Source organism: Globicephala melas, chromosome 4, assembly GCF_963455315.2.
Source record: "Globicephala melas chromosome 4, mGloMel1.2, whole genome shotgun sequence".
Lineage (NCBI taxonomy): Eukaryota > Metazoa > Chordata > Mammalia > Artiodactyla > Delphinidae > Globicephala > Globicephala melas.
Genome location: NC_083317.1, coordinates 55,216,655 through 55,505,012, shown reverse-complemented (window position 1 = coordinate 55,505,012; position 288,358 = coordinate 55,216,655). Strand labels below are relative to the sequence as shown.

At 36.4% G+C, this 288,358-nt stretch overlaps 3 protein-coding genes across 7 annotated transcripts; 1 reads left to right on the top strand and 2 right to left on the bottom strand.

The window, feature by feature from the left end:
* Nucleotides 1-15,370: 15,370 nt before the first annotated feature.
* Nucleotides 15,371-46,815, bottom strand: TRAT1 (T cell receptor associated transmembrane adaptor 1). Its single transcript, XM_060297503.1, has 6 exons — nt 46,713-46,815; nt 38,467-38,577; nt 30,723-30,759; nt 24,465-24,526; nt 22,281-22,369; nt 15,371-16,426 (listed from the first exon to the last, which is right to left on the bottom strand). The coding sequence occupies exons 1-6, from the start codon at nt 46,813-46,815 to the stop codon at nt 16,172-16,174; spliced, it is 657 nt and encodes a 218-aa protein (XP_060153486.1). The 3' UTR covers nt 15,371-16,171.
* An 87,364-nt stretch (nt 46,816-134,179) lies between these two features.
* DZIP3 (DAZ interacting zinc finger protein 3) lies at nt 134,180-255,459 on the bottom strand. 5 transcript variants are annotated; one of them, XM_030836732.2, is made up of 32 exons: nt 255,156-255,459; nt 242,402-242,503; nt 238,737-238,806; nt 235,202-235,357; nt 229,249-229,365; nt 218,018-218,098; nt 216,679-216,803; nt 213,924-214,038; nt 208,218-208,337; nt 206,741-206,842; nt 205,079-205,171; nt 204,243-204,295; nt 195,896-195,972; nt 193,611-194,228; nt 191,712-191,744; nt 190,487-190,656; nt 189,664-189,708; nt 174,112-174,137; nt 166,143-166,308; nt 164,548-164,643; nt 164,272-164,399; nt 158,135-158,203; nt 155,600-155,696; nt 153,619-153,722; nt 152,068-152,155; nt 150,395-150,496; nt 143,686-143,811; nt 141,499-141,638; nt 138,313-138,433; nt 137,671-137,817; nt 137,485-137,586; nt 134,180-135,920 (listed from the first exon to the last, which is right to left on the bottom strand). In XM_030836732.2, the coding sequence occupies exons 2-32, from the start codon at nt 242,431-242,433 to the stop codon at nt 135,810-135,812; spliced, it is 3,630 nt and encodes a 1,209-aa protein (XP_030692592.1). In that variant the 5' UTR covers nt 242,434-242,503; nt 255,156-255,459; the 3' UTR covers nt 134,180-135,809. The 5 variants fall into 5 exon arrangements, 4 of the variants coding, with proteins under 4 accessions (XP_030692592.1, XP_060154028.1, XP_030692595.1 ...); XM_060298045.1 differs by having other exon boundaries at nt 189,664-189,711; nt 190,493-190,656; XM_030836735.2 differs by having other exon boundaries at nt 193,611-193,772.
* Nucleotides 255,460-255,661: 202 nt separating this feature from the next.
* On the top strand, nt 255,662-284,080 carry CIP2A (cellular inhibitor of PP2A). The gene is made up of 21 exons (XM_030836737.2): nt 255,662-255,777; nt 260,594-260,741; nt 261,549-261,661; nt 262,507-262,601; nt 263,127-263,223; nt 264,445-264,567; nt 264,725-264,870; nt 265,253-265,328; nt 267,608-267,826; nt 269,330-269,489; nt 270,785-270,926; nt 272,005-272,104; nt 273,607-273,725; nt 275,892-276,087; nt 276,646-276,720; nt 276,815-276,925; nt 278,258-278,454; nt 280,484-280,597; nt 280,849-280,931; nt 281,672-281,811; nt 282,872-284,080. Exons 1-21 carry the CDS (start codon nt 255,676-255,678, stop codon nt 283,040-283,042), a joined length of 2,727 nt encoding a protein of 908 aa, XP_030692597.1. The 5' UTR covers nt 255,662-255,675; the 3' UTR covers nt 283,043-284,080.
* The last annotated feature ends 4,278 nt before the right edge of the window (nt 284,081-288,358 follow it).

Genomic DNA, 288,358 nt, shown 5'->3' with positions numbered 1-288,358 from the left:
AAACATTTATTTACTTTTCACTCAATACCAATTGACTTTGAAAGGAGAGTCAAAGAGTTTGACTTTTGTTGGTGACACATAGGCAGGTGCTATTAAGCAAAATGCACATACAGATAGCTTAGCCTTTTCAGCCCTCCTACCTTATAGATCGTTCCTCTATAATTGAGTATGCTTTAATTTCCCTGATTAGAGTACAACACTACCCAAATTGAAAGGAGGTACATTAAATAGTAGCATGTCTGAGCTAGATGAATTATCTGCTGATGAGATTAGAATGACAAGTGATTACCATGCTTTTTTCATCTTCATTTGCCCAATTATCTTTACTTGTTTAATTATCCTGGATAGAAAGTGAGGCCAATAAAATGTTGAAGACAGAAATTTGTATCACTTTTGTACAGCTTTATACTGATAAACAGCCGCCAAATAAAATAATCAGGACACAACAACGTCAACGTTTAAAAAGTCAATTTTATTATATTGCTTTGTTAATATTTAGTGCACTTACTGTCAGAGCCATCTGAGGCAAGGTGAATCTGAGCAATTATTAAACAAAAGCCTTGAAAGAAGTTGTGCTCCATATTTTTGCTGTTCCCCCGTTTCTCTGGCTGTAGTGCTGTGACTTATTTCTGCAAGAGAAACCCTGTTCATTTGGGTTGGTGTTTGAGTAGATCAGTCTCTGGAACAGGAAAAGTTACATTGCTTTTATTGTGTAAATCAAATTAATTCTGCACTTGTTATGATTGTATGAAATTCAATCCTGAGTGTGTTTTTGGAGGCACCTCCGCTTCCCTAGAGGGAATCTTTCATGTTGCCTGAACATAAGGTCCCTGTTACCATTTTTGCTCCTGCTGCATGTTGCTGTTGACCTGTTTCTCACAGGAGTCCTCCCCCTGTTCTGCCCCAGAAACCTTTAACACCGCTCCCAATATGTCTGTGATTCAAACCCTGCTTCCATGGACATTTCACAGCCAACACCAAATATGGGGTCCCAAGAGTAAGGCACATATATCTGCCCTTTGAAGATACCCCCTAAACACCATCATCTCCCCCATGCTTGCAAAAGCCCTCTATCTTGTTCTCCTTCTCTCTCTCTCCTCCCCTCCTTACTTCCCTCCTTCCTCTCCCCGTCCCCTCTTTTTTGGTGTGCTCTCACGTCCCAGCACCAACTTCTCTCCCCAACTTTATTCTCCTTCAAAAGTATTTTGGCTATTCTTGGCCCTCTACATTTCTATATAAATTTTAGAATCAGCCTCTAACTTTCATGAAAAAGCCTATTGGAATTTGGATGGAAATGCATTGAATCTATACATATATTTAGGAAGAAATGATATCTTTACAACTTTGACTCTTGTGATCCACAAACATGGCATTTCTCTCCATTTATTTAAACAAACTTTAATGTCTTCCATTTAAATTTTCATATCTCTGCTATATTTACATAAAGGCACTGTTTAATTAATTAATTAATTTATAAGTTGTAACTATTTTAGGCTGTATTCTGTTACTGGTATGTAAAAATGCAATTGCTTTTGGTTCGATTTTTTTTTTATGCCTAGCATTCTTATAAACTCTCTAATTCTAATATTTCTGTAACTTAGGAATTTTTTAAAGTTTATAATATAATCTGTTATTATAGTTCTGGTTTTTTAATTTATTTTTTCTTATCATGCCAAAAAGAATCCCACAGAATCATGTTGAATAGGAGCAATAATAGTAGGCATCTTTATCTGACTCCTGATTTTCTAGACTAAATGTCCTGAGAGGTTTTTTTTTTGTTTTTTAATGAATAAATGTTGCATTTTCTTCATATATTGAGACCTTTAATGTGGTAAAGCGCTATCTTTTGTCAAGCTGTTTTTAATAAATTGCAGGGTTTGTTTTGCTAATTTTTTATTTAGAATTTTTTGTATCTATATTCTTAAGTGGGGTGGACGTATACCATTGTTATCTGTTTCTGCTATCAAGATTATCATAACCTCATAAAATAGATTAAGGACTATTTTCTCTTTTTCTGTTCTCTGGGTGAGAAGTCACACTCCCAACCTTTTCCATGTTCACCTCATTTCTTGATTTTTTTGTGTGTATATTGATTTTTCTTTATACAAATAAAAGTAAATGCAAGTATATGTATATTCTTATTCCTCCACCCCTGACTTTCTTATGCAAAAGACAGCATACATTATACACTGTTACAGACTGTGCTTTTAAAAAAATTTTAATCCATATCCTGAGAGCTTTTCACATTAATGCACAGTATGTCTTCATTCTTCTTTATAGCTGCATAGTATTCCATTTAGTGACTTTACCAGAATTCATTTAACAAGATTCCTATTGCTTTGCTGTTGCAAATAATGCTGCAGTAAATGCTGTGTAAAAATATCATTTCAAATATATCCTAATGTATCCATAGAATGAATTCTTTAAAATGGGAATGCTGTGTCAGAGAGCAAATGGATTTGTAATTTTTATAAGTATTGCCAAATTGCCCTCGATTGTGCACTGTATTGTATTCTTTACCAGCAGAGTAGGAGAGTACCTGTGTTCAGTAGGAAGACTGTAAACTATTGAGTCAACTTCTGTAACAGTTATAGAACATTTTAGTTTTTCTGTCTTTTCTTTAGTGCTGGTAATTTGTATTTTCCTAGGAATTTATGCATTTTATCTAAATGTCTATCCATTTTTGCATATATACATTTGGTAACAATATAATTATCTTTCTTAATATTTTTCTGTATTTGTGGACATGAGCCCCTTTTCATTCCTAAGACTGTGTACTAATGGCTTCTCCCTGTTCTTAATCCATCTAACTAGGCAGGGTTTCTCAACTTTGACATTTGGGGTCAGATGATTCTGTTATTGGGGGCTGCCCTGTGCTTTGCAGGAGTTTTAGCATCTACCCACTACATGCCAGTAGCACTCCCCACCCCAGGTTGTATTTCCAATCACACTTTGTTGTCAGACACTGACAAGAGTGTCCTCTGGGAAAGGTTGTGAGAGGGGAGAGCAAAATTGCTCTCAGTCGCAGACCACTGATCTAGAAGTTTGAAAGTATTATGCCTTATCAAAGAATAAACTTTGGCTTTGTTAATTCTGTTTTTTTCCTTTTTCTAATTAAATGCTGCTCTTACCTTTGTTTATTTCTCTATTTAGACTTATTGATGTTTATTTTTATTTCCAGCTTTTTACAGTTGATATTTAATGCTTCAGTTTTCACCTTATTTTTTTTCTAACATGAGCATTTAAGACTATGCATTTTCTTCTAAGTATCACTTAAAAACAACCCACAAGTAGGTGGAATTAGAGTTTAGTTTTAACTTTCATTATTCTTTTATCTATGGTCTATTTAAAAATGTTTTTATAATTTCCAAATTTATGATTTTTTTACTTATTTTTTTAAAAATCAATTTCTATCTTAATTGTCAAAGAACGTGTCTGTGTAATTCTGCTTCTTTGATGTATATTGAGGCTTAGTTTATGGCTTAGAATGTGGTCAATAATTTTCATAAATGTTCCATGTGTTCCTGAAAAGAATGTCTAGTTACTGAATATAGTTTTCTATACAAGTCCATTGTCTCAGTTCTTCTCAAACATTTTCATATCATGTCTTACTAGGGTAAATGAATGAGGTTACTTGAGGTCAGATGAGACTGATCTGTGAGGCTCAAGACACCAACTGTCTGCACTCCCTAGGACAGAGGGAATCAAGTTCTGGGCCAACTTGTAACCCTTTCACAGTATAACAGTTTGCCAGAACATAGCAGCTTATACGTTTTGCATTGGGTCAATATTAACTATATTTTCTGCATCTTCCAAATCCTTATTGATTTCTTTGTGTATTAATCCATAAATTACAGAGAAAGTTGTGTTTAAGTTGATGTGGCTCAGGGCAGGCCATGACAAAATACGCCAAAGTGACATATTGATTATTTTAAAGTTATTGAAGAAACAGCCAGTGCCAGAAGGACCCTCTGACCCTCCTTTGTCCCCCTGAAAGCAGGAAATAAATCTCCCATATGAAAGGTAGCTTCCCTGCACCAGGAGGTAAAGAGACATCCTTATCACCAGAGATAGGGAATTAGGGCTGAGAAGGCTGTGTAAACAAATTCTGCTTAGATTCTTCACTAATTAGTACTCAGACCTAAGCTTCTTTGTCTTGTCAGTTCTTCACAAATTTATTGTCTCTTTGTCTAAAAGGTATAAAAGCTTCCTGCTTTGGTCCCTTCTCTGAGTTTCAGGTTTTTGGGGACCCCATACATACAAAACTAAATTGGTTTTTCTTCCGTTAATCTGTCTTATTTTAATTTAATTATTATACCAGCCAGAAGAACCAGTAAGGGTAGAGGAAAAATTTCCTCCTTAACAAAGTCTCTTATTTTTATACTTTCTCCTTTTAGTTCTGTAAATTTTGGCTTTAGATATGATATTAGGTACATACAAATTAGCATCACTATATATCCTTAGTAAATGTTAACTTTATGAATTGCAATGATCCTCTCTATTATTGCTTTCTGTTTTCATGTCTATTTTGCCTAACATCATTATAGCTATGTCAGCTTTCTTTTGTTACTTGCTTATTATATCTTTTTTCATCTTTTTAATTTTTTGTATCCTTATGTTTTAGATATATTACTTGTAGGCTGCCTATAGGTGGATTATTCCTCCATTTTCAAATATTTGTGACATGTTATTCCTGATAAGTTAGTAGACAATCTCCTTGTTAAAATAAGAAAAATTGCAGTTATTGGCTTTAAGTTGTTCAATCATGATTGTCAGAGAACTGGAAAATGCCAGTGATTATTTCCTGTTATGACTTACTAGTACAACAAGTATTTATATTGTTTAAAAACACTGAGATGACAGTTACAATAATACTACCGGTTCAGGTAAGATAACTAATCAGAACTGCAAGTTTCTTTTGGTTGTTATTACAGGGCATGGCAACAATCTCTAAAGTCTTCAAAGTCTTACAAGAATCTTTTCTTCAAATGCTGCTTCCAAGGACAAATTTATATTAATAGAACAGTACAATTTGGTAATGGTTATGAATATTCACAAAATCTCCTTTTTGCGCAAGAGACGAGATTGATGTGAATGTTCTCAATTTAATACCTTATCAAATCAGAACTTCTGAATTTGTTTTATGATGCAGAAAGCTCTCTATCTCTGTAGCTTAAGGAAAGAGGGGACATTTCTTTTAGACTCCTCTTGTTAATTGTGAAGACTGGTACTTTTTTTTAAGACGAGGCTTTGTAAACCTCATTACTTAGCATAAAAAATAAAAAGCAGGCTTGCGACCTCATTTTTATTTGCAGAAATGGACTAAGAGATGAATGGGATTTTACTTATTAACAGTGAAAGAAGGTGTATGTAGCATTAATCTTCCACATTCTGATACTGCAAATGAAGTATGTGTTATTCCTCATTGAATGCGAAGGATGCAAGAATGGCAAAATTGACAAAAAGATGTCAACAGACCCAGGCAAAGGTTTTCTTTTTTTTTTTTGCGGTACGTGGGCCTCTCACTGTTGTGGCCTCTCCCGTTGCGAAGCACAGGCTCCGGACGCGCAGGCTCAGCGGCCATGGCTCACGGGCCCAGCCGCTCCGCGGCATGTGGGTTCTTCCCGGACCGGGGTACGAACCCGTGCCCCCTGCATCGGCAGGCGGACTCTCCACCACTGCGCCACCAGGGAAGCCCCAAAGGTATTCCATTTTTAAGGTAATCAAAGGTTTAAAAACTTACAGAGCAGGGGACACTGCGTCACTCCAGGTTAGAGGAAAAAGGAAACTTGCTTGCCTAAGTGCTCTACAACAAAAGGCTGCACACCTGCCTCCTGGTTAGAATCTGATCTCACTTCTCTATTGCTTTCCTCTGACCTATATCAGGGTCGAACTCTGCAGCCCACTTAATTTACATCTTTGCTGGAACCTTGTCTTCCAGGGCCAGATGGGCTGACTGAATTAGGTCAAACTGATAACAATTTTGTAATTAAAAGTACAGCAAGTGTTATTGTCCCTAACAATTTGATAGCAAGATTTAGAGTGACAAACTAGTTGTTTAATATTTATTTAAAATATCTTGCCAAATAGTTTCTTTTCAGTGATCTCTTAAGGCACAATTTTATTCTTTTGATTGTATTTCCTCTGAACTTGTAAATAATCAATAACGGTATGCAAATTTAGTTTTCAAAATCATATATAAAACAGTCTAAATTAAAAGGAAAAAAGTCTAAATTTTAATGTAGAGGAAACAAGTTTATGCATATGTGAGGAATTTCAATATGTATTTATCTTCCTGAAAACTGGCTTTTCTTTAATCTCTAAGATTATTCTGACTGGTATGGAACAGATACTGTGCATGGATATGTACCAATGGATCTCATTCTGCCAACCCCCCGCACCCCAAACAACACTATTTTAGCACTCCTTATTACCTGCTGGAGAAAAGTTAGCTAAAGAATGAAACCAAGATATTTGTGGATGCATTACTTAGATGAGGCCCACCTGGAAGTAACAGAAACATCAAAATAGCAATGGCTTAAATAAAACAGAAATTTCTCTCTCACATTAAAGAAGCTGGATATAGTTGGTCCAAGATTGGAATGATGTTGCATGTGTTAGGGGCTTAGGCTCTTCCTGTTGTTTCTCTGCCATCTTTAGCCTGTGGCTTCCATCCTGTGATCTAACATGGCTGCTCAAATTCAGCCATCACATCTTGTTTTTTTTTTTAATTGAAGTATAGTTGATTTATAATATTGTGTTAGTTTCTGGTATACAGTAAAGTGATTCAGTTTTATATATATATATATATATATATATACTTTTTATATTCTTTTCCATTATGGTTTATTACAGGGTGTTGAATATAGTTCACTGTACTATATGGTAGGACCTTGTTGTTTCTCTATTTTATATATAGTAGTTTGTATCTGCTAATCCCAAACGCCTAATTATCCCTCCCCCACTTCATTTCCCCTTTGGTAACCGTAAGTTTTTCTATGTCTGTGATTATGTTTCTGTTTTGTAAATAAGTTTATTTGTATCATATTATAGATTCCACATATAAATGATATCATGTGGTGTATGTCTTTCTCTTTCTGATTTACTTCACTTAGTATGATAATCTCTAGGTCCATCTATGTTGCTGCAAATGGCATTATTTCATTCCTTTTATGGCTGAGTAGTATTCCATTGTCTATGTATACCACATTTTCTTTATCCATTCATCTGTTGATGAACACTTAAGTTGCTTCCTTATCTTGGCAATTATAAATAATGCTGCTATGAACGTTGGGGTGCATGTACTTTTTCAAATTAGAGTTTTCTCCAGATATGTGCCCAAGAGTGGGATTGTTGAATCATATGTTAGCTGTCTCATCTTTATTCCAGCTAGAGAAAAAGACTACCTAAGTAGGCCACACCCAGCTTCAGGGGGGAAAGTTGTTCCAGCAGCTATGCACCCAGCATCAATTGCACAGGACAAAGTTAAACAGGCAAGGAAGACTGTATTCAAGACTGTTGCAATAGAAGGGGGAGACTGAACTCAACTCCACTGAAACAAAGGACTGGAAAAATTTTAGGAGCTGGGGTGCGGGTACACTTAGGCCACCTGTTTGCTAATTGGCCTTACCCAAAGGAAATGTAAATTTTCTCCTATCTCCATGACAGAAGGTAGTTTTACAACTTGGAGCAAGGTACCCACTAGAGTTAGGCGTCTACCCTCCCAAGGAGACTGAGAAATAAGGGCACCATCATCCTTGATGTTTACATTTCAAAGAAGTGGTTCCCAGGACCCTGAGAAAGACATCCCCTGGGTCCTCAAACTGCCAAGAGGCTCCTAAGGAAATTTATATACATTTCAAAGGGGACAAAGAAGTAATTTGTAATTACAAGTACTTTAAATTGAATACTCCAGGAGAAGGGAGGTCGGGGACTTATAGTCAGGAAGAGATCTGTCTAAAATTTTTCAAGCTGGGGAAATATTAAGCCCTGCTTGGTCACCAGTTAAAAAATCAAGTTTCTATACTGAGAAAGAATAAATGGGAGAATAAAAGTTGGAGAACTACTGACAGTTTGCTCCTGCTGGCTCAATAGTTTTCTCTCTCTGTTCTTTGAAGAAAGACTACAAAAACACAATAATGCTTAATTCAAAAATTAATCTTTCTATTGGTAGAATTTCAGCTACTACTATTGCTTGTGTGGTAAAGGCCAGTAGATAAGACTCTTATAGCCTGCTGAATTTCTTCCACCGCCAGGGTTGTATACTTCCCGAGAGTCAGCGGTGTTTATCTCTAAACTTGCTAGCTATACTTGTTATCGTAATTACATAAGATAATTATTATGTGTCCTAATGAAATGTGGGTGTGGATAGAACTTTCTGTACGATAATTAAGTTACTATTTTGCCAAGAAAAAAAAATGTTACTTGCTTAAAAATTGCTGCCAAATTAGATGTGGGTAAAGTTCCCATAAAAGTCTTGGAAGAAAAGGTCTAGAGGGATTCTGCACTTACATTTCATCACAAATGTTTTTAAGTTCTAAGTTCACTTTAAAGAAACTAAAACTGGGACTATAGACAGTGTTTTATGGGCAGTGAGAATTATACAAGATGGCATGGAACCCCTATCATAGGCTTTCTTAAGAAAGGGTCTTGCCCTACATCAAAAGTTTAATAAGAAGTATTTATACATTTTAAGTTAAAATGCTAATGGTACCTTTTTATTCCTCAACATTGGACCAGTTTTTAAAATTAATCTACAAACTACTGTCTCAATCAAGTTAGATGAAAATAAAACCAAACCAAATATCTACTAACTCTCAAGGTTGGTGACGGGTACTGATTTGTTAAGAGAGTTCTTTATTATATCAAAGGCAGCCGAAGACAGTACTCATTGAAACTCTTATTCTATTCTTTCCATTTTGATTAAAATAAAATGTTCTCTGATTCTAAATGAGATAACGTTCAACTCTGTGTTCAAAATTAGACAAAATTGAGCACAAAACAAGGTTTTAGCTTTAACATTGGGATTTTTTTTGCAAGTTTGTTTTGGATTTTGTCTTTTATGGGAGTGAACTTGACTTAGCATCCGAAGTCACCGAAGCAATGACATCTATTTCTTTCCCCTAAAATTGGGATACAAGACTGATAAAGAAGTGCCTAGGTATTTAAAGGCAAGTGGCATTAATAAAATACTAGCTTGTAAAAAAACACTTTAATATGAACATTTTGTGGTAGAAGTCTTGGTGTTTATTGAAAGCTACAGACTGTCAGTTAAGTGGACTTATATTTAGATTCGTCCTAAACTAGAGAGGTTCTTAGTATTGTGAAAACTACCATAAATTTAATTATTTTTCAACATTTTTAAGAAATACTATTTTTTCAATTTGTTTTAGTTAGCTTCTTTTGATTTTAAATACTAGAAATAGAGAGAGATCATTATGATTAAATAGGTAGGGTGTAAGGACAATCCAGAACTAGGGCCCAAGGTGCTTTTAACCAACTGAAGGTATCAGCTTCTTAACAGATCCAGCTCTGGACTTGGACTGCTTGTTCAAATCCTGAATCTATAACTTATTTGTGCAGTATTGGGCAAGTTAATCTTTATCAGTCTTGGTTTTCTCATCTGTAAGATTATGATTATAATAGCATCCATCTTTTAGGGTGTTACATAATTAAATTATGTATGCAGGTAAGCACTTAGACCAGTATCTTGCACTTAGTAAGTTCTTAATAAATAATAGTTGTTATACTGATTTTCTAATTAATCTGACCACTTATAGAGTCTTGAATTCCATTCTCTACCAACTATCTCCTTGTGTTTACTCTTAGTTTCTGTCCCCTTGCAATTGTGCCTTGTTTCCCAAGGCCCCAGTTCTGTTTAATAGCATCCTTTTGGCTCAGCCCCCACTGATAACTGTCCAATCTATAGATTGGTTTAGAGGATGCACTGTGTTGCCATGATGTCTTAGGTGGTAGAAGCTGTGAGTAGGTAAGGCAGCTTCTTCAGAAGAGGTTAAAGGAACAGCAAGCATCATTACTAGAGCATCTGTCAAATTTGTATTCTTTCTTGTTATCTTCTCTAAATTTTGTTTAGAGTCTTAATATAAATTATCAATTCTGTTTATCAAGTGAAGGCAAAACCTCAGAGAGATTTAAGCATATTTCAAAACTAATCATCCTGCCTTTACTCTTCTAGAAATAAGTCCTTTAATACCAAAGGAAAATGAGTTATTGTTCCTATTCTTGAGATTTAAGTTGAACTTTTTGGGACCTTAAGATATTTTCAGTGAATATCTTAAGACTTTGGAATTCATCTGTTTTTCTAGTCAAAAATGTTCTCTATATTTTCTTCTGTACATTTTCTTTTTCAGTTGAAATGTGAAAGTTTATAATGATACTCATCCTGGGACATAATCTCTGAGAGCTGTCATAGGTGAAGTATATATATATTTTTAATGATTGCATGATGATCAGTAATTCATAGCTTATTAATTAACATTTCAAAGAGTCCTGATTAGGTTATAGAATTACACAAAATTACACTAAAAATATATTGTAAAATTACACTAAAGTGAAATGAGGTGCTTGGGGTTCTGCTTCTCATCAAGATAGAATAACATCTTGGATTTATCCTCTCACTTGAATATATTCCCTCCCACTTTAAACAACTAAAATCCAGACAACGTATATAAGACAATGATACTCAAGACTTTGAACATCAGGCAATGAAGAAAAATGATCCCTGAAAGATGGGAAATAAATGAGGTGAACCCTACTATTGCCCTATCTTATTGCCTGGAGAAAGTTTTCAGGCCCTAGAGCAGGTAGAGGGAGTGTAAGTATTGACCACTGATCTGAACTGAGGAGATGAAGCTGCAGGTCAAGAGAAACCAAGAAGGCAGAGTACTGAATAGGAAAAAGCTGCATATAGAAAGAACTCTGGAGCTGTGTAAAGAGTCCGCACTGAGGATTCAGCTGAATACTGATCAGTGCATGCATGTAAGAAAACTAGCAAAGCTTGGGGAAAGACCTAGAAAAAAGAGTAGAGAAAACAGTGCCTATGGCTCACAAAAGGCTGGGAATAGTACTTGTTTTCAACAGCTGGGGTGAAAAACCTCATAATTCAGAGGGTCAGAATAGCTTTTTACCTAAGTTAAATTCAGCCTATTACTGAGGCAAGACCCTACTCTGGTCCTGCTTAACAAAGTTTAAAAAGCAAGACTCTAAAGGATCAATTTGTGTCCAAGTAACTTGACCATTCCCAGAACAAAACTCAAGAATATCATAGGATTACAAAAATATCTATCAGCAAACAAAGTAAAATTCACAGTATTTTCTGCCTAATGAAAAATTACCAAGAATTTTTGAAAGTAGGAAAATACAACCCAGAATGAGAAAAATCAATCAGTTGAAACTCTGAATGACAGATGATAGAATTAGATAAAAACATTAAAACAGTTGTTATAACTGTATTCAATATGTACAAGAAGTTAGAAGATTAAACATGTTTGATAGAGACATGAAAGATGCAAGAAGAAAATACCCAAACTGAATTTATAGAGATAAAAACTAAATTGTCTGAGATTAAAAATATCTCTCAGGGATTATTGACAGACATTTTAGAATTAGTGACCTTGAAGACACAGCAAGAGAAATTATCCAAAATAAAACACAGAAAAAAAAAAAGACTGAAATAAACATAAGTAAAATGTGGGATAATTTGCAAGTAGTTGAAGAACCTGGAAATGGGGAATGGGATAAAAAATATATTTAAAAAAATATTGCATATTGTTTAAAACCAGTGATAAAAAAAATCTTAAAACAATCAATCAGAGAAGAATAAGAACACAGAGGGACAAAGACAAGTATGACACCAGATTTTTCTTCAGAAACAATGCAACTAAGAAATCCATAGAACAGTATCTTTAAATCGCTGAAAGAAACATAGTCAACTCAACCTTGAAATTTTTTACCCAATGAAAATATCTTTCAAAAATGAAGGCAGATAAAGACTTTCTCAGATACATAAATGCTGAGGGAATTCATCACCAGCAGGCTTGAAAAATAAATGTTAAAGGAAGTCCTTTAAGCTGAAGAATACTGATACTAGATGGAAGTCTGGATCTATACAAAGCATTGAGGGGTTTTAGAAATGTTAACTACAGGGCTAAACATGAAGACTTTTTTTTTTTATTATTTAAGCCTTTTAAAAAGATAATTGGGGCTTCCCTGGTGGCGCAGTGGTTGAGAGTCCGCCTGCCGATGCAGGGGACACGGATTCGTGCCCGGGTCCGGGAAGATCCCACATGCCGCGGAGCAGCTGGGCCCGTGAGCCATGGCCGCTGAGCCTGCGCGTCCGGAGCCTGTGCTTCGCAACGGGAGAGGCCACAACAGTGAGAGGCCCGCGTACCGCGTAAAAAAAAAAAAAAAGATAATTGGCCTTTTAAAGTAAAAAGTAATAACAATGCATAAAATGTATAAAACCCGGAGCACAAAGGTCAGAGGAGGGAAGTAAAAGTTCACTGTTTTAAGATTTAAAGAGGTATTCTATCATTTGAATGTAGACTGTAATGAGTTAGAGATGTTTATTAATAACTCTAAGACATTACTAAAATAACACAACATAGATTTGTAACTAATTATCCAACAATGAAGATAAAATGGAATCATAAAAAAAATACTTATGTAATCTAGGAGAAGTCATAAAAAGAGGAAAAAATAAAGAACAGATGGGACAAATAAAAAACAGATATCAAGAGTGTTGCTTTTAACCCAACCATATCAATAATTGCATTAAATGAAAATAGGTTAAACACCCCAATTAAATGAGAGATTTTCAGACTGGATTTTTTAAAAAAGTAAAACTATATGTTGCCTACAAAAAATGCATTTTAACTATAAAAATGTAACTAGGTTGAAAAAGGATATAAAAAGATATTTCATGCTAACATTAATCAAAAGCTAGAATAACAATATTAATATTAGACAAAGTAGATTTCAGAGAAAACAATACTACCAAGGATAAAGAGGGTCATTTCATAGTGTTAAAGATTAAATTCATCAAAAAAATAGTGCATTTGAACATGTGTGCCCCTAATAATAGAGCTTCAAAAAACATGAAGCAACAACTGACAGAATAGTATGGAGAAATAGGCAAATGTACAGTTATAGTCAGAGATTTCAACATTCCCCTCTCAATAATTGATAGAACAAGTAGGCAAAATCAGTGAGGATATAGAAGACTTGAAAAGCTCTATCAACCAAATTGGCCTAATTGACATTTATAGAACACTCTACCAACAACAATAGAATATACATCTTTTTTTTCAAGTGTACACCATCGTCCATCAAGATAGACTATATTCTGACAATAAAGAAAGGCTCAATAAATATAAAAAGATTCAAGTCATATGTTCTATGACCACAATAGAATTAAATTAGAAGTCAACAACAGAAAGAGATCTGGAAAATCCTCAAATATTTGGAAACTATACATTTATAAATAACCCATGGGTCAAAGAAGAAATCAAAAGGGAAATTGAAAGTGCTTGAAATGAATGAATATGAAAGCACATATCAAAATTTATGGGATGCAGCTAAAGCAAAACAATATTTTTAAAAAGGGAAATTTATGAGACTAAATCCCTATTTTAGACAAGAAAAGTTTTATATTAATGACCTCAGTTTCCACCTTAAAATGCTAAAAAAAGAACAAATGAAACACAAAATAGGCAGAAGAAAGGATATAATATAGATCAGAGGGTAAATCAATGAAACAGAAAATGTAAAAACAATAGAAAAATTATGTGAACAATAACTTGTTCTTCAGGAAATCAATAAAATTGATAAATCTCTAGATGGGGAAAAAAGAAGAAAATTATCAGTATCAGAGAGAAATGAAATCACTACCAATTCTACAGATATTAAAAGAATAATATGAGAATATTTTGAACAACTTTATGCCAATAAATTTAACAACTTAGATGAGAGGGACAAATTCCTCAAAAGACACAAATTTACAAAGTTCACTCAACAAGAAATAGGTAACTTGAAAAGCCTTATATCTATTAAAGAATTTAAATTTGTAGCTAAAAACCTTCCTGACTAATGGGCATCAGATATATCTGGTACAAAAAACTTTAAAATATTTTGGAATTCAAATGATATAAACCAGAGGCAAAAAATTCAAATATTTCCAGGTGCCAGGTAAATAATGTAAGTGAATGATGTGGAATAATTACAGGAAAAAACAACTGCCAAAAATACAATCTAACTTTATTTTTACTGAACCATGGTATATATAGAAATGCAACAACATAAACATATATGATAGCAGAGATTTTATTTTAAATTAAACATAAAAACTTAAAGTCAATATGTAATTATTAACTTTATTTGTTGTGGGTTTTTCTTGGCTTTTCTCTGGAATCAGAAACCTGATTCCTTCTGCGCTTAAATATTAGTATTTTTGTCTTTCCTATGGCATTGTGGACAACTTAAAATATTTTACTTTGTCATCAGCATTTAATTTTCTACAGATTCATAATGGAAAATAATTATTGACAGAAGTAGGCACTTCCAAATATGGATAGAATTCTTCCACAAAATGTGCTCTTCCTTCTTCTCTTTACTTGGGTGGCTTCTTCTCATTGTTCAGTTCTCAGAATTAAAATTTCTTCTTCAGAGATGCCCTCTCTCCATTATCTCTTTCTTCTGTTTTCTTAATAGTATTTTTCTTACTAGTAGCTACACTTTTCTTTGTTAACCTGTTACTCATCTTTTCTCCTAGCCTGTAGTTCAACGGGTGCAGAGTCTCAGTTTCCCTCATCATTGTATAACTTAGTACATAAACTGCCTTAGGAGTTCCACAAACAATTGAAGAAAGCGTGACTAAGCTCTGGTCAGAGGGCAGGACTGATAGCCATCATGTACAATTTTCTTGGTCAGTGATGATTTGAGACCGAATTAAACGCCTACTCCAAATGGAGGGAGATAGAAAGTTTTTTTTTTTTAATTTTTTTTGGAGGGCAATTTAAGAGCACTTATGAGTTTAAATAGGACACACACTTTGACCGAACTCTTGGTCTTTCAGAAATATATTCTGTAGAGACTTACAGAATGCACACCTTCTAAAGCAGCAAATCTTTCCCTAGACATTTAGCCTCAAGGAGAAGTCAGACAAGTACCAACTATGCGCTGAGATGCATTCTCATTACAATGTTATTTGTAAAAGCAAAAAACCAGAGATTGGAAATGAGCTAAATGTACTTCAAAATTATTTAAATGAGTTTTGGTATAATCAATGAAATGCTATGCAGGCATTAAAATTATAACTGTAGTTAGTTACAGTTAAAAATGACAGTGGAAATAAATCTATAATATATTATTGTTAAGTGAAAAAAGTTTAAATAATATGTATAAAATAATCATTCCCCTTTTTTCTTTTTTGGTTAAAAAAACAACTAATGGTCATATATGTGGGTATATATATGGTCATGCCCAGACAAACATCTAGAATATATAGAAAGTTGATCACAGTAATTATCTCTGGCTAGTAGAATATCTAAATTCTTTTTGATACTGTTTATTGTTACAAGGAATATGCATTAATTTTATAATAATTTTTAGAAGTAATAAAGATATTTCCATTTTTGAAAAGTATTTCTTAAGATTATCCCTCTTCTCTTAGAAATAAGTTTTAATGTCTCCCATGCCTTTCAGTCAGAAATTTCTTCCAACTATGGGATGTTTCACATTGATGAGAAACGAGAACTGTTTAAAAAAAAAACATTGACTTTTATTTCTCTTTCAACATGATCCAGAACATATTTATGCTTAAAACCTTTTTTTTTGGTTTATTTCGCTGAGTATTAATAATTGTTTTGAAGTTATGATTTTGTTATCAGGATCAATTTGCAAACTTGATTTCGTTTACATTTGACTACATCAGTATTTTTTAAGTGAATTCAAATAACTAATTTAAATAACTAATTTGTATGGTATTCCATTTGCTGTGTATAACATAAGCTCTGTATAAAAGGTAAGCCACCATCGCACCAACAGACAATCAGCTCATCACCCTGACAAATCATGTTGTGTCATATGGGGTCTTCATTTCTTTAACAACAACTTCCAGTAAGAGCTGGGTCACTGAGCTAGATCCATAGTCCAGCTAGTTTACAGTTTCTTTCTGTGCACGGATCAATCCAAACAGCCTGATGGGATCATCATGAATGTTTTCCTCTATTGCCTGGCTTTCTGGTGGGAAACTGTCCACCAAAGTGGCCTTAGAAAGGTTGATATCCATTGCATGTACCTGCCCATCTTCATCCTTGTCTGACAAATAAGTTTTCTGTTTCTTGTGCTTTCTGCGCTTCCCCTCACAGCTGTGATCTAGTGAGGCATAGAACATCTTTACTTCAGTTTCCTAGAAAGAAAGGTATATTAATTCTTCATTGTTAGCCATTCTTTAACTTTGATAACCTCTGGGTATTTCTAAGGCCTATAAAAAACACACAGCTTGTTTTCTGGGCTTCAGCTACCTTATTTGCCAAATTTGTCAATTAGGATGATAAGACTGTGGGGAGGAAAATGCTTAAGTGAACTTTTTGTGTGTATAGTTTTATTTCTTTTTATACTCAAAATATACATGAACCTTTTAGATGGATTTTTACCTGCCTCTCCCCCTGCCTTCACCTCAGGGAGTGCCTGCCCTATGTTCTGCCTATCAAGTAACAATACTGATTTGTTAAACTGGGAACAAAGCATGACAGGAAGGAATTTAACCAATCAAAAATCTGCTTTACATATGTTTAATACCTGGTCATTTGATGGTACCCGCAAAACTCCCAAATTTTTCTACATTTTTGAGACTCAGACGTATAACGTTAGGGACTTCCCTGGTGACACAGTGGTTAAGAATCCTCCTGCCAATGCAGGGGACACGGGTTCGATCCCTGGTCCAGAAAGATCCCACATGCCGCAGAGTAACTAAGCCCGTGTGCCACAACTACTGAGCCTGTGCTCTAGAGTCCGCATGCCACAGCTACTGAGCCCATGTGCCACAACTACTGAAGCCCCCATGCCTAGAGCCTGTGCTCCGCAATAAGGGAAGCCACTGCAATGAGAAGCCCGTGCACTGCAACAAAGAGTAGCCCCCACTCGCCATAAGTGGAGAAAGCCCACGTACAGCAACAAAGACCCAACACAGCAATAAATAAATATTAAAATCGGGTAAAAAAAAAAAGAACTATATGTGTTTGCTACATTATAAAAAAAAAAGTATAAGGTTAACTGTCCATTTATATGACTGGCATTTGGCAAGATTTGCATTTCCCATTTTTTCCTTTTTTTCCTTTTCTTTACTTCCTTCTTGCCTACCTGTCCCCAGATCCTGTTTGAGCTCCTTTAGGTTGGTCTTGGAGACACTCATTTGCATCCAAGAAAGCCTGGTAGTCCTCTCTGGCCTAGAGCTGCGTCAGTACTAGAATAAGAAGGGCAGGAGACTAGAGAAGCTTGGGGAAAGCAATAGGCCTGAAGACAAGACCTTGAATTTGGTGTTTGAAAGTTTAGGATTGAATTCCAGCTCTGTAATATACTGGGCATGGGACCTTGGGCAGTTTTTATTTGTTTGTTTGTTTTAACTATTTTGAGCCTCTTGCTATAAAATGAGAGTACCTGTCTTACAACATTATTAGCAAATAGAGATAATATACAGTTGACCCTTGAACAACATGGGGGTTAGGGATGCCAACCCCTTGAGCAGGTAAAAATTCACATATAATTTTACAGTCAGCCCCTCCATTTCCGTAGTTCCGCATCCACAAATTCAACTAACCCCTCACCGTGTAGCACTGTAGTATGCATCTGGTGAAAACAATCAGCGTTTAAGCAGCCCTGCGCGATTCAAACCTGGTTTTTCAAGGTTATCAGAGCTGTAGGCTAAATTATCAGAGTTGTAGGCTAAAACTTTAGGACAGCTATTGAATAAACCAAAATATTCTGTATTAAGGATTCAGAGTAAACCAAAGGTATATCAATTTGTGGAGTCTAGGGTAAAGAAGCAACATTTGGATTAACAAAACCCCTATGCATGGATAAGCTTCTCCCTGTAGGCGCTTGTTTTCATGCTAAAAGTTAAATGTCTTAAATCTTCTCTACCAGGCAGGGGGATGGCTCTATTTACAACCTCTCTTGTATGTTTGTCTGACTTTTTATTTGTAAAATAATCATTTCTGGAAAATTGTATAGAAGATAGGTAACTTGTATCTTTGCTTGAGTCTCTACACTCTGCCAGTTAGCCCATATACTGTCTTCAAGTTATCTTCCTAAGGCATAACTTCAATATTTTACCATTCTGTCTCAAAAATTTTAGCCTAGAATCTGAATTTTATAGCATGGCATTCAAGGTTTTCTATGCTTATACTTCCACACTTTCTATTTTGATTCCCAGTACTCGCCTACATAAACTCTCTATTTCAAGCAAACTGGACATTTCACTGCTTCCTGAATACACCTCATGCTTTTCAGACCTGCTTTGCCTTTGACTAGATAGATAGAGAAGATGTCAGTGAAGTTAGAAAAATAACCAAAAGGCACTCGGTAATACAAAGGGGTGGATATCTTTTTTGACTGTCCAGCACTTTGTTCTATTCTCTTTCTTTGATAAATTCTCCATTTTCCTTTAGGAAATTTCCCTCTTCTATCTGGTCCTGGAGAGCCTATCAATCACAATACTGTACTCCAAGCTTAGCACAGGATTAAGCATGCAACCCAGGCTGGAACCAATTACACTACCCATCCTCCTGCCAACAGAAGTTGACCCAAGGGTGGACATGTGACTTCAGTAGAGCCAATTACATGGCATCTTTGGGATTGAGGTACAGATGTAGAAATAGAAAAGATATCTTTTTCTGGATTTGGGAGGAAGAAAATCTGAGTCTCCAGTGGCTTTCCCAGCCTCAATGGAAGAGTCTGTTGGTAATAGAAGAGAATGAAGTCAGTAACAGAGAAGCAGGGTGAAGAAATGGAGAGAGCTCTCATATTCAGTCATTTCAAAAACAAAAGACACCCTTTCATCTCCCAGTTACATGAGCCAGTGATTTCCCTTTTATGCTAAAGTGGTTTGAATTGGGTTTTTGCACTTATAACTGAAAGCAAGTAATGTATGTCTGGTCAACAACTGGTCTGCTTTATCAAGTCCTGCAAGTTCAAAGAACAAGAGTCCTGAGAAGGGACCACAATGTGTACGTGTAATAGTCATTTGTGACTTCCAGAGTGTTGTTTTACTTGAATAGATGCATGGAAAATATAGACAGGGAAAAAAGAATTTGTATCTATGAAGAGAAGTGGAAACCATGGAAGAAAGTAAAAACCAGTTTAGGAATTAGAGAGAAAAACAGGTTGAAGTAGAGCTTTGTTGTTTTATTTGTTTTTAAATATTGCAGGGATTTGTGTATTTTGGTAGGTCAATAGTAATTCATTTAAAGAAAGAAATGGAGACAAATTAAATAATTGAATGTGCAAGATCTTGAAGGAAATAGGAGAAATACTCAAGAGTACAAGTAGGAGTATTGGCTTTGGAAAGAGGAGAGGTTGCTTCTGACGTAGGAGGGAAAGGAGGGATAGGTGAGAGGTTTTAACAGGAGGATAAGAGAAGAGAAACAAGTTCACACCTGCATCCTTCAAATTTTTTTAAGACATGGGAACTCTCATGAACTCATTTTATCGTTAGGTTTCCTGATCATCTCTTCCTAGTTAATAGTAGACTTAGATACTGAAATTACAACTTCTGAACTGTACACATCATTTTCAAAGGACAAGAAGCTTATTCCCTTTTCCAACAAACACTTTATCCATCAGGCTTTATTGCATTATATTATAGATTCGTTATGCTTTTGTAATTGACCAAAGTAACTATGTATCATAGTAGCTAACTGGGTAGTGTTTTTTGCGTTTGTTTTTGTTTTGTTTTTTTTTGTGGTATGCGGGCCTCTCAGTGTTGTGGCCTCTCCCGTTGTGGAGCACAGGCTCTGGACGCGCAGGCTCAGTGGCCATGGCTCACGGGCCCAGCCACTCCACGGCATGTGGGATCTTCCCGGACCGGGACACGAACCTGTGTCGCCTGCATCGGCAGGCGGACTCTCAACCACTGCGCCACCAGGGAAGCCCTGGGTAGTGTTTTTGATGATAATGGTCATTCTAATAAAATGGAATTGATCAAATATGAAGAGATGACTTCTGGGTGGGATAAACTGGGAGATTGGGATTGACATATACACACTACTATATGTAAAATAGATAACTAATAAGAACCTACTGTATAGCACAGGGAACTCTACACAATACTCTGTAATGACCTATCTGGGAATAGAATCTGAAAAAGAGTGGATATATGTATATGTATAACTGATTTACTTTGCTGAACACCTGAAACTAACACAACATTGTAAATCAACTATACTCCAATAAAAATTAATTTAAAAAACCAAAGAGATTACTTCTAATTTTTGAAATTGGGCTTCCCTGGTGGCGCAGTGGTTCGGAGTCCGCCTGCCAATGCAGGGGACAGAGGTTCGTGCCCCGGTGGGAAGATCCCACGTGCCGCAGAGCGGCTGGGCCCGTGAGCCATGGCCTCTGAACCTGCGTGTCCGGAGCCTGTGCTCCACAACAGGAGAGGCCACAACAGTGAGAGGCCCGCATACCGCAAAAAAAAAAAAGAAAGAAAAGAAATAATTTTTGAAATTAAATTTGTCAGAAGGGTGAAATAGAATGAAGACTAATCTACTTAGAAGTGTCTTTAAATATATAATTTATAAAGTAGCAGACTTTGAAAGATATTTTAAGGCTTTGCACAATTTCCAGTTGAGTAAAAACCAGACGCAGCCCAAATAAAGCTGGCCTGTTTAATTTACATGTTTTAAACAGCAACTTCTACTCAGAATTCTCAGTTCTTTCATAACTAAGGTCCTGTGAATCTCTGCATTTCAGGTGGTGTAGTTACATTTTAACCTTCTTGACAGGTTTTCTCTTTATTATCATGAATATTACCATGAATTTTGCAGATCATATTATAACATGCAGTTTTTCATATATTTTATCTAAAAAATACATTTACAATTAATTGAACATCACATGACAGATTTGCCCATGAGAGGACGACCTTACATTTTGCTTAAACCTCACCGCATCTTGGTTTCTTAATAAAAATTTCAAGAATTTGATTTTTTAGGAGATTCATACAAAGAAAAAGAGAAATTCTATCTTAATGGGAGGTTTCCACGTTCTGACCCATCTTTGGGAGGAGAGTGTTTTCTATTAGGCAGGACTAAGTTTGGATTCTGTCTCCCCACTTAGTTTCTGAGTCTCTAGGTTAAGTTTTTCATCTTTTGCAAGCCTCTGTCAAATGGGAATACCCGTGCTGTCTCCCTACAGGAATCTAAAAAGATATGCCTGTAAAGCACATAATACAAGCCTGACATGTAAAAACTGCACAGGAAATGCTGGCCCTATGACTGTTTCTAGGGAATAGCACAAGAGCACATAATAAAAGGGACGAGATCGGGAGAAGAAAGAACCATCAAAACTGATATTTATAACATTTCAGCCTCACGTATGCTAAGCATCGTGAATGGCAGTGCTATGTCTGAGGATGCTGAACTGATTGTGGTAGTAAAAAGATAAACTACCCATTTCTTCCTGGGTTTTTCTGTTTCTACTTAGGCTTTAGTCCTGCCTATCTCCACACAAGCCACGTGTAAATCTCCTGTCATAAGACCATAGCTATAGGACTTGTATTAAATTTACACTCATTTTTTTAAAAATAAAACAGAAGTATGGTCTTTTATAGTTGGTTAATTTATCTTTTCACTAAAGGTCTCTTTCTCCCCATCTGCCATAGATTCCCGACATCTAGGTCTTCTGAGAATTCTGCCTGTGTCACCTTTTATATTTATTTCTATGATACATGTAATTTTTTTTCGCTCTGAAAGGAAAAGCTTAACTAATACTTTAGGAAGAGAATCCACTTTTCCCTTGAAATCTACTGCCTTTGTAGTTGTACGTAATTTTGACTCTTTAAGTGTAGCTCTGAGTACTATTTATTTGCCTTTGAGCTTTTCATTAGAGCTCAGGCTCCAGATTTGACACCGATTCAGAATGCAAAATTTCTAACAGGCTGCTTCTGATGTTTATCAGAATGTGCTGCTTTTATGCTCTTGAAACGTGCAGCTGTGCTATGACCTAGGCTGAACTTGGCCCTTGATACGGAAAACAAGACTTACCTGTGAAGGTGGGGCGTCTTCTTGCAGTTTGTTCACAGATCTCTCTGGCCGGGCTTTCATTTGTTCATAGTAGTTTTCATCCACTGGTTCTTGGGAGTGGAAAAGAGATTTACAATGGAAAAATAAAAAATGCTGGCATGAATAAAAATACATGGCCCAAACAACATTTAGCTATAAATGTGAAACCTTCAGGGATCATTTGACTAGGCTTTTTTGTGAAGAAACCAAGAGGTAAGGAAGCACAAACTGCTCTGCAGATCAGACTGTGGAGAAGTCTGTTGCCCTGCAGCATTAACAGTTAGACAAAAGAAGGTCACTTGGGATAAGGACTAGATCATATTAATTTTTTTATACCATTGTAGGACATGACAATCTCAACTTAAACTGCCATTTAGATGTTATTGAGATCCCACAAGTTAAAGGATTGTCTGTGTTCTCTTTAAACGTGATTACAAATGGTGCAGACGGCATAAAGCACAGAGCACGTATATTGATGATTACGATTTGGTAATTTTTTCCATAAGTAAAGACATTTTACTAAGAGGCCTTCTTAACCTTACATACCATTTTTGAAAAAGAGGGTTTAGATTATGTTTGTCGTCCCATAAATCAGTGACAGGACAGTTCAGCCAGGCTGTTTTGAGGGCCTGGGGTGTATAATGCTGGTACTAAGTACTTGGGGGTTTTTGTACCATGTCCACCAGCCAGCAGACCTGCACTTATTTCATCCTGTGGGGATGCTTACTGAATCATCCGTACCTTTCTTTCCCCAGATACTCCTATTTAAAAGGGAGAAGAAGGAGAGTTAATGACTTGTAGGATGGCAAGTAACCTGGCAGAGATGTGGATTGCACCAGTTTGACCCCATAGATAAAAATATATGTTTACTATAATACAAGGTACTTCAAAATCATTCAACCCTTTCTGAAAAGCAATGCAGAGAACTGGCCCATAGGGTGATGTTTCTCAAAGCATGGGTCATGGAAATCATGCATTAGAATCACCTGGAAGGCTTGTTAAATAGCAGGTTCCTGAGCTTTATCATGGAACTACTAAATCAGAACCTGTAGGAGTGACACCTGTGCTCATTAGACATGGAGACTGCAGATATGGTGGGCTTTGAGCCACCAGAATACATAAGAAATTAAGTCCTCAGGTATTACAGGTGGGCACCAAAATTCTGCAAGGGGAAATGGGAAGGAAAATTATTTTTAATAGTCTATTCCTGCAAAATAGTTTCTGATTCCTCAGAGTGCAGAGCTTAGAGGACACTTTACAATGGGGGGAAAGACAAAAATTAAATAAATTCTTGACTCCTATAAAATTCTCGTGTGTGTAACATTAGGAGATTCCTGTTTTGATATGTAGAGATTCAGATAAATTTAGCCCATTACTGGAAATCTCTGTGTTTGAGACTCAGAGATCAACAGGAATTAACCCCCAAGTCTCCTATCATGAATTAAGTGAACTTCTTACAGGGCAAGGATAGCGTTAAATGCTAGCGTTACTCTCAACAGCTTCTCTCATCAGAGCGCTGGAATTAGATCACAGCTGTTTGTTCTGAGGCATTTAGGGGCATTTTATTTTTGGGGTGGTTGGGATATTTCAAGTAATAAGGGATGCTGGGAACTGAAGAGTACTTGTTACAAAAGAACAAAAAAATGTATAACCCACTCAGTGATGGTTTGGCGCTTCTCTTTCCCTGCTTGTCATCAGTGTAAACCTAGGTTCTCTACTTTAAAAGAAGCAGTTAAAACAAGAGAAACCAGAGAATGTGTTCTTTGTTCCAAATTATTCACTGTAGATTTGCTTTTATACACAGAGCGTAAAGCACTGTTTTCCTGGGTCATTTACTGTTCTAGAAATAACTTTATTTCATAGAATTCTGTGTGTGTCAAAATTCATGGTAATAGAGTCTTCCGGTATTCTCATTACTACTAGAGTAAAATAAAGAGAATATAGAAAAACAGGATGTTGATTTACACTGAATGTTGCAATATGATTTATGAAATGCAGCTTTGGAAATATATGCTAAATGATATGCTAAAAATACTGAATTTATGGTTACCATTGGAACATTTAAACGTGACTGTGACAAAAAATAAGCTACCTCAAATTCTTTGTGGAATTAAGTGAGGTAATTGATTTATAAATAAATTTAATTTCTGGAAAAATAAAACTTACCTGGGACCACATTATCTAAGTTACCATAAATTGGTGTGTCTTCAAGGTCATACTCATTTTCCCTATAATAAGAAAATAATTTGCCTTGTTAGAATCTACTTTACACATAGTTCAAAACTAATCTCTCAGCTAAATTCAATATTGGGTAAATTATTGCATGCTCTTATTCAGCCTTGACCAGCCAAGGTAGATAGGCAAGTAAGTCAGTAAATGCAAGTGTGTATGTGTATGTGTGTATGAATTTGAAAAGATGTGTTTTGGACCCTCTTTGGGGGAACAAAAATAGCAAATACTTATTTAGCACTTGTTGTGTGACAGATACTACTTGAAGTGCATTATATATATTCATTCATTTAATTCTCACAACAATTCGACCAGATAGGCACTACAGCGTTCCCACTTTAGGGATAAGGAATCTGAGGCACAGATTGGTTATATAATTTGCTGAAGGTCACAAGACTAGTAAATGGCAGAGCTGGGATTAGAACCTAGATTATCTGTGCTCTAATCTATACATTGTACTTCCTGTTTATTTGCCAAGAATATCACTCTGAACATACCCCTAACACTGTTTACTAAATAAATATTAATTGACAGTGATGATTAAAAAATAAGAGGCCAGAGAAATATCGTAGACTCAGCTTGGCAGATGCAATAAAATGATTGATCACCTATTACATCCAAATACTGTGCTGTTTTACATGCATTATATCAAAAACCAAGGGAAATTCTGCAGAAATATTATTATTTTCCACTTTACAGGTAAGTCTGAGATTCAGATAGATTAAAGTATTTTCCCTAACCTTATGTGTAATATCAGCAATAAATAACAATTGTGAAAGCTTTTCTTTATGCCAATGCTCATTCAACCCTCAGGACAACCCTAGGATATGCATTTTTTAAAAGCCCCATTGTGCACATAAGGAATTTGCAAGCTAGAGAGGTAAACTGTCAAAAGACACATAGTAACTGTCAGTGCTAGAATTGTAATGCAAGTCTGGTGCTAAAGCTCTGAATACTATTTGCTCTTGATGTTTGATTAACTTTCCTTATAACCTCATCTGAATTAGGATTACAGTAGGCAACCTACCATTGTCACCAAACAGTGACAATGGCCCTGGTGACCAGCTTTCACAATAGCAGGTTGGGGACAGAAGAACATTTCAGGCAGTGAGAGTGGCATTTCATAAAACAGCAGCAAATGTTTTAACTTTGAGATTACATATCACTGAGAGCTGGAGGGAATAGCATCAAAGGAAAAAGAACTCTCATCTCAAGGCAGAACACCTATATTACTCCCATGCTTCTGAAAGAAGACAGTATATGTAAATAGTACGTAGGTATCGTTAAAAAAAGAACAGATCAAATGATACCTGTATGAAATGATTTGAAGATCCAGATCCTGGCATGTATTTCGCTTATCTGATAACAAAGAAACTCATCCATAACCTTTCTTTCCATTGGTAATTCACTACAGCTTAATATTGGGATATGGAATAGTCCCTGCTCATGGTTTTTCTCTGGCTATACAGAGAATATAATAGCAAAAGGTGAAGAATTTTTAATAAGACAATCCATCCGTTTTTCCTAGCCCACACAGATAGCAGATACAACCTGCAAATGATAAATCATGTCCAAAAAATGAACATCATTTCATTCTCTATGAATGAAAATAAGACGTGATTTATAATGCAGTGCCTTGTGTCTACAGGCAGGTCTCAAATGATTAATCATTGCAAATAAACTATTATAAAGAAGCAGTTGCCTAACCAACAAATTAAAATGTATGTCTTTACTTGGCAATGCCAAATAGCTCCAGCCTATTGCAAATATCTAATAAACTTCAAGCACAAATGTTTGGCAGTGTTTTATGTTGAAGATTGATTACTATTTAAAATATATTAATAAATATGCCCAGAGACTAGCGCACCTCTGAGTTTTGGTCCAGATCAGATTCTCCACTGTTCTCAACATGTCTGAAATGATCTTCTAACTAATCAGCACATTTACTGACATTCCAAGATTTAAAATAATATTAATTGCATCTTTTACTAGGGTTCAAATTTTCTACTTTCATATAAATTTTCTCTAGTCTCTATTTTTAAAGTTTGTATTTATATTTTATTATTATTTTATTGTGAAGTGCTTTAAAGAAAATGCCTCAAATACTTTATTATCTAAGTAGATTAAATAAGTAATTTCAATTTTTAAAAAATCATTACTTCTGCATGGGTGATTTTGGACATAAATTCTCTGAATTTCAGTTTCCTTATTTATGAACAAGGATATTAAATTATTTAATCCCTATTGTTCTTTTCAGCTCCCAAATTCTATGACATAAATGTAGGGTTCCAATATCCAAATAAAAATGAAAGATTTCTGTAAAACTAAATAAAACTATTTTAAGGGGCTGGGAAGTTGTAAGATTGATAAAAAAGAGTAAGCTTAGGGTCTATCAGAAGTTGTTTTTGCTAAGTGTTAACCTGATTTGCTTAGTAGACATTTCTTTGAATAGGCAGGTATATGTTTCGGCTTCACCAGTGTTTAAACGTTACTGAAAGCCATGAGAGAGGATGAAATTACTAATGGAATAAGTGTAGATAGAGAAGAGGCTCACTAGACTGAGCCCTGGGCACTCTCTTGTCGAAGGTTCAGGAACCAGCAAAGGAGAAGAAACTGCTACTAATTGAGGAGGAAAACCAAAAAGGGGGTGGCCCAGAGTCTGGAGAAGCAAGTGTCTCAAGAAGTAGAGTGTCAATGTGTCAAATGCTACAGATGGACCACGTATAATGAGACTAAGATTTGCCATGTAGATTTCATTGGTGATCTTGACAAAAGCTGAGTCAGTGGATTATTGAAGACAGAAGATTGAATAGAGTAGGTTCAAGAAAGAAGAGAAGAGGAAGAAAAGTCAGCAAATATGGACAGAATGTAGATGGCACTTCCAAGTTTTGCTATGAAGGGTGCAGAGCAATGGAGAGGTAACTATAGGCAATCTAATATCAAGGGAACTTTTCTTTTCTTTTTTTTCAAAAAGATGTCAGACAGTACTGTCTGTTTATATACTGCTGGGAATGAGACAAAAAGGAAAGAAAAGCAATAATGAAGGAGGAGAGAAAAGGCAAAGTTGTTGCAACAATGTGTTCCTGAGTATATGCTCATTAAATTTTTACTTTCTCTGGCAGGGACTGTGCCATGGGTGTAGGTTTCTTGAATTTGGGGTGAGTGGATATCAAAGATAGACCCTTGGTCCAGGAGAAAAGTGTAAACCCCAGCAATTTTTGTATAACTAGGGTTAGTATGGCTAGGATTAGCTAAGAACCAGTAGTATTTCCTATGAGGGGGGAAGTTAATGGACTCTCAGGCAATGATCTCTAACATTAAATTTTTATTCTCTTGATCAGTGTTCATATGTCCTTCTAATGATGTCTACTTTTTTGTAAAGTCAGTCAAACACAGGAGCTTATATTGCCAGTGCTTTGGAGCCCTTGAAAAGAAGAGTCTTTGTCAAAGTTTGGGGGAAAGGAGACTGGAAAGATCTGCCAGCATGAAGAATTCTAAACAAGATGGGGAAAGAAAACTAGAGCAGTGACACAGAGCTAGGGGTGCCCAAGAGGCAACCAAGAATAAGGTTTTTGGAACCTATAAGCACATTCTGGAGGATTCCCCAAAATACTTAGGTTAGGGACTGGACTTCTTGCATTCGCACAGGGTTGGAGCTTGGATTATGGTTACTTGCACATTAAAACAAATAAACAGAAGGCTTGAAAACATGGAGATACTTTGGTTCCAAGTGTGGCAGTGGTCACAGTGAGGGTCTCATCTGCATATCTACCTGGAAGTCTGAGGCACCAGGGAAGGCTACCCAGGAGTTCTATTGTCATCAGGATACTCAACCCTGGGAACAGGTGGGGATTTGTCCTAAGTCCTTGAGAGAGACTCTGAACACTGAGGAGCTATAATAAGCTTAGTGTAAATCTGAACTGCTTTCCTAAATTAAGGGGTAAATATAATTCAAACGGGTGGGAATTTTCTTAGACCTTAATTTTCACCTAATAAAGCATTCAGCCTTTTTTTTTTTTTAAATCAGTCAGCTACCCTTGTAAGTACAGTATTATATTATAATCCATACTTTTCAGATGATAAAATTCCACTTCAGCAATGCTCATTTTCCCAAGATTACAAACCTGGTAATTGCAAGAGTGATTAACATCCAGAACTGTTTGTACCTCAAACCGATGATATTCTCACTGCATTATCCTCTTAACACAGATCAAAAGACAAGAATTGTGTAGAATTACGTTTAAAGGACAAATAAAGTGGCCCAGGGGTAAATACCAGGAAGTGTATATTTAACTTTCTATTAGATATAGACGCTTTGCTGTCTTTAAAGTGATCATGTTCCTGACTTACTAATGTAGGAAGGCAGGGATTTGGGGAAGCAGGAAGATAAGACCAGAGAAGCAAATTTCTTTCCCCTCCAGCATAGCTTCCCGCCTAAACCAATGCTGAGTAGGATCAGGGGGGCAGTGCAGCAGGGAACCCAGTGTGAGGGAAGCTTGCCTCCCTTCTACCCAGCTTTGAACCATCTAAGGACTGAGGAAGCATCCACAATTCTAGCCCTACCTAAGAAAGATAGCCCTTATTTCCACCTGCTGTTTTAATGTTTAGTTCTTAATGTCTGGAGATAGTTCATTCGTTTTTTTCTGAAGCCTCCATGCTCTCCTATAAAGGTGACTTTGGCTCCCAAACTACATAATCAGAGAAATAGACAATCTGTGAAGTACATACATAAGCTTGTGAATTAATATGCCAGCCTCTTTATAATAGATACAATCTGCATTGTATATTCAAATTTTGCCTAAATGGAGATTTATTATAGTAGATAACAGATTATTAAATCCTTGAGGGAAGGATCGCATCTTTTCATCTTTGTAGCTCTGTTGTCTAAACAAATGCTTATTTGTTGAATGAATATTTATTGGAGGAACAAATGTTATAAAAGAACAAGCCTCCTTTCTGAATTTTCCCTGCAGCTAAGAGCCTGCTTGCTTTGAGATGAGTGTTTTACCAATTTTTCTTTCTGATTCTTCCCATCCTAATCCAAAAACCACCAACCCAGTCTTTGGTAGAACGATAGTATCACAAGACTTTCTATCACACTGCATCTTAACTGCCTTTCAAATGACAAGAATCAAATCAATCGTCAGATTAACTTCTACATGGTTATGTAGGATTCTTTTTGTCATATTTTTTGTTGTAACCAAATCAGCAAATCACTCTTGAAATGAACTAATGACTTAAATTATCTCATGTTATAGAATCCAATGTTAAAAACAGTCATAAAATATAGATTGTCTTTTTTGTGTGGGTCTGCCTGTAGCCCAGATCTGAATCTTCCAGAGATATTTCCACACGGAGAAGAATTGTTTTTTAAAAAAGGACATTTTAGAGGCCAATAAAAAGCTTGCAGTCTTACCCTGTACAGTGAGAAAGCTTTGTGTTTTTGAAAGACCTTTTCAGCCTTTCAGTTTACCATTTCAAAAAGGTCTTGAAGAATCCTCTAGGAAATTTTCTATATTTAGATTTTTTTAATCCTAAAAGAGAAATTTCCAATCTAATGATACATTTGGGTCAGAATATATTGTCCAAGAAAATGAAACTTCTTTACTATGCTTTATATTATAAACCTTCTTTAAAAAAAGTTTTATACTACACAGATTTGTCTGCAACGTTCTTAATAAGTATAAGCAATTAAGTTATGTTATATCTATAACTGCATATTATTTTAGAGTTATTTATTGGCAATACCCTTAAAAATGGCGCAGCACAAATCATCCTTGTTTATGTAGGTGTGCATGCATATCTTAAATTGTATCAATATTGCCAGATTTCTTACTACCTTGAATTCTTAAGAGCCACACAATTCTATATTTAATTAGACTACATTTTTACAACCTGAACTGAATCCTAATCTAGGATATCTTCTTCCAAAATTAATGAGGATTCTGTAGATAACAGGTTAGAGTTTCATTTTGTCCTTCATCCAGCTCTCTCACTGACTCAGGATGAGTAAGTAACTAGGGCAGACAATAATATTATAACTATTATTCTTCAGGTGGAAATAAAAGTAATTAAAACTCACTTTTTATTTTAACCCAAGTGAAACATTCCTGAGCCAAACCTATAAGCAATATAACGTTAGTTATTTCTCCTTATTCCTTGGGAATCATAGTCTATGACTCATATTCTACATACCTGGGAAAGTAGTCATCGGAGTACGTGTATGTTTTATCTGAAAGATATTCAAAATAGACAAATTAAAAGAAATTTTGACGTACATGTCTTAAACCTTCTAGAGCATGCTCTGAGGGGAGCTTAGCCTCAATGCCAGTTAACATCTTTAATCAAGCCACTTGACCACCACTGTTTGAACTAGGGATAAGGATATTCTCTGATTCGGGCCAATCAGGTTCTCTCTTGGTAATCTGGAATGAAAACATGGTGCAGCTTGGCAGTAATGCAGAGCCCAGCTGTGTGGCCATTTCATGCAGGGAAACACCAAGTGGAGTACACTGGAAACCTGTCCCTGCCTTTTCTGTGGTTCCAGCCTGTTGTGGGGCCTGGCTGTACTCTCTGCCTTCAGGTTCTACAAAACACCTCTGCTTCCTTCTGACAGATTTCCCTATTTGCCCTTGCTGGTTTGGTTAGGCTTTTCTTCCTTATCAAGAAAAAAAAAAAAAAAGTCCCTAGAAGACACTTCTATTTATTTACTTATTTATCTAATCTTGGAGTGCCCATTATCATTTCTTGCTATGTGACAACAACATCATAAAAATAATGTTCAGGAAGTTCCTCTGGTTATGATTACATTTCACCCACATGGTAAAAATAGAGAGGTAAGGAGAGATAAGGGTTCTGGGGAGAAGAAATCCAGAAAAGGTTGGCAACACAGTCTCTAAAAGTAATCAAAACAGTAGAATGGCTTTTAAGGGAAACAGTATGCTGGTCTGCAAAAACCAGACTGACCGGAGATTTGATGTAAGATTGTAAAATCATGAAAAAAGTAGGGGTCAAATCTCAAAGTATCCACTGTTGAACCTTGGAGGTGGTGGTTCAAAGGCAAATGAAAGGAAGTATTTGTACTTCAAATCAAATATGTGTATTCAAAATTGGAAAAAAATAGTTTCAAGAAATTTTTAGAGAGGCAATAGGGAAAGTTAAGAGAAATTCAGAGTTCAGTTTTAATAATTAAGGTCAAAATTATGAAGCAGTGTGTATTACTGGTTTCTCAATAAATTTTCTTTGAACTGAATAGTTGTATATAATATGATATTTATTATATTTTGATTGCATTTTATTAAACCTGGCATTAAATAAAAACCAAAATCTTGCAAAAGCTATCATATGAAAGTAAAGCCCAGTATTATCTAAGTCTCTGACAGTGACTCAGAGACAATAGCAATCAAATGGTGATCTTTCCGTTTTAACATTTGGAAAACACTGTGTGTTGGTAAGAAACTAACAAAAATGTTTCCCAATAATTGAGCAAGTCACCAAACAACTACAAAGACTATTTTTAGTTAGATTTATGTGTGACAAAGTTGTGATTCTCCAGAGAGGTCATTAACTCTTAGAGAAACATTATTAAATAATGTTTCAAACAAATTATTAAAATCACCACATTGGAGGACGAAATGGATATGTCATGTGTCAATGTGTTTGGAAGAATTCTGTAAAGGACCAAATGCGGGAAGTTTTTGCAAAGCACAAACATGAAGCAGCTATGGGACCGAAAGTGATGAATCCCATTTGGGATCTGTCAGAAATATGTTTCTTCTAGCCCACAGTAAATGTCTTACCATGGACTGCATCTAAAAGATGCAGCTGTTTTCAACTACCTTCGGACTAGTTTTGTGAGTATGAATGCAACATGGATGTGGGGAGAAGCCTAGAGAAGTCTACTGTTGCACAGTAGCCACAAGTTAATGGAAGCCCAGCAAAATCAGAAAGCTTGAGAAATGTAAAACATATCAATAAGCATAGGAATAAAAATTAGTTAATATAGATTAGAAAATTGTTAACTGGCAAATATAAAGTATGTATTGATTTCTTTTTATATGAAGTACATGTTTATACTCAGGTCATTAATTATTATTCAAATTTGTCTGGAATTAAAGTGCATACACAAGAATTTAGCCCACCTGTAGCCTGAGGTATCATGGAACAAATTCAGGGTTAGGAATCAGAAGACACTGGATTTGGGTACCAGCTCTTCAATGCATTTCATTGCAAATGAACATGAAAATCATTGCAAAACTGATTCTTAGTTTATCAATAAAATAGTGTTAATAATGCCTATATCATGGAGTAGATGTGGAAGATAAATGAAATAATTTATGTAAAAACATTTTAGAAAATGACAAAGTTGGTTATCAATATTATATTTCTAAATCCATATCCTGCAGCAAGCCACGTTTAATTGTGCTGATTTGAATTACGAAGTTTCTTCATTAAATGGATTAGCTGAAAAGTAGTTGATATAATTTAAATGCTATTTGAAAGATAAAAAAATTATAAGTAAAGCTTGATTTGAAATGAAATAATCAAACCTCACCTTTTGCAAGAAGATTTTCACCAATTGAGTAGTAAATTCAAAGAAAAGATAAAAACAAACAAAAAATAATGACAGTACTTAAATAGAATAAAAAAAACTAGATATGGAGTAAAAATGTTTCTCCAAACAGACCAATAGTTCTTAAAGATAATGTGGATTTTCCATTTGGAGGTGCTTAGAGTATGAATGATGGTGCCTGGAAAATACACTGCTGTAATATGTAAAAGGATAGTTCTATAGAAGGAAAAGGAAAATGTAGTTCGATGTATTAGCAGCAGAGAAAAGCAAATAAATAAATAAATACTTAAAAGATTTAGACCAAAAAGCTTTGTGTGAAAAAGGAAAGAGAAACAACTATATAAAGGCTACAATATAATAATGCGATGCTTAGGTGGAATGAAAGGGAACTAAAACAATGTGAAGAAGGAGAAAAGAAGTAATGGGTAAAGGATATTACACATCAAAACCAACTGTATTGAAGAAGCCCCCTGAAAGGGAACCTTAAAAGTTTGAGGTCACCACATCACACTACTCTTAAAATTTAAATGTATAATCTGGAGTGGGACAGTCAGTACTTGCGTGGTTTTAGTTTTACAATACTTACCATAAGAAGTGTGATAGAATATGATCTCTTTCAATAGAGGTATAGCAGTCAAAGGTTTAGAGGTTACGGCAAAGGAGAAAGGTCTGCAAGCTCAGGCTCCCGAAAAGAGCTTGCTCTGTCCTCAGGCCTTATAGGTTTATTTAAAAGTAACTGGCATGATTTAAAACCTACTTAAACATTTCAGTTATATTTCATAAAATCAAACACAGTTTTTATTTTATTATAAAGCAGTTATGTTTGCAAGACTCTGTGTGAGAAAAGCTGGGTGAGTTTTCATAATCCTCTCTTGTGATTCAGATATAAACACTGTGGTCAGGTTCATGGTTGAAAGGGTGTGAGCTAACATTTTCTTTTATGTTTCCCCTTTATAGTGTTCACTCTTCCATGTGCGATACATAACAACAAGAAACAAGAACACATGGTTTGAACTCCATAATACAAATTTTGTGATACATTTTTAATGTGAAATATGTGGCATAATTTTCTAGCAAATAGGAGATACACTGATAGGACTTTGATGTATGAGCAAACCATGCAGTTCTTCATCCTTCTCAAAACCGAGAGGAAAGCTTAGATAATATTTTGGGGACTTAAAGGAAGAAAAAGTGAATGCATTCCTATCAGGAAAAGAAATAAATATAATCCTAGTAAAGAACAGATTTGGACAAAGAATCACATACAAATGAAAGATTTATTTGGGGGGAAGGAGGACTCCATTTCAAAGCTTCTACCTAGCCCTGCTACAGAAAACATCAAGGAGTGGCTTATCTTGTCTATCTGATTGAATGTGTAGATACTGCACTGTTGCTGGGATAGAGATTTTCTTTTTTCAGCTATTTAATACACCTGCAAAACTTACTCACTAACTGTTTGCCAAGGTGGAGTCATATCTTGCAAGTTTCTTAGCCACAAAGAATAGCACAAAGATGTAGAAATAAAAAGCTACATAAGGCCAGATGCAGGGGCATTGTGTACACAGACCAAGGGGCAGAAAAACTGGCTAATATGATGCAATCTCTTCTAGTCTGTCTGTCCAGGAGAAACAAAACAGTGAGGAGTCTTCAGCAGGACTGAAAAGGAGTCAAACAGTTTGCAGAGCTAATCCCAAATCCACTTGGAATCTCTGGGTGAGCAAGAAAGACAGTGCTGTTTGCTTATATGAGGTAGAAAGGATGGGTCATTAGTAATACTTGAGTGGTTGGGAATGGACTGCAGAGAGAAAAAGGGAGATGGGATAAGAACAAAGGGCCTTATCTGGCAACAACAAACACTGTTCCAAGGCTAATCTTAAATTTGCACGTCTATAAAGTGCAAGACCCAGGGTAATGTGCTCCGCCTAAGGAGTAAAGATCGAGTGAAGTCTCAGTCTTTTTTTGTTTTTTTTCTGGATCCATGAGCTTGGGGGTGAGCCTACCCATGACCCAACCCAAGTCCCGGTGGTGGAAGTGGGTGGTACCATAATTCCTAGCAGATTGCAGGTCTAGGGTATTCAGGGTGGGGTGGGGTGTGGGGGAAAGAGGGTGTCCTAAAAGGATGGGAAGGTGCACATGAGGGTATGAGATAACACTCCATCCCTATACTTGACCCAGTGCTGAAAATTGTGACTCCCCTGCTGGACACTTCATCCTGCCTGGAGTAGTCAGACAGAGTCTGTGGGACCTGGCTCAGACCTGGGTAAGGGCGTAGTGTCTTTGGCTGGTGGGAGTGATGGCGCAGTGCAGCAGTGAGGGGCCTGAGCATCAGGGGGCTGTGGTGGAGACTGGAGCACTCTGGCATGTCTCCACTCCCCTCTCTCTAGGTGTCTTTTTCTCCCCCTCCCACTGGCGTCTCTGTCTTTTTCACCATCCTTAGAAAGGGAGAGGCAGGGCTCTGCTGCAGGGCAATCCACTGGGCTCATATGCATCTGTAGGGCATAAGATCACCATGAAGGAGTCGGTGAGGGTACAGAAAAGGGATGTGTTCGAGAAGTCTTTAGCTCTTTACTGCTCAGATAAATTAATTGGAGACAGACTAATATTTAGAACCAACTCCATGGAAGCCTACAGAAAACTCTCTAAAATGAACCTGTATGTTCAAAGACTTGAACACAACCGTTATCACTAAAACTCAGGTTATCGTACAGACATGTTAAATAATAAAGAGACGGGGGCAGGAAATGGGATGAGAGCTGGAGAGGGCTTAGAGAGTTTAAGGATGGTGGGAGGGGTGAAAAAGCCAGAGAAACTAATGTTCACTGAAATAACAGACATTAAAATTAAATGAAGCCATAGTAAACCTCTAACAAACATTTGTGGAAGGAGTGAAAGAAGGAAGCACCCGGGCCACCAGGAACAGTGACGTGGGCTGTACCCTGTCCAGGACCCACCTACTAAATCCTCAGCCCTGTGCTAAGGTATCTGCATACTTCTCACAAGAACTCCATGGTCTAGATAGTATTTTCCACATTTTGTAGATAAGGAATCTGAGAGTCAGAGAAGTTACGTTCCTCAGACAAGTTCTCCCAGGTAGATATTGAAAACAGAGTTCTAGTACAGGTCAGCTTGACTTCAAAAGCCGTGATTTTAAAAACAATTGAGGGAACTGAAATTGATTTTTAAAAGTACATCAATAAATGTCATTCACAATTTCCTGTTTTTTTTTAAGCGTTCTTTCCCACTCTGTTGATTTTAGGCAATAGAGTCACGTATAGCATGCCTGGGTTTGTACAATTAGAAAGAAGAAGAAAAAAAATCTGCCTTTGTAAAAAAAGAAAAGCCCACTTTTTTTTAGTTAGGCAACTGTCTTTTAACAGTGGTCAACTAATCATCACAAGCAAATAACTCCCCCCAAAAGTTTGTATGGTAGCAAAACGGTATGAATATGGGTAAATAAATTCCAATACACAAACAACCAAAAATGAGAATTGGAAAACCTATTCACCTTGTGTTGTAATAGACTGGTACAGCCAAATAGTTCTGGGCAGAAGTAATAGGTCAGTAAAATTAGACCAGCCCTGGTCTTGATCACATTGATAAAAAGTGATTCTAAACATACATATTCCCTACAATTCAGTGCAATCATAGGGCTGAAAAAAAGGACTATTTAGGTTGAAAGTAAATAGGTCAAATTTGCTAAATAAAATTTAAGTTAAACAGTTGGGTTTACATTAAACACATAAAACCGCTTGTTCCCTGGCCCCATACACATCTCCAGAGGATTTCGGCCGGAATCAAGCAAGAGTGAAGTACTGGCTCAGATAAATTCTTGTCCTGGTTCCCACCTTAAATTATTTCATCTCTTACAGCTCTCAGTTCACCTTTTACTAATTCAGGTGACAATATTATCTGCATTCATAAAATACTTCCATAAAATAATTGAAATGTAGTCATCTTAAGCTATTATACAAAGAAAAGTGCTACTCTTAGCTCTCTTCTTTCTATAAAGGAAGGAAACTTTTTAGAAAATGTCTGATGGGTTATCTTGCACTGACATATAAAGTTTGTTAGTCTGAAAAATATTTGAAAATAAAAAATAACTACTGAAATCATTGCTAATGAAAATGTGTTGCTTACCTGGAATTTCATCTTTGGCATAGAAATGATATAATAGAGAGCCTAAACGAGTGTTGGGTTTCTGGCTGAGGACGTTTGGTCAACAGTGTAAAAGTAGCATGTGCTGGTGGAAACTGTTTTAAACAGATAATTAGAAAAACTGAGCACTTATCCTTGATTTTGGTATTGAATAGATGTGAGACCTCAGCCATGTCACTTCATTTGCTAGTGACTCTCATCTTTGTTTTTCAAATCTGTATGACAATAATGCCTTCTTCATACCTTACATTAGCATTATCAACACTTAAGACACTCTTAAGCGGATCAAGGACTCTCTCTGGAATCTGACCATTGTTCTAATTTAGCTTCATGTGCTTTTACTTGGACACATGTACTTAACTTAGTTTTGTTCACTTTGCTTTATTTATTTTCATCTGTTTAAAGAAAATGTATTTACCTTTTCTTTTCTATTTGTTTACCACTTAAATGTCCTGCCCCCAAGAGTTTTTTGGTTCTAGAATATTAAGAGCACTCCAAGAAATAGCTGAACTTTCATTCCTCCATTCACCCGTCATTGTGTTCAGCATACATACCTATGTTGAGTGCCTACAGTGTGCAAACATTGTGCCACTTGATGCGCACCACACTAATTCAATCATGGCACAAGAGGGTGAAAGCCACGTGGTTAATACTTCTGCCCAGCTTAATGGAAAGAAAAGCTGTCGGTGGCAGATCCTAGACTCTGGGAGTGTTTGATAAAAAGCCCGTGGTTCAGTCTATTGCTTTTCCAGTTCCCTTCTGATCCCAACCAAGCCTGCTGCACTCTAGAGGCCGACCGTTGCTGAGAAGTTTGAATAGACTCGTGTGGAACCTTAAAGACCTAGTCTTCACTCTTCTCATCACACACCAGAAAGAACCTTTACAGATGCTCCAGAATAGGCTACAATTTCATGAGTTGTTCAACTGGAGGAGGAAGATGGAAAAATACATTTTCCCAGGATAATCCCTTCCTACGCTGTACCCTCTAGTAGAGATAAAGCTAAAATTGGGAGTCTGTTTACATTTCTAACATGATTACATGTTTAAATTAAGAGAGCCCTCAGCGTGAAAAAAAAGTACCAGATAGATTTTCTACAGATAAAAATATCTTACTGAATAACATTTCATAAAATCATCTTATTCTGTAGGTTTTCCAGTGACTCAGTATCCACTCAAGCAGGTTTCATATGGCTATTTCTGAAAGTGTCTTACCTTGTCGCTGCTTTTCCACATAGTGGGAAATGTTGAAGATAAGCGATATAGTCAGAGCTAAACCCAAGAAGGCTAGAATTGCCCAGACATAAAACTGGCATTCAGAGTTTTCTGTGAACAGAAGAAAACACACGCTTAGTATAGTAGCTGCGTACTCATTTGTTTTGAGCTAGGTATTCCCACAATTAAAACCACTGTGTTTATTCACAACAAAGGACAAATCTCTGTCAAGAAATTAGTTAGCATTGACAAAGGCTTTTTACAGATTTCAAAATGGGTATTCAAATTCCCGCCTGGGTAAAAGGAAGCAAGTGTCCCACATTCTTAGTAAAGATGAAATGGAAGACATTTTTAGTCTAGCTACTAAGATTTGACAAATAGTGACAGGTTATAAAAACTTTGGTTCAAAATTAAGAACTTCCATATTATGCAGAGTCATAATAGGCTATACTTTTCCCGTTTCTTTAATCCTTTGTCTGTAGTCATATTGATTCCATGCTTTCATTATTATGGAGAATCACTTATCACTTTCTACTAATCCCAGTACTGTAAGGACACTGTGTGTTGGGATAAAACAATAATACTGGAATAATAGTAACCCAGTTTTGTCAAGACTGGCCATAAGGAGTTTTCTCATACTATTTAGAGCTCCATGAGCAGATAATGGAGGGTTGATTCTGCTCTTCCCCTCTGCGAAGGCCTCTTTTTTCATTCCTGAGCTGTAAAGGGGGTTTTGTGGGATATTGCCTGTCAGTTGCCCTTGATTATCTATGGCAATCTTTACACATACATGAGTGACTACTAAGATAATTAGCCTAATTACAAATATATTTGTAAATATATTATAAAATATGAGATATAGTTACATACATATATAAAATTTGGCTAATTATCTTAGTAGTCATGTACCCATGTGAATACTGACCCCAGAAAAATAACTTGTGATTGTATAATACTATATATTTATGTATTCAGTCAGTATCTCTTCTGTGCCAGGAACTATGCTCTATATTAGGGAATCAAAGGTAAAGAAAACAGAATCTTTGCCCTCAAGGAACTCTGTTTAGTTGGGGATGTGAATATGTGAGCATATAATTAGAAATGCAATGTGAAAATAGCTACAACAGAGATTATGTTCCTTCATAGTCCCAACTCTCTCTCTGTGGCTGCCTAGAACATTTTAAGCCCTTTCAAAGAAATCCAAATACGCTAAACATAATAAGCAGAAGAGGCAAAATCTTTAATAGGAGGGAAATTAGCTTTACTTCCCTATAGCCTGTCTTTAAACCATCAAATAAAGACTCCCTAAATCCAGATGTTCTTTGTGTTGCTCTATTTTACTTATTTTCTGAATCTCAGATTTGACGTTTGAGTTGTTAATTTTCTTTGAATTATTAACATTGCAGTGGTTGTTGAACTGCCCTCTATGTATTTGAGTTGCTTTATTTATTTTTTGGCATCATTTATTTTTAAATGAGCATAGTTAGGCATAGTGGTGATTAAATATATAAAATATATATTTATTTATGATATAGATGTACATATACATATATGCATATAATTTGCATATCACTTATTCATCTATACATTGCTTTTGTTTGAACTAGTTTGTGTCTCTTTTAACACCTGTCTACTAATGTCTGCTACCTCCTTAATTTTGTACCATGTGGTTAGATGTTCAAAATACTATATGCTCCACAGAGAATAGGACCATTTCTGCCTTCTACTCTGCTGTGCCAGACATATACTACAGGATTTATAAAAATTTTTCAAGAATTAATAAATGGGAAAAGTTAACTGATAATGGTAGTGAAATGAGTGGTTTTATTTTCTTTCAGGGAATTTTTATATTTCATAAAGTATTAGAAAACTGAGAAGACTTGAGCAGTCTTTTATCTTCTGCAATAGAGCTACCAATTAATTTGGCTAAAAACACTAACATTTGGAGGTGCCTAATTCATTCATCATGAACATAATCCCATAAATACTTATAGAATTCTATAATATAATAAACTATTTAAAATATATTAAAAATTCTAGTTATATGATACTGCACATATTTTTAGATTTGATTTTTAAGTCTAATTGTTTATTTAAAAAACAAGTGCCTGCTGAGTATAAATTTTAAAAATTCCAACCATCAAATATAGAATAACACTTAAGGTCCTCTATTAAAACATAAATGGGACACTAATATTACACTTATTAGCCTTTTTAGAAAAACTTACCACTGTGTTTGGGGGATTTTTACCATGTTAGTATGTTATTTTTAGTGGTTGCATAGAATTTCATAGTGTTACTGTAATATAATTTATATACCCAATTCTCTAAGATGGACATTCTGATTTTTAAAACATTTTTCTTACAAACAATAATGCAAGAAACTCCATTGGATAGACATTTTCCATGTATGTGGACTTATCTGGAGAAAGTTTCCTGGGAGTAAAATTGCTGGGTTAAAGCAAATTTTTAAGGCAAACTTTCAGAGCTCGATTGTTCCCCACCTCCTGTTGATAATAACCCCTTTCAGGTGGTTGATTTAACTATCATGGTGAACAATCGGGCCAGCAAGCTGTCTCACTTGCCAGATGGGTCTCAGTTTCCCTCTTTGCTGTCACAGTATAGGGTTATTAATTTCTGATTTCTGTTATTAAAGTAATGATTAAATTAATGATTCTATTATTAAAGAGTTTTCTTCTTTTCTTTTCCTTGTGTATGTCCCTTAAGGACCCACAGTCTAGATACAGTTCTAAGTTCATTGACATTTTAAAGCAATTTGAGTGCACACACTATATTTTCTATTGTGGTATGTTACAACTATCATTTTAGGTTATTCACTCAGCCAAATGTAGACTCTCATCACTCACCCTCTACAGTCAGTGTTTGGTGACACTGAAATAAATGAACTTTAATTGCTACAAAGAGGCCAGACTTATTATACACATCATGTATGTTCAAAGTTAAAAACAATTAGTAAACTCAGATAAGCAAAACAAAAAGATAAGAATCAACTCTAATCCTACTATCAAGAGACAATCCCTGTGAACACCTTGGTTAATACAATTCCAAACTTATTATTATTTTCTGAGTAGAAGTTGTTATGGTCGGAGGCATAGGATTTAGTTATACTGACTATACTGTTATTTACATTTCCCCTGATAATTTTATAGCATGAGTCTTTTCCTATAAGCAAAATATTCTTCCATTTCTTTTAGCTGCTGTCTATTCCACTGTATGGATTTTCCATTATTTATTTATTTGTTTGTTTGTTTATTTATTTATTGCGGTACGTGGGCCTCTCACTGTTGTGGCCTCTCCCGTTGTGGGGCACAGGCTCCGGATGTGCAGGGTCAGTGGCCATGGCTCACAGGCCCAGCCGCTCCGCAGCATGTGGGATCTTCCCGGACCGGGGCACGAACCCGTGTCGCCTGCATCAGCAGGCGGACCCTCAACCACTGTGCCACCAGGGAAGCCCCCATAATTTATTTAATCAATCCCTTATCGTTAGACATTTAAGTTGCTTCTAATTTTTAGTTATATAAGAAATCTTGTGATGACTAGCTTTAGCTAAAACTATACACCCAACCTTAATTTTTTTTAAGGTAAAAATTCCTGAAGGTGAATTGCTGGATCAAAGGACATGCACATCTCAAAGAATTTTGGTGTCTTGAAGGCCAGTATTTTAAAACACAATACTAAGCAGACCCTGCTCAGGTCAATTTGGCCTCTGTTCCTATTAGTTCAGTTGGCCCTGACTTTATGTTGATGGCTCTTTCCATTAATCCTTGCTCCATCAACCACCACTCTTAACCCAGCTACTATCTTTACACACACGATCCCCATACACTCTTCTCCTCCATGGTTTCTGGAGAAAGTTGTCCCTTTGTTTTTTCTTTGGAGCCTGTGACATAGGTCCTTCAGGAGAAGGTACCTGCTCCTATCTCCTCCCTAAACATAGAGGATGTAACACTTTTCTTTCCTTACCATAAGTAATTTCCACAAAATGTTACTTTAAGTTTCCTGCCTGTCTTTTAGGACTTACCTACTATATCCACCCAATAATATACCATGCTTCAATCATTCTGAAGCACTTGCAATTTTCAGTAGATACCATACTTACCATTTCATGCCTTTATGTCTGTATATTTGCCCCTTTTCCTGAAATACTTTCCCCCTTGGCCATCTGACAAACTCCTAGTCATCCTTCAAAAGTACCTTCTTTCTGAAGCACTCACTCACTAGACTGTTAGCTACCCAAAGGACAGAAAGAATGATTTATTGATCTTTATCTTCATTCTTTAATTTTCTCATTGTACCTATTGTTATGGGTATTCGTTAAGACATATAATGAAATTTGTAGAATAGCATTTCTTACTAATAGATGCTCAATAAATGGTAGCTATTGTTATTATTATTATCTTACTCCCACTATTATTTTGGCAACCTATTCAGCACAAAGTAGGTGCTCACTAAACATGTGCCAACTAAGTAAATGAAGAGTGGATGAAGAAGGATAAATGTAATAACCAGGTCCAACAGAAAGGTTCTGATCAAGTATGACATCTAGACACATCCACAACCCAGGAAAAGACCAAGTGAAGATTCTGCTACATTTGTCTCTAGTACTATTGAGAAAGGACCTATCTATCTCCCAGCGGCTGGGAAACAGATCGCTGTGAGAAGAGTGCTCACTGTAGCTTTGGTGAAACTACTCATCAACCACAACCTAATTCTCTCTGCCCAGAATTTATATTGCCAAAAAAATCTAATGATTATTATTTGTTTCCTAGGAAACTTGATACAAGGAAGTTGGAGCTAACAGCTAGCTACCTGATTAGATTTATAGGGGTGGTGACAACTATAAAGGTAAAATTTTATTTTCTTGTTTAGAAAATCAGTCTTTGGGAAGTTTGATTAGTGTCATTAAAATCTCCAGAAAAAGAAATTTAGAAAATAACACTAGCTGAGCTCTGTTGCAACTCTAGGATGTATATGCTTGCATAAAACTCAGATGCTTGCATAAAACATAAGAGTCAGGGTGAGTAGAAACAATCTCTTCACAGACCACATAATAATTTTGAGAAGCATGAAATGGGGATGTGCTTCCATTCTCTTTTCTTCAGCCTTTACCTTAAAGACCTAATATGTTTGTTTTTACGTATTCAATGCACACTCTTCTACTATGAGAACAGAAAAATGGATGTTTTCCTGTATGCTCTCAACATGGTTCTACCTGCATGAACCAAGAGTAACCTCATGAACTTGTTGTTTTGTCTAGCCATTGTCAGAGAGAGAATGACTGAAGATTAAGTACTGCACTTAAAACTCAAATTATTGTTTTTGGCAGATGTTCTTTATTATTTCTTTTTATTTTCAGCCTGGAAATTATATACCATAATATAAAGTAGCATAGTATAAGTTATCTAAGAACACAACACATTGACCAAAAAGCTGCACTGCTTAAAATTAAGAATCTGATGGATGTTTGGATAACTTACCTTTAGCCAAATTGGGTGACTTGTAACCTTGCTTTAGAAATAGTCCAGTCTAGAATTATTGCATCAAATCCCCATGACATATTTTAGGAATTTGTTCATTCATTTATACACATGCTTAAGGGTACAAAACTGATTTTGGGAGGAGATTTTTGACCCTCCCTGTAGGTTTTCCCTGGATCAACCTCTAAATGGTGGCTTCGATGATTTCTGTACTGGGACATGCGCCAGTTATGTTCCCAAGATTTCTTAAGAGAATATCAAACTTGCTTCCATCTCAGCTGATGACCTGCCTAAAATAGCAACAGAGAACTAAACTTCAGGTTGTAGCCAGAAAATAAAAATTAACTCTCTGTCGCTCTTTTGTTCTCTTCCATTTCTACATTTTCTGTCTTTGTTATCAGAGCAAAATAAAACTCATTTTACGAAAAAGAACCAACTGTATGAGACTTGCTGTTGAATTTATTAATTATAGAGATGCTATGGACTAGAAGATATTGCTTAATACATCACTTGGTATCAGGTATAAGAAGCTGAGGATCTCCTCAAGAACAAGTACATTTTTACTCTTATAATCCATGTGAATATTGTCACTGGTCATCTGTCTGGCCTTGTGTATCATCTGACACACACTCTATCTTAACTAAATCTCTAGGAATTATATGCTACTCATGTTTGTGGACTAATCGTACACCTTGCTCCTTATTTTCTCTTTGTGTTGATTTATTTGGTTGTCCTTTATACTGTTCTGTGTACTTTTAATACCACTCTTTCTGAGGGAAGGGTAAGAGAGCAAATAAATACATAGAAAATTATAACAAATCTCTAGAATTTATTACCCTTGGGAGAACTAGTAAAATCAATCTCCTTCGTACTTAGTTTTTTTCCATTTCTCACAGCATCTAGTATTTAGTATATACTGTGGTTTGGGTAAATAAAATATAGCACAGTATAAAAAGGTGTACTTCAGGGCTTCCCTGGTGGTCCAGTGGTTAAGAATCCACCTTCCAATGCAGGGGGCGCCGGTTCAATCCCTGGTCAAGGAGCTAAGTTCCCACATGCGGTGGGACAGCTAAGCCTGTGCACCGCAACTACTGAGCCTGCACACTCTAGAGCCCTTGCACCACAACTAAAGAGAAACCCGTGTGCTACAATGAAAGATCTCTCGTGCCGCAGTGAAGATCCCGCATGCCACAACTAAGACCTGACACGGCCAAATAAATAAATAAATATTAAAAAATAAAAAGGTATACTTCAAGGCAGTAAGCAGAAAGCCCTAATTTCATTTAAAAAATTACACTAATTCTAGCTAGAAATTATCCTATCATTCGCAAAAATTATATTTCAATTAGAAATTTTCCTTTCTCCTTTTTAATTAAAGGGTGCACTGAAAAGTTGTATTAGTCCATTAATTGCTACAAGAAGACAATTTTTCTCTCAGCTACAAAGAAATAACCAAACCAATCTCACAAGACTACACTTACACTAAAGGCTTTAGGTAAGTCCTAACAATTTTCATGAAATATGTCAGCAACTCCAAGGTAAGAACATGGACTACACCGCACAGTCCTTTAGGGCTGGGTTTTGTCTTTGCTGTAACAGTAAATTTGTTTTACATAATCAATTGGAGGCCTTTTAAAACACAGGCTGAATTCTAACGTGGGGGGTTGGTTTAGCATGGTCTCCAGTGTTCCTCTCTTTTTAGGAGTCTGTGATTCCTTTCTAACCCTTCTGCTTTCCAAGATATTTTTCTTTTGTAATGTGATCTGAGTTACAAATAGGAAGATTTTCATTTAGAAGCTTTGTATTTCATCACATTCTTGGTATCTTTCATAATTTGTTGATTGACAACAATAAATGCCCCCATCTTGATAAACGAAACAAAACACACAGAGATAAGAAGATATTGAATAGCTAAATGATGGAGACTTTCAACTTGAATGGTAGATTTGTGTAAATGTTCACATACACACACTCACACACATACTTTGTACCTCCCCTTACCCAGTTACTCTAGCCCCATGTGGGTATCTATTCAATACAGACAGTCCCTCTTATAATAGTGCATGTGCAAAGTACCTAAAAATTCTTGCCTGACAAATGCTATCTTTAGTATCATTATTCATTAATTGCAATTACTTTCATTTACGTAGCTTTTATCAATTTAAAAAGAACTCCTACACAATTTTAATTTAACTATTTGTACTGTTAAAAAGCCAAAAGCATCAGGAAGTTGTTAGTGAGGCAATGACAGCTAGGAAAACCATGATTTCAGTTTCTAAACAGCTTTCAACTACCAGGGGCTAATAGTAGTAGGTTTAATTATAAGACCTCTGACTCATTTAAAGCCAAAAGTTCTTGGCAGGTGCTGTCTTTGGAATTCACAATTACATGTACTCTGGAAGGAAACCCAGCTAAGCAAATGTAATGTCTTTCTGCTGGCAGGTTTGATTCATACAGGAGCCTTTTCTTAAACAATTAACAATAGAAAAGCAATACATATAATGCCTTAACTATTTCTCCTTCAGAGGATCTGTAACTGAGACAAGTGTGTGAGTTTATAGTATATAGGATATGGCTTCCCTTGATGGTTTCTCTTTCTTGGCTTGTAAACTCTCTCAGAGCAGTGACCATCTCTTCTTTGCATTCCATGAATGTATATATTTATTTTAGGCACCCTAGAAGGTTCAACATGAAAGTTCTGATATTACAATCCCCATGGATTCTACTCATAAAATGAATGTTTCCTACTGTGGTGATCGATTGGTGTCAAACTAGGCACATGCTTGATGACTCTTTGATGTGGCCTGTTGTCACTGTCCACACAGCCTCTGCCACCACTGTCCATCCCCATCATCCCATCAGTAAAAGGCATTAGAGTCATGGACTAATCACTGGAAGAGATTCTCAAATCTAGTCCCAGGCTTTCAAGTAAATAAGATACTGTTTTTTTTTGTTTTTTGGGTTTTTTTTTGCAGTACGCGGGCCTCTCACTGCTGTGGCCTCTCCCGTTGAGGAGCACAGGCTGCGGATGCGCAGGCTCAGCGGCCATGGCTCACGGGCCCAGCCACTCCGCAGCATGTGGGATCTTCCCGGACCGGGGCACGAACCTGTGTCCCCTGCATCAGCAGGCAGACTCTCAACCATTGTGCCACCAGGGAAGCCCTAAGATACTGTTTTTAATGCAAAATTTGAAAACTGCCAAATTTAAATGTGTCTATTGTGAATAGAAGGTTATTTGGGAAGTGAATGATATATGTCAGGGAGGGGCCATGATGGGGAGAGGGACAATGGCGATATGAAGCTTTGGAACATCTGTTTTCAAACAGTATAGGGAAAGAGGAGTGTAGTCACTTACTAGCTGTGTGACTTTCTGCAAAACACTGACCCTCACACTAAGCCAGCTGTAAAACTGGAGTTCAGATCCCCACCTGTGTGACGTGAAGGTCCCCTCTTTCTAGTACATCACGATTCCTCTTAAACAATACTTGCTGAATTTAATGGAGGAAAGTGGACATACAGGAGTGAGATGGAGGGTAGATTTTAAGACAGTATGTTATGATTCCTCCAGTACTAGACTCTGTCTCTTTCATAATTAAACTTGGAATTGGTAAACTTGGGAAATCCTATTGGGACCGAAGTGCTGCCAAATTCCCTGCTGTAGACAAACCTCTCTTTATCTGTATGTAGCTGCTCCATTTTGTGTATGTACTTATTGTTTCCTATTGGAGAAGCACCTTGGTAAGAGCCTCTGAAGATGGCATGGGTGTGTGGAAACTTTCATCCAACAAAATACTGTAACTACTATGTTTCTTTAATGTTTTAAGAAGGCCTGTTAATTTTTTCCCTCTTCTTTTTAATTCAGGAATGCTGAATAAGTTAAATGAAAAAAAATGCCTGGAAAAGGGTCCAGTATTTATTTATGTATTATTAACTAGCAATTTGTGGATATTTATTTCTTACAGCTGTGACCTTTAAGTGGCAAACATTCCTGGGTCAAGTTTTCTTGAAATCGCCTGTCAAATGTTACCTAAATTAAATGATGAAACACTGTCTTTGACTTATTTTTAATTTAAAGAACATCTGAGTTTAAAAGATGATTCATAAATCAGTCCTATCTAGTCTCTAAAAGACAGGCTTTCATTGTTCTCAAAAGGTGAGTGAGGCTCACGGGAAGAGAAAAGTGAGAAAAGACAATGAAAATCCTTTTTTTGAAAAACAGCGAGGTGTAACTAAATTGTGAATCATTGTTTAAATTAATGGTAGCCCAAAGGAGTTGTTTTTGTCTTTGATTTAGCTAATATTGATTTTATGTGAATGCAGAAACACAGTAGAAAGTAGGATGCTGGCACATTTATTGATGCAGTGACTACAAGGCATATAGGTGGGAGAAAAGGAAAGACTTGGGTTTTTCTTTTCATACGTTGTTTTACTCAACTAGGAATAATCTCACTTTTCCATTGTGTTCACACTTATTTTCTTTTTTACTTCACCTATCTAATGTAAAAAATACTATAATCTGAGTCTCTCCTTTCACATTAAGGATTTTTGGTTTTTGGTTTTGTTTCTTGGCTTTTAAGATCTATGAGGCTTTAATGGCAAATACTGTATACATTTTATCTCTTCTGTGGAACCGTAGGTCTTAACTGACAATGGAGGAGCTCCTGTATAGCACCTGAAGGGATCTAAACATAAACTATGAAATACTGTGAAGGAAATTTTATCATCCCTTCCAAATTTAAAATTAATTAATGAGAAATAGTTGAACATCATATTCACTGCCTTCGGCCTTCCCACCCTTGCCAAGTTCCCCATGACTATCATCTCATAGCAATTGTTCATAGTATTGCTAAGTCCATTTCTTGCAGGGCACTAGCAAAACTGGAACAATTGTTTTTTTTCTTTGCTAATATATGTACCTGGAAAAGATAAAGAGAATTGTGAAAACCATACATCAGTTTATGTTCCCTGTGTGATTAATCCAATCAATCAGTTTTAAAATCCATGGAACAAAACACTGGGAAACAAATTCACAGGAATTAAAATATCTATTATCTTTATAAATGGCTTATACATATTGATATTAAAAATACTGTTAGCACAATTATAAGCAAAAATGTAATTAGACAATTCACAAATGACAGAATTATAAAGTTTAAAAACCCATGCAAAAATTTTCATCCTCATTATAATCAAAGTAAAACATATTAAACAATGGGTTAAACATGTTGTGCTTATCAAATTAGTAAAGATTTTTTAAAATGAGACCAGCTTGTTAAGGAGAAACACTCTAGGATGAGAGTGAATTGGCATCAGCCTTGGAAAAGCAATTTGGCAATAAGGAGACTTAAAATGTTCATAACTTCTTATTCAGTAATTCTATGTCTAGAAATCTTTCCTAAGAAAATAACCCTTAATATAGAAAAAGCTATAGAGCTGTTCATCTTTCTGTCATTTAAAATATAAAAAGACTGTATACAACATTAATGTCTAACAATAAACAACTAAGTAAACTATAACACAAAAGATGTCACTTTGTGCATTTATGTAAAACAACTAAGCAGAAGTTATCATAAAAATGGAGATGGTTATGTTAGTGAAAAAAGCTGAACATATGATTTTATTTACATTATTATTTCAGTTATGAAGAGCAAACCATGAAGATATATAGAAGCAAAAGTTGGAAGGAAATACAACATAATATCTTATTTTTCTAAGGTGATGAAAACTATGTAAATTTTTTTTCATATATATTTCACAGTTCTCCCACTTTATATAATAAGCATGTCTTCTCTTATTACAAAAAGATGCTTATTAAGGAAGTTAAAAGTACGTAAAAGAATAAAGGAGGAATGATAGATGATAGTCAATGTGGAGCAGACATTCGGCTAATCAATGTGGATTCAACTCTCATAATCCATTCCACAGGTGATGGAATTTTCACTGGTCTTTGCAAATTGTCATCTCTCTGAAAGTTGATGATTGAATTGATTTCTGGGAAGATAATATAGCGCCTAAAATCCAAGGAATTAGAACGTTGTTACTCCTAACCAGCTTTATTTTTTTTAACTTTATATTTTATATTGGAGTATAGTTGATTAACAATGTTGTGTTAGTTTCAGGTGTACAACAAGGTGATTCAGGTATATATGTCTCTATTCTTTTTCAAAATATTTTCCTGATGAGGTTGTTACATAATATTGAGCAGAGTCCCCTGTGCTATACAGTAGGTCCTTGTTGGTTATCCATTTTAAATATAGCAGTGTGTACATGTTAATCCCAGAATGTTGTTACTCCTAACCTGCTTTAGAACTAAACTAAACTAAAGAGGAATATGCATGGTCAACGAAAGTTCCTTTAAAATTAAGTACTTTAAATGGCGTGATTATCAAGGAACAATTACTGAATAGCTACAACCAGCTTTATATTATAAAACACTGTCCAACTTTTTAAGAGAAAGTAGTCAATTTATGCTTATTAATATATTTCAAAATATGTCCTAATTGTGGTAAAAGTTATCCCACATTTAAAAAATAATTCTGTAAAGTAATTTACTTTCCAAACCTTAAGTGTCTTTTTGCTAGAGGCTTGGAAATTATTATGTAAATTCTTAGGCATAGGAATTGAACACAAGAATTTAAAATGCCACTTACCTGGCATGCTTCTTTTCTCAGAAAAATCCTTCTGTAGCCATAGGCAAATGTATGGATTAAAAATGCTCCCACAAACTTTTTTCTAAGTAATGTTGCTCTGTTATGTTAGAAGCAGTGTGGCAGTAAACCTTGTCTTATCTGTACCTCAGTTTTTTCTCTCTTCTGTTTCTTAAAATCTTTTGTGTGTACTTTGTTCAGTTACAAACAGGAAATGTGGTGATGGAGGCTTCTAGAGTTTTGATCTGAAACCAGTAAGCTGTTAAATTTTTTGTGAAACGTGAGAAGAAAAATCCCACAGGCCTCTGTACTCTGCTATTTGAATTTTTATCAGTACCTAAATCTAATTTTAAAACATATAATAAGTCAAGGTATAAATTAGACTAGGAGGGATTCCCCATGTCTCTGGAGAGAATCTGTGGATCTCCTCCCAAGTGAGGTCACATGAAAGCAAAATAAAATATACTAAACTGAGGAGGAAACAGTAAGAAGCCCCCAGGCATGCTCAGCTGTTGATTGTGTTTTCTTTGAGGCATGTCAGAGGAAAGAGAATTAACACTTTTGAACACTTACTGTCTATCAGGTACCTTCTGTACATTATCCCACGAGGAGATAGGATGCCTGCCTTTCCCCCCTCCCCAATCCTTGCTCCAGCCAATGTGAGTCCCTCTGTCCAATCTCGGGTCACGTGGTGACAAGCTCCAGGTCTCTCCCACCCCCGAGTCTCAATATCAGAAGTTCTTAAATGTTAGTGTGCATAAGTATGTTATTTGGCATTCGTTTAATATGCATATTCCTGCGCCCTACTGAATTAGAATATCTGGAGTGGAAATCTGCATTTTCACAATTACCCTTGCTTATTTTAATATAGGTGTTGTGGACAATTTTCTGAGAAACTCACATATATTTTATAGTGAGTAGCATTTTATTTCTAGCCTCAGTTGGATAAAAAATTGTCTTGGTCATATCTATGTATACAGTTTGTATGTATACCTGTTACATACTATGTGCTTATGAATATTTGCTTATGTAACTTCACCAGTTTTCTTTAATTATAGAAGAATGACAAGTCTGAATCCAGTTTATTACAAAAAGAGATGTACTCAAAACTTTAAGAACTCAAACTCTAAAGGAAACTTAAAAATGAGAGTTTTTTTTTTTTTTTTTTTTTACGGTACGCGGGCCTCTCACCGTTGTGTCTTCTCCTGTTGCGGAGCACAGGCTCTGGATGCGCAGGCTCAGCGGCCATGGCTCACGGGCCCAGCCGCTCCGCGGCATGTGGGATCTTCCCGGACCGGGGCACGAACCCGCGTCCCCTGCATCGGTAGGCGGACTCTCAACCACTGCGCCACCAGGGAAGCCCAAAATGAGAGTTTTGATGCACAGACTCAGAGCAAAGATACTAGGTGGCTTGCTCTAGCTGATTTCTCTAAGATTCCTGAGGGCAGGCAGAGCACTGATCTCATCCATCATTAACACTCCAGTGTCTAGAATAATGCCTGGCACATTGTGAGTTTCAATAAATATTCTCACAATGATCGAATAAATAAAAGAATGTTAGTTTTCTGCTTTCTCCCTGCTCCATCATAGAAAACAACTCCCTAGTAAATAAAATACAGTGCTTCTCTATTCCTTGGACAGAGTTAAACTAAACACTAACAGATTTTTCCACTTTGATCACTTTCCCCCAAAATAGTTCTTGTGAATCATTGAATCAGAATCCATAAAACTGAAAGAGACCATGAGATTCCCTAGTCTAATCTTCTAAAAAAGCAATTTCAAAATATGTTTCCTAGAACACATTTAGTTCTAGGTCTTTAAGAAACTCTTGGAAAAAAAATACTCCTTCAGAAAATATATTTGGAAAAGTATATTATTTTCACCTCTGTGGTTGCATATTAGTATATTAAAGGCTTAGATAAGTCCTACAAAAAAGGAAACCTGAGAAACTTTCTTACCAGAGCTTTTTCTAAATCTGTTTGTTCAGAGAACTTTTTGTTCAGCTTCCATCTGTTAGCAGGGTGGCAGGTTGTATGAAGCAGGCCTGGATGCCCACAGACCAAGAGCACAAGGGAACAGAAATCTCAGGTTCATTTAGAGACCAGAACACAACAGAGAATCAAAAGGATCCATCCAAGAATTAGATAGAACTCAAGAATGGAGACTGTCGAAGAGCTGACTCCCAGACTTCCAGGGAGGTTTGGACACTTGACACATCAGTTCAAGAGGAGAGGGCCCAGCTGTGTGGTAGTCATGAGGGGTTAACCTTTGGTCCTAAAACAGGATGACTGGCAAGAAGGGTAGAAGCCTCAGGCTCAAAAGGGAACTGCATAGATTACCCAAGCAGGACCTTAGCACAGGGGCAAAGTAGATTCCCATTTTTATCAACTGGGGCATGCAGAGGACATGGGAGAGAGAAAGAGTCTCAAGACTGGAAACTGAGGTGCAGGCATCCCCTTGTTAGAATGAGAACAGTGCAGAGGATGGGAAAGGAAGGTATGAGGATGCCCTCATCTTGGCTGATTCATAAAGCACAATTCTAGAAACAATAAGTGAGTTCAGTAGTTGGCTTTGGATGCAGAGAAGGTCAGACTCAGCAATAATGACTCAGGTAAAAATGTAGGAATTCTGTGGTTTAGCTCAAGAAGTGTAACTCTCAAGACAGCCCAACAGGGAGAGAGACAAACAGAACCCACTAGTGGGACAATCCCTGAGGATGGCCAAGGTTTGCCTGTCTCAAGTCTGCAGCCTCACACACACAAGTCTGCAGAGATCTGGAGAAGACAAGAGCAGAGGAGACAGGCAGGGACCAAGGAAGGGTATAACCCCCCACTTTGGGTCAATAAGGCAGTCCGTGGTATGTGTTGAGTAATTACCTAATGGCTTAGAAGGGTTAATGTACATGATTACACATAATGTGCACGATTGGTATCTCTAAAATAGTCAAACTTAGGTTGATAAATCTGAACCTCTTCACAATTTCTAATAATTATAATGTTCTTGAAAAGTGATCTGCATTACAGTGTTCCCCATGCCATAGATTTATACACTCAGGAGATAGAACAAGATTGTCCAGGGTCACAGAGAAAGTTCATGTCTGTGCATTAGATAGCTCCACAGATGTTTGAAATTTGCCAGGGGAAAAAGTGATAGCTTTTCATTAAATATAGATGGCTGAACACATGAAGACGTTATCAGAATATAAAAACACCTACGGATATATGTTCGTTATGGAATATATTAGTGAGTGCATTCAGAGATTTGAATGATGCCTTCAGGAGTCATGTTCAAATAAAAAATAAACATGAGGCTTCTGTAGTGCTTTTTCATGAGAGGGGTCATCGTAATGAAGTTTAGAAGATAGCTAGACTAAACAGAAACCTCCTGAGAAAACTGAAGAAATTAGAAATGTTGTAGGAAATTTGAGGGAAAGGTATGTGGTTTTGATGGGCACCTGTCAAGAAATGAGGATTTTAAGGCCAACAAAATTGACGTTTTGTTGCCAAAAGAAACTAGAAAGCGTTATCAAAATGGCAGCCACCATTCAGAGCTTCCACACTCAGAAAAATGCGTCACAGAGTATAAAAAGAGGCCCAGTTTCCAACCTCTTTTTTATGGTTATCTATTAGCTTTCTAATTAATCTTTATCACCATAGTGTATTTATTTATATCTGTATATACACACAGATATACAGACACACACACATAAATTTTAAGTCTAAGGAATTCCAAAGTAGTAAGAGTAGGCAGGGGATTACCTGGGACTTCGACATTACATTTTATATATTTATCTATTGTTTAAACTTATTTACAGTAACTTGTACTACTTTTATAGTTGGAATAAAGAACGCTTTCTTATTTTAAAGACTCTTGAAAATACCTTTATTTTATAGAAACAGAATTTATCTCTCTCGGTGATTTTTTTCTTTATTCTGGTAAATCATTCTTTGGTAAGACTGAAGCTAGTACAAAGTAAGCAAACAACTTTATGAAAGACGAGAGGGAAGGGGCCTCTGTGCTTCTAATTATGCTGTTTTAAAATGTGAAATTATTCAGAATTAATTATAGTGTTACAGTTGCATCTAATCAGACTATATTGATGATTCGTATTTTCATCGAGTTTACACTATAAGATCCTCCAGAAAACGTAATTATCCAGACAGAAAAGAAAAAAGTTAAAAGCAATAGAACACTGCATGGATTTGGCATAAGATTTGGCATAAGATTCTCAGATCTTTTTATTACGTTTATTATAGCCAAATAGAACCAGAATTATTAGAAAATCAAACACTGAAATAAAAGAGTGGATAACAAAAATTCAGAAATAAGAGAGAAATAGCTAATAGCAGATACAGTCTATTTTCCTACATGTAAAATGCTTAAGCATACAAATTTTCTGGAAGAAAACAATTTGCTCTATTACACAGATTTCTATGTGATGCCCTAGAGGCAGTGTTATTAGCAAAGTTAAAGCATTCTGAGAAATTTTGTTCTTATTTGAAACACAACTGGCTCAAACAAAGTAAAACCAGTTTATTTATCATAAGACTTATAGTTTTAGTGAGCTAATATGCAATTTATCTTCTCAAGAGGAGGATTTATTATGCAGCATTTCCAAAAATTATCACATAAAAGAAGAATTCCCTTATTTTTTTCAAAGCATTTTGTAGAACTACTGTTCTGAGGTATGTATTTTAGCAACTTTTTCTTCTTGTTGAACAGGCTCTTACCTTCTGGCCTCCTTCCACATTTGGGGCCTGGATTACTTGAGGGGCACCACAGAGAATATCAACTTTACCACCTTTATAAGAATTTCCATCTTGAGATGTTTTGCTTGAGATTATAAAGGAATTAGCCCTTAAAATTCAAATGCCCTAGGACAGGTAACAAAATTAGCATCCTTAGAATATCTTAGACAGTGATACTTGTTCTAGTGGATCCTCCTTCAGGTGAGATATACATTAGATTAAATTTTGAACAAAATAAGATATTTGGGGCTAGGACCTTTCTAGGAGAAGGTAAGCTCTAGTTGGAGGACCCTAGGATGAGGAACATAGAGTAGAAGTGGAAACAGGAACACCAAGAAGTGATGCACAGTCAGGATCCTGGCTAGAAACAGGTGCACCTGTCAAAAGGAATGAGGTGCAGGCAGGGCTAATGGAAAGAACAGGAGATGATGAAGCACTTGCCACTTAACAACAGGGGGAGCCCATGACAACTCCTAGGCTTAAAGGTATTAGAGAAGTATCAGTTACTGGAACCCAGTGAGATATATAGCTGTAAGAAAGGACTGCCTGGCAGGAACTATGGCTTTCAGTTAAAAACCCCCCTCACCCCCCAAAAAACCCAGCCATTTCCAGTTATGACCAGGCAAAGAGGGATTTGTGGGAAAACATCCCAATTTTGTTCTCTGCCCTCCAATCTCAATCTCCCACTCATTTTCTTCATTGGTCAAACCCAGCCAAGTCAAAGGGAAAGGCAGCCTTCAGGATACAGTCTGTAGAAGTCAGCCTCACATGATCTAAGAAAGGTGAAGAACAGAGAATGGGTCTGGAGAGATAAATATGTAAGTAAGGGGTGCTGAGAATGAATTTAATTTTAAATAGATACTATCTGTCCTGCCAGACATGGACTTTATAATTTTGTAAGTAGACTTATTCTCCTGAGCACAGAAGAGTAAATAAGGGCAATCAATTTTGAAATTTTTAACTAGATTCATCAAGACAATTTTATTGACCCTATAATAATACCTGAGATGTCCTAAATGATAAGTTGGTTCTGCCACAGGAAAACTAAGGATAAAATTTATCCAGAGGTTGTATTAAAATGATGGAAGGAGTATATAATAAAGGAAACTATGTGTGAAAAGTTCCCAGAGTTTAAGAAAAATAAAAAATTTTAAAGTGAAAAGACTCAAAGGTGGCCAGAGGGGAGAGAGAACAGTAAAGCCAATGTGGCAAGGGCTTCACATTTGAGAAGTTTAAATGAAAATTATATGAGACTAGCCTGTATTATTCTTGCAGTTGTTTTGTGAAGTCTGAAATAATGCCAAATGTAAAAAGGAATAAATATATGTGAATTACTTAGAACAGTATCTGCTATATGTGAAATAGTAAGTATAGGTGTTGATGCTGTCAGTATAACCTGATAACAAAATAAGATAAAGACACTACAAGAAAAGAAAATGACAGAAAAGTTATTCCTCATAAACATACACGGGAAAATTCTTAACAAAATTTTAGCAAGACTAATCCAGCAACATATTAAAAGGATAATATATCATGACTGAGTGGGATTTACACCAGGAACAAAAGATGGTTTAAGCTTAGAAAATCAATCAATATAAATCATCAGGTTAATGACTAAAAAACCTCAAAAAACAAAAACAACCATGTGATCATTTCAGTAGAGGCAGAAAAACTATTTGACAAAATCTCAACGTGCATTCCTGTCTAAAACAATAAAACTCTCAGGAAACTAAAAATAGAAGGGAACTTCCTCAACATAATTAAGAGTACTTGAAAAAAGCCTATAACTTACATCATTCTTAATATTAAGGATGTCATCCTTGTCAATTACTGAAGGTTTTCCCTCTAATATAGACATATGGCAAGGATATATACTCTCACCACTTTAATTCAACATTGAACTAGAAGTTCTAGCCCAAGCAATAAGCAAAAGAAATCAAATGCATCTGGACTGGAAAGCAAGAAGTAAAGGAAGAGGTCTCATAGATGACATGATTCTGTGGAAGCTACAAAAAACGATCCGCTAGGATTAATTAGCAAGTGTAGCAGGGTTTCATAATATAAGATTAATGTATAAAATTTTATATTAGCAACAAAAAATCAGAAATTAATATTAAAATAGGAACAGAAATTAGATCAGTAGGTTTGAGGGGCTAGAGGTTGGAAGAGAGATTGACTGAAAAAGGACAAAAGGGAACTCTCTTGGGAAAAATTAAAAACAGTCTATTTTTACTCTGTGTAAAATTATACTTTAGTAAGACTAACTTTAAAAACTTGGAGATAGGAAAGAGAGAAAAAAGAATCTATGTGTCCATGTTGATAAGTAAATAAACAAAGCAATGGATGAATAAATAAAAAGGGAAAATTGTTTCTTGAAATAGAGTGGAAGGAATAATGGAGTTAGAACATCCACCATCTATCAACTTAATAACTGATTCAGAAAAAATAGTAGGTGCGAAGCTAGTAAGTTAATGATCAATGAGCAAAGTGATATTTACCTATTTTAAAATTACAAACTTTGACCAAAAAGTCTACAAATTACTTATTAATTTAAAAGGAAAATATTAATCTCTTGGTAGAGAAACCTAGCAGATATAATCTTAACTAAGTATCAATGTTAATGTTATCAATAATGAAACAACTAAAGTCATGTATCTCCTGATATGGTACACCAAGATAGTCTTGAGAACTGGCTGCAACTTTGAAGGTGTTCTCCACACACATACCTCAATTGGCAACATCTGAGGAAGGCTTAGATAATTCAGCCCAAATCACTGGCTGACCACTAAACCATGCAGACAGAGAGGTCCCCAAAAAAAGAAATACTTAAACAAAATGACCAGATACATTGTCAGCTTCAGAAGAAGATATCCTGTGGTTTAAGTCCAGGCAAGTTACTAAAACAAAGAAAAACAATAGAAAACCACAAAACACTGAGCCTTAGAAACATAAAACAGAATGCACAGGTGCTACAATTTTATCTAAAATTCACACAATCATTACAAGACATGCTAAGAAACAGAAGAGTGTGACCCATATTCAGGGAAAACAAAGCAGTCAGTAAAAATTGACTCTTGAAAACCCAGATGAAGTACCCAAATGGAAATTCTAAATTTGAAAGTTATAGTAAATGAAATAAAAAATTCACTAGGGAGACTCAGTAGCAGATTTGAAATAGCAAAAGTCAGTGAATTAGAAGATAGATCAATAGTAATTGTCTAATCCAAAGAACAAAAATAAAAGCGATTTAAAAAAAAGAAATAGTCTCAAAGATCTGTAGAACAATTTCAAGAATATATGTATTGGGAGTCACGAAAGGAGAGGCGATATGGAAGTAGAAAATTATTTTAAAATATAACGGCTATAAACGTCCCATTTTAGTGAAAAACATTTATTTCCAGACCCAATGAACACCAAGAAGCTCATTGAGCACCAGGCTGATACACAAACAAAAGAAAACACAACTAGACACATTATATTCAAATTCTTGAAATCCAAAGAAGAGAAAATCTTGAATGCAGGAGGAGAAACACAACTCGTATAAAAGGGGACTAGAATGTGATTAATAGTTAACTTCTCCTAAGAAACAATAGAGGCCACAAGAAGGAGAAATGATATAATCAAAGGCTGAAAGAAAGAAAAAAAAAAGCAACCTAGAATTCTGTAGCCTAGTATAATTAGCCTTAAAAAAAAAAGCAGAATAAAGATATTTCCAGATAAACAAAAATTGATAGAATTCACTGCTAGGATACCTGACAAAACAAGGGAAGTCCTTCAGGCTGAAGGAAATGACACCAGATAATAATTCAGATCCATAGGAAAAAATGGAGGTCACCAGAAATATGTGAGTAAATAAGAACTATATGCATGTATGTATAATTTTTTTCTTTTCCTTCCTTAATTTCCTTAAAATTAGAAGATTGTTTAAAGTCATAATTCTAACACTATTATTAGATTTACAATATATATGAAGGTTTTATACATATGTCAATAATACAGAAGAATAAGGAGAAATGACATAGGGCTTTACTAGTATGCTATATTTTAATGAAATTATGTCAGTGCTAACTTGAATTGTGAAAGTTAAAAATGAATATTTTGAACCCTAGAGCAACTAAAAACAACACAAAATCTCAAAGAATACAGCTAAAATGATCAATGAGGGAATTAAAATGGTATCAGAAAAGGTTTTGTTTAACACAAAAGACAGTAATGGAGCAATAGAAGAACAAAAAAAAAATGAGATATGAAGAAAACAAGCAAAATAGTGGATATAAATCCAACTATATCAATAATTACGTTAAATATGAGTGAGCTGAACACTCCACTCAAAGGCAGAGGTAAAGGGATTAAAAAAAAAAACCCAAAACACCAAGATCTTACTCTGTTTACAAAAGAAATATGTAAAATTCAAAGATACAAATAGGTGAGGGTAAAATTATGGGAAAAAAATGCATGTATACAGTAATGATAACAGAGTTAGAGTGGCTACATTAATATGAGGTGAAATAGACCTCAAGACAAAGAATATTACTAGAGATCATTTTGTTGGTAACATTTCATAATGATAAAAGGGTCAATACATCAGAAAGATATAATTACAAATGTATATGCTCGTAACAAGAGAGCCCCAAAGATAAATGAAGCAAAAACTGACAGAATTTAAGGAGAAATAGAAAATACAATAGCCAGAGTTGGGGACTTAGCAACTCCTGTCTCCGTAATTGATAGAAATGGAGAGAAAATTAGTAAGGACATAGAAGCCTTGAACATTGTAAAAAGGATCCAACTGACATTTTATTTTATATCTTTAAGTTTTATTTATTTATTTAAATTATTTTTTATTGGAGTATAGTTGCTTCACAATGTCATGTTAGCTTCCACTACACAGCAAAATGAATCAGCCATACATATACATATATCCCCTCCCTTTTGGATTTCCCTCCCATTTAGGATACCACAGTGCATTAAGTAAAGTTCCCTGTGCTATACAGTATGTTCCCCTCAGTTGTCTATTTTATACATAGTATCAATGATTGACATTTAAGGAGTATTTGCCACATAGCAATGGCAAAATACACATTATTTATAGGCACAGATGGAACAATCTTCAGGATAAACTCTATGCTAGTCCATAAAGCAAGTCTCAAAAAAATTAAAAGGATTGAAATAATACAAAATACTTTTCATTATTACAGAATTAAATCAGAAATCAATAATAGAAAGATATTTGGGAAATCCCCAAATTTTTGAAAAATAATGACGGACTTCTAAATAACTGATGGTCAAAGAAGAACTCATAAGAGAAATTGCAAAATACTTTAAACTTAATGAAAATAAAGGCACAACATATCCAAATTTATAGGCTGTAGCTAAAGCAAAGCTTAGGAGGAAATATTGATCATAAAATGCTTACATAATTAAAGAAGAAATGTCTAAATCAATAATCTTATCTTCTACTTTGACAAGCAAGAGGGAAGAAATCAAACTTAAAGTAGAAAGAAGAAAATAAAGATCAGAGCAGAAATCAATGGACTAGCAACTGAAAAATAATAAAGAATAGCAATGGAATCAAAAGCTTGTTCTTTGTAAAGATTAATAAAATTGATAAGCATAACTATAGATCCTATAGGAACTAAAAGAATTGTAAGGAAACATGAACGACTTTAAGCCTATAAATTTAACTCTTAGATGAAATGGATAAATTCCTAGAAAGACACAAAGTACCAAAAACTGACTTGAGAAATAATAGAAAATCTGGATAGACCTATGCAAAATAAGGTTATAATTAAATTAATAATTTAAAATGATGGAAGAGGGAGAATGCAGGGAAGGAGAGTTTACTTTATGAAATTCTATAGTATTTGAATCTTTTACAATGAGAACGGAGTTCTGAATTATCTGTGTGATAATAGAAATGTCTGTTTCAGGACTTCCCTGGCAGTCCAGTGGTTGAGACTTCATCTTCCAATGCGGGGGGTACAGGTTCAATCCCTGGTCAGGGAGCTAAGATCCCACATGCCTCGGGGCCAAAAAACCAAAACATAAAAACAGAAGCAATATTGTAACAAATTCAATAAAGACTTTAAAAATGGTCCACATCAAAATTAAAAAAATTTTTTTTTTAAATGTCTGTTTCTGCCAGTTGTAGTTATTTAGAGTTCAGCTTAACAATTAAACTCATAGGACACATTAGAATTCACCCAGCACCAGTTGTTATTTAGTTTTAAGAAGGCAAACAGGAAATAGCGCACACAACAACAAAGCTGTGGTCTTGGACCTCACAGGCATAGCTTGCAATGTGCCTGCCATGCTGTTTATAGAACACACGTGGTCATAGAAATGAAAACATGCAGCTCTCATAGCTCAGGGAATCATCAGCTCTGGGGACCCTGAAGCTTTTGGTCCTTGTCATGTTGTTCTCTCAGGTGTATGCAATTAGCCCCAAGTCTCTGCAGCTGCATCTCATAAATATCAGTTAATCATCACTCAGTCTCAATGATGAGGTATGTTTTGGTCCTTTAGTCCTTGGCCAGATCCTCTTTTAGTATAGAACTGCTATAGTTCTCTTCCTAAAAATTCTTTCAGTTAATATTACAAGGAAGAATGAACATGGATCAAATCCTCAGACTTTCCTAAGACTAAAACAAAGGTCAAAGAAACAGCTGTTAACCCCCTTTAAAAGTCTGGACAGACATCACTCAAAGATTAATAACAGGTATGTGTTAATATTACAGGTAATTTTTTCTTTCTTAGTTAAACTTTCACCTGTTTCTGTAATTTTACAATGAGTATTAATTAATTCAGAAAAATAAAGGTGTTTTCCAAAATTTATAAACAAAATCAAGTGTTTGCTCAATTGGGAAAATGAATAGTTGGTACAGATGGCAAAAATTCTCACACTTGCCAATGTTGGAGCCAGAAAGAATTTCAGTGCCATGTGGCAGCCTTAAAAATTACATTTTAACTTTAATAACTCTAATTAAAAAAAAATACTTCGAGCTTCCAAACAAACTTCAAGACTAAAATAGAGAAAGGAACATGTTTTGAGTATATCCGATTTCTATTTTTGTAGCAGGTTGGGTTCTCGGGAAGGAGACTCTGAGATAGACATTAGCTCGTAGGTTTACTAGGAGTGCAATTGGGATCAGGTGAACCTGTGGAAGACAAGCATGTAAAGCAGGACTGGGCAGAGGGAAGAGTCAGGCTGCAATGCAGTCTCAACAGAAGGTTCAGCAAAGCCCCAGCTCTGAAAATAGGATGACCTTTCAGAGCTGTTCTGAGTGTGGCAGGGCGGGGAGAGGTCAATGAAGGGAAAGAGGAGGGGTGGGGCCCTTGCAGGCCCATGTTGATAAAAACCGCCTTGGGGCTTCCCTGGTGGCGCAGTGGTTGAAAGTCCGCCTGCCCATGCAGGGGACACGGGTTCGTGCCCCGGTCCGGGAAGATCCCACATGCCACGGAGCGGCTGGGCCCGTGAGCCATGGCCGCTGAGGCTGCGCGTCCGGAGCCTGTGCTCCGCCACGGGAGAGGCCACAACAGTGAGAAGCCCGCGTACCGCAAAAAAAAAGACCGCCTTGAAGGGGGTACGTCCTTGGTAAGTCGACTCTTCACTTGGAGGGATGCCTAAAGGGAGCTGATAGCTTGAGGCCTGTTTTCCTTCCGACAACCCTACCAGCAGCTGGGTAATCAGTCCTTTATTGCTAAAGGGGAATCTGGGCAGTATGTTACGATGTTCACCACAATTAGTAAAGGACAAATGAATTATGCTAAATTTGTCTGGTAATACAGTCTGTGTAGCAGACACTATTAGTTGCCTAGGCAAGATCCAGCTTCTCCTTGGTCTAATTTGAAGCATGACGTGCCCAAGCCAGGTGAAATAACATGAATGTCTAAACCAATTATGAGAATCCTGTTCTGGGCTTCCCAGAGCCTCCACCTACCTTCCCACCCTCTGCAACAGTTATATGTGTTCAAGGAACCTGATGGTAATAAGATAATGAGACTCAAGGAAATATCTGCTATAGGAATTCTGAAAAATATTTTGTTTCCTTTGTTAAAGAGGAACAGATGAAGCTGATATCCTCTTACCTCTTCCTAATTCCCTCTTCCTTTTCTTGTACACAGCTGTGGTACTTGCAGCTGCAGAAGTTAATTTGCAACTGAGAGGAAAAGAAAGGTCGAGAGAATTTTTAAGAGTTTGTTTTGACTTGTGAGCCACTGAATAGAGCCACAAACCTACCTCTTGGTTTCTTGCTTCTTAAGGAAAATAACCCCTAATTATTTAAGCAGCTAAAATTGGATATTCTGCCACTGACAGAAAGCATATTGCAAACTGACCCTAGTTATAAGATAGGATGATGATTCTATTGAAAATATATAGTCGATAGATGTAATGTGTGTATGCGTGTGTGTTTATCAAATTGTGATATGTTTTCAATAAGATATGTTTGCAATAAGTTTGAAAACAAATACTGTATCATCATTCTGGGATTTCACACTGCATATTAGCATGAATGGTATTATTTACATTAAGATGTTCTACCAAAGATAAACCTACTTCAGCAAAGTTATGCTTCTTAAACATATTTGACCAAAAAGTACCTTTTGAAACTTCACCTACTAATATGGAATGGATTGGAAAACATTATTTAGTATGTGTTCTGATCTATGGTTCATTAACTTGTTCCCTATATCTATGACTATTTTCTGAAGCAGTATTCCTAGGAGCATCCAGCTGAAGTTGAATTAAGTAAAAGCAATAAAATGTGGTCACATTTTTTCTTATGCTTATGACTTTATTACTCAAGCAAGCAAACTAGCTCTGAAAACTTGACATGCTGAACCATGTTCTAGGATGTGGTTAAAGTCCCAAAGAGAAACACATGTAGCAGCACATTTACAGGTCACAACTAATCTGCAAACTTTGTTTGCTGGTCACAATTAGCATCCTGTGTCTCTACAATTGTTATTTTTATCTGCCTGCAATCAGCCCCCTTTCACTGCTGTGCCGGCTTGCTCATTGATGGTGCAGAAACAGAGACACGAAGTGGAGGCATGAAGCTTCCTACTTCTGGAGAAGGAGTTTGCCCTCTATTTTGAGACAGGAAGTAATGATTGTGGCCACTTTAACAAAAGTCCTGAGTTGAGTTTGCTCATGTAACTTCACAACCCGGCACATATATATATATATATATATATATATATATATATATTACACACATACATATGTGTATGTATATCTCATGATCTACAGAAGGGCTTTGGTACACTCCCTCCAAAGCCATTCTAGTGTGAATGACTGGATACTGGCCTTGCTTCTCTCTTTGACCTGCTTCAGAAATGGCCCATTTTCCCTTGTAGTTATTCAGGCATTGTTCTGAAGGAAGAACTTTCTGAAACTGAACTTTTGATTCCTTCTCCATCTTCCACGTTTTGATAACAGCACTATCATCACCCAGAAATGTAATTCAACTCAGAAACCTAGAACTCATCCTTGCTGTCTTGACATGTCTCTCACTCTCACATCCAATCCATTTTCATGTCCTGATTTGACTATTAATTAATGCACACCATCTCTTTGCTGCCCCCTGGAGGCCAGTCACCTCCATCTCTTGCCCAGACTACTGCAAAGCACCTCCCTACTTCTACACTGATGGCTTTTATGACCTATTCCCTACACAGCATCTAGAATAATATTTTAAAAACTAAATTAGACCAAGTCACTCCCTTGCTTAGTGGGAGCTTTCCATGGCTTTACATTGCACTACGAATAAAATTCCAACTTCTTACTATGCCCTCAGCCCCATGGTCTGGATCCTGCAGTTTTCCAATTTCAACACGTAACACTATTTTGCTCTATAGTCTAGAGCACGGCAAACTATAGCCCATGGGCCAAATCCACCCATAACCTGTTTTTGCAAATAACGTTTTACTGGAACACAGCTACTCTCACATCCACGGCTACTTTTGAGCTGTAAAGCAGAGTTGACTTTTAACAGAGCATATGGGCTGAAAAGCCTAAAATATTTACTGTCAGACCCTTTAGAGAAAAAGTGTGCCAGCTCTTCCTCTAGAGTGTCACTAGCTTCCTTTCCCCCCCTTGATTAAGATAAACTTTTCATTACCTCCAGTCTTTGTATTCATCCTCCCCTCTGCTTGGAGAGGGTAAAATGTTTCTTTACAAACCTTCTTCCATCTTCTCCTCAATGACTCACCTCAAACTGAAATATTCAGAACAGCCTTCCTTTATAACTCTGACTAAAGTAGGGCACCCATCTCCCCAGGTGCACTCTACACTATCATATCCTGTTTCCTGCATTACACATTAAAAAAGAAATTATTTTGCTTGTTTTGGTTTATGGTCTACTTTGCTCCCCAAGGCTCTAAGCTCCAGGAAGTCAGGTCCTGTGTCTGTCTTCCTCAGCATTGTTTCCCCACTACCTAGAAAGTGACTGCACAAGGTAAGTGCTCAGCAAATATCTGTTGATTTTTAAAAAGTAACTACTATAGCTAGCTTTCCTACATGGCATTCAGTCATTTAATTTCACATCTAATATGAATTTCCCACAAAGAATACAGCTTTTCGTCTCTCTTCAAATGCATGAGAGGATAACAACAAACGCTGTGACTGCAGCTCCTAGAGGTCATCTAGTTGCTCTTTGTATTTATTCATGCATTCATTCATTCAACAAATATAGATTGATACCATCTCTGGGACGTGTGGGGCAAGACACGATTGGATAAACTTGTCCGTTGAGCAGAAGCATGACTTTCGTTATCTTAATATGACTAAGAAATTTTGAAAATCAAAGGGACACCTTCTGAGATTTCCCCAATGCACTACCTTACTCATCCAGAACCAGTGCCTCAGAGACTCAGCAAGAATTTTTGTTAACCCCAGGACAAGAACAGTCAGCACTGATCTTAAAAGCCCCAGCAGAAACTGCTCTGTAGAACTCAGCACGGTTAGATGAGGCTAAAGCATTCTGTAAGTGGGTGTAAAGTTACTGGTGTTTCTTCCAGTGGTTGTGAGTCTGGTGAGCTATGGAGAGGGGGGAGCAGGTTGGGATGGAGGACTCTTTTGGAGCTCAGTGATATTGGGCTTAGATCTGGCTCTGTGTAGGAGGGCTTTGGACAATGCTGTCACTGGGTATTTGTGGAGTTATCCTAGCTGACAGCTAAGAGTAGGGTGGAGAAAAGTATAATTTTCCTACCTTGCACCTATGACAATTGTTCCATCTACTACTGCAAATCATTTAATCGCTTCTCTTCGGCCATGGCCACATCTTGCAGGGTCTTACCTTATTTATCTTTGCAACTCTCAAAGTGTCCAACTCAGAGACTTTCACATAGAATTCTCTTAAATATTTGCTAAATTAAATAGCAAGCACACTTTGAGAGAAGGGATTTTCCCTATGATTTCATCTGCAATGAATGCACCAAAAGCACTTGCAAGGTTTTTTTTTTTTTTTTTTTTTTTACTTCAGTAAGGTTGGTGTTCTATGCTACTAAACCCACAGTTGGCTAATATAATCAGTTTCTGAATCTTTCTGTCAACTGTACATACAGATAAATGTGCAATGGCAGTGTTAAAAGATATTAGGGCTTTCTGGTGTTATAAGATAAAGCTGCCTGGCAATTGTCATCTTGTTTGGAAATGGCAAATGATGCGTTTCAGAATGATTAGCAAGCTGTGATCTCATTAACCTTCCCTTGAAGTCAGTTTAACTATGAGCTGCAAGATGGATTGATTTCCTGTGGGAAACCCCCACTCTGCTCCTAACCCTCCCCTTCCCACCACAAAGTCTTAACTGGCATCATTTTATCATTTTCAAGGAATCTCTGCAGAGTTACTAAATAATAATAATAAAGTGATTATTTTTAAGCATCTACATTTCTAGACAAAAAGGGGAGAAGAAAGAGCATATAAGTGTTATATATACAGTTGCTATTTGTTTAGTCTTATTGAAGTACTTTGCATACATTGGTACAAACCCTTTCAATTTTAGCCTGTTCTCACTATGGAGAGAATTAAGTTTTTCAAAAAGGCTCTTCTGCCTATTTTCATTTTCATACTTGAGAGTCTTCCCTTGCTAAATTATTCCAGTAAATATTCATATATATTTTTCCTGTGTGCCACTATCCTTCTTATATCAGTGAGACTTTGTATTAGAAATATCAAAACAAATTGCTAGCAATCCATGTTTATACAAAAAGCTCAATATTGCCCTGTTGTTAATAAAAGCAAAACTGTTTGGGTGGAAGAGATCACAGCACAGGGATATCACTTTGCTCAGAAATCCAGGTCTTCATGTGATACCAAAAAGCTGCCAGATTAAAGTCCTTAAAACCATCCAGACAAAATAAAAGGCTAATCAATCATTTTGAGAATTGTGGCCAAGGATAAATATTGGAATTTCACAGCTCTTTCACGAACTTCCATGTATTTGAACAACACTGAATTAATTATGACCAAAAGAAAAATGAAAAAATAATTTTAGTCAGGTAAGGAAATACATTTAATGTTTTATAATAAAAGAATAGTACTATTAGCTCAATGTAAAACGAACTATCCTGTGGTGGAGAAGAAATCAACACTGTTTCCCCCTACAGGTAAAACACACAAACTCATTGTCCAGCAAAACCCGATGAGGCAGAGATCCAATTTATTTACTGAGTCTCCTGGTATTTTAAAAATCTGGATTTGTAGGAAAGGGTAAATACAGAAGTTGTTTTTAAAGGACTACAAGCTATATTATGCAACTTCTTAAGGCAGAGACTATTTCTTATGCATTTTTGTGATTCTCCATGATGCCTAAACCAGTTACACAAACGTAGGAGGTGCTCAGTGTTTATTTACCAACAGAATGGAATTAGTGCTAAATCAAACTGGTAAACCTAGACAGGCCTAAACTATAGAATGACTTAACCATACTGTACTTAAATATTGTGAAAAACTTCATTTTGTCATGTACTTAAACATTTTTTCTCTCTTCTGAAATTCAAATGCATATAAATGGATAAATTAGTAGCAGTTCTTAATGAACAATAAGCAGATTTTATAGAAGACTAGCTTTTATTTTTATAAATTTATTTATTTATTTATTTATTTTTGGCTGTGTTGCATCTTCATTGCTGTGTGTGGGCTTTCTGTAGTTGTGGCGAGCTGGGGCTACTCTTTATTATGGTGCACGGGCTTCTCATTGCTGTGGCTTCTCTTTGTCGCGGAGCACAGGCTCTAGGTGCGTGGGCTTCAGTAGTTGTGACACATGGGCTCTGGAGTGCAGGCTCAGTAGTTGTGGCACACGGGCTTAGTTGCTCCACGGCATGTGGGATCTTCCTGGACCAGGGCTCGAACCTGTGTCCCCTGCATTGGCAGGTGGATTCTTAACCACTGAACCACCAGGGAAGTCCCGAAGACTAGTTTTTGAATTATTTATTCTATTAGCCTAACGCATGGTTCCCGTTTATCATTTAGAGTAAGCTAAAGAGATGCTGTGATCTTTAAGATGCACTTTTCAGAGCAGCTTCTTTTTTTAATCCAAAGATATTTTATATTTAACTGTTTTGCTTTGTTTTTCATTCAAATAATTTATTATCCACCTTTTAAATAAATTTTTAATTTTAGAACACTTTTAGATTTACAGATTTATAATAAAGATAGCACAGAGAGTTCCCATATGCCCCACACTCAGTTTCCCCTATTAACAGCACACATTACACTGGGTACATTTATCACAATTAATGATGGTGTATTTTTCTCTATCCTTTGACTTTTAACCTATCAGTGTCTTTATATTTAAAATGATTTCTTGTAAACCACAAATAATTGGGTATTTTTAATCTACCCTGACAGTCTCTGTCTTTTAATTAATGAATTTAAACCATTCAAATTTAGAACGATTATTGATATATTTGGATTAATAACCAGCTTTGGAACTGTTTTCTATTAATTGCCAGAGGCTTCTATTTCTGTCTTCTCTGCTTTGATCTTTTATAAGATTCTAGTTTCTCTCCTCTCCTGGCATGTCAATTATACTTTATAAAAACATATTTACTGTTTGTCCTAGAGTTTGCAATATTTATTTTTAACTAAGTCTACCTTCAATAAGACTATTCCACTTCATGTGTAGTGCAGGAAATTTCTAACAGAATACTCCTCTTCATCCCTTGTGACATTGCTGTCATTCATTCATTTATCTATAATGTTATAATCACCCAATACATCATTACTATTATGACTCTCAATAGTTATTTTTTAGATCAATTAAATTTTAAAAAAAATTTTATTTTACTTACATTTAGTCCTTCTCTAAAATATGTTCTTTCTTTATGTAGATCCAAGTTTCTGACCTATATCATTTTCCTTTCAACTAAAAAAAGTCTTAATATTCCTTGCACAGTAGGTCTGCTGGTGATGAATTCACCCCATTTTAATTTGTCTGAGAAAGGCTTCATTCCTCCTTCACTTTTGAAGGATAATTTCACTACATACAGAATTCCAGGTTGATGATTTTTTTGCTTTCTACATTTTAAATATTTCATTACACTTTCTTCTGGCTTGCCTCTTTTCTGACAACAAGTCTGCTGTAATTCTCAGCCTTGTTTTTCTATAGGTAGGGTTTTTTTGCTTGTTTTTTCCCTCTTGGATTCTTTCAAGATTTTCCCGTTGTCTATGGTTCTATGCAGTTTGACAGTGATCTATCCAGGTGTACTTTTTTGATACATATTATGCTTTGTATTCTCTGGGTTTCCTGGATTTGTGGCTTGGTATTGTCATACTTTTTGAAAGTTCTCAGTGACATTATTTCAAATATTTCTATTATTCTTTTCTCTCTTTCCTCTCCTTCAGGTATTTCAATTACATATATGTTACACTGTAAAAAAATTGTCTTAGAGTTCTTTTTTTGTTTGTTTTTTGGTTTGTTTGTTTTACATCTTTATTGGAGTATAATTGCTTTACAGTGGTGTTAGTTTCTGCTTTATAACAAAGTGAATCAGTTATACATATACATATGTTCCCATATCTCTTCCCTCTTGCATCTCCCTCCCTCCCACCCTCCCTATCCCACCCCTCCAGGCGGTCACAAAGCTCCGAGCCAATATCCCTGTGCCATGCGGCTGCTTCCCACTAGCTATCTACCTTACATTTGGTAGTGTATATATGTCCATGCCTCTCTCTCGCTTTTTCACAGCTTACCCTTCCCCCTCCCCATATCCTCAAGTCCATTCTCTAGTAGGTCTGTGTCTTTTTTCCTGTCTTACCCCTAGGTTCTTCATGACATTTTTTTTTCTTAAATTCCATGTATATGTGTTAGCATACAGTATTTGTCTTCCTCTTTCTGACTTACTTCACTCTGTATGACAGACTCTAGGTCTATACACCTCATTACAAATAGCTCAATTTTGTTTCTTTTTATGGCTGAGTAATATTCCATTGTATATATGTGCCACATCTTCTTTATCCATTCATCCGATGATGGACACTTAGGTTGTTTCCATCTCCGGGCTATTAGAGCTGCAATGAACATTTTGGTACATGACTCTTTTTGAATTATGGTTTTCTCAGGGTATATGCCCAGTAGTGGGATTGCTGGGTCATATGGTAGTTCTATTTGTAGTTTTTTAAGGAACCTCCATACTGTTCTCCATAGTGGCTGTACCAATTCACATTCCCACCAGCAGTGCAAGAGTGTTCCCTTTTCTCCACACCCTCTCCAGCATTTATTGTTTGTAGATTTTTTGATGATGGCCATTCTGACTAGTGTGAGGTGATACCTCATTGTAGTTTTGATTTGCATTTCTCTAATGATTAGTGATGTTGAGCATTCTTTCCTGTGTTTGTTGGCAATCTGTATATCTTCTTTGCAGAAATGTCTATTTAGGTCTTCTGCCCATTTTTGGACTGGGTTGTCTGTTTTTTTAATATTGAGCTGCATGAGCTGCTTGTAAATTTTGGAGATTAATCCTTTGTCAGTTGCTTCATTTGCAAATATTTTCTACCATTCTGAGGGTTGTCTTTTGGTCTTGTTTATGGTTTCCTTTGCTGTGCAAAAGCTTTTAAGTTTTATTAGTTCTCATTTGTTTATTTTTGGTTTTATTTCCATTTCTCTAGGAGGTGGGTCAAAAAGGATCTTGCTGTGATTTATGTCATAGAGTGTTCTGCCTACGTTTTCCTCTAAGAGTTTGATAGTTTCTGACCTTACATTTAAGTCTTTAATCCATTTTGGGTTTATTTTTGTGTATGGTGTTAGGGAGTGATCTAATCTCATACTTTTACATGTACCTGTCCAGTTTTCCCAGCACCACTTATTGAAGAGGCTGTCCTTTCTCCACTGTACATTCCTGCCTCCTTTATCAAAGATAAGGTGACCATATGTGCATGGGTTTATCTCTGGGCTTTCTATCCTGTTCCATTGATCTATTTTTCTGATTTTGTGCCAGTACCATACTGTCTTGATTACTGTAGCTTTGTAGTATAGTCTAAAGTCAGGGAGCCTGATTCCTCCAGCTCCGTTTTTCATTCTCAAGATTGCTTTGGCTATTCGGGGTCTTTTGTGTTTCCATACAAATTGTGAAATTTTTTGTTCTAGTTCTGTGAAAAATGCCAGTGATAGTTTGATAGGCATTGCATTGAATCTGTAGATTGCTTTGGGTAGTAGAATCATTTCACAATGTTGATTCTTCCAATTCAAGAATATGGTATATCTCTCCATCTATCTGTGTCATCTTTAATTTCTTTCATCAGTGTCTTATAATTGTCTGCATATAGGTCTTTTATCTCCTTAGGTAGGTTTATTCCTAGATATTTTATTCTTTTTGTTGCAATGGTAAATGGGAGTGTTTTCTTGATTTCACTTTCAGATTTTTCATCATTAATGTATAGGAATGCCAGAGATTTCTGTGCATTAATTGTGTGTCCTGCTACTTTACCAAATTCATTGATTAGCTCTAGTAGTTTTCTGGTAGCATCTTTAGGATTCTCTATGTATAGTATCATGTCACCTGCAAACAGTGACAGCTTTACTTCTTCTTTTCCGATTTGGATTCCTTTTATTTCCTTTTCTTCTCTGTTTGCTGTGGCTAAAACTTCCAAAACTATGTTGGATAAGAGTGTTGGGAGTGGGCAGCCTTGTCTTGTTCCTGATCTTAGTGGAAATGCTTTCAGTTTTTCACCGTTGAGGACGATGTTGGCTGTGGGTTTGTCATATATGGCCTTTATTATGTTGAGGAAAGTTCCCTCTATGCCTACTTTCTGCAGGGTTTTTATCATAAATGGGTGTTGAATTTTGTCAAAAGCTTTCTCTGCATCTGTTGAGATGATCATATGGTTTTTCTCCTTCAGTTGTTAATATGGTGTATCACGTTGATTGATTTGTGTATATTGAAGAATCCTTGCATTCCTGGAATAAACCCCACTTGATCATGGTGTATGATCCTTTTAGTGTGCTGTTCGATTCTGTTTGCTAATATTTTGTTGAGGATTTTTGCTTCTATGTTCATCAGTGATATTGGCCTGTAGTTTTCTTTCTTTGTGACATCCTTGTCTGGTTTTGGTATCAAGGTGATGGTGGCCTCATAGAATGAGTTTGGGAGTGTTCCTCCCTCTGCTATATTTTGGAAGAGTTTGAGAAGGATAGGTGTTAGCTCTTCTCTAAATGTTTGATAGTATTCGCCTGTGAAGCCATCTGGTCCTGGGCTTTTGTTTGTTGGAAGATTTTAAATCACAGTTTCAATTTCAGTACTTGTGAATGGTCTGTTCATATTTTCTATTTCTTCCTGATTCAGTCTTGGCAGGTTGTGCATTTCTAAGAATTTGTCCATTTTATTGGCATAGAGTTGCTTGTAGTAATCTCTCATGATCTTTTGTATTTTGTATTTCTGCAGTGTCAGACCCTTCCTATGTCCAATAAAGGAATCTCCAATTTCTCTCTCTCTCCCCCTCTCTCTCTCCCCCCCTCTCTCTCTCCCCCCCTCCCCCCTTCTCTCTCCCCCCCTCCCCCTCTCTCTCTCCCCCTCCTTCACCCCGGGTCAGAGATGCATTGCAAGTCACAGCCCCCACCCCCCAACCCCGTTTCTTGCTGCCTCCCTATTTACTTTCCTGGGGCCTTTCCCCTACTAAAATCCTGGTGAGTTTAATCCCATGTTGGCATCTGCAGCTCAGAGGACTCAAAATACCACAAAAGTGTTTTACTGTTTTTCAAATATGTAAGGATAACGATAGAATAAACACAAACTCTTAAAGGTATCACTAAATTCCTAAGCAGTTTTTGTTATTATGTATTACTCTTTATATCTCACATGTCTGCACTTCTTTCAACCCTCCTGCTGTCACCCTCCTCCAGAGTTCACCATCTTTCCCCAAGGTTACTCATCCTCCTAAGGGTCTCCCTGAAAGTGCCCTTGTTCCCCTCTAAGCCGTTCTCCACGTGGTACCCAGGGAATGCTTCCTAAATGCGGATATTTAGCAAACAGAATCTTGCCTAATTCTTTTCATGAATGAGCAGGACCTGACAGGCTAAAAACATCATGCAATTCTATTCTTTCTCCCATGGACTTTCAGACCTGCATTTCTGTGCCGACTTTCTCCCTGTCAGGATGAAATCTCAAGCAGATCCTGTACCTTTTGTGAGTACTCTAGAAAGAATCAAATAGGCCCTTTGCTCTGGCATGTAAAATCCAGTTCCATCAAATGGTTTTCTAACCAGCTGAGTTACATCTGGGTGAGTTTTCCCTCCTACCCCAGTTTGGCCTGTACCAGTTTGGAAACCTCTTTGTGGCAGGGGCTGCTTCTTTGCATTTAGCTTTCCACCCCAGGCTAAGTTCTGCTCATCTTCAAGTCACATAAATGTCATTTCCACAGGGGAGATTCCTCTCTTCTTTTTCATCCTAACCCTTAACAAGTTGTGAATATACAGTTATTTCTGTGAATCACTGTGTAATAGTTAATGTGGTTTTTTGGGGGGTTTTTTGTTTGTTTTTTCCGGTACGCGAGCCTGTCACTGTTGTGGCCTCTCCCGTTGCGGAGCACAGGCTCCAGACGCGCAGGCTCAGCGGCCATGGCTCACGGGTCCAGCCGCTCCACGGCATGTGGGATCTTCCCGGACCCAGGCACGAACCCGTGTCCCCTGCATCGGCAGGCGGACCCTCAACCACTGCGCCACCAGGGAAGCCCCAATAGTTAATGTTTTTATCCCTCACTAGACTATAATATCTATGAAGGCAGAGACTGTGTTTATTTTTTTGGCAGCCCAAATCCCGCATCCTTAATAGCCTCTCAATAAAATATTTGTTTTGATAAATGAATATGAAAAAATTTTCTTACTGGATACTGGAGAGTATGACAACTATCATGGAAGTGTAAGGGATGTTTAAAAGGGGTCCTTTAAAAAAAATTGTTTCAAAACCCTCTTCTGGTTCCCTACAATGGTGACACTAAGGTCAGCATGGGTTTTTATACATTATTTCTCCACCGAGAGCAGGCTCAAGCGTGTGATTTGGAGGAAGGATTTGGGGAGCAAAACTATAGCATGAAACAGAAGCAGCATCAGAAATGTCAGATAGAATTCTGTTTCTCAAGTACTAGTCTTTTGTTTAAATAATGAACTGTTCCTCAGGAGAAAACTCAGAGGAAAGGATAATATGTGTCCCATGTACTCCACCCAATGCTTTGTGAAGAAAATGGAAAACAAGAACCAAGAAATGCAAACCTGAAGCGAGCATTTTCCTTTGGGATAAGTTAAGTGGTGGGAAAGAAAGCTCTGGATGGGATTGTCTTCCCTTATTTGGACTCCAGACCCACAAGGTGCTTCAAGAGGAGATGGAAATCTGGATTTGAATGTGAAATACCCTGGGGTTAAATGTGAACTAGTTTAATTTTTTTCAAAATATTGTGCATGGGCTTCCCTGGTGGTGCAGTGGTTTAGAGTCCGCCTGCCGATGTGGGGTACACGGGTTCGTGCCCCGGTCCGGGAAGATCCCACATGCCGCGGAGCAGCTGGGCCCATGAGCCATGGCCGCTGAGCCTGTGCGTCCGGAGCCTGTGCTCTGCAATGGGAGAGGCCACAACAGTGAGAGGCCCGCGTACCGCAAAAAAAAAATATTTTAGAATATACTTGTTTATATCTAAAAACATATTGCAGGGGTTTTGATTTTCCTCATGAATATAGATGCAAAAATAAAAGTTAGCGAGTAGCTTGATTATGGACACAGTTACACCTCTGAGGTAGAAGCGGATTTCAAAGGGGATTATGGGAGACAGAGATTATGGGCAATATCCCTTCTTCTCTCCTACTCATAGCTCAATCCCTCTGCCCCAGCAAAGAGGACCTCATGTTTCAGTGTCACGAACTCAGGCAAACTGTCTTTCTGCCCTGCAGGTGAGTAACTATGGGGAAGAATGGCAGGTATGATGCTCCATGCCCTCCCCTGTCTACCTCCCAGCACCTACACCTCCCCCCATCTCACATTTGTATTATCCTGGGGCTGAGTCATAATTCTTGGTTCCCAGAGATCCCTTCCCATTCTCATTTCCTTTAAGGATTCTACTGAGCGATTCTGGGCTTCTGCCTCTTCCCTTCCCACCTTCCTTTCATGGCTGTATATACCAGCCCTTCCTCTCTTCAGTAGTCCTGTTACAGTCAGGCCACTATCACTCCCCCTGTCCTTCATCTCCCTTTCCCTGTTCTCCTGTGTTGGTTGTTAAGGGACAGCACAGAGTTAAATTTATCATGCCCCTAAGAAAATGGAAATGCCCAGGTCCCTCACTTTCACTGGTCTCTTCCATGGCCCTATGTCTAAATTTGTTTTAGTAGTTTTTGTATATTTTTTCCTAAAGAAGACCTTCAAAATTGAATTCATTTTAGACCCCATAAAACCTAGATCTACCTCTGGGGTGCATATGGATGAAAAGTGATTATGAGTGGACCTCTTCCATCTCAAAATCAAAGGGATCTGATGTCTATGTCTCATGTGCTCATGCAGGGTCGGTTGTCACTGGCTGTGCTTGTGGCTACGGCTGTGGCTCCTGGGATGTCGGGGGGGAAACCACATGCCACTATCAGTGCAACCCAGTAGATTGGACCACTGCCTGCTGCTGCCGCCTGACCTGAGAGGGAGGAGAATGAAAACCTACTTGTGACTGTAATGAAACCATGATCCCAAATAGGAAACCTGACTCAAACTGTCCCTTTTATTTGTTCACAACTCTGCTTCTTGGGTAACAAAAACAATTTTTGCATTTTTCTGTGTTTATATTTTTGATATTATCATCCATGGCCTGGGACTCCTCTAGCCAGAAAATGTTTCCCACATCCCAGTTATGCCATCTCAGGAAAGATTAGGAAAAATATGTGCAGAATGGGACAAACTGAGATAGGCACTCCAGCCCCTAGGTCCCTCAGTATTTAACAAAAGGATAATGACTCTATGCCAAACACTTTGCTTGGACTGGAGGTACAGAGAGACGAAGTAACACACATGTCCTTACGAAGCCCACCAACTAGAATGGTGGCCAGACAGACTTTCCAACAAGTAGGCAGGCAAGAGCAGCTTTGAAAGAATCAACTTCTACATATATACAATGGAATATTACTCAGCCATAAAAAAGAATGAAATAATGCCATTTGCAACAACATGTATGGACCTAGAGATTATCATACTAAGTGAAGTAAGGCAGACAGAGAAAGACAAATATCTTATGAGATCACTTATATGTGGAATCTAAAAAATTGATACAAATGAACATATTTCCAAAACAGAAACAGACACACAGACATAGAAAACAAACTTATGCTTACCAAACCGAAAGCAGGGGTTGGGGGAGGATAAATTAGGAGTTTGGGATTAACATATACACACTATTATATATAAAATAGATAATCAACAAGGACTCACTGTATAGCACAGGGAACTCTACTCAATAATCTGTAATTATGTGTATGGGAAAAGAATCTGAAAAAGAATATATATATATATATATATACATAATTAGAATAAATATAGAATAAAAGAATAAAGTTCTAGATTTTTGGCTTGCATGTGTACTCTTTCCTAGACTTATGTGCCAGAGATCTTTTTGATCAAGGTCCCAATTTGCCCTTGTTTTCTCCCCTGGAACAAAAGAGAAACCCAGCCCTTCCCTGTCATTGAGCCTTACCTTGGTTCATCGCCCTGGGGTATAAACATTTGCAGAATGCCAAGGGGAGGATTCAAAATATTGGCACCAATGTTGAGTGATCCAATGACTGGGTAACAAGTCCTTTATAAGTTGAGAAGCTTCCAGTTCGTGATGTAATGTTGAAGGAGGGCAAAACCCAGTTATCAACTGGTAGACCATCAAAAATAATTTTAATAATAAATTACAGTGTGATTTTTAACAAATAACTCAAAAGGAAGTAAAACAAATTGAATAACATTACTACAATAAAAGTTTTCCCTTCCTGTCTGCTTAACTATGAGAGGTAGATATCTCAAAGCTTATAACTATGAAAAGGAAAACTAGGAAAATAATTGGTTCTAAATTTATCTCTTTCTAGGATTATTCATTCATGGGTATTTAAACTACTTGGGAACAAAAGCAGCTCCATCTCTCTCATTTAAGAAATACTTTTCCAAAAGGTACCATTTCTGTTTATTAATTACTTATCAAAATTTGTTATAAGTGCTTTGTTCAGTAGGGTACTATTAATCATTGTAATAACTTAATACTCTTATTTGTGATAACTATAGTGAGTCTTTAAAAATATGAAATAAATCATGTCACTTTCCTGTTCAAAGTACATATTCTAATGACTTCTGATTACATGTAAAATAAAATCCGAAGTATTTATCATGGCCAAGAAAACCCTGCATCTACTCACTGGTTATAGCTCCGACCTCATTTCTGATCCTTGCTCACTTTGCCCAGGCCACATCTGCGTTCTTGGTGTTCCTGTGAGTTCTAGCCACCCTCCCACCTCATAGCCTTCCTACTCTGTGTCCCCCAGAGAGACACAAGGTCAATCCTTAATATTTTTCAGAGATGTCTTCCCAGCGGGCTCTGCCTCTTGTCCTGTTTTATTTTGTTTTGTTTTCCCGTAATGCTTCTCAGTTCTGACATCATAGTATGTATTTATCTCTTAATATATTAGTTATCTCCCCCCGTGGAACATGTGATCCAGGAAAGAAGAGCGCTCATTTAATTTGCATATCGAGTGCTTAGAATAGTGCCTGGTCCATGGAAGTGCTATAATGAACAAATGGATTCGTCCACTACCAAGTCCAAGTCTGAGTCAGCTCCTTCTCTTAGTTTCCATTCCTCTTCCTTCACCTCAACCTTGGTCACTGAGGGACAGATGTTATTTTAACTAGTCCATGGATCCCATTTTCAAGTTGCCTGTAGGAGATGTAGCTATACATCAGAAGACCCCTCTTTGAAAGAAAAGGGCCAAAGAGTGAAGATGGAGGCCAGAGAGGTTGGCAACAGCAGAAGCAGAAGTTGGATTTTGTAGCTCTGGCTGACATAGTTCATTGCACACTTAGTGGCCAGTTTCCCCTTTCTCAGTGTTAACAGCATCTTGATTTCATTCCGGGTAGTCATGTGCCCAGTCCCCCAAAATAAATTATGACTTAAGCCAATAGTGGAGTTCCTGCTCCTCTTAGCCAAATATTCTCTTTCTTACACACCCTTACATGGGTGGAGTTGTGGCCTGTGACCCAAATCAGGCTGAGAAAACAAAGAACTCTGCTTGGGCCTTCTGGAAAAGAGTTTCCTTCCTGAATTAAAACAACCAGAGATTCAAAATTATCCATGATCCTTGTTGCTTTGGTCGTGGTGTGAGGATGTGAGGTCTGGCGCTGTGACCCTGGAGCTAGTCAGTCATGTGACCTTTGAGGGAAAATTGCAAGGATTGTGAAGCAGAAGGAGGGAAAGAATCTGAGGCTGTAATCATGTTATTCAGCCACTGAAAAAACTCTAGAATCCTCAAAATCTCATTTCTTCATAACTAAATACCCAATGTTCTTATGTATTCATTTAACAGATACTTACTGAGTTCTGCTGTGCAACAGGTACTGGCATACATTGGTGGTGAAAATAGACAAAGATTTCTGCCTTCATGGAGCCTTCATTCTAATTCTAAGCCTCTTCCAGCTGGGACTTTATTACTTCCCTGCAGACAGAATTAGCCAAGGGCAATGTACTGATATCTGAGCAGATGGCAACCAGGACCCCGAGACCACACCTTTCCTACCTCTCCCTGTTGAAGGAGTGAACAAAAGAGCTATAACGAAAGATGTTAAGAAACTTGGCAATTCTTGGCAAGGTAGCTGTCAGGCTTGTAGAGCTGTCAAAAAGAAAGGAGAGGGGAGAGAGAGAAAGGTGGGGAGATCTCCCTAGGCAGAGAAACAGAGCAAAGGCAGCTGCTACCACTCCAGACACACTGGAGATTGTTTCAAGCTTTTTCTCAAAGCGTGAACCTCCCAGCTACCTTAGGTCCCAAGTTCTGCCGTGTTTGTTGTTGGCGGGGAGGAAAAGCCCTCACAACAAGCCACTAGGGTATGAAACGTCCCTGCCCCTCCAAGCTCTGCCTAGACAGCCCTTTCCCAGACCTGGCTGGGGGAGTCTGAGGCATAGCTCTCTTCCTTGATATCCCCGCCTCTCAGGAGGGCTGCAAAAGGATCCAGGCCTCCCCAGCACTGCAGCTTCCCTTTCTCTGCTCCCATGAGCACCTATTCCTTCTTTCTCTTCTTCCCCTCCCCTCTGGACCCATGAATTATTTTTCATCTTCTCTCCATTTCTCCCTTGACCACAGGACGCTGCCTTCCTATAGGATGAACCCATTTCTCACTTCCTTTTTCTCTTCCCCCTTCTCCAGCTGATGCCCTTAGGGGCTGCTCAGTGCTCCTTAGATTTTGCTATGGATGGAAAAATAAGGCATCTCTCAGTGCCCTGGATAGCTGATATTGGAGAGGTTGATGGGGGGGGGGCACTTATATTCTTCATGCTCAATCTTGCTACTAGACCCCACCCCATTTCCCAACCATCTCCAGATGGCAACCTCTAACTGGAAGATTCATCCCAAAGTCCCTGCCCTCTCTATGCTCACGGGTTCTTAGAGCTGCTGCTGATACAGTGATGAACAATATAACTGATGCTGTTGAGCATTTACTGTGTGCTAAGCCCTGTTAGGTGTTCTATTATTATTTTATTAACTCCTCAGTACAAGTCTATGAAGTAAGCACTGTCTTTTCCATTTTACAGAAGCGGAAGCTGGGGCTTAGAAAAGTTATATAATTTGCCCAACAGCACACAGTTATTTAGTGACCTGATCCTGGACAGAGTGGCTCCTTTGTCTGAACAGAAAGGCGATACGGGATTTGGGGAAGAGGGCTGGCCACTTTGGCCCCTGTCTTAGCTCTTCATCCCTCCTACAGAGTGTCAGCCCTCAGGTTATACCAGATCTCCCAACGAGCATCACTAATGAAAGTAATGCGTCCTCTTGTACCTCACGTAAATAGTCATATGAGTATGAAGGCGCTTGCTCACCCCATACGCGTTCTCATGCACCTGGGTTCAGGCTGTCAATTCATCACAGTAAAGCAGGTTGTCCCTAACTACTTCCCCCTTCCAGAAGGAAGGAGATAAGAATAATTGGGAGGAGGACTTCACTCAAAATCTAAGGCCTCTCTATGACAATCTCTAGGTCTATCCACATCTCTACAAATACAGAGTTAAGTAAGTCAGAAAGAGAAAAACAAATATTGTATATTAATGCATATATGTGGAAAATGAAAAAATTGGTATAGACGATCTTATTTACAAAGCAGAAATAGAGACACAGACGTGAAGAGCAAAAGTATGGATACCAAGTGGGAAATGGGAGGGTGGGATGAATTGGGAGATTGGGATTAACATACATACACTATTGATACTTTGTATAAAATAGATAACAAATGAGAACCTACTGTATAGCACAGGGAACTCTACTCAGTGCTCTGTGGTGACCTAAATGGGAAGGAAATCCAAAAAAGAGGGGAGATATATATATATATATATATATATACACACATACATACACACACATAGCTGATTCACTTTGCTGTACAGTAGAAACTAACACAACATTGTAAAGCAGCTATACTCCAGTAAAAATTAAAAAAGAAAAAATCTAAAGCCTCTGGTTTTCTCTCCCCCACCCGATGCCACGCAGGGTACATTGTCACCAGATGCTCATGTGGCTATGCTTGTGGCTCCTGGGATGGCCAAGGGGAAAGCCACATGCCATCGGCACTGTCACTGCAATTCTGTAGGGTGGACCAGCCTTTGCCACCTAATCTAAGTAAAGGAGGTAGAGATCTCAGTCTGGGGATCATGTAAGCAATAAAAACATGGCCCCAACCAGAAAGCCTCCACCCCTCTTATTCAAATCATGACTTCTCAACTCAAGTCCCCTCTGCCTGTGACCCTCTGTTTCTCAGATAGTAAAGGTAGCCTATGTGTCTCTCTGTGCTTGTGTCTTTGATGTTACTAGCCCCTCACCTGGGTCTTCTCTATCTATAGGATGTCTCCCCTACCCCAACTTCTCCAATGTGTTCTGGGATGGGGGAGCCTATGAAGAGTATCAGAAGAACTGAAATTAACATCCCACCCTCACCACCGTCATCTCATTCTTCAACAAACATTGAGCAACCCTGTTCCAGGCTCTGTTCCCGGCACTAGAGATATAGAGAAGTAAACCACACACATTCCCTAAAGGTGCACACCGTTTAGAACATTCCTTAGACTTCACGACAAGTAGGCTTTGCCTCTGCTCCTGGGTAGTCTAGCTATCACTCCCCCAATCACCACACACTGTTTTAAAATATGGATTTTATTAATATTTAGTATGTCAAGGCCAGTATCCCAGGAGTTGGCTGCCACTGAAGATAGTTTGTTATACTCATAGATCTCAAAATAAAGAGGCATGCCATGCCATGCCGTGGGAGGTCACACAGGGAAGAACTTGGGTCATTCAGGAGGCACAGGGAGTGGGAGGGGGATGGGCAAGAGCCTTTATTGTGGTTTCCATGGGGAGGAACAGGTGAGGCAGAGTAAACAGGTGTGGGACTAACTAGTCTGAGTAGTTTCAGCAGCCTCAGAGGCACAGGGGCCATCCTAAATATCTGCTACCTGACCTTGTGATGATTATGGCAGGTGGATAGTGGGGTCTCCTGAGTGTGGGACCCCAATAAAGGAGGTAAATGAGGTTATGGGCTCAATTGTTTGCTTTGAATATGAACTCACAGGAGAGTTGTTTGCGATCTCTAGAATTTAGCTAACCTGGGGAAGGGCAGTCCCTCCTGGGTCAGCAAGTCCCCAAGAGGTCAAAGCATCAGGAAATAAAAGGCATGGATAATACACACACTTTACAGGTGGTCTGTTTTCCTGCCATTCCCTCTAGGAAAGGGTCCTGACATGTAACTCCTTTTTAGACTACTGCAATGCTCCAGCCTGAGAATTCCTATATAATGCCTCAGATCCTTCCTAATGTGCTAGAATTTCTATGTCACAAGCTCAGGGAGACATTCGTCATATTGTGAGCAATTTTTGCAGTACAAGCAGTGGGCAGCTGGGCAGAATGTAGGTACCAGCTGAATCCCAGATCCTCTGAGCAGAGTTCAGCGCTTAAGTCTCACTCACTCTCAGGTTCAGGCTGTCTGAGCGCACTCACTGTGCAATTCCCCTTCCATGGGATTTGAGCAATTTGTCTGTTAGTTATGGGTGTGGAGTTGGGCCCTCTACTGATATCAGAAGAGAACCCCTGAGTTATATTAGTCTATGGATCAATGCTGTGAAACACTCAGGAAAAGAGCAGGAAAAGTCTTTTGTCTTTGGAGAAGCCAAATCAGAGAGAAAGTGGCATGTGCCAAAGGCAGCTGCTGATTCTTCCCATAGCTTTCTGGGGTCTCCAGGGCCAGTCCCCGAAGCAGGGCCTCTCTAGAGAATCATGAGGCAAGAGTGGGACATCAACTGACAATGTTCACAGCTTCCCCAAACCATAGGGAGAAATCTTCACTCTACTGCTCTGGGATCCAGCAGAAATGAGCCTGTCCCTGACTCTAACATGCGGTGACCACCCAGCCCCCACCCCCTTGAAATCTGCAAGGATTTGTCCCTGGCTGACTGGTTCTCAACGTCTCTGGTAAGCAAGATAAATCATCCAGTGTTATAGAATCATATAGCCCAGCACAGTCCTCATCAATTCTACACTAGGCACTTAATACACGACTGCTAGTTACTGGATGTATGGGCAAAAAGACAAAGATGAAATCGGGACCAATATCCAGTGTTCCTATTCTCTTCCACATGGGTCCAGAACGGAATACTCTCACAGTTCTGGGTTTGCTTTTTCTCCAATCGGGAATGGCTTAACACCATTTAATGTGTAACGATTCAGATCATAGTTCATTGACTAGGTACCATCTTTCCCTTCCTCAGAAGAACCAGGAAGTATGATTGGTGTTCAGATATTCATTCTAACGGTAGGGTGGTAACACCAATGGAGCGGACGTGGTGTGGGATCAAAGTCAGATTTTATGTGCTGCTCCCTTCTCTCCTCCTTACCTGTAGCCCCACTATAACCATTACAGCAAAGCTCTTGATCCTCACACTTTTTTCCTTTGAAGTTTGTTACTCTTTTAGACAAGAGTTGGCTTACGTATGTTGAAGATGTCTTTGAAAAATATACATTTAAGACAAATATCTTAAATACTCTGTACTACTGGCCTTATCAAGTAGCCCAACACAAAATTCTCTTTATTCATGATACTGTGTAAGCCAGAACATACTAATTTTTTCCTGAACTTTTGCCTTTGGAAGAGAAAAATGGTAGCAATATTCTACAAGGAAAAAACTCTGCAAACAAGGATGATAACAGCTTTAATTTTACTACCCAAATTTTTAAACTATCATGATCACAAAGAGAATAGGAAATTTTTCATAAATCTATACATTGTTCAGTGATCTTTGATAATTTATTATTCATGAGATGAGATTGGGGAGGTAGAACATTCAAGACAGGAAACAGAAAAAGAAAATTATAGAAAAAGAAAATTAAAGTCAAAAATGTGTGTGCACGCGTGTGTACATTTAGTTCTCTATAATTTTTATTTAAATGCTGAATACACCCCATATAAGCCTCACATGTTGCTCTTTGGATACCTAGAATAACATAATTCACACTCTTTTTTTTTAATCAATAAATTTTATTTTTTAGAGCACTTTTATGTTCATAGCAAAATTAGGAAGAAATTACAGAGTTCCCATATACCCCCTGTCCTCACACACATTAAATCCTCTTCTATTGACATCCCTTCACCACACTGGTACATTTGTTACAATCAATGAACCTGCACTGACGCATTATCACTCAGAGTTCATAGTCTACATTATTGATGTTGTAGTCAATGAGTTTTGAAAAATGTAAAATGACATGTATCCAGGATCGTAGTATACAGAATAGTTTCACTGCTCTAAAAATCCCCTGTGCTCTGCCTATTTATCCCTCCCTCCCCCAACCCTTGGGAACCACTGATCTTTTTACTGTCTCTATAGTTTTGCCTATTACAGAGTGTCATATAGTTGGAATCATACAGTATGTTGCCTTTCTATATTGGCTTCTTTCGCTTAGTAATAGGCACTTAAGGTTTCTCCATGTCTTTTCATGGCTTCATAACTCACTGCTTTTCAGCACTAATTAATATTCCATTGTCTGGATGTACCACAGTTTATTTATCCAGCATCTTGGAACATCTTGGCTGCTTCCAAGTTTTGGAAATTATAAATAAAGCTACTATAAACGTCCATGTGTGGGTTTTTATATGTACATATATTTTCAGCTCCTCTGGCTAAGTACCAAGGAGCATAATTGCTGGGTAGTAAGGTAAAGTATATTTAATTTTGTAAGAAACCACCAAACTGTCTTCCAAAGTAGCTGTACTACTTTGCATTCCCATCGGCAACGAATGAGAGCTCCTGTTGCTCCACATCCTCACCGGCATTTAGTGTTGTCAGTGTTATGGATTTTGGCCTATCTAATAGATGTGCAGTGATTGTTTTAATTGTGTTGTTTTAATTGTCAATGCCTTAATGACATGTGATGTGGAACATCTTTTCATATGCTTCCTTGCCATCTGTATATCTTCTTTGGTGAGATGTCTGTTTGTTTCTTCGGCTCCCTTTTTAATTGGATTGTTCACTTTCTTATTGTTTAGTTTTAAGGGTTTTTTGGTATATTTTGGATAATAATCATTTATCAAATATATATTTTGCAAATATTTTCTCCCAGCCTGTGGTTTGTCTTCTCATTCTCTTGACATCATCTTTCACAGAGCAGAAGTTTTTAATTTTAATAAAATCCAGCTTAATAATTATTTATTTCATGGACTGAGTCTTCGGTGTTGTATCTAAAAAGTCATCACCATACCCAAGGTCATTCAGGTTTTCTCCCATGTTGTCTTTTAGGAATTTTATAGGGTTGCATCTTACATTTAGGTCTGTGATCCATTTTGAGTTAAATTTTGTGAAAAGTGTAAAGACTGTGTCTAGATTCATTATTTTGCATGTGGATGTCCAGTTATCCCACAGTTTGTTGAAAATACTATTTTTTCTCCAATGTGTTGTCTTTACTCCTTTGTCAAAAATCAGTTAACTATATTTATGTGGGTCTATTTGGAGGGTCTCTATTCTGTTCTATTGACCTATTTTCCTATTCTTTTGCAAATACCACACTGTCTTGATTACTATAGTTTTATGGTAAGTGTTGAACTGAGTGGTGTCAGTCCTCTGGCTTTGTTCTCCTTCAATATTAATTTGGCTATTCTGGGCCTTTTGCATCTCCATATAAACTTTAAAATCAGTTCATTGATATTCACAAAACTACTTGCTGATATTTTGATTGGGATTGTGTTAAATCTATAGATCAAGTTGATAACTCTCATCTTAACAATATTGAGTCTTCCTATTCATGAACATGGAGTATCTCTCAATTTATTTAGTTTTTCTTTAATATCTTTCATCAGTTTTGCAGTTTTCCTTATATAGATCTTTGTGATGGACTGAACGTTTATGTCCCCCCAAATTCATATGTTGAAACCCTACCCCTCAAAATGATGGTATTAGGAGGTAGGGCTTTGATGAGGTAATTAGATGAGGTCATGAAGGTGAAACTCTCATGAATGGGATTAGGACCCTTATAAGAGTCATAAAAAGAAAAATTTGCTTCCTATGTCTGCTTTCCACCATGTGAGGATACAAGGAGCAGTTGGCAGTCTATAACCTAGAAGATGGCTTTCATCAGAACCCAAACATTCTGGCACCCCGATGTTGGACTTCCAGCCTCTAAAACTATAAGTACTTAATGTCTGTTATTTAGAAACTGCCCAGTCTATGGTAGTTTGTTATAGCAGCCCAAACAAACTATGACAATTCTTGTGCATATTTTGTTTATACCTAAGAATTTAAAATTTTTGTATGCTAATGTAAATAGCATTGGGTTTTTAATTTCAGTGCTGGTATATGGGAAAGTGACTGACTTTTGTATGTTAATTTTGTATCCTGCAACCTTGCTATAATCATTTATAAGTTCCAGGAATATTTTGTGGGCTCGTTCAGCTATTCTATGTAAATGATCATGTCATCTACAGACAAAAACTATTTTATTTCTTCTTTCCCAGTAGGTATACATTTTATTCCCTCTTCTTGTCTTATTTCATATGCTAGGACTTTCAGCACAGTGTTGAAAAACCAGTGTTGAGAGAGGACATCCTTACCTTGTTCCTGATTTTTGCAGGAAAGTTTTGCATTTCTCACCATTAAGTATGATGTTATCTGTAGATTTTTTTAGTAGATGTTCTTTATGAAGTTGAGGAAGCTCCCCTATATCCTAGTTTTGCTGAGAGTTTTTGTCATGAGAAGGTGTTAGATTTTGTCAAATACTTTTTTCTGAAGCTAATGATCTGATCATGTGATTTTTCTTCTTTAGCTTGTTGATTTTAGTTGATTTTTGAGTCTTGAACTACTTTGCATACCTGAAATAAATCCCAGTTGGTCGTAGTATGTAATTGTTTTTATACATTGTTAGATTTGATTTGCTAATATTTTGTTGAGGATTTTTGCCCCACCCTCTTTTTACACTAGAACAGTGGTTCTCAACTTGGAATTCGGAAATATCTGGAGACCTTTTTGGTTGTCACAACTTGTGGAGAAAGGATGATATTGTCATCTAGTGAGTATAGGACACAGATGCTGGGAAACACCCTGCAATGCACAGGAGAGGCCCCACAACAATTATCCCACACAAAATGTCAGCAGTGCCAAGAATAAGAAACCCTGTGCTAGAACGTGTGCTTCTATTATCAGGTACATGGACCTATTTCTCACTCAAAGGGAACACTGAAGATGGGTCTTAGCAAAAGTGAAAAATACTAGTCTTCTAGATACCTCTACTTTAAGCTAAAATATATGTATGTCCACTCCCTAATTCCCAAGAGGGCTGCTTGTAACCTAGATCAATGCATAATAGTAATAGAGGATCTCAGCTTTCTCAATAGCTGATCTTAACACTTCTTCCTCTCATACTAGCAATTAAAACCACATTTCTCACACAGGCTCAAACCGACCAATGTTAAGTATCTGGAAGATATTTTAAATGACAGGTTTCTAGTTCTACAGAAACCGTAAAAATGACCTTAAGAGACAAAAAGATTTCAGCTACCAGTGTATCATGTGTTTGAGATCCACATGCCATCTGCTTCCATTTACTTGTGTGCTCTCTGAGTTTCAAAAGCCAGAGCTTCTGCACATTTGTGCAGTAGAAACATAATGTGGACCATTTTGGAAGACATTGGTAATCTAGTAAGCCATCATCAGTCACTTGTCTTTAGCATCTCATACACTAATTTTGAGGTATTAAGTGTTATTTTAGTTAGATAAATTTTCTCTTACTTAAGTGAGAGGGATCATTATTTTTCTTTTTGTCAAATCCCATACAGATGGAATGTCAAACCACATGATCTATAAGGGAAAAAATTATGTTAGTATTAAGACTTGGACCTAAGCCCTTAGTGAATGGAGTGAAGATAGAAGAGAAGAGCACTGATTATGAATAGAAACTCCTTTAAGGCCCTAAATAGACTGAAAAGACAACAAGGAAACAGTTCTTTGACTCCACAGTGACAGTACTTGTCTGAGCAATAATCACTATTTGGATAGTTTGTGATGTAATTTGAGAGATTCTAAGAAAGCTCCTTTTCTTCAAATGTCCTTTCTGCTTCAAATACTATCACGTGATTGATTTGAGGAGTGAAGGTGATGAGAAATCTTTGAGCTTTCTAGTTAAAAACACACACCCACAGCATTGGTCCCACTTTGAGCCTTACCAACCAGTGTCATTTGTATAATGGGAGGGACAGTAGAAACTAAGGTAGGAAAATTACCAAGGCAAAGTTTACACCATTTACTTTGGAGTCAAGTCCTAGAGCTCAGCCTTGGAGGGGGAAGGAGAAGGGAGAAAACAAAGAGTTTCCTCTGCTAGTCAGATCTACCTGGGAAAGGACACCAGAGCTCAGGGGTAAGTGGTAGAAATGGTAAGGGTGTGAGGATGTGTTTGTGGGGGTGTCAGGAGAGAAGGGCTGAGAAGGGAAGGATGAGAAGCTGAAGACTGCCTGAGATGGATGTGATTAGATGAAAAATGGTAGGTTTCCTCCCACTGCAGTCTGAGGGTTGGTTTGCAAGAAAAACCATTAGAGTGAGGCTGTTTCATTAATTATGGAAAACCCTGAGAGAAAAAATTTGTGAAGCCCTCACTGGCATATGGTTGGCAGGATTAGGACAGACAAGCCACAGGGTTCACAAGGGAGAGGCTCAGTGTACCATTTAATTATACGCTTATCTTATATAAGCACCTAACGCAAGAGATTTATGGTAAATAAGATAAGCACGGGTTGTGTGGGTCACTCGCGGCATCTAGTTCTGAGTAACCCGCTAATTGTTATTGATTGTGTAAAATTTCACACACCTTGGTAAACTACATTGGGTGTGGCCTCTCTAAATAGAATCACTATCCCTAAGAGTAGAGCCCTTAAGTCCTAATATTCATAATAATAGCTATTTTAATTGTATAAAACACACATATAATTTATGAAGACATTAAAAGGATTTACTGATATAACATTTTTTGAGTTGTTTAATCAATACATTTTGCTCTCAGTAATAATAGCTAGTTCTTAGTTTTCCCATAGTTTCCCCAGCCATTGAATTAATGGAGTCATCTCTTAGATTTGAGTCTGAAAGCTGACTTCTTTGAATCCCTAGGGAGAAAATAACGTTTAAGATACGGGTTTTCGGGCTTCCCAGGTGGCGCAGTGGTTGAGAGTCTGCCTGCTGATGCAGGAGATACAGGTTCGTGCCCCGGTCTGGGAGGATCCCACATGCCGTGGAGCGGCTGGGCCCGTGAGCCATGGCCGCTGAGCCTGCGCGTCCGGAGCCTGTGCTCCGCAACGGGAGAGGCCACAGCACTGAGAGGGCCGCGTACCAAAAAAAAAAATAATAATAAAAGTCAGGGAGACATCAATATGATTTCACAATAATGCAGTAAATGCTGGGTGGAAGGGGTGCCCCAGGTACAATGGCTGCCCCATTAGCAACATCTAACTCAGCTTGATTTAACCACCTGAAAGATGTTGTGAAGATGAGAAACAATTTAAGTAAAGTGACTGGTATAAAGTCTCTCACATAGTAGGTAGGCTCTCAATTAGCAGGAACACTATTTTCTCATCAATTGTGTGGACTTGGGGGGACATGGGCCCAGGTCTCAGATGATGATTGAAGATGGAACTTACGCTTCCACTTTCAGTGCCTCTATTACTCTTTTAAAATGTTTTTCAAAATATTTGTAAAAGATTTTCCATTTATTGATGAAAACGTAGACTGTGCCTCTTGTTTCAAAAAAATGAGAGCCTTTGCCTCTTCTTGGACATTTTGGTTTTTTTTTTTTTCTTGCCATGAGATTATAGACAGGCAAATGAGAAGAAACCACCATTTGCCTTAGTGACCTAGAACTAACCATTTTCCTTTGTGTTTTTTCTTATGTTTCTCTGCTCAGAATCACTACCCAAAACTGCTTTATAGCCAATGTGAGGATTAAAAAGTGAACACCTAAATGGTAAGAAAAAGCATGAACATGAGATAGTTGCATAATCTATGCCTGTCTCCTCATCTGTAAAATGGGCATAATAATAATACACACCTCATAAGGATATTGAAAGAGTTAAATAGATACTATATATAAAACATTACATAAATATTAGCTTTCATTGTCTATGTAATCAAATACATTTAAAATGTAATTTTCCAAAGTACTAATTTAGGACCTCGTATATATTAAATGCTCTAGATTATTATTTATCTTGCAAAAGGTATCATTTCTTCTCTGCTATTGACATTAATCTTTTCTTTCTTGTCTGCACCAAATCATCACTTTTTCTACTACAAACAGTAGTGAATCTGGCAGAATAAGGCCTTCATCAAAAGCAAGGAGACCAAACAAGGAGATGAGGAACTGTACCAGGGATCTGTCCATTTATCATTCTGGAAAAGATAAAGAAGACATTTCTGAAGCATTAACTTATGAGCCTAGAATTCTAAATTACATCATCTATAAATCTAAGCTCCTCTTAAGTGATACTTATACCTGAGTTTGAGAGCTGAAGAATAATGGTGTTTATCTGCTAGGGCTCTGTGGATGGCAGAGATCCCAGAATTAACACTGATAATCAAGACTGCTGAAGAAGCACTGACCACTCTAAATCAATTCCAGGTGTTTTATCTGGTGACAATCTCTGTCTTATAATTCAAACAGGCAGTGAGAGTGCCATCGATGGGTAATTCTCTGGTCATAGTTTGTTTTGCTGGCTTTGGGTGGTTTTAAGGGCGTGGGGGGCGGTATTTCTTTTTCTCCCCTCAGGAAGAGCAGTTGTGATTAGCAGGAGTGACTACAGAATGGAAAAATACATGCCTTGACGGTAGGCTTCTGGCCTCTAGTAATTAAGAGCAAATTAAAAATAACATTTTCATTTATCAGATTGACCAAATGAAAAGAATAAGATTATTTGGTGCTAATGTGGATGTGTAAGGAAATAGGAACTCTCACATACTGCTATTAGGAGTGGAGCTGATTTTGCTGTTTCCAGAATAACAATTTGGCAATTTTAAAAAGTTCTTTAAAAGGGAAATGTTCTTTAAACCAGCAGTCTCATTTCTAGAAATTTCTCCTGAGGAAACAATTGGACAAGAGCCCCCCAAAATATGACATCGTTCTGTAACACTATCTAAAATAGTGGAAAATATAAACCTAAATAGCCATTAATAGATTAGTTAAATGAATTAAAACCATACAAAAATGGAATACCACACAGAAACTAAAAATAAAGATCAACATTAAATTGTTTAAAAACCAACCTGGGTGTCTCTGGGTGATGAAATTTGGGGTGATTATAGATTCGTTTTCTTTATCAATTTTTGAAATTTTCTAGCAATCAGCTGTGATCAATCGTTGATCTAACCCCTGAAAGAGTCGTTGTGAGGATGAGAAACAATTTAAGTCAGGTGACTGGTATAAAGCCTCCCTCATGGTAGGCTCTCAATTAGCAGGAGCTATTATTATCTTCTCATCAATTAGGTGGACTTGTGGGCACACAGGCCCAGGTCTCAAGAGATGACTGAAGATGGAAATTATGCTTCCACTTTCAGTGCCTCTATTTCTCTTTTAAAACATTTTTCAAAATATTTGTAGAAGATATTCCATTTATTGATGAAAACTTAAATGGCCTTAAATGTGACTCTTGTTTCAAAGGAAATGAGAGCTCTGCCTCTTCTTGAACTTTTCTTTTCTACAATGGGGTTATAGACAGGCAAATAAGAGGAAGCTACCAAATGGTAGTTTAGTGACCTAGAACTAACTATTTTCCTTTGTGTTTTTTCTTATGTTTCTCTGCTCAGAATCACTATCAAAAAGTCCTCTATAGCCAATGTGAGGATTACAAAGCAAACATCTAAATGTTAGGAAAAAGTATGGTATTTGAAACTTATTTCCCTTCATCTTAGAATGTTTATTAAGAAAGTTAAGAAACCACAAGTTTCTATGTGATGTGTGAATCACATTCTAGAAACGTGTAATCTTTCGATAAAAATGGATTCTAGTGATATTTAACAAGGCCGATAGGTCACAGGACACCAGTTTCCTGAGCTGAGCTTATTCAATAATGTGAAGGCAAATTAAACAGGAGTATTATCTTGGTACTCATTAAGAATCATTACGAAGGGTTGACTGTCTCTTGATTACTTAAGTTTTCAAAGAATTGGATTCCTCCCTACGTTGCTGACTCTTTCCTTCTTTGATTCTGTTACCTCCCTTCCTTTCTCCCAGCATCTTCTAGCCTCCTGCTAACCTGTCTTGCACTTGAGCCTGCTTCTTTCTCTGCCATTCACATGCACAGGCTTCAGGTAAGGACTGCAGTGGGAATTAACCATCGGTCGTTCTTCTCACGTGCAGCAGTCTCAGGCCTTCTCTCTGGAGTCTAAAAATAGTCTACTATTGATATTTTCTTTCTACATAAGTAAAACTTTGATCATTAAAAAAAAGAACTACAGTCAAGCAAAAAAAGTGAAAATGAAAAGTATCTGTAATCTACTCACCCAGAAAACCACTGTTATAGTTCAGAACATATCTTTCCAGTGTTTCGCTATGCGTCCAAAAGAATTTTTTTACAAAAATTGGATCATAGTCTTATACAGTTTTCTAACCCGAGTGCCTTTTCCCTTAATCATTATACAAATCTCTCCATGTCATCCAAAATTCTAGGACACCTTTTTCCATTTCAATTTAACAAACGTTTCTTTTAAACCATATACAACCCTGTGTTACCTGATAGGGACCAGAGGCGAATCAGACAAAGACAGCTTTGCTTGCAAACACAAAATAAGCACAAACCAGGTGAGTGTAGGGAGAGGGTGGACAGGGTGTTATAGTAATAAATGCCAGGAGATTAAAGTTTGACCAGAGGCTGGGGAAGGGTTTCTGAAAAAGTGCCTGTACCTCATAATCTGAATGCAGGTGTTCCAGTGTATAGTTGGACCTATAGACTATCCACTCATATTTGAGGCCTCTTCACCTGGCTAGGTCTACCAGGTATTCATATCTATTTTAAAATTATGCTTCATAAGTCCTGTTAGCCATCTGTGTGTAGATAGTCTTGCTTCTTTGCCTCTGTCAATCAAGAGGGTATATGCTTATCTAACAGGTGTCTTCTAGGCCACTGGCCTATGATTAAAAAAGGAATAACACAGAAAAAAAAGTAACTGAGGATTTCTTCAGTCTGGCCTTAACTTCAGAACTGCCTGCTGAATGCACTGCAGGCACACTGCCTAGGTTCAAACTCCAGCTCTACAAGAGGCACTGGGGAAAGTTTCTTTCCCTCTCTAGGCTTCTTTCCTTACCAGTAAAATGGGGGTAATTATTGCACTTCATAAATATGTCATGGGTATCAAGTTAGAAAATTCATGTGATGTCTGGCTTAAATTTAGCATTATTGTTATTATTATTATTAATTATTCATTCATTTAGCTGAAATGGCAGGAAGAGAGAGGAATGGAAGGCTGGTAACTCATAAATTCTACAAATTCCTAAGTGACTCCAGATTGCTCCTATCAATGCTAGACCATGGTACCACCGACACCACCACCTGACAGGCATGGGGCCACTCTCCTGCCAGAATCCAGACCATTTCACTACCTGAAGTTTTTCCATCTGACGAGGAACACTCAGGATAAAAGCACCAAATATCCTTGACATTAAGGAAGCCCCAGAATCCTTTCCCAAACCAATTCTTTCACTATATATCCTATTTGTCCCCTCCCTCTTCTTCCAAAAGAATCCAGACCCACGATCTCTTTTTTCCATTTCTGCTGTGTTGGGGGGTGGGCATCCTGTTTACATCATATATTTTCTCTGACAAAGTTTAGAAGTCTAATGCCCCTGCTCTTTTCTGTCTACTAAATATCCACCTTTGATTTTATATTTAGAGAACGGATGGAATGAGGGAAAGAGTGATTTGTAATATCCAATTCAGGATAACATTCTGGATATGAAATTATATAGGAAGTCCCTAATCAAATATTTGAGTTGACAAATCTCTTACCTCTTTAAAAGGGAAAGAATATATTTCTAACTGTAATCATTGGAGTAAATGTTTTTCTGCTTCGATATGGAGACTTGGGAAAGCAGAAGAGTAGTTTATAAAGAAAGTATTTTCTTGAGCAGTGGACAGCATATGGAACTTAGAGTGTGGAGAACGGTCTCCTGATTACTGGTTGTGTGACCATTTTTGAGGCTAGGATCCCGATTTCTGGGTCTTGGAGACTTGATCATCAAAAATGATCTCAAAATGCATCAAATAATACCTGCCAGTATCATAGAAACATCGTGAGGCGCATAATATTTGTAAAAGTCACTTAAAATGTTGAAAGTTTTGCAAAAGTTAATTATTATTATTATTTTTTCAATGAGCTGCCTCTTTCTTAGGTATAACATCTTAAGAAGTCCATGGAGGAGATAAGTGTTGGGGAGGGAAAACGTTTTCCTCTACCCTTTCTGGGTTCTTCTGGCTGGTCTAAGAATTAAATCGACATGAGACAGATTAACAGGAAAATATCAAATTTAGTTATGTATGTACGGGGGCCTTATAAGAAAAATGAGACCCTGGGACAAGTTAGGCAATTGAGGCTTAATATGCCATCTGAGAGAAGAAGGGAGTAGGGTATTGGGACTTCAAAGGCGAGGAAGGAAATTCACATGGGGATGGAAAAACAAATGTTTGGTAACAAATGTTTGCTGGGCCCTGCAGAGACAATGGGACACAGGGAGGACTCTGGGTTCTAGGCTCTGCTGAACTCCCTGTACCACACGTAGCCCATATTGTTTGTAGGTATCTCTGGGGATAGTGCTCCTCCTGGGCCAGGCTCTTTGTCTAAATTCTTTTAGGTAGTTAAAAGGGGGGGGGGGGTAAAAGAAAGAAGTTCTCGAGTCTTCTGTTTCTTAAAAAATAATCAGCCTAAAATAATCTTCATGCCAAAGAGACATATTTTGAGATGGCAAATTTTGCTCCCCTATGTAAGCCTCCTTCCAACAAATTTCACAAATATTTAGGAAAGCAAATGTATTCCTTTCAAATTCATTTCATGTATTTCTGTTGCCAATTATTTCTAGGAAGTTTATTTAGTTACAAGTTTATTTCACACAAGTAGCTAAGAATATTGCAGATATTTGACTTCACCCATCAGTTAAAGAGAGGTTTTTTTTGACCTTTCACATTTTAGCATTAGCACTTCTGACGTCAGTTCCCTACAGATTCAAGGCTGGGCACAGGAGGCACATGGCAGGTGCAACTGCAGAGAGCTAAAGTCTGGTCTAAGCAAAGCTGGTATCACGGTGACGATTCACTTCCGCTGACCTGTAGGTGCTGCTTCTGCTTTGTGACAACATTGTAGTGGAGCTGGAGGAATGTGGGCTTTTGAGTTAGAGTTATGGCTCCTATGAGTCTTTCAAATTTAGTTTCCTTATCTTTAAGATGTAGATGGTAATTCCTACCTTGCAGCATGTTTGAGGACTAAATAAGGTGAAGAATAGTAAGTTCTGTAAGAATCCTGGAACTTAGCGATAAAAAAATAAAAGAATGCTTCCTTTCTTCTTCCTCCTCCACCTCTGGCTGATGCTCTGGTGTCTCCAGCTGAGTCCCCGGCCACCTTGCTGCAGCACAGTGAGGGTCAAATTGGCACCAAGCTCAGTTTGCTGCATGTCCCCTCCTAGGAAGGACCCTGAATTACAAGACGATTTCCTAGTACGGTGCTAATTGCTTTGTCGTATGGTATGTAGAAAAATGAATTCAAATCTGTGTCTTATTGAATGCCTGCTCATTGAACATGCACCTATTTATCACATGATGGCAGTGACAATTTTTCCCAGAAAGAAATGTTTCTGATTTACATATGTGTGGCTGATACATGAAGTGGGTTTTATAAATCACTATGTTATCACCGCCAAAAAATGCCCTCTAGCTATATTAAAAAGAGTCCATGACAAGGAGCCTACTATCAACTTGAATGGAAAGGCCATAAAACCCTCAGTTCATCTGACATAAAGCTGATGTATTATGTGATAATGCTTCAGGTAGAACCCGGGACCCCATTCATCACACAGGCTGCTCCTCGGCTAGGTTCTGAGCTGTGTGTTAATGAAATGGTCACACTCGACTCATGCTACAGATTGCACTTCCCAATCAGCACTGGAAACCTACACACCAGAAAATGTTCCCATTGAAAAGACATTTCATTCAGTAATGAACTTTCCTGGCAGAAATTTACATCAGGATAGAGGTCACACTGCCTCTTGGGGATACAGTGTCCTCAAGTGTAAAAGGTTGACTCGATCCATGGTTTGCAGTAAGAGAAGCACAGCTTTAAAAGATCTCTAGGTGATTCTGATGCTCAGCCAGAGTTAAACCTTTCTTCTGTGTCATTCGAGGAATAACAGCGTCAGCATCTGCTGGGAGCTTATTAGAAATGCAGAATTTCAAACCTACAGTATAAGAATCTGAATTTTAACAAGATCTCCAGCGATTCAGCGGACATTAGAATTTGAGTAGCATTAGAACAGTGTTTCACAAGCATAGCCCCATATTAACATTGCTTGGGAAGCTTTTAAATATCCCAATGCCCAGCTGCATGACAGGCTCAAATCAGAACCCCTAGGTAGAACCCAGGCATCATTTATTTTGCTGTTTTTTTTTTTTTAACCTCCCCAGGAGATTCTAATATGTAGCACACTTGAGAGTCACTAGCGTAGAACCTCATTTACAGTTTACACGTGAGACTTCAGCTGGAGTCACGAAAGCACGTGATAACAGGAATGCGCAGAATCACCGGCTTAGGAGGGGTTTCAAACAACAGCAGAAAGGAGAGGTATTCCTTATGCACTCCTCCTTTGGCCAGGAATCGTCTCATCCTTTCATATATGACTTCAAGACAACCCTGTCAGGTAGGAATTGTTAAATATTTTTGAAATGAGAAAATTGCGGTTCAGAGAGGTAAAGTGATTTGCCCAAGGTTATGTAGTTAGAGAACAGTGTTCATCGCACTCTGAAGCTCATGTTCTGTTCTATTACCTTCCCCATCCCAGGTACCATTGTGCCTCTCCTGCTGTGCCTCCCAGAGTAGATTAGATTTTTTAAGTGGGAGCATTTTCAGGATTGATAGGTAGAAATAGGGTGATTGCCAATTCCAGGGTTATCAGAATGGAATGTGAGGAAAGATCCAAACTTGAAGCTTCCTGGGGATAAAATCAATAGAAAACTAGAGGAGCTCAGATCTGCCCAGCTGGGTGGTCTGGATTGAGACTTTGTCTTATTGTCTTTTAACTCCAGTTGACTAAGGCAACCTCCTCAGGAAGTAATGACCATACTACTATGTGAAATTCAGTACTCACTTAAAAAAAAAAAACAGCTTAATTGAGATATAATTGACATACAATAAACTGCACATATTTAAAGCATACAGTTTGATAAGTATTGGTATATACATGCACCCATGAAACTGTCACCACAATAATGATCATATCTGCCATCCCCTAAATTTTTCTTTGTGCTACTTTGTAATACCTCCTTCCCGTTCCTCCATGCTCCCAGGTAGCTAATGATCTGCTCTCTGTCAATATATATAAGTTTTATGGGGAATTCCCTGGCGGTCCAGTGGTTAAGACCCCACGCTTCCATTGCAGGGAGCATGGGTTCGATCCCTGGTTGGGGAACTAATATCCCACATGCCGCCTAATGAGGCCAAAAAAAACAGATGTTTTCATTTTCTTTTTTTTTTTGAATTTTTGAATTTTATTTTATTTATTTTTTTATACAGCAGGTTCTTATTATCCATTTTATACATATTAGTGTATATATGTCAATCCCAATCTTTCTAGAATTTTACACAAATGGAATCATATATATTACATTTTTGTCTGGCTTCTTTCAATAAGTAGAATTATTCTGAGATTATCCAAATTGTTGTATGCATCAAAGATTTGTTCTTTTTATTGTTTATCCATTTAGGTGGTAAGGGGTTGTGATATAATAAGAAATATACATTTGGTCTTTGTCTCTAGGTCCTGACGCAGAGCTCCTAAAACCCTTGGAATTGTCTGAGTGATAAGTTGCTCAGCATGCTAATGAGATGACTCTTGGCCGAGGGGTCCCTTGATAGCTTTAGGATGGGGGCTGGTCACCAGAAAGCCTGAGACATGTGGGAACTTTCAGTGTCCCAACCCCATTCCTTCAGGGATGGGAGAGGGACTGGAGATTGAAGTACTCACCAATAACCAGTGATTTAATCAATTATACCTACATTAAACCCCTTAAGTGACAGGTTCCTAGAGCTGCCCAGTTAGTGAACACACCAAGGTGCTAGGAGGGTACCACACCTAGAGAGGGGCATAGAAGCTCCGTGCTCCTCCCCCATACCTTGTGGTATTCATCTCTTCCATCTAGCTGTTCCTGAGTTGTATTTCTTATTATAAACAGGTAATAATTTTAAGGAAAGAGCTTTCCAGAGTCCTGTGAGCCATTCTAGCAAATTATTGACCCTGAGGAAGGGGTCATGGAAACCCCCAATTTACAGCCAGTCAGTCAGAAATATGGGAGTCCAGGGACTTGTGATTGGCATCTGAAGTTGGTGCAGTCTTGTGGGTCTGAGCCCTTAATCTGTGAGGTCTGTGCTGACTCTACGTAGTTAGTGTCAGAACCAAACTGAATTGGTAGGACACCCAGTTGGTGTCCAGAGCACTGGAACACTGATTGTTGGTGTGGAAAAACCCCACACATTTGGCGTCAGAAGTGTTGTGAGTAAAACTAGCTCAGAGGGGCGTTTGGGTTATTTTCAGTTTAAGCTCTATTCACAAATAGAGCTTCTGTGAACATTAAGGTACAAGACTTTGTATGGACATATGCTTTCATTTCTCTGGATAAATACCTAGGAGTGAAATGTCTGGGTCATGTAGAGGTGTTTGTTAAACTTTGTATGAAAATTTCAAACTGTTTTCCAAAGTGACATTTTATATTCCTGAAAGCATCATATGAGAATTCCATATGTTCCACATACTTACCAACACTTGGTATATTCAATCTTTTTAATTTTAGATATTCTCATAAATGTATAGTGGCATGTCATTGTGGTTTTAATTTGCATTTTCCTAATGACAAATGATATTGAGCATCTTTTTGTATATTCATTTGAAGTGTGTGTGTATCTGTTCTATTTTTTTGCCCATTTTTTATGGACTTGTTTGTGTTTCTATTATTGCACTTTGAAAGTTCTCTATATGTACTGGATGAATGTAACTTATGAGATTTGAAAATATTTTTGCCAGTCTATGGCTTGCCTTTCTATTCTCTTAACAACATCTTTTGAAGAGTAGTTCTTACTTTCAGATGAAGTCTAATTTATCAGTTTCTCCTTTTGTGGATTGCCATTTTGGTGTTTATGTAAGAACTCTTTGCCTAACCCAAGGACACAAAAAAAATCTCTTCTATATTTTTTTCTAGAACTTTTACAGTCTAAAATATTACACTGAGATCTATGATCCAATGCAAGGTGCAAGGTATGGTTCAAAGCTTATTTTTTTATTTGAGTATTTAATTATTCCAGTACCATTTGTCGAAAGCACTAGTGTTTTCCACTGAATTGCCTTTAACTTTTGGTAAAAACCAGTTGTCCATATATGTAAGGCTAGACTCTATTCTGTTCCCATTGATATATTTTTCTACCTTGACATACTACCTCACTGTCTTGATTACTATAGCTTTAAAATTAATGTAGAATTCAGGTAGTGAAAGTTCTTCACCTTTGTTCTTCTTCAGTGTTGTTTTGCCTATGCTAGGTCCTTTGAATTTCCAAATCAAATTTACAATCAGCTTGTAAATTTCTACCAAAAAAAAGTCAGTTTGGATTTTTATTGAGATTCTGTTGAATTTATAGATCAACTTGGGAAGAATTGAGACCTTAACAATATTGAGTGTTCCAATCCATGAAGATGGTAGTTCTCTTCATATACTTAGGTCATCTGTGTACAAAAAGGGTTTTACTTCTACCTTTCCAAGCTGAATGCCTTTCACTTTTTTTTTTTTTTTTTGCTTTATGTCACTGCCTAGAACATTCAATACAATTTTGAATAGAAGTTGTGACAGCAGACATCCTTGCCTTTTCCAGAAAATGGAAAAGCAGTTAGTCTTTCACTACTTGGTGTTAACTGTAGGGTTTTTTAATTGATGGTCTTCATCCGATTCGGTAAATTTTCTTCTACTCCTAATTGTTGAATATTTTTATCAAGAATGAATGTTGGCTTATGTCAAATGCTTTTTCTGCATTAAGATGATCATATGGCTTTTCTTCTTATCTATTAATATGATGATTACACTGATTTAAAAATGCAAACTCATCATTGCATTCCTGGGGTAAACCCCATTTGGTAATGATGCATTACTTTTTTTATATACTGTTACATTACATTTTTTTAAATGCTGTTAACTTTTGTATCCATGTTCATGAGGGACATTGGTCTATAATTTTCTTTTCTTGAAGCGTATTTATTGGGTTTGGTAACAGAATAATTCTGGTCTCATAGGATAGATTCAGAAGGATTCATTCTTTAATTTTCTGGAAGAGTTTGTGTATAGGTGATTTTATTCTTCCTTAAATATTTGATAGAATTCCCAAGTGAAGTCAGATGGGCCTGAAGTTCTCTTGGTAGAAAAAATTATAACTATAAATTTAATTTTTAAAAATAAATATAGGGCTATTTAGGTTATATATTTTTTTTAAGTTTTGGTTGTTTGTGTCATTCAAACAATGTGTCCATTTCATCTAAGTTGTTGAATTTATTAGTATAAACTTGTTCCTAGTATTCTCTTATTATTGGTTAATATCTGTAGAAACTATAGTGATATCAGCTCTTTCATTCCTGATATTGTCAATCTATGTCTTCTCTCTTTATTTTTCTGATCACTCTGCTAGAGGTTTATCAATTTTATTGGTCTCTCAAAGAAATAAATTCTAGTTTTATTGATTTTACTCTATTGTTTGTGTTTTCCTTATCATTAATTTCCACTGTAATCTTTTTAAAATTGAAGTATAGTTGATTTACAATATTGTGTTAATTTAAGGTATACAGCATACTGATTCAGTATTTTTGCAGATTATACTCCATTATAGATTATTAAAAGATAATGGGTATAATTTCCTGTGCTATACAGTATACATTGTTGCCTACTTTTTTTTTTTAACATCTTTATTGGAGTATAATTGCTTTACAATGGTATGTTAGTTTCTGCTTTATAACAAAGTGAATCAGTTATACATATACATATGGTCCCATATCTCTTCTCTCTTGCATCTCCCTCCCTCCCACCCTCCCCATCCCACCCCACTAGGTGGTCACAAAGCACCGAGCTGATCTCCCTGTGCTATGAGGCTGCTTCCCACTAGCTATCTATTTTGTTTGGTAGTGTATATATGTCCATGCCACTCTCTCACTTTGTCACAGCTTACACTTTCCCCTCCCCATATGCGCAAGTCCATTATCTAGTAGGTCTGTGTCTTTATTCCCATCTTGCCCCTAGGTTCTTCATGACTTTTTTTTTTTCTTAGATTCCATTTATATGTGTTAGCATACGGTATTTGTTTTTCTCTTTCTGACTTACTTCACTCTGTATGACAGACTCTAGGTCCATCCACCTCACTACAGATAACTCAATTTCGTTTCTTTTTATCTCTGAGTAATATTCCATTGTATATATGTGCCACATCTTCTTTATCCTCATGGACACTTAGGTTCCTTCCATGTCCAGGCGATTGTAACTAGAGCTGCAATGAACATTGTGGTACATGACTCTTTTTGAATTATGGTTTTCTCAGGGTATATGCCCAGTAGTGGGATTGCTGGGTCATATGGTAGTTCTATTTCTAGTTTTTTAAGGAACCTCCATACTGTTCTCCATAGTGGCTGTATCAATTTACATTCCCACCAACAGTGCAAGAGTGTTCCCTTTTCTCCACACCCTCTCCAGCATTTATTGTTTCTAGATTTTTTTGATGATGGCCATTCTGACCGTTGTGAGATGATATCTCATTGTAGTTTTTTTTTTTTTTTTTTTTTGCGGTACGCGGGCCTGTCACTGCTGTGGCCCCTACCGCCGTGGAGCACAGGCTCCGGACGCGCAGGCCAAGCGGCCATGGCTCACGGGTCCAGCCGCTGTGCGGCATGCAGGATCCTCCCAGACCGGGGCACGAACCTGTGTCACCTGCATCGGCAGGCGGACCCCCAACCACTGCGCCACCAGGGAAGCCCTCATTGTAGTTTTGATTTGCATTTCTCTAATGATTAATGATGTTGAGCATTCTTTCATGTGTTTGTTGGCAATCTGTATATCTTCTTTGGAGAAATGTCTATTTAGGTCTTCTTCCTATTTTTGGATTGGGCTGTTTGTTTTTTTTTGATATTGAGCTGCATGAGCTGCTTGTAAATTTTGGAGATTAACCCTTTGTCAGTTGCTTCATTTGCAAATATTTTCTCCCATTCTGAGGGCTGTCTTTTGGTCTTATTTATGGTTTCCTTTGCTGTGCAAAAGCTTTGAAGTTTCATTAGGTCCCATTTGTTTATTTTTGTTTTAATTTCCATTTCTCTAGGAGGTGGGTCAAAAAGGATCTTGCTGTGATTTATATCAGAGTGTTCTGCCTATGTTTTCCTCTAAGAGTTTGATAGTATCTGGTCTTACACTTAGGTCTTTAATCCATTTTTTTTTTTTTTTTTTTGCCGTACGCGGGCCTCTCACTGTTGTGGACTCTCCTATTGTGGAGCACAGGCTCCGGATGCACAGCCACAGTGGCCATGGCTCACAGGCCCAGCCGCTCCACGGCATGTGGGATCCTCCCGGACCAGGGCATGAAACCGTGTCCCCTGCATCAGCAGTCAGACTCTCAACCACTGCGCTACCAGGGAAGCCCCTTTAATCCATTTTGAGTTTATTTTTGTGTATGGTGTTAGGAAGTGTTCTAATTTCATACTTTTAAATGTACCTGTCCAGTTTTCCCAGCAACACTTATTGAAGAGGCTGTCTTTTCTCCACTGTATAGTCTTGCCTCCTTTATCAAAGATAAGGTGACCATATGTGCATGGGTTTATCTCTGGGCTTTCTATCCTGTTCCATTGATCTCTATTTCTGTTTTTGTGCCAGTACCATACTGTCTTGATTACTGTAGCTTTGTAGTATAGTCTGAAGTCAGGAAGCCTGATTCCTCCCACTCCATTTCTCATTCTCAAGATTGCTTTGGCTATTCGGGGTCTTTTGTGTTTCCATACAAATTGTGAAGTTTTTTGTTCTAGTTCTGTGAAAAACACCAGTGGTAGTTTGACAGGGATTGCATTAAATCTGTAGATTGCTTTGGGTAGTAGAGTCATTTTCACAATGTTGATTCTTCCCATCCAAGAACATGGTATATCTCTCCACCTATTTGTATCAACTTTAATTACTTTCATCACTGTCTTATAATTTTCTGCTTACAGATCTTTTGTCTCCTTAGGTAGGTTTATTCCTAGATATTTTATTCTTTTTGTTGCAGTGGAAATGGTGGTGTTTTCTTAATTTCACTTTCAGATTTTTCATCATCAGTGTATAGGAATGACAGATTTCTGTGCATTGATTTTGTATCCTACTACTTTACCAGATTCATTGATTAGCTCTAGTAGTTTTCTGGTAGCATCTTTAGGATTCTCTATGTATAGTATTATTTCGTCTGCAAACAGTGACAGTTTTACTTCTTCTTTTCCAATTTGGATTCCTTTTATTTCTTTTTCTTCTCTGATTGCTGTGGCTAAAACTTCCAAAACTCTGTTGAATAAGAGTGGTGAGAGTGGGCAACCTTGTCTTGTTCCTGATCTTAGTGCAAATGGTTTCAGTTTTTCACCATTGAGGATGATGTTGGCTGTGGGTTTGTCATATATGGCCTTTATTATGTTGACAAAAGTCCCCTCTATGCCTACTTTCTGCAGTGTTCTTATCATAAATGGGTGTTGAATTTTGTCAAAAGCTTTCTCTGCATCTATTGAGATGATCATATGGTTTTTCTTCTTCAATTTGATAATATGCTGTATCACATTGATTGATTTGCATATATTGAACAATCCTTGCATTCCTGTAATAAGCTCCACTTGATCATGGTGTATGATCCTTTTAATGCGCTGTTGGATTCTGTTTGCTAGTATTTTGTTGAGGATTTTTACATCTATGTTCATCAGTGATATTGGCCTGTAGTTTTCTTTCTTTGTGACATCTTTGTCTGGTTTTGGTATCAGGGTGATGTTGGCCTCGTAGAATGAGTTTGGGAGTGTTCCTCCCTGTGCTATATTTTGGAAGAGTTTGAGAAGGATAGGTGTTAGCTCTTCTCTAAATGTTTGATAGAATTCGCCTGTGAAGCCATCTGGTTGTGAGCCTTTGTTTGTTGGAAGATATTTTATCACAGTTTCAATTTCAATGCTTGTGATTGGTCTGTTCATATTTTCTATTTCTTCCTGATTCAGTCTTGGCAGGTTGTGCATTTCTAAGAATTTGTCCATTTCTTCCAGGTTTTCCATTTTATTGGCATAGAGTTGCTTCTAGTAATTTCTCATGATCCTTTGTATTTCTGCAGTGTCAGTTTTTACTTCTCCTTTTTCATTTCTAATTCTATTGATTTCGGTCTTCTTCCTTTTTTGTTGATGAGTCTGGCTAATGGTTTATCAATTTTGTTTATCTTCTCAAAGAACCAGCTTTTAGTTTTATTGATCTTTGCTATCATTTCCTTCATTTCTTTTGCATTTATTTCTGATCTGATCTTTATTATTTCTTTCCTTCTGCTAACTTTGGGGTGTTTTTGTTCTTCTTCCTCTAATTGCTTTAGGTGCAAGGTTAGGTTGTTTATTTGAGATGTTTCCTGTTTCTTAAGGTAGGCTTGTATAGCTATAAACTTCCCTCTTAGAACTGCTTTTGCTACATCCCATAGGTTTAGGGTAGTCGTGTCCCTACTGTCATTTGTTTCTAGGTATTTTTTGATTTCCTCTTTGATTTCTTCAGTTATCACTTCATTATTAAGTAGTGTATTGTTTAGCCTCCATGTGTTTGTATTTTTTACAGATCTTTTCCTGTAATTGATATCTAGTCTCATAGAGTTGTGGTCAGAAAAGATACTTGATATGATTTCAATTTTCTTAAATTTACCAAGACTTGATTTGTGACCCAAGATATGATCTGTCCTGGAGAATGTTCCATAAGCACTTGAGAATAATGTGTATTCTGCTGTTTTTGGATGGAATGTCCTATAAATATCAGTTAAGTCCATCTTGTTTAATGTATCATTTACAGCTTGTGTTTCCTTATTTATTTTCATTTTGGATGATCTGTCCATTGGTGAAAGTGGGGTGTTAAAGTCCCCTACTATGATTGTGTTACTGTCGATTTCCCCTTTTATAGCTGTTAGCATTTGCCTTATGTATTGAGGTGCTCCTATGTTGGGTGCATAAATATTTACAACTATTATATCTTCTTCTTGGATCGATCCCTTGATCATTATGTAGTGTCCTTCTTTGTCTCTTGTAATAGTCTTTATTTTAAAGTCTATTTTCTCTCATATGAGAATTGCTACTCCAGCTTTCTTTTGATTTCCATTTGCATGGAATATCTTTTTCCATCCCCTCATTTTCAGTCTGTTTGTGTCCCTAGGTCTGAAGTGGGTCTCTTGTAGACCGCCTATATACAGGTCTTGTTTTTGTATCCATTCAGCCAGTCTATGTCTTTTGGTTGGAGCATTTAATCCATTTACATTTAAGGTAATTTTTGATATGTATGTGCCTATTACCATTTTCTGTTTTGGGTTTGTTTTTGTAGGTCTTTTCCTTCTCTTGTGTTTCCTGCCTAGAGAAGTTCCTTTAGCATTTGTTGTAAAGCTGGTTTGGTGGTGCTGAATTCTCTTAACTTTTGCTTGTCTGTAAAGTTTTTAATTTCTCCGTGAAATCTGAATGAGATCCTTGCTGGGTAGAGTAATCTTAGTTGTAGATTTTTCTTCTTCATCACTTTAAATATGTTCTGCCACTCCCTTCTGGCTTGCAGATTTTCTGCTGAAAGATCAGCTGTTAACCTTATGGGGATTCCCTTGTGTGTTATTTGTTGTTTTTCCCTTGCTGCTTTTAGTATGTTTTCTTTGTATTTAATTTTTGATAGTTTGATTAATATGTGTCTTGGCGTGTTTCTCCTTGGATTTATCCTGTATGGGATTCTCTGTGCTTCCTGGACTTAATTAACTATTTCCTTTCCCATATTAGGGAAGTTTTCAACTATAATCTCTTCAAATATTTTCTCAGTCCCTTTCTTTTTCTCTTCTTCTTCTGGGACCCCTATAATTCGAATGTTGGTGCATTTAATGTTGTCCCAGAGGTCTCTTAGACTGCCCTCAGTTCTTTTCATTCTTTTTTCTTTATTCTGCTCTGCAGTAGTTATTTCCACTATTTTATCTTCCAAGTCACTTATCCGTTCTTCTGCCTCAGTTATTCTGCTATTGATCCCTTCTAGAGAATTTTTAATTTCATTTATTGTGCTGTTCATCATTGTTTATTTGCTCTTTAATTCTTCTAGGTCCTTGTTAAACATTTCTTGTATTTTCTCTATTCTGTTTCCAAGATTTTGGATCATCTTTACTATCATTATTTTCAGGTAGACTGCCTATTTCCTCTTCATTTATTAGGTTTGGTGGGTTTTTACCTTGCTCCTTCATCTGCTGTGTGTTTTTCTGTCTTCTCATTTTGCTTAACTTACTGTGTTTGGGGTCTCCTTTTTGCAGGCTGCAGGTTCGTAGTTCCCGTTGTTTTTGGTGTCTGTACCCAGTGGCTAAGGTTGGTTCAGTGGGTTGTGTTGGCTTCTTGGTGGAGGGGACTAGTGCCTGTGTTCTGGTGGATAAGGCTGGATCTTGTCTTTCTGGTGGGCAGGTCCACGTCTGGTGGTGTGTTTTGGGGTGTCTGTGGACTTATTAGGATGTTAAGCAGCTTCTCTGCTAATGGATGGGGCTGTGTTCCTGTCTTGCTAGTTGTTTGTCATAGGGTGTCCAGCACTGTAGCTTGCTGGTCGTTGGATGAAGCTGGGTCTTGGCGTTGAGATGGACATCTCTGAAATATTTTCGCCGTTTGATATTACGTGGAGCTGGGAGGTCTCTTGTGGACCAGTGTCCTGAATTTGGCTCTCCCACCTCAGAGGCACAGCTCTGACTCCTGGCCGGAGCACCAAGAGCCTGTCATCCACACAGCTCAGAATAAAAGGGAGAAAAGACAAGAAAGAAAGAAAGAAAGAGAGAGAGAGAGAGAGAGAGAGAGGGAGGGAGGGAGGGAGGGAGGAGAGAGAGAGAGAGAGAGAGGGAGAGAGAGAGAGAGGGAGGGAGGGAGGGAGGGAGGGAGAGAGAGAGGGAGAGAGAGAGGGAGGGAGGGAGGGAGGGAGGGAGAGAGAGAGAGGGGGAGAGAGAGAGAGAGAGAGAGGGAGGGAGAGAGAGAGGGGAAGGAAGGAAGGAAGAAAGAAAAAATAAAATAAATTTATTAAAATAAAAAATAATTATTAAGAAAAAAATTTTAAAAGAAAAAAAAATCGACTGACAGAACACGAGCACAGATGGTGAAAGCAAAGCTATACAGACAGAATCACACACAGAAGCCTACACATACACACTCACAAAAAGAGGAAAATGGGAAATAATAATATATCTTTGCTCCCAAAGTCCACCTCCTCAATTTGGGATGATTCGTTGTCTATTCATGTATTCCACAGATGCAGGGTACATCAAGTTGATTGTGGAGCTTTAATCCGCTGCTCCTGAGGCTGCTGGGAGAAATTTCCCTTTCTCTTCTTTGTTCGCACAGCTCCTAGGGTTCAGCTTTGGATTTGGCCCTGCCTCTGCGTGCAGGTCGCCTGAAGGCCTCTGTTCTTCGCTCAGATAGGACGGGGTTAAAGGGGCAGCTGCTTCGGCGGCTCTCACTCACTCAGGCCACAGGGCGGGAGGGGTACGGATGTGGGGCAAGCCTGCGGCGGCAGAGGCCAGCATGATGTTGCACCAGCCTGATGCGCGCCATGCGTTCTCCGGGGGAAGTTGTCCCTGGATCGTGGGACCCTGACAGTGGCAGGCTGCACAGCCTCCCGGGAGGGGCGGTATGGATAGTGACCTGTGCTTGCACACAGGTTTCTTGGTGGCGGCTGCAGCAGCCTTAGCGTCTCATGCCCGTCTCTGGTGTCTCTGCTCATAGCTGTAGCTCGTGCCCATCTCTGTAGCTCTTTTAAGCGGCGCTCTTATTCCCCTCTCCGCCCGCACCAGGAAACAAAGAGGCAAGAAAAAGTCTGTTGCCTCTTCGGCAGCTCCAGACTTTTTCCCGGACTCCCTCCCGGCTAGCTGTGGCGCACTAGCCCCCTTCAGGCTGTGTTCACGGAACCAACCCCAGTCCTCTCCCTGGGATCCGAACTCCGAAGCCCGAGACTCAGCTCCCAGCCCCCGCCCGTCCTTCCGGGTGAGCAGACAAGCCTCTCAGGCTTGTGAGTGCTGGTCGGCACCGATCTTCTGTCTGGTAATCTCTCCGCTTTGCCCTCCGCACCCCTCTTGCTGCGCTCTCCTTCATGGCTCCGAAGCTTCCCCCCTCCGCCACCCGCAGTCGCCACCCGCAGTCTCCGCCCGCGAAGGGGCTTCCAAGTGTGTGAAAACCTTTCCTTCTTCACAGCTCCCTCCCACTGGTGCAGGTCCTGTTCCTATTCTTTGTCTCTGTTTTTTCTTTTGCCCTACCCAGGTACGTGGGGGAGTTTCTTGCCTTTTGGGAGGTCTGAAGTCTTCTGCCAGCGTTCAGTAGGTGCTCTATAGGAGCAGTTCTACGTGTAGATGGATTTCTGATGTATTTGTGGGGAGGAAGGTGATCTCCGCATCGTACTCTTCCGCCATCTTAAAGCTCCACTGCCTACTTATTTTATATATAGTAATTTGTATCTGTTAATCCCATACCCTTAATTTGTCCCTCCCACATTTCCTCTCACCTTTGGTAACCACAAGTTTGTTTTTTGTATCTGTGAGTCTGTTTCTGTTTTGCAGATAATTCATTTGTATTATTTTTAAGATTCCACATGTAAGTTACATAGTATTTGCCTTTCTCTGACTTAGTTGACTAAGCATAATATTCTCTAGTTCCATCAACATTGCTGCAAATGGCAGTATTTTATTCTGTTTTATGGCTGAATAATATTCCATTGTGTGTGTGTGGGCGTGTATGCATGTATACACACATATACCACATCATATTAATTCAATCATCTATTGATGGGCACTGGCTTGCTTCCATGTCTTGGCCACTGTAAACAGTGCTGCTATGAACACTGGGGTGCATGTATCTTTTCAAATTAGTGTTTTCATTTTTTCCAAATATATACATAGCAGTGGAATTGCTGGATTATATGGTAGTTCTATTTTTAGTTTTTAAGGAATCTCCATACTGTTTTCTATAATGGCTACACCAATTTACATTCCCGTCAGCAGTGTATGAGGGTTCCTATTTCTCCACATCCTCTACAACATTTGTTATTTGTAGACTCTTTGATGATAGCCATTCTGGCAAGGGTGAGGTGATACCTCATTGTGGTTTTGATTTGCATTTCTCCAGCTTTAGTGATGCTGAGCATCTTTTCATGTGCCTGTTAGCCATCTATATGTCTTCTTTGTAAAAGTGTCTACTCATATCTTCTGCCCACTTTTTAAGTGGACTTTTTCTTCTTTTTGATATTGAGTTGCACGAGCTATTTATATTTTGGATATTAACCCCTTGTCAGTTGTATCATTTGTAAATATTTTCTCCCATTCTCTAGGTTGTCTTTTTGTTTTGTTGATGGTTTCCTTTGCTGTGCAAAAGCTCTTAAGTTTAATTAGGTCCCTTGTGTTTATTTTTGCTTTTGGTTCTTTTGCCTTGGTGATCCAAGAAAATATTGGTGCAATTTATGTCAAAGAGTGTTCTGCCTATGTTCTCTTCTAGGAGTTTTATGGTTTCAGGTCTTACATTTAGGACTTTAAACTATTTTAACTTTATTTTTCTATATGGTGTTAGGGATTGTTCTAATCTCATTGTTCTACAGGTGGCTGTCCAGTTTTCCCAGCACCACTTGTTAAAAGAGTGTTTTTTCTCCATTGTATATTTTTGCCTCCTGTGTCATAGTTGAATTGACTGTAGGTGCATGGGTTTATTTCTGGGCTCTTTATTCTGTTCCATTGATCTATGTGTCTGTTTTGTGCCAGTACCATATTGTTTTGATTACTGAAGTTTTGTGGTATAATCTGAAGTCTGGGAGGGTTATGCCTCCAGCTTTGTTTTTTTTTTTCCTCAGGATTGCGTTGGAAAATCAGACACTTCTGTGGTTCCATATAAATTTTAGAATTATTTTTTCTAGTTCTGTGAAAAATGTCCTGGTTATTTTGATAGGGCTTGCATTAAATCTATAGTTGCTTTGGGTAATATGGCCATTTTAATAATATTAATTCTTCCAATCCAACAGCACAGGATATCTTTCCATTGCTTTGACTCATCTTCAATTTCCTTCATCAATGTTTCAGAGTTTTCAGAGTGTACGTCTTTCATCTCCTTGGTTAAGTTTATTCCTGGGTATTTTTTAATATGATTTTAAACAAGATTTTTTACTTTATTTTTCTGATATTTCATTATTAGTATATAGAAATGCAACATATTTCTGTATATTAATCTTATATCCTACAATATTGCTGAATTCATTTATTAGTTCCAATAATTTTGGGGTGGAAACTTTAGGTTATTTAATAGAGTATCGTGTCATCTGAAAATAGTTACAGTTTTACCTCTTCCCTTCCAATCTGGATAGCTTTATTTCTTTTTATTTTCTGATTGTTGTGGCTAGCACTTCCAATACTGTGTTAAATAGAAGCAGTGAGAGTAGGCATCCTTGTCTTGTTCCTGAGTTTGGTGAAAAGGCTTTCAGCTTTTCACCATTGAGTATTATGTTGGCTGTGGCTTGTCATAAATGACCTTTATTATGTTGAGATATGTTTCCTCTATATCCACTTTGATGAGAGTTTTTATCATGAGTGAATGGTGAACTTTGTCAGGTTTTTTTGGCATCTACTGAGATAATCATGTGATTTTTGTCTTTCTTTTTGTTAATGTGGTGTATCACATTGATTGATTTGTGTATGTTGAACCATCCTTGTGATCTTGGAATAAATCTAACTTGATCGTGGTGTATGATTCTTTTTATATGTTTTTGGATTTGGCTTGCTAATATTTTGTTGCTTGTTTTTGCATCTGTATTCATCAAAGATATTGGCCTGTAATTTCTTTTTTTTGTAGTGTCTTTGTCTGATTTTGGAATCAGGGTAATGGTAGTCTCGTAGAATGAATCTGAGAGTGTTCCATCCTCTTCGGTTTTTTGGAATAGTTTAGAAAGATAGGTATAAGTTCTCCTTTATATGTTTGGTACAATTCCTCTGTGAAACTGTCCAGTCCTGGACTTTTGTTTGCAGGAAGTTTTTAAATTACAGATTCAATTTCTCTTCTAGTGATCAGTATGTTCAAGTTGTATCTTCTTGACTGAGTCCTGGTAGGCTGTGTTTCTAGAAATTTGTCTCTTTCTTCTAGGTTGTCCAATTTGTTGGCATATAAATGTTTATAGTACTCTCTTATGATTTTTTTGTGTCTCTATGGTATTGTTATTTCTCCTCTTTCATTTCTTATTTTGTTTATTTAGGTTCACTCTCTTTTCTTCTGGTGAGCCTGGCTAAAGGTCTATCAATTTTGTTTACTTTTTCAAAAAACCAGCTCTTGGTTTCATTGATCTTTTCTATTGTTTTATTGATCTGTATTTTATTTATTTCCTCTGATCTTTATTATTCCTTTCCTTCTGCTGACTTTGGGCTTTGTTCTTCTTTTTATAATTCTTTTAGGTGGTAGGTTAGTTTGTTTATTTGAGATTTTTCTTTGTTCTTGAGGAAGGCCTGTATCCCTATGAACTTTGCTCTAAGAACTTCTTTTGCTGCATCCCATAGACTTTGGAGAGTTGTGCTTCCATTTTCATTTGTCTTGAGGTATTTTCTGACTTCCTTTCTGATTTCATTGTTGACTACTGGTTATTTTAGTAGCATGTTGTTTAGTCTCCATTTGTTTGTACTTTTCTCATTTTTCTGTATGTAGGTGATTTCTAGTTTCATATTGTTGTGGTCAGAAAAGTTGCTTGAAATAATTTCTATTCTAGAGAATGTTCTATGCACACTTGAAAAGAATGTGTATTCTGCTTCTTTTGGATGTAGTGCCCTGTAGATATCAATTAAGTCCAACTGGTCCACTGTGTCATTTAGGACCTCTGTTGCCTTATTGATTTTCTGTCTGGATGATCTGTCCATTGATATAAGTGGGGTGTTTAAGGCCCCTACCCTTATTGTATTATTGTCAAGTTCTCCCTTCATGTCTGTTGGTAGTTGCTTTACATTTTAGGTGCTCCTGTATTGGGTGTGATATGCTAACAAGTATAAAATCCTCTTCTTGTATTGATCCCTTTATCATTACATAATGCCCTTCTTTGTCTTTCATTATAGACATTGTTTTAAAGATTACTTTTTCTGATATACTGTTGCTACTCCAGCTTTGTCAATACCATTTACATGATATCATTTTTCATCCCCTCACTTTCAGTCTGTACACTTTTCACCCTGAAGTGAGTCTCTCATAGTCTATTGAAGGTTCTTGGTTTTTTTATCCAATTAGCCACCCTATGTCTTTTGATTGGAGCATTTAGTCCATTGATATTTAGAGGAATTATCAACAGGTATATACTTACTGCCATTTTATTCCTTGTTTTCCAGTTGTTTTTGTAGTTCTTCTTTGCTCATTTCTTCTTTTTTTCTTTTCCCATGTGGCTTGATGATTTTCTTTTGTAGTATTCTGAGTTCCTATCTTTTTACTTCTGTGTATCTTTCATAGGCTTTTGAATATCTACTTGCTTTAAACTGATAAGCATTAAGTTCAAAGCCATTCTAAAAGATCTACATTTTTACTCCCCTCTCCCACATTTTGTGTTTTCAATGTCATATATTACATTTTCATGCTTATCGCTTTACTATTTACTGTAGTTATAGTTGCTTTTACATTTTTTTGTTTGGTTTTTAATCTACATACTGGCTTATATAAGTCATCTTTAATTCTTACTATGTATTTGCCTTTCCTATTGGGATTTTTTTTTTTCCTATTAGGATTTTCCTTTTACTATAGATTCTTACTTCTTTTCAATTTAGAGTAGAGCCTTCAACATTTCTTTTAGGGTAGTTTTAGTGTTGTTGAATTCTTTTAGTTTTCGTTGAGAAATTCTTTATCTCGCCTATTCTAAATGATAACCTTGCTGGGTAGATCATCCTAGGTTGCAGGTTTTTCCCTTTCAGTACTTTGAATATATCATGCCATTCCCATCTGGCCTGCAAAGGTTCTTCAGAGAAATCAGCTGATAGCATTATGGGGGTTCCATTGTATATGACTCTTTATTTTTTTCTTGCTGCCTTTATAATTCTCCCTTTATTGTTAACTTTTACCATTTTAATTTTGATATTTCTTGGTGTTGGTCTGTTTGGATTCATCTTGTTTGGGAACTTTTGTGCTTCCTGTGCCTGAATATCTATTTCCTTCTTTAGGTTTGGGAAGTTTCCAGCCATAATTTCTTCAAATATATTTTGATCTCCTTCTCTCTTCTCCTTCTAGATGTTGCCATGTTTTATATTATCACATAGATCTTGTATGTTGCTTTCATTTTTTTTCATGTCATTCTGTCTGCTGTTCTGATTGGATGATTTCCATTATTCTATCTTCCAGATCACCTATGTGTTCTTCTGTGTCATTTAGTCTGCTTTCATTGCTTCTAGAGTGCTTTTTATCTCAGAAATTGGATTATCTATTTTGATTGGGTCCTCTTTATAGTTTCTAGTTCTGTGTTAAAATGATCTGTTCTCAGACTGATTTTCCTTCTTAATTAGGTTAGTGTTTTTATTACCAACTTCTTGAAATCATTGTCTGATAGATTATCTCTGTTTCATTATTTATTTTTTTAGGGATTTTCTTTTGCTCTTTCAGCTGGGAGTAGTTCCTCTGCCTTTTCATTTTACTTAACTTTTTCTGTCTCTATGAATTTAGGTAAAACAGTGATCTATTGTGATCTTGAAAGAATGTTTTTCTGTGGGAGCATCCCTATGTAGACTGTGTATGCCCAGTGTATTTGGTGCTGGATTTGATGTGAATGCCAGCCCCATATTTTTTTACAGTGTGCTGGCCACTATCACCTCAATCAATAGCAGGTGTGGCTGGTGTTGGAGGATGTAGAGAATTTGAGGGGTGTGAGGTGAGACTTCTCCTCTACGCAGTGGCTCTTGCCGCCCTTTTATGGGTGGGATCTTCTCCTAAGTTGTTGGAACAGATGCCCTGAGGGTTGGGCTTGAGCTGGCTATGTTCCCTTTAAGTGTGTGTTTTTACTTCTCTCCACACTGGGGCCTTTGCCCCAAAGGAGAAGAGTGCTTAGTAAGTGTGGCTTATGTGTCTACAGAGGTCTGATGTGCTGCCTGTGTAGGCATCTGTGGCTCTGCTCAGATGAAGCCCAGGGTTGCATCTCTTTCCCTATTGTGGTTATCCCAGATCAAGTGCAAGGTCATGGTGTGGACTGAGCAGGGCTGGGTGGAGTATTTGCTTGGCTGACACTGGGGATCTTGGCATTGTGCTTGCAGGAATTGAAGCAGCTGGGCTGCCATCAGAAGTCTGGGCTATTTCTGGGGTGTTGTTTGAGTAAGCACCAAAAATGGCTGCCTCTGCCCTAGTTGAACCATACTCCAGGCCCCTGGGTCACCTCTTTTCCCTAGATTGAGTCTTTTCCCAGGACCTGGTTGCCCTAGATCCAGTGCCAAGCTATGACATGGAATGAGTGGGGCCAGGATGTTCACTCAGCTCAGATTGGGGAACATGGCAAAGCAGTGACCTCTTGGGCAGACCTCTCTCTGCCCTGTCTGGTGTCAAGCCAGCACCTGTGTACCCCTCATGAGTGGAATCTAGGCTTCTCCAGCCTTTCTATCTGTCCCAGCAGTTCTCCAAGCAGCGAAGGGGGCTTATCTCCTCCTCACAGGAACCCAGGACTGGGATGTCCAGTCTGTGGCTCAACTTGTTCAATGCCCAGTGTGAATGTCCTCCCATGTGATCTCCCTTTTCTTCTTAATCTCCTCCCAGGAGTGCAGGTCCTGACCTGATGCTTTTCTTTCCATCCTACTCAATTATGTGGAAATCTTCCTTGCAACCTTGGTTGTATAGTTCTTCTGCCAGTTTCCAGTTAGTTTTCCATGACAATTGTTCCACATTTAGATGTATTTTTTCTGTGTTTGTGGGAGGGAGGTGACCTCCACCTCCTCTTACTGCCATCTTGATCCCCCTCTCCATTGTAATTATTATTTCCTTTTTCCCTATTATTTTAGAGTTGTTCGCTCTTCTCTTTCTAATTTTTTAAGTTAGAGGCTGAGGTCATTGATTGGATACCATTCTTCTATTATAAGCCTTTAGGGCTCTAAATTTCCCTCTGAGCACTGAATTAGTACTTAGCATCAGTATTTCAACATTTCACTAATTTTTATATGCTGTATTTTTATTTTTATTCAGTACAAACTACTATCTATTTTTTGTCTCCCTTTTTTGGTTGACCTATGGGTGACTAAACCCATTTAGTTTCTAAACATTTGAGGTTTTCCTGATATCTTTCTGTTATGGATTTCCAATTTAATTTCATTGTGGTCATAAAGCATATTTTGTATAACTTGAATTCTCTTTGAGAACTTGTTTTATGGCCAAGAATATGGTCTGGTTTTGTAATTTAACACACTCCTGAGGTGAAACCATTCTGAGTAGTTTTACCCATGCCCTCTGAATTGTGTATTCCTCTACTCAAGATGGTGTGAAAAGGCACTATTCCAAGCCCTCTATTGGCCTTGATGATTATTCCACTTAATTTTTTCATTTTTTTTCCCTCTAGTTTTGGATTATTTCCTCAGATGCATAAACTGTTATTCAGCTGAATTCTCAATAAGAACCCTCTGTAGACCTCTGGAATCCTCTCCCTGTGTATCTCTTACCTCTCTAGCATTCTAATCTGCAGGATCCAGCTGCCTATGCTGCAGTGGACTCCCAGCTCTATCCCCTCAAGCAGGGAGTTTGCCAGGCTGTATCTAGGCTTCCCTTCCCCAGAGCATGGAATTGAAACGCTTTCCAGGCAGTAAGATAGGGAAATTATAGACTACATTGTTTGTTGGCCATATTTCAGCAATCACTGTCTTTCATTTTTTGATGTCTTAAGTACTGTTGTTAAATATATATTTAGTTTTATTGGACAAGAGGATAAATCCAGTCTTTCATCTTGGCTGGAAGCAGATGTTCACTTTGCACAGTTTTTGAGAAAGTTTTCTCTTTCCTACTGTATTAGTCAGTGTTCTCCAGAGAAATAGACCCAATAGGGTGAGTGAGTGTCTGAGTGTGTGTGCACACACATGTGTGTGGGTTTGAGAGAGAGAGAGAGAGAGATTATAAGAAATTGGCTCATGTCTCTCATGACTGTAAAGTCTGGGAGGTCCAAAATCTGCACAGTAGGCTGACAGGCTGGAGACCCAGGGAAAAGTTGATGTTTCAGTTTAAGTCCAAAGGAAACCGCAAGCAGAATTCCCTCTTCCTCAAGAGAGTCTTTTTTCTAAGGGCTTCACTTGATTAGATTATGCTCACTCATGTGGGTTAATCTGCTTTAGTCAGTTTATTGACTTAAATATTAATCTCACCAAGGTACCTTCACACCAACATCTAGGCTAGTGTTTGACCAAATATCTGGGTACTGCATCCTAGCCAAGTTGACACATAAAATTAACCATTACACCTACTAATGAGACTACTTATTCTGTATAAATTTCTTGTGTAAACTTCTATTTTCTCATGCTTAAATCTTAGCATTACTGGATAAAGAGTTAAAAGTCCTGTAAGCCTGGATCCAGCTTCATAGTAAGGTCACTATCTCCAGTTCTAGTCCTGCCCAATCCTATCTTTCTTCATCTTCTTAATTTGTCCATTTTGTCACAAACTCAGAAAGCTTTGAGAATTAGCCCATCTCAATTATTGCATGCTATGTCCAAATATACAGAGTATTTTATATGTGAATGATACAGTGGTCTTGGAGATTATCTATTCTTCTCTTATGACCCCAGCAGTTTAATATACCTCTTTTGGTGTGAGTAGAAAATTGATGGAGCAAGATCCTGGAGGCAATGACTGAATTAAAACACATTTAAAACATGCCCTAGGAATTGGAGTATCAGGATTAAATAACCTCAGAAATCCAAAATAATAAGGGTTCTAAAGAACTCAATGGAAGAAGTTATTGGTGTGGTGACTAAGAGTGGATGTCTCTGATTTGGTTATGAATGGGAGTAGGGAGCAGGTGATGAAGTATCACATTTTTATTGGTACCAACTGGAGAACCAGGATTGTTAGGAGCCTTGAAATCATGTCATATATGGATGAGTAATAGAACTGAAGATCCTTATTATGTAGAAGAGAGGATGTAGAAAAGGGTTCATAATAGCTATCTTATCACAGTTGATAACAAAAAACTGTCCTGTGGAAGGAGTTGAAGTTCTCTTTTATATACTCGCATAAATAAGAAATAGGATAGTACCAACAATCTGTGAAAGTTACATGGCTGTCTTGGGCTTGAGATAAAGACAGACTTTTCAACTATTAGGATTATACAACAATAGAGAATGCTGTCCTTTGAGGTAGAAAGTCCCCTTTTACTAGAAGTGCCTGAGTAGAGGCTAGATAACCTGTGTCAGCAGTATCAGAGTCTTTAATGCAAGAATTCTGTTGTATATTGACATCTGGAAATTGGAAGGTAAACTGTATGGGCTTGTGAGCAGTACGTGCATGAGCTGGGATAGAAAACACCCTGGAAGAGGCATATCTCATTCAAAGATAAATCATATTCCTTAGTTTAAAATAATTTTTAAGCACAAACTACTATAAATAAAAATGTTAACAGTCATGACTGGGTGAATTATGATTTTTTTTTCCTTCTGTTTTTCTGTGTTGTAGCTTTTGCCATTCTCATTCTGCATTTTTTGCCTTAGTTTTTATTGAAATATGACATAAGTATTGCAAAGTACATACAACTTAGACGTACAGTTCAAGATACATAGATCATTACATAAATTTCAGACCCTTTCCTAATGCCTATCCCCAGACATGCCCTTTCTATCAGATATACTTTATCTTCTCTTTGGACTTTGTTTAAAGGTAGTCGTACAGTATGTGTTCATTTTTATCTGTATTTAATTTATTCAAAATTATGTCTACATGGTTTATCTCTATTGTTGTGGGAGGAAGTAGTTCTTTTTAATTGATTTATAGTACTCCACTGTAAGAATCTATGATTTATCCATCCTGTTGTTGATGGGTTATGTCCAGTTTATAGCTATTATGAATAATATTGTTATGGACATACCTACACATGTATTTTGATGTACATTTGTACACATTTATATTGTGTCTATCTGTTATAGAGTAGGTCATTTCTTAGCTTTGATAGATCTTGCAAATCAGTTTTACAAAGTGGTTATGTCGGGATATCAAGATGGCAGAGTAGGAGGATGCTGAGCTCACCTCCCTACACAAACACATCAAAAATACATCTACATGTAGAGCAACTCTCACTGAAAACAGACAGGAGACTGGCAGAGTCTTATACAACCAAGTCTGTAAAGAAAGATCCACATGGAGTAAGGGAAGAGAAGTGATCAGGTTGAGATCTGTGCCCCTAGGAGGGGACATATAAGAGGAGGGGGATTACACAAACCACATATTGGGCACCCCAGCCCTGAAGTGTGACACTGGAAGATGAGTCCCCTCAGCTGGTTTAAAAACCAGTGGGACTAACCAGAGGGCTGTGAGAAATCTAGACTCTGCTTGTACTGAGCAGGCACACACTTGCTTACTACTCCTGGGAACAAGGCAGAGAAAGAAGATTGAAATTGCCCAGGACTCTGGCCAGCTTCCAATGACCACTCTATTGAATGCCTGGGCCCATGCCAAGCACCTGCTCTGGCACCTCTAGCTCTGGTGCAGCTCCACACTGAGGCAAAGACTACGATTGCTGAAGAGGGTGCATGATTGAGAGGGGGAGCCAACTAGGACCCAGCACTGCATCTGAAGAGGGAGAGGGCAGCCATTACTGTCTTCCATAGAGGCAGCAGATGGGGATCAGGCTGGAGCTCTCACTGGTATGCCAGGACTGTCCCAGTGTGTACCCTGACATGAGCCAAGTGCCCACTCTGGCCCCTCTGGCTCCAGCACCACTCCTTCGTAGGGTGAAGGCTGTCATTGCCAAGGAGAGTGTGCAACTGTGGGGGACACTGCAACTGAATGGAGCAAGGGCAGGCATCACCAGTGCTGGCAGAGGCGGCGGATTTGGAACTGTTCTGAGCTCCGAATTGTTTTCTGGGACCACACCAGTACACATCTCAGCCCTCACTGGGAACCCGCTCTGGCCCCTCTTGCTCCAGTACTGCTCCCCTCTGGGGTGAAGGTATCATTACTAGGAGTGGAGAGACCACACACTTAGAGGGAATGGAAAGAGCTTGGAACCAATCATCAGGGCTTCTGCTCTAGCACCTTGTCACCTACTCCTGGCCCCAGTAGGGTGGTGACAGCCACTGAGCATGGAAGAAGACCTGGCTCATACCTGGCTCTGGCTCTGGCTCCTCCATCTCCAGCCTCACTTCCCACCAAGGTAATAGCGGCTACCTGGGAGAAGAAATGACCCCTGCACATTTCAGATCAAGCTTTCCCACCAAAGTCACTGGACACACACACACTCCACAGGGATGCTCCCACACAAGGTCATGCCTTTATGATTGGGATAGGTAACTATTTCACTCAATTTCATAGAGACAGAGAAAGTTAAGCAAAATGAGAAGATAGAGGAATTTGTTCCAAATGAAAGAACAAGAAAAGACCCCTTGAAACAGAGATAAACAATTTAATAGATAAAGAGGTCAAAGCATTAGTAATAATAATGCTAACTGAACTAGAGAAAAGAATAGATGAACACAGTGAGAATTTTAACAAGGAACTAGAAAATATTAAAAAGAATGGAAGTCAGAGCTGAAGAATACAATAACAGAAACTTAAAAAAACACTAGAAGGAATTAACAGCAGATGAAGTGATACAGAAGAAAGCATAAGTGATCTGGAAGAAGAATGCATAAGTGATCTGGAAGATAGAATAATGGATATCACTCATGCAGAACAACAAAAAGAAAAACAACAAAAAAAATGAGACAGTTTAAGGGAGTTCTGGGAAAACATCAAGCATTAACATTCTCATTATAGGGGTCCCAGAAGGAGAAGAGAGAGAGGGGTCAAGAACGTATATGATGAAATTATGGCTGAAAATTTCCTGAACCTGAAGAAGGAAACAGATATCCAGGTACTGGAATCACAGAGAATCCCAAACAAGATGAACCCATAGAGATCAACACCAAGATGTATCATAATTAAAATGGTAAAAGTTAAAGAAAGAATTCTAAAGCAAGAGAAAAACAAAGAGTTACATACAAGAGAACCCCCATAAGGCTATCAGCTGATTTTTCTGTAGAAACTTTGCAGGCCAGAGGGAGTGGCAGGATATATTTAAAATGTTGAAAGGGAAAACCTACAACCTCAGATACTCAGTAAGATTATCATTCAGACTTGAAGGAGAGATAAAGAACTTCTCAGACAAGCAAAATCTAAGAGTTCATCAATACTAAACCAACCCTAAAAGGAAATGTTAAAATGTCTTCTCTAGATGGAAAAGAAAAGACTACAAGAAGAAGAATTTATAGGAAAGGAAAAATCCCACTACTAAAGGTAAATACATAATAAAGGCTAGTATGAATATTTAAAAGACAAAAATTATAAAATCAAATATAACTAAAATGAACAGTAAAGAAATATATATGAAGATGTAAAATATGACATCAAAAACACAAAATGTGGGGGAGGGGAGTAAAATAAAAGTAGATCTTTTAGAATGTGTTTGAACTTAAATAACTTTCAGTTTAAAATGGGTAGATATAGTCAGGGGTCAACATATGTGTACCTCATGGTAATCACAAATCAAAAACCTACAGTAGATACACAAAAACTAGAAAGAAAGGAACATAAGGATAGCACTAAAGAAAATCATCAAACCATAAGGGAAGAAACTAAAAGAAGAAAAACTAGAAGGATTACAAAAAGGTAACAAAATGGTAATAACTACATTCCTATCAATAATCACTTTAAATGTCAATGGACCAAATGCTGCAAAAAGAAGACACAAGAATGATTTGGATAAAAAATAAGACCCACTTATAAGCTGTTTATAAGAAACTCATGTCAGTGCTAAAGACATACAGACTGAAAGTAAAGGGGATGAAAAAAGATATTTCATGCAAATGGAATCAACAAGAAAGCTGTGGTAGCAATACTCTTATCAGAGAAAATAATCTTTAAAACAAAGTCTATAACAAAAAACAAGAATGGAATTATATAATGATGAAGGGATCAATACAAGAAGAAGATATAACATTCATTAATATATGTACCTAATATAGGAGCACCTAAATATATAAAGCAAATATTAACAGATAAAGAGATAAATTGACCATAATACAATTACACTAGGAGACTTTAACACCCCACTTACATCAATGGACAGAGCATCCAGACAGAAAATCAATAAGGAAAGAGTAGTCTTAAATGAAACCTTAGAACAGTTGGACTTAATAAATAGCTACAGGACATTCCATCCCAAACAGCAGAATATACATTCTTTTCAAGTGTGCATGGACCATTCTCCAGGATAGATCATATACTAGGCCACAAAACAAGTCTCAACAAATTTAAGAGGATAGAAATTATATCACGCATTTTTTCTGACCACAATGGTATGAAACTACAAATCAATTACAGGAAGAAAAATGAGAAAAACACAAACTTGTGAAGACTAAACAACAAGCTATTAAAAAAAGCAATGGGTCATAGGTCAATGAAGAAATAAAGAGGAAATCAGAAAATACCTCAAGACAAATGAAATGAAAACCAGAACTTTCTGTTCTATGGGATGCAGCAAAAGCAGTTCTAAGAGGGAGTTTAATGGCAATACAGGCTTACTTCAAGAAACAAGAAAAATCTCAAATAAGCAGCCTAACCTAACATCTAACATTATTGGAAAATGAAAAACAAACAAAGCCCAAAGTCAGCAGAAGAAAAGAAATAATAAAAATCAGAGAGGAAATAATTAGAAACCAAAAAAAAAAAAAAGAGAAAAATATAGAAAAGATAACTAACTGAAAGCAAGAGCTAATTTTTTGAAAAGATAAGCAAAATTCATAAGTGTTTAGTTAGGCTCATTAAGAAAAAAAAGGACACAAATAAACAAAATAAGAAACGAGGAGAAATTATAACCAATTTGACAGATATAAAAAAATCATGAGAATACTACAAACAGTTATATGCCAACAAATTGGACAACCTAGAAGAAATGAATAAATTTCTGGCAACATATAATCCTCCAAGACTGAATCAGGAAGAAATAGTCTGAACAGACTGATCACTAGTACTGAAACTGAATTAGGAATGCCAGTAAACAAAAGCCCAGCACTGGACAGCTTCACAGGGAAATTCTACCAAGTATATAAAGATGAGCTAATACCCATTCTTCTCAAGCTATTCCAAAAAATTGAAGAAGGAACACTTCCCAATTCATTCTGTGAGGCCCCCACTACCCTGATAATGAACTAGAAAAAGACACTACAAAAAAGGAGAAAATTATAGACCAATATCTTTGATGAATATAGCTGCAAAAATCCTCAACAAAATATTAACAAACCAAATTCAACAACACATAAAAAGGATCATACAGCACAATGAAGTGGGATTTATTCCAGGGATGTAAGGGTGGTTCAGTATCCACAAATCAACTAATGTGATGCACACATTAACAAAAGTAAATATAAAAATAATATGATCATTTCAATACATGCAGAAAAAACATTTGACAAAATTCAACATCCATTCATGATAAAAACTCTCATCAAAGTGGATATAGAGGGAACATATCTCAACATAATAGAGGCTATATATCACAAACCCAGAGCTAACATCATACTCAATGGTGAAAAGTTGAAAACTTTTCCTCTAAAATCAGGAACAAGACAAGATGCCCACTCTTGCCACTTTTATTTAACATAGTATTGGAAATCCTAGCCACAGTAATCAGACAAGAAAAAGAAACTTCTATCCATCCAAATTGGGAAGGAAGAGGTAAAACTGTCACTCTTTGCAGATGACGTGATACTCTATATAGATAGCCCTAAAGTCCTCACCAAAAAAACTATTAGAACTAATAAATGAACTCAACAAAGTTGCAGGACACAAGATTAATATACAGAAATCTGTTGCTTTTCTATACACTAATAATGAACTATTGGAAGGAGAAAGCAAGAAAACAATCCCATTTAAAATAGCATCGGGCTTTCCTGGTGGCACAGTGGTTGAGAGTCCACCTGCTGATGCAGGGGACACGGGTTCGTGCCCCGGTCCGGGAAGATCCCACATGCCGCGGAGCAGCTGGGCCTGTGAGCCATGGCCGCTGAGCCTGCGCGTCCAGAGCCTGTGCTCCGCAACGGGAGAGGCCACAACAGTGAGAGGCCCATGTACCGCAAAAAAAAAAAAAAAAAAGAAAAAGAAAGAAAGAAAATAGCATCAAAGAATAAAACACCTAGAAATAAATTTAACCAAGGAGGTGAAAGACCTATACTCTGAAAACTATAAAACACTGACGAAGGAAACTGAAGATTATTCATTTAAATGGAAAGATATCCCATGTTCATAGATTGGAAGAATTAATATTTTTAAAATGTCCATACTACCAAAAGCACTCTACAGATTTAATGCAATCCCTATGAAAATACTCATGACATTTTTCACAGAACTACAACAAACAACCCTAAACCACAAAAGACCCCTAATAGCCAAAGCAAACTTGAGAAAAAAGAACACAGCTGGAGGTATCACGCTCCCTGACTTCAGACGTGTGCTAGTAAGCAAAACAGCACAAAAATAGACACATAGCTCAGTGGAACAGAATAAGAGCTATGTGAAATAAACCTATGCCTTTATGGTCAATTAATATGTGGCAAAGGAGGCAAGAATATACAATGGAGAAAATATATTCTCTTCAATAAGTGGTGCTGGGAAAACTGGACAGCTACATATAAAAGAATGCAATTAGAATATTTTCTCACATCATATACAAAAATAAACTCAAAATGGATTAAAGACATAAATGTAAGACTGGAAACCATAAACTCCTAGAAGAAAATATAGGCAGAACACTCTTTGACATAAATCATAGCAATATTTTTTTGGATCTATCTCCTAAGGCAAAGGAAACAAAAGCACAAATAAACACATGGGACCTAATTAAATTTGAAAGCTTTTGCACAGCAAAGGAAACCATCAACAAAATGAAGACAATCTACTGAATGGGAGAAAATATTTGCAAATGATATGACCGATACAGGATTAACATCCAAAATAAACAGCTCATACAACTCAATGTCAAACAACAACAAAAACAACAACAAACAGCCCAATTAAACAATGGGCAGAAAAAAAAAAATGGACAGAAGACCTGAATAGACATTTTACAAAGAAGACATACAGATGACCAAGAGGCACATGAAAAGATGCTCGACATCGCTAGTCATCAGAGAAATGCAAATCAACACCACAATAATCACTTTATACCTGCTGGAATGGCTATCATCAAAAAGACCACAAATGTTGGAGAAGATATGATGAAAAGGGAACCCTAGTACACTGTTGGTGGGAATGTAAATTTTTGCAACCACCATTGAAAACAGTATGAAGTTTCCTCATGGAACTTAAAAATACAACTACCATATGATTCAGCAATCCCACTCCTGGGCATATATCCAGAGAAAACCATAATTCTAAAATATACATGCACCCCAATGTTCATTGCAGCACTATTTACAATAGCCAAGATGTGGATGCAACTTAAATGTCCATCAACAGAGGAATGGATAAAGAAGATGTGGTATATATACATACAATGAAATACTACACAACAATAAAAAAAGAATGAAATTTTGCCTTTTGCAACAACATGGATGGACCTGGATGGTATTATGTTTAGTGAAATAAGTCAGAGAAAGACAAATACTATATGTTATCACTTATGTGGAATCTAAAAAATAAAACAAATGAATATAACAAAACAGAAACAGACTCACATATAAAGAAAACAAACTCGTGGTTACCAGTGGGGAGAGGGAAGATGAGAGGGGCAAGATAGAGGTAGAGGTAAAATCTTAATTGTCATGAAATATAGATTATTAATCCACTCTTTCATGGTTAGACCTTTTTGTGTCTTAATTAAGAGGCACACGGGGATTTTTCTCTTATCTTCACACTGACAACCTGGTGGGGCTCTTAGAGGTAAAACTCACAAAACTGGAGTGAGGCCTTCCTTTAGGCTGAGTGCAGGGAGCTTATTCTGAAGCTAATCCACACTCAGTCTCCAACAATTAGTCAGTCGCCTTTTAAGTGTTTTTACTAGTTACTGGCCCCAGCAGAGTCTTCTATTCCCAGTAAGCTGTGATTCTCTGTATTCTCCTCCCCCCATTTTCAGAGCAGCTATTTGCCCTTTGACTTCAATTCTTTGACAGATTCAAGAAGATTTGTTGATTTTCAGTTTGTTCAGCTTTTTTCTTATTATCCGGTTGGGAGTGATGAATTCCAAGGTCTTCACATGTTGGACTAGAAACTGGAAGTCCTTATGTTTACTTTTGATATTGATTTCTAGTTTAATTCTATGGTCAGAGGATATACCACGTGTTATTTCAACCCTTTGAAAGTTGTTGACAATTGCTTTGTGGCACAACATATGGTCTGCTTTGGTCAGCCTTCCAAATGTAGCTGAAAAGAACATGTAATCTGCAGTTGCTGAAAGCAGTGTTCTATTAATGTCAAGGTCTGCTTGTTCCATCACTTATTGAGACAGGTATATGAAATATCCCACAATGATTATGGATTCATCTCTTTCTCCTTTTACTTATTTCAGTTTTACAAAGGCTTTGTTATAAAATATCCCCAAATTGAGATTTTTGTGAATATCTCCCTTGAAATGAGCCCTTTATCATTATCTGTCTCAGTAACCCTAGTAATAATTTTTGCCTTCATGTCTGTTTGATCTGATATTAATGTAGCTATACCAAGTTTATTTGGCTGTTTTTGCATATTACTTTTTACATACTTTTAATTTCAACATTTCTGTATTCTTACCTTTAAGGTGTTTCCCTTCAATATAAAAAATCATTGTTGTTTTTATTTATTCCTTTCATTTATTTTTTTATCTGAGCTTGCAATCCTTGTCTTTCATGTAGAAAATTTCAGTCACTGTTATGTAATATAACTACTAATATATTTGCCATTTAAATCTATTATATTTCTATGTTTTCGTATTTGTCTTTTGTGGTTTGTTTCTCTTTTGTTTCTTTCTTGCCTTCTGGCTTAATCAGCTATTTTTTTTACTATACCATTTTCCCTTCAATTGGCTTGATAGTAATACGTTTTCTTTTTATAATTTCAGGCAGTTACCCCAGAAAGGATTTTTCTTACTATGACAAATGACAAAAATATTAAGAAACTGTACTGATGCTACAGTTGTACCTCAGTAGCCATTTGCATGTGTATCAGGAATAGAAAGAATTAAAGTTCAATAACAGTAGATTTATTAGAGCAGGGAATTGAGAGTGATATTTACAATTTAAAAAATACTGTTATAATGTTTATTACACACTTAGTATTCTCATCTCCCAAATGGAGATGAAATCTTCCCTACATACCTTCAAAACTTTCAGTCTTCTAGATCATTGTCAGTTACCAATCTTGCTAGGCAGTATTAAGGATTATTAAAGTTTATGTAGTTCAAGTGGATCAATCAAATGTTAGGGAGATGTGGTATTTTATGCAATAGATTTACTACTCAACATTATGGGGCTATGTAAAACTGGAAGTGGGACTAATGGTTCTATTCTTTCCTCCCTTCATTTTAATAAGGATAGTTGAAGATTTAAAAAAAAACTTTTAAGAATTTTTCATCAAGGAGTAAATTCAAACAGGTTGAGTGACTAACGGAAGGCTTATTACTTTGAGAACAAAGACTAATACAGATATTTACCAACAATAACTCTGTCAGACAAGTAGTCTTTCCCCCATTTTACAGAGGATTTGGTTGGAAAAAAAATGTTTTTAATTTGTTTATGATCACACAACATGCCAGATGGAATTCAAAAGTTCAAATCTAGATCTGCCTGAAAAAGCCACTTTTTTCTACACCAGTGGTTTTTAATATTTTGTGTGATTCAGAACAACTGGGTACTCATTCCAAACAGATTCCCAGGTGGCCTCTTGGAATATGCAGTTTTATGAACACACCATGTAAATGTGACATGGCCAGGATTCATATTTAAGATCAATAGTCCATTAGCTCTAAAAACTGCCTACTCAAGAAAATCAGAAACCATATAGTTTTATAATAAATTAATATTCCTTTGTTGTTTTTATCTGGCTATAAACCAGATATTCCTCAGCTACTGCAGTCCTAGAATTCTTACATGAGAGGCTATGTGATGAAGTATTCCAGAAGCATTTTATAAATGCAGAGGAGATTTTTAAAATTTTGTTGTTTTATTTTTTTGTTAGTTCCTGATCATTCTTTTTTTCTTAATTTAATTTTTATTTTATATTATATTTGACTTAAAATGTTGTATTAGTTTCAGGTGTACAGCAAAGTGATTCAATTATACATATATGTATATCCATTCTTTTTCAGATTCTTTTCCCATATACGTAATTACAGATTACTGAGTAGAGTTCCCTGTGTTATACAGTAAATCCTTGTTGATTATTTATTTTATATATAGTAGTGTGTATATGTTAATCCCAAACTCCTAATTTATCCCTCCTCCCCCTTCCTCTTTGGTAATCATAAGTTTGTTTTTGAAGTCTCTCAGTCTGTTTCTGTTTTATAAATAAATTCATTTGTATCACTTTTTTAGATTCCACATCTAAGTGATATGATATTTGTCTTTCTCTGTCTGACTTACTTTACCTAGTATGATAATCTCTAGGTCCAACCATGTTGCCGCAAATGGCATTATTTCATTCTTTTTAATGGCTAAGTAAATGAATATTGGAGTGCATGTCTCTTTTTGAATTATGGTTTTCTCTGGATATATGCCCAAGAGTGGGATTGCTGGATCACATGGTAGTTCTATTTTTAGTTTTTTAAGAAAGCTCCACACTGTTCTCTATAAATGGTTGTACCAATTTACATTCCCAGCAACAGTGTAGGAAGGTTCCCTTTTCTCCACACCCCCTCCAGCATTTATTGTTTGTAGACACTTGATGATGGCTATTCTGACTGTTTGAGGTGATACCTCATTGCAGTTTTGATTTCTCTATTAGCCATGTTGAGCATTTCTTCATGTGCTTTTTGGCCATCTGTATGTCTTCTTCAGAGAAATGTCTATTTAGATCTTCTGCCCATTATTTGATTGGGCTGTTTGTTTTTCGATATTGAGCTGCATGAGCTTTTTGTATATTTTGGAGATTAATCCCTTGTCAGTCAGTTCATTTGCAAATATTTTCTCCCATTCTGTGGGTTGTCTTTTCATTTTGTTTATGGTTTCCTCTGCTGTGCAAAAGCTTTTGAGTTTAATTAGGTCCCATTTATTTTTGTCTTTATTTTCATTACTCTAGGTGGTGGATCCAAAAAGATCCTTCTGCAATTTATGTCAGAGTGTTTTGCCTATGTTTTCCTCTAAGAGTTTTATAATATCTGGTCTTACATGTAGGTCTTTAATCCATTTTGAGTTTATTTTTGTGTATGGTGTTAGAGAATGTTGTAGTTTCATTCTTTTACATGTAGCTGTCCAATTTTCCCAGCACCACTTATTGAAGAGACTGTCTTTTCTTCGTTGTATATTCTTGCCATCTTTTGTCCTAAGTTAATTCACCATAGGTGTGTGGGATTATTTCTGGGATTTCTATCCCATTCCATTGATCTATATTTCTTTTTTTGTGCCAGTACCATACTGTTTTGATTACTGTAGCTTTCTGGTATAGTCTGAAGTCAGGTAGCCTGATTCCTCCAGCTCCATTTTTCTTTCTCAGCATTGCTTTGGCTATTAGAGGGCTTTTGTGTTTCCATACAAATTAAAAATTTTTTTGCTCTAGTTCTTTGAAAAATGCCATTGGTAACTTAATAGGGATTGCACTGAATCTGTAGATTGCCTTGGGTAGTATAATCATTTTGACAATATCGATTTTCCAATTCAAGAACATGGTATATCTTTCCATCCGTTTGTGTCATCTTCAATTTCTTTCACAATCATCTCATAGTTTTCAGAGTACACGTCTTTTGCCTCCTTAGGTAGGTTTATTCCTTGGTATTTTATTCTTTTTGATGTGATGGTAAATGGGATTGTTTCCTTAATTTCTTTATGATTTTTCATTGCTAGTGTATAGAAATGCAAGAGATTTCTGTATATTAAATTTGTATCCTGCAACTTTACCAGATTCATTGATGAGCTCTCGTAGTTTTCTGGTAGCATCTTCAGGATTTTCTGTGTATAGTATCATGCCATCTGCAAACAGTGATAATTTTACTTCTTTTCCAATCTGGATTCCTTTTATTTCTTTTTCTTCTCTGATTGCTGTGGCTAGGACTCCCAAAACTATGCTGAATAAAAACAAACAAACAAAAAACAGGTGAGAGTGGACATCCTTGTTTTATTTACAATCTTAGAGGAAATATTTTCAGCTTTTCACCATTGAGAATGACGTTAGCTGTGGGTTTGTCATATATGGCCTTTATTATGTTGAGGTAAGTTCCCTCTATGCCCACTTTCTGGAGAGTTTTTATCATAAATGGGTGTTGAACTTTGTCAAAAGTTTTTCTGCATCTATTGAAATGATCATATGGTTTTTATTCTTCAGTTTGTTAATGTGGTGTATCACACCATTTGATTTGCATATACTGAAGAATCCTTGCATTCCTGGGATAAATCCCACTTGATCATGGTGTATGATCCTTTTAATGTGTTGTTGGATTCTGTTTGCTAGTATTTTGTTGAGGATTTTTGTATCTATGTTCATCACTGATATTGGCCTGTAATTTTCTTTTTTGTGCTATCTTTGTCTGGTTTTGGTATCAGTGTGATGGTGGCCTCATAGAATTAATTTGGGAGTGTTCCTTCCACTGCAATTTTTTGGAATATAGAAGGCTAGGTGTTAACTCTTCTCTAAATATTTGACAGAATTCGCCTGTGGAGCCATCTGATCCTGGACTTTTGTTTGTTGTAAGTTTTTAAATCACAGTTTCAATTTCAGTACTTATGTTTGGTCTGTTTATATTTTCTATTTCTTCCTGGTTCAGTCTTGGGAGGTTGTACCTTTCTAAGAATTTGTCCATTTCTTCTAGTTTGTCCCTTTTATTGGCATATAGTGGCTTGTAGTAGTCTCTTATGATCCTTTGTAATTCTGTGGTGTCAGTTGTAAATTCTCCTTTTTTGTTTCTAATGTTATTGATTTGAGCCCTCTCCCTTTTTTTCTTGATGAGTCTGGCTAAAGGTTTATCAATTTTGTTTATCTTTTCAAAGAACTAGCTTTTCGTTTTATTGATCTTTGCTATTGTTTTCTTTGTTTCTATTTCATTTATTTCTGCTCAGATCATTATGATTTCTTTCCTTCTACTAACTTTGTGTTTTGTTTGTTCTTCTTTCTCTAGTTGCTTTAGGTGTAAGGTTAGGTTGTTTGAGATTTTTCTTGTTTCCTGAGGTAAGATTGTATTGCTATAAACTTCTCTCTTAGAACTGCTTTTGCTGCATTCCATAGGTTTTGGATCACTGTGTTTTTGTTGTCCTTTGTCTCTAGGTATTTTTCGATTTCCTCTTTGATTTCTTCAGTGATCCATTGGTTGTTTAATAACATTGTTTAGCCCCCACATTTGTGTTTTTTACAGTTTTTTCTTGTAGTTGATTTCTAATCTCACAGTGTTGTGGTCGGAAAAGATGCTTGATATGATTACAATTTTCTTAAATTTACTGAGGCTCACTTTGTGATCAATCCTGGAGAATGTTCCATGTGCACTTGAGAAGAATTTGTATTCTGTTGCTTTTGGATGGAATGTTCTATAAATATCAGTTAAGTCCATCTGGTCTAATTGTCATTTAAGGCCTGTGTTTCCTTATTGATTTTATGTCTGGATGATCTGTTCATTGATGAAAGTAGGGTGTTAAAAGTCCCTCACTATTATTTTGTGTTGATTTCTCCTTTTATGGCTGTTAGCATTTGCCTTATATATTGAGGTGTTCCTATGTTGGGTCCATATATATTTACAATTGTTATATCTTCCTCTTGGATTGAACCCTTGATCATTATGTAGTGTCCTTTGTCTCTTGTAACAGTCTTTATTTTAAAATCTATTTTGTCTGATATGAGTATTGCTAGTCCAGCTTTCTTTGGATTTCCATTTGCATGGAATAGCTTTTACTATCCCTTCACTTTCAGTCTGTATGTGTCCCTAGATCTGAAGTGGGTCTCTTGTAGTAAGCATATATACGGTTCTTGTTTTTGTGTCTATTCAGCCAGTCTGTGTCTTTTGGTTGGAACACTTAATCCATTTACATTTAAGGGAATTACCAATATGTATGTTCTTATTGCCATCTTGTTGTTTTGGATTTGTTTTTGTAGGTTTTTTAAATTTCCTTCCTCTTTTATTCTCTTCTCTTATGATTTGATGTCTATCTTTAGTGTTGTGTTTGGATTGCTTTTTCTTTTTTGTGTGTGTAGCTATTGTAGATTTTTGGTTTGCAGCTACAATGAGGCTTTGATATAGCAGTGTGTGTGTGTATATGTATGTGTGTGTGTGTGTGTGTGTGTGTGTGTGTATGTATATATATATATATATAATTGTTCTAAGTTGCTGTTCTCTTAATTTCAAATGCATTTCCAATATCCCGCATTTGTACTCTCCTTTTCTCACGACTGCTGGTTTTGATATCATATCTGTGTGTGGATGATTTCCTACCTGAGAAGCTATGTGTGTGGATGATTCTTACCTGACAGGCTACTTGATAAGGTATTCCAGGAGCATTTTATAAATGCAGAGGAGTTTTGCTAAATTTTGAATCTCGTAAAAAAAAATTAACCGTGAAATATAATTCATCATCCATATTAGGACACTGTTGAGAGTAAAAGGGAGCACTATTAATAATATAATATATCAAGACAATGGGCATTAACTGGAACCATCCCAAGCAAACCAAGACATCTGAGGGAAAAGTCAAACTTTTCTTACCATGTTGTATCATTATTATATATTTTATTATATACTCAATACCATGTTCGTAGTCCAAAACAATCAGTAGGTTTACCATTCATTTCATTTTCTTATCTTGAAGAATATTATTTAAAATAATATTTTGTGTACATTCAATCTGAAATTGGGATGCAGCAATAAAGTACTGAAAGAGAAAACCAGCTAAGGCACAGAAGATCTGCATTCAAATCCCAGAATGCCATTCATAGCTATGACCTCAGACAAATTATTTCCCTCTTATTTGAGCCTCAGTTTCATCATCTGTAAAATAAAAAAGAGAGTATCCACGTTAAAGTTATTAGTGGATCAAATAAAGTAATATTTGATCAAGGGAAGTGTCCCATAAAAGTTGGAAAATATTATTATACACATGGACAGTAAATATGAAGGAAAACATTACAAGACGTATTATCTGACGGCAGCTGCAGTGATATTACAGGATGCTTACGGATTGTTTTTGATTAAATATTGCTACTTCCCTCACTGAATTTCTGTGCAGTATGGTGTTCTGGATCCTTCAGCAGCCACAGGCATAACAGTGATCACTGTTTATAGAAGAATGGCCACTACAGTTGTCTTTATTGTTAAATTATACTTCAAAAAGAAAAAAAAATCCCATTACCTTCAGCATCTGCAGAATTGGATATGACTTTCAAGAGCATGGTCCTACTGTACTCTCACTATATATCAGCTATCCTGTTAAGTCTTCTGGCCCCTTTCTTGGAGCCAAGAACAGCAGTTCAGCACCAATACAGCCTAGCAGCCTGAATTTGTGGAGGAAGCATGTGACTTACCGAGTATCAGGACTCTCAAGTATTAGGACTGGCTCAGCCACTATTTAGCCACATGACCTAGGGCAAGATGTTCCTGTAAAATGAGGGAATAGATCAGAGGATCATTAAGGACCCTATAAGCTCTGACTATGATTCTAAGGCATACTTGGTATTTTACAAGTCTAGATGACTGCCTTCCTTTTGGATATTTTCCCATCCTTTCTCACAACAGAAGAAAAAGTTAAAGCACAATGAAACAGAAATAGATGTTTGAAATAGAGATTTCAAGTAGCTTTAGGACACAGTTAAAGTAATATATACAGATAAAATAGTTACTCAAGAAACATTTATTCTTTCCCACATGAAAGTGAAATTACAGTTGTAAACATGCACTAAAAAATATTTGTTTTACAAGGTAATTTGCTATATGACCATGACCTTGAGGTGTTAGACAAGATAATTATTAAAGGCCCTTTAAGTTCTGAATTGTGCAATTCTAAGACATTCTTGGCACTTTACATGTCTAGATGACTGCCTTCATTTGGGGTATTTTCCTCCACATTTTCCAGTCTATTCTCATTAGAGAAGAAAACATTTAGCATACAATTATAGAAATAATAATTTTTAAATAGAGATTTAAAGTAAATTCAAGATATATTTACACTGAAATATACAGGTAAAATAGTTGCTGAGTCAGGAAACACTTATTCACAGTATGAATTTCATTAATTTACGGAAAATAATATGAACCGTGTAACATTTTTCTTACAGGGTCACTGAATTCTTTTAATTTTGTAGGTAGAGACATGTACAACACTTATAGAATTTACACAGTACTAATTTCAAAATAGGTTTTTGACCTCTAAGAATGAAAGTTCTCAGTGACAAGCTTTAGATGTGCAGCTTTAGCTCAGTGGGTGTCAACTCTGTCATAAGAAGCAACTATACACAAACAGTAACCCCCCAGCATGAGAAAGTGAAATTAGAAACTTTTAAGGCAGAAAAAAAATCTCTCCAAAGTATAAACGATTAGGGTCCAAAGAGCATGTTTACAAATGACCAAAGTTATTCAACTGAGCAAACGACTTAATTTGCACAGTAACTTTACTTACTCCTTCCTGATTTCTAATTCTGGGGACTATTTATGCTGTACCTACTGTGAAAGACATTGAGAACAGTAAGAATCATCAGACATGGTCCTAGAGGCATACTGGTAAATGTTTAATAACCAGCTCTTGAGGGGAAAATAAGCCCTTACTTACAGCGTTTACAAATTTCTATGGTGTAAAATACTCCCACTATGGCAGATTTCAAGCTACCAACAATTTGAATAACTGGCTCACAAAATTCCTGAAACTAACAGTTGTTTCTCATAAACCAGTATAAGCCAGCTCGAAAACACCACTGTTTGGACCCCACCCTCAAGTAGCTCATAATCTATTCAAAGGTATGTATTTTAGAGAACAGAAAAGAATAGGGAAGATAGAGATAAAATGCAAATAAATAATACATATTTTTATAATCAATTTTAAAAGTTAAAAGGAACACTAAAATCTGTGGAATTTTCCTACTCTTGTCATTTATTTCAGGAAGTTAAAGTTTAGTATATTTGGGAGAAAGTAAAGGATGAGTGGAATAAGGACAAAAAAAGACATCCTAGTATACATGCTAACAGTAATCATCTTTATGTTGGAAGAAAATACCTGCTAAGGTAAGGGCAAATATAATGTAACTTTTAAAATTCTATCTTCTTTAAACCTGTTCAATTCAGTTCACAGTCCTGAAGATTTGTCCTCTCCTCTTTGGCTGCAGCTTTGATGAGTTTAGCTAGCTTATTTTGCATAATACTGAAGAGCGTACTGCTTCACATCACTCACACTATCATCAGCCCAAATAAAAGGCAAAACTAAATGCTGCAGTCTGAAAATTGAACTTCCCTTGCATAGTCACCCCGTTGTTTCAGATCTTGGGCAAGTGCTGGCTGGGGTGATCAGGAAATTCTTCTGGTAGCAAAACGTGGAGTCTGCAGGTTGGGCATGTCCCCTGTTGCATCAACCAAGGTCTGATGCACTAAGGAGCAAAAAGATTCATGTCAGTCTCTCAGATTTAGCCTAGCAGAGGCAGCTGTTACTCCATACATCAGCGTTGCCAACCAACATATCTTCCAGTGGATCTCAGAGCCTTATTTGGTGGATTGCCATGAAAACTTCTGCAATCATGGAACTTTGTCTGTGATTTGCTGAGCAATATAGTTGGTAACAGGAGAACACCTTTCAGCCAGTTTATTCTATTAAGATCCTTCCCCCCAACCCCAATCTTCAGGAAGACTAGTTCTTCCTAATAACGAGACTGAGGAAACCTATTACATTTTTTCTCTAGTTTATTATACATTATTCTAATTTATAATCTAGAAAAAGTCATACTTAAACATACAAATGTCACAAATACCTTGTATCAAGTGCTTATGGTGTTCTGAAGTTAAAATCCCTAGATAATGGATATACTTTTCAGATTGCTCTTTCTTTGGTCATAATGGTAGTACTCTTTGGCTATGAACTATATATTAAGTTATTTGCTTGAATACTGACTCTCCAAAAACAAATCATTTTTACATGAATGAATAATGGAGACCCAAGTCAGATGAGAGAGGATTAAGAATAGGCAATAGATATGAGGCCCATTAACTTTAGAGAGTAACCTGAATGAATTACCTGCTTTCTATTCAATGAGCAATAGCAAAGAATAAAATAAGTTTTGTGAAACATTTATTTTCTAAATGGATCTTTAGGACTTTTAAAACTTCAAGTGGGAAAAACAGATGGCTAAGTATCTATCCTGGAGGTCTTTTGGGATTAGCCATTCTGTGTATATCTCTTCTTATCCAAGTAGATACAAAACATAATTCTGTACCAGGTATCACATATCTTTGAAATGATGTTTTACAGATACGGCTTGAATGAGCTGGCTTATTGTTCACTTCCCTGAGAAGCCTTTCTTGTGTAAGATTATCTTTTCCTGTGTCAAATTACACCTCTGCATCAGAAGACTTGGATCATAAATTGTATATCAATAGCACTTGCACAGCAACAACACCAGAAGTTAATCTATATAAATGCCAATAATCTATATAAATGCCAATTAACAAAAGATATGCCAGCCTCCCATTTTTATAACATCAACGCTCAGGTCTCAGCATCTTCAAAAGCAAATACGGGAGCCTGGACAGACTGTTAAGTCTTATGCGTTATAACAGCCGTTGGCTATCATTAGGTGTGGACAAAGGACACTATTTATAACAAGCCAAGGTGAAGTGGCACTGCTGCTAAACTGCCAACTGCCAAGTCAATCAACATTCCTTCCAGTTCTGTTCAAAGGAACTGCCACTCTGTCCCATTAAATCTCATCATTGTCCCCTTCTCCTGCTAGGTGTATCGAGATCTGAGAAAACACAATGCAATCCATGGCTAGGTATGGGAAAACATATAAATGCTTCTGTGCGGTACCCAAAAGCCCAGAGTTATATCCAGTGAAATTCATGACACAGTAGTGGATGATACATGTATACAATTTCAAGGAATGCAGTATGAATTTCACTTAATTGATTAATGGCAAAATATTAAAAAGATAAGTTCACCTGAGAGTGGAATTTGTGCGCACAGGGCAAAACTGTGAGGTTTTCTGGAGAGAGATTCTCATGACAGATCACACAAGGTTCCTCTTCCTCTTCCTCATCATCCTAGGGAAAATACACATAAGGTTAAATTCAGCTCATTTCTCTCCTCTAACTTTAAATGTATTCAGAATCAAGTCTCAGTCTCACCAAATTATTGGCTCCTTCCCGCGTGGCAGGACCTTGTGAACTGAGGGGCCTCCGGGCTGGTTTTGAGGGCTGGGCAGCATTAGCCTGAGGTGGAGGAGTATGGCTGGGTGAAGCACTATTACCATTTGGCACAGATTTTCCTTGACTCTGAAAATTAGAATATTATACTTATTATTTTTTTTAGAATTGAACTAAAACAGGAAGAACTGATAAATACCATAGAATAGGCTACCGTGAGAATTAGCAAAAGGGTAAAGGTTAATCAGGTTCATGAGAAATCTTGAAATAAATGTTGGCAATATTACTTATATACTAAGAACCAGGTAAAACCAAAAATAACTCTAGGTGCTCTTTCAATTAAAACAAGTCTTTGCAGAAAATTAGAAAAAATGTCTCCTTTTAGAGCCATTCAAAATAACCTAGAGTAAATTTCAAAAGGGTCAGTTTTATTCTAGAATGATCAGGTGGTGTTTCCCATGCCATTTGTCAAGCTGAATTGTTTGTTGTTAATAGATGATTTAATATGATTATAGACTGATTTCCTGATCATGTAATGGAGATAATTAATATGGCTAACTACTAAAGATAAGGGCCAGGAGATAAAGTTGTCTTTTCTTTTTTTCTTTTTTCTTTTTTTTTTACCTGAGATCTCTTGGGGTCAATAAATTGGGAAATCTTGTGAACAATTTCATCAAATGTCAGTCTAGATAAGGACTTCCCATGAGTATCCTTCAATTTCCGTAAGAAATCTGTAAGCTCCTTTCTGGAAGAGATCAAGGAAAGAGCACTGGTGATTTTCCTACTGCCTTGAGGATGCGCCCTCCAAAGGAGCTATGAAATCCTATCACAGGATTGATATGTAGCATACAGATGTGACCCTTTAGATTTCTGATCTAAAAAAGTGATCACAGGTCCATCTGCATTTATTTTAAACCAAAATGAAAACTCCTAATGTATTGATTAATGATACTTAATGTGTTTGTGAGTAATAAAGTTTAGTATTTATTTTCTTTCCAAAAAGAGATTTTAACTGTTTTTAAAAGCTCACTGTGTGAAAATTAAGTTTGTTATCTACTTATTTATGTACTGAGCTCATTATATCATATCTCTCAATGCTCTCTCACTCAAGACTAAAATATTCTCTATGACATAAATCACAGCAAGATCCTTCTTGACCCATCTCCTAGAATAATGGAAATAAAACCAAAAATAAACAAATGGGACCTAATAAAACTTAAAAGCTTTTACACAGCAAAGGAAACCATAAATAAGACAAAAAGACAAGCCTCACAATGGAGAAAATATTTGCAAATGAAGCAACTGACAAACAATTAATCTCCAAAATATACAAGCAGCTCATGCAGCTCAATATCAAAAAAAACAAACCACCCAATCCAAAAATGAGTGGAAGACCTAAACAGGCATTTCTCCAAAGAAGACATACAGATTGCCAACAAACACATGAAAAGATGCTCAACATCACTAATCATTAGAGAAATGCAAATCAAAACCACAATGAGGGGGGCTTCCCTGGTGGCGCAGTGGTTAAGAATCCACCTGCCAATGCAGGGGACACAGGTTCGAGCCCTGGTCCGGAAAAATCCCACATGCCACAGAGCAACTAAGCCCGTACACCACAACTACTGAACCTGTGCTCTAGAGCCCACGAGCCACAACTACTGAGCCTGCGCGCCACAACTACTGAAGCCCATACGCCTAGAGCCGGTGCTTTGCACTAAGAGAAGTCACTGCAATGAGAAGCCCGCGCCACAATTAAGAGTAGCCCCCGCTCACTGCAACTAGAGAAAGCCCACATGCAGCAATGAAGACCCAATGCAGCCAAAAATAAATTAAAAAAAGAAACAAAACAAAACACAATGAGGTATCACCTCACTCCAGTCAGAATGGCCATCATCAAAAAATCTAGAAACAACAAATGCTGGAGAGGGTGTGGAGAAAAGGGAACCCTCCTGCACTGCTGGTGGAAATGTAAATTGATACAGCCACTATGGAGAACAGCATGGAGGTTCCTTAAAAAACTGAAAATAGAACTACCATATGACCCAGCAACCCCACTACTGGGTATATACCCGAGAAAACCATAATTCAAAAAGATACATGTAGCACAATGTTCACTGCAGCACTATTTACAATAGCCAAGACATGGAAGTAACCTAAATGTCCATCGACAGATGAATGGATAAAGAAGATGTGGCACATATATACAATGGAATATTACTCAGTCATAAAAAGGAACAAAATTGAGTTATTTGTAATGAGGTGAATGGACCTGGAGTTGTCATACAGAGTGAAGTAAGTTAGAAAGAGAAAAACAAATACCATATGCTAAGGCATACATATGGAATTTATAAAAACGGTACTGATGAACCTAGTGGCAGGGCAGGAACAAAGACACAGATGTAGAGAACGGACTTGAGGACACAGTGGGGGAAGGGGAAGCTGGAACGTAGTGAGAGAGTGGCATTAACATATATACACTACCAAATGTAAAATAGTTAGTGGGAAGCAGCTGCATAGCACAGGGAGATCAGCTCAATGCTCTGTGATGACCTAGAGGGGTGGGATAGGGAGGGTGGGAGGGAGGCTCAAGAGGGAAGGGATATGGAGATGTGTGTGTGTGTGTGTGTGTGTGTGTATATATATATATATATATAGCTGATTCACTTTGTTGTACAGCAGCAACTAACACAACATTGTAAAGCAATTATACTCTAATAAAGATGTAAAAAAAAAGACTAAAATATTCCTTTTTAACTATGTTACTATCAGTCTCTTTCTGTCATTATTAATAGTTCTACTTTTGTAAAATTCAGAAACAGAAAACAAAGATTTAACAGAAAATGAAAGCAAAGACTGAAAGACACATTAATTATGTGATAAAGAAACCTAGGAATATTTTAACTGATACGTTCTTTTTCCATTCCCATAGCCATTGACCCAAAGCCTGCATATACATTTTTGGTAGGATAGGGTAGGATGATAAAAGTATTTTTCTTTCTCAAATGAAATGTCATGTCACCAGCCTTATAAAACTACCTTTGATTTACTGTTTATTTTCTAGATATATTTATAACAACTATATTACAGTTCTATTTTCATTTTCTATTCACTATTATATTTATAAAACCATAATCTAATCCTGAAACATAATGGTACATATGTTAAATAAAAGCATTGGTCTTCAAATGAAAATGCTGGTGAAAACTAGAATTATTTCATTTGATACAAGATTAAAGATAAAAGACACTTCATTTCTGGAGGAGTAGAATTAAATAGTTTTCTGCTGAAGTCAAAACTGTGAAAAGCACACTAAAATAATGATTTCTTGCATTTAACTATGTCCCCTTTCTTTGTCCCCTAACAAAGAAATTACAAGAACCCTCAATAAAATTAAGGAAATAGGAAAGTAAAACCTGATTATGTTTGGGCTTATATGGCATACAATTAACTTAAAATTCACTTTGGAAATAGGTTATTAAGGTAATTATTGCAGCTAGTGGCATAAAATTGGGTAGGTTTACAACTGGTTGTACTTTCAGTAAATGAGCAAACCTAAATTTAAAAGTTTACTCTCTCATGACTTTAAACTAATAATTTTAGGGAAGAGGTTTAGCATTTATACTGAAAACTGTCTCTTCTTAATAAATTTCATTTTCCCTACCAAGGCCATGGTTAGGAAATACTTGTACTTTGTGTGTGTGTGGGGGGGGGGGTGTTATATTTCTCTGAAACATTTCATTGGCATAATTATGGCTGTGGAAACTATAGAGTATGATCTGTACTCAACACTAAAAGAGACTGAGGTACCTGGTCTGTTGTGGAAAGGCAGTTTTCAGCCTGTCTGTAATCTTCTCCCAATTCATCATGGGGGGATCACTTCCCAGACCTGCACTGGGAGGCACAGCTTCTCCCACAGGCACTGGCACCGTCCAGGCTATGCTAGTCATCTGTAAGGAGCACAGAGTTACAACCCATCAGCTTCAATTATTAGGAAGCAAGGTTCCATGCCAACATTACATTTCCATACCTCAGAAAATGGGTAGAATGAAGAGGAATACTGACATACATGTTCCCTTTTTAGAATTCTTTTTCCTTACAGCACCATATTTCTAACTGTTTGTATATGTTTACCTTTATTTTAAAAATGGCACATGCTAGTCTCAGTAATTGCAAACATATACAGAAATACATACAGAGTGTGCATTTCTGAAAGCAACCTAAAGTTTGTTAACAGGGGAATAAGTCAATAAATTGTAGCATATCTAATCAAGTCCTTAAAAATAGATTTGTATGTCTGAGCATATGAGATGTCCACAATGTATGTCTCATTTTCTAAAAAAAGTCTACGGCACAGCATTTATGGTAGAACTCATTTTATAGTAAAACATTTTTTAAATGTGTATGCACAGAAAAAGGTCTGTAAGATACAGAATAATCTGTAAACAGTGATTATTTTCTAGGATTCAACAGCAGGGTAATTTTGCTTTCTACTTTATATAATTATTATATACTTTGTATATGCTTTATGTGTTTCTACATTATTTGCCTTTTTATAATTAACATATACTACTTTTATAATTAGAAAAATAATGAAGTTTAATTTTCAAACAACTAAATAAACATGAGAATACTACTAGAATATCTGCCCAGTGTCATGAATGTTACAAAGGTCGTATGGAAGTAGTAGCGACAACTTTGAGCCATGAAACCATCAAACAAAGTTTTCCTCATATTTTATGATGGTTCCTTCTTAGAACCATCAAGTTTCTAATTAATATCAGTAATTGAATATTTTTGAAGTGCTTATCTGATTACTAGGATAATTATAAACATGCATCCTTTACCTAAGACTACAGATTATTTTCAAATATAAGGTTATTACTTATGAAAAATTACCAACAGCCACTGAAATTACTCACACAAAGCCTAGTAAGTCAGAGAAAGAGCAGAATATCACCAGAAATCTGGGTTTGCCTGAGTGTCAAGCTTTTTCAGAGGAATCAGGAAGTAATCTTATTAGAAGGTTGAGGTACTTTAATGTTTTCAATAAAATTTTATTTATAGTTCCTTATAGAATGGTGCAGGAGCAAACCACCTGAGCAACACTGTAATATCATGGTGATAAAAAAGATGTGGTACTTAGTAAATATGTTAAGGCCTAGATACATATTTATTCATAGAGAGGCAGCCTCTACACAAATGAGTAAGTCCATTTGACTATATGTTTCAAAGGGAGGCTGTCAGCAATACATAGGTACAAAATAAACCCCAACTGACTAGAATGTAGTTATGGGAAAGTCAAGATTAGAGAATTTTTTCATTATATTAAACATCAATCATCTGGGAGAAGATTTTTCTTGTAATAAAAAGTTTACCTTGACCAAGATTACAACTAATAATCCTAATCATTTTAAATTTCTCTGTTGCTTCTTCAGGTTTGGATAAAGCTTATATGGCTCTTTGTGGCTAGAAAGATTTATAACTTTATAGTATAATACGTTGCAAGGTGATATTTATATTACCTGTTTATAGATAAACAATGTCCTACTATACACACACATATGTGTGTGTGTATATAAAATTTTTCTTTAGCTTTGTGGTATAATGTTGTGACTTTGGTAGGTTGAAAAGCAAAGAAGCTAACAATCATGCTAAATTATCTATTAAAAATATCAATCTACCCTGCATTAGTGCCTGTTATAGAAGCAAAACTGTAAGAATTCTCTACTATAATATTATATTTATCTTTGTATCTAAAAACTATTATAATCACTTAATGAAATAGTTAAATAATATATATAATGCATTTAATGCAGTGCCTCACATGGAACTATTCATTCAATCATCATCATGATCATCATGATCATCACTACCACCATCACCTTCATCATTACTTATCAAGTATATGAACAAAGAGAAGACATTCATTCTGGAAGTCCACTGTAAGTGACAACAAGCTAGTTAATGTATATTCCACCAAGAAGGGATCTGTACCAGTGGGGGTCTAGGCTGACCAGTTGCAGAGATGACTCCAGAACAAACGGCAGGCATTTGAGGAACAGTGAGTACAGGTCTAAAGAAAGATTCTTTCACAACGGGTCTTCCCAAGAACTGCTGTATCTAAAATAGAAAAGATAGAAAATAAAAACAAAACCCTCACATATTTATATATTTACATAGTCAATAATCTAAACTCATAGAGCAATTTTTTTGAGGGGGGTAGCTGCTTTGAAATCTAGATACAAAGCATATTAGAAACAATGTTGTCATAACGTTAGTTAAGTATATGAATATTTGAAAAAGCAAAGGGCAGTAAAATATACTAAAGAGCATGGACACAGAAGACAACTGGGTTCTAGTCCTACTTTCTCTCCACCTAGCTGGGTAATCTTGGATACCAAGTCATTAATCTATAAAGTAAGAGGGTTGGGTTAGGTGATCTTTAAAGTTCTCTGACAAATGGAATAATATAGGACTATGGAAAGGAGCTCTTCAATGAGTACTGTCCATGCTGATAAACAATACTGACAGTCAGAAATTCTGCTAAAGAACCAAAGTTGTCTATAGAAAATATTACTTTTGCTATTATGTATTGAAGGGACCTTGTACCACCTGGTGGAGTTCTGACCTTATGTTTAGTTCCAAGGGCAGTGGAAAGCTGAAGTGGGGTGGGCCAAGGGAATAAACCCTCCTACAGTGACTTGCAGACATGCCTGTGAATGTTACTGAACTTCCCAGGGGGTTGTAGAAAGCTAGCCCTTCTTAGCATCTACCAATGGGATGGATACCTTATTGGCTGGACGACAAAAGAGGACAGGTTTATGGAACATCTACTATGTGCCAGGTCTAGCACTGGCATAAAGCAGAAATTCACCTATTTGTTGAATTTAAAAAATGAGCATCGAGATAGCTCTTAAGTACCAATACTGAAACCAGCAGGGTGAAAGTTAATGGGGAACTTCATAATGGAGAGATAAGAATGACATGTGATTCTTAACATCGCTAAATGAGAGACACTGTGTGTCTTCTAATGTGTGTATACATCATCACCTATAAAGTACTCTTGCCAAAAATACTGAACCTGATTCTAACTAACCCTCTAGATCTAATGATCAGGTTATAGGAAATAGAAGAATATGTATAATGGCATCACAAGGATGTAATCAGTTACATCAATAATGTAGGAAGTTAGTTTTTTAACAGATAAATGATATGAATAAAAGGGAGGGAGTTAGGTAGCTGTTATATTTTAAAGAAAAATAACCAGCCAAATGAAAAGTATAAACCTTATTTGGATTGTTTTTTTAAAAATAAGGGTTTTTAAAGTAATGGTAATTATAACCACATTGGAAGTACTGTCAATCTAGTTAAGAAAAAGACATTTCTGAGACAACTGGGGAAATATAAATTTCAATATTAGACATTAAAAATTATAATTTTCTTAGGTACAAAATGGTGGTGTGATTATATAGCCAATAAGAGTAAGAGTCCTGAGGCATAAATCTGAGGGTAGGGAACAAGACTAAGGACTGAGTTTTATGATCACAAAGGTCAGCAGCAGCTTTATACTAAGGAAGTCACTGAGTTCACCGTGTGGCTGACAGTGTCTTGGTGCTCCGGCCTGTGTCAGGCCTGAGCCTCTGAGGTGGGAGAGCCGAGGTCAGGACATTGGACCACCAGAGACCTCCCAGCCCCATGTAATATCAATTGACGAGAGCTCTCCCAGAGATCTCCATATCAACGCTAAGGCCCAGCTCCATCCAACCGCCAGCAAGCTCCAGTGCTGGACGTCCCATGCCAAACAACTAGCAAGACAGGAACGCAACCCCACCCATTAGTAGAGACGCTGCCTAAAATCATACTAAGTTCACAGACACCCCAAAACACACCACCGGAGGCGGCCCTGCCCACCAGAAAGACAAGATCCAGCCCCACCCACCAGAACACAGGCACCAGCCCCCTCCACCAGGAAGCCTACAAAAGCCACTGAATCAACCTCACCCACTGGGGGCAGACACCAAAAACAAGAGGAACTACGAACCTGCAGCCTGCAAAAAGGAGACCCCAAACGCAGTAAGTTAAACGAAATGACAAGACAGAGAAATATGCAGCAGAAGAAGGTAAAAACCCACTAGACCAAAATAAATGAAAAGGAAATAGGCAGTCTACCTGAAAACGAATTCTAAGTAGCGATAATAAAGATGATCCAAATCTTGGAAATAGAATGGAGAAAATACAAGAAATGTTTAACAAGGACCTAGAAGAACTAAAGAGCAAACAAACAATGATGAACAGTACAATAAATGAAATTAAAAACTCTCTAGAAGGAATCAGTAGCAGAATAACTGAGGCAGAAGAATGGATAAGTGACCTGGAAGATAAAATAGTGGAAATAACTACCACAGAGCAGAATAAAGAAAAAAGAATGAAAAGAATTGAGGACAGTCTCAGAGACTTCAGGGACAACATTAAATGCACAACTTTCGAATTATAGGGGTCCCAAAAGAAGAAGAGAAAAAGAAAAGTCTGAGAGAATATGTGAAGAGATTATAGTTGAAAACTTCCCTAACATGGGAAAGGAAATAGTCAATCAAGTCCAGGAAGCGCAGAGAGTCCCATACAGGATAAATCCAAGGAGAAACTCACCAAGGCACATATTAATCAATCTATCAAAAATTAAATACAAAGAAAAAATATTAAAAGCAGTAAGGGAAAAGCAACAAATAACATACAAGGGAATCCCCATAAGGTTAACAGCTGATATTTCAGCAGAAAATCTGCAAGCCAGAAGGGAGTGGCGGGACATATTTAAGTGATGAAACGGAAAAACCTACAACCAAGATTACTCTACCCAAGGCTTCCCTGGTGGCGCAGTGGTTGAGAGTCCACCTGCCGATGCAGGGGACACGGGTTCGTGCCCCGGTCCGGGAAGATCCCACATGCCGCAGAGCGGCTGGGTCCATGAGCCATGGCCGCTGAGCCTGTGTGTCCGGAGCCTGTGCTCCACAACGGGAGAGGCCACAACACTGAGAGGCCCGCGTACTGAAAAAAAAAAAAAGATTACTCTACCCAGAGAGGATCTCATTCAGATTTGATGGAGAAATTAAAACCTTTACAGACAAGCAAAAGTTAAGAGAATTCAAAACAAAACAAAACAAAACAAAAAGTTAAGAGAATTCAGCACCACCAAACCAGCTTTACAACAAATGCTAAAGCAACTTCTCTAGGCAGGAAACACAAAAGAAGGAAAAGACCTACAAAAACAAACCCCAAACAATTAAGAAAATGGTAATAGGAACATACATATTGATAATTACCTTAAATATAAATGGATTAAATGCTCCAACCAAAAGACATAGACTGGCTGAATGGATACAAAAACAAGACCCATATATAGGCTGTCTACAAAAGACCCATTTCAGACCTAGGGACACATACAGACTGAAAGTGAGGGGATGGAAAAAGATATTCCATGCAAATGGAAATCAAAAGAAAGCTGGAGTAGCAATTCTCATATCAGACAAAATAGACTTTAAAATAAAGACTATTACAAGAGACAAAGAAGGACACTACATAATGATCAAGGGATCAATCCAAGAAGATATAACAGTTGTAAATATTTATGCACCCAACACAGGAGCACCTCAATACATAAGGCAAATGCTAACAGCCATAAAAGGGGAAATCGACAGTAACACAATCATAGTAGGGGACTTTAACACCCCACTTCCACCAATGGACAGATCATCCAAAATGAAAATAAATAAGGAAACACAAGGTTTAAATGACACATTAGACAAGAAGGACTTAATTGATATTTATAAGACATTCCATCCAAAAACAACAGAATACATTTTCTTCTCAAGTGCTCATGGAACATTCTCCAGGATAGATCATATCTTGGGTCACAAATCAAGCCTTGGTAAATTTTAGAAAATTGAAATCATATCAAGTATCTTTTCTGACTACAACACTATGAAATTAGATATCAATTACAGGAAAAATAAACTGTAAAAAATACAAACTCATGGAGGCTAAGCAATACACTACTAAATAACCAAGAGATCACTGAAGAAATTAAAAAGGAAATCAAAAATACCTAGAAACAAATGACAATGAAAACATGATGACCCAAAACCTATGGGATGAAGCAAGAGCAGTTCTAAGAGGGAAGTTTATAGCAATACAATCCTACCTCAAGAAACAAGAAAAATCTCAAGAATAAGAGTCCTCATCTTTTTGGAATGCATACTAAAGTATAAATGGATGAGATGTAGGGTTTACTTTAAAATGTTCCAGTGGGGAGGAAGAAGGGGATGACATGGCACAAGACTGACAAAATGTTGATAATGATGTTGAAGTTGGCTCTTGGGTTCACAGAGGTTCATCATTCTGTTTTTATGTATGTTTCAAAATTTTCATAATATAAAGTCCTTAAATAATGAACGATGGGTACTGAGTTAGTAGTCCTGCTCTTTTTGAGGACAACAATTACCTAACACTACTTTCAGGATTAGACAGCCAGGCTACAAAAATCAAAACATAATGAAACACATAAAAATACTGGGTTAAACTGGGAACAATACCCATTATTCTAGACTTCTCAGGTTAGACTACTATATATATTTAAAACCTGGTAACCATTCTTTACAATACTAGAATCTCAGAAAGAAATACTTTAGTGATCAGATCATCTAGTACAATTTCCTGATTTGTAGATAGGAAAACCAAGTCTGGGACAGCTGAGTTTCCCAAAACCAACACAGTTCTTCACAGAGTTAGGACCTGAACCCAGACCTCTAATGTATTTCCATTGTATAATATCACCTCAATTTATTGCAAAAAGAATGGTTACATTTCTAGCATTTGTGCTCTCAAACTGTTCTACTAATTCTCAGTGGTCACTGATGCTTGTACTTTAACACAACTGTTAGCTTTGATCAAGCACAGCAGTGACTCTGGTTAGGAAGCACAAAAGATACACATGTACCTCTCAAGTGTTAGCAAGGGATGCTTATAAATTCCATTGAGCCTAACTGCCAGTGGGTTCTTTCCCTTGACTAAACCTGGGTAGCCACATCAGCCATAAGCAACTCTCTGAAGGGATGAGGATGTAGAGGTCAAGGTTTGATTATGTTTGTCACTTATAGTGTCACTAGTATCACATAGATTATTCCAGTCTGGTTCCAGAAAACTCCAAAGAACATCTCTGTTTCTAGCGTCCGAGTCTCTAGAGCCATTTTATATTTAGAGTCATGGGAGAGTTTAACTACAACCTATAGGCAGTAGTTTGAATACAGGCAGAGGCAACAGATTTCTAGAAATCCTACCAAGAATATGTGTTACTTCCCATAGAACTACAGGGAATCTGGGATTTCTGTTATCTACGCAACACATTCCTTATCGGGAGAGTTGGGTATGATGGTGTGTTCAAAGCCTAGAATAATAATATGCATAATATAATGCTCCTATAAAACCTGAATTAACCAAAAATATAAAAGCCAATACTGTCATTCTAAACTAAAGCCCATGGTGAATATCATAATGCTTTCAGCTCTGAATTCTGCTTTTGCAACAGTGTAACTCCACACAATTCACATAATTTTTAAGTTCTTTGATATACTCAACTAGTATTTGTAGAAAAAACATTTTCAAAGTTCTACTATAAGCAGAAATGCTAATGTCAAAAGTGATCTACCCCTAAATATATCACACCTTTCTTACCCTCAGATCCGTTATCATAATAAAGGTTATTATCTAGTGGTTCTGTTCTAAAAGGTCTTTTGGAAAGCTGTATGAGTTTATTGGGTTAAGGTGCTATGTTTCCCAGAAGGCTAACATAAACAGTATAGCATAGAGATTAGTTTGTCTGATGTAGACAGTAAGCAGGGAAGGGTAATAAATGAAAGCTGTCCTTACTGTTAAAGGTAGAATAGAAGATAAAAGTTAAGAAAAACAGAGTCTAAAGTGGAAGTGGGGGGGTGAAGTCCAGCATGCTAGGGTATTATGCTGAGATGTTTTAGTCATCTAGCAGTAACGTGAGGGCATTGGGAATTCTAGGCATTCATCGGTTTTCTCTCATAACGTGTGATCGACAGGATGAATGAGCATATATTACCTCTTTAGATATCAAACGCATTACTAAAATCCAGTGATACAACCTACCTCTTGCCTCAGCTGAGTCAGCCAACTAGTCATATCATCTGTAGATGATACAGCAGGAATGGACATAATTACAAATGATACGCACTACATGTACCCTTTCCACTTTGAACACACAGACATAATGCATATTCAGTGTTTTAAAGCTGTTACCATTTTATCAAGATGAAGATGGTGATTTTTCAAAATGTTACACAGTTGACCCTTGAACAACACAGGTCTGAGTTGTGTGGGTCCACTTATACACCGATTTTTTTCAATAAATATAATCCCTGTATTTTCATTTTACAGATCTTTAAATTAACTAAATGTGGAGAAAGTTTGCATTTGATTAGAAATCACAATATGTGGAATCAAAAAACTAGGGTTTGAGTCCTGATTCTGTCCAAACTGTTTCAGCTTCCTGCTCGGGGGTAATCATTTATCAATTCTGTTTGTGAAGTAGAGAGAGCAGTACCCAGATTTCTGACTGCATGGGGTGTGGGTGGGGGGTTGGCACTCCCAAGCCCTGCGTTGTTCAAGAGTCAACTGTATTTCTTACCAGTATCTCAGGACTGGGTGGTGGTGGAGGAAGCTGGATTGGAGGCAAGGTACTCAAGGCAAACCCTTGCTTCACCTTGTTAATTTGTTCATTGTACTGTGTCTAGTAGGAGAAACAATATTTTACAGCAAAATCAACTTCAAAGAAATAGCATATGGAAGTACTTGATGTAGTTTTGAATAGTACAACATAGATGAGTGATTTCCAATCTATTATGCCAGAAATAATATAAAAAGAATTTCTGACATAAAAACAACCCTATACACCACTATCCATAGATGTAAATAGCTGTATTTTTAGAAGTATCTATTGATTGACAAGATACAGAGACATATAATTCACAGATCTCTGTGATAACTCCTCAGTGCTTCAATAATTTTTAGCCCCCAAATGGGAACCACTTATATAAAGTAAACAGAATCTAAAGATCAAGAAGATGTAAATAATCTACTTGCTGAAAAATATGGGGAAAAAAGTATTTGTAACAAAGAGTTGAACTACTTGCAAATGTTCATTTTAAAAACTGGGGGCTTCCCTGGTGGCGCAGTGGTTGAGAGTCCGCCTGCCGATGCAGGGGACATGGGTTCATGCCCCGGTCCGGGAGGATCCCACATGCCGTGGAGCGGCTGGGCCCGTGAGCCATGGCCGCTGAGCCTGCGCGTCCGGAGCCTGTGCTCTGCAACGGGAGAGGCCACAGCAGTGAGAGGCCCGCGTACCGCAAAAAAAAAAAAAACACAAAAAAACAAAAAACTGTAGGGGAAGTTTTAGGGAAAACTTTTGAATGTTTTTTTAATCTTAAAAGTTATACCTGTAGCTGTCTCCAGTTCCACATATACCTTTGTTTTTTCTTCTTAGATTTTGCCACAGGTAAGACTCCTATCCTTGAAGCTTAAAAACATAGTTTGAACATTTTTGGCATTGTCCCCATTTTGCTTTATATGTTATTTTGTAAACAAACCACAAGAGCTGGAAGAGAAAGTCTTCAAACATTTAGAAACTTCCATATATAGGACACGTTCTTAGAAGAAAACAATGACAGAGAACAAGGGGCATCTCTTTTGAGGCCAGAACTTTGAATAAATCCAATAAATATGCTCAGCATCACTAAAGACTGAGTATGAACGAGTCTGGGAAAGAAACAGGGAAGACCACCAAGGACAAAGCTAGACAAGTATTCAGTGTGTTACCTCTTTAGATTACTGTTAGCACAGTCCTAATTCTATTACATGAATAATTAAGAATTTATTATTTTGCATTAGGGAGTAATTACATAAAAAGTTAAGATTGAAAACTAATACAGATCTGCTTGATCTTCCTTTTAATTCTGTAAACACATAATTACTCAGATCAAGTTAAGACATTTATTTCTGACTGGAGCAGAGTTAGCTTTGGAATTCTAGTAAAATTGTGTGAGGCACAATTTTTGAGTTTACCACTTACTAGACTAAGGACCTAGAAGACCACAAGTAAGAGCCTAGGATGTTATCTACAGCCAACTACAATGGAAGTAATCAGTCTCAAACCTCAAAAAGGCATAAATTTTAATAACTGCAATGAAAAAACATGTTCTTCCTTAAATTTCTCTAGTAATTGTTTTTAATGTTAGATGTTTCCTTTAAGTATATACCACCTACACCATTCAGTCAATTTACTCTAAATACTTCATGACTTACCCTGAGGAATGCAATCTTGTTTCTAACATCTGTCACAATGGCATTCCAACTGTCTACTGCAGCCTTTAATTGAAGTGATTTTAGGTTGCTGGTATAGAAATGGAGACACAAGAGAAAGTTCTTTCTTTCTATATGCCACTTAGATTTCCAAAAATTTCTATTATGTTCTCTAGCATGTATATAGATAAAGTAAAACAACAACAAAATTACCTCTATCACCAATTACCTCAAATGGGCAGAAAGTTGTATGGAAGGGCTTGTTATCAAAAATTTTTAAAAAGCTTAGTAAACAAAGACATTCCTTTGCATAGGAATCCTCCATTGAAGAAGGGAGGCAAAGGAGGCCACACAGGGAAACTGCCCTAGCCATCCAATGCAGGAGCATTCTCAAAGATGTTGACATCCTGAAAGCAGGTTTTGGACTATCTTCACATTAACCCTGACATCACAGGGCCACGGTTGGCCTATCAGGCTCTTTTGCAAATTAGAAAAAGATATTCCCTACAGAAAGGAAAGTTAGAAAGAAATACCTCTTCTGTGAGGATGAATTAGATTGTTGTCTCTATGATACGCTAAACTGCACAAACACAGCAGCTCTGCCCACCATGCCCATCAAACGACTTAAGTAAAACAGCTTTGAGGTGTTTACGGTCTGGCATCTCAAGAAGAGAGATTTCACGTGGCCTTTCAAAAGGCTCTATCTGTTATAACATCCCCACCCCAGTATCACCTGGCACAAAAGAGCATAACAAGTTATCACTGAGATCATCTCATACAAAGAAGCTTGATAATATTCTAATTTATAGAGCATCCTTTCTCCCTCTAGCAAGCAAAGATAGACTGATCACTTACAACAGTGCTTCCCTGACATGAATGCACATCAGTGTCTCCTGGGAATCTTGTTAAACATCAGAGATTCTGATTCTTTAGAATTGAAGAATAATGATGATCATATTAAAATAATAATCATTAAAAGTAGTGATGCTTTGGTCCCAGAGATTTTAATCTAATTAATTCCTTAAGTTCAAAGGTGTACCCCATAAAATTATAAACTGAAGAATCCCATGCAACCTGCCTAAAATTTGAAAACCACTCATTTGTAGCACAGCAGGAAACTGCCTTTAACACGGTTTTAGGTGTTAATACTGATTTTTCCCTCAATGTATTTTTCCAAAGGTATTTAAAATAAAGCATTAAGAGAGAAAAGAATTAGAAAAAAGTTTTCCAATTAGAATCCACCTTGTTTTGTAAATATCTGGTCTTCATGCATGTCTCTGACTGAGACTTTTGATCTGTTTCATTGTAGAGGAAGGGAAAAATCTACCATCAGCTACTACTGCACTTAGTAGACTACTCAGTGCCACAGCAGGAGCAACAAAGTAAAAGCTCAAAGTGACTAAATGACATTTGAGGTTTAAAAAAACAATGGCTTCTTCACTCCAAAGACTCTGATGTCATATATGTGAAACACATCACAGATTATGTTCAACCTTGGAGCCACCTGTGAGTACCTCAGAGAACAAGACACATTAAGGAAGAGGGAGCGGTTACCTTGCTGCCATGTGAGTCGCCCTGGCAAGCTGACTGAGGCATTCCTTTTCAGTCTGCTCTAGATGAAGCAAACCAAAATCTCTACGACACTGTAAGAAATATACCTACAGATTTTTGAGAGAAAGAGAAAGAAGTTAAAGATGTCCTTGTAAATGAACACATTCTTTCCTCAAACATTTCAAGTAAATTTAAAGTTATTTTTTTTCAGTCTCTTCCAACAACACCTGAGCTTCTTTCCTGCCCATAACACATTTTAAAGCTCTTTGATCAATTCTGAAATTCTCATATTTTTATTCAAAAGTTACTGGGTTGGGAAACATTTTAGAACATTAGTTTTTAAACTTGCATATGCACTGGAATCATCTCAGAAACTTAAAAAAATGATGTCTTGGTTTCAGAGATTCTAATTTAATTGATAGTAGGTGTAACCTGGGAAACGTTTTTTTTTTTAAATTTCTGAATATCTTTTTCTTTTTATGTCATTGATTTTTTAAAATAAACATTTATTTATTTACTTTTGGCTGCGTTGGGTCTTCGTTGCTATGCGCAGGCTTTCTCTAGTTGCTGCGAGTGGGGGCTACTCTTCGTTGCGGTGCGCGGGCTTCTCACTGCGGTGGCTTTTCTTGTGGAGCACGGGTTCTAGGAGTATGGGCTTCAGTAGTTGTGGCACATGAGCTCAGTAGTTATGGCTCACGGGATCTAGAGTGCAGGCTCAGTAGTTGTGACACATGGGCTTAGTTGCTCTGGGGCATGCAGGATCTTCCTGGACCAGGGCTCGAACCCATATCTCCTGCATTGGCAGGTGGATTCTTAACCACTGCACCACCAGGGAAGCCCCGAAAAGGTGTTTTTAAAAGCTCTCAGATAACTCTATTATGCAGCAAGTGTGTTTAAGAACAGTCAAAATAAGTCCTGCTATTTGATTTTTTTTTTTAATTGATGAAGGAGTAAGAAAACAATCAGACCCTACAGGACTATGCTGTCCAAATGGGCCTTGGAGGTCATCTAGGCTGATGTCTCTCCAGCAGTGGCAATCCCTTCCAACTATTATTGATGCATGGTCATTTGGCCTCTGTTTTTTCCTATTGATCACTTAATATTCACTGAAAATAGCTCATACTCTTAGACAGCATTAAGTGTTTCTAAAATTAATAATGGAAGTAGAAAGGAACTTTCTGATTAAAAGCAGTGAAAAACAAAGTCTACAAAGTTAAACTCTTAAGGTAATCTGAGCTTTTTTTTTTTCTGGTTAAATTTAATACTCCAATACTTTACTGTCCAGGGATTTTTGGTGCAGATATCACCCCTTGATTGTTGAGCTCTGGATTCCAGAGTGCTCTGCTAAAAAATAGACCTTACCATGACAAAGGTGAGAAGGTTTGTAATGCTTTTAATGTCAACGAGTGCTCCAAAATTTGAATTTTATTGTATATCAAGTTTGGTTATCTATAAATAAAAATTACATACATACATACAATCACATTTCTTTTGAGAGATCCTAGCTGTGGTGTTCTAAAATAACTTAGAAGAAACTGAATGCCTTTCTGGGGGAAGAGGTAAGTTGGTTTCCGACACTGGAATGTATGGTGTGTATGTGTTTTTGGAAGATCTATGTAGTTAAATAGCAAAGGAGATATTATGGCAGCAGTGAAATGTTATTCTTAGAAGTTTGGCTTAGTCACCTGGATTAATGAGAATTTTCTAAGATGTCTATATTTGCTATACATACTGAAGCAAAACAATTTCTTGGAGTCATTTGGGGGAAAACAACATAAGATCATCAATTTCAAGTAAAAATATACAAAATGCCAACAAGTCAAAAAAGCACAAGAGTTTGAGCTGTGTTTTTCTGGCTGGTCCTCAGATGTCTTAATTCTGTTTATTCAAAAAACAATATTTTAAAAATTCTTTAGTATACCAGTACACAAGTAAAACTTCACTCCTCAACCCCATCTCTCTCTCCCTCTTTCTTTTCTTTTACCTCAGCTGTTAAAGCTCTGCTAGTTTCTGCATTCAGTTTGTTTAAGTATGTTTTAATTGTGCTTTCCAGATTATGCTTCTCCATTTCCCACTGAGATCTGAAATATATGATAAAGAGTCAGTAACACTGCAGCAAGGACAGACTTTTCAACCTTATTCAGGAGGCAGACAGATACAAGCTATTCAATGAATAGGAGATGATTTCCTGGAAAGTATACAGCATATAAAAGCAACAGAAGACATTACTTAACTCTTACTGTTAACCCTTTACTATCATGAATGTGGAGGGTTTAAAGTTGTCATTTAAACCTTGGTTCTGAAATCAAGTTGTCTGAAGATGAATCTGACCTCCACAACTTATTAAATGTGAAACCATGGGCAAGTTACTTCTCTATACCTCAGTTTCCTCACATATAAAAATGGAAAAATTATATTACTTACCTCAAAGAGTTGTTGTGAAAATTCATTCAGATAATATACATAAAGCACTTTGTGTTTGGCACATACTAATTACTAAATAAATGTTAGCTATTATTATTAATAAATTTTACATAAAGTTTCTACAAGTCTTTTTGTGTCCTAACAATAGCAACCACAAAAGTTTTTATTATCCCTGTCATAAAGCTAAGTCACCGTATTAAAATATTTTACTGTTTATCTCAGTGCTCACATTCAGTACCTTAGAATGAAAATAATTCCCATAGCTTGAGAAGGAGAGAAGGAGATGATGATAAGGATATTATTTATGAAGGACATTATGGAAAATGGCTACCTATGAGGTTTCTCTTTTTCCTATTCCATTTCAGCTTCCTACACTTGAGCCCCAGAATGCTAGAGCATACAAACCAAATTATTTTTCTAATGAAAGCAATTAATTGGACGTATAACATTTTTGTAATAAGGACGTTCACAAAGGCTTTCCTCAATGTTTTATTATTAGAAACAGCTGGATGCTTGAGTACCTGACAAACATTGATGAGAAGCCTGATAAGACAATATGTTGTTAATATCAATAAGGCCAGATTATTTTGAGGGAAAAAGTTATAAAATATTCAAGAAGTCAACAAAAAGGAATTACGATGCCACTGAATACTGTGAAAAACTTGCCTACAAGAGAAAAAATAGATAAATTGGACTTCATCAAAATCAACTGTGCTTCTAAGGACATGATCAAGGAAGTGAAAAGACAACCCACAGAATGGAAGAATATATTCGAAAATCATGTATCTGACAAGGAACTTGTATCCAGAATATACAAAAAACTCTTAAAGCTCAATAGTTAAAAGAGAAACAACCCAATATTAAAAATAGTCAAAGGAAGTAAATGGACATTTCTCCAAGTAGATACACAAATAGCCAATAAGCACATGAAAAGATACTCAACATAATTATTAGGAAAATGCAAATTAAAACCAAAAAGACATACCACTTTACAAACACTACAATGGGTGAACTAAAGACAGATAAAATAATAAGTCTTGGTGAGAATGTGGATAACTGGAACACTCATCCATTCCTGCTGGGATTATAAAATGGTGCAGTCACTTGGAAAACAGTTTGGCAGTTCCTCCAAAAGTTAAACAGAGTTTACTGCATGTCTCAGCAATTCTACTCTTAGGTATATACCCAAGAGAATTGAAAACATATGTCCACACAAAAATTTGTAGACAAATGTTCATACCAGCTTTATTCATAACAGCCAAAAACTGGACACAAACCAAATGTCCATCAACTGATGAAAAGGTAAGCAAAGTGTGGTATATCCATACAATGGAATATTATTTGTCCATAAAAAGGAATGAGTACTGATACATGCTAAAACACGATGAACCTTGAAAACATTATGTTAAGTGAAAGAAGTTAGTCAAAAGAGGCCACATATTATTATATGATTCCTTTTATATGACATGTCCAGAATAAGTAAATCCACAGAGACAAAAAAATAGACTAGTGGTTCCAGGAAGCTGGGGGACAAGAGAATGGGGAGTGACTTCTAATGGACCCAGGGTTTCTTTTTAGGGTGAGAAAAATGTTCTGGAATTAGATAGTGATGATGGTTGTACACCTCTGTACATATACTACAAACCAAGGAATAGTATGCTTTAACAGGGTGAATTTTATTCTATGTGAATTAGATCTCAAAACAGCTATTATAAAAAATATGTAAATCAGAACAAGACTTACCCAGTTTCATGAATCAGTCACACCTAGTAGTATTGATTACAGTAAAGAAAAAAGAATTCATAAGCCCTAGTTCCTGACAGTAGTTTGTTGTGGCACCACAACTTTGCTGATTTAATCACTCTCAGCAGTTTCCCAGGGCCAGAGGCAAGGTGAACATTCCTCCCTATTTGCCTAGGACATTTCCAGCTTTTATCTGTTGTCCCAGTGTAATTATTAATACTGCTCAGTATCATGCTCAGAAGTGCCCTAGTTTGGATGTTTATGTTATATGGCTACCTTAGCCAGAATATTCTGAGTGGAATACACAGTTTCAGAGAGGGTGCACTCAACCAAAGCAACAGCTGTTTGTTACCTTTTCATAGAAAGTTGCTCTTTAAGGTTCTTGATTTCATTATCTTTAGCATGGCTCTGACGCTGCAATCTAAGAAAAGAAGAAAGAACGCCATAAAATGTTAGAAATTATTTATCATTAACAGTCAGAACAACCCTACTTGTAGCTGAGGAGGGACTAAGTATGTCCATTTTGGGCCATAAATCTTGAGCCTGAAAATAACTGGACTCCTCTACCTTATTCTTCTAAGATTTATCTTTCTTACATCTGATGTCCGATTTACTGACTTTACAAAGAAAGAACTAAGTTCTAACCCTGAAAATTAGAAAGCCAAACTGAAGAGTTATATCGTATCCCCAGCTCAATGACTCAGAAAAATGACTTCAGCTCTTTGTTCTTTAGTTTACTCACTAGAAAACAGAGATGGCATCTTGTGATGTTCTAGGCCTATGGTGGGATTGAGAACTTCAAATTCCTTAAAGAGATAGTATATCAAGTCATGCAAACTATTAAAGACTTAAGTTCTGAAAGAAATCAGATCTTAAATACAGAAGCAATGAGGCTGTGTACAAATAAGAATTTTAATTAAAACTATACATTATGGGGCTTCCCTGGTGGCGCAGTGGTTGAGAATCTGCCTGCCAATGCAGGGGACACAGGTTCAAGCCCTGGTCTGGGAAGATCCCAGATGCCGCGGAGCAACTAGGCCCATGAGCCACAACTACTGAGCCTGCGCGTCTGGAGCCTGTGCTCTGCAACAAGAGAGGCCGTGACAGTGAGTGGCCCCCACTCGCCACAACTAAAGAAAGCCCTTGCACAGAAACGAAGACACAACACACCCCAAAATAAATAAATAAATAAATAAATTTATTTATTTATTTAAAAAAAACCCCAAAACTATAAATTATAACAGGGGAGTCACTCACATGACCTAATCAACAGAAGATTGGGTAAAAATTTTGTATACATCAGAAAACATAACCCATGATTAACTTAATAACCGACACGCCAAAAACTATTAAAAGCAATGCAAAGTAATACTTTTGGGGTTGACATATATTCACATACCATTTTTGATGTTCCTCCCTTGTGCTGCATTTTTCTTTACCACCTGTTAATCTGCTTCAATATGAAGAGATTTATAGCAAAAGCACATTTCTCTTTAAGTCTCTGATATGTTCAGACACTTGGGATACATATGAGTTTTGGTTTATATAAACTATGGAATGATAAAGCCTTAAAACAGTGACGTTACATGTTGGCTGGATTGCTCACCACTAGATTTCAGAGACCACCTACTTACGTTTAAGCTTCTTGGAAGCTGTAGAGACTTACAATGAATGTTGTATTGGACTGATAAATGCAATGAAAAGAAAACAGGTCTCTTTAGATACAAAAGAGATCATGTTCTTGAGTAAAGAATAAGAAATACAAGCTTTGTTTCTGTATACTCTACAGGAGTATGTAGAGAGAATTGAAAAGTAAGTTGTAAGATTTCTAAGACTGACATCTTTCTTTCCCATGTATACTGCCATTACTTCATTATTTTACCCAGCTCTAGTTTAGAGTGGGCGATAAGAACTGACAAAGCTGATCGGGACTTCAGAAGACCTGGATTCTTAAGTAACAGAGGATAAGGTAGGCATAGTTCCTATCATCCTGCTCATACATGAACCAGCTATATATGTTCAGGTAGTCATAACTAGTTAGTCCTATTTTTCTCATGAAAACCATGACAGGGTGGGATTAGATTTTGTTCTCTAAAATATCTAAAGTTCTCAAGCTTACTCTGGCTGGCTATGAAGTTTACTATATAAATTTTATGGACAGCAGTTTCCTAACATTTATTAAGTATTGTAATTTGTGCAAAATATGTCATTTTTGTATGTCTTCTTTATTAACACTGCAATTATCATCAACATATTGACCATTTACTGTAGTATTGTCATTGAATTAGGCCAAAGAAAAAAGATGTTATTGCTTCCAAATAAACAATATGTTCTAAGATGAAAGAAATCAACATTTTACAATGAAAGAATATTTATATTTTTATCACATGCTCTTGGGACATGACCAGGTGAATTAAAGAAAGGCTCAAAAGCTTATATGAGAATACATGCAACATTCATGCTTTCCTATCTGGTCTGAATGCCCTCTGTCTTTTCTCCCATCTCACCCTATGTATTACCTAGCTTAGGTAAAACACTATGTCTTCAATGAAGTTCTTCCTTATCTCAACATCAAAAGTACTCTTTTACCCCACAATATCCCTATTAAATACAGCTTCATTTGACATTTATATGTACTTTTTCAAAAAGTTAAGCTTTTCAGATAAACATAGATTCACATGCAGGTGTAAGAAATGATACAGACAGATCCTATGTACCCTTTATCCACATTCCCCCAATGCAACATCTTGCAAAACGACAGTATAATAACCCAGGATGTTGTCAGTGATACAGTTAAAGATAGCGAACAATTTTATCACCACAAGGACGCCTTATTTTGCCCTTTTATAGCCACAGCCACTTCCCTCCCTCTTCCATCTCCTCCTTAAAACCTTGGGACCACTAATCTAATCTATTTTTCATTTTTATCACTCTGTCATTTTTGAACTATTTGAAATTTTGTCATTTCAAGAATGTTACAGAAATGGAATAATATAGTATATAAGCTTTGGGGATTGGGTTTTTTCACTCAGCACAATTCTCTGATGTCGGCACGGTCTGTAGTGATATCACCATTTCATTCCTGAGGGTGGTAACTTGTGTCTTCTCTTTTTTTGTCAGGTTTGCTAGAGGTTTGTCAGTTGCATGGATATTTTCAAAGAAACCAGCTCTTTGTTTCATGGATTTTCTCTACTGCTTTTTGTTTCCAATTTCAATATTTCCAATCTTTATTATTTCCATCCTTCTGCTTGTTTTGGGTCATTCTGCTTTTCTTCTTCTGGGTTCTTGAGGTGGGAGCTTGTATTGTATTATACATTTGAGACTTCTCCCCTTTTCTTATGCGCACATTTAGTGCTATAAATCTCAGAACTGCTTTAGCTGTGCCCCACAAACTTTGACATATTGTATTTAATTCAACATATTTTTATTTCCCTTGAGACCTCTTCTTTGACTCATGAATTAATTAGAAGTATATGTGTAGTCTCCACGTGTTTGCAGATTTTCCTGTTATATTTGTTAGTGATTTCTAGTTTGTTTCCACTGTGATCTGAGACATGCTTTTCATGATTTCAATTCTTTTAAATTTGCTGAGGTTTGTTTTATGGCCCAGAATATGGTTTATCTTGGTATATTTCCTGTGGGTACTTGAAAGCATATGTATTCTGTTATTGTCTGGTGAAGTGTTCTATAAATATCAATCAAATCCTGTTGCTTGATGGTGTTGTAGAGGTCTTCTATTTCTTCTTTCCGTTCTGTTTTGCTTCATATATTTTGAGGCTCTGTTGATTGGTATGTACACCTTTAGGTTCTTATGTCTTCCCAGTGGACTGATCCTTTTATCATTATGTAATGTCCCTCTTTGTCTCCAGCTTTCTTTGCTCTGAAGTCCATTTTATCTGATATTAATATAGACACTTCTTATTTTTTGATTAATATTTACATGGTATATATTTTACCATCCTTTTATTTTCAACCTACTTATGTTGTTGAAACTGAAATGTATTTCCTATAAACAGCATATTGTTGGATCACACTTCTTTTTGTTTTGTTTTTAAAATCTATTCTTCCAGTCTCTGTCTTTTAATTGATATATTTCGACCATTTATACTTAAGGTAATTATTGATATGTTAGGGCTTAAGTCTGCCATTTTATTATTTGTTTTCTGTTTGTTTCCTCTGTTTCTCTTTTCTTACTTTCTTGTGGGTTACCTGAACATGTTTTAGGGTTCCATCTTAGTTTATTTATAGTGTTTTTGAGTATATCTCTTTATGCAGCTTTCTTAGTGGTTGCACTAGGTATTACAATATGCATACATAGTCTACTGGTATTGATCTTTTCTTACTTCAAGTGAAGTGTAGAAGGGCTGACTCACACTGCTTTGCTGCTGTACGGTAGAGAGAGGCAGGAGCTCCCTGTCGGGTGCCTCTGGCACCAGCTGGGGAAAGCAGGGGAAATGGAGTACCACCTGGCGCCAGGGTGGAGATTCAGCTCCCCATGAGAGTAAGAATAAAACCTAGTATTGACTAGTCCCACCTTGGATCACTTTGTTAAGTCTTGTTGATGCTAGGTAGAGGTAGAGGCTTAGCTCGCAGCTGGACCATATTGATGCTATCCTGGCAGAGAAACTGGAACACGCCTTGCTTCCACTTGGCGAGGAATGGAAGATTAGCTACCTGCTCAGTACTGCTACCCCAGCAAGGGAATCTGATTTCTGCCATCTTTTGTCAGAGTGCAGTACCTGTGTCCAAGGGGTGGTGTGGGTCTAGTGGTGTTTGGCTGGAGTAGGTGGGTAGTGCCAAAAAGGTTTCATGTTATTATATCTTCCTTTCCCTGATCCTCTGGCTAAAGGGAACAGACTCTTCTTGGCACTTTAGTGGCCCCCTACCCTGTGCTTACTGACAGTTGCATGTTGGAGGTTTCTGCAGTGCTCTGTCTAGGATAAATGGGAGGCAATTTTAAAAAAATCACTGTCACATCATTCTTTCAAGTTCCAAGGTTTCTAGACAGTCTGCTTCCTTCTACCTTTCAGAGTCTTCTCATGTTTGTTGTGTTCTATCCAGGGTGTTTAAGTTGTAAGAAGGAAGACTTGCAAGTAACAGAGCTACTACATTTTGGTGCAACTGGAGGTCCCTCTGTTACATGTAATTTTAATCCTCTCATATTAATCTATACTTTCCACTAGCTCACAGTTAATGTCTGATATGTCTTGGTATCCTTTACATGTGCCTTACATAATTCTTCGCATACTGTGGGAACTTGATAAAAGTTTGGTGAATGTTCAGCACTGAATGTTCCTTGTGTGAAGACATATGCATTCCCTAAAGTGGTCTGTTTGTAGTCTCAAGCATACAAGGGAGTCTGGGTAAGGTATTAGAGTTGAAGAGAGATATCTCAGATAGCAAAGGAGAGAGACAGGTCATCTGCTTGGATGGCATTACTTTTCTGATCTCTGATACTATATAACATATTTATGGATTGGTCATTGTCTTTCAGGCTAAAAGACAAAATTTTGAATCCTGAAGTGTGGCTTCTTAAGTGATTTCAGTCAGTTTAATTTATCCAAGCTATTTTAGGTCCACAAAACTGAAAGTGTTTGCAACTGATACCATGTTGCCAGAGCTATGGCATCCTGTTCTTCCTAAAAACCTGTTCAGGTTGGATGAAATGTTATGTGGGAGAAAATTTAAGACCAAAATCTCTGCCTAATATTTCTCCAATTTAACTATTGACATCTTGGACTCCTTAAACTAAGATATTCCCTAGAATCTGTCTATTTTCCCTATTAGCAGTCTAGGAACTGCAGTGGATTTCAAATTAGAATCATGGATGACTAGTATTTTGTGGTATTACTGTTTATTAAAATAATGTGTCACAAATTATATTACTATTTCACTTCAAAATGGTTCGAGGCAGTCGTTAGTATAAACAGAATGGAGCAGGATACTCATTTTTTCTTATTAAATCAGAATTTTTAGTCTCAGGCATTTTTAATACTTGAGGTTGTAAGAGAAATGAGATTGATGGGGTGAAAAGATTCTCTGGGAATTTGATTTGTTTCCAATCTCTTGCGCTTAGAACACAAATACTCTCAGAAACCAACATTAAAAGGTATGAAAGTGAGTCAGTGATGTCTTTGAGGAATGTACTTACCATATGCTATAAAGAAACAGCCAATCATTAGTCACATTTTTACAAATTAGCGTCATGACCTGAAAGCTAATTATCATTCTCATGTAATTCTATTATCTTCACACTTATTCAGCCAATACATGAAAAGCTTGATATTTAGAGTGAGCAGTTGCTTATTTCTCAATCCAGCTGGCAAGGCAAAATATAGTGGGTTTTTAAGCAATTGCAGCCCTGTGGTTGGCAGTTCCTAATGTGCAGTCACAATGCCACCTAGTGGCTACATAGGGATTATCTTTTAAAGGATACTGTTCATTATGGGGCAAACCCAGATTTTCTTCTATCAACAGATTTGCACTTACTTGGACACCTTATTGATTCCAAAAGCCACTTGTTGGTTAAGAGATGAGATGATTTTATCTTTCTTTTTAATCTGCATTTGGTTTTCTTGCCACCGAAAAGTAACTGTTTTCAATTGTCTTTTGAAATCCTGATCAATGAAAAATATTATTTCAGTTAATTCTGTTCAAGCCACCAGAAATTTAAAGAAAAAACTGGGCTCTTTAAAAATATATACCATTAAATTGAACATTTGAAGTACCTCTAACTTGTCTCAGATATAATGGAAAAATACTTACTTCACACTGATAGTGCAATTTACAAAACTGCCGTTGTCGAGCAAGCTTTTGCTTCTCAGTTTCTCCATATTCTGTAGTTACCTTGTTGGTTGAACCCTATTGAGCAAATGGAATATTCATGCTTTATTTTCGTCTTTAAAAAAGCACTAATATTATAGAAATTTAAATGAAAAACACTACTATTATTGTTATTTAAAGGGGATTTAAGTTGCTGTCTAACTCATACTCATGCATTATAGGTTTCAATGCAAATACCACTTCTCTGATTAATTTAAATAAACCTGCCTCTCTCCAATTACAGCATTCACTAAACAATACCATAGTTACTTGTCTACTGCTGCTACTACTGAATAATGTTATCTGTATGCTTACCATTTTTAAAGCATTTTTTGTAATGCTTTTATTGTCATAAGAACCATATGAGGTAGGCACTCACTACTACTTTAGAGATGATAAAACTGAGTAACTTGCCCAAGGTCACACAGTAAGTGAAGGAGCCAGAATTCTAAACTCAGGCAATCTTAACTGCTAAACTACTTAATTATTACCTTAGTAATTATCACCTTAGGTTAATGTTCAACTTCTCCACTGGATTATAAACACTGTGATCACAGGGACCATGTCTTAGCATAGCTCTTGACACAAAGTAAGTGCTAAGTGTTTTTTGAATAAATGAATGAATAAACATTTTTCAAAAGCTGTGTGACATTTTCGTTCTATTTTTTGAGTTCTTATAGCTGTTGGATGAAAACCAAAGGCCCCACATTTAAACTTTAGTGTGACATCCAAAGCTTAGAATATGTCATTTCAGTTAAAATATATGTATATATTTTAATTAGAAAGGAGACAAAAAGGCATGACAATTATACTAATGTACTATCAGCCAGGAAATTGTTTGTACTAACTGTATCCTTAGATATCAACATTACTATATATTATATATTATTATACTTAAACCATGGAACAGGATATAATATATTACCTCAGTACAGAATTCTCATGGGTAGGTTAAGCAAGTGATTTTTTTTTGAAAAAAAAAAGCTTTCTATATGTTTTGTCTCATTAAGTGCTCTGCTGAGCACTAAAATCATGTTCATATGCACCTTCATATATAAGTATGTCATTCCCAGCACTGACTACCACCAGGAAAGGAACCAAAAAATTGTTGTTTGTTAATATTTTTTGTAGATATTTCATGGTAACAAAAAGGTTTAACTTTTTGAAAAATGAAAGTAGATTTGTTTTATAAAACTATTTTTCTCATGAAATTTAATCCAATGGGATTATGCCAGGGTATTTTTTTCTTCCTTGTGGTATTTGAAAACTCTTTATAAGGAATGCATTTGTAATCAACTCTGCCCAATACTTAAAATCAGGAAATGGTCTGAGGACTAAAGTGAAAAGTTTCCAGTTCCTAGGGTTCTTTTTTATGTCAGCCATCCCTCTGTCCCTCCTTTCCTGTTTTTTCTTTTTCCTCAGAAATACAACATAAATCACTAGGTTAACATGCTGTTCAAAGAGTCATGGGGAAAAAATGGTTAACAATTGTTCTGGAAGAAGGAAGGCAGGGCTGTATCCTCTCAAATCAGGCTTACCTGCTCTATCATGTCCAGAATATGCAGTTCATCCAGGCTATAGAACTTGTCTTCAGTTGCAGAATCTTCTTGAACATCACTTGCATCATCTTTCATAAATCCACTGATTGAGTATAGATTTGCTTGTTCTTTCTTCAATTGCTCTTCCTTACCTATCATATTTGGACTATAGTGGTGACATAATCAATGTGATCTTTTATAATTGTATAGTGCTTTTCATCTAAGCCATTATTTCCCAAATTAATATTGTACTGGTCTCATGAGATGCTCAGATCAGAAGGGCTCATAGTCAAAGTTTGGAGAGTAGTCATACTGTGTATTTCTTTTGAAGATTCACAATGAATTTTAGCATATTTCAGATAGCACTCAACTGAGGTACCTATTCTGTTCATAGTAGTGTTTTTAAGAACTATCAGAATATGGAGTTCACTTTTCAAATTATAACTATTAACATCAGTTACTTTGAGAAACAATACTTTGGGAAATATTGACAAGCATGTCTACATCTGCTATATTATTTAATCATCACATCATTCTTGACAAGTAGGTTGGTTTAATCAACTTCAGTGCTTAGGTCCCATGTACATTTAAATAAAGGGCTGCAAACAGCAATATAAAGTAGATTAAAATGGAGGTTTCTTTTGTAACAGGACTTTAAAAAAAAACTGTAGTGATAATGAATTAAAGTAACTAGGAACCACTGAGAAAACAATGAAAATATTACATGTACAATGACAATTAACTCATTTTTATACCTATGTCTAAGATTTAAATGCATGCTACTATCCTTTCAAGTTGGCCCACTATTTAGTAGCTATGAATTTCCTTCCTAATCTCATTGAACAATAACAAGAAATAGAACTTTTACTTATAGCATGAACTGTATTACTTAATTTTATAAGTGAAAGAAAATTATTTTTATTTTATTATTAGAAAGAAAATAGATAACTCCAGGATGCATCAGTACTTATTTTAGGCCACTGAGACCTAGAAAAAAAATGATATCTAACGCTTGTAGAATAACTTGTAAAACACTATAAAACAGTCATTAGGTATCACTGAAGTATTCTAGACTGACTCAAATATTTTGGAAAGTTCAATGAAATAAACTGCTTGTGTAGACCACAGTTCGAAAACCCAATCAGTTTTCCATATTACTTAAAAAGCTGTTAAAAAATTACATTTTTCTGACACCCCAACACTGTAAAAATATGAATCTGTAGTTTTGAAAAGCTCCAAAAGATTATTCCTACATTTTTAAAGTATGATAATAGCATTATGATAATATAGAAAAATATTCATCTCATTAAAGAGATGAAAACTGAATCATGTAGAGGTAAAATTATATGATGTTTGGGACTGAAAACATTCAAAAAAGAACAAAATGTTAAGGAAAAAATGAAGCAAATATGGAAAAACAGTGATAACTGTCGAATCAGGATGATAGGTATACATACAAATGTAGATATATCATTCTCTTTACTTTTGTGTGTCTTTGAAAATTCTCATTTAAAAACAAAGCTCGCTGCATTATTTGATGATCATCCAGGTTTGGCTCTATGCTGTAAGTCAAAATGAGCAAAATGACTGATAATATTGTTTCATTCTTTAGTAAGTTATTTTTACGGTATCTAGACATACCATGAAAACACACACACAAAAAAACTATTGGAGAGGGCAGACAGCAGAAGCAAGAAGAACTACAATCCTGCAGCCTATGGAACAAAAACCACATTCACAGAAAGATAGACAAGGTGAAAAGGCAGAGGGCTATGTACCAGATGAAAGAACAAGATAAAACACCAGAAAAACAGCTAAATGAAGTGGAGATAGGTAACCTTCCAGAAAAAGAATTCAGAATAATGATAGTGAAGATGATCCAGGACCTCGGAAAAAGAATGGAGGCAAACATCGAGAAGATGCAAGAAATGTTTAACAAAGACATAGAAGAATTAAAGAACAAACAAACACAGATGAACAATACGATAACTGAAATGAAAAATACACTAGAAGGAATCAATAGCAGAATAACTGGGGAAGAAGAACGGATAAGTGACCTGGAAGACAGAATGGCTGAATTCACTGCTGTGGAAAAGAGTAAATAAAAATGAATGAAAAGAAATGAAGACAGCTTGAGAGACCTCTGGGACAACATTAAACACAACAACATTCGCATTATAGAGGTCCCAGACGGAGCAGAGAGAGAGAAAGGACCCAAGAAAATATTTGAAGAGATTATAGTCAAAAACTTCCCTAACATGGAAAAGGAAATAGCCACAAGTACAGGAAGCACATAGAGTCCCATACAGGATAAACCCAAGGAGAAACATGCTGAGACACATAGTACTCAAATTGGCAAAAATTAAAGACAAAGAAAAATGATTGAAAGCAGCAAGGGAAAAATGACAAATAACATACAAGGGAACTCCCATAACTGATTTCTCAGCAGAAACTCTACAAGCCAGAAGGCAGCAGCATGATATATTTAAAGTGATGAAAGGAGAGAACCTACAACGAAGATTACTCTAGCCAGCAAGGATCTCACTCAGATTTGACAGAGAAATCAAAAGCTTCACAGACAAGCAAAAGCTAAGAGAATTCAGCACCACCAAACCAACTCTACAACAAATGCTAAAGGAACTTCTCTAAGTGGGAAACACAAGAGAAGAAAAGGACCTATACAAAAAAACCCAAAACAATTAAGAAAATGGTAATAGGAACATACATATCGATAATTAACTTAAATGTAAATGGATTAAATGCTCCAACCAAAAGACACAGGCTCACTGAATGGATACAAAAACAAGACCCATATATATGATGTCTACAAGAGACCCACTTCATACCTAGGGACACATACAGACTGAAAGTGAGGGGTTGGAAAAAGATATTCCATGCAAATGGAAATCAAACAAAAGGTGGAGTAGCAATACTCATATCAGATAAAATAGATTTTAAAATAAGGAATGTTACAAGAGACAAGGAAGGACACTACATATGATCAAGGCATCAATCCAAGAAGAAGATATAACAATTATAAATATATATGCACCCAACATTGGAGCACCTCAATACATAAAGCAACTGCTAACAGGTATAAAAGAAGAAATCAACAGTAACACAATAATAGTGGGTGACTTTAACATGTCACTTACACCAATGGACAGATCATCCAAAGAGAAAATTAACAGGGAAACACAAGCTTTAAATGACACAACAGACCAGATAGATTTAACTGATATTTATAGGACATTCCACCCAAAAACAGCAGATTACTTTCTTCTCAACTGCGCACGGAACATTCTCCAGGATTGATTACATCTTGGGTCCCAAATCAAGCCTCAGTAAATTTAAGAAAATTGAAATCATATGAAGTATCTTTTATGACCACAACGCTATGAGATTAGAAATCAATTACAGGGAAAAAAACGTAAAAAACACAAACACATGGAGGCTAAACAATACGTTACTAAATAACCAAGAGATCACTGAAGAAATCAAAGAGGAAATCAAAAAATACCTAGAGAAAATGACAATGAAAACAGGATGATCCAAAACCTATAGGATGCAGCAAAAGCAGTTCTAAGAGGGAAGTTTATAGCTATACAAGCCTACCTCAAGACACAAGAAATATCTCAAATAAACAACCTAACCTTACACCTAAAGGAAAGAGAGAAAGAAGAACAAACAAAACCCAAAGTTAGCAGAAAGAAAGAAATCATAAAGATCAGAGCAGAAATAAATGAAATAGAAACAAAGAAAACAATAGCAAAGATCTATAAAACTAAAAGCTGGTTCTTTGAGATGATAAACAAAATTGATAAACCATTAGCCAGACTGATCAAGAAAAAAAGGGAGAGGACTCAATTCAATAAAATTAGAAATGAAAAAGGAGAAGTTACAACAGACACGGCAGAAATACAAAGCATTCTAAGAGACTACTACAAGAAACTCTATGCCAACAAAATGGACAACCTGGAAGAAATGGACAAATTCTTAGAAAGGTATAACCTTCCAAGACTAAACCAGGAAGAAATAGAAAATATGAACAGACCAATCACAAGGAATGAAATTGAAACTGTGATTAAAAATCTTCCAAAAGGGGCTTCCCTGGTGGCGTAGTGGTTGGGAGTCCACCTACCGATGCAGGGGACATGGGTTCGTGCCCCGGTCCGGGAAGATCCCACATGCCACAGAGCGGCTGGGCCCGTGAGCCATGGCCATTGAGCCTGCACGTCCGGAGCCTGTGCTCCGCAACAGGAGAGGCCACAACTGTGAGAGGCCCACGTACCGCAAAAAAAAAAAAAAAAAAATCTTCCAAAAAACAAAAGTCCAGGACCAGATGGCTTCACATGTGAATTCTATCAAACATTTAGATAAGAGCTAACACCCATCCTTCTCAAACTCTTCCAAAAAATTGCACAGGAAGGAACACTCCCAAACTCATTCTATGAGGCCACCATCACCCTGATACCAAAACCAGACAAAGATACTACAGAAAAAGAAAATCACAGACCAATATCACTGATGAATATAGATGCAAAATTCCTCAACAAAATACTAGCAAACAGAATCCAACAACACATTAAAAGGATCATACACCATGATCAAGTGGGATTTATCGCAGGGATGCAAGGATTCTTCAATATAAGCAAATCAATTAATATGATACACCATATTAACAAATTGAAGAAGACAAACCATATGATCATCTCAACAGATGCAGAAAAAGCTTTTGACAAAATTCAACACCCATTTGTGATAAAAACTCTCCAGAAAGTCGGCATAGAGGGAACCTACCTCAACATAATAAAGGCCATATACAACAAACCCAGAGCAAACATCATTCTCAATGGTGAAAAACGGAAAGTATTTCCTCTAACATCAGGAAAAAGACAAGGATGTCCACTCTCACCACTATTATTCAACATAGTTTTGGAAGTCCTAGGCACGTCAATCAGAGAAGAAAAAGAAATAAAAGGAATACAAATTTGAAAAGAAGTAAAACTGTCACCGTTTGCAGATGACATGATACTATACATAAAGAATCCTAAAGATGTCACCAGAAAACTACTAGAGCTAATGAATGAATTTGGTAAAGTTGCATGATACAAAATTTATGCACAGAAATCTCTTACATTCCTATAAACTAATGATGAAAAACCTGAAAGAGAAATTAAGGAAACACTCCCATTTACCATTGCAACAAAAAGAATAAAATACCTAGGAATAAACCTACCTAGGAAGACAAAAGAACTGTATGCAGAAAACTATAAGACACTGATGAAAGAAATTAAACATACCAAGAGATGGAGAGATATACCATGTTCTTGGATTAGAAGAATCAACATTGTGAAAATGACTATACTACCCAAAGCAATCTACAGATTCAACGCAATCCCTATCAAATTACCAATGGCATTTTTCACAGAACTAGAACAAAAAATCTTAAAAGTTGTATGGAGACACAAAAGACCCCGAATAGCCAAAGCAGTCTTGAGGGAAAAAAAACGGAGCTGGAGGAATCAGGCTCCCGAATTTCAGACTATACTACAAAGCTACAGTAATCAAGACAATATGGTACTGGCACAAAAACAGAAATATAGATCAATGGAATAGGATAGAAAGCCCAGAGACAAACCCATGCACCTATGGTCAACTAATCTATGACAAAGGAGGCAAGGATATACAATGGAGAAAAGACAGTCTCCTCAATAAGTGGTGCTGGGAAAACTGGACAGCTACATGTAAAAGAATGAAATTAGAACACTCCCTAACACCATACACAAAAATAAACTCAAAATGGATTACAGACTTAAATGTAAGACAGAACACTATAAAACTCTTAGCGGAAAACATAGGAAGAACACTCTTTGACATAAATCACAGCAAGATCTTTTTTGACCCACCTCCTAGAGTAATGGAAATAAAACCAAAAATAAACCAATGGGACCTAATGAAACTTAAAAGATTTTGCACAGCAAAGGAAACTACAAACAAGATGAAAAGACAACCCTCAGAATGGGAGAAAATAGTTGCAAACAAATCAACGGACAAAGGGTTAATCTCCAAAATATATAAACAGCTCATGCAGCTCAATATTAAAAAAACAAACAACCCAATCCAAAAATGGGAAGAAGACCTAAATAGACATTTCTCCAAAGAAGACATACAGATGGCCAGGAAGCACATGAAAAGCTGCTCAACATCACTAATTATTAGAGAAGTGCAAATCAAAACTACAATGGGGTTATCACCTCACACCAGTTAGAATGGGCATCATCAGAAAATCTACAAACAACAAATGCTGGAGAGGTTGTGGAGAAAAGGGAGCCCTCTTGCACTGTTGGTGGGAATGTAAATTGATACAGCCACTATGGAGAACAATATGGAGGTTCCTTAAAAAACTAGAATTACCATATGACCCAGCAATCCCACTACTAGGCATACACCCAGATAAAACCATAATTCAAAAAGACACATGCACCCCAGTGTTCATTGCAGCACTATTTACAGTAGCCAGAATATGGAAGCAACCTAAATGCCCATTGACAGATGAATGAATAAAGAAGATGTGGTACATATATACAATGGAATATTACTTGGCCATAAAAAAGGAACGAAATTGGATCATTTGTAGAGACGTGGATGGACCTAGAGACTGTCATACAGAGTGAAGTAAGTTAGAAAAACAAATATCATGTATAAACACATATATGTGGAACGTAGAAAAATGGTACAGATGAACCAGTTTGCAGGGCAGAAATTGAGACACAGATGCAGAGAACAAATGTATGGACACCAAGGGGGAAAAGTGGCGGGAGGGGTGGTGGGATGAATTGGGAGATTGGGATTGCCATAGATACACTAATATGTATAAAATGGATAACTAATAAGCTGCTCTATAGAAAAAAAAAAAAGGCTTCTCTGGTGGCGCAGTGGTTGAGAGTCTGCCTGCCGATTCAGGGGACACGGGTTCGTGCCCTGGTCTGGGAAGATCCCACATGCCGTGGAGCAGCTGGCCCGTGAGCCATCCTCACTGAGCCTGCGCGTCCGGAGCCTGTGCTCCGCAACGGGAGAGGCCACAACAGTGAGAGGCCCGCGTACCGCAAAAACAAACAAAAAAACAAAAAAAACTATTGCATTAGTGGCTCAACTTGTTGACAAAGAAAGAGAAAACCCATCTTGGATGATGAACTATTAACTTACCGAGTGGATCATGTCCATTAATCAATGAGAAAATATCAAAATCGATGGCTTTAAAGTTACCAAAATATGTTCTTGTTACCATTTTAAAGTTATCTTAATTATGTCCTCACAGAGAGTTCTCTAAAGTAACTAATTTTCAGTTAATAACTCTTTGGTGGGTATAATGATCTCTTTATTGAATGTCTCCCCCACTTCCTTCCTCTACTACACTGTCATTAATCATATGGTGGTAGAATATAGCTCTCAATGTTCTTTAGACATTAAAAGGTTTCCAGTAAAGGTTCAAAATTCACCATTAACAACTGGGGTTAAAAAAAACCAATCAAACATCTCAGGTTAATTAAACAAACCAAACCAAACCAAACTCTTTTATAAAAGGGTCACTGGGACAAACAATAATCTGCCTTTAAGGTTAAGTTTAACTTAGTCTATATTTGGCTAACTACAATCTAGACTATATTTTAAAGGATTTTATACTGGAACCAAATTTAGTCCTTGAAGAAAGCAGTTAGCGTTGGATGACTCTTGAGTAGCCATACATTGATAGGAAAATGCCAAGAGATTCTATTCTTCCAAAATAAATGATAATTTAACTTTTTGTCACTTTCAGTTAAAAAAACCTGACAACTTATTAAGACAAAAAAAACTGTCTATTCTTCTCTTAGTGAGAACACGTTCTAAAGCAAGGCTGTGTCATTCTGGCAAAGCACACTTTGACAGTACTAAGACAGATTTAAAAATTAAATAAACTAATACTTACACTTGCTCTTCTTTAGATTCCTTATTCTGAAAAATAACATCAAGAATTAGTATTATGTATCAACTATGTTGATACAGCACAGTGATCTAACTGCATTTAGGTCAGCATTTCTCAAGCTTTTTGACCACAATCAAAATAAGAAATATAATTTACATTATAACTCAAATGTACTTACATATATATTTTTATACATAAGCATAAAACTGAAATATAAGTCCCATGAAATAAACCTTATTCATATTATGTGTGTTATGGACTGCATGTTTGTGTGCCTCCAAAATTCTTAGGTTGAAACCCTAACCCCCAGTGTGATGGTAACTGGAGGTATGGCCATTGGGAGGTAATTAGGTTTAGAGGATGTGGAGTCCTCATGATGGGATTAGCACCCTTATGAGAAGAGACCAGAGAGCTAGCTTGCTCGCTTGTGCATGCTTGATCACTTTCTCCAATGTGTGATGATACAATGAAAAGGTAGCTGTCTGCAAATTAAGAAGACAGCCTTCACCAGACACTGAATCTGCTGGCACCTTGATCTTGAATTTTCCAGCCTCCAGAACCGTGAGAAATGTTGTTTTTGCCACCCATTTTATGGTAGTTTGCTATAGCAGCCCGAACTAAGACAATGAGTGATGAACTCTGAAATTTTTTTTATTCATACTAATTCTATTTCTTTTTTTAAAATGATAGTTGTGACGCACCAAATTGATTTTATAATCTACCACTGAGTCATGAAACACAACTTGAAAATCACTGATTCAGATATTGGAAGTAAGTGTTGTGGCAGAGTTTGTATCTATTGCAATATCTTGGGACAGATATTGCAATTGTGTATGTAATTTTCATTTACAGAATCCAATACTAATTACAAGAGTTCTTGAAAGTCTACATGTAAAGAGAAAGCAGATTGATATATTAAGAATCTTATAGGGAAAAAGTGTTAGGGAGATCAGAATTGGGAGGAAATATTAAACAGCCCTATATTTTATTTTCATTAAAAATAAAACTATAACAGCAACCTATTATAATATCAATGACAGTTAACATACTAAAGAGTATTAATTACTCTTTTATATCACCTTTCTATTGAGTATCAATTACTGTCATATAAATTACAGTATTAATTTCTACTACCACCTTGTTTACAAGAAACTTCAGGCCTCTTTCCCCACAGATTCCATGATATACTTACTAATTTGTTTTATTGTCTGTATACTAAGAAGATTTTTGCATTTCATTGTCTGTTCAATGTCCAGTGCCAATTTGATTTTACAATTTAGAATTATCAACTCCTGCCTTGGTTCTAGTGTACTTGAATAACTAAGTTGAAAAGACCTTTGATTGTTCATAATGAACATATCTAGTATAATTAAGTATACGTTCCCCCGCTATCCCAAAGTAGAGCATTCCTTTGGAACCTTTCATAAACTGAAATGGCATAAAATGAAGAAGCAATTACAGGCATACCTCAGAGGTAATGAAGGTTCGGTTCCAGACAACCCCAATAAGGTGAATATTGCAATAAAGCAAGTCACATGAATTTTTTGGTTTCCCAGTTCATATATGTTTATACTATATTGCAGGCTATTAAGTGTGCAATATAGCCTTATGTCTTAAAAAATGTGTACACCTTAATTTAAAAATACTTTATTGCTAAAAAATGCTAACCATCATCTAAGCCTTCAGCAAACTGTAGTCTTTTCTTTGGTAGATGGTCTTGCCTTGATGTTGATGGCTGCTGACTAATCAGGGTGATGGTTGCTGAAAGTTGCAATGGCTGTGGCAATTTCTTAAAATACGACAACAGTGAAGTTTGTTGCATTAATTGCCTCTTCCTTTTATGAATGATTTCTCTGTTTGACAGCATTTTACCCACAGTAGAACTTCTTTCAAAATTGGAGTCAATTCTCTCAAACCCTGCCCTTGCTTTACCAACTAAGTTTCTGTCATATTTTAATCCTTTGTTGTCATTTCAACAGTTGTTACAGCACTGTCACCAGGAGTAGATTCCATCTCAAGAAACGACTTTCTTTGCTCATCTGTAAGAAGCAGCTCCTTATCCATTAAAGTTTTATCATGAGATTGCTGCAACTGAGATTCAGTCACATCTTCAGGCTCCACTTCTATTTCCAGTTCTCTTGCTATTTTCACATCTGCAATTACTTCCTCTACTGAAATCTTAGATCCTTCAGTTTCATCCATTAGGGCTGGAATCAACTTCTTCCAAACTCCTGTTAATGTTGATATTTTGACCTCTTCCCATGAATTATGAATATTTTTAATGGCATCTAGAAAGGTGAATCCTTTCCAGAATGTTTTCAATTGACTTTGCCCAAATCCATCAGTGGACTCACTACCTATGGTAACTGCAGCCTCACAAAATGTATTTCTTAAATAATAAGACTAGAAAGTCCAAGTGACTCCTTCATCCACAGGCGGCAGAACAGATGCTGTGTTAGCAGGCATGAAAACAACATTAATTTCACTGTACATTTCCATCAGAGTTCCTCAGTGACCAGGTACATTGTCAATGAGCAGTAATATTTTGAAAGAAATCTTTGTCTTTTATTTTGTTTTACTTTATTTTTTTGAATTTATTTTATTTTTTATACAGTAGGTTCTTATTAGTTATCTATTTTATATGTATTAGTGTATATATGTCAATCCCAATCTCCCAATTCATCTCACCACCACCCACTGCCCACTTTCCCCCTTCAAGTGTCCATACGTTTGTTCTCTACACTTGTGTCTCTATTTCTGCCTTGCAAACCGGTTCATCTGCACCACCTTTCTAGATTCCACATATATGCCCTAATATACAATATTTGTTTTTCTCTTTCTGACTTACTTCACTCTGTATGACACTCTCTAGGTCCATCCACATCTCTACAAATGACCCAACTTTGTTCCTTTTTATGGCTGAGTAATATTCCATTGTATATATGTACCACATCTTCTTTAATCATTCATCTGTCGATGGGCATTCAGGTTGCTTCCATGTCCTGGCTATTGTAAATAGTGCTGCAATGAACACTGGGGTGCATGTGTCTTTCTGAATTATGGTTTTCTCAGGGTATATGCCCAGTAGTGGGATTGCTGGGTTATATGGTAATTCCATTTTTAGTTTTTTAAGGAACCTCCATACTGTTCTCCATAGTGGCTGCATCAATTTACATTCCCACCAACAGTGCAAGAGGGTTCCCTTTTCTCCACACCCTCTCCAGCATTTGTTGTTTGTAGATTTTCTGATGATGCCCATTCTAACTGGTGTGAGGTGATACCTCATTGTAGTTTTGATTTGCATTTCTCTAATAACTGTTGATGTTGAGCAGCTTTTCATGTGCTTCTTGACCATCTGTAGGTCTTCTTTGGAGAAATGTCTATTTAGGTCCTCTGACCAGTTTTGGATTTTTTTTTTTTTAATATTGAGCTATGTGAGCTGTTTATATATTTTGGAGATTAACCCTTTGTCCGTTGATTTGTTTTCAACTATTTTCTCCCATTCTGAGGGTTATCCTGTTTATGGTTTCCATTGCTGTGCAAAGGCTAAGTTTTATTAGGTCCCATTTGTTTATTTTTATTTCCATTTCTCTAGGAGGTGGGTCAAAAAGGATCTTGCTGTGATTTATGTCATACAGTGTTCTGCCTATGTTTTCCTCTAAGAGTTTTATAGTGTCTGGCCTTACATTTAGGTCTTTAATCCATTTTGAGTTTATTTTTGTGTATAGTGTTAGGAAGTGTTCTAATTTCATTCTTTTACATGTAGCTGTCCAGTTTTCCCAGCACCACTTATTGAAGAGACTGTCTTTTCTCCATTGTATATTCTTGCCTCCTTTATCAAAGATAAGGTGACCATATGTGTGTGAGTTTATCTCTGGGCTTTCTATCCTGTTCCATTGATCTATATTTCTGTTTTTGTGTCAGTACCATACTGTCTTGATTACTGTAGCTTTGTAGTATAGTCTGAAGTCATGGAGCCTGATTCCTCCAGCTCCGTTTTTCTTTCTTAAGATTGCTTTGGCTATTTGGGGTGTTTTGTGTTTCCATACAAATTTTAAGATTTTTTGTTCTAGTTCTGTGAAAAATGCCACTGGGAGATTGATAGGGAGTGCATTGAATCTGTAGATTGCTTTGGGTAGTATAGTCATTTTCACAATGTTGATTCTTCTAATCCAAGAACATGGTGTATCTCTCCATCTGTTGGTATCATCTTTAATTTCTTTCATCAGTGTCTTATAGTTTTCTGCATATAGTTCTTTTGTCTCCTTAGGTAGGTTTATTCCTAGGTATTTTATTTTTTTGTTGCAATGGTAAACGGGAGTGTTTCCTTAATTTCTCTTTCAGATTTTTCATCATTAGCGTATAGGAGTACAAGAGATTTCTGTGCATTAATTTTGTATCCTGCTACTTTACCAAATTCATTGATTAACAGTTTTCTGGTGACAGCTTTAGGATTCTGTATGTATAGTATCATGTCATCTGCAAATAGTGACAGCTTTACTTCTTCTTTTCCGATTTGGCTTCCTTTTATTTTTTATCTCCGATTGCTGTGGCTAAAATTTCCAAAACTATGTTGAATAATACTGGTGAGAGTGGCAACCTTGTCTTGTTCCTGATTTTAGTGGAAATGGTTTCAGTTTTTCACCATTGAGAACTGTGGCTATGGGTTGGCTGTGATGTTGGCTGTGGGTTTGTCATATATGGCCTTTATTATGTTGAGGTAAGTTCCCTCTATGCCTGCTTTCTGCAGGGTTTTTATCATAAATGGATGTTAAATTTTGTCAAAAGGTTTTTCTACATCTCTTGAGATGATCATATGGTTTTTATCCTTCAATTTGTTAATATGGTGTATCACATTGATTGATTTGCGAATATTGAGAATTCTTGCTTTCCTGGGATAAACCCCACTTGATTATGGTGTATGAAACTTTTAATGAGCTGCTGGACTCTGTTTGCTAGTATTTTGTTGAGGATTTTTGTGTCTATGTTCATCAATGATATTGGCCTGTAGTTTTCTTTCTTTGTGACATCTTTATCTGGTTTGGTATCAGGGTGATGGTGGCCTCATAGAATGAGTTTGGGAGTGTTCCTCCCTCTGCTATATTTTGGAAGAGTTTGAGAAGGACAGGTGTTAGCTCTTCTCTAAATGTTTGATAGAATTGGCCTGTGAAGCCATCTGGTCCTGGGCTTTTGTTTGTTGGAAGATTTTTAATCACAGTTTCAATTTCAGTGCTTGTGATTGGTCTGTTTATATTTTGTATTTCTTCCTGGTTCAGTCTTGGAAGGTTGTGCTTTTCTAAGAATTTGTCCATTTCTTCCAGGTTGTCCATTTTGGTGGCATATAGTTGCTTGTAGTATTCTCTCATGATGCTTTGTATTGCTGCAGTGTCCATTGTTACTTCTCCTTTTTCATTTCTAATTCTGTTTATTTAAGTCTTCCTTTTTTTCTTGATGAGTCTAGCTAATGGTTTATCAATTGTGTTTATCCTCTCAAAGAAGCAGCTTTTAGTTTTATTGATCTTTGCTATCATTTCCATCATTTCTTTTTCATTTATTTCTGATATGATCTTTACGATTTCTTTCCTTCTGCTAACTTTGGGATTTTTTTGTTCTTCTTTCTCTAATTGCTTTAGGTGTAAGGTTAGGTTGTTTACTTGAGATTTTTCTTGTTTCTTGAGGTAGGACTGTATTGCTATAAACTTCCCTCTTAGAAGTCTTTTTGCTTTATCCCAGAGGTTTTGGGCCATCGTGTTTTCATTGTCATTTGTTTCTAGATATTTTTTAATTTCCTCCTTGATTTCTTCAGTGATCTCTTGGTTATTTATTAATGGATTGTTTAGCCTCCATGTGCTTGTGCTTTTCTACGTTTTTCTCCCTGTAATTTATTTCTAATCTCATAGTGTTGTGGTCAGAAAAGATGCTTTGATATGATTTCAATTTTCTTAAATTTACCAAGGCTTGATTTGTTACCCAAAATGTGATCTATCCTGGAGTATGTTCATGTGCACTTGTGAAGAAAGCGTAATCTGCTATTTTTGGATGGAATGTCATATAAATATCAATTAAATCTATCTGGTCTATTGTATCATTTAAAGCTTGTGTTTCCTTGTTATTTTTCTGTCTGGATGATCTGTCCATTGGTGTGAGGTGTTAAAGTCCCCCACTATTATTGTGTTACTGTTGATTTCCCCTTTTATAGCTGTTAGTATTTGCCTTATGTATTAAGGTGCTCCAATGTTGGGTGCATATATATTTATAATTGTTATATATTCTTCTTGGATTGATCCCTTGATCATTATGTAGTGTCCTTCCTTCTTTGTCTCTTATAACATTCTTTATTTTAAAGTCTATTTTATCTGATTCGAGTATTGCTACTCCAGCTTTCTTTTGATTTCCATTTGCATGGAATATCTTTTTCCATCCCCTCACCTTCTGTCTTTATGTGTCCTAGGTCTGAAGTGGGTCTCTTGTAGACAGCACATATATGGGTCTTGTTTTTGTATCCATTCAGCGAGCCTGTGTCTTTTGGTTGGAGCATTTAATCCATTCACGCTTAAGGTAATTATCTATATGTATGTTCCTATTACCACTTTCCTAATTGTTATGGGTTTGTTTTTGTAGGTCTTTTTCTTCTCTTGTGTCTCCCACTTAGAGAAGTTCCTTTATCATTTGTTGTAGAGCTGGTTTGGTGGTGCTGAATTCTCTTAGCTTTTGTTTGTCTGTGAAGCTGTTGATTTCTCTGTCAAATCTAAATGAGATCCCTGCTGAACAGAGTAATCTTGGTTGCAGCTTCTTCCCTTTCATCACTTTAAATACATCATGCCACTCCCTTTTCGCTTTTAGTTTCTGCTGAGAAATCAGCTGTTAACCTTATGGGAGTTCCCTTGTATGTTATTTGTCGTTTTTCCCTTGTTGCCTTTAATAATTTTTCTTTGTCTTTAATTTTTGTCAATCTGATTACTATGTGTCTCCACATGTTTCTCCTTGGGTTTACCCTGCCTGGGACTCTCTGCGTTTCCTGGACTTGGGTGGCTATTTTGTTTCCCATGTTAGGGAAGTTTTTAACTATAATCTCTTCAAATATTTTCTCAGGTCCTTTCTATCTCTCTTCTCCTTCTGGGACCCCTATAATGCAAATGTTGATGGGTTTAATGTTGTCCCAGAGGTCTCTTAGGCTGCCTTCATTTCTTTTCATTCATTTTTCTTTATTCTCTTCTGTGGCAGTGAATTCCTCCATTCTGTCTTCTAGGTCACTTATCTGTTCTTCTGCCTCCGTTATTCTGCTACTGATTCGTTCTAGTGTATTTTTTGATTTCAGTTATTATATTGTTCATGTCTGTTTGTTCTTTAATTCTTCTAGGTATATTTTTGTTAATTCTTGTAGGTCTTTGTTAAACATTTCTTGCATCTTCTCAATTTTTGCCTCCATTCTTTTTCCGAGTTCCTCGATCATCTTCACTATCATTATTGTGAATTCTTTTTCTGGAAGGTTGCCTATCTCCATTTCATTTAATTGTTTTTCTGGGGTTTTATCTTGTTCCTTCATCTGGTACATAGCCCTCTGCCTTTTCATTTTGCCTGTCTTTCTGTCAATGTGGTTTTTGTTCCACAGGATGCAGGATTGTAGTTCTTCTTGCTTCTGCTGTCTGCCCTCTGGTGGATGCGGCTATCTAAGAGGCTTGTGCAAGCTTCCTGATGGGAGGGATTGGTGGTGGGTAGAGCTGGGTGTTGCTGTGGTGGGCTGAGCTCAGTAAAACTTTAATCTGCCTGTCTGTTGCTGGGTGGGGCTGAATTCCCTCCCTGTTGGTTGTTTGGCCTGAGGCAACGCAGCACTGGAGGCTACAGGCTCTTTGGTGGGGCTAATGGTGGACTCCAGGAGGGCTCACGCCAAGGAGTACTTTCCATAACTTCTTCTGCCAGTGTTCTTGTCTCCGTGGTGAGCCACAGCCATCCCCTGCCTCTGAAGGAGTCCCTCCAACAGTAGCAGGTAGTTCTGGTTCAGCCTCCTATGGGGTCACTGCTCCTGTCCCCTGGGTCCTTATGCATACACTACTTTGTGTATGCCCTCCAAGAGTGGAGTCTCTGTTTCCCCTAGTCCTGTCAAAATCCTGCAGTCAAATCCCACTAGCCTTCAAAGTCTGATTCTCTGCAAATTCCTCCTCCCATTGCCGGACCCCCAGGTTGGGAAGCCTGACGTGGCGCTCGGAACCTTCATTCCAGTGGGTGGACTTCTGTGGTATAATTGTTCTCCAGTTTGTGAGTCACCTACCCAGCGGTTATGTGATTTGATTTGATTTTATTGTGATTGCACCCTTCCTACTGTCTCATTGCAGCTTCTCCTTTGTCTTTGGATGTGGGGTATCTTTTTTGGTGAGTTCTAGTTCTTCCTGTCAATGATTGTTCAGCAGTTAGTTGTAATTCTGGTGTTCTCGAAAGAGGGAGTGAGCACACGTGCTTGTGGTCCACCATCTTGAACCGACATCCAGAAATCTTTCTTTCTGAGCAGTAGCTCTCAACAGTAGGCTTAATATATTTAGTAAATCATGTTGTAAACAGATGTGTTGTCATCCAGGCATTGTTGTTCCATTTCGGGAGTACAGACAGAGTTGATTTAGCATAATTCTTAAGGACCCTAGGATTTTCAGAATGGCAAATGAGTACTGGCTTCAACTTAAAATCACTAGCTGCATTATTCCCTAACAAGAGAGTCAGCCTGTGTGTTGGAGTTTTGAAGCCAGGTATTACTTCTCTTCATCTATGAAAGCTCTAGATGGCATCTTCTTCCAATAGAAGGCTGTTTTGTCTACATTGAAAAATCTGTTATTTAGTATAGTCACCTTCATTAATTATCTTAGCTAGATCTTCTGGATAACTTGCTGCAGCTTCTGCATCAGTGCTTGTTGCTTCACCTTGTACTCTGAAGTTATGGAGATAGCTTCTTTCCTTAAACCTCATGAACCAACCTCTGCTGGCTTCAAACGTTTCTTCTGCAGCTTCCTCACCTCTCTCAGCCTTTACAGAATTGAAGAGAGTTACGGCCTTGTTCTAGATTAGGCTTTGGTTGAAGGCAATGTTGTGGCTGGTTTAATCTATCCAGAATACTGAAATTTTCTCCTTATCAGCAATAAGGCTGTTTCACTTCCTTACCATTCCTGTGTTCACTGGAGTAGCTCTTTAATTTACTTCAAGAACTTTTCCTTTGCATTCACAACTTGGCTAACTGTTTGGCACAACAGGCCTAGCTTTTGGCCTATCCCAGCTTTCAACATAACTTCCTCTCTAAGGTTAATCATTTCTAGCTCTTGATTCAAAGTGAGAGACCTGCAACTCTTCCCTTCATTTGAACACTTAGAGGCCTTTGTAGGGTTATTAATTGGTCTTTTTCAATATTGTTGCATCTCAGGGAATGAGAAAACCCAAGGAGAGGGAGAGAGATGAGGGAATAGCTGGTCAGTGGAGCAGTCAGAATACACACATTTATCTTTTAAGGTGGCATTATCTTGTAATGAGCATGGTTTGTGGCAACCCAAAATATAAAAATTACAATAGTAATACCAAAGATCACTGATCACTTCAAGTGGGATTTATCCCAGGGATGCAAAGATGGTTCACTATCCACAAATCAATCAATGTGATATACCACATTAATAAACTGAAGAATAAAAATCATATGATCATCCCAATAGATGTAAAGAAAGCTTTTGACAAAACTCAACATCCGTTTATGATAAAATTTCTCCACAAAGTAGGTACAGAGGGAATATACCTCAACAAAATAAAGGCCATATATGATAAGTCCACAGCTAACATCATACTCAATGGTGAAAAGCTGAAAGCATCAGGAACAAAACAATGATTCCCACTCTTGCTAGTTCTATTCAACACAATTTTGGAAGTCCTAGCTACAGACAAGAAGAAGAAAGAAAAATAATCCAAATTGGAAGGGAGGTAGTAAAACTGTTCCTGTTTGCAGATGACATGATATTATACATAGAAAACCCTAAAAACATCACTAGAAAACTACTAGAGCTCATCAATGAATTCAGTAAAGTCACAAGATACAGAATTAATATACAGAAATCTGTTGCATTTCTCTACACTAACAAAGAAATATCAGAGAGAGAAATTGAGAAAACAATCCCATTTACCATTGCATCAAAAAGAATGAAATACCTAGGAATAAATACATGGAGGTAAAAGGCCTGTACTTGGAAAACTAAAGATACTGATGAAAGAAGTTGAAGATAACACAAAGTGATGGGTAGATATACCATGTTCACAGATTGGAAGAATTAATATTGTTAAAATGACTATACTACCCAAAGCAATTCACAGATTCAATGCAATCCCTATCAAAATACCAATGGCATTTTTCACAGAACTAAAACAAATAATTCTAAATTTTGTATGAAAATTCAAAGACCCTGAATAGCCAAAGCAATCCTGAGAAAGAAAAGCATTGCTGGAGGTATCATGCTCCCTGACTTCAGACTGTACTACAAAGCTACAGTAATCAAAGCAGTATCGTACTGGCAAAGAAACAGACACATGGATCAAAGGAATAGAATAGAGAGCCACCCAGGAATAAACCCACACACTTACGGTCAAGAAATCTATGACAAAGGAGGCAAGAATATGCAATGGGGAAAAGATATTCTCTTCAATAAGTAGTGCTGGAACAGCTGAACAGCTACATGTAAAAGACTGAAATTAGAACATTTTCTCATGCCATATACAAAAATAAACTCAAAAGAGATTAAGGACTTAAATTTAGGACCAGAAACTATAAAACCCCTAGAAAAACACATAGGCAGAGCACTCTTTGACAAAAATTGTAGCAATATATTTTTTGGATCTGTCTCCTAAGGCAAAGGGAAGAAAAGCAAAAATTAACAAATGGGACCTAATTAAATTTAAAAGCTTTTGCACAGCAAAGGAAACCATCAACAAAATGAAAAGATAACCTACTGAATGGGAGAAAATATCTGCAAATGATATGACCAAAACCGGTTTAATATCCAAAACAGACAGTTCATACAACTCAATATTAAAAAAAAAAACAACAAAAAACCCAAACAACCTGATTAAATAATGAACAGAAGACCTGAATAGACGTTTTTCTTCAGAGGACATACAGATGGCCAACAGGCACATGAAAAGATGCTCAACATTGCAAATCATCAGAGAAATGCAAATCAAAACCACAATGAGGGGCTTCCCTGGTGGCGCAGTGGTTGAGAGTCTGCCTGCTGATGCAGGGGACACGGGTTTGTGCCCCGGTCTGGGAAGATCCCACATGCCGTGGAGCGGCTGGGCCCGTGAGCCATGGCTGCTGAGCCTGCGCGTCCGGAGCCTGTGCTCCGCAACGGGAGAGGCCACAACAGTGAGAGGCCCGCGTACCGCAAAAAAAAACCACAGTGAGATATCACCTCACGTGTCAAAATGGCTATAATCAAAAAGACCACTAATAACAAATGTCAGCAAGGATGTGGAGAAAAGGAACACTGTACACCTTTGGTAGGAATGGAAATTGGTGCAGCCACTATGGAAAACAGTACAGAGGTTCCTCAAGAAACCAAAAATACAACTACCACATGATCCAGCAATTCCACTCCTGAGTGTACAGCCAAAGAAAATAAAAACACTAATTTAAAAGACACATGCACCACAATGTTCATAAGCATTATTTATGCTAGCCAAGATATGGAAGCAACCTAGCGTCCATCAATAGATGAATGGGTAAAGAAAATATGGTATATATACACAATGGAATACTACTCAGCCATAAAAAAGAATGAAATTTTACCATTTGCAACAACATGGATGGACCTAGAGAGTATTATGATTAGTGAAATAAGTCAGACAGAGAAAGACAAATGCTATATGGTATCACTTATATTTGGAATCTAAAAAATAAAACAAATGAATAAATATAACAAAACAGAAACAGACTCAAAGATATAGAAGACAAACTAGTAGTTACCAATGGGGAGAGGGAAGTGGGGAGGGACATTATAGGGGTAGAGGATTAAGATGTACAAAATACTTTGTATAAAATAAATAAACTAAAAGGATATATTGTACAGCACAGGGAATATAGCCAATATTTTATAATAACTTTGAATGGAGTATAATCAATAAAAATTTTGAATCACTGTTGTATACTCAAAACTAATATAATATTGTAAATCAACTATACCTTAAAAAAAAGATCACTGATCACAGATCACCATAATAAAATAATAATAATGAAAAAGTTTGAAATGTGAGAATTACCAAAATGCGACACAGAAACACAAAGTGAGTCAATGCTGTTGGGAAAATGGTGCCAATAGACTTGCTTGATGCAGGGTTGCCACAAACCTTCAATTTGTAAAAAATACAGTATCTGCAAAGTGCAATAAAGCAAAGTGCAATAAAATGAGGTTAGTCTGTACCTTTTTTTTGTATAAGCAAAAATCCTCTTCAGATTTCTTTTGGTTAGCACAAACAGATACTAATGCAGGTCTTTCATAAAAAACGAAGTGGCATAAAGTGAATTTCGAAAAGCGTGAGATACCTATATTTCTAAAACTCCTTTTAAGCTCTTTCCAGGACAACTTCATGCCTGTCTTACATGCATCTCAGCAACTTCCCTTTAGAGGTGACATCCACTTTGAAAAGCCTGATTTATTTCCTGCCATATTTCTTTTTTCCCCAAGGCTTCAATCTCAAAGCATTCTATACTTCTGCTATCTGCTTTACCTTCCTTTTCTATTCCTAACCCTCAGTCCCTCTGAGTAGGGAATGGAATTGGGAAGAAAGAACTAATGAACTCTCAAAAGAGTTATTTACACCTCTATACATACTCTATTTGCTACACAAATTTTACTTTTTCGTCATCTTCATCCAGAGAATCCCTGATAGGTGTTTTTAGGACCTCAACTATTATTAGGTAGACATGCTGAAAATCAAATAATTAAGAGAGGACATAATTTCACACATAAGGACTTTATAGTCACTCTGTATAACACAAACTTCTATATGCTAGAAGTTTTCGTGAGGAGAACTCTTGATAAGAGAATTTGATTGACTCAGCTTTTTATAATTGGTTGCTTACATTATACTAGACAATTATTTGCTTCTATAACAGTAATTGAGTAAATGACTAGGAGGACTATTGTATATGAAATAGTCATATGAAAAATTTTAAGCGTTTTTTAGGTTTATACTTCAAATGTCGATAAAAGATATAAGATACACGATCTCTCTTCTGATGCTGAAATTTTATCTTGATAAAATTAGTTTGTTTTCAAAGTATCTCAATTTTTTTAATAAAATAAATTGGAAGTAAACTTAGGATGTTTAAAGAAAACAAAAAAATTCCTAGATAGTTGCTGAGTTTAATAAGAAATTTTTAATATTACTAGTGTATAAATTTTAAGTAGCATTTACATTATTTCTGCTTATGTTTATTCCCTGTTTAATTTCAATTTGACATAGAAGTGGGGCTTTCCATTTAGCTAAAACTGAGAATCCAAGTATTAACATATTTTAATCTTTTGGAAGTAAGGAAGAGACACACTGTAACACTTGGAGCTTAGATTTGTGGTCTCATAGCTGTAGATTTACTTGGTCAGCCTTATGCAGTATTAGACCTGGGACTTACCAATGCTTTGGCAAAAATAAAAAATAGCAGCTAAACTAATGAATCAGGTTGCATTTTATTATATATGAATGGTCTAAAAGTAAGAAAAACTATTTGTACTCATGTCTTTTAAAAACAAAATTTATTTTAAAAATTAATTTTCAAAATAACTTTTGATAAATATGAAAATTATATTGATATTTTACTGATCAGAGTATAAAATAATCTTTATTTTGTTTTGTACCTCAGTAAGTATTTTGTAAATTTACTTTCATTTGTGTAAAATTTCATTTATGACTAAAGTTTGTGTATACTTCTAAATGACTAATAACATGAACTTATCAGATTGTAGTTGGGCAAATATTCTCAGTTTATAATATAATCTAAACTTTAAATATATGTTTCAAACCAGAAAATAACATTTTTCACAGTAAAGTTTACATAGCATAGCGGTTAGCTATATGCTTAATAAAAAAATTATCTTGAGTCCAAATCCATAGGAATGTACAACAACAAGAGTGAACCAAAATGTAAAGTATGGACTTTGGATAATTATGATATATCAATTTAGGTCCCTCAATTGTAACAAATGTACCACTCTGCTGGGGAATGTTGGTTGAAGAGGCTGTGCATGTGTGGGGGCAGGAGGTATATGGGAAATCTCTGTATCTTCCCCATAATTTTGCTCTAAACCAAAAAAACTGCTCTAAAATAATAAAGTCTTAACTTTAAAGAATTAAGCCAATAAAAAAATACTCTTGACTTTCTCTTGTAATTTTTCAAGCTATTAAGAGACTTCTTGCTAAAACTGTGCTACAGATCATAACTTGTTCATTTTACAACTCTCAAATAACAGGAAGAGGCATAAAGAAGCTTCTTGGATTTGTATCATTTTTGTACATTACTGCATTGTTGGAAGAGTCTTAGACACAAAGGAGAAAATCAAGATTTCTTAGGTTTTGAAAAATGCTTCTGAACTTATCTGTAAAAATATGAAAAGAAGCTGTGTTTAAAACAGAGTAGGCAACCTAAGTGTCCATCATCAGATGAATGGATAAAGAAGATGTGGCACATATATACAATGGAATATTACTCAGCCATAAAAAGAAACAAAATTGAGCTAGTTGTAATGAGGTGGATGGACCTACAGTCTGTCATACAGAGTGAAGTAAGTCAGAAAGACAAAGACAAATACCGTATGCTAACACATATATATGGAATTTAAGGAAAAAAAATGTCATGAAGAACCTACATAAAGAACCTACATAAAGACACAGACCTACTAGAGAATGGACTTGAGGATGTGGGGAGGGGGAAGGGTAAGCTGTGACAAAGTGAGAGAGTGGCATGGACATATATACACTACCAAATGTAAAATAGATAACTAGTGGGAAGCAGCCGCATAGCAAAAGGAGATCAGCTCGGTGCTTTGTGACCACCTAGAGGGGTGGAATAGGGAGGGTGGGAGGGAGAGAGATGCAAGAGGGAAGAGATATGGGAATATATGTATAATTGATTCACTTTGTTATAAAGCAGAAACTAACACACCATTGTAAAGCAATTATACTCCAATAAAGATGTAAAAAAAAAAAAAGAGTAGGCATTTTTTTAAAATGAGAGTCGTACACAGAAATTAGTGAAATTTCCAAGTGACTAATTCAGTTTCTTTACTTATATATTTAAATGTATATATTATGATTTAGGGAAGTAAAGTAGGGCATACTGTAAGTTTAAATCATTTTCAGAATCTAACATACATAGACTTCTCTATAATCATATATTCAATAAGCTATGAACATTTATAAGTCATTTGTGCTACATGTCTACTTGGACTAATTTTAAGTTCTAACTAATAGTAAAACAATGTATTAAACCTAAGTGTTCATAATCAGACATTCCTCTATTATAACACTAATATAGCCTCTTACCTTTTTATTCTTGGTCTTTTTCTTTTTCTTTGGTTTACTCTTAACCTGATAGATAAGAAATAAATCATTTATTTAATATGCAATTCAAATTGCACAATGGATTACTTTACAAAACGTATTTCCTCTAACCACTGGGATCTTTTATCTTCTAATATAGATCACACTTTCCTTCTAGATTCTATGGAAAATTATTTTCATCTTAATTTTAATCTCAGTTTTCTGCTTGAGAAATCACTGATGTATAAAGGAACAACATATAATGTCAATAAGTAGGCTACTGAAAAGAGCTCAGAGGTCCTCACTTGCACACGTGCATGCATGAGTAACAGAGGAGGAAGGCACCTTAAAAAAAATCAACGTATTCAGGTCCATTAGATGAAAAATTAAGCCTAGGAAGAATTTAGTGACTACATAATATCTGTTACCACTTATCTGTAAAGAAATACATCCTGGATGGTTTTAATTCTACCTCTGTGTAAATAGCATTGAAATATCCCTGTTTTCTCTTCCTTTCTCTCTCCTTCTATTCCCCACTATGCTTTCTTCTACTTTCTGTTAACCTCCCACATCCATTCTACCACTCAGGATGAAGAAACATGCGCCAGGCACATAATAAGTGTTCAATAAATGCTGCCAAAATATATGGCTAAGGCAGGAAAGATTATGGAAGAAAGTATTGGGAAAAGAACCATTCCAATTCAAGCTCTGTGTAAACACTTTGATAAATATAAACTAAGATTGTCTGGGAGGCTTTAAGAATAGCACATGCAACAAGCTAAAAGCCTTAAGTTCTTCTAATTCAAATATTAATGAGCAGTTATACTTCCTGGAGATCTTTAATAGATTCTGTTGAAGATTCACTGGGTATCGATGCCCCATCTTTATTCATTTCTGCTAACTGTATTTCAGGGATTGATTTCACATTTATATTGTACTCCATAAGAGGTGGACTTAGTTCTTCTTCTTCATTTTGTAACTCTTCTATTTCAATACCTAAATATTAAAACCAAAACACTCAAAGTCCGGATGCATATAATTTTAGCCTCTTATCACTATTTTGAATATATTTACTACCCCCATAACACCACCCCAGAAATGGAAGACATCTTACTCTGTTCAAATACTAAATGAAAATAAAATGCCCATTTATCAATGACCAAATAACAGGTACATATACTAGCCTGAAACCAATCAATATAAACTCAAATGCTAAGATACTTGACTGTTATCTTAAGCAGACTATAGATACAGATAATGTAGAACTTAAGTCAATTCTAAATACTAAGTTTTTGAGTATCCTGACATTGACCTTATTAAATATTGCAACTAGTATTATTTTAGGGCATAAGTCTGAAACATAAAGAGAAGGAAAAGCTAGATTTTTTTTCCCTTTTTTATAATCAAAGGTTATTAAAGGGTATCAGTCCCCAATTATGTGACTTCCTTGATACCATGATCCTTGACACTGCTCTAGAGATTCAATACCTAAACTTGTGGACTTCATGTGACTGGTCACAGATGGTCCAAACAAAACCCATTGTGTTACTTTCTTAAGTATAATTTTACTCCAAACAAAACCCATGGTGTTACTTTCTTAAGTATAATTTTAATTGCAAAATTTGAATTCCATTTTAAAAAACCCAACAGTACATAAATGGAAATTTAAAAAATTAGCAACTTACCACCTGGCAGAAAAGTATATAGCTTAACAATGGATAGTTAACCAGATAAAAGTTACATAAGCTAAACAGTAGCATATATGAGCAGGTAGAGCAAGCAGGTAGGCATTTTTGCCTGTTGAAGTGCCCTGTGTGTCAAAAGTTAAAATACTCTGTTAGGGTAAACCCTAGGGCATGTGCACTAAGACAAAGGCAGAATAAAGGCTCATACTAGATTCAGCTGACCAGTAGTAATCTGACCATAAAATTTTCCGATCTTATAACAAACAATTACTGTTTATCATACAGTTTATCTGACCAAGTAAAAATCTATAGGTGCCCCTTAGCTATCCAAGGTCACTTAGGCATTTGGTTTTTAAACATACTTACGTTGACTGCCCGTTATTGACTGTAGAGCAATTCCTATGATACATAAAGAAAAAAATTAGATATATAATTGCAAATGTAATGTAACTAACAAATATCAGACTGAGACTAAGAAAAACCAGAAGATTTTTTACACTGCACCAATAAATATTATAACTAAAAATAACCAGCTTCACTCATGAATCCAGTTTAAACAAGGCTTAATTAGATTATAACATAAAGGTTATAAACCCATGTTTAGAGAAAGAAAGGTTTAAAAAAAAGATAGTTCATAATAGATAATGCCTAGGACACAAGCACTTTAAATCAAGAAGCAAATTTTTACAGTTTACAGTCTAAGTTCATGAAGTAATTGTCAATTATGAAGCAAACCTCCATTGAAAGTTTGAGCCTTTTTTTTAGCAAAATCCTGATGAGCATTCTCTCTCCTTGCCCATTAATATTTATTAAGCACCTATGATATATCAGGCTGTGTTAGGCTCTAGAGTTTGAATGGTGAGAAAAAAGATAACCATCATAGAGATTTAGTGGGGACAATGGTTATTAATCAAATAATCAGATACACAAATGAAAACAAAACTGTAATAACTACTAGGGAAGACATATAAGATACTAGGAAAGCCTCTATTAAAGGGACTTGAGCAATAAGCTCGTCAGACTTTCAGAGTGAAAACTGTTTGAAATACCTTGAATTTATTGCTCAACTCACTTTCCCAAATATTTTTATTCTCATAAGTTTTTGTCATTCAAAATCTTAATAGAGTAAATGTAAAAAAGAAAAGTCTCTAATTTATAAGCCAATTTACAAGTCAAGGGTGCTTGCCTGACTTTCTTATAGCATCAAACTCAGCATTCTCTTCTTTTATGTTCAAAGAAAGCTTTCTTAGAGGTTAAGTAGGAAAACACAATGGAATCCCAGAGCCTTAGCAAAAGGAGTGGGATTGGGGGCTAGCAATTATAGCTGAAGAAAATCTGGACCAGGTCAACAATTACTAGAAGCTTGGAAAGTCATACATTTAAATAGCATCACTGTGATCATCAGTTGCTCACCAGGTAGTATGACTAATAATTTGGGACCAGGAAAATTCACCTAGAATAACACAGCAAGGGTTTCAGTGATGCTGACATGGCTTCAACTCCACTTTCCACCATGACAGCTGAGAAGCTATCCTGGAATGTGGGGAGGAGGTCTGAAGTCTTCCCCATAACAACAAATAATGTTTGGGAATGGACACCGCTAATTAGACAACCTTAGACCTTGCATAAATGTTATCTGATTTTTAAAATTACCTATGACCAAACTTTTAAACAAAAGTCAAGGTTCTGATAGAAAGTAGAAACATACACTCATGGTGTCTAAAAGGGCATTCTTGAAATACTCAGTACCTGTATTTCATGGTTTTAGTCATCCTTAATTTTGTAGAAGTGATAAAACTCCTCTACTTAAAAATATTCAACAATTCCTTTTTGAAAACACAAATTCCTCAACATGGCAAGAGAAATCCTCTTGAATGTATTCTATGAACTCTCCCCTACTTTAATCTCAGTATTGCCAAACTTTTTAGTTCCTTGTACTATAATATATTTTTATGTTTCTATACCTTTGCTCTTGTTTCCTTCTGAAACATCCTTCTCCATCTTCTTCACTTGGCTAACTTTTACATGTCATTTAACAACTCCTTAGATATTCTATCTCCAGAAAGCCTTTTTGGATTCTCTTAGGCTAGAATTTCCCATGGTATTCTGGAAACATCTCTAGCACTGTAATTTCTATTGGCTTCTTGATGAGGATATTCTCTCAAGAATGTGAGCTCACTGAATCTCCTACCCTTAGCACTGTACCTGGCACATAGCAGACACTCAGTGAAGGTTTACTGGCTTAAGTAAATAATTATTTTGTACCTTGTTGATAGCAGGATAACATCCTCTGAATGATTTCTGGTACTGGTATGCCTAGGTAGATGGACAGCTGATGGTAATCAAGGGAGATATTCTCAATGGGATTCTCCTTCACTTTGTCAATGTCTTCTTGCTTCATCCCGAGGCGCAGAAGAATATCTGAAACTTTTTTCCAAATTGAATTGAATTGTGACTCAGTGAGACCATTCATCAAAATCTCACTAAGGAGGATATCCCTGTATTTGCACAGCCTCAGGATGTCTGCAGACTTAGAGAGATCAGAAGATGGTGGTTCCATATTCCAGCCTTTTTTGGGTGCAGGGAACACATTCAAATGTTTTATGAGAGCTAATAGGAGGTATAAGTCAAACTGTTTGGACTGTGGCAGCTCCTTGTTTGGGGGATAAAGCAGATGCCATGCTCCACCCAAAGGGTGATTGGTCCAAAGATGGTTGTAGTAGGGTTCCAATACATTCTTGTGTATAAGAAGCTCTTTTTTCAAAAGAGGGGGTGGCATAGCCTCATCAAATATTTGCCGAACAATGTCAGTACCAGAAACAATAATTATATGAAGCAGATGATAGAAATAATTATAATCAAGTTTGAAGATAGGCATTTCATCTGAAAATGAATTTTGAGAAGTCAAAAGATTCCACATTAATGCTCTTTTTCTATGTGATTTCTTGCATTACATCCTAAGCTCCTGTAGGACAGGCACTATTCCAAAAGAATGAAGTATAGTACAGTGCTTTGTCACAGCCAATGCTCAATAGGCATGCTGCTATCTGTCTAGCTGTCAAAAAGTCAAAACAAAAACAGTATGTTCCAAGCAAAAGTAATCACAAAAACTAATCACTGTAGAAGGCTTTCAACCATCCAGGGTTTTGTTCAAATAAATGAGCTTTGGCCACCAAATGGCATAAAAGTATTAAGCCTTTGAAAATTCTGAAGACTGTCAAGAATGGTAACTGCCAGTGTTTAGTTATACTTTACTTAGGCAATTATATTTTATCTTAATCAGCATTGTCCAGTAAAACTTTTTGTGATGAAAATATTTTAGATTTTCACTGTCCACTAGCCACTGAACAGTGGAAATGCTGCTTGTCTGACAAAGGAACTGAGTTTGAAATTTTATCTAATTTTAATGAGTTTAAATTTAAACAGCCACATATGGCTAGTGACTACTGTATTAGACAATACAGAACTATAGCAAGAAACATAAAGTGATTTAATGCCTTGCTTCTCAAAGTACAGTCCACTGGCCAGCAGCAGCAGCAGCCACATGGGAGCCTGCTAGAAATACAGAATCTCAGGTCTCACCCCAGAGATACTGAATTGGCACCGACATTTTAACAAAATCACAGATGATTCAAATATATATTAAAGTTTGAGACACACTGATCTTATGAACCTCTTTTTCTTATCCTTTCAAAAAATAAATTAATGATTAAGTAGGTATTTCATCAATGAAATGGAATAAGGCATGAGACGGAACTATTTGATATTTTTCTGGTTTAGTAGCACTTCCCAAAGAGGAAAGTAGACTGAGGTGAATTAGAAAGTAATAAGAATTTGGTATATGATGGTATATTTTTAAAACTAATAAAATATGTGTTTATTATAAAGCACAACTTTATTATTTTATCCTTCATGATTCTGTGTTTCAAAAGATTTTTAAAGTAATATTCTTGTTTGATATACTTGACATAAACTGTGGAGGCAAACAAGGTTACAAAGCAAATGACTCAAGGAGCTTTCTCTGGGCTGCCAAATAAGAAGCTGGCTAGGATCAGGGACATCCATTCTCCCTAGCAAGAAGGAATGCCACCAGACTACTCTTCCTTGGGTCCAGGAGCCCTTAAGCTCTCCAAGTGCTGAGCAGCTGGCATTTCCTAGCACACTCCTAAAGAGCTGGCACCTAAGTTTAGACTACTTGGCCTTGAGCCCCAAATGTTCATTCTTTCCATTTCACCCTTTTAACAGGGAATGCAACAAGTGAGGAGTTGGTAGGGAACATCAGCTGAAGCTCAATCTGTGTAGTCACAGCTATGCACCAAACCCAGCAAACCTCTCTATAGATAGATGCAAGGTAATGTGATACCCATACACCTGCTAATCTTTCTGTCCATAAATTCCAGCCTACACCAAGTGATGTTTGTTAGTGTAAACCCAAGCCCAGTGAATGACAAACTCAAAGAAACACACAGTTGTTAATGGCATGATACTTTACAGAGCAAGTCAAAATTTTTAACAGTTTTCAACAGGAGACATATGAAAGTAAAATCTACCTTTTGTACCAAATTTTAAACTGATCTTCGGTCTTATATCGCTATCATCTATTTTCAGAGACATCAACTTTTTATAACTGCAAATGGAAAAAAAATTAGGTTAAAAAAGTCAGTGAAGATTTCTAGTATCAGCATGGCTAAGTCAGTGAGCATTTTCTTCTCTTCCTTCTGGAAATAACTTAAAAGCAAAGGAGAAAAATATATGAAAAAATAAAAAACACCAACAGTAACAACCCTACATTGCCACTTTCATTAGAATTCGGAGGCAAGTAGAATTGCTAGATTTCATACAAAAAGAATCACATGACTAGCTTACTTGCAAGAAGACTATTTGGTAGTAGGAAAAAAGAAATCTTTGCACTGTAAAAAGGCAGCAAATCTGGAACTCCTCCCAGACCCTCCTCCACCACAGTATCTTATTACCAATAACTATGCCAAGAAAACTCAACTCATTTAATGATTAGTGATTAAAAGAGAAAGAAAGAAACTGGCATAGCATCAATACAAATAATTAGAAAAAAATTGAGGGAAAAAGTAGCAAAATTCATTAAATAGACTAAACACTAAGTAAATGCTGCTATGAAACAGATGAAAAAACTTGTGGCTTGGCTTTGAAATGAACTCTCCCACAGAAAACAATACAAAAAAAAAAAAAAGGGACAGAGATGTTGGTTTGGTGGTGGTTGTTGTTAACTGATTTTATGTCCAGCACCAGCATAACACTGCTAATCAGCTACTACATTGAAAACACTTTAAACTCTAACAATATAAAGTACTGGCAAAGATACTGAGTAAAAGGAATTCTCCTACACTGAAAGTGGGAGTGTAAATTGATAAAAGCACTGCGGGAAACAGTTCAGCCATACCAATCATGGAGCACATCCTACAGCTTGCATGGCAAAGGAGAAAATTTCGCACTTCTGCCTAACTCTTTTTTTTTTTTTTGTGGTATGCGGGCCTCTCACTGTTGTGGCCTCTCCCCCGTTGCGGAGCACAGGCTCTGGACGCACAGGCTAAGCGGCCATGGCTCACGGGCCCAGCCGCTCCGCGGCATGTGGGATCTTCCCGGACCGGGGCACAAACCCATGTCCCCTGCATCGTCAGGCAGACTCTCAACCACTGCGCCACCAGGGAAGCCCTCTAACTCTTAAGCACAGTCTCCAGTCCCACTTCTCTGGGAAATATGGCTATAGATGGCCAGTCGGTACAGAGCACATACTATGGCCCACTCAGACAAGGGAGCAAATGTTGAGCTCTCACCCCTCTGGGAAGCATGCCCACATATACCTAGCAACCACGAAGCACATCCTACAGCCCGCCTGGGCAGGGAGTCAAGCCAGTTGCCATACCTAACTATTGAGCATAGTCTCTGGCCCTGGATAATCAGGAAGCCAGAACAGGGACCCTGAGTAACCTCAGAGCCCAACCTAAGGTACTTTCCAATTGCAGAACCCAGCCTAACACCTAATGCAGCAGCAGAGCCCAGGTACAGCCCTGCTGAATGCTACCTATGTAATCACTCAAGCAGGGAGCCCAGCCAGTAACCTGCCCAACATCAGAGGACAGCCTCTGGTCCCATTACGCCAAGGAATCCAGACAGCAACCCTGACATTTTATGCCCCACCAAAATGTGGGGTACAGCTGAAGGCCATACCTCACCCAAGAGCAGAGCACAATGAACAACCTATCTGATTGTAAAGTCCAGCCTGTGGTCCTGCCCAACTTTGGGGCACAGCCTGTGGCCCTGCCTGATTGCAAAGTACAGCTTAACATCTCATCTGACCATGAAGCCTGGCCTGTGGCCCCACCTGAATGTAGAATCCAGCCACTGTTTCCATCTGCTCAGGAAGCACACCTTGAAGCCCCACCTGACCAGGAACAATTGCAGAGCATGGTCTGCAACCCTGCCCAATCACAGAATCCATCCGGTGACAACACCCAGTCAGGGCAAAGACTGTGAATGTGCCCAACCAGAGGTGATTACAGAACACAGCTAGTAATGCCACCTGATCACAACATAGCCATCAGCCCAACTTGACCTGGGAGCCCACCTAGCAACCCCACTTGAACATGGAACCCAGCCACCAGCCCCACCCAACAGCACCCCACCCCCAACCTCAGAGCACAGACTGTAGCTTCACAGAAGTAGAAAACCCTATGGGAAGTTCTATTTACCTGTAGATGCTACCAGCTGATTGGTGAAGGTCCTTCCCTGCCAAAACAAACGTGTAAACTCTGCAAGTGGAGACCATGTACTCCAGTGTGCAGATACCAATGCAAGTATACAAAGATCATGAAGAATCAGGTAATATGATGCCACCACAAGAAACTAATAAACTTCCAATAAGTGACCTTAAAGAAATGGAGATCTATAGACAGTGCAAAGAATTCAGAATAATCCTATTAAAGAAGTTCAGTGAACTACAAGAACACACAAACAACTAACTGAAATTAGGAAGACAATGCATGAACAAAATTAAAAGGTCAACAAAGAAATAGAAATCATAAAGAAAAAAAAAACTCAGAAGTCCTAAAGTTGAAGAATACACTGACTGAACTGAAAAATACAATAGAGAGCTTCAACAACAGACTTGATCAAGCAAAAGAAAGAATCAGTGAACTCAAAGACAGATAATTTGAAATTACCCAATCAGAGGTGGAAAAAGAACAAAGAATGAAACGAGTAAAGAAAGATTACGGGATGTATGGGACAACAATAAGAGAAACAATATACTAGTATGGTAATCCCAGAAGGAGAAGAGAAAGAGAAAGGGATGGAAAGAGTATTTAAAGAAATAATGTCCCTTTCCCAAACTTAAGGTGAGAAATGGACATCCAGATTCACAAGGCTCAAAGGACCACAAATGGGTTGAGCCTGAAAAAGACTACATTGAAATGCATTATAATTAAACCGACAAAAGTAAAAGACAAAGAGAGACGTTTGAAAGTAGAGAGAAAAGCAACATTGCCTTGAAATCAGTCTTGGCAATGATTTTTTTAATTTGATATCAAAAGCACATGCAAAAATAAATAAGTGGGACTACATCAAACTAAAAAGCTTCTGCACAGTGAAAGAAACAGTCAACAAAATGAAAAGGCAACCTACAGAACAGGAGAAAATATCTGCAAATCATACATCTGATTAGGGGTTAATATCTAAAATATATAAGTAAGCCATACAATTCAACAGCAAATAAATAAATAATCCAATTAAAAAAGGCAAAGAACCTGAATAAACATTTTTCCAAAGAAGATGTAAAATGGCCAACATGTACAGGAAAAGATGCTCAACATCACCAATCATCAGAAAAGTGCAAATCAAAACTACAATGAGATATTACCTCACACCTGTCGATAGAGCCACTAGGGGAAACAGTATAGAAGTTCCTCAAAAAATTAAAAATAGAAATGATCCAGCAATCCCACTTCTGGCTATATATTATATGTCCAAAGGAAATACGATCTCTGTCTCAAAGAGATACGTACACCCCCATGTTCACTGAAGCATTATTTACAATAGCCAAAACATGGAAAACGACTTAAGTGTCTGTTAATGGATGAATTGATAAAGAAAATGTGGCATATATATATATCATGGAATACTATTCAGCCATGAAAAGGAAATCCTACCATATGTGATAACATGGATGAACTTGGAAGGCATTATGCTAAGTGAAATAAGCCAAACAGAGAAAGACAAATACTGTATGATCTCATTTATATGTGAGAGCTAAAAAACCCTGAACTCAGAAACAGAGTAGACTGGTGGTTGTCAGGGGTGGGGGTGGGGTGTGGGAAATGGGTAAAGGGGTCAAAAGGTACAAACTAGAGGTCCACAGTACAGCATGTGACTACAGTTAATAATGCTACATTGTATACTTGTAAGTTGTTAAGAAAGTAGATCTTAAAAGTTCCCATTGGGGCTTCCCTGGTGGTGCAGTGGTAGAGAGTCCACCTGCCGATTCAGGGGACACGGGTTCGTGCCCCGGTCCGGGAAGATCCCACATGCCGTGGAGCGGCTGGGCCCGTGAGCCATGGCCGCTGAGCCTGCGTGTCTGGAGCCTGTGCTCCACAACGGGAGAGGCCACAACAGTGAGAGGCCCACGTACCACAAAAAAAAAAAAGTTCCCATCACACAAAAAATCTATGTGAGGTGATGGACGTGTTAACTAAACTTATGGTGGTAACTGTTTCATATATACATATATATAAAATCATCATGTTGTACACCTTAAACCTACACAATGTTATATGCTAGTTATAGCTCAATAAAGCTAGAAATTAAAAGACCAGCAGCAATATGAAAAAATAAATAGATTATGACCAGTTGCTATTTATTCTTGGAAAGCAAAGTTGATTCAACATTTGAAAATAAATTGATGTAATTCAACATATTAACAGATTAAAGAAGAAAACCATATGATCATCTCAATGCATGCAGAAAAGCATTAGTTCACTATCCATTCATGATAAAAATTTTCAGAGAAGTAGGATGAAAAAAGAATCTCTTCAACCTAAAAAAGGGTATCTGTAAAAATTCTACAGCTAAGAGCATACTAAATGGTGAAAAACTGAAGACTTCCTCCTAAGATCTAGAAAAGGCAAAGATGTCTGCTCTCACAAGTGTATTCAACATTGTACTAGAGGACCTAGACCACGCAATAAGTAAGGGAAAATAAACAAAAAGCATATAGATTGCAAAAAAAGAAATAAAGTTGTCTTTATGTATAGATGACATGATCTTTAGTAGAAAACCTCAAAGAATCTATAAACGATATTAAAATTATTAATTATCAAGTCACAGGATACAAGATCGACACAAATCAATTCTGTATAACACAAATAACTAGAAATTGAAATTTTAAAATTATCATTTGCAATAACATAAAAAGTCAAATATACATGGATAATCTAATAAAATATTTATAAGACTGTACAAATAAGACTATATACACAGAAGACTACAAAACATTCCTGAGAGGCATCAAAGAAGACTCAATTAAGTGAAATTAATTATACACCATCTTCACGGATAGGAAGTCTCAATATTGTTAAGATGTAAATCATCCCCAAATTGATCTACAAATTCAATGCAATCAAAATCTCAGCAAGAAGTTTGGAGAAATTTATAAGGTGTTTTTCTAAGATTTATCATGTAATAGCAAAGGATATAAAATTAAAAAATAGTTTTGAAAATTTAAGCGAATGCAAATTAAAACCACAATAAGATACCATTACACATCTTTTAACATGGCTGAAATGTTTAAAATTGATAATACCAAGTGCTGGAGAGAATGCAGAGAAACTAGAATTCTCTTATGCTGGTGAGAATGACAAAATGTACAGCTACTTTGAAAACAGTTTGGCAGTTTCTTATAACATTAAACACATACCATATGACTCAGCAATCCTGCTCCTAGGAATTTATCCAAGAGAAATGAAAGCATATATCTATACAAAGAGTAACACATGAATATTTATAGCAGCTTTATTTATAACAGCCTAAAACCAGAAACAACTCAAATGTCATCAACTGTTAAATGAATAAATAAGTTATGGTACATCTATACAAAGGAAGACTACTCAACAACAAACAAAAATGAACTACTGATACATGCAATAACAAGGATGAATTTCAAAAGCATTATGCTAAGTTATAAAAAATCCAGATGCAAAAGGCTTTCCTACTAGAGGATAGTCAGAAAAAAGCAATATTAATCAGAACAGAAATCATATCAGTGGTTACCACGGTTTGGAAGTTGGAGGGGGGAATGACTATGTAAGAGATTTTAGAGAAACTTGGGATGATGGAAATACTCTTGATCATGGTAGTGGTTACTCAGCTGTATAAAAATAAAATCATTTAAAATGTATATTTTTAGAAAGTAAACTTTACTGTATATGAGCTATAGCCTGAAAAACTGACCTATAAAAAATTCAGTGTTTAGAAATGCATTTATAATTAGTACATTTATCAAGAAAGCAAGGAGATGATTACTGTGAAGGTCAGGATAACAGTTACCTAGGAAGCGGATGAGCTGGGGGAGAGGGGAACAGTGAGTGCTTCTGGGGTGCTGACAAAATTCTATATGGGTGGAGCCACAAGACTGTCTGCTTCATAATTCGTTTTTAAACTCTGCATTTATATTTTGTGAGCTTTTATTTATGCATATTTTAATAACAATAAAGCATTTTAAAGTTAAAAAACAACCAAACGTTTTTGTCATTCATTCACAAAACCTCACGAGGTAGCTCTTCCACTTTTGGTAATAAGGTCCAATTATCAGAGGGTTTTCCCACAGAAAATAACTATAAAACTTAGGCAAATTACAAAAAGCAACTCCTTGAAGGCACAGAGAGCAGAGAAACAAACCAACTCTGCTGTAGGGGGTATATGCTTGGGGAGAAGAGAAGAAGAATGTATGAAATTAAGTTCACCAATTTTAGAGCTTTGAGCCTGAGGCTAAGTATACCATGGTAGAAAACAAAGGTCTCCTTGGCTGAAGGAACCAGACAATTGAAGCCATGGAACCATGGCTGCTGAAGAGTGTGGGGGAATCCCAGAAAGGAAAGTCAGAGAAGAGATCCCCCAATTTTTTCCGGCCACATCTCTGACTGACTGCTGAACCATATGTGTGGAACAGACTCAAAGTAGCTCAGCTAAAGGCTGAAGTTCTGAATTGAGACTGGAACCACCATCCAAGGAAAACAGGTTCGCATTTCATCTCCAAATAAGTTAATTGCCTGTCAAACAAAAGTAACATACTCATTGTAGAATAATGGAAGTTAGAATCTCTACATCTGTCATGTATTTATTGGGTACCAGCTATATGCCAGGCATTAGGTTATGTACTGGGAATATAGCAGTAAGCAAGTTAAAGTTCTTGCCCTCAAGGAGGCTATAGTCAAATGGAGAAGAGAGCCTAGAAAGTGTAACAGAACTTAGTAAATGTTTTAATAGGAGAAGTGAAGGGAATATGTGATTGAAACACCTAATGCAAAGTAAAAATGACTTTCTGGAAGTTTTAACCAGGCAAAGCCAAAGGAGTGGCATATTCTAGGCAAGTTCTAGAGGTAAAACAGATGGCACACTTAAGAACTAAAAGAAGCTCAGCATAGTTGGTGTATATATAGTAAAAAAAAGAATGACAAGAGATGACACTAGTGAGTACAGCAGGGACCAAGGTGACTAAAGAGCCAAGCTAACGAGCCTGAACTTAATTGAGAGCAATGAGAAGCCTCTGAAAGATTTTCAAGCAGAGAAGTGAAATATTTCCATTTTTTTTTAGAAAAGTGATTTTGATGGCTGAACAGACTGTTCAATAGACTTGAACAGTCAGACTGAAGAAAGGTAAGACTGGAGACAAAAAGACGGGTTTAGAAGCTGTTTCCGAATTCCAAATAAAAGAGGGAGGAGATATGGGGATATATGCATACATATAGCTGATTCACTTTGTTATACAGCAGCAACTAACAACACTGTAAAGCAATTATGCTCCGATAAAGATGTTAAAAAAAATTAAATAAATAACTTTAGCACAGGGACAGAAGCAAGGAGGCATGTACAATATATTTAAGGAGTTGAATTTATTGCACCTAAAAAAAGTTATAGAGCAACTGTAACTGGGAAGAAATATTGTGAGTCTAGTTGTGGGCATACTGAACTATAGATCTTTTTGAAAAATAAAAATGGAAATTTTTAGCATGCAGGTAGACAGACCTAGATTTTTAAGAGTGAGATCTACAGCAGAGATAAAGATTTGGGTTTCATTAGCTCATAGGGAAAACTTAGATATCAATGTAATAACACTGGTAGATTAAAAAATGGTAGACATTTTAAACAGAAGAAAAGAGAACCAATGGATTAGGATAAGTTTTATATTGAAATTTCTAATTTCAATAGCAACAGTCTACACCTCTATGAATTCCCAACTTATATTATATATTCCTCTGCAATAAAGCCTTCTCATCTAAGAAACAGGATGATTCTAATTGTCAGACAAGCCTGGAGGCTTGAATGAGTTTTGAAAGCTAGGAGAAAGTTTTTATATCATAACAATCTAATTTAAATAACTTTAAGAAAAATACGTTTGGTTTTCAGGAAAGAATTCTTTTCATACTTAAGGGAAAAGTATTCACATTTCTACTTTCCTGCTTTAGAATTTAAAAGTCTACAAAGTGGGGGGCAAAGGGGTAGACAAATGTCAATTAAATACAATTTTTTCACACAACTGATACTGTCTTTAAGTTTAATGGAGCTCCAGAAAGTAACAGAAAACACAGAAGAAAGAAGCAAATGAAAAATACATACATGCTCAAAAAAAAGAATATTTAATTTCAAGCTTACCTTGCTCCTAAATTTTCAATGGTTATATATTCATCCTTTCTCACAACTTCAAACTGCAAGTGATGAAAAAAAAATAGCCCTAAAGTAGTTCAATTTTCAAAATCCTTTAATATTACTTTTTAGCCTTAATATTTGAAAGAAAACAATGAGAACGAAGCTATAGTGAATATAAAACAAATAAAACAGAAGAAACAAGCTATAAACAATCTTAATCAAATAACAAACTAGAGTTGGTCTTAAAAACTAGTTCTACTTTATATCACTATAGGATTTAAATGTCAAATCTAAAATACAAGAAGACCATACTAAACATTAAAAAATATATATATTCCTATTTATAATTTTGGTCTGTTTACTAATTAACTGAAAATTCAACAAGATATTTCATTAATTAAAAAAATAAAATGGATACCATTTAAGTGCATTTTATGTAGCAGCAACTCTATGAGATGTTCTATAGATATTTTTATAGGAAGATGCTTAGAGACTAAAAAAGGGTTCAGAAAATCTAAAATTATTTTTAACCATAGGTGGAACAGAATTAGATTATCATCCTTTGTTCATGATAACGACTTTCCTCATTGCTACAGCCATGGCCTGCTTTGTCTGTTCCTGTTTCTGTGTGTGTATGTGTGTGTGTCTTTATTTTTTAAATTTTCTTATTCTTAAGTACCACTTAAATACTACTCTGGAGAAATCAATGCAATAAAAAGATTAGAGAGCTTAGTCCCATCAAAGAGAATATGGCTAGAATACTATTACTACAATTCCCAAATCTGTTTGAAGTCAAAAACATCATTCCAGTGAAGGAAAGCAAAAAAGAGAAAGATACTCACCAAAATTTTGACAATTCCAGGTACCTCACATTGCAGCATCCTTACCATGTCACCTGTACATCCTTTCTTCAAACATTTTTTCCCACTAAAACTCTAAAGTTATCAATAGAAAAAAAACCAGTAAGTTATCAATAGAAAAAAATAATACAAACAATAAAAATAGAAAAAACCTGCTGATGTGCAAGACTGATTATATTTAAATAAAGTTAGAAGCAGATGTTGCTAGACAGTAAAAAAGATGTGAATAAACATTTGAGAGTCAGCTGTTCAAAGATAGTCCATTTCTTATACCAATGGATTTCCTATTTAAAATTTATGACTACACTTTTCTCTCTCACCATTTCTACTTCAAAATCTTCAAATAGTTATATTACAAACTAAAATGTATTTGCTGCCTCCAATAAAAGCAACTTCAAGTAAAATATACTAATTAAGTAAGTGCAAAAAGGAATACTGAATTTCTGTTAGATATATAAGGATTCCAGGGAAAACGAATTTGAGTCCTTTTTCTGATTCTGACCTTGTTATTTCCTCTGGTTAAGTTACTTAGTTTTCTTTTACATCTCTTTCTAAAGTTGAGCAAAATGGATTGCCCTAATAATCAAAGAAAGTGAAAAGTATTTACACACTGCTTAAAAAGTGAATAATAATGCTTTATATAATGATTTTTACAACGTACAATGCAAGTTTATCTTTTTTACCTGTTAATCCTCATAACAAACTTATAAAGTAGGTATTACTATCCTCACTATATGGCTTAGAAAAATGAGTTTCAGCCTAGTGCAAAGAAAACTAGTAAGTGGCTCAATCTGGACTTGAACTCGGAACTCTCAACTTCATATACAGTGCTCTTTCTATTCCACCACAATTCCTTTATAAGTGTTTTCTGCTTTTTGCACAATGTAAACACTCTAGAACCAAACATTATAGACCCAACTTATGGCCATTACCTCATTAAAGACTAATTAATATAGAATTGGGCTTTCGATTTCTACTTTAATTTTAGCGGCAAAGAATTCAATTTACTTATATGACTTTAGGCAAATATAAATAATACAAATATATTTTGGGTTGTTTTGTTTTGTCTTGTTTTTTGCTGTTTTGTTTGTTTATTTTGGCTGTGCTGCATGGCTTGAGGGATCTTAGTTCCCTGACCAGGGATCTAATGCCAGCCCCGGCAGTGAAAGCACCAAGCCCTAACCACTGGACTGCCAGGGAATTCCCAATACTACAAGGATAGTTCTGAAGACTATAAATTTATCACTGTTCTCTACCCTTAAAATAGAAACTATCCTTAAAATTATATAGTTGTCCTTTCTTTTTATTAAGTGATTCTATTTATGTCCTTTATGTGAATATACGTAACAATATTTCTATTCTTAAGAGTATAAATCTCTAAAGAGAAGAGAACAAATTAATAGAAATCAATAAGCAAAGCAACTAGCAGAGTATTTCCTACAAAGACCTGTTTAATAAATGGTGATGATGAACAAATAGTGAGGAGAAGAGCATCAGAGAGAATAGGAAAAAAAAAATGAAGGGAGAAAAAAAGAGGAGGAAGGATGTGATCAGGAAGAAATGAAGAGGAAAGAGGGAAAATAGAGGAAAGAGTAGAGGAGGATATGCTGTAGTAAAGTTTTTAAGGAAGAACAAATATAATACCTGATCATTTTCACCTGGATATTTTAAATTCTTGAACTTTTTCCAACAAATTTTATGGAAGTAAACACAACAGCTTTTACTGCACATTAACTGAAAAAATCCCTGGAAAAGAATAAAAGCTGCTGTTAAGAAATAATAATCCATGTAGATATAGAAAATACCACCTTAAGTCATTTTTTAAATTATTCTATAACTAGATGAGCTTTAGATGGCATTGAAAATTTATCAACAGATCACTGGTAATCAAAGAACTATACAAGTCATTTTTATATCACTAAAGACAAAAAAATAGGCAATAATTTGAATAAGTTAATGTAATATTTTCCACATGCTGTATACAACAAAATATCAGAAACTTGGTGAGTGATCTTTGTAGATGAACATGCTGTCTGCCCCACTTCACCTCAACTTTTACATTTCTCTTTTCTTTCAGCCCCAATTCCATACCATTATTCCCCAAAACTTCTTTGTCACCAATCACCAGACCTTAGGTTGCTCTCTTAGTGAGAAATGGCTCCTGAGCTACTGCATTATCCCAAGGTATAGATTTCTTGTCTTTCCTAGTGTGCCATCCCTGGGAACCACAGTCCTGCTTCCTTTAAATAGGTACACTGCTTAGATGACAAAAATCTAAATTTTGTGACCAAGACTTCCTGCTGCTACATGCTACCCATTTGACTGGAACGCTGATTCCTCCCTGGGAAACCACAGGACCATATCACCATGTCACCAAAACCAGGACTGACCCTGACCTGCCCTGAGCACTGCACTTCACCAGGCCTACACTTCCCAATACCCATCTTACCCTAATGAATAGATCTTGGCTTTCTCCTCCTTCCCATCTACGCCATTTGCTCTATACATCATGCTTTTCAACTCAGATTTCCAGTCTTGTAGAAGTAGTCAGATTTACACTGATGATCACATCTCAGCCTATCTTGTGATTTTCCACAGTCTTATTCTGATAGATCCAGGGAGAACTAGACTTGAAGTACTTTGATTGTTGAATTTCTTCAAATCAAGGCTGGTTATGTGTGTGTGTGTGTCCCATCCAAGGCCCATAGAAGAAATAATGATCCTTACTTAGTAACATAATTCTTGAGGAGTGACAACCTTTCTCCTTAGTAAAATGCTAATATTCTCAACCTGTAACATTTCTAACTATAAAGAATATTTTAGATAATTTCCATTATATGATTACAAGAATATTTATTATAACTTCAGAAACTTGTGAATATACAAAAACCCTAGCAAAGCCAATTCATTCTTTTACTGGCTCAAAGGATTTAAATATTTCCTGATCACAGTGAATCTAACCTCTGAGACATTCAAACAACTTCTGAACTGCATTATCACTGTAATTAAACTAAGTACTTTTTAAACAATATTTTGATGCATGATAATATAATAACTTTTATCTAAGTTTAACTTTACAATCACATTTTTAAAATACTCAGTTAATTGGTAATTATAGTACCTTATAATTGGTGTTCTTTAAAATGTCAGCTTCACAAGATCGCTCACAATCTAGATAACTGCAAATGGTCTGCTTCATTATATTACCCTCAGTTGTCTTGATGAAATTGTTAAGAAGGTCCTAAATTTTTAAAATAAAAATAAATCTCATGAATCAGTAATAAAAAGACTACAACACTTATCTTACCTTAAGTTATATGTCCATTTCATATCCTTTTTTGAAGGTGTTGTATATATTTTTTTAAATAGTTATAGAACCTATTTCCCTCATTCAAAGTAAACAATACATAGAAAGGCCCTAAATAAGAAATACTACACTTCTTATTGAATACAAACATGGAGAAAGGACAAAAGTCTATATTCAAAGCTATATGTCTACTCTTCATTCTAACTCATAACACCTAGCATGTTCCTAACAAGAATTACTTGCTCTGATATAAATACAGAGAGACAACAAATCATTGGAAACCCAAGAGAGTCCTTGCTAGAACTGGCCCCCAAGACACCATGTTGGTAGTGGAACTACTGTAGTGGTGCAACAGGCTGCTCAGCCAGAAGGGGCAGAGGCAGGGTACAGAAGTATGTTTTCAGTGTTCAGAGTTACAACTTGGAATGCAATTTCCATATTTTAAAATGCTAGTTAAAGGTTTGTGAAACACGTTATCAAGTCTAAGTTAAACAGGTCCTTAATACTGTCCCTCAGAGAGACATACCCATATATATTGAGGGTATAAGACATGATAAAATAAACCTCTACAGACTATTTTACAAATCAAGTCATCATTCATAACATTTGTTTAATGGCATTCAGAATTTTATGAGGAATAAAAATGTTTTGACCAAGTTGACTAGAAAGTTTTAAGTATCAAGAGAGAAATAAAGAAGCAGCATTCAAGGACCTATCAATATGAAAGTAGTATATCCTGTGAGGATAACCAATAGTCAAGTGGAGATGCTGAAAACAAAGGGATAGGACTCATAGTAGGTATATAACTACTGTGGTTTCACAAATCTGACACTTAATAGTTCAATATTGATCTGTTGAGTCTCCTACCAAAATCTGTTCCTTGTTCCTTACTCCTCATCTTCTGCCTCAGTCACTGATATTCACTCATTCAATAAATATTTACTGAGTGCCTGTTATGAGCCAGGTTGTTATGAATGTTAAGGGATGTTAAGGATACAGCAGTGAACTTAGCAGGTTAATACTTAGTCCTCATGGGACTTACATCAATTTCATCTACCACAATCTATTTAGGTTCAAGCGAGTAGCCTTGAAGTCATCCATTGTATAATTGGATGTACATGCAATATATTAGCAAGTACTGTTGAGTCTTCTCCCAGAATATACTGCAAATTTTTCTAATTCTCGCTCCATTGCTACCACTCTATGTCTCACCTACATTACTAACTATGACAACTGCCTAACTGGTCTGCCTCTTTCTTGCCTACTGTGTTCAAAACACTCTCTGCAAAATAACAAAAGATCATTGTCAGTTCCTTGCTTAAAACTCTTCAATGGCTTTCCACTACCTAAAACAAAATCCAGAACCCTTATCAAGACTGACTGCAAGGTCCTGCAGAACCTGCAGAATCTGAACCCTGTACACCTAGCCATCTCTGGTCCATCTCTTCACATTCATCTCTAGCCTCACTCACTATAAAATTCACGATTTTATATTCAAATTTGCCCTTCAAGGCCTGAGGGCCTTTCCACATTCAATTCTGTTTACCTAGAATGCTCTTACCCAACTCTTTACAGAGCTAGTTCCATTCTCAACCTTCTGCTTCCAACTTAAATATCACCTCTCAGATAGGCCTTTCCTAACCACTACACATAGATACACATACACATTTATGCATATATACATATAGACAAATATGGATATATGCAGGTATACAAGTGTATGTCTGTGTGTTCTCTATTTTGTCTGTCCCAGTCCCTTGTTTTTCTTTAGAACACTAACTACAATTTGTAACTATTTTATTAATATTTTTTTACTTTCTGAACTGCTCCCTTACCATAAATACAGAAACTCTTCAAAGTCCTAAATTCTATAAGTCATATTTTACTATAATTTGATTATAACACCCCACTGTTTAAAAGTTTTGAGGGGTTTCACATGACCCTCAAGATACAGTCTGAGCTCCTTACTTGGTTTATAAAGCCTTACATGATCTAGCTAACATTACCTTTAACATTTACCTCTAAAATTCATGAAAAAAGGACAGGATATTATTTTTTTTTTAAAAAGTAACATTCATAACAACAAGAAAACTCCTGGTAGATGATAGCTGAAATAATCATTGAATTAAAAAATTCAATAGAAGGATAGAAACAAGGGTAATGCTGAAAATAATAATATGAAGGGACACCCCCCTGCTAGGGTGCCAGCAACTCTAGGAGTACAATCTTCCCCCCAACAGGGTGAGTTCATCTAAGGAGACACATGAGGATAGGAGCAACTGGGGCAGGGCAGGCCTCTGGTGGTACTCACCTGAAACTCCTCAGTGCCAGATAAAGGCGTAAAGGCCAGCCCTCTAAGTTTTCTTAAAGAAAAACTAATCACAGTGTTTGGGAAGTAGGACTTTTGGTGGGCTGACAGGCATAGGCACTGCTTATAACAGATTAAGAACATGCTGGCCTAGAGCCAGAGCATGATCATGGAAGCACTCTGCTCTCTTGGACATTAAACCTTTAGCTATTGGATTTTAACTTAAGAAGTATGGAGAGAGAGGGATGGAGGAGAGTCCAGGGCATCTGGAATGGTGGCTGGTTACCCAACTATTTTTGAAGCAGCCACTATTTTCCAAGCAGTATGGAAATATTTTAACATTATAAGAACTAATATGGGGCTTCCCTGGTGGCACAGTGGTTGAGAGTCCGCCTGCCGATGCAGGGGACACGGGTTTGTGCCCCAGTCTGGGAAGATCCCACATGCCGCGGAGCGGCTAGGCCCATGAGCCATGGCTGCTGAGCCTGCGCGTCCGGAGCCTGTGCTCCACAACGGGAGAGGCCACAGAGGTGAGAGGCCCGCGTACTGCAAAAAAAAAAAAAAAAAAGAAATAATATGATAGCACTAGTGCATACTGGCTGAATATTAGCTCTATGCAAAAAAGATGAAGTTAAGAAAATATCCTAGAAAGTAGAACAAAAAGACAAAAAATTAGGGACTTCCCTGGTGGTCCAGTGGTTAAGACTCCATGCTCCCAATGCAGAGGGCCCTGGTTCGATCCCTGGTCTGGGAACTAGATCCCACATGCCGCAACTAAAGATCCCACATGCCACGGAAGACCAGGCACAGCCAAATAAATAAATAAATATTTTAAAAAGAAAAGACAAAAAATAAAAATTAGCAAAGAAATAAGAAAACCAGAAATTCAGTCCAGGATGTCAAGTATCTGAATAAAAGGCATTTCAAAAAGAAAAGAGAAAATGAAGAATAAATCATCAAATAAATAAAAAAAGAAAATGTCCCAGAACCAAAAAACATACGTTCAGAACACCAGGAATATACAGAATATCCTAAAAATTCCCAGAAAAAAAAATAGGTTATAACAAAAGATTGATAATCAGAACATCAAATTTCTCAAAAATACTACTGTTGGAAGTTAGAAGATAACAGAAACACAATTCTAAAAATTTAAGGAAAATGATTTTCAACCTACAATTTTATGCCCAGGCAATATATAAATAAAGTGTACAAAGAATAAATTATTTTGAGACTTGAAAGATCTCAAAAAATTTATCTCCCAAGCAATATCCTTTTCCAGGAAGCTGCTGGATGAGTTGCACCACCAAATCAAGGGATTATACCTAGAAAGAGGAAAACTTGAGATCCAAGAAATAGAGGATCTACAAAGGAAATGGGTGAGGGTATTCCCAGGAATAGAGTAAAGGGAAACCCTAACGCCAATTTAATAAAAACTTATAACTATTAGTAGGATGGGGAAGTGAAGTGTGTTGTGTGAAGGAGATGTATAAGGAAGCTACTAAACCCTCCTCTTCCACAGTGGGAAGTCAAAAGATAACATCTAAGATGGAGAAATTTTTTAAATAGCAGTATAGCTTTTAAAAAATACAGGTAAATATCAAAGGAAAATGCCTAGAGGGTTGGAAGAAGTTACCCATAGTCAGGAACTACAATTAGAGATGATAAACCACAGACCATTAATTTTTAAGCCTTTTAATATTACTCAAAAAACTGCATACATGTATTACTTTGCATAAAATAAAAATAAGAAAGTTTGGATAAGAAATAAAAATATTTTAAAAGGAGAAGGAAAAAAGAAAAACAACCAAGACCAGGTAGGGGCTGCTCCAGATAAACACAGAAATTCAATATTTTTCCAAAATCTATAAAATTACTACTTTATTAGGTCAAAGTTAAAAGTCATATGATTATCCTGGCCAACACCAAAGACTACCTACTTATTCTATTGATTACTGAGAGAGGTACATTAAAATATTCCACTGTGACTGGGAAGTCTTCTATTTCTCCTTTTAGTTCTACCAGTTTTTGTCCCAGGTATTTTGAGGCTGTATTATTAGGTATATACAAACTTTGAGTTGTTATAGCTTCCTAGAAAACTGAATTTTTTATTTTTATAAAACATCCCTCTTTATTTTGAGGAATGCATTTGGCCTTAAAATCAGCTAAAATATAAGGATCCAGAAAGGTTTAAAGTAAAAGTTTGGAAGAAGATATGTCATTCAAACGCTAACCAAAAGAAGCCGAGTGTAGCTATTTTCATATTAAACAAATAAAAAGTGACCAACATGGCTTATCAGATGAGGAAAAATTACCCAAAAGGTAAAAAATATCCAGAGGGTGTGGGGAAATGGAAACTCTCATAGTCTGTCTTAAGAATATAAACTGGTTACACACTTTCTGGGAGGAAATGTGGAAACATACACAAATAACTGTACAAGTGTATAAACACTTCATAATTCCACCTTTAGAAATTTATACTAAGGGAATGATGTGAGAAATACAAAAAGATCACTTTCCATAATAGTGAAAAACTAGAATGCTTAGGATAAACTAAATCTTCAATAGCAGGGAATTGGTTAAGCAAACTAAAAGCACAGTTTAAGATGGACTATGAAAAAATTATACTATATAATAATCTACTTGCTGGGAAATTCACAATAATATATATTTTCATACTATAAATCAATGTGTATAACATCACACCAATTTATTAAAAATAAAAGGTAAAGAGTGCTTATACATGTGTGTATGGAAAGATATAAATGAAAATACTAACAATGGTTTCTCCATTTGAAGAAATATATGGATGAATTTTACTTTTATCTTTGGCATTTTTACATTTTTCAAGTTTTTTAATGTAAGCATTTAGTACTTTTAAAATTTAAATCAACAGCAAAATAATGGTAAATATAGTTAGACAAAAGAAGTTAACTATTACACTTAGCTGTAGCCATGTGAAGTACTGAACTAGTACAGCTTTTAATCTTGTTATTTGGAAACGCTAACACATCCACCTCATTTCTCTCTACTTGTTGAATCATACTAACATTCTGCACTAGATAATGGAATCAAGGTTGTTTCTCACACAAAAAGCTAATGCCCAACAAAAGAATGTGTTTGCTATAGAATGACATAGTTAACATAAACTGCAGTTTATCAAAGATGATTCTGATTAGCCACAGATGAAACGTTATTCTTAAATAATTTCTTACTTTAAAAGTTGTAGGTAAATCTTCATTTTCCATAGGATCTATATCAAACCAATGATCATCTGTATCTCCTGTTTCTTGTAAGCTTTTATGAAATTCTAGCAGTCCTGCATTATATCTGCAAGGCATTTTAAAATAGAGTTAGTTTGAACAGGACTCTGTAAGTAGACAGTTTACCAATTAGACAACAAGCAACTTTTTTTTTTTTGTGGTAAGTAGGATGGTGATAACCTCTGGCATGCTATAGAAATACAAACACTAGGACTCTCACCTGTGGTAGATTGGGATGAAATACATGTGGAAGGGGAGGCAATAGATTATATAGTAGCTCAAGCTTGAACATTATGGGGGCCATGGTAATTAAAGGGACTGTAGAGTTGGCTGGCTTTTTTTTTACTGTCTTGGAAGCCTTGAAGAAAGAAAATGGCACAGGTCATCCAACTATTGACTCTGGACACAATGAAAGACAGAGGCCTCTGAGGGTACCATTTAAAGAGACCCTCATCTCCTACAGACATAAAGATAATCTGTGCTGAAAATCAGGCCCAGATTTAATCACAAAGTGGAACAAACTGCAAAAGAAACCAAATACACAGCCTCAACAGGACTACTACTATCAATTAAGGATACTCCGTGAAAGTTAAAAGGCCACTTTGGTAATGTTTCAAAAACCTTGACCAACTCTAAACATAAGGCAGACCATGCTGAAAATGAGGCCCAGTATTTAATCACAAGAGTAGAACAACAGCAAAAACCAAAAGCATAGCCTCAAAAGAACTATTGTACTATCAGGACTCTGATAGGGAACAAGTAGACCATGCAAAAATATGATCTGAGGTACACGTCTCAAAAGATGATACTCTTCCTTCTCAAAATCCTCTCTTATATCTGCTCATTGCCTACAGACAAAAAAAAAAAAATCTAGGATCAAGTATAAGCAAAGCCTGAGTGGGAAAACAGAGGAAGAAAAAGCTTATTCACCATAAGCATTGTAGAACTTGACTACTATGTACTGGCAGGAACATGTCTAGGAGTGGATCTTAAGAGTGCTGAACCCATGGTCAAATATATAGCTTGACAGGGAAATATATATTGATATGGGGCAACTCTTCCATAATTCAGCATTTACTTTCCTAGCAAGGACACCCAAAGCCAGTCCTAACATGCTGCTGAGAAGGCTACTTGAAGCTCGGAAACCACAATGGCCTCTAGTAATTGAGGTGGAAATGTTGAAAATTTCTTGGCAGAGTTTTAAAGAAAGCTCAGGGAGGTAAACATGTTAGAATGGACTTACTGCATAAGACCATAGAATCCATCACTAGACAATGTTCCCTAGAAAGGCCCAGAAGACATTCCATCCATTAATGTAATAAGAAATACAGAGCGAGAAGGACATCAGTGTCTTTGAGCAGCTCAGTGGTGGCTATTCTCTATAGGCCAGGGATGAAAGTAAATGACACTGCCAGATGACTGGGCTTTCTAGTGTCAATGATTTGGGAAAATGATTTTTTTCCAATGCCCATCAATGAGGAAAATAAACAGTAGTTCACATATCTGAGGAAAGGACAGCAGTACAGATTCTCTGTCTTGTCTTAGAGCTATGTTAATTCTCTCCTCAATATAGACTAAGGGGATTCTGATCATCCTGACATTCTGCAAAACATCACACTGGCCAACTACATTGATGACATCATGCTAACGAACAGGAAGTGGGACATCTTCTGGACAGTAAAAAACAGGCATGCCAGAGGATAGAAGATCAACCTTACAAAGAATCAAGGAACTACCATATAAATGATGCTTTTAGGGATTCAATGGTTGGGCCCAGCAGTAATCCTTCATAAGGATTTGCATAAGTAAATTTTGCCTAATTCTCCCTTCAGATCCCAGCCAAACATTATTTCCTCAAGGAGACTTTTGATTCCCAGAAAGACAATAGGGTTCTAATAAAGACTAATTTTTCATTATGTTTTCCTTCATAGCACTTTATCACATTTCATAATTGATTATTTATATAACTGATTATTTGATTAAGGTCTATAACATTCACTATACTGTCAGTTACATGAGGACAGGAACTATCTATTTTGTAAACCATTTTATCCCCAGCACCTAAAGCAGTCTCTAAAATAGGATAAATGTTTAGCAAATAAAATGAATTAATGATGCTATAAATGGCTAAGGATCTACATATGGGAAGTGAACAGATGGTCCATAAACATTCTCCTGTACAATTTCACTAAGTGTGTAATACCCAATACTTCCAGACTCAGAATTTGGACCCTTTCAATGAGTTATAAGCTCATTCGTAACTTAAATACCTATTCCAAGTGGTGATAACATTAATAACTACAACCATTAATTATCTATTAAGAATAGCATTTTTGTGTCCTGGGCACTGTTAATCACTTTATGAGGTGGGCACTATTATTAGTTCCAAAGATAAGGCTTAGCAACATTAAATTTCCTAGAGTCATATAATAGATAAGTGGTAGAAAATGTATTTGCACCCAGGCCTATCAGACTCCAAAGCCTATGTTCCTAATGCCTATGCTATACCACCTTTTATTGCAATGGCCTGTTAAGTTTGATACTTAATATTCTCAAGTACACTAAAGAAATTATCTATAGAATCAGTGATGGAGAAAAGAATCAGTAGAGCACAAATGTCATGATCCCTGGTATGTACAAACTTTATTCCCATTACATAATGCTAACAGTTGATAGGCAAGATCTACCCATTAATTAAAATCCTTACCTCTTCTGAGCACATCGAAGTAAACCACGTCCAAAATAAACTAAAGACATAAAGTTTTCACAAATTTCATTTTCTTGGATCACCATCTTCATCACCAGAAATTTATTCTCAGCTTCTATACAATCCTGTAGCAACATAAAGCTAGGTTTAGCTGATGTAAAAGTCATTTTTTTCCTTTTACAATAAACAGTTATTTCCCAAACTGGAGAAGTTAGGGCAGCTTTAATATTGATCCAGTCATTTATTCGTATCTCTAGTACATCTCTGTATATAATCCCATAAATAATGTACTCAGTGCTTTAGTTATTTACAAAAGATCTTTAACCAGTGTTTCAAAGTGAATATTAAAACAACAATCTTTATATCTAAAACTGACAAATATTACTAGCCAAAATAAGGGCTCTTCTGATGACTATGGGAACATAGTTCTTTATATTCTTCCTAATTTTTCATTCTAATTAGAGCACAAATCTTCCTAGTTTTTCAAATAGGAAATAAATGACTTTTTGCCCACACATATAGACTCTTTTGAGGAATGACAACCTTGATCATAAGCAATATAGGTTTAGAAGTAAACTACAGAATCAGTTCTAATAAATGCTTTAGTTATCATTATTAAAACAGGCACAGTAGCCCCAGTCTCCCTGGGAAAAAAACATGCTGCATGGCCTCATTTAAAAATATTCTCTAGCACATCACACTAAATAATTAGCATTATGTGAAATTATTTAAAGTGGAAATGTTTTCAGTTTGGTGCTTATAAATTCTACTTCACCTAATTAACAAGTCAGATGTATTTATTTATGAAACCAAGTAGAGAGTACAAATTTAGGAATACAAAAAGTAAAAGAGATATCAAGGCTGCAATTGAGAAATCATTAAAAATAAGAAAAAGAGAATTTAAATTTGTAAGGACCCTTAGAAATCACCTACTTACCTCCTAGATTTTTACTTTTGCACTTCACTTTATTTGATAAAGAATTTGAGGTAAAACTCACATTTTACAAAGAGGATAAGATGAAGACCAGAGAGATTAAACTACACTAAAAAATGGATTAAAATTTATTATATAAGTGAAAGAAGCTAAACAATTTTCTGTTTTATATGTGATAAGTATTTCAAAGATAAAGTTATAAGCTAACATTAAGTTTCCCCTACCAATATTTTTAGTTTCACAATATAGTCTCTAGCATAATTACTCTACATTTTCAATATATGACAGAAAAGTCAGAGTGGTTTCAACTTTTAGAGAAGGTCAAAAATCAACATTTTAATTTGTTAAAATGAAGTCAGTGTATGTGAAGAGATTTATAATGTGCAAATAACACATGCTACATACCTCTTTCTTTCCTCTTTCAGTGACTGCTACTCCATACAAAAATAGTAATGTCAAATAATAACCAATATTAATCTGATGTGCCTAAAAAGATAAAATATACTTTAGTTGATTATTTAGACTATGGTACTTTTTACTGTAGAAAGCTTAATTAAATATCCTAGGCCTATTTAATAACTATTAAAAATAGTTAAAATTATCATTATATTGTCAGTCATCTAATAATCACTACAGAGAATTCATTTTAGATGTATTTAATAGTTTGACCCAGAAGAGAGTCAATAATCTCAAAATAAAACATTAGAGTTTGATCAAAGAAAATGAAAGCAAATGCCATCAAGATTTGTTATACTAAAACTTGCCAAAAAATTCTCTTTCTCTCATGATATTTTTGTATAGGAACACTTTAGATAATAACAAATACTACCATCCAGCTTAGAAAATACAATGATCTCTTAAATCAAAGTCTTTTGTTGTCCACATGTGGGTTTTGTTATAACAGTATGAACATAAAGCTTATCACTTATTTAATGAAAAATTAAAACACAAATATTTCCTTCATTTGAAAATGGTCTATGCCAAATTAGAGATGGAGAATAGATTAGGGGTTAGGGAGAGTGAGGAGGGTAAAGGGTGCATATGACTATAAAGGGGTAGCATAAGAGATTTTCATGGTGATGAAATAGTTCTTTTATCCTGATTCCAGTAGTGGTTACAAACATATACACTTGTGATAAAATGGGACAGAACTACACACACCTGTGCATAAAAAACTTATCACAGCTGACCTGAGAATGCTATCCTTAGAAAGGTCTGCTTGCAAGGCTGACCCTCGGCTGGTATCTGTAAATCTGGATTTCAAGAGTGTTCCCACTGTTCTCTGACAGGGGTGTCTCACTGTTCCTAGACTGTTTGTGCCAACTATGTGATTTATGTTGAGCACCAGGAAGTTTCTTCTGGGAATCTGAAATTTTGATACATGTTAGGCAGAGGGTGCCTACATGACCAACACCCAATAAAAATCTTGAGCACTGATTCTCTATTGGACATCCCTGGGCAGAAATATCTCTCTCTCACACACACACAGACACACACACAGACACACAGACACACACACACACAACCACAGACACACACTGCTGCATTTTTGTTGCGAAGGAGGGAAAGAAGGAATGTACTCTGTGTAACCCCTCATGGAAGGGAGAAAACATAAGGAAGCCTGAAGATGGATCCCTCTAGACTCTGCCTACGTTATGTTTTGACCATTATAGTCTGGGTGTGTATCTTTACTATATAATTGCAATAAATCTCAGCATGAGTACAACTATATACTGAGTCCCACGAGTCCTTCTGAACACGGGGGTTGGAGACCCCTGACAAAACACCCACTGTACCAATGTCAACTTCCTGGTTTTGATAATATATTGTTATGAAGATGTAACTATTGAGGGAAACTGCCTGCAGGGTACACCAGGACCTCTCTGTACTTTTCTACTGTACAAAGTTGTATTTTTGCAACTTCTCTGCATCTAAAATTATCTCAAAATAAAAAGTTAAATGGGAAGATGGCAGAAGAGTAAGACACGGAGATCACCTTTCTCCCCACAGATACACCAGAAATACATCTACACGTGGAACAACTCCTACAGAACACCTACTGAATGCTGGCAGGTGACCTCAGACCTCCCAAAAGGCAAGAAACTCCCCACGTACCTGGGTAGGGCAAAAGAAAAAAACAGAGACAAAAGAATAGGGACGGGACATGCACCAGTGGGAGGGAGCTGTGAAGGAGGAAAGGTTTCCACACACTAGGAAGCCCCTTCGCGGGCGGAGGCTGCGGGAGCCGGAGGGGGCAGCTTCGGCGCCGCAGAGGAGAGCACAGCAACAGGGGTGCAGAAGGCAAAGCGGGGAGATTCCCGCCCAGAGGATCGGTGCCAACCGGCACTCACCAACCTGAGAGGCTTGTCTGCTCACCCACCGGGGCGGGCGGGGCTGCAAGCTGAGGCTCGGGCTTTGGTCGGAGCGCGCAGGGAGAGGACTGGGGTTGGCTGCGTGAACACAGCCTGAAGGGGTTAGTGCACCACGACTAGACGGGAGGGAGTCCGGGAAAAGGTCTGGAGCTGCCGAAGAGGCAAGAGACTTTTTCTTCCCTCTTTGTTTCCTGGTGCGCAAGGAGAGGGGATTAAGAGCGCTGCTTAAAGGAACGCCAGAGACAGGCGCGAGCCGCAGCTAAAAGCATGGACACCAGAGACGGGCACGAGCCGCGGCTAAAAGCGCGGACCCCAGAGACGGACATGAGACGCTAAGGCTGCTGCTGCTGCCACCAAGGGGCCTGTGCGCGAGCATAGGTCACTATCCACACCCCTCTTCTGGGGAGCCTGTGCAGCCCAACACTGCCAGGTTCCCGGGATCCAGGGACAACTTCCCGGGAGAACGCACAGCGGGCCTCAGGCTGGTGCAACGTCACGCCGGCCTCTGCCGCCGCAGGCTCTCCCTGCACTCCGCGCCCCTCCCTCCCCCCGGCCTGAGTGAGCCAGAGCCCCCGAATCAGCGGCTCCTTTAACCCCGTTCTGTCTGAGCAAAAAACAAATGCCCTCCAGCGACCTACATGCAGAGGCGGGGCCAAATCCAAAGCTGAGCCCCTGGGAGCTGTGACAACAAAGAAGAGAAAGGGAAATCTCTCCCAGGAGCCTCAGAAGCAGCAGATTAAAGCTCCACAATCAACTTGATGTACCCTGCATCTGTGGAATACATGAATAGACAACGAGTCATCCCAAATTGAGGAGGTGGACTTTGAGAGCAAGATTTATGATTTTTTCCCTTTTCCTCTTTTTGTGAGTGTGTATGTGTATGCTTCTGTGTGAGATTTTGTCGGTATAGCTTTGCTTCCACCATTTGTCCTACGGTTCTATCCATCCGTTTTCTTTTTTTCTTAATAATTAATTTTAGTTTTAATAACTTTATTTTACTTTATCTTTTCTTTCTTTCTTTCTTTCTTTCTTTCTTTCTTTCTTTCTTTCTTTCTTTCTTTCTTTCCTTCCTTCCTTCCTTCCTTCCTTCCCTCCTTTAGACAACGAATCATCCCAAATTGAGGAGGTGGACTTGGAGAGCAAGATTTATGATTTTTTTCCCCTTTTCCTCTTTTTGTGAGTATGTGTATGCTTCTGTGTGAGATTTTGTCTGTATAGTTTTCCTTCCACCATTTGTCCTAAGGTTCTATCAGTCCATTTTTTAAAAAAAATTTTTTTCTCTTAATAATTATTTTTTAATTTAATAACTTCATTATCTTCTATTTTATTTTACTTTATCTTCTTTCTTTCTTTTTTCCTTCCTTCCCTCCTTTCTTCCTTCCTTCCTCCCACCATCCCTCCCTCCCTCCTTTCTTTCTTTCCTTCTTCCTTCCTTCCTTCCTTCCTTCCTCCCTCCCTCCCTCCCTCTCTCTCTCTCTTTCTTTCTTTCTTCCTACTTCTACTAATTCTTTCTCTCTACTTTTTCTCCCTTATATTCTGAGCCGTGTGGATGAAAGGCTCTTGGTGCTGCAGCCAGGAGTCAGTGCTGTGCCTCTGAGGTGGGAAAGCCAATTTCAGGACACTGGTCCACAAGACACCTCCCAGCTGCACATAATACCAAATTGCAAAAATCTCCCAGAGATCTCCATCTCAACACCAGCACCCAGCTTCACTCAACAACCAGCAAGCTACAGTACTGGACACCCTATGCCAAACAACTAGCAAAACAGGAAGCGCAACCCCATCCATTAGCAGAGAGGCTGCCGAAAATCATAATACGTCCACAGACACCCCAAAACACACCACCAGACGTGGACCTGCCCACCAGAGAGACAAGATCCAGCCTTATCCACCAGAACACAGGCACTACTCCCCTCCACCAAGAAGCCTACACAACCCACTGAATCAACCTTAGCCACTGGGGACAGACATCAAAAACAACATGAACTACGAACCTGCAGCCTGCAAAAAGGAGACCCCAAACACAGTAAGATAAGCAAAATTAGAAGACAGAAAAACACACCACAGATGAAGGAGCAAGATAAAAACGCACCAGACCTAACAAATGAAGAGGAAATAGACAGTCTACCTGAAAAAGAATTCAGAATAATGATAGTAAAGATGATCCAAAATCTTGGAAAAAGAATAGACAAAATGCAAGAAACATTTAACAAGGATCTAGAAGAACTAAAGATGAAACAAACAATGATGAACAACACAATAAATGCAATGAAAAATATTCTAGATGGGATCAATAGCAGAATAACTGAGGCAGAAGAACAGAGAAGTGACCTGGAAGATAAAATAGTGGAAATAACTACTGCAGAGCAGAATAAAGAAAAAAGAATGAAAAGAACTGAGGACAGTCTCAGAGACAGCTGGGACAACATTAAACGCACCAACATTCGAATTATAGGGGTTCCAGAAGAAGAAGAGAAAAAAAAAAGGACTGAGAAAATATTTGAGGAGATTATAGTTGAAAACTTCCCTAATATGGGAAAGGAAATAGTTAATCAAGTCCAGGAAGCACAGAGAGTCCCATACAAGATAAATCCAAGGAGAAATACGCCAAGACACATATTAATCAAACTGTCAAAAATTAAATACAAAGAAAGCATATTAAAAGCAGCAAGGGAAAAACAACAAATAACACACAAGGGAATCCCCATAAGGTTAACAGCTGATCTCTCAGCAGAAACTCTGCAAGCCAGAAGGGAGTGGCAGGACATACTGAAAGTGATGAAGGAGAAAAACCTGCAACCAAGATTACTCTACCCAGCAAGGATCTCATTCAGATTTGATGGAGAAGTTAAAACCTTTACAGACAAGCAAAAGCTGAGAGAGTTCAGCACCACCAAACCAGCTTTACAACAAATGCTAAAGGAACTTCTCTAGGCAAGAAACACAAGAGAAGGAAAAGACCTAAATAACGAACTCAAAACAATTTAGAAAATGGGAATAGAAACATACATATCGATAATTACCTTAAGTGTAAATGGATTAAATGCTCCCACCAAAAGACACAGACTGGCTGAATGGATACAAAAACAATACCCATATATATGCTGTCTACAAGAGACCCACTTCAGACCTAGAGACACATACAGACTGAAAGTAAGGGGATGGAAAAAGATATTCCATGCAAATGGAAACCAAAAGAAAGCTGGAGTCGCAATGCTCATATCAGACAAAATAGACTTTTAAATAAAGACTATTACAAGAGACAAAGAAGGACATAATGATCAAGGGATCGATCCAAGAAGAAGATATAACAACAGTAAATATTTATGCACCCAGCACAGAAGCACCTCAATACACAAGGCAAATACTAACAGTCATAAAAGGGGAAATCGACAGTAACACAGTCATAGTAGGGGACTTTAACACCCCATTTCAGCAATGGACAGATCATCCAAAATGAAAATAAATAAGGAAACACAAGCTTTAAATGATACATTAAACAAGATGGACTTAATTAATATTTATAGGACACTCCATCTAAAAACAACAGAATACACATTTTTCTCAAGTGCTCATGGAACATTCTCCAGGATAGATCATATCTTGGGTCACAAATCAAGCCTTGGCAAATTTAAGAAAACTGAAATTGTATCAAGTATCTTTTCCGACCACAATGCCATAAGACTAGATATCAATTACAGGAAAAGATCTGTAAAAAATACAAACACATGGAGGTTAAACAATACACTACTTACTAATGAAGTGATCACTGAAGAAATCAAAGAGGAAATCAAACAATACCTAGAAACAAATGACAATGGAGACACGATGACCCAAAACCTATGGGATGCAGCAAAAGCAGTTCTAAGAGGGAAGTTTATAGCCATACAAGCCCACCTTAAGAAACAGGAAACATCTCGAATAAACAACCTAACCTTGCACCTAAAGCAATTAGAGAAAGAAGAACAAAAAAAAAACCAAAGTTAGCAGAAGGAAAGAAATAAAAGTCAGATCAGAAATAAATGCAAAAGAAATGAAGGAAATGATAGCAAAGATCAATAAAACCAAAAGCTGGTTCTTTGAGAAGATAAACAAAATAGATAAACCATTAGCCAGACTCATCAAGAAAAAAAGGGAGAAGACTCAAATCAACAGAATTAGAAATGAAAAAGGAGAAGTAACAACTGACACTGCAGAAATACAAAAGATCATGAAAGATTACTACAAGGAACTCTATGCCAATAAAATGGACAACCTGGAAGAAATGGACAAATTCTTAGAAATGCACAACCTGCCAAGACTGAATCAGGAAGAAATAGAAAATATGAACAGACCATTCACAAGCACTGAAATTGAAACTGTGATTAAAAATCTTCCAACAAACAAAAGCCCAGGACCAGATGGCTTCACAGGCGAATTCTATCAAACATTTAGAGAAGAGCTAACACCTATCCTTCTCAAACTCTTCCAAAATATAGCAGAGGGAGGAACACTCCCAGATTCATTCTACGAGGCCACCATCACCTTGATACCAAAACAGGACAAGGATGTCACAAAGAAAGAAAACTACAGGCCGATATCACTGATGAACATAGATGCAAAAATCCTCAACAAAATACTAGCAAACAGAATCCAACAGCACATTAAAAGGATCATACACCATGATCAAGTGGGGTTTATTTCAGGAATGCAAGGATTCTTCAATATACGCAAATCAATCAATGTGATAAACCACATTAACAAAGTGAAGGAGAAAAACCATATGATCATCTCAAGAGATGCAGAAGAAACTTTTGACAAAATTCAACACCCATTTATGATAAAAACCCTGCAGAAAGTAGGTATAGAGGGAACTTTCCTCAACATAATAAAGGCCACCATATATGACAAACCCACAGCCAACATCATCCTCAATGGTGAAAAACTGAAAGCATTTACACTAAGATCAGGAACAAGACAAGGTTGCCCACTCTCACCACTCTTATTCAGTATAGTTTTGGAAGTTTTAACCACAGCAATCAGAGAAGAAAAGGAAATAAAAGGAATCCAAATCGGAAAAGAAGAAGTAAAGCTGTCACTGTTTGCAGATGACATGATAGTATACATAGAGAATTCTAAAGATGCTACCAGAAAACTACTAGAGCTAATCAATGAATTTGGTAAAGCTGCAGGATACAAAAGTAATGCACAGAAATCTCTTGCATTCCTATACACTAATGATGAAAAATCTAAAAGTGAAATCAAGAAAACACTCCCATTTACCATTGCAACCAAAAGAATAAAATATCTAGGAATAAACCTACCTAAGGAGACATAAGACCTGTATGCAGAAAATTATAAGACACTGATGAAAGAAATTAGAGATGATACAAACAGATAGAGATACACCATGTTCTTGGATTGGAAGAATCAACATTGTGAAAATGACTCTACTACCCAAAGCAATCTACAGATTCAATGCAATCCCTATCAAACTACCACTGTCATTTTTCACAGAACTAGAACAAAAAATTTCACAATTTGTATGGAAACACAAAAGACCCCGAATAGCCAAAGCAATCTTGAGAACGAAAAACGGAGCTGGAGGAATCAGGCTCCCTGACTTCAGACTATACTATAAAGCTACAGTAATCAAGACAGTATGGTACTGGCACAAAAACAGAAAGATCGATCAATGGAACAGGATAGAAAGCCCAGAGATAAACCCACACACATATGGTCACCTTATCTTTGATAAAGGAGGCAGGAATGTACAGTGGAGAAAGGACAGCCTCTTCAATAAGTGGTGCTGGTAAAACTGGAGAGCTACCTGTAAAAGTATGAGATTAGATCACTCCCTAACACCATACACAAAAACAAGCTCAAAATGGATTAAAGACCTAAATGTAAGGCCAGAAACTATCTAACTCTTAGAGGAAAACCTAGGCTATACACTCTATGACATAAATCACAGCAAGATCCTTTTTGACCCACCTCCTAGAGAAATGGAAATAAAAACAAAAATAAACAAATGGGACCTAATGAAACTTAAAAGCTTTTACACAGCAAAGGAAACCATAAACAAGACCAAAAGACAACCCTCAGAATGGGAGAAAATATTTGCAAATGAAGCAACTGACAAAGGATTAATTTCCAAAATTTACAAGCAGCTCATGCAGCTCAATAACAACAAAACAAACAACCCAATCCAAAAATGAGCAGAAGACCTAAATAGACATTTCTCCAAAGAAGATATACAGACTGCCAACAAACACATGAAAGAATGCTCAACATCATTAATCATTAGGGAAATGCAAATCAAAATGACAATGAGATATCATCTCACACCCGTCAGAATGGCCATCATCAAAATATCTAGAAACAATAAATGCTGGAGAGGGTGTGGAGAAAAGGGAACACTCCTGCACTGCTGATGGGAATGTGAATTGGTACAGCCACTATGGAAAACAGTATGGAGTTCCTTAAAAAAACTACAAAGAGAACTAACATATGACCCAGCAACCCCACTACTGGGCATATACCCTGAGAAAATCATAATTCAAAAAGAGTCATATACCAAAATGTTCATTGCAGCTCTATTTACAATAGCCAGGAGATGGAAACAACCTAAGTGCCCATCATCGGATGAATGGATAAAGAAGATGTGGCTCATATACACAATGGAATATTACTCAGCCATAAAAAGGAACAAAATTGAGCTATTTGTAATGAGGTGGATAGACCTAGAGTCTGTCATACAGAGTGAAGTAAGTCAGAAAGAGAAAGACAAATACTGTATGCTAACACATATATATGGAATTTAAGAAAAAAAAATGTTATGAAGAACCTAGGGTTAAGACAGGAATAGAGACACAGACCTACTGGAGCACGACTTGAGGATATGGGGAGGGGGAAGGGTGAGCTATGACAAAGCGAGAGAGAGGCATGGACATATATACACTACCAAACGTAAGGTAGATAGCTAGTGGGAAGCAGCCGCATAGCACAGGGATATCAGCTCGGTGCTTTGTGACTGCCTGGAGGGGTGGGATAGGGATGGTGGGAGGGAGGAAGATGCAAGAGGGAAGAGATATGGGAACATATGTATATGTATAACTGATTCACTTTGTTATAAAGCAGAAACTAACACAGCATTGTAAAGCAATTATACCCCAATAAAGGTGTTAAAAAAAAAGTTAAATGTCTATGGAGAAAAATATTGTTCATTCTTTTCATAAGCCCTATACTGACTAAAAGTATAATGGCCAACAGTATATATTTATAACTGGTTGGGGTTAGGAGTTTAGCTTCAAACTAATTTCAGTGGAAATACACATGTATGTTTATTAGCAATGGGCCAAGTGAGTTTATAAACACAAACTCCCCTGTAACATCTAATTGGTTTCCATCTTAAACTTCCTATCTCTGCAGAGGCTCTGAAGCCAACACTACATGGGTTTGTATTTTGACTCCACTACTTACTACTTGATGAATTAAGCAAATTAGTTAACCTCCGTGCCCTAGTTTCTAATCTGTAAAATGGGAATAATGAGATGGGTTGCTTGTGAAGACTAAATAAGCTAATCCTTACAAAGTGCTTAGAACAGTGTCTGCTTTATAGCAAGCACTAATAGGTGTGAACTATTAGTTTGTAACTTTAAAAAAACTAGCTTCATTAAAACTACAACAAAGTCCTTGTCTCATACAATTCTAAACAAAAAGAGCATTTGAGAACAAGATAAGATGCAGAATTGTGGTAATGCTATCATTAGATGTAGAATGTAAAGAATTTAAAGATGCAAGTGGTACATTTCTAACCTAAAGGCCCTGCCCTTTCCTTCCTACCTTGCCCCCATTAACAGAGAGTATCCCAGGTACTGGAACTAAATGTATATAGAGATGTTACTGGCAGATGTCCCCCACCCCCACCCTACTGCCACTTCCTAAAAGGTTGCCTCGCCTCTCCCGGTGGCCTTGAGGAACAGAGAGAGACATCTGGATATAGTAGTAGGCTGCTCTGATTGTGACAATTCTGATTCTGCTCACAAGTGCCAACAACAGAGGAAACTTTTCCATTCTTAGTGTAAGACTCATCTTTGAAGTAATGCCTAAGTAGAGAAGGCTAAGCAATCAGCATTTGTTAATGCTGAGTTTATAGTGATTTATTTCACTGCTTAGCAGCCTGGTCACTGGGAGAAATAGCAGGTCTGCAGCATCCCAGAAGTTCTTGGGATTACATGTTGATGCAAACTACTTTTCTTTGTTCCCTCTTTTGACTCCATCTAGAATTCCTTTAGGGTGGTATATATACCTCTTAGAACCTGACCTGAGAATCCTAAAAAAAGATGATTTTTCTATCTCTTTGTATACTATTATAATATGGGATGTGGTGTCTTAGGCTACTTTGTTTGATGCCTGGGTAGTCCATTCTTGAAGACAGCTCTAATCCATCTTCTACATGTGTGCAAAACTTAGCGTATTTTACTGATCCAAATTATTCAAAGGACTGATTTTTCCTTTTATGTCCTTACTATTGGTTCTTATTTTTGATGCAATGTTTACTTTTCCTCAGATTTTTCTCTATTTCTGAAGTATCATTTGACCTTGAACATATAAGTATGTCTTGTCAATTTTATCTCACATGATTACTCAATAATAGATGACAGAAGTTCCAGTTTTTACACATACAGAAATATCTGTAGAATTACATATAGAATGGATAAACAACAAGGTCCTACTGTATAGCACAAAGAACCATATTCAATATCCTGAGATAAACCATAATGGAAAAGAATATAAAAAAGAACGTATATATATGTATACCTGAATCACTTTGCTGTACAGCAGAAATTAACACAAAATTGTAAATCAACTATACTTCAACTTAAAAAACAGAAATATCAGTAAAAAGAGGAGCTGATTATCAATTAGGGGGAAAGGAAGGAGTAGTTTTTAAAGTTCATGACTCTCCATTTCTAATTGGGAAAGCCCATTTTTAGGGCTTTCAGAAAGTTCAAGTTTACTCTAGAAAGTTCAAGTTTCTCTATTTAAGATGAACAATGTTATGGTAGGAAAGGAAACTAGAATCGGCTCATTAAAGAGAAGCAGTCATGAGAAAGTACAAGACATGTGAAAGAAATCAATCTATGTATACCTTTCTCTAGAGGTAAATGAGGAAAATACAAATTGGCCTACACCTTAAAATAAGCATACATTGACAGTTCTCTCATTGAAAAAATGTTGTCCAAGTCCATTATTTCAAACTTTCAAAAAGAAAACACTTACAGTATAATTAGTAGCTTGAATGTTCCTAAGTGCTGCTTCCAGTTGGGTTATTAAGAAACGTAAAGTCAAAGCAGGAACAATTTCCTCCCCATTTTGACTGTTGGCTGCAACTTCTCTCTGTGGAAAATAATTTGGTTGAAAGTGTCTTTAAGTTAGAGCAAATATCAACATTTATTTTTATTATACAAATAATACATGCTCATTGTAGAAAATTTGGAGAATAAAGATGATTTTTTTAAAAATCCACATGACCTAGATAAAATTGTTCTCATATTTGTTTGTTTTTAAGTAGTTCAACAAATCATCTTTGTAACTACTTCCCCAAGATACTAAAAAGCACTCCTATGCCTGCTGAAGGGTTGGCAATGTCCACTCCTACTTCAGAGGAAAGTCATAATCCCACTTCATTCTCATACCTTCTATTCTCTAACACAGCTAAAAATCTTAATTCCAGCCCTGAATCTCTGGTAAATAGGAATGCTGGCTTTAAAAATACCAACACCAAGGCAAACCATCTTATGCTGTCATCTAATTTGAACCAAGTTAATATATGGATTATTACGTACCATAGTTTATTTACATAGATGAAATGAAAGGAATTAACTATGTCTTATCTTTGTGTCCATTCCCCAATGCCTCGTACCCACAAATGCTTGGCTTAAATTACATTATTTGTTTAATGATGTATTATCTATGTGGGAAATTTAATCTACACTTTCTTAACTTGGTTTCAAGTATACAATACTTCCCTGTTTTTCTCCTAGCCTAACTAGATACTTTACTTCAGTCTCCATAACACTCAATTTAATGAACCTCTTCTCTATCAACACACATTCCCTAAATAAAGTAATCCACTGTCATCTTTTTAAATAGCGTCTACACACTAACAGTTTTCCAAATTTATATGTCGAGCTCAGAACTATCACCTGAATTCCAGACTCATGTATCCAACCATATACTCAACAATATCTCTTGAATTTGAATAGGTATATAAAACATAACACTGAAGTTCCACCTTTGCCAAACAGTTTAGGTAGTTTCAGAGCAATATTCTCAACAAGAACTAAAAAAGCTGGATAAAATACAAAAAAAAAACTTTTTTTGTTTGGAAAGCTACCAAGGCACTGAAAATCTCTGGGGCCAACATGCAATAGAGGAGGAAGGCCCAGAGACAGCAGACTGACTTTTGGAGCCACTTATCTCCTTAAGGCAATTGCTGTATTCAGTTATGGCTGAGAGGCTGAAATGCTAGACAGAGCTTTCCACAAAGCTGCAGAGCTAGAGGGAAAATTGGAGTGTATGACCTATCAAGGAAGAGGGGTTCTGGTAAACACCTTATTCTTTTGGTTGGGACCCTGAAGAAATTTACCCTTAGAGTCAAAGTGTCTGTTTTGGTTCCAGTTGGAAGCAGTAGTGGAGTGGTAGTGGAGTGGAGCAATGGTAGTGGAGTGGAGAAGGGCATCAGGGAAGAGAAAGCAAGCTTTAAATGAACAGATGTGTTATTAAGCTAGTTACCCACAGTGGATGACTAGGGTTAATACAACAGAAAAACATTGAAAAATTCAAGCCTCAGTATTATCCAACTTAAGGGGAGAGAGAACTGGGATATTTATATAATAATTCCCAAGGTTTATTGACTGAGTGCTTTCTGAGGTAAGGGGGGAGTATTAATTCCTTGGGATCTCTAAACTGCCATGAGAATTACAGCCTTCTGCAGTTCCAGAAAAAAAAAAAAAAGGCAGGCTTGAAGTATAGAGATGTAGATATGAAAACTGGAAACTGTCCAGAGTATACTGAAATGATAGAGTTCAAGGGGCCAAGGGGTATGGGCAGGGCACTGACAGTATCTGCTACAAAGGGTAAACCACAAATAGACTCTTCTTCACAGAACAGAAGTAAAGCTTGGAGTCATCTCAGTCCCTAGTTGAATTAAGTGATCTGCAAGAAAAGCACAAATAAGCAAGATTCTGTCCTGTTTTCCTAGTTCTTCTCAAAAGAAGGTTGCTCTAAACCAACCCAGGCAGCCACTGCAAGTAGCAGAATTCTGTATTATCCTTTAGATGACTATGGAATTTAAAAATAATTTTATTGAGTTATAATTAACATATTTCAAGGTGTACAACATAGTGATTTGACATTTTTCTTATGACATCATCATGAAATGATAGTTGCAGTAAGACCAGTTAACATCCATCATTATATGAACTTTTTATAATATTATTGACTATGTTCCCTAGGTATATATTATATCCCCTTGACTTATTTATCTTATAGCTGTAGGTCTGCACCTCTTAATCCCCTTCAGACAAAATAGATAACTATGGAATTTGTACTGATGTTTTTACGTTCATTCATGATTTTGGTTCTTTTTGCCTTCTTTTTTTTTGAACATTCTTACCAGGCATTTATCAATTTTATTGGTCTTTTCAAAAAATCAAGTTTTGGTTTAACTGACCTTTTCTAGTTTCTTTTATTCTATTTCATTAGTTTTAGCTATCTTTATTCTTTTTTCGCCTGTTTTTTAATTTGCTGTTCTTTCCTTAGCCTCTTGAATTTTATGTTTAGATGACTGATATTCAACCTTGCTTCTTTTTCTATTACATGCATTTCAAGCTATAAATAATCCTTGCAACACAACTTTTATCTAATAACACAAATTCTGATATATGTTTTTCATTCAGTTCCAAAATTTATCTAATGTCCAGTGTGCTTTCTTCTTTGATCTCTGGTTTAACTAGATTAGACGTATATATCTTAACTTAGGAACAATGGTTTTCTAGTTTATCTATCTGTAACTAATTTCTAAATTAATTGTACAGTTGTTAGAGAACATGCTCTGCATGTTCTGATGTTTTGAAATTTGATGAGATTTGCTTTGTGAACTAGTATACCGTCAATTTTTGTAAATGTTATATGCATTTAAAAAGAATATACATTTTGCCACTGTTACACATATATAAGTCAATTACATCAAGTTTGCTACAGCTCTACTAATTTTGTGTTCATGTTCTATTACTTATTAAGAGAGCTATGTTAAAATCTTCCACTGGGATTGCTGATTGGTCCACTTCCCCTTTAGTATTACCAACTTTTGTTATTACACATAACATTTCTGAATGTATTTGGGTCTACTACTGGAATTTCTCTTGTATTTTCTACACTTGTCTGTAGAGCCAAGAGCAAGTAACACAATCTTTTAATTATTAGAGCTTCATAGTAAGTTTTTTTTTAATTTATTTATTTAATTTATTTATTTTTGGCTGCGTTGGGTCTTCGTTGCTGCGCAAGGGCTTTCTCTAGTTGTGGTGAGCGGGGGCTACTCTTCGTTGCGGTTCATGGGCTTCTCATTGCGGTGGCTTCTCTTGTTGAGGAGCATGGGCTCTAGGCATGCAGGCTTCAGTAGTTGCAGCACGCGGGCTCAGTAGTCATGGCTCATGGGCTCTAGAGCACAGGCTCAGTAGTTGTGGTGCACGGGCTTAGTTGCTCCGCAGCATGTGGGATCTTCCCAGACCAGGGCTCAAACCTGTGTCCCCTGCATTGGCAGGTGGATTCTTAACCACTGCTCCACCAGGGAAGTCCCCATAGTAAGTTTTAATATCAAAGTGGGTAAATTCCCAGTCCTTCTCTCCCACACTTCTCTTTCGTAATTTTCCTGGCTATTCTTCCCTTAATTTCCCTTTAGAACTAGCTTTTAGTAACAAAAACAAAAACAAACAAACAAAAAGAAACAACAAAAAAAAACCTTTTGTTATTTTTATTGGAATTATATGATATTTGTAAATTTTAATTTCAGGAAAATTGACTTCTCTATCACATTGTGTCTTCCTACATGTATTGCTTCCCATTCTGGTCTTCGTATCTTACCTTTAATAGAGTTTTAGAAATTTTTATTTATTGTTTTAATATAAAGTATTGATTTCTAAACTTAGTGTAAAAAAATCAGTGTGTGGGGGTACTTACTAAAATGCACATTCCCAGACCTCCCCCCAGAGATTTTGATTCTTTAGGACTAGTATGGGGGTCAGATAGGCTCACGTAAGTGGCTTAGGAAAAACTGTGAGAAACACTAGTTTATATCTTGTATATTTCTTAAGTGTTTTCCTGGGTATTTTATCTTTTCTGTTACTATTAAAAATATTTTTCTTTCATTTTTACCTTCTAACTGGTATTGTTTATATACATAAAGCCTACTGATTTCTATTTCTTATTGTGGTTTCTGGGTGATTTCCAAAAGATAAGAGGGAAATAGTGGCATTATTCCATCAATTTCAAACCAGAATTCATACTTGTGGTAAATTACCTCACTTAAGATTATAGCTGTATATAAAGTCTTTGGATATTTTTAGAGTTTTTTATATTTTTAATCATAATAGTATTAATTTGTTTCATGGAAATAATTAATGATATATTCTTTCACAGAAAAGGTAAATGTGGCCTTTTCAGGACACCTATGGTGTTCTGTCTCTGCCCCCCAATTAACTGTCACAAAGAAGAGAAGATCATTTTCTTTAACTTCGGGAAATTCCATTAATTTACAAACTGATACCCATCTTGTGTTGAAACTTTCACAACTTATTATCTAGAAAAACTATTTCTAAGATGCAAATTGACAATATATTCTCTAAAATATTTATCTCATTAAAAAATCCAGGTCTTATTATTTTTCTTTATATTTTACATTTTTGAAAAATCTGTCAGTATTTTACAAATTAGGAAAACTGAAAGCAGTTTCCTCTCCCAGAGTGGCATGTTGTGAGTTATTAGAATAAACACTAGACCTTATAGTCAACAGCTTATAAGCTACTAACCCACATTCCTATCATTATCCTTGAAAGGCTAGCATCAGCTTTATTTAATTAATAAAAGTGTAGAGTCAAAGCTGAAACCAAAGCCCTTCACAAGATATAAGATGGAGATGTCAAGACCTTAGTGGCACTGTTATGGTAAAGAAAGAAAGGAAAGAAAGGAAAAAAGGAAGGAAGGAAGGAAAAGGAAGGAAAAAGAAGGAAGGAAAGGAGGGAGGGAGGGAAAAAAGAAAGAATGAATGAAAGAAAGAAAAGAAAAGAGTCATTGTAAAATAATAGGAAATGCATATATAATAAGAAATACATATATTGATCTGTCCCCAGTTCCTGCCAATATTTGGTCTTTGCCTCTGGTTCCAGACACAGAGCTCCTAAAACCCTTGGAATTTCCTGGATGATAGGAGTGTCTTTTGTTCTAATGAGGTGACTCTCAGTGGGCTTCTGGATGGAGGCTTGGTCACCAGAAAGACCAAGCCATGATTAGAAGCTTGGAAATTTCAGCACCATACCCCAAAGAGGGAAGAGAGGCTGGAAACTGAATTAATAATTAATCATGCCTACGTGATGAAATCTCCACAAAAATTCTAAAAGTATGGGCTTTGGAAAACTTCCAGTTTGCATATGCACATGCCAGGAGAGTGGTGTACCCCAACTCCAAAAGAAGAGAAGCTCCTGCACTTAAGACCCTTCCTTGCCCTATGTATATCTTCCTGTGATTGTTCAGCTGTATCCTTTATCAATCATATCATTTATCATGTAATAAACTGGTCAACGTGTTTCCCTGAGTTCCGTAAGCTGTTCTGGCAAATTACTGCACTCATGAGGGGTCATGGGAACCCCAATGTATAGCCAGTCAGTCAGAAGTACTGGGGCAACCTAGTACTGGTGATTGGCATCTGAAGTGGGAGCAGTCTTGGATTGGGCCCTTAACTTGTGGAATCAGTTGCTAACTCCAGGTAGACAGTGTCAGAATTGAATTGATTTATAGGACATCCAGGTAACGTTGGAGAATTGACTGTTGTGGACTAAACCCACACATCTAGTGTCAGAAGTGCTGTGAGTATGGCAGTAGTGTGAGAGTAAAAGAACACAGTGTATCATATACACAGACCTACACTTCTGCTCCAAATATCAAATTATGATCTTACCTGCATAGTTTGGAAGGAAAAATCTTCTTGTAAGAACTTCTTGATGTGAGGAACCACACCTTTTGGTAGAGTATTAATTGCATTCAATAACTTCTTCACTTCTAATAGCAGGTTAACAGGGACAAGATCAGTAGGTATGTTCTTTTCCTGTTTGTCCTAGAAGACATTATTAAAAATTTACACAATTATACATGTTCTAATTTACTCTAATATTAAAACCAGCTAAAGTATTTTTTTTTAAAAAGTTCCTTTACATGCTATATGTAGATCACTCTGACAGACTACAATAAGAATAAGACATTCTCTCTGCTCTCAAGGAACTTACAACATAGCTGAAAGTTTAAGACTAAAACTCAAGAAGCTTTAATCTAAGGAAGGCCATCATACATGAATTTAAAAGTTATAAACAAAGCATAGATTCTAGATGGGAATAATTATGTCTTTTTTTGATGGTGGTGGTATGGGAAACATGAATGATTTTAGGCTTAAATGTGAGTGAAGCCTTAAAAAATGGTTGCCCTTGAGAAAAACACAACATGTACTGAACTGGTCCATTTAAGGCATAAAAAATGCTAAGTTTAAAATATTAAATAGATTATTCTACAAAATAATATGAAAACTATATCCAACAGTGCTTTTTACGTTATGTGACTAATGTTTCAGCTACTAAACACAGCAATTTGAAAATGAATAGTTATAATACTTTAAATTATAAATAAATTAGTATAATATAATGATTCTACATATAATCTCAATTCAATCAGAGCCGAATAAATAGTAATAATCTTGGGACTTCAGGAACTGATCCTACAGACTTAATAAAGCTGTAGTTAATGGTTAACTGACAGCTATATAGTCAAGTCTTGCTGGATTTTCTATTAACATTAATTGTGAGGAACGAATGGGCAATAGAAATGAATAAAGATCCTGGAACAGATGGATGATGGCCTTCCTTCAAAGCTTAACAAGATACCACAGTCCTTACACCCTGCTGAAACTTTGGGAATATGAATATGTAGCCACTGACCTCTGTATTTGAGAACAGACAGGTTATTACTGCAGAGGCCATGTAGAGTCACTGAAAACGCAAAATAGTCACTGGTGTGTGGTAACTGTGACTGCCTGGTTTCTAACACACCTGGAACTACCCAGGAAAGTAACTAGGAACCAATAATGTCCACAGCAGGACTACTACTCTTCCTCTTCCTCCTCCTCTCCACTTCTGGTTTTGAGTCTTAAATTGAGATTCCTTCATTCCCAACAACACCCAACAAACACATCTTACATTTTACGGTACTTCATTATATTTACACCCAAAAATGTAGGAAATGTTAACAGTTTGCTAAATCTCAGTAAAGAGTATATAAGTGTTCATTGTAGTAGTTTTGCAACTTTTCTGTAGGTTTGAAATTTTTCAAAAAGTTAAAAAAAAAAAGCTTCTAAAAAATAACCAAACAAACCTTTATAAAGAATGACCATTGTCGCACTGTTGGTGGGAATGTAAATTGATACAGCCACTATGGAGAACAGTATGGAGTTTCCTTAGAAAACTAAAAATAGAACTACCATACAACCCAGCAATCCCACTACTGGGTATATACCCTGAGAAAACCATAATACAAAAAGAGTCATGTACCAAAATGTTCATTGTAGCTCTACTTACAATAGCCAGGACATGGAAACAACCTAAGTGTCCATCAACAGATGAATGGATAAAGAAGATGTGGCACATACACACAATGGAATATTACTCAGCCATAAAAATAAATGAAACTGAGTTATTTGTAGTGAGGTGGATGGACCTAGAGACTGTCATACAGAGTGAAGTAAGTCAGAAAGAAAAAAACAAATACCATATGCTAACACATATACATGGAATCTAAAAGAAAAAAAAAAAAGGTTCTGAAGGCCTTAAGAGCAGGACAGGTATAAAGATGCAGACGTAGAGAATGGACTTGAGGACACAGGGAGGGGGAAGGGTAAGCTGTGACAAAGTGAGAGAGTGACATGGACACATATACACTACCAAATGTAAAATAGATAGCTAGTGGGAAGCAGCTGCATAGCACAGGGAGATCAGCTTGGTGCTTTCTGACCACCTAGAGGGGTGGGATAGGGAGGATGGGAGGGAGACACAAGAGGGAAGAGATATGGGGATATATGTATAGCTAATTCACTTTGTTATAAAGCAGAAACTAACACACCATAGTAAAGTAATTATACTCCAATAAAGATGTTTAAAAAAAAAAAAGAATGACCATTGTCAATAGTGCATATATTTCAAACTAAGGTCGATTCTGTAATCAAAAGTCATTGCAGAATCATCTAACACTAATTACCAAATTGATACACAAGTAAGATTATGGCATGAATAAAATTTTTTCAACAGGAACTACTATAAGCTTCCTGTTTATTAAATAATCTTATTATAAATACAATTTTAATTTTTAAGTTAGTTGTCAAAATATTTGATGCTCAATCCATTTTTGCAAAATAGATTTAGCATCTAAGCCAAATTAATGTTAAAGTTTCCACCCCCTTTCCCTCTGTATTCCGAAATCTGTATCTAGAAATGGCTTTTCTGGATCCAATCCCCCGGTCCAAGTATACATATTGAACATATTGTATTTCATCTGCAAAATTTTTTACAGTGATAACCTCATGCAGGTGAATACTATGGTTATTTTACGTTTATATATTTTTTCTCCTCCTAAGTTACTGGATAACCTTTATTAACAAATGGACATCAATCATTATATAAAACTATGTGGAAAGTAAAAATTACACTAACAAGAACCTAACAAATACCTCTCATCCATCCTTCACTAAACATAAATACATGTGGTATTCACAAACATGTGTCTGTATTTTTTTCGGTACGCGGGCCTCTCACTGCTGCGGCCTCTCCCGTCCGGACGCGCAGGCTCAGCGGCCATGGCTCATGGGCCCAGCCGCTCTACAGCATGTGGGATCCTCCCAGACCAGGGCACGAACCCGTGTCCCCTGCAATGGCAGGTGGACTCTCAACCACTGCGCCACCAGGGAAGCCCTCTGTATTTTTTAATCTACCATAAAGTATATTGTCACTGGCAATAAAAGCTTTATATTAGTGTATAATTCAGTTATTCATTTCGAACTGGAGGTTCTGACAGTAAAGATGATAAAAACAAGACGAGAATTAACTTCAGAAAGAACTCAATGAAATGTCTTACTAAATAAAATTCTCTGTGTATGTTTTATTTCTATGTGTATAGTGTTCACTTTGTTTGAATTTTGCTTTCAAAAGACAAATAAGAGATTTCTTACAATTGACTGTGGGATGTTTCTGGGCAAGTCAATTCAATTATCTACTAATTTTAACCGACAGGTAGGATTGGTGTTTAGAATGATAACTTTGAGACACAAATATCAATTATCAAAGAAAGATTTAGTGATGACCACTAAGGTAGGAAAATTTTTAGCAGATAATTAAATTGATTAGATTTAGCATTCTATTCTCATAAAGCATTAGTTAACTGACTACATTGTCTCTTACCAGTTGATCCGTTGATTTTTCTACCTTATTCTTGGTTTCCTCCTTAGCCTGCTCCTCCACAGGAAGATCCCTATTTTAAATGAAAAAGCATTATATTCAGAGCATCTCCTTACAAAGAACACAATTAAACTGTAATAGTAAAGAATCTGACATGCGAATTTTTGCTCGAAAGTTTCAGAAGTGTAAACAATATGTACCAAAGACTGGTAATAGTGGTAGAAGCCATATCTCTTTAGGAACTCAAGTTAAAGAAAAGAAATTATGCCATGTCCTTACTGGATAGTGGCAGAGAGAATACAAAGCTGATGTAAAAAATTTTTCATCTTTAACAAACACACAATAGACCAAAATAATGGGAAAAAATAACTTTATAGCACTGTTTCTCAATGTAAAGAAAAAAAAGGTTGCAAAGGTTGATTTTTGATTTGTGTGTGTACGTGTGTGTGTGTGTGTGTGTGTGTGTGTGTGTGTTTATGAAAATAATTGAGGTCTGGAAAGGATCTATCTTACAGACATCTTTTTTTTTTTTCAGTTTCCTGGCATTGCAATTGTCCAGTTTTTCAAAATGGCTTTTTAAATTGAGGCAGAATATCATATTTAGAAATTATTAACTATTTTTATAAAAAGGAATAACAAGTTTTGCTTTTGAAATGGGCTTGAAATGTGAACATATGCAGTATTATTTACTATATGGAAAAATTCATTTATAAAATTGCTTTTGCCTATATACAGCACCATGACACAGGATTCATAATAGAAGAACCATAACATAGGGTCATATATGATTTATATAATTTTCTTAATCTTATACACTAGCAGAGATAAAACTGATGTGAGACACTTATGTCAATTGATTGACTTATTCAGAATTGTACTTTGTAAATATTATCCTATTTTACTTCATATTTATGTACTCATTTGACAGACAATCATTTATCATTTACTATGTGCTGATTTTGTCAGGGGAAAGTGAGACATAAACAATGCAGTATTGTCCACACAGTGAAAGTTTCAAACAAACAATATTTCACAGTATGAGTCTCAGTGCTCTTTAAAATATCAATGGTAAAGAGAAACCTGTTAACTGTTTTTTCCTACACTTCTAAGCCCCACTACAAAAAGGAACACAAGGAACTGTGTTATCAAGGAATGAAAAATACTGCAGCAGTATTCTGAAGCCTCTCCATGTTTAAGAGTACAAAAGGTACTCAAAATGGATACTCTACTTGCTAACTCCATTTCATGATAATTCACTCCTTAACCCAGTAGTTCTCAGTCCCAGATGCAAATTAAAATCACCTGTGAAGCTTTGGAAATATCCAGATGTCCAAACTCTACTTCAGAGCTTCTTAATCAAACGTGTGGAACATGAGCTTCTATATTTTCCATAGGTTCCATAACAAATTTTGATATAAAAACTTAATTCATCTGTACTGCCTCCCCAACACTGAAATTGCTCTAGTAAAAGTTGCTAATGAAATCGTATCTGCTACTACAATAGCTTTGTCTTAGCTCTTCAATCTACCTAGCTTTTCTGCATTACTTAACATTATCCATCATATACTCCACCCCTCTTTGAAAACCTCCACATCCTTCGCTGCTATTGGTTCTTCTCCTAGCCCCTCCAGCTGTCCACTTCTCAGTTTGTACCACTGGCTATCTCTCTTCCTTTCATTTACCTTATTCATCTATTATTTTAATAATATTTAATATAGAACTGCTTACATTAACACTATCAAACCATGCTCCCCATGTAGTAGAACAGGAAGGTACATCAGTGGTCATATATGGCAGGCTACTTTATTTTGTAGATGGGTAAATTAATGCCCAGAGAGGTCATACACTAGAAAGCAGCAAAGCTAAAACTAAGTGCAAGACCAGTATTTTTCTTTTGCTATTCTGCTACTTTTACCACCTGTGTACTTTATTCTGCTGCTGGGAGAAGCTGAAATTTTGGTATAACAATATACCTGAAATATTGAATATATATAGTATACAGTAACGTTCCATTTTTAGCCCTCTTTTTTCTTAGTACATTTTCTACTTAAATTAATCTCATTTATGCCCATGAGTAAACACTCCTAGATAGGATTCAGGTCCTTCTTATTGAACTACCTTACCTTCAAGTCTCTAGCCCAATATTTGACATAAAGTAGGCACTCAAATAGTTATTGAATGAATAAATATAAAAACAAATAAATGAGCAAACTTCCATGAACTCAAATAGCACCCCATTCTAATGATTCACAAATCTATTTCTGCAGACTTAATCATTCTTTGATGCTACAGCTACACATTTCCTTCCACCTACTCGACAATCTCCGTAAGAATAAATTAGCGACACCTCAGTCTGGCTTATGTCCAAAGCTGAACTCATTATCTGTCCTCTCTTACTTTCTCAACACACATTAAACCTGTCTCCTTTTGTGATCCTCATATTAGCTAATGTTACATATTTCCTTCTGGTCATTAGAAACTTTCAAACCAACTCTACTACTCTTTTGCCCCTTTTCTCACATTTAAGTAGTCAAAGAATTCTGTTGATTCTAGTTCTGTAAATCCTTCCTCTCTTACTATTTACTATTCCTATCATACAAGCCTTCATTAACTACTTCCTGAGCTATTACAATTGTCATATCTTGTCATCCTTCCCACTATCAACAGAGGTAGTCTTCCCAAAATACAGTGTAAAATTTCATTTCTCTTCTTCAAATGTCAATGGCTCTGTACAAAATAAAGCTAAACTCCTTACCAGGAGTCAAAATCCTCCCCAAGAATTTAAATACTTTTTCTTGCTGTTTCCTCAGCCAAATGACCTCCCATCTGCTCTGTTTCTACACCCATCAAAAGCCACCTTTATCCTTTAAAGTTCAGTTCAAATGTCACCTTGTGGAAACCCACTGAACCCCACTCAATAATTATTGTTCCTTTCTATATATAGCCACAGCATTTCTACTATAACACTTAGGCATGCATTTTGCCTAAAGATAAAATAACTTTTTATATATCTTCCTACTATGTTATAATTCTCTCTCAGTACATACATTTTGTCTTAGTCTTTATTCCCTGAGTACAATGGAGGTAAGTAAATACTTGTAAAACAACACATTGCTTATTATATGAGACAGTGAAAGGTGGCAAGGAGATCTCCAATACTAACCTGCTCTTTAGTATTATATGGGAGAGGTATAAGCAAGCTGAACTTTCCCTAATTTGAGGGGACAGATTGACATTTAGCCTACGCCCAGTTGAACCACTCAGTAGTCTTCTATGTTACGCTTAGGTTACCTTCTATAAAATGGGAATAATAATAGTATCCACCTCACTGAGTTGTTATGAAGTTTATATAAGTTAATGTTGGTAAGTCTATGTAAGTGCTTGTTAAATGATAAATAAAACATTACTTTGTTGAGAATGGCCCAGGTGTGGCAAGCTATGGTTCATCTTTCAATTCTTAGCTATTTACCAGGGTGTGGTCCTTAGAGAAATTTTCTAAAATTAGATTTTACCCAGTTTACATCCCCCACTAATCAAAATTGCTAAATTGTCTTGAAACATAAGGGTATCTCATTCACACTAGCTTCCCAAAGTTATGTGAAAAAGACCAATGTCGTGTCTTCAAAATGCAACAACTGCAGTTGGTTTTTTGTCAACCCATCCCTTACCTCACAAAAAATTCTTCTGGTAGAGAATCCATGCTGCACAATATTCTCTTGCAAGTTTTATTCCAAAGCTTGCAGACTGACTTTTACGACTGCTGTTTAAAGCTGTAAGGAAAGTAATACTTTTAGTGGGAAGGTAGAAGGATTTCATTCTTTCTTCCCACTATCTAAATAGTACATAATCATTAAAGAAAATTTTGAAACTGCTATAAAACAAAAATCACAGTTTCATCATCTAAACATAAATCACTACCTATATTTTAATATACTTAATATTTTCCAAGCATAGATATATCTTACCAATTTGTAATCATATTGAATAGGGAATACTCAGCATTACATTTTTCACCACTGAACACTATATCAAAATCATCTTTCATGTTATTTTATACTCCTAGTAAACATTGTCAATGGCTACATAACAACTGGTTGACTGGGGTTTCCTTGCCCATTTCCTTACAGTTGGACATTAAGATTGTTTCACATTTTTTTCATTATAAATTAGTATTGTGATAAACTGCACTGCCTATGAAGGCTTTTCTATATTTATGATTAATTCCTTACAGTAAATTATCAGAAATAGAATTCCTAGGTCAAAAGACACAAATATTTTAGGCCTCTAGGTGCATATTGCTAAATGGCTTCCCAAATGGTTTGTAATAATGTATTTCCCAGAGGTATAAGAAGTTTCTCTTTAACACAATCTTGATAGCACTCATTGTTTTATTTTCTTTTAGTCTAAAAATAACATTTAGCTACTTTTCCGGGATGTAAAGAACTCTTGCATATTTTCTAGTTCAGATATCAATGGATGTTGTGGATATTTCCTGAAGGAAAAAAAAAATACTGAGGCAAAATAAATGAAAACAAAGAGGAATAGTGTATTATTAGCATATCTATTTATTTATATTGCTCTCTATTTAACTACCCCAAGACCAATTCTTCTAAAATTAGTTCCATTTGATCTCTTTTGCTGAGAGTTCAAGCCTCCAAACTCCATTGCCCTCTGTTAGACTGACTTCCCTTTCTGATCCCACTGTACATAAGCCCAGGAAGTGTTAGAGTGAAAGTAGGTAAAACTATTGCTTGGTGCTCTGGGGCAAAGAAAGAAATGATGAGAAAAAAGAAAAGAAAGTGGCAGCAACAGCATAAATAAAACAGACCTAGAGTGCCTTGCTGCCAAGCACAAGACTGGATAAAGTTTCTCATTTGTTGCCTCTAGACTGCTTATTTATTTCAGTAACTGGGTAGCCAGTTTCTCTAACAGCATATTAATATACACCCATAAATTAGATTGATAAGAGCTTTTGGAGGCCCATTACTAAAAGGCAATTCAGCAGAGGTAATTCTTAAATCAAGAAAATATATTCCACAAGATCATCTGTAAGTCACCTGTTAAGAATTCAGATTGTATTTACTCAAAGGAACATTGTTTTAAATGAGGCCGAGTCTCCCAAAAAGTCAGAAAAAGCCAAAAACACATAGAGGGGAAGAAAGAACTGTAGGACCTGAACCATCCTAAGCCTTTAGGGTTGAGTATCCTATCATTAACAAACTTATGGGGAGGGGACAACTCAGTTCCTGGTGTAAGGGCTAAAAGAAGTTCTGAGGGGATCATCTGAAAAACAAGTATTCCTAATCATGATACTAGCTATTTTCTGTATTTGACTCACATCAGCTCTCAGTTACACAGAAAGGCTGGAGAAACAAGGGTAATTCTGCAACAATTCAATGTTAGCTGATACTTCTTAATCAAAACACAAGTGCAAACATTCACACACACAGACTCACACTAAATTCCCTCATTTAAAATGGAGCTTTCTAACACCTCTTAGTTTCTTGCCCATCCCTAATAAAACACTTCTTGCTGTCAGTATGAATATAATTCACCTATTCAGAATCTAGTTCTGTACATTATTTTGTACTTTTAGTCTTATTTTAAAAACTCAGTATACAAAGTCATATGCCTATTAAAATTTGCATTCTCTATTCAAATACTGTTGAAATATACAACCTAGAGTCCATAATGAAGCAGAGAGAGGTTGGACAAACCTTGTTATTCTTCCACACTAATCAGATCTGCTTCATTTCTTTAATAAAGCTGTATAGAAAAGGGTATGGCTTTGAGAACTGTAGGACTGTGATCAAACTTTTTCTTTTATGGTTTCCTTAACCTCCCTGGTTATTTTAATACAAAGTAACAGGCATTATTTCATAGCCAGAGCATACAAACGTGTGCCTTTTCCAGACAAAACAATCCTCTCATTTTCAGAATTTAAAAGCTCAGACATGGATAATTCCCCTTCTAATAAGCTCTCCTTCAGTTAGTAGCTGTTTGCACAGATCACAGTGAGGCTGAAGAGAAAGGAGGAAAATCCTCTGGCAACAAGGCAGAGAGGATGGAAGGCCTATGCTAAGCTATTCAGTGTTCAGCTTGAAAAAGAAAAAGATATAAAATTAATCAATAAATCAGAAGCTATTTGGATCCTGAATTAAGAGTTAAGAAAGGCTAATGGCTTTCTTTTTCAGCCTGCTTTAAAATACAACCTGATGTGAATCTCTGTGATGAAAGGTTTTCCAGAGGAGGATCATCAATCCCATCATTTCCCAGAAGCTGAGCTGCTATGTGTGGCAAGCCCTACCGGCAACAGTGGCAGCAGTAGCACTTTACAGCCTCTGCTGGGAATGAAGGTGTAAGTGCCTAGCAACAGGAAGGAAATAGCCAGCCTGAAACGTTACCACTGTATTTCTGAAATAATCCGAAGCCCTTACCATTCTAGAAGAGGCTGAAGGAAACCTTTAAAATCAGTGTTAACATGGGAGAAATGGTGAATCCAGTTTCCCCTGGTGTATTCGTTTCAATAGACTTTCCCTGTCAGCAGGAAACTTTACATTTACTCTGCCTTCCTGGAATTGAGAAACAGCTCTTCCGCAGGAACTATTCAGGTTCTGGCTGGTTGATCACAGGGCAAGTTAAAGTTCAGTGTCAATTTACAGCACACCTTTATCCACCAACCAAAATGATTTTATCTGCAGGCTGTTTTACTGGTTGGAAAATAAGGTACTGCCATCCATTTCTTGAAACAGTAAAATACCTTTCTTACTGCTCCCTCTGAGCTTCCAGTTACCACTTTTCCTCTTACCTAATGAAATTATAACAAGCTTTTTTTAAATTGTAAAGGCTTTTCTTTCCCTACTTTTAAAGCTGTGCATATTCACATCAAAGTAGGCACAGCTCTTGTTTATAATTTTTCAATCATTCATTTAAACATTTACCTTGTAGCACTCCTGTCACCTCCCTAAACTGTATATTATATAAGTACATTGCCTTTAAATCCACTCAAATGATCATCTTAAGTCACCTGACCAAGTTAGAGGCTCTAATTGGCCAACAAGGTTACATTTCAATGTGTGGGTGATGTTCCATGGTCCCATGAATTTGCTACCCTTGTCAGCTCTGGCACTTACATATCACACAATGCCAGGTGGGAAAAGTGAAAAGTATCAGTGTAAAAAACAGTAAAAATAAAGTTTGCTTTTCTCAGTGCTACTAGCTTGAAAACAAAATAATATACTTGGTATTTTTCAGGACAGGAGTCCAATTATAGAGAACTTTCCTTATGCCAACTAAATCAGGGTTTCTTGGCACTATTGACATTTGGGCTGGATAAATCTTGGTTACGCAAAGTTATCCTATGCATTTTTAGGATGTTTAGCAACATCCCTAGCTATCCAGTAGATGACAGTAGCAACTATCTCCCATCTCTCAGCCCCACTGTGACAAGCAAAAATGTCTCCAAACGCTGCCAAATGTCCTCTAGGGCACAAAACTCTCCACAGTTGAGAACTACCTACCTAAATGAACGAGTTAAAATGAAAGGTTAATTAAAAGAACATAGATTGTTTTCAGCAATAAAAATAGGACCATCCTGTTATTAGGTATCATGTATTATATAAACACAACAAATCATTTGTCTACAAGAAAGAAAAATGACAAAGTATCTCATTTAGTTTCCATCAATGTCAAAAGTAAGTTGAGAGGATGCATATAGAATTGGTAGTTAAGAGCACAGAGACATTGGAGCCACTCTGCAAGGGTATGTAAGTCAGCTTCGACACATACTTGCCATGCAACCTTGTGTGGAATTAACATCTCAGTTTCCTCATCTGAAAAATGTGGATAAAGATTATCCATGCTTCACAGGGTTGTTGTGAAGAGTAAATGTTTAAAACATGTAATTGAACAGTACCTGGCACATAGTAAGGACTATGTAAGTGTTCCTATCATCATCTTGATTTAATTTTGTTTAAATTTGTGGCGAAATTAGTTCACTTTTCTTACAATTCTCTACCTTAGAGAAAAGCTATTGTATGAAAAGGAATGGTAATAATGAGACTTTAAGAAGTGGGACAAAAAATTTTTTCACATATATCCCATATGGTACAAATGGCAGCTTAGTTTGCATATGTTCAGCACTTTGCATTTTTCACATCAGCACATAGTCATCTGCCACATTCTTTAAACTGCATAATATGCCGTTGTTAAAAATTTATCATTTTATCAGACCACTATTGATAAATACATTGTATCCAGTTTGTGTGTGTTTGTGGGTTTGCTTTTTTTTTTGCTATGATAAACAAAGTTGCAATAAACAATCTTGAACATGCAACTTGGTAAAATTTTAAAATCTATTTTAAAAGCTGAATTTACTATTTCAGCACTGAATTAAATGTACTCCAGAAGTTCATGGGTCTGTTAATAAAGAAAACCCTGATAATGCTAGTTATCGCTTCTGCTAGATTTTACCAAAAGAATTCCAAAACACTCCTTAAAGTTGAGATGTGAGATGTTTTAGCTACATATGAGAAGTACAGTAACCAGTTCAAGGCTGAAAAAAATATGAAGAGGACATTTTCTAGGAATAACTCAAGACATTTTGATGGGAGTTCCTTAAAACCAAACTTTTAACCATTACTGATCTGACTATATCTGCTAGCAAAGCAGCAACAGCCATTCTCGGTGGCTTTGAAAGGAGTAAAGCAGGTGTTCTATGGCTCTAGCACTCTCAAAGTCTATTTCTCACACGTTAGATAGATGCAGGTAAACAAGAAGGGCTAGGGCCATCAGGTTAAACTCAAAGAATAACAGGTTGAGGTTGTACCATTAGTTTATCAGCTGTGTGAAGAATAGGCGAAATATACTGATTATTTCATTTTCTAATTTTCCATTAATTTCTTCCATTTTGTATTTGTTTAGGTTCTTGGCAAGGCCTCAAAATGAACATACCTAGGCAAGGGAGGCCAAAACACTATTTTCCCACAAGGAAAAAACACATAGTTTGCTTAAGCAAACTCCAGGACTGAGAGACAATGGTTGGAAAATCTTTGCAAAAGTTATCAGAAACCAAACATATTTTCTGCCCCAAAATATCAGGGTACTCACTGTCCATCTCAGCTCTTGCCATTTAGCAAAGATCATTGTTAGCATTATCTGGCAGTTTATACCAGGAAGCAAGAAACTTGCAATGCATACCCAATGCCCCATATTTATAAATCTGCCAATATAGGGAACATCCTTGCCAAAATCAGCATCTTGTCTGAAGCAGGTATTTGATTCTCTTCAGATCTATTCAGTCACTATTCCTGGACTTACACAAGCAAACCTACAGAATATATACATTAATTTGTTAAAAATATATGGAATGTACTGTACCTACAAAAATATGCACAGGTTAGAATTTACCTGAAAAAAAATTCCAAATATTAAACTACCCATCAGTTTCAGGTTATTTACAGATAGCACTGCCAAAACCATGCTGTTCAAAAATGTAGCTTGGACTGTTAGAAGGACCGTATGTTACCCCTAAGCAAATTCTCCAAAAGTGGAATATTTTCAGCAATTTAAAAATATTATGTTGTCATAACAGTTGTTAGACAATAATGGGAAAGAAAGGAAACAAGACAGAATGTAAAGACATGACACGTGGAGATGATAATCAAGAATGGAATGGAGAATACAATATGTACTTGACTCTCCCACCACCAACGACCCTACCCAAATCCAACTTGATTCTCTGTCAAGGTTAAAGATTTTGGAGAAGTCCCCAATTTTTTTGATCACATACTTCTAAAGCAGTAAATTCTGAAGATATATGAATACACTGAAAATATATGACTAGCAGTTCATTTATGCTATTCATGCTATTGTAGGTACTACTATAATATAAAATTTAAAAAATGAGATTAAAATAAGCAAAAAGGGGCTTCCCTGGTGGCACAGTGGTTTAGAGTCCACCTGCCGATGTAGGGGACACGCATTCGTGCCCGGGTCCGGGAAGATCCCACATGCCGCGGAGCGGCTGGGCCCGTGAACCATGGCCGCTGAGCCTGCGAGTCCGGAGCCTATGCTCCACAACGGGAGAGGCCACAGCAGTGAGGGGCCAGTGTACCGCAAAAAAAAAAAAAAAAAAAAAAAAAGCAAAAAGTAAAGTTCTAATATTTGTTCCCACACCCTAACAGTCAGTTTCACATATCTCAGGTGTGCATATTCTACTTTGGACAGCCCTGTGTCAGAAAATGACTTCACATTTTAATTCAGGAAACAGATATATACCCATTTCATGAACTTGATAATATCTATTTCCTAAAAGACTAGAAATTTTTAAATGAGATATGCAAAGGGCCCTGCTCTGCACAAAGGAGGCTTTCAACAAATACTAGTTATAATTAAAAATGATTACCATACCTTAACTTAAAACAAAAGTATGTCATTTTCATCTTTACTTATCTGTAAAATTAGATTCAGAAACAATGGATAGTACCTTTTTTTTTTAAAAGGAAAACTTCTGATTTGGGGCTATGAAATTAGATGTGAAAATGCGGGATAAAACATTTACCCAAATTATCCAAACCTTGTATTCTTAATCTAGAGTTGAAGTCTGTGAAATGTACATTAAAAAATCATGAACTGTCTGAAAAGTAAGAAAGTTAATTTCATGGTTTGGCAAATTAGCTTAATCATAATACTTGATAGTTGAGAGAGAAAACAGGAAGAAGAATAATTACAAAGGGAGAATAATTTTGGTTTATTTAGGTTTTCTGGCTTTGTGATGAAGGTTAACATTTCTGAAAATTCAGAGTTGACATTAACTGTGCAGACTGTTTCCTGGCTCTGTATAAAGGGTAAAATCAATTTAATATTAGTACATATTTGAATTGTTTTAACCATAGTGGGGACACAGTATCCAAATGACCCCATGCCTAGACCTCTGCCAATTTTCTATCACTGATTTCTTTGCCTTGAATCTTTGGAACCTGGGCCAATGGAATTTCCGTTCTGCTGTTTATGCCTATTGAATAAGCTCTTAGTTTTAGATTTGGCCTCATGCCCTCACTAGCATGGAATTCCCAAAGTCAGGAAAATTTTTTTTCTTTTTCTAAATCCCTTGCTACATCCCCAGTGCCTAGTACCTGGCGTACTTTAAGCATGCAATATTAATTTAAAGAATGAAGCCACCCATCCTTCTGCATAGTTCAAGGCCTCTGAAGGCAGAAGAGTGAACCTGTATGTAGATTAAGACTTCCTTCTTTGTTGACCTAGAGTCTTTTTTTAGAAGTCAAAGCAGCCCAGATACTGCAGCTAAGATGGATCCCTATAGACAACCATGGGGTCAAGATAGGTCGCCTGTCCTCCGGCAACTACTTCTCAGTATTTTTTATTGGTTCTTCACATCTCTCCAACCTCTAAATACTTAAGTACTTTGGGGTTCAGTCTTTTCTATCCTACTCACCCTATATCATTTAGTCTCCAGGCTTTAAATTTTTATCTCTGGCCTTGACCTCTCCCTTAACTACAAATAATATATTCAACAGCCCAATCAATAGCTCCCAGATGTCTAGTAGACACCTTGTCATAACTGAAATTGAGCTCAAGATATCTCCCCTACCCCACAAAACAGCTAAAGCAGAGCTACCCAGCCAAGTCATGCCTTGATCAGACTAACTGCACTCAACCCACAGACCAAGAAATAAATGTTCATGGTTTTAACCACTGAGTTTTGAGGTGATTTGTTATGCAGCAAATACTGATCAATACTCCACCCTAACTAAAATTGCAATTCTCCATCCTGACTCTGATATTTCCTATCCCCCTTGCCTGTTTTTTCCTATACTGCACTTATTACTAACGTTAATATATTTTACTTATATCTCTTTTTTTTTTTTTTGGCTATATCTCCCATTAAAATAAAAGCTCTACTTTGGTAGACATTTTTTGTCTATTTGATTCACTGCTGTACCCCCAGAACCTAGAAAGGTACATGCCACTCAAGCTAGCATTAAATATATGGTGGGTAAATGAATTAACAGTCAGCTCTGTGTTCACACCTCTGATACAATTCCCTTAGTACAATATTCAGTATTCTACAAACTCTGCACATTCATCAAAAATACAGTTCACAACACATACAGTTCATGATACATACAGTTCATGAATCATACAGTATGCTTTATCTAATATGACTTAAAACCTGGTAATGAGACATTAAAAAATTCCATTTTACTATTCAGCATTGAAGATATGCTCTTTTAAAGTTTTTCCAGAAGAAATAAAGGAGCTTCCCAGCCCTTGAGTTGTAAGCTCCTAAGCAAATTTTGCTTAACTCCCTTAAATGTGTTTCCTGAACTATAAATTAGGAAAAATACCTACATCAAATACAAAGAACAGACAGGAATAAAAATGTACAAAGAAGAGGGATTTCATGCCACTCCTTGATGAAGGAATTGGATACTTAATATTTGGCCTTAAAAAAATATGTGTTCCTACAGCATTCTATTTCTCTTGAAAAGCACTGATTCTGGTTTGCTACTTTCCCAACAGACTCTAAGACCTTTGAAAAATAACTAGCATTCAGTGAATATTTGATAAATGAATGAATATTAGCATTTTAAAAATATTTACCAGAATGATTAAAATAATTAAACTTTTTTTAACTACAATGTGGATGCTCACTTTAGCTACTGTCTTTTTAAATTTTTCTGGCATGAACAATCTTTAATAAAAAATATAGTATGGAAATATACTAAGTCTTCAACTTTTAAAAAATTATAAAAGGAACAAATAAAAGAAAAATATATTTATATGGATGAAATTTTTGAAGATAAAAGTAAAATTAGTGATTCTGAAGAAAAAAAAATTTAATAAAACCAAAGTTGCTTCTTGAAAAGCTGAATAAAATAGACAAACCCCTGGAAAGCCCCACTAAGAAAACAGATAACATTATAATGAAAATGGAAATTCAAATCTACAAAGAAGAGATTAAGAGAATTATTGTATACTGATGTAACTTTACATCAATAAATTTTCAAATTTAGAGAAATAGTTGGTATGTTAAAAATTTTTATTTCCAAAGCTAACACAAGAAGATAGAAAAAATTATCAGATCAATAACCATATTACAAATTCAAATATTTTCTAAAGATCTACCACGAAATAAGCTATCAAGCTTGATTTTATAGGCCAGTTGTACGTAATCTACAAGGATCAAATGATTCTATTTGATTCTCATTATTCTATAGCATAGAAAAAAAGATGGAAAATTTCCAATTCATTTTTCAAAAGTAACATACAATCCAAATTCCAAAAGAGTGAATAAAGAAAATTTATTTTAAATTCTCCCAAACATAAATATAAAATCCTGAATAAAATATCTGCAGCATAGCAAATATAAGGTTTGCTACTACTTCTTGTGTGACCTTGGGTAAATTACTTCACCTCGCTCTCATTTTTTTCCGTCTGTAGAATGAAGATCATAATAGTACCTAAAGCATGACATTATAAAGATTAAACAGTTAAGTTCTTAGAACAGTGCTTGGCACATGGCAAATGCTCAATATGTGTTAGCTATTATTATCCTAAAAATAAAATCAATATAATCCACTGCATTATCATTTTAAAGGAAAAAATAAGATATATAAACATTTAATAATTTTTTTAGCAGACATTTCAGCAAATCTTTAAATAAAACTGGTATAAAGGGCAATCGCCAAAACATTTTAAAGAATATTTATCTCACGCCAATAGCACAAATTATACTAAGTGTTAAAATACTGGTCATTCCCATTCAATTAAGTAATAAGACTACGATGTTCAATATCATTATGATTATTCCATACTTTAAAGATTACACTAATGAAATAAAGTATAAGAACAAATATTGGAAGGGATGAAATTATTATTTGCAGATGATATATAGCTAGAAAATCTAAGAGAGGAAGCAAAACTGAATCAATGAGGAATTTTAGTCAGTAGTCTGGATAAAAGATATACCAAAAATCAGTTTCTCTTTTAACAGTAGCAATAACAAATAAAAAATTTATAGGAGAAAAAGAGAACCCACTCACAGTAACAAAAATTATATAATACCCAGGAATAAATTTAATGAAAATGGTACAAGACTATATGATAAGCTATATTAAATTTCATTGAACATAAAATACAACCTGAATACTTAATATTGACTACCTCAGCAGTTTCTATATCTTCTCTATCACCCAACCTAGAAACTTGGAATCCCTTCTAGTTTCATCCCTCTCCTCACTCTTCACATTTGAAATCAGTCACTAAGTCCTGCCTATTCCACCTCATATATATTTCTCAAATTTGTCATCTTTTTGCTCTCCACTTCAATTATCTCGGCTATCCTTTGGAAAGATTCCAGTATATTAAATACTCTCCCTACTTCTGGTCTTATCCTCCTCAGAATCATAGCCTGTCTAGCTACCAGGGTAATCAATCTGAAACACAAACCTAACTAGATTAGGCCCCAGTTTAAAACCAGAGATCACCACTGAATTCAGGATGGAGTCCAAGCTCAAGGTTAATAAAGCCTTCAGTCATTTGGACCCAGCTTCGTCTCCTTCTCCTCCTTTCCCATCTTTTTGTGTCTTAAAACATGGCTCTGTTTCTCATATTAGGATACGCAAGTATCTCCAACAAAAGATACTTCTCACCGCTACCACAAGTGGTATATCCTACTAAATTTACATCAATTTTTGGTGAAGATTTTTTGAGAAAGACCTTATTTTACATTAAAATAAATACGGAAGAGATGCAAAATTTGTGACTGCTCAAGTTAAAACGCAAGATTTCAAAGAAAGATGGCACTTACAGCAAACAGCTTTGACCCTTTCCCTCAGGTCAAAATGGGGATAATCATGATACATTTGTCATTATTAGTGAAAAATCTGACACTGCCAAACTACTATCACTGTATTTGCCAAGGAACTAAGATGTAACTAATACTTGCTGAGAACATAACTATGCCAGGCAACTGTTCTAAATTCCTCGTTGGTTAACTCATTTTATAATAACTTGACATGATTTCATCTCTACTACTCTCACACTTGCTCTCTACTCCAGCCATAGTGGTGTCCTTGCTGTTCCTTACACACATTCTCAGGCTCCCATTTCAAGGCCTTTGCCCTTGCTATTCTATCTAGAAATCTTTCCCCTTAGAGAGCATAGGTCTCTTTTTCAACTCCTTGTAGTACTGATATTTCCTCCAATGTTGTTTTCTCTATCCTGACCTCCCATTTCCCTTCCTTTTAACCATAACTCTAGAAGAATAATTCTCTATCTTTTTTTCTCCATCTCGCTTTCTTTACTGTGCTTGTTATTTGTTTTTCTTCCCATCAGAAGGTAATGGTAGGATTTTTGTTCTATGACAATAGGATTTTTACGTTATTCACTGAATCTAGTGCCTAGACCACTGCCTAGCACATTCTAGGCTCTAATTATTTACTGAAGGAACAACTTTATGAAACAGATACTACTGTTAGTCAAATTTTACTTTATGAAGAGACTGAAGCAGTGAGAATTTGCCTGTGATCCCATAGTAAAAGGCAGAGCTAGGATTTGTAAGCAGACAGCCTGGCTTCACTCTTTACCACAACTGCATGGTGCCTCTAATTTGTGCGGTGAATTCCATATGCACGATCTACTTAGTACATTTCCTTGATTAGACAGTTCCTTCCCAGCCGGTTCCCTGACTGGCAGGTTTAGCGCACTTTATACAGTCAATTGTTTACAGAATGAATAAATGCATAAATACATTAATTACCCAATGATTTACGCCTCAATTATTATTTTAAGCTTTCAGGCTTAATTTTTAACTTAATATAAAAATAATTCCTGCCTTTAAAAATACAGTGACGTAGAATACTTTCTTTGAATTGACAAAACATGATTTCTGACAAATGGTTTAATTAAAAGGACGTGTACCCTATTCTTAAAATTTTATCCAAACTGGCTTTTAAAGCTTCATTCAACATTAGCATACATTAAGCAAAAAGCTCCAGAACCAGCCTGACTCATTTCATTATATATACATGCATAATATTATCTCTAATGAAAAACCGCGAACAGTGCCATTTCCTTAGACACCAAGATTTATAAAACAATCAACTACGCCAGATAAAAACAGCACCTTCACTTACAAAAACTGACGCTAATCAGAACACCCTCCGGAGCAACACTTGGCTCAGGAGTCACCTGGACCAGCTTTCTCAAACAAATTTGACAACCACTATCATAAGGGCATGACTAACTTGCCACCGAATCCGAATGGCCATAGGTTTACTCTAAGAAACAAACATTCCTGAGTAGAAGGGGTGGACAAATGAGCGGTTTTAAAAAGAGGCCCCTCCCAGGCCGCCTCAAAATCTAGAGCCCAAGATTCTCCTCCTCAGAGCTCCTCACCGTGTCTAGACTAGGGGGAAGCGACCATTTCTCAGGTAGAGGATGATGAACAAAGGAAAAACTGGCCATCCAGCGTGAAGGCCGAGGAACCAAACGCAAACAGACCGCACTGATTAACAAGGACCCCCCGGGCGTCCCACCGGCCCACCGCCCCTTCACAGGTGGAGCCGCAATTGCACTTCTCGCGAGATGTCTCGTCTTCACGGGATCTCGAACTGAAACCTCGCGGCTTTTCGGATCAGGGGGTCTAAAAGGACAACTCGCAGCCCGCCTCACGGACTCACAAAGGGCCTCGATCCCCACCTCACCCTCCCTCCACCACCACGCCCCTCCCCTCCCTTCCCTTCCTGGAAGGGTCACTTCCCCGGGTTGCCCAGGGACTTCCGCAGCCCGACCGGAACCGGAAGCTTCTGGGAGCGAGTGGGTGGGGGCGGAAAATTTTTTAAAAAGCGCGGGTCAAGCTAGAGGACCGAGCTGGTACGGTGGTGGTAACCCCGAAGCGGGACTGTGGCGGGTCCTGATGGACAACACCGCCTGCTTGAAGTCCTTGCTTCTGACCATTAGTCAGTATAAAGCAGTTAAGTCGGAAGCGAACGCCACCCAGCTTTTGCGGCACTTGGAGGTGAGGGCTTTCGGGGTGGCGGACGAGACGGGCTTCCTCGTAGCCTTCGGTCACTTGGTGGCCGGGATGTAGTGGTCTCAGCCTAGAAAAGAAAGGACAGCTCGCTCCCTCCGCTGCCTTTTTGTATTGGTAAAGAAGGCTAAAGATTGTCAGCTTTGAATTCCCACCCTCCTCTATCCCGCCCCAAGCCCCTCCGCGTTCAGCTGACTGCAGCAAGGGATGAGTAACTACTGATAGCCCTAGAAAGAGGGGGGTTGAGACAAAAGGTTGGGGGATTTAGGCCGTATTTGGAGTTGGTAGAGGAAAGAGCTAGAGCTGTTATCTTTTCCTTTGCTTCTTATGTTGGTTTTTCCATTGTAACAGAGCCTTCTCAAAATGTACAACAATTCTCAGAGGTGGAGGTCATGGGGAGTAACGATTAAAACTTGATTTACCCCTGTCACTAGGCAGTTTACAATCTGAACCTGTTGCTTACTGCTTTTATTTGAACTCATGTTGAACTCGGGCTTGAAAATTATTATTTAATCTTTCTCTGGATTAGGAAGCAATCTCCCTTACTAGTAATCACAGTTTTTCTTTACCAAAATTTATTGCTCAGTTTTTCAGTCCTAAAATGCTGAATTGTCACTTTTTCTGTTAGTTCCTAGTGATTTGCATCTAGAGTGTACTTATCTTATACTAAAAGTTATACTCACAGCTTTCTGTGATCCTATTTGTTTTTAGGCTCTTAAACTCCTGCTGTCATTAGTTATGCATTCAGGGAATTCCAACTAATAATGACCTCAGTTTAATAAAAAGTAATTAAGCTCAATCAAAGCTTATTTTAATTCTCTGTCGCAACTTCTGTTAACATAGAATTAAAGTTCTCTCTGTCGCAGCTTCTGTTAACATAGAATTAAAGTTCTCTCTGTCGCAGCTTCTGTTAACATAAAATTGAACATAATTTTTAGATATATTATTTGTTTTATTAACCTTATGATAAAAGGCTAAATTACCAACGGTTTGCAAAATACTACAGAGAAGGCAACAGTGAATGGCACAGCAACATCAGCCTTTGTTGTGACCGTAGTGCACTAACTGTGAATTTTTTCAAGCTTCACTGGTGCTCTTCTTCTTACCACTTCAGGAGCTTACCTCTTAACACTTTTCTTTTTTCATTCATTACCTCAACAAATCCCTACAAACCTAACAATGAAGGTGTTAGCTGTTAAATAAATGCTAGGGCTTTGCTTCTCAATGAGGATAAAACAGTGCAGTAGTGGACTCCAGAAGCCACAGAATAATCAGAGCTGTCAGTTTTATTTAAGAATTTGGAGTTAAGAAATTTAGATTCTAATCTGAAATATTACCTCTCTTTGAGAGTAAACAGTTGTGTTGTGAATCTGAACAGGGTGTTATCATGAATTGAAAGAGACTTCAAAGAAATTTGAGGCTTGGAGATTGGCTTCTTGGTACTGTGTTCCCAAAGTTTTCAAGAGGTTTACCAAAAATTCTTCGGCCATTTAATTGAGAGAGAACATACATACATTACATAAAGTGCATTAATCTTAAGTGAAGAGCTTGATAGTTTTTTTTAAACGTAAGTGTACACTCAAGTAGCTACCACCTGTCGTATGAGACAGAACATTTCCAACAACCTATAAGTTTTTCAACTATCCCTAAGGTTTCAGATAAGTGGATTAATATGTACGTTTGTGTCTGGCTTCTTCCTCTCAATATAATCTGTAAAATTTATTCATGTGGCCCACGTGCCAGTATTTCATTCTTTTTTATTGCTATTTAGAATTCCACTGTACAGAGGTACCGCAGTTTATATATATCCTGTTCATGAGCAGCTGGGTTGTTTCCAGTTCTGGGTGGAATTATGAGTAACTCTGTTATAAACATTTTTACACATTTTTTTGTGGATGTATGTATTCATTTCTCTTATATACCTCATAGTGTAATTGTTGGGTCTTAGGGTAAGTTTATGTTCAGTTCTGGTTAAAACACCAGTTTTCCACAAGTTATACTGATGTATCCTCCCACCAGCAATATGTGAATTTTGCTGTCATTCATCCACACCACTCCTTGGTGCTCTCAGATTTTTAAATTTTTAACTCTTTTGGTTGACAGTATTAATGGTGAATGTTTTTCATGAGACCTCATGAGAGCAACCTCATGAGAGCAACATCTGAGGATACAAAGGGTGATAGATGGTTATCATGTGAACGATTATTCACTCTGCTATCCTGCTGCGCTTCTGCTGCACTATTTTTGTCTTCTTGCAGAACCTTAGCTTTGGATTTTTTTTATGATCAGCAGAGCTGAGCTGGTATCATTTTTTTTTTAATATAAATTTATTTATTTATTTATGGCTGTGTTGGGTCTTCGTTGCTGCATGCAGGCTTGGGCTACTCTTCAATGCAGTGTGTGGGCTTCTCATTGGCGGTGGCTTCTCTTGTTGTGGAGCACGGGCTCTAGGCGCGCGGGCTTAAGTAGTTGTGGCACGTGAACTCAGTAGTTGTGGCTTGTGGGCTCTAGAGCACAGGCTCAGTAGTTGTGGCGCACGGGCTTAGTTGTTCTGCGGCATGTGGGATCTTCCCAGACCAGGGCTCGAACCTGTGTCCCCTGCATTGGCAGGCGGATTCCCAACCACTGTGCCACCAGGAAAGCCCTGGTCTCATTCTTGATGGTGTTTCACGGCACTAATCTTACGTAATGATTATGGAGCAGGGATGCAGGAACAGTGAATCCCAGTTGTACCGCTGTCTATTATGTGTGCCTCAGTTTACTCATCTGTAAAACAATTAGTACAGGTTTATTATGAAGCTGAAAGGCATTAACATACATAATGTACCTAGAACAATAGCTAGGCCAGAGTAAGTGCTAGAGTATTAGTTATTACTGAAATAAGTCCTATTTGCATTAAAACATTCAGTGTGTATGAGTAAAGAGGAAAATATGCAAAGTGATTTTTTTTATTTTACCTTATAATAAATAATTATTATATCTTAGAATACTTATGTTGTTGAAATACAGGTCCAATCCTTAGGGAAATTGTATTTAAAGCAGAAGATGTCTTAATATTTTAGAGGGCTAACTGTATAAGCAGGCAAAAGGGCAATGCTCAGAAGGTTCCTTACCTCAAAATATTTACTATCATTATCTAATTTCACTTTTGGACCTGTTTTTTCAGTCTGATAGACTTTTACTTTAATGTTAAAATACATACTCTGTGGGAACAGATATTCTGAAGATCTCTTATCGGCAAAGCTTTACAAGAAAAACTGACATCTGGGCGAGGGTATAAAAGGGATATAGAAAAGAAAGAAACAATTCTGATTATAGTCTTTTTAAAAAGTCTTTTAAGAATAAAAACGTTTAGGGCTTCCCTGGTGGTGCGGTGGTTGAGAGTCCGCCTGCCGATGCAGGGGACGCGGGTTCGTGACCCGGACTGGGAGGATCCCACATGCCGAGGAGCGGCTGGGCCCGTGAGCCATGGCCGCTGAGCCTGCGCGTCCGGAGCCTGTGCTCTGCAACGGGAGAGGCCACAACAGTGAGAGGCCCGCGGACCGCAAAAAAACGTTTAGAACAGATTTAATCTAATCTTAAAGTAAATGATTGTTTTTTTATATTTATAGAAAAGATTTTCTTAATAATGAATAATATTCATAAAGCATTTTGAAAGTAAGTGGCTGTCTGACAACTGTTCCCAGCCCTCATCCCAGCTTACCCTTTCGGGAGGTGGTGCTAGTAGGCAGTAGGTAGTACGTTTATAGTGTTATGAGAGGAGTAAATAGTGAAATAACAAATAATAAAATTTTTTAATTCCTGACCTGCCTACTCAAAAAAAATTTTTTTAACTTCTTCTTTGTGATCTCTAACTTCTGGGCTTAGGTACTGTCTGGTAGGGAGCAGAAGGAATACTCACATAGTTAATCCCATGAATAATCCTTTGGATTTAGCTGCTTTCCACTTTCCATTTGCCTCCCTCAAAGAAGATGGAATTCATTTATTCGGTAAATATATTGATAGTAGAATGCTGATTTGTAGTCTGTGCCTTCATGGAGTCATCAATGTAGTGGGGAGGATAAGTATTGCTAAGTTGGCAAAAGCTTGCTGACTTAGCAAATAAAAGTGTAATGTACTATAGGATAGTATAACAGGCAAACCTAACCTAGTTAGTGGGAGAGGATTAGAGAAAGCTTAGTGGAAGAAACAAAATTGAGACTGGAATGATTACGTTAGTGAGTGAAGGGATAGGTGATCTTCCATGCAGAGGGAACAACATGTATGAATTTTCTAAATTGGGAAAGAGTGTGGCAATGGCACTTTGGAAGAACTGGATTTTTATTTGAAATGGAGAAGTGAAAATTGCCAATTCTTAACTAACACATTTTTTCTTTTTTTAAAAAATTATTTTTTGTCCCTCATGACTTTTAAAGAGGGCTCTTTTTTGTTTTGTTTTGTTAATTTATTTTTGGCTGTGTTGGGTCTTCGTTGCTGCGCGCGGGCTTTCTCTAGTTGCGGTCAGCAGGGGCTACTCTTGGTTGCAGTGCGTGGGCTTCTCATTGCAGTGGCTTCTCTTGTTGTGGAGCATGGGCTCTAGGCGCACAGGCTTCAGTAGTTGTGACACATGGCCTCAGTAGTTGTGCCTCACGGGCTCTAGAGTGCAGGCTCAGTAGTTGTGGCACACGGGCTTAGTTGCTCCGCGGCATGTGGGGTCTTCCCAGACCAGGGCTCGAACCCGTGTCCCCTGCCTTGGCAGGCAGATTCTTAACCACTGCACCACCAGGGAAGCCCTAACTAACACATTTTAATGACTCTTTTCTAGGTAATTTCTGGACAGAAGCTCACCCGATTGTTTACATCAAATCACATACTACCAAGTGAATGCTTAAGTTGCCTTGTAGAGCTACTTGAAGACCCAAACATAAGTGCTTCACTGATCTTAAGTATCGTCAGTTTGCTATCTCAACTAGGTAATGTATTAGTTTCTCTTTTTTATTTTTTAGAAGATGTATGAATTTAGTATTTTTTTAAAGGGCAGTTTTAGTTATAGAATCTTTTGTAGAATGATTCACATTCAAAAGATTTCTTCATTGCAGGACCTCTCAGAACTATTTTGTATTGTGGATCTCTTGAAAAGGGAAAATTATATTCAGGCTTTCTTAAGATTATTAGAACAAAGAATCTGAAACATATCAAGGGTTCAGTGGTCTACAGAAAAGAATGTACCTTGGGAAATGTGGGCCTATTTATGAATTAAAAAATATGCATGTACATAATGTCTGTGTGAGCTACAGCGCTCTGGAAAGTCATAGCTAGTGATCAAAACATCATCCTTTTTTGATAGACTACACTGAACTTAGAGCTAAGGCTAAAAATGCAAGTGTTACTTTTTCTATTTTTCCCTACCTTACCTTTAGTTTTAAAATTTTCATTCAGTGGTTACTTTATTCTTGATTTGTGTTTGGGGGTGGAGGGGAGATATTTCTCTGTGTGATTATAAAATTAATACATGCTTATTTAAAAAAAAAAAAAAAACCCAGTGATACAGAAGTGATAACATAGAGCAGCATGTCCAGTAGATGATGAAAATGTTCTATATTTGTGTTGTCCAATATAATAGCCACCCTGGTTAAATTTCTGAATTGGAAGGTGTTTGTAAACAAAATAGCCATATCATATTTGATATTTTTATATAATGGTAAATTTAATATGAAATAAATTTTAAATTATTATTTATAAAAATGATCTATCTTGTGTCATTTTATTTTAACTTACAGCTGTAGACAATGAAACCAGAGACTGTCTTCAGAATACGTACAGCCTGAATAGTGTGCTGGCAGGAGTGGTTTGTCGGAGCAGTACTTGCCACAGTGATTCAGTGTTTTTGCAGGTATGTACACCCACACAGTACTTTCCACTTAATGCTCATTCTTCCTTCCTTATTTTCAGATCAAAATTGATAGTATCTATCGTAAACTGCTGGCTTACAGTGTACTATATGCTGGTATAATACCGCATGATTAGGCACAGTTCTCACCATTAATAAATTTAAAAGCTGGTTGGTCACACATGTACTACTATTTACGAGTTTCTAAAGAAGAGAATTTTATTCACATCTAGCACTATAATTTAAGAAAAATCCAGATTATGACTATTTTGACAGGCTTATAAATACAGATGTCAGCTATTCATGTTAAAATTGTAATTTGAGTTGGCACCTATTCTCAATCTATTGAGGAAACATTCTACAAAAACTGAAGCTACAGATTTGGTATTATTTAGCATAGACTCAAAGCTCTTATACCCATAATATTTCTCAACCTAATATGCCATCAGTTGTAAGAAAGAAAAACATTGCAAGTTAAACTGACATGCAATTTTAAAAATGGTAAAATAAGAAAAATATCTATCTTAGAATTGATAGAATATGTGTTTCAACTTGCATATAAGTTTAAGATGATTAAGTGAGCCAGGTTAATGACAAGATGCTGTTTGAGATAGAATATATAGAAATGTGTGAATCAGGAGATGAACTCTAAGGTCTAATTACTTGTGTGTGTTTAAGATCTCATTACTTGTATGTGAAGATAGAACCTTTTTAAGATATGGAAAAGTTCTTGCTCTAAATGCCTCCTAAAATGGTTACATGCTCAGAATATGTACAGGAGTTCATTCTTTTGAGCACACAAATGTGTTTTTATATGTTTATATTCACTGCTATTTTCTTATTCTCAGTGCATTCAGCTTCTGCAGAGGTTAACATATAACGTCAAAATTTTGCATTCTGGTGCCAATATAGATGAATTAATTACATTCCTGATTGATCATATGTGAGTATGCAACCAAACATGTAAGCAGATAATCTACTGGTTTAACTAAAGCCGTGTAATAGTTCTATTTTTCTTAAATAAGTTTTTCCAACTTTTTAAACTGAATGAGGCTGATTCTTATTTATTCCTCTTAGATGATTTCAAGGATCAAGTGGTGTAAAGCAGCTTTAATTTTTATAACAAAAATTTATGAAATGAATTGATTGAGACAGAAAAACTTATTGAAACTGAAAATTATGTTTATATTTAATTTTATTGACCAAAGAATATACTGATAAGACAGCACATGGTTACTCTGACAATTATTTCTATATTTGTATGCTGCAATTGAGTAGGATCATTTAGTTTCAAAACATGAAATAAATGATCAGTACTATTCAAAGCTTGGCAGTCTTCACATGTTAATCAGATTTTTCTTTTCTTAGAAAAAGGAAGGAATTTAAATGTGTAAATGACTATATAATTGTGAGTAATTTAGAAGGAACCTAATGTTTTTATCTTTTATTATTTTTCTTAAAACAACAGTCAGTCTTCTGAAGATGAGTTGACAATGCCTTGTCTAGGATTATTGGCAAATCTTTGTCGGCACAGTCTTTCTGTTCAAACACACATAAAGACTTTGGTAAGAAGTTTATGAAATGTTTCTCTCTAGTTTTGTGGTGGGCTCTATGCTTAAAGAAAATTTTTTTCACCTTTTTCTTAAAAAAAATTTTACAAGAATTCTCCTGTGTTATCCAGCTGAGCCATCAAAGTTAACAAAGAATCATATTGACATATAAATAACTTGACGTATTCCAACCTTCATACATGTTTAATTAAGACAAGTTAAGAGTTAATAAAAATGTTAAATACTAAAAGTTTTTCTTCTCCGTAGCATCCCATTATTTGTCATATTGAATAATACAAGAAATGCTAAATTATTTTGTGCTGATAGAAGGGAGACACGGGGCTTCCCTGTTGGCACAGTGGTTGAGACTCCGCCTGCCAATTCAGGGGACATGGGTTCGAGCCCTGGTCTGGGAAGATCCTACATGCTGCAGAGCAACTAAGCTTGTGCGCCACAACTACTGAGCCTGCACTCTAGAGCCCGCGAGCCACAACTACTGAAGCCCACATGCGTAGAGCCTGTGCACCGCAACAAAGAGTGGCCCCTGCTCACGGCAACTAGAGAAAAAGCCCACGCACGGCAACGAAGACCCAGCGCAGCCAAAAATAAATAAATAAATAGATAGATAAATAAATTTATTTTTTAAAAAGGGGAGATATGCCGTTGGCAGTTGCATTTACCTCACTCTTGTATTTCCACAAAATCAATTACAGCTCTCCCAGAAATATTTATGAGTAAGTGCCTAACATCACTACCAGTACTCGAGATAAGTGAAGGCACTCAAGTGAGGTTAACTGAACTACTGTTAGAAATATATTAAATCAGGAAAGTTCATTGATTCTTTAAGGTGCTTTGTGAACAGTTCCCTTGCTATGCAATATTCAGTATTACTTGTTTTAAATTAAATAATATCTCATTTGTTCATGTGCTGGATTTTTCTGACCTGGTCTTATTTTGTTGGTGGAGGTTATTTTGAGCCATGGAACTGTTTGAGGAAGGTAAACATTTGCTCATAAACCCATGACTACACACTGCTCTTCACTTAGATTGTACCTGTCTATACTACTGTAAGCAATATGTAAAAGTATCATCTTACTCACTCCTTGAATGATCTCTTAAGTTGATAATGTTTAATAAAAGTTTACCTACTCTGTGTAAGATATACTTTCTAAAACAAAATGTAAGACTTATAATTTTTTTTATTCTAATTTATTTAAAAAATTTTTTCTTCCTCAGAATAATGTGAAATCTTTTTATCGAACTCTTATAAGCTTCCTGGCCCATAGTAGTTTAACTGTGGTTGTGTTTGCACTTTCAATATTATCCAGTTTGACATTAAACGAAGAGGTTGGGGAAAAGGTAAGTTTTTTTTTTTTTTTTTTTTTGCAATTTACGAAAATAATTCTGAAGTTTATATTCTCTGATACTTTAAAAGTCATTGAGACTCTTTGTTGAGTTTTAGGATGGTCAACTTAAATTTTTTTGTATAATATACTTTTCCTGATTTGTTTTTAAGCTGTTCCATGCTCGAAACATTCATCAGACTTTTCAACTAATATTTAATATTCTCATAAATGGTGATGGCACACTAACTAGAAAGTATTCAGTTGATCTACTGATGGATCTTCTTAAGAATCCTAAAATTGCCGATCATCTTATCAGGTATGGTTCTCTGACAAATTTTAGGACTTTTTTTTAAACCAAGATGTATTTGTAGTAAACAAAACTGCCTTTTTAGATTTAGTAAACTTGGACTCTACTAATTCGCAATAGACTAAAATCAAAATGTTTTCATGTGCTTTATTCCCATTCTTTTTGCTCTCCTGACTTGAAATGTAAAAGTATAACAAGGGTGTGTGTGTATGTTTCAGTCTTTGTCTTAGGTATATAAGGTTGTGTCATTCTCCAAAATATACATATCTTGATTAATCTGTTTCAAAACCAGTTTTACATCTGAACAGTATGATTTATTTTATATAAAAGTCATTTTTAATATATCAGTTTCATAATTATCACTTGATGTGTATTTTTATTTTGAACTTAGGTATGAACACTTTTCTTCATGTCTTAATCAAGTATTAGGTCTTCTTAATGGAAAGGATCCTGATTCTTCTTCAAAGGTATATAAAAGCACAACTTTTCGTTTTAAAGTTTTTAAAAACTATAATGTGCAGAAAAATCTAAGTGCATAGATCTCTGAACCTTTACAAAATGAGCACAGCCATATAACCGGTATCTAGAGCAAGAAACAGAACATTACCGATACTTTGGAGCCCTCCTTGTATCTTCATAAACTGGCATAATCCCTTTGGAAAACTGTTTCACGGTGCCTGTTAAACACATGTACAACCTATGACACAGATATTCCACTCCTAGCTATATAGCCAGTAGAGACATTTCACCAAAAGACATGTAGAAAATGTTAAATAGAAAATGAAAGTTTAAAACTGGTACTATTTACAGAGCGGGAAAAGATATCTACAATACATATATTGAGCAAAGGACTCTTATCTAAAGTGTATCATTTAAAAATTTGCACCTATAAAGGAGAAAAAACACTGAACCCAAAAGATAACCTGAGCAAAAAAAAAACCTTGAATTGGTCAATAAATATGAAATGGTTGCTCAACTTTATTAATCTTCAGGGAAATGCACATTTAAATGGTAATACAATACCAGTACGTACCCACCAGATGGTTAAAATTAAAAATGTGGATAATATCAAGCATAGAGAGAATGTAAAAAATATAAAGAGAGTGTCGCTGTACTCATGGGCCAAAAATTGGTACAGCCATTTATGAAAACTTATTATCTACTAACATCGGATATATGCAACTATGACCCAGCAATTCCACTCTTAAATATTTACCCCAAAGAATTGAATACTTGTGTTCACCAAAAGACATGTACAAAACATAGCAGTACTGTTACCAATAGCCAAGAATTGTAAACAACCTAAATGCCATCAACAGTGGAAATAAACTGTAGTATATTTATACATTGGAATACTATAAGCAATGAGAATGTGTGAAATGCAGCTGCATGCGAAAATATGAATGCATCTCACTAAGATAATGCTAAGCTAAAGAAGCCAGATGTAAGAGTATACACTATAAGATTCTATTTATATATAAAGTTCCATGTGAGTTTTTAATATAAGCTGGCAAGCCGATTGAAAAATTTATACAGAAATGCAAAGATCCAAGAATAGCTAAGGTAAAATTAATCTCTGGTGTCAGAAATCTGATGTGGAGTCGTGGTTGGAGCATTGTCTGGGAGGGGACACAAGGGGACTCTGGAGTTTTAGTGGAATTCTCTTTCTTGACCTAGTTGCTAGTTATACAGGTGTATTCACTTTGAGGAAAACATCTAGCTTTGCAGTAGCAATTGATATGTTTACTTCCCTTTATGTTATACTTACAGAGAAAGTGTAAATGAGAAAGTATTTGCTTGTATGTGCGGAACGTATCTCTGGTAAGATAAATAAGAAACTGGTAATATTGTCTGTTGCTTCCAGAGAGTGTAGTTAAAGGTCAGGCTAGTACCTTTGACTTTGGAACCAAAAGAATGTATTACCTATTCAAAAACAAGTACTACAATTTATATTTAAAAGAGAATAAGTCAAAGAGTTTATCATATGTAACATAGTAAATGCTAATGGGCTGCATTCTGTTAAAAGCAGACACTATCAGGTTAATTAAAACACAAATCCCAATTGTATGCCATTTATAAGAAACAGATGAAGAAAGGTAGAAAATAAGTGAGTAGGCAAAGAGGTACCAATAATTTTTTTTAATGATAAGTTGGTAGTAAATGAAATACGGTAGAATTTAACTTAACAGCTAGTAAACAAGTTGATGTGGGATGCTATGTAATGGAATAAGGTTCAGTTATGAAGCAAGGAAGAAATGAAGTAGAATAGGGAGGCAGGCTAAGGGGCTGATTGCCACACTGTGTAAACAATATGGAAGTAGCCATCCTTAAGCTTTTAAAGCTATGGGATGCCACTTTTAAATATTATCCTAAAGTATGCTTTATAGCAGTTCTTAAATCTTAGCATGATAGCAGGTATTCTTAATTACTAATTTCATTTTTGAAGCAACATGTTTGTGCTGAAAAAAAATTAAGTACTGTAGAAGGTATATAAGATTAGTTGAGGTTGCCCTTTCTTCTTTGGCTCTCACAATCCTGTTATTAGAAGTAACTACCATTAACAAATTTATTTGTAACCTTCTGGAACCTAGTGACACATTTTGAAAAATAATACTTGGAAAAATTGGAAGCAATTTTTATTTTATTTTCTTTAAAAATGTATTTCATTTCCAGCTTCATTTTTTGGTTGCTTTGTGCATTCAAGTCTAATGAAATTGACATTTAATGAAGGCTTTATATTGCACAGGTTTTAGAATTACTTCTTGCGTTCTGTTCAGTGACTCAGCTGCGCCATGTGCTTACGCAGATGATATTTGAACAACCTCCATCTGGCAGCACCATTCTGGGAAGCCGTTCTAAGTGTTTAGAACCTCCTGTAGCTCTACTTCGTTGGTCAAGCCAACCTTTGGATGGATCAGAAAACTGTTCTATTTTAGCACTGGAGTTGTTCAAGGAAATATTTGAGGTACTAGAGTAATTAACAAATTGACTTTTCCACTTTTATGATTCTCAGTGAACAGTTTGTTTTGTAAAATGTTCATAATAAACTTCCAGTTGTTCATACACTTCAGGAAAACTTCTCAATTACTAACTCCCTACCATTCAGCTACTGAATTCCTTTTTTCTGGCAAGGTCACAAATATTAGCGAGAATTTTGTTTGTTTTCTCACTAAATAGCATATATACTCCTTTCAGTATAATAAGTAAAGGTATTGACTAAGATTTGTATGGGTTGTTGGTGAATGACTGTGCTTCTTTCAGTAGTCACATTCTATCTCTCCATCTCAGTAGATACTGTCTACTGTCTTTATGGAATGGATATATAGAACATTGGATTAAGTCAGTCAAATAGAGTGGAGCATGCCAGGTACTTAGGATATAGACAGAAATCCTTTCCATAGAGGCCTTTATATTCTGGTAGATTCTACTCTCTAGGTCATTTAGTATTCTGTACTATTCTCCCTGTTTTTTTTGTGGTACGCGGGCCTCTCACCGTTGTGGCCTCTCCCGTTGCGGAGCACAGGCTCCGGATGCGCAGGCTCAGCGGCCATGGCTCACGGGCCCAGCCGCTCCGCGGCATGTGGGATCTTCCTGGACCGGGGCACGAACCCATGTCCCCTGCATCGGCAGGCGGACTCTCAACCACTGCCGCCACCAGGGAAGCCCTCTCCCTGTTTTTATACCCATTCTGTCTACCCCAGTGTCTTAGTAGAATGTTTACCCTCTCATGACTGGATCTTGTGCACAAACCAAAATGCTTATGAGTGATTAAATATATTTGTTAAGGATTATGCACAAATTATTGTTTCATGTTGATCTTGACTGTTAACAGTTTTTGCATTTAAAAAGTGCTTTGAGATTCTTGATGGGAATTATTTGTGGTTGTAAAGTATTAAGACCATTGTCTGTTATTGTAATTACATTTAGCAAATTCGGGATATTTGTTTTCAGTACATACTTTTAATTTAGAATAATTTTTAAATCACAGATACAGTCCACTTTAATAAGTCTTGTTTGCATTCGATTAACCCAAAACCTTACTGTTCCATTTGAGAAAAAAGTCATCATAGCCCTCAAAACTGGATAAAAGGGTAGATTTTAAATCGGAGACACAGGTCAAAGAATTTTTGAAGTAATTACAGTTGACCTTTGAACAACATAGGTTTGAACTGCTTGGGTCCACTTATATGTGGATTTTTTTTCAATAGTAAGTACTACAGTACTACACAATTCAGGAGGTTGGTTGAATCCGTGGATGCAGAACCACAGATACAGAAGGCCAGGGCCAACTAAGTTGTACTGAGACTTTCGACTGTGTGGTGGGGTCAGCGTCCCTAACCCTTACGTTGTTCAAGGATCACCTGTATAAGAAATTTAAAGAGTGTTGCAGTTCAGTGATGACCGTTTATGCATTCTGTATTCCATCTCTGTTTTTATTTTTAATCGTTGGTGGTGGTTAATTCTCCAGGATGTCATAGATACTGCTAACTGTTCCTCAGCTGACCGTTTTGTGACCCTTCTGCTGCCTACATTCCTTGATCAGCTTCAGTTCACAGAACAAAATCTAGATGAGGCCTTAATAAGGAAAAAATGTGAAAGGATGGTCAAGGCCATTGAAGTTTTGTTAAATATCCTTCAGTATAAACATGGAAACTACTTATTTTTTTAGTTGTATTTACTGCATTTTTGTCTTTATAATTTTGTCATTTCTCATGCTTGAATCTTTTCAGAATTACTGAACTCAAGTTTAAACTTACAGACCTGATATTCAAGGATGAGTCTCTTAAAAAGTTATCTAGACTTTTTTCCCCTTGTTTTTCTGTGTAAAACTTTTAAGCTAAAGAATATTTCCAGAAATGCTCTTTAAACTTGATCTGTACATTTTTATCATAATTTGAGATTAGGAGATATATTCTAAAATAACTACCCTGATACTCTCTTTTGATGCAAATTGTTGCCCCTGGATGATGTGTGGTGCCATTCTTTGATGGAGTGTAGCAGAGAAGAAAGAAAGATTGGTAGTTATTATTTTAGCTTAGTTTTTTAGCTTGTGTTTTAAAAATTAACACCTCTATAAATGTTTCAATAAAGATGACATTAACACTTGGTTATAAAAAAGATAACCTTGTATTTCAGAGCAACAAGAATTTGCTCAACTTTTTCCTGCCCTAGAGCAAACTCTGCATCTCTTTAATCTCTTCTCTGAGCTGCTGCTTCTTAATTTTTCTCTTTCTTGATGGCAGTGATTCTCAACTCTGGCTATGTATTAGAATAATGTGGAGAACATTTAAAAATACTCTTGAACATTACTTCCAGCGATTCTGATTTAATTAAAGTAATGTGAAACCCTGGGATGGAGGAGTGTTTGTGATTGACTGTTTAAACTACCCAGGTGATTCTAACGTACAGCCAAAGTTGAAAGCCACTGCTGTAAAAACACATGATTATTTTGCTTGACCTTAGAGATACTATCTGTAAAATATTCAGGCTTTCTCTCATTGAGTGGTACCAAACTTAACCCTTTTTAAATGATAGATATTCAAATTAACTACAGTACAGGAAGAGAAATTGAGGAATAACAAATGAGAAAATAACTTCCCTTATTTCAACAAGTATTTATTGAACCGTTGTGACACCTGTTAATAAAAAGCTAACATCCCGTAGAAAAGCAGATCCTTCCTCTGTTTTACCTTTGAGTCAGAAACTTTTGATGTCAGTCCCATCTCTTGCCACTTGTCAGTCACTTAAGTGCTCTGAGCTCTAGTTTCCTAATCTGTCATTGAGCTAATGTAACAATAATTACACCAAATTGCAGGAACAAGAATAATTTGTATGAAATCATCCTAAAAGCTGTAAACAGCTATAAAAATATAAGGGTTTTGTTTTTGAGAATTTTTTGTTTGTGCTCCTTAACAAAACTTACCTCTGTGTGGAGATGATGCTCTAAAAATGCATATTGCAAAAATTCTGACAACTATCAAATGTACCACTCTGATAGAGCAACAATTTACATATGGCAAGATTGATCTGGGGTTTGGAACAAAGGTAGCAGATTCTGAATTGTGGTAAGTATATGAAATACAAATGGCAAAATGGTAATAAAAATCAAAAGATGTAATGATTCTCATTCCTTTTGGAGGGTCATCCTTGGGTATGTTCTGCTAAGCCAAGGTATAACAGAGAATTAAGAAAAATATTTTCATGATGAATTTTTTTTAATTCGTTTAATTCATAGATAACATGCTTCTGAACAGAGGTATTAATATCTGTGATTTATTTTTCATTGTTTAGGTTTGTCTTATTTTAATTTGTTGTGATTCTCTAAGGGTCTTTTATACTTCTGAACATTTTTTTTCTAGAGTTCCTTTTTGACATTGCCTGAGTATTTTTATATTCATTTAACTTTATATTTTGAAGTGAAAAAGCATGAGAACACAGGGATTGTTTTTATTTCAAAGAAATCCATCACTGCTGAAGGTTTCTAATAACAAATACAACTCTTCTTTAGCATGTAAAGGCTTATGGTTAAATGTGGATTTTCACTGATAGTAATGAGATTATTTTATCCCTTTTCTCCCCCATAAATTAAGTCCATCTAACAAGTCTTTGTTGAGGACCTGCTAAATGCTGAACAGTGATTTGTTCCAATTTCCATGAATGTCAAAACTGTCAATAATTACATTCCTCAAGAACAAGAATTATCTCTTTTTACTTTTTTGTACTCCTTTTCAGTTACAAGGCTGAGAAAAACGGCTTAGTATAATTTATTCAGTAAATATTAGATATTCTTTATTGCCTAAGGTTGCCCTCTATTGTTAATATTTTAGTGACAAGGCTAAGAATTAAATGAATCATGTTGCCAATGCTGCTAGTAATTTCAAGCAGAAAGTTGAAGCATATTGGTATTTGAGATTAGAAAAAGAAACACTGTCTAAACTTAAACTATTAATGCCAGTTTGTTCTCTTTGGATCTTGGGTTATAAGGATGTTGGTCTCTGATATTTTTTCTTCTCTTAAACAATGCTTAATCTTCTTGAGGTATAAGAACAAAGGTTTTGGGTTTTTATTTTCTTTAGATGTATGGACAGAAATAAGCTAAGCAATTTTTGAGTTATTTAAGTTAAATATGACTTATTTTTAAAGCAAACTTGCTGCTGATGTAATTTTGAAAACTCTTGATTTGATGAACAAACTTAAACAGTTGGTTCCTGGTATGGAAGTAAGCTTCTACAAAATCCTTCAGGTGAGTTTAAACTCTTCAAATATTGAAGTTGATTTATATATAAATGTTTCCTATTCTATGTTTCTGTTGTAATATTCTTAGTCTTTAGAAGATTAATGTTTTTCTTAGAACTGGCCATTGGAAGGAAGTTTAAAAATTGTTAATTGTCTTACATGATTATAATATTCTCACTACACAGTTATTTTACGTAGTTCCACAGCAATTGAACATAAGTGCTCCTGACTCTAATGTATGGAATGTTCACGATAGCGGTGCTTCCACAGCCTTTTCCTTTTTTGTGTCATGTTTCCGGTTTCTTCATTTGTTTCTATTGGCATTGTGGTGGGGGGAGTGGTATTTGTTCTGGGGTGTTTGTTTTTGTTTGGGGTTGATGAGGTAGAGTTTTAAGACAAGAGGGAGACTCCTGGAAGAAATGGACTTGATTGTGAGTGATAATAAAATTAGAGAGGTGTGCAGAAAATAGTTAACTTACAGATTTCAATAATAATAGTAGCTGAATAAGAGCTCTAGGTGTTTACCTTGATATCCACAAAACTTGGCTTTTAACAGATATTTAACAAACGTGTGAATTAAGTTACTATAATAACACAGATGTCTCCAGTGCCTGTATAGACAGGGTAGAAGCCAAAACTGGATCCTTAGGCAGGGTCTACTTATACACTTTGAGAGCACAGTGCTTAGGAGATGGGGGTTCAGATGCTTACTCCACCATTTCTTAGTCAGTGCAGACTTGAGCAAGTTACTTCACCTCTCTGAGCTCCAGTTTTCTTGACTACAAAGTAGAAATAATGATCCCTGTTGATGGGAAGAGTTATAAAGGGTTACCATGAGGGTTTTGGAGATAAAATCCATCTCTTAATAGTTCTGTGGCATTAGATTATACTTGAGTACCTATAAAACACTTAACATTCTAAAATGTTGATAATTATAAAGATTTATATTTTAATATTTTTCTGATTTTATGTCAATAAAAATTTTTTTCAGAATAGATGATTTGAGGCTTAGTACTAATGTAAAATTTACTGACATGACGGACTTACACTTTAAAGTATAATTGTTACATTCACTAAATTAAAATTTTTTATTGAGTTAATTTGAATTTTACTTTTATTTTTTACTTTAATTTGGAAATGATTAGCCATTTGTTCTTCTAGCCAGTTTTTCTTTTAAATAGTAGCTAGAAAAATAAAACAGTAACTCAAAACATCATTCAATTGTAGGTGATATTTAAATTACTCAAAGTATTTAAGACATGATTTTCATAGGCACAATAAAGCATTCAAAACCTTTGCCAGAGTTTTTTAAGCCAACCTTACTATTGATTGTATAGACAGTTATAACAAGGTAAAGACTAATTAAATACATTCAAACATCAGGTAGAAACACTTTCGAATTTGCCTAGAATTATTTTATGATTTAGGTCTATTTATTCACCTTACTCTTAAAAACCTGACATTATTTATTCTTTCTGCCTTTTATTTTCTGGTTTCTGATTTACTTAGGATCCTCGCCTGATTACTCCCTTGGCTTTTGCTTTAACATCAGACCGTAGAGAACAAGTACAGTCTGGATTGGGAATATTATTGGAAGCTGCTCCACTGCCAGATTTTCCTGCATTAGTGTGAGTTATAATCATTTGCAGTGTGTCTCTTGTGGTGCTGGAATACCCTGCCATGTTTCTTTAGTAGTCCTGAATATAGATAGATTGGAAAATTCGTGAATTGAAGACTTCATTGTAATAGTAATTTTTCAAGTGAAAAAAGTTTTTCAATTAAAAAAAATTTGATTCCCACAATTAAAAAGGCCAGATGTGTACTCACTTAGGGAATAGCTAGATCCATCCAGGTGATTAAATGTATTATCCAGATGCTACTCCTCTCTGTCTCAACACCTCTTTTTAACATAGTAGCTTCTGTACTAAGCTTACATCCTACGAGTTTAGTTTCTCCATATAAAGAGTTTTTCTTTCCCAACCGTTTGAGTGATAAGTCTAAGCATCGCTTTCATTGACCAGATCTGGGTCGTTTACCAAGGAAGGGATTCCTAAAGAAAAAAATCTGTTATTATCAGAAGGTGGGATAATGGCCGGGCAGAATTATCTACTATGTTCATCTATTTTAAACATTAAGAGAATATTTGCAATTAGGTTTGAAAAAAATTCAGATTTTCGGTGCTGTGTGTAAACTAAATGGTTGACAAAATGTCTAGTAGGGTTCTACTTTAATTTTAATAAGTTTAGGTAGTTTATATGAATGAATTTACAAAAGTGGTTTGAATGAACTGAGACAGTTGTTAAGTGGTAAGACATTCCTGTATGCCAGGGGTCAGCAAACTCTAGACAGCAGCCAGGAGCTTATTTTTATAAATAAAATTTTATTGGAACAAAGCCACACCCATTCATTTTCCTACTGTCTGTATTGTCTACATCTACATTTATGCTACGACGTTAGGGTTGGGTAGTTGTAACAGAGACTGTGGATCCTCAAACCTAAAATACTTAACTACCTTGTCCTTTAACAAAAAGTTTGCCAACCTCTGCTATTTCTGTTAACTGACTGAGCAAACTCATTTTTCAGAATTAATAATTTAAGTAGTCATAAATTAAGAGATGAAGAACTGTGGAAAACATGACCTAGAGACCATATAATTGAAATTCCTTTCATTTTATCATATTTTTTAACAACTAAATGGATAAATAGAGAGCTTCTCAAGTTACAAGGTAGACGTGTATGAGGCTGCTTTATTTTGTGGTAGCTTGCGTCTTCAACTGTGGTAATCTGACATGAAGCAAAATCCCCCACGCTTCAGAGTAGAAAGCTTCAGCTTGACTGAAAGGTGGAGTTTCACCCTGTGTCTCTGTATGTGCAGCCTTCCTATCATTTCACTATGTCTTTGCCATCCCTCCCTGTCTTGTGTTGTATAATTTTCTCTTTGGACACTATCTCAGATGTCCACTTATGCTGTTTTATTTATGTCCATTTATGCCTATATTTACATTATCTTAGTTTAATAAGGTGCATTTATATACTCGATGGGTAGGTAGGTAGGTGTGTAGGTTGGTTTTTTGGAGTGTGTTTGTTTTATTTAAACATTTAACAAATGTTTAAATAAGGTGAGGGCCAGCTTGTGCCAGGCCTTCTTCTAGGCATTTTGAATATTGCAGTAAATTAGGGGACCTTCTATCATGAGGTTTACAAAATGTTTCATAATGAGCATGTCACTATGGGTGGAGGGTCCGAGGAAGTGAGTCTGAACTGAGATCTGATGATAAGAAGGAGCTGGTGCTGTGCAGATCTAGGGGGAAGAGTGTTCTAGGTAAAGGAACAACTCGTACAAAGGCCCCGAGGCAAGAACAAGATGGGATAAATGGCAGGGGCAGAATGGAAGTCAGGTTGGTGAGAACATACTGACTGAGAAAGGGGAAGGGCAAAGGAAAAAGTAAAGGCTAGGTGATGTTGCCCATGGTTAGAAGGATGTTCTTACCAATACCAGTAACTTTGTATTTAAGTTTTACAAATAATCCACACTCAGAAACTAGTTCTGACGCCTCCAAACCAGAGGTGGAGTTGTCATTATAAAGGGTTATGAGTAGAAAAGAGTTTCCTCTGGCAAATTTAGGATATTTACCCAAATCCTGCTTCATCATAGATTCCAAGATTATTTCAGAAATATTTGAATACTTACACTCCCCAAAAGACCCATTCTCATTGAGTCCCTAATTCTGTACCAACTCTGCCTTTTGCTATATTTTCATATAATTATTTCTCTTTTTTTGATTCCCATTCAGGCTTGGAGAAAGTATAGCAGCAAACAACACCTATAGACAACAGGAAACAGAACATATGCCCAGAAGAATGCCTTTGCAATCATTGAATCACAGTTTTCCAACATCAGTAAAATGTTTAACTCCTCCACTTTTGAAAGATAGAGTTCCTGGATTGAACATTGAGGAATTAATAGAGAAGCTTCAGTCTGGAGTTGTGGTGAGTGAGAAATAGCCATTATAAGTAGGATTCTGCCTGGAACATACCAACTAAATATCAGCCCTTCTTATAACATTTATCTAAACAACTTTAGATGCAGATTTGATCATTGAAACTTTATCTTTTACTATAAAAAGTGGCAGTATTCTGGAAAGTTTGGAAAGAGGAAAAAATCAGTCATAAAATTCCTACATTTTAACATGGCTGTCATCTTCCCTTAGTCCCCCCTAACCAGCTCAGCCTCCCGCCGCCCCGCACCACCCCCGACTTGAATGTACTTTAAATTTCCATGAGAGTATCAGATCTTACCCAGATATTCTTTTGCAATAGCCAGGTTAGTGAAATGGTTGCGACCTGCCTGGTATGACATTAAGTTTCAGTGATTTAGTCTCACATTGATCTTACCCAGATATTCTTTTGCAATAGCCAGGTTAGTGAAATGGTTGCGACCTGCCTGGTATGACATTAAGTTTCAGTGATTTAGTCTCACATTAGGCATTTGTATTTTTATTTTGTTGAGCGTTAACAATTTCTGATTTTTTAACTATTAAAACCCAGGTAAAGGATGAGATTAATGATGTGAGAATATCTGACATAATGGATGTATATGAGATGAAACTATCCACATTAGCTGTGAGTACAAGCTTATTTTAATTATGTGTAACAGTTAAGCTTTAAGAGATGTTTTCTAGTAAATGATGAAGATTAATGATATGTTTTCTTACAGTCCAAAGAAAGCAGGCTACAAGATCTCTTGGAAGCAAAAGCTCTGGCCCTTGCACAAGCTGATAGACTGATTGCTCAATATCGCTGTCAAAGAACTCAAGCTGAGACAGAAGTGTGTACAATATAAAGACACATCTGATGAGTAGAAAAATAAATGTAGTAAATAAAACGTACAAAATATTAGTTTTATTTTCATGACTCTGATTGAAGTAAATTGTCCTTAGCATTTAACTAGTATCCCTCTGTCTCGAAACTGTCTCCCCTTTAATTTTGGTTACACAATTATCTTCTGATTTTTTTTTCCTACCCTAATGTATACTCTTTCCTATATCCTTTTTTTCTACTCACCCCTTAAATGTTGAGTTTTCCAGGATTATGTTCTAATCCCTTTTCCCTTATTTAGGTGATTCACGGTTTCCAGTCATTACCAGAATGTTAATGCCCCCAATTTTATATGCTGAGCCCAGATCCTTTTTCTCAGGCACTAAATGTCTCCTGTGTAGCTCCATTTAAATATACATCAAATACTTCAAACTCAGCAGAACCAATACTGAACTCATCACCCTCCCTTTTTAAAAATGTATTGTTTCTTATGTATTCCCTGTACTGTTCTTAAGAGTTTTCCAGACAAGAAACCTGGAAATCACACAGTTTACCTTCTACAATTAGTCATTCACCAAGTTCAGTTGAATTCTACCTTCTGAATAGCTACTTTTTTTTGCATTGTCTCTATTCTTACCACTGTTTGCTGCAGGTCAAATTCTTTTCATTTTTCACATGAATCTCAGCAGAGCCTCTGATTGGTCTTCCTACCTTTCCTTCCTGTCAGCCACCCTCAACATACAAAGGCATCTTTCTTCTGTATTTAGATCTACCTTCCCTTCTTCCTCCACAGTCATCCCTGAGGCAGTACTCTGGTTCCATTGCCCCTGTGCTGAATATCCTTCAGTGTCTCACCGTTTAGCTCTGAAGAGAGTTTAAATTCCTTAGAACTTATTGCATTCTCTGCAGTGAGACATATTAGATTGCTTTTCAGTTTCTGAAACTTGACGTACTCTTCTGTTTTCTGTCCCTGCACTTGCTCTTCTGTGTCTGGAATACCTTTTCCTCTCTTTCTCTAACTTTTAATAATCCTTCAGATGTTAGTTTTAATACCTCCTTTTCCCAGGAAGCTTTCTCTGGTCTTCTCCTTCCCGCACTTCCGGTGGTCCTCCCTCCCTGTGCTGGCTGCCCTGTTTATAGTACTTGTTACACTATGTGAAAATTGTATGACCCCACTTTCACCCTTGATGTTGGGGAGCAGAACTTGTCCTCTACCCCTCTAGACTGGCCTAATGATTAAATTGACAATAAGACAGATTTATTTGGCAAATCTTTTAAATTGTAGAAACTGAGCATATTATGTAAATGATAGTGGAAGAGTCTCTATTCCATTTTCTTTTAGGCACGGACACTTGCTAATATGTTGAGAGAAGTTGAGAGAAAAAATGAAGAGCTTGGTGTGTTGCTGAAGTCACAGGAGGTTGAATCAGAAAGAGCCCAGAGTGATATTGAGCATCTCTTTCAACATAATAGGAAGTTAGAGTCTGTGGCTGAAGAACACGAAGTACTGACAAAATCCTACATGGAACTTCTTCAAAGGTAAATTAATAAAGCAAAAGTTTCTGTGTAAGGTTAGAGTCTGGAATGAACACACGGCATTTCTCTTCTGTGTCCCTAAAATCCAATTCTGAGGATTCATATATTCTGATGATACTATAAGGTAAGTAGTTAGCAAGAAACTTATGTCATAGTGCAATGAAGTATTGCTTACTCAAACTCAGTGTCATGGTGGGAAACAGAATACGGGTGTCTCTAGTTCTTTCCAGTTGACGCTACTTCTTTCCTTTATTCATAGAGTCATCAGTCATCTGGGTTGTTAGCACCTCAAGGATAAGTTTTGTCCGTTTTGTTCACTGAGAAATCCCTAGGGCCTAGAACAGTGCTTGATACATGGTTAGACACTCCATAAATAATTGTCGAATGACCTTAGTTGTCACAATTCATATCAGGTTGAACCATATGAATTGGCCATTTCTGAAGATCAAAAGTGGTTGAATATTAACAGTTGTCATATAATTCAGCCTAATAGCATAGAAATTTGGGTGTTCATGTTTAATTCACCTCTTAATTTGTAGTCAGTATTTCTCTTTGATGTCCTTGAATGTAGTTTACTTATATGTATGACTGTATCTGCAGAATAAATTCTTATAGGTGAACTGCTGGTTTAAAGGGTGAGTGCTTTTAAATTTTTGATTGATTGCCAAATTTCCCTCCAAAAAGGCTATGCCAATTTATATGCCCACCCACTAAAAAAGTGTGAGACTGATCGTTTTTCCCTCCCTTGACACTTTTTATCTTTTAAGCCAGTTTTAAAACTTATGAATTATAAGGAAGACCAGGAACAGTTATATACTTTCTACCAAACAATAAAAATAAAAACACTCTAGTTAACTTGTTTCTTGTTTTTCTTTATACTTTAAGACTGGTTAAGATTTGAAAAAATGTTCTTCTTTCTGTGGTATTAATGTAGAGATGTAGAAATTTTTATCTTTGCAAGGTCCGTGTGCTTATTTTATTTGCCCATCAATAAAAATGAAGGGTGGAAAATGTACAACATCTAGAAAATTTGTGAGGACAAGGTGATTTTCAAACAGGATATTTTCCCCCAACAGCTTTTTCTGAAGTCTGATTGTTAGAGGCAGGCCCGATAAAGTGGACTATTTGTGTTAAGTCAGGGTATAAGAGAAAGTAGGCAGTGGTCCAAGAGAAAATGGGCTTTCTAGGACCTGCTTATGTTCCAGACGGTGATTGAGGGGTGGGCCCAGAAGTAAAACTCCAGCTTTGAGGGGCCAGGTGAGTAACAAATAAATGAAGCTGGCTGGGGAAGATCATTTGTAATGGTAGGAATATCTAAAGGCATTCAAATTCAGAATTTTAAAAACTCTGTGTGGGACAAGTAAAACACTTTACTGGCCACATTTGGCCAGTGCCACCAGTTTGTTTGTCTTTGTAGTTAGAGGCATGAAAACATTTTATGCTTAAGATAGTTAGGTGTCAAAGTATTACTTTGGAAAGGAATTCTTTTATGTGGTTACCTTGCAGGTAAAAATAAGCAGGACTATAAGATGCAGAGCTATAGAGGCAAGAGAAATTTAGAGTCCTCAACTACTTAATTCATTAATTTGACATTTTTACTTAAACATATATTATGCCCAAGAGGCCAGTGATGAGAGGTGCAAGTTTAATTTCTTTTGAAGATGTCATCCTTTTATAGAAGTTGTTTCAATTTCTGGACTTAACTATAAAGATAGAGGCATGTATTTTATAGCAAATTATGTAATGCAACATTATCTGTAAATGAAGCTCTTTATCCATAAATATGAAGTTAAAGCCCCACGTTTCCACTTCATAGTAATTTTTACCCCCTCAGTCAGCCAAAACATATCTTTATTATCTTTTAGAGTTAAACTAACTCTGTTTATATCCCGCTTGTTCATGCAACATTCCTCCTCTTCCCTGCAGTATATGCAATTTGATCAGAAGAAATGGTAAGGAAGACACTGAGTTTCTTTTCTCCATCATATGTGTTCCTCCATAAAAATATCACCTCATCTCCTTGTCTTTTCAGGAATGAAACTGCTGAGAAGAAGAACAAAGATTTACAGGTCACGTGTGATTCTCTAAATAAACAAATTGAGAGTGTGAAAAAGTTGAATGAGTCACTCAAGCAACAAAATGAAAAGTAAAATCTCTAGTTCTTTATTCTAATTATTTTGGATTTTTCAAAAACAAAATGATTCCCTGTATATAGAACATTGATTTTTATAGATAAAATTAATGGAATTATTACTTATTGCAGATATAAAGTGCACATTTGGCAGAAGTTAAGGGTGATTACCATTCTTCGGAATTTCCTCTTAAAATACTTGTTGGGGAGAAAAAGAAATGATATGATTCACTGATGTTTTCTTCTGTATTGTTTTATAACTTCAGAACTATTGCCCATCTAATAGAGAAAGAAGAACAGAGAAAAGAAGTACAGAACCAACTGGTAGACAGAGAATGTAAGCTAGCAAGTAAGTAGCTTATTTAACAAATTGTCTATATTTTAACCTATCTTGTGTTGGAAGAAAATCAAAGCATGAGTGGTTTTTAGTTTGCTGTTTCATTATTTTCTACTTCTCTCATTTTTTTAAACCTTAAATCACATCTTAAACAACTCTCCTTTTCTTGCCATAACATTTTGCAAAGTAGTTTAGTTAGATTGATCAAATTGAAAAAGCAATACATTTTTTTGAAATCTAGGAGTTATAGGAAATGATTGCCCTTTTTAAAAATAAAGATTTTTTAAAGAATGTAACAGCAGGTGGCAGTGCTAGGTAACTTTTAGTTACTAGCTTCTTAATGGTAGTAGTTCTGAAATGATCCACAAAAACATTTTTGTTCTAACTCACTTGACTTAGAGCACAGACATCTACCTATATAATTTTTCATTGTTTTCTCTTGCCTTTTCTTTTCTAACCCTTAACTCTGAGGATTGTCCTTCCTCTCATTACTGTATATTGTGTTTAGAACAGAGGAAGAGGGAAAGACATGGAGATTTGGCATTTTCTGTAGAATACTGGCATAGGAGAAGAGTTTCATGGTGTTTTTTTATTCATCAAGTACTGTATAACTTTTATTTCTAGCAAGATGTTCTTCTTCTTTCTAGTTGTCTCTTTTTTGCTTTTATATAACATAATAGCTTCTAAACTTTTTCAGGGTAATGTCAGTATAGGACCTTAGAGTACAAAGCTGACTGTTTGTTTGTTTTAAGACCTGGCACAAAAAATAAAAGTACAAGAAGAAAAGATTGAAGTCTTACAAAGAGAAACGGAAGATAAAGAAGAAGCCATTGGTGTCCTTAGAAAAGAGTTAAATAGAACAGATCAAATAAGAAAAGAATTGAGCATTAAGGTAAGAATCTGTTGCATTCTCATTTGCAGTAAAATGAAAAAGTCTTATTTTGTGAAAAAGGTAAATTTGGATAAGTTAATATTCTGTTTCTTTAGTAATTTTGCTTAGAAGATAATATTAGAATCTCAAAGTGATTTGACAATAGGTTTGTTATGAGGGCTCTCACAGTGTGAAAACTTGTACTTCCTAAAATTATTACACGTTAATTAAATGTATACTGTGTTACAGCACTTGCTGCTTTAAAGGGGGCAAAGGATACAGAAGGGGGTTCCCAGTTCTTAATGTCACATACAGGTAGCTACCTGTATATATGTATATAGCTGCATCTCTCTACTTATAGGGATGGTGATAATAATAATCGTAGTTCGTATTTGTTTAGAACTTTATAGTTTACAAAGGACTTTTGAAATGTTTTTCTTAATCTTCCTCCCTTTAACAAATATATTAATATATAAGTATTAATAAATATTTTCATCCTACAAATGAAACGGAATCTTGGGTTAAGTTACTTGCTCAGGGTTAGTCACATAGCTAAGTGAAACAGTAGACTTATATATTCTAAGGTCATTGTTCTTTCTACATTATCATGATTGCTTGAGTGCGGTAGCCATGAATAGTGCTTTCTGGACCATCTACCACCAGGAAGATGAGAACAGACCAAGATTTTAAAAAGACTGAACAACTACAGAGCATAAGTGACAGAAGAGGCATAAAATTTAATGCCACATTTACAGATATCCTGGTTCTGCCTTAATGTGTTTATCTTAATAGTAATTCTAAATGATAATATGTAGTATTTTCTGCAAAAGTCCAACTGCTAGCATTGACTTAAAAAGACAAATTGAATGTGTCTCCCCAATTTGTATTATATTGTTTATCAACTATTGATCTTAAACTTACCATATAATTGTTAATTAAAATATAATACATATCGTAATGTATCTTTTGATATGGTTGTCTTACAAATAAAAACTAAGGACATCTTAAAGCATGTTTCTGTGAAGAGAAAACATGCTAAGTTTGTTTTCTTCAATTTCTCTCCCCCATGCCCCTTTTTTAGGCTTCCTCCCTAGAAGTTCAGAAGGCTCAGTTAGAAGGTCGTTTGGAAGAGAAAGAGTCCCTGGTGAAACTTCAGCAAGAGGAGTTGAACAAACACTCTCATATGATAGCAATGATCCACAGTTTAAGTGGTGGGAAAACAAATCCAGAAACTGTGAATCTCAGTATATAGATATTATGTATTTTTCTACTGGAAAGGTGGGGTAGGAAAGGTAATTTGTGACTCCAAAACAAGAGCAAATTATTATCTAATTATTAATTTAGTAAAGAACCTGATCTGATACATGTTTTTATTTGGTCTTAAAGTTTTACTTCTTGTTTCTGGATTTTATTGCTTAAAGCTTTCTTTGGTTTTTACTTCAGAATATTCTTCTTAGCCTCCATTATTGTTTTTTCTAAGGTGTTTTCTTTTTCCTTAGTTGCTTTCCACTCTCTTCTGCTTGTTTAATTTATTCTCATTTGTGATTAGATTTTTAAAATCAGTTGTCAGTGAATTTATTTTTCCTTCTACTTTTATTGAGATATGATTGACACACAGTACTGTATGAGTTTAAGGTATACAACATAATAATTTGACTTACATACATTATAGAATGGTGACCACAGTAGGTTTAGTGAACATCCATCATCTCATAGAAACAACATCAAAGAAATAGAAAAAAAGTTTTTTTCCCTTGTGATGAGAACTCTTAGGATTTATTCCCTTAACAACTTTCATATAGGAGGTAAAGAAAGCAATGTTAATTATCTTTATCATGCTGTACATCTCTAGTACTTTGTCTTATAACTGGAAATGTGTACCTTTTGATCACTTTCACCTGATTCCCCCTTCATCCCTACTCAGGGAATCTAAAATAACTTTATTACTGCATTGAAAATGTAGTAAGATATATGGTATAAGTTCTAAATCTTTAAACACGCAGTGAATATTTGCAGAAATAATGTATAAAAGTTAGAAAATAGGTGATATATTGTGACTATATTGTTTGTCACATAAAAAACTGTAGTAACTTACAGAATTATCAATATTTATGAATTTCTTACAATTTACATACAGGTAATGTGGATTCTACCTTTGCCACATATTCAGAAATTTATTTGTTGTTAATTCTGATGTGAATTTCATTTGATATATTGTCTTTCATTTACATAGTTTTTAATTAGGCTGTTAAATTTTAAAGCATGACTTAAATGTCCTTATTTATGTATTTCTTTAATACAAGGGAATTTTTCAGTACTCTTCATTTGAATCAAATGTTCTGAGTAGTGTTTAAGAAGAGTTTTTATATTAAAAATTTTGGTTGATTTTATTGCTATGCTATTACAACCATTGATTTTACTTGGTATTTTCTTCACTATTTGTATCTCTGTTTGACTTAGGTAACTTAGATTTACTTCTATTTTTCAACCATAGTATATCTGAGTTTATATTTAGAGAACATATTTTTATAATTCACTAATTACATTAAATAATATCAAACTGATAGTTCTATATATTTGTATACATTTTGTACAGTTCTGCAAATTTTTTTAAAAGCATTGTGTTGTGTTAACACATTTTAAATTGCTACTCTTTCCATAAGGGGTACATTCTGTTCCTTTTTGAAACTGCATGCATTTTCAATTTAATATGAAAAATAATGTTGAAATGGATAGATATGACTGAAGAACAAAAGGCCCTGTAAGATAAAAACCAAAAAAATTCTATAAAATAAATACATAAATGAAACAAAGAGTTCTAGGGAAAATCAAGCTAACTTTACAGTTTAGACATCTCAAGACACTGAGCCTAGCCAAGGGCTACCCAGTTGAACTTTTTGTGGTGATGGAAATGTTCTGTATCTACACTGTCCAGTACCATAGCCTTTAGCCACATGAGGCTGCTGAGCGCTTAAAATGTGTCTAGTGCAGTGGAATAATTGAATTTTTAATTTTATTTAATTTTAACTTTAATTGCCATCCTACTGGACAGTGCAGATCTAGCCATTCTTGCAAGTATGCATTTGTTTAAGCCACTCAGTTTGCCTATTCTTAATGACCTATATAGGTAGAGACTCCATATGTTTTTCAGCCTTTCTTTAATACAGTAGTTTTAACCTGTTAATCTCTTCTCCCTGAAGAAGAAAAGCCATATTTCAAAGGTGAGTACTAATTGTCATCCACCTTCACTTCTCTTTTTTCATAGTCTTTCTGTCTCTCGTAGCATCTTTCATATTGTTCCTGTTGTGTTGTTTTTCTTAACCTTAGTATGTTGGCTACCTGTTTTTTTTTTTTTTTTTTTTTTACTTTTTGGTTCTGTGTACCTCAGATCAGAAAAACAAGTGTGCATGTGTAAATGTATTTTTCTTCTTTTGTAAAAAATTTTATTTTAAGCAAGTTTGAGTCACTACCATTGTCAGAGTTTTACAAATGATTTCTATGTGTGTATTCCCATTTCTTAATGGGGAATACAAAACTAAGTAAATGCATCATTATATTAGAATTGTTCATATTCTCTAAGAATTTTGCTATAAAGAGTTTGAATCCAAGTGTACATTAACACACTTCCTTATACTGTTTAAACTTGCTACTTGAACAAATAGAGTTTCCATGGCTGATTGGAGTTATACTAAACTGTCATCTGTTTAATGTCAGGGCAGGAAAAAAATGCTCATTAAAACTTAATGCTGTGTTGGGGGAAAATTGTCAGATTAGTGCCCTTTTAGTTTTCTTTATTATATGTTGCAAAAACTAGTTATTTATGTTAAGGATATAGTGAGGTTCTATCTTGAGTTAGGACTGTTAGTTAAATGAAAATGTAACTGAATTTCAACTTCTACTTGAGGCTCATTCTTATATGTTATAGATAACCTCTAATCAAGGTATAGTCACTGAAATACATAACCCTATTTTACTTTGATATTTTTCTTTTCCTCTTTTCAAATAGTTATGAATCGTATTTACTACTTTGCTTTTGACTTGCCTACTGTTGGATAAAACACATGTCCTGTGTGTGACTTAATTCCTTTGCAGAAATCAGCACACATTTTCTGTAAAGGGCCAGGTAGTAAATATTTTAGGTTTCGTGACACATACAGTCTCTCTTACAACTACTTAACTCTGCAATTGTAGCATGAAAGTAGCCGTCCACAGTACGTAAATAAATGGGCATGGCTGTGTTCTGATAAAATTCTATTTACAAAAGCAGTGGAAACTTTGCTATTAAATGTTACATCTTACTGATTAATTTGACCCTTTTATCATTAAGAAATGTATCACTTTATCTTTGGTAATCTTTGTCTTCACATCTATTTTATTTGATATTAATAGCCTTTTTATGTTTTCTGTTGGCCAGGTATATCCTTTTTTTTTAATCAACTTTTAACCTGTGTCTTATAAAATGCATGACTTGTAGACAGTATATAGTTGGGTCTTGCTTTTTTACCTGTTTTGACAAGTAAGTCCTTAACTTTCACATTCCACTTGGAGTTAATATTGTACTACTTAACATAAAATGTAGAAACCTGACCACTATGTGGATTCTCTTATCCTCATCCTTTATGCTGTGGTTGACATGTATAAGTATATACATTATTGACCCCCAAAACAATGTTGTGGTTTTTGCTTTAAACAAGTATATAGAAATACCCTGGCTTTCAACATCATAATATATTTACCTATCTTCACACAATAAGACACACAAAGTAGTGCCTTCAATGTAGCGTTACTATTTTTCCTTCTGGAAATAATAAATAACTTGTGGGAAGATACCGCAAATATCCTGTTTCTTCCAACTTTTGCCTACTAGTTTTCGTGTCCATTGATGATTCTCACTTGAATCAGTTATTACTCAGATGGTTGCCAAGTGGTTATTTGCTTTTACTTTTTTAATAGGAGACTATTGAACATTTTGTTAATACTATGATATACTGGGCATAACAGTCTAAATTGCATTATCTGTTACATCATTGACAAAATACAGTGCTTACAGTTTTACAATTAATAGAGTATGTACTTTCTTGTTTGCATATTCCCATAAGCCAAGAATTTTGAGGTTTGCTTTCTGTAATTTGAGAAAATAAATAATATGTATGTTAAGCATATTGAATATTTTTTCAAACCATAGAGCCCTTTTGATATTATCTTCCTTCCCAAGCTCCCTAATTTGACAATTGCTCATTTGGATTATAAGATTCTGTTTGTTTCAGTCACTTGGCCTTGGCTCTCTCAGTGATCTCCAATAAATATTAAATGCATGTTACCTGTAATGATAAATATTTTGAGTTAAGAAACTGATTGTATATTTTTAGCATTCACTGAGTTTACACTCAAGATAATAAATTTTAAAGAAATAATTAAGATGAACAAAAAAATATGACCTATGCCTTTAAAAGGTAGATGGTTTATTTTATTTTTATAATACCGATAATGAGCCTGATAAGTACTTGAAATCGCATGCCTCTGTAATCCATAAGTTGAGAGGAAGCATTGTAAAAATTAAAAAAGCATGGGTTCTTTGAGATGCACATGTCCTATCTGGTCTTCTCAGGAACCCTTATCTCTGCCATCTTTTTAAAGGCAAATTTTAAAAAGATGGTAAAGTAATTTAGAACTTGACTTGTCAAGGATAAATAGAAATCTTAAGTGTCTTTTCTGTAAACACTAGTGAAAAGGGTTTAGCCATCCAGGTAGGTGACCTTGATTTGTTCCATCTGCTAGAAGCCCAATTTGAATCCAACCCCTTGTAACTGATGGCTTTTATGTTGTACCTGACTGAGGGCTGAAATCTTGAATGGGAACTATGAGGCCTCTGTGTTTGTTGTGTGTTCATATGTATCTATATGTGTGTTGTAGGTGTATGATATTGCCAAAAATGAATTCATAAGAGAGCTCTACTTAATTGGCATTAAAAAAAAATTAGGTGCTTATATAAATACTCAAATAAAAAACAATCTGGCCAGAATGAATTTTCAGGTTCATGTCATCTGGAAACTGATATCTGGCATTGAAGGTGTATTAAGCTTGTTGGTTTGATTAATATAGACATGTTTCTAGAGTCATCAACGTTAAACATAATACTTCTGTTATACCTTGGTTTATTAGAGGTCAAATAAGACCTTATTCTATCTGTTACAAATTTGTCAACAAGAAAGGTAACTCAATGTGAAAAAACTTTTAAGAAAAGTAAGATACGTGTTTTTAGTAAAAGAAGTGAGGATGAAAAATACTGAAAAGAGTTACGCATGATTAGGATTTTGTAAGGTTGGATTGAATTTAGTTGGTAAATGGATTTTGTTAGGAATGGGCTAGAACAAGACTGGATTTGGTTTCTCCCTCCGAAGTATTCTTGAAATGCTTCTTTTGACAACAGATTATGTGAGTTTCTTTGGCTTTAAGTGACTTGTGTTTGCTTTTGAGCTCTTTTGTAACTTTGGCTAAGAAATAAGTATTGTCTCACAGTGACCTATGATCCTATTTGACCAAGTGTTTTAAAACTTTTTGAAAAACT

Coding starts and splice junctions, on each gene's coding strand:
- CIP2A (XM_030836737.2), top strand. CDS start 255,676: ATGGACAACACCGCCTGCTTGAAGTCCTTGCTTCTGACCATTAGTCAG. Junction 270,927..272,004: donor GTAGCAGATTCTGAATTGTG/GTAAGTATATGA, acceptor TTATTTTTAAAG/CAAACTTGCTGCTGATGTAA. Junction 276,721..276,814: donor TGAAACTATCCACATTAGCT/GTGAGTACAAGC, acceptor GTTTTCTTACAG/TCCAAAGAAAGCAGGCTACA.
- DZIP3 (XM_030836732.2), bottom strand. CDS start 242,433: ATGGATTCTCTACCAGAAGAATTTTTTGTGAG. Junction 164,400..164,547: donor AATTGCACTATCAGTGTGAA/GTAAGTATTTTT, acceptor TTCATTGATCAG/GATTTCAAAAGACAATTGAA. Junction 155,697..158,134: donor GAGCAACTTTCTATGAAAAG/GTAACAAACAGC, acceptor CATATATTTCAG/ATCTCAGTGGGAAATGGAGA.
- TRAT1 (XM_060297503.1), bottom strand. CDS start 46,815: ATGGGGATGGACAGTGGTGGCAGAGGCTGTGTGGACAGTGACAACAGG. Junction 30,760..38,466: donor TGTGGAAAAGCAGCGACAAG/GTAAGACACTTT, acceptor AATATCTTTCAG/ATAAAACATACACGTACTCC. Junction 24,527..30,722: donor TCCGATGACTACTTTCCCAG/GTATGTAGAATA, acceptor TTCTTATTATAG/GGAAAATGAGTATGACCTTG.